Source organism: Microcaecilia unicolor, chromosome 5 (assembly GCF_901765095.1).
Source record: "Microcaecilia unicolor chromosome 5, aMicUni1.1, whole genome shotgun sequence".
Lineage (NCBI taxonomy): Eukaryota > Metazoa > Chordata > Amphibia > Gymnophiona > Siphonopidae > Microcaecilia > Microcaecilia unicolor.
In genome coordinates this window covers 104,822,432-105,110,789 of record NC_044035.1, presented here as the reverse complement: position 1 = coordinate 105,110,789, position 288,358 = coordinate 104,822,432, and the positions used below count along the sequence as shown (strand labels likewise).

The following is a 288,358-nucleotide window of genomic DNA, read 5'->3' as shown; positions in this document are numbered from 1 at the left end:
AGACACAGGTAAGAAGTGCTTCTCTCCCTCCGCTGGAGAGAGAAGGAGGATTGCACCAATAGCACCTTGCAAGGTACATCCCTAGGCTTGTGATAATGCAGCATTGTTATAGGAGGAGGGGTATGAAACAGGATGAGCACATCAGAACACTGGCCTCAGCAGTGTTGCCAGATCTGAAATACAAAATTGTTATATATAGTAGGAACCTTCTCCTGTTGTTCTAAAAACATATAGGTCGATATTCAGCAGTACGTACCTGGAAAAAGTGTGACTTAGTGGGTCCATAGCTGGGTTTTCTGTAGCATTATCAGGAAAATGCTACTGAAAATTCGGACAGATCGCCCAGGTAGTGCCTGGGCCAAGTTTCCAGTTACCCAGTTAGTGGCAATATTCAGACTTCTACTTAATCTACTAGTGCAATTGGTCTGCAGCTCATCTCACCTCTCTTATTCCCCCTTTTATCCTTCATGGTCACCATTCTTCAGGCAAGTGGCTTTTATCTATGTCCTTCTCCTCCACTACCAACTGCAGTCTGTGTTTCCACCTTGTTGTGCTGTACAGTGGGGGAAATAAGTATTTGATCCCTTGCTGATTTTGTAAGTTTGCCCACTGACAAAGACATGAGCAGCCCATAATTGAAGGGTAGGTTATTGGTAACAGTGAGAGATAGCACATCACAAATTAAATCCGGAAAATCACATTGTTGAAAGTATATGAATTTATTTGCATTCTGCAGAGGGAAATAAGTATTTGATCCCCCACCAACCAGTAAGAGATCTGGCCCCTACAGACCAGGTAGATGCTCCAAATCAACTCGTTACCTGCATGACAGACAGCTGTTGGCAATGGTCACCTGTATGAAAGACACCTGTCCACAGACTCAGTGAATCAGTCAGACTCTAACCTCTACAAAATGGCCAAGAGCAAGGAGCTGTCTAAGGATGTCAGGGACAAGATCATACACCTGCACAAGGCTGGAATGGGCTACAAAACCATCAGTAAGATGCTGGGCGAGAAGGAGACAACTGTTGGTGCCATAGTAAGAAAATGGAAGAAGTACAAAATGACTGTCAATCGACAAAGATCTGGGGCTCCACGCAAAATCTCACCTCGTGGGGTATCCTTGATCATGAGGAAGGTTAGAAATCAGCCTACAACTACAAGGGGGGAACTTGTCAATGATCTCAAGGCAGCTGGGACCACTGTCACCACGAAAACCATTGGTAACACATTACGACATAACGGATTGCAATCCTGCAGTGCCCGCAAGGTCCCCCTGCTCCGGAAGGCACATGTGACGGCCCGTCTGAAGTTTGCCAGTGAACACCTGGATGATGCCGAGAGTGATTGGGAGAAGGTGCTGTGGTCAGATGAGACAAAAATTGAGCTCTTTGGCATGAACTCAACTCGCCGTGTTTGGAGGAAGAGAAATGCTGCCTATGACCCAAAGAACACCGTCCCCACTGTCAAGCATGGAGGTGGAAATGTTATGTTTTGGGGGTGTTTCTCTGCTAAGGGCACAGGACTACTTCACCGCATCAATGGGAGAATGGATGGGGCCATGTACCGTACAATTCTGAGTGACAACCTCCTTCCCTCCGCCAGGGCCTTAAAAATGGGTCGTGGCTGGGTCTTCCAGCACGACAATGACCCAAAACATACAGCCAAGGCAACAAAGGAGTGGCTCAGGAAGAAGCACATTAGGGTCATGGAGTGGCCTAGCCAGTCACCAGACCTTAATCCCATTGAAAACTTATGGAGGGAGCTGAAGCTGCGAGTTGCCAAGCGACAGCCCAGAACTCTTAATGATTTAGAGATGATCTGCAAAGAGGAGTGGACCAAAATTCCTCCTGACATGTGTGCAAACCTCATCATCAACTACAGAAGACGTCTGACCGCTGTGCTTGCCAACAAGGGTTTTGCCACCAAGTATTAGGTCTTGTTTGCCAGAGGGATTAAATACTTATTTCCCTCTGCAGAATGCAAATAAATTCATATACTTTCCACAATGTGATTTTCCGGATTTAATTTGTGATGTGCTATCTCTCACTGTTACCAATAACCTACCCTTCAATTATGGGCTGCTCATGTCTTTGTCAGTGGGCAAACTTACAAAATCAGCAAGGGATCAAATACTTATTTCCCCCACTGTATGCCTGATGTAGCCTTCCTGACAGGGCCGTGCCAACGCGGTAAGCGAGGTAAGCGTGGCAGGGGGGCACCGTCCTCTGGGGGGCGCCCCGCCGCGCCATGCTTGCCTCGCCCTCCCGCTCCCATGTCCCAACTGCCCGCCCCCTTCTCCCCCCAACAAAATCTCTTTTAAATTTACCTCCATCCGGCTGGCAGGGCAGCGAACGGCACAGCATCAGTGAAGGAGGCGGCGCTCCCGACGTCTCTACTGGTCTTCCCTTCGCTCAATGTCCCGCCTTCTTCTGACGTCAAGGAAATGATGTCAGAAGAAGGCGGGACATTGAGCAAAGGGAAGACCAGTAGAGACGTCGGGAGCGCCGCCTCCTTCACTGATGCTGTGCCGTTCGCTGCCCTGCCAGCCGGATGGAGGTAAATTTAAAAGAGATTTTGTTGGGGGGAGAAGGGGGCGGGCAGTTGGGACATGGGAGCGGGAGGGCAGGGGAGCGAGGACAGTGATCATCTACACGGGGGGGGGGCGGCACCCGATCCCCTGCGGGGGGGGGCGGCACCTGATCCCTTGCAGGTGGGCACCACAGACCCTTGGCACGGCCCTGCTTCCTGAAGTAGTAGCATACACTCTCTAGCCATATTCAAGTCCCTCCTAAAAACATCTTTTTTGAGGTAGCATTTATTTATTAAACATTTTTCTATACTGCAATGTATAACAACCCAAATGCCAACAAATTTAAACATATATTAAAAAAAAAAATCAAATAGCACCCAAATATAATCAGCAGCAAGAACCTATCACATATTTTTAAACTTACTATGAAAGTTTCAAAGATTACAGCAAAACCAAAAGAGCCAAGAAAAACATTTGACACCAACAATCCAACCCCCTTCCCCATGCATCCTCATCCACAAGTCCCAGTGACCCAAAAATCCCATTCCAAATATTCTACCTCTCGCCTATGCACCCAGCCGCCCAAATTTGGACTCTCCCGGGTCATAGCTTGTTTATTTTAACAAGATTGCTATATAAATCCATGCCCTCAAGCTTCTTATTTGAGTTGTCTATCCAACTTATTTTCAAAAGAGATCCCCGACCATCTTCCGACACAAATCGGGAGATGGCCAGTGATCTCCTGAAACCGGCCAAATTGGTATAATCGAAAGCCAATTTTGGCTGGGTTCAACTGCTTTCCGTTGCGGAGCCGGCGAAACTTCAAGGGGGCATGTCAGTAGGGTAGTGAAGGCCCGATAATGGGAAAAAAAAGCCAGGCTTGACGAGCATTTCGCCGGCTTTACTTGGTCCCTTTTTTTCCACTACCAAACTGCAAAAAGGAGCCCTAACTGACCAGAGGACCACCGGAGGGAATCAGGGATGACCTCCCGTTACTCCCCCAGTGGTCACCAACCCCCTCCCACCAAAAAAAACTTTTTTGCCAGCCTCAAATGTCATACCCAGCTCCCTGACAGCAGTATGCAGGTCCCTGCAGCAGTTTTTAGTGGGTGCAGTGCACTTCAGGCAGGTGGACCCAGGCCCCCCCCCCCACACACACACCTGTTACACTTGTGGTGGTAAATGTGAACCCTCCAACCCCCCCCCCCCAAAACCCACTGTACCCACATGTAGGTGCCCCCCTTCATCCCTGAGGACTATGGTAGTGGTGTACAGTTGTGGGGAGTGGGTTTTGGGGGGGGGGTTGGGGGGGCTCAGTATACAAGGTATGAGAGCTATGCACCTGGGAGCTACGTATTTTTTTTATTTCTAGAAGTGCCCCTAGGGTGCCCGGTTGGTGTCCTGGCATGTGAGGGGGGGGCCAGTGCACTACAAATGCTGGCTCCTCCCATGACCAAATGCCTTGCATTTCACCGGGTTTGAGATGGCTGGGCCCGGTTTCCATTATGGCTGAAAAACGAAGCCAGCCATCTCCTCTACACCCGGCGATCGATTTAGCCAGCCCCAACCGTATTTCGAAAAAACAGTTGGCTCCCGAAAATGGCCGGCCATCTATTTGGCCGGCGCCATTCAATTATGCCCCTCCACGTGTCTTGACTAGTTTGTAAGCTTTGGGGAGCAGGGACAGTCTCTTTTGTATGTGATATGAGTACACTAAGGAAAGAGACTGATTGAATGAACCCCTGAAGCAGTGGCAGTATAGCCATGAAATGCTGGCCGACGTCAAGAGACTGGTTGGATGAACCCCTGAAACAGTGGCAACATAACCATGAAACACTGGCTGATGTCGGGAAAGACCGATTGATCTGGAAATATGCAATACAGCTAAGTTCCTGTTTCATGGTTATGCAAAGTTTCCTTGTGATTAATTTGAATATACTTCAAAAATAAAAGAGTAAAATAAGGGGAGTTTATGCCAATGATAGAAGATAGGGCACTGTTACACTGAAGGGCCTGACAATATTCTGAGGCTTTTTCCTCTTTTATTTATAAGAGGTTCCTGCACCATTAACGCTATTCATTGATCTGGAGAGTAATTGACATATTGTGAATTATCTCTATCATGCTGCATGCATCTAGTAGTAGTAGTAGTACAAGAGAAACATGAAAGAAATTAAAAAAAACAGAAGTCAAAAGAAATTCAGACACACAAATATTGCAGTACTGGCTATATTTTAATGGCATTTCAGTCATCACAGTATTTTTATTATTAAAATGAACAGCCCTATGTTACTTTGTACTTTTGTGCTGAAGAATTGCTGGAGTGTGTTCCTAGGAGCTGCTATAAGAAACCAGGGGCTTGATAACATGCAAGGGGCAGTTTGCAAATGGCCTTTTAGGACTGGGTAGTGAGCCCTTGTGCCACAACTGAGCACGGTGGATGAAGAGCAGTGCCGCACTCGGTCAGGCAGCCGGACAACCCCTAGCTTCACCTGGGAAGCGACCACCGTTCCCCAGGAGTTGAGCCCCCAGGTGCAGGTGGCCACCAGGACTTCGGGATCTGGACGGGGTTGTGACCTGACCTGGCTAGTGGTAAGAGCGGGCGTAACTTGGCGGGTAGGCAGGTACAGTCCAGAGATCAAGGCAGGCAGCACTACAGTGGGTAATCAGGTCTGGTCCAAAGGTCAAAGCAGGCAGCAAAACAGCGGGTAGTCAGGAACGGTCCAAAGGTCAAAGCATGTAAAGCAGACGAGTAGTAGTGAAGCACACAATACAACCACCAAACTTCTAACCAGATAGAAGCCGAAGCAAAGCTGGTGTCCCAGGCCAGCTCTTAAATAGGCCTCCAATCAGAGGATCCTGGTCTCAGCTGAGAAGCGAGAGATCTCATAGGGCATGCCCAAAAGACATTCAAGATGGCTGCCTCCTTGATGAGCTACCTAAGATGACTGCTCCTCAAATGATCCTTCCAAGATGGCTGCCCCTCAGATGATCTTCACAAAATGGTTGCTGTTCAGATGATCCTGCCAATGTGGCCGCTGCCAGAAGAACAAGGTAGGGATACAACATGGCCTTTGTAGTTGAAAGTCTGCAGGTCCTTTAACCACATGTACCTAAAGTTTTTCTTTGAAAATTTGCTGGTGTAAAAGACCAAAAACACCAATGTGCAAGCGGTCAAGAGGGAGTAGGGTAATGCATCTACTCATGAAAATCCTATGGGGTCAATTTTCAAAGCTCTTGCCCAGTTAAGGCACACTGGGGCTGGCCCAGGAGTATATATTCAACAGCACTTAGCTGGACAATGTCTGCTCTGACTGCCACAGCACGCTCTGGTTAGTGCCAGGATGGTCTTGGGGCTGAGTCAGGGCAGAGCTGTGAATTGTCTAGGCACCGCCAATATTTATTGCTGGTGCCTGGATAGCTAAAAATCACCATTTTTGAAGTATAAGTTCTACTGTTTGAGCCAACACCCGAATTGGGGGTTCCTCAGGAAGGTCTGAGCAACCGCAATGGGGCTCTGTTGGACCCCAGGGCCAAGAGACATGGCATGACGTTTGAACAGTCACTTATGTTTGAAGATAAGTGACAATTATATTTATGTTCATTGTTTTTGATTTTGAGTGGAGGATTACAGACTGAAAAGTTCTTTAGTTATTATAGAACTATTGGTTTATTGGAGTGATCACCTAGCCCTACTCTTGAGTTGAGTCACTATTGTATGATTTACTTTGGGCACGAATACATAGAAAACTCTGTGATGTTAACATAGGCATAGACACTAACAGAGGCTATGTAAAGATAAGCTCCAGCGGATATAGTGATGCCATTAGCATCAACCCCTGAAATTTGTGAGGCAGATTAAACTGAGAGGTTCCAGTATTTCATTGAGGCATAGCAATTTTTATTGCCCCATATTTTACATCAGAATAGGTTCTCCTCAAGTGTACTGCATTTTTGTAGTGGAAATCATAAGTATTGGATAGCTACCTGGACATGTTGGTCCACATGAAAAGCAGCCCTAAATATGCCTGGTTAGCTTTCAGATATGGCACTGAATATATTGGCCGTATCCAGCTAAGACCCAACCCTGAATAGTCTGATCTAAATTTAGCTAATGACAGCATTTAAAGAGAGGTTGACAGCTGTCAGATGAATGTTGCCCCTCATGCAGACATGTGAGTTTACTCTTCCAACCTAAGGACATTCCATTTTATAACCCATGGAGAAATACATGTGCTATGGAAGCCCACACATATTGTTAGCCAGGTAAAGGAGGACAACGTTTAGATAGGCCAATTTGCTCAAGTAAATGGCTTTGGAAATGCCACATCCTGGAAGGGGGTGTGGAATGCAGCACATTTTATTGCAGAACCATTGGCACTGAGCAATATTTCTCCAACCCTCAGACACACCCAGCCAGTCTGGGTTTCAGTATACCCACAATGAATATGCATACTAAATTTGTATGTGTTATCTCTCTTGTATACAAATCTATCTCATGCATATTCATGTGGTATCATGAAAACCCAACTTGCTGAGTTTGTCCCCAGGACTAGGTTGAGAACACCTAGCATAGAGGTTCTGATTGGTAAACTTGCCTTGGGTGACTAAATATCCAATTATAACACTAGTCAGTATATTACAAACATGTCTCCTCTGTATAAGAAAGATGTTGCATAGCTATTATCTGTTTTTATGGCATGCTTTTCAAATCTGTCCAGGCAACCCAAACAGCCAGTTGGGGTTTCACGATATTCATATCACAGCAAATATTTCATGAATTGGAAATCAATCAATGCAAATCTATCTCATGCATATTCATTGTGAGTATCACACAGAGCATATAACACTAATCCCCCCCAGTTTGAGTGAATAGGTAAATTAGGGTAAAGAAGATGTAAATGTCAATGATATCTTCTCTGTGCAGCTGATATGTTTTCCCTCACTGGAGATTGAGTTGTTCCTTGGATTTCTGTGGACCTTCGGCAAAGTCATCGTTGGGTGAGAAAGTTTGAGTTTGTCTTCTTCAGTTACATTAATGCAAGGACACCATTGAAAAGCTACTTTGAAGCCAGAACGAAACCTGAAAACAAGAACATAAGAATTATCTGGCAGGAGCACTCGCACCACAAGGGACCAGGTCAGTAAAATTATTTCTGTCTTCTGTCCATTCAATAACTCATGTGAAATGAGTTGGAAATTTCAGACCAATTTGCTGTGGATTGTTGTCTGCATTGCCAAAACCACTATCACAATGAGCGCTAAAAGAAACAGGCATCCTTGTTGGCAACTTCAGCAGAAAGTAGGGCCAGCCCAACCATTAGGCAGGACTAGGCAACCGCTTAGTGCAGCAGTTTCATGTCAGGAAGGGGAGGAGGGACGCCAAAGTTAAACAATAGGTCTCAATAACCACATAAACTTGACCAAACAACAGAAGATACTTCTGCCAGCATGGAGGGTAGGCAGTTTTCAAGCAGCCCACTGTCCCAGATTATTCTGGGAGGGATGGTGTTGGGGTGGTTATGTTTCGGCGCACAAGCGCCTGCTTCAGGGATCTAACATAGAATAATAATCAAATGTAAATTAAAAGTGCATATATAAATCACCATATAGTTATAAATTAGTACTTTAACATGAATAAAACATGAAAATAAAATATTCACATAAAATCATAAATACACATATATGTACAAAATTTAAATGTGTGGTAATATTTGAAAGATACGAAATAAACAGTATGTGTATTTCTGTATGTATTATAGTCTTTGCCCGAACCGGTTGTCATTCATGAGTATATATTAATGAAATGGCACCCCAAAATCACATAATCTTTGTATTAAAACGCTACAAACTGCTACCCTATATGCTCTTTAATACATACTCATATAGGAAAAAAGGGGGGAATGGGGGAAAAGGAAGGGGGGAAGGTGGGGAAGCGAGGGGTGGGACCAGCTTTCTGATGACAGTTGCATAATAATTAAGCCGTGCTTTTCAAATTGTTATTGTTAAATCTGCCAATACGCTCATAAACATTTGTCTATCATAAATGCCTTACTGGAAATTCTTACCAGAAATTCCTGTTCGTGACTTTCTTAGAGATGTATGTTTAGCCAAAAAAGCGGGATACAATGTCTGGCATAAAACAACAGGGTACATGGATGTCCAGTTATGAATAGTTCAAATATTTTGTTATACGTTTTGTCATTTTTTTTAACTGTTCATAACTGGACATCCATGTACCCTGTCATTTTTGTCAGACATTGTATCCCGCTGTTTATTTCGTATCTTTCAAATATTACCACACATTTAAATTTTTTACATATATGTGTATTTACGATTTTATGTGAATATTTTATTTTCATGTTTTATTCATGTTAAAGTACTAATTTATAACTATATGGTGATTTATATATGCACTTTTAATTTACATTTGATTATTATTTTATGTTTGACCCCTGAAGCAGGCGCTTGTGCGCCGAAACACGGCCCATGTCAGGTCATCACTCAATAAAGGAGGACATTGATTATCCCGGTCCTGGAAGCCCAGTTTTCCTTTTTTTGTTTCTGTATTATTTTGTATGTTGCTTGACCCTCTCTTTTGTGGTTGGGGTGGTTATGACAGAGGGGGTGGACAAGGGGCCTGAATATTAATTGGGGAGAGATACAAGGCTGGAGGTTTGCCTAGAGAACTTGATTTCCTAGTAGAAAAAGGCAATAAACACTATGATTTTGAAAACTGAACTAACTTCACAATCCTAAGTGAGATACCTCTAAAACAAGGGCAGTATGGGAGCCTTTATTTGCAGTAGTAAGAGCTATAACATTCTGTGCTTCCATCACCATGATTTTGACTTTCATGCAGCTGAGGTGTTTTGTAGTGGTGAGGAAAAATTCTCATTGTGGTACCTATAACTGTGCACCACAATTTGGGTGCCTACAAGCTGCGCACTGAAATTCTATAAAGGCATCAGGGCACCAACATTCCATTATAGAATATTAGCATAAATTAGCATCACCATGCCCATGGCAGGCATAAGTGGGCACGCCTAAACATGGCACTTAGCATGTAACTTGCAGTATTGCTACCTGACCTCTACTAGCTGACTTTCTGCCCACTTAAATCACACTCTGCAGGCTGATCACCAATATTCAGCAGCACATAACCAGGCAATGCCAATATCAGCACTAACCAGCCATTTTAAAGTGGTCAGGAGAGAGGTGTTCCAAAGGCAGAACCAGGGAGGAGCCAGAAACATAGGGGTGCCAAGAATATTCAGTGCCAGTGCCCACATAGCTAAGCAACCAAATAAGACCACATAAACGGCAATCCTAACTTTGGACACTTAGCTATGTGGGTGCTGGCACTGAATATCAACTGGCATCCTCATAGCTTCTGGGTAGCAGCCAAAGATGCGCTCCTGTTCCTCCTGCCCACCCTCAACTTAGTCTGAACCTCCCCCTCAATTTTGAGCCAAACCCCTCTCCCAATTCCCCCTTGCCAACATCAGTCTCCCTCCTGACCCTCCCCCCTGCTGACATTGGATCCCCTCCTCTGGAATCCACCCGCTTGTGGTCCCCCCTCCCCCAGAGCCTGCCTTATCATCCCTGGTGGTCCAGTGGAAAAGGCAAGGGAGGAGTGACCCCCACTCACTTCTGCCCCTAGTGGATCCATCTAGAAAATGGCTTTCCTGAGCTCTGGTAGTAGTCTTGCAGTACTACAGCTAGTGATTAGGCTTCCATAGATCTATCTGACCCCCGTGCCCCAACAGCTCTTGCACTGGCTCTCCCTCCATCCAACCTGACCCAATCATCCTCTCTCTCCCCAATATTAAAAAAAAACATTCCCAGATGTCTAGTGCACATCCCACACTTCCTCCCCCACCCAACCCTGACTGTAAATATATAAATTTACCCTGGTGTCTAGTGCACCCCCACCTCACCCCTGCTCTAACCCCAACTATTTTTTTAAAAAACCCTCTTTTCCTGGTATCTATTCCCCACCACCACCACCACTGGCCCCTTCCCCAGACCCTCTGAGGTTTACCTTAAAAGAGGCAGGAGCAATACCCACTCTTTCCTGTCTCCAGAACCACCATCTTGAAAAATGATGGCACTCAGCCCCACATGATGCATCCTGGGATCTACCAGGTGGGGTCAGTCTGCCGTATAAAGGAATTTTTGGTAGGGGGGAGAAAGGTTGAGTTGAGCCAGGGAGGAGGGAGATGGGGCTGATGCAAAACTGCTGGCAACATTTAAAAAAAAAGTCACCCTTCCTGTCAATACCTGAGCCAATTGCTTATTGCATACCAGCAGGATTTTCATTAATTGTGTAGTAAAACTGGCATGCTGAGATGGCTCTACCATGAGTCTTTTTGCATCGGCCCTTGTGTTACAGCATTTTAGAGGAGACTATGGGGCTTACTTTCGAAACATATGGACGTCTCAAAATGCCCAAATGGATGTCAATGTGCTTGAAACGTCCAAATCCAGATTTTGCAAAGGCAGAAAAGGAACATCCAACACTGCAGTACATCCAAACAGCAAGGGGGCATGTTCTGGGCATATTTTGGGTGGGACAAAGGAAGGTCTGAAATCTGGATATCCAACAGCTATTACAGAAGGGGAAGAAACGTCCTTGTCTATAAAGAAGACTAGCCTTATTCAAACCTATTTCAGGAACATCCAGGTTACTGAAAAGTGCTTCGATTCAGCAGCTGTCCACTGGAGGGACAAAGACATAACACCTCCTTAATCCTCCAGTGGTTACTGTCCCCTTCCCTCTCCTCTGAAAGTGAAACTGGAAGGTGATATCAGGTTCTATGACATGCTTCAGAAGTTCAGGTATTATGGGCATTCTTACGGGAGCAGGAAGCAGGTCTGCAGAGTAGCTTAGTGCAGGGGCGTATCTGCGTGGGGCCTCAGGGGCCTGGGCCCCCGCAGATTTCGCCCTGGACCCCCCTACCGCTGCCAACCCTCCCCCTCCGTTACTCGCCTACCTTCGCTGGCGGGGGACCCCAACCCCCGCCAGCCGAGGTCCGCGTCCTCCTGCCGCTGCCGGCTGCCTTTGGTCCTTTAATTCTTCCATTGAAGCTGGCGCCGACGAAAGTTTCTTTTGAGTCTGACGTCGCTGCACGTTGTACGTGCAGGACGTCAGACTCAGAAATTGTTTCTGAGTCTGACGTCCTGCACGTACAACGTGCAACGTGCAGCGACGTCAGATTCAAAAGAAACTTTTTCGTCGGCGCCAGCTTCAGTGAAAAAATGAAAGGACCAAAGGCAGCCGGCAGCGGCAGGAGGACGCGGACCTCGGCTGGCGGGGGTTGGGGTCCCCCGCCAGCGAAGGTAGGCGAGCAACGGAGGGGGAGGGTTAGCAATGGCAGCGGCTGGGGGGAGGGGGATTGGCAATGGCGGCGGGGGGGGGGGGCTATAATGTGCCCCCCCTCTCTGGCCCTGGCCCCCCCTACCGCCGCAGTTCAGATACGCCCCTGGCTTAGTGTAGTACAGTAGACTGTAAACCAAGAGACACAGGTTCAAATCTAATTTTAACTCCTTTTTTTTTTTTTTTAATGTGAGCCCTCCAGAAACACAAAATTACCTACTGCACCTAAATATATAAGACACCTGCAAGCTTGAAGGCTATTGAAGTGGTGTATATTCAGGCACAGTAAATTGTGAGCCCTCCAGGAATAATTTTATTCCTGGAAGGCTCACAATTCCAAAAAATGAGTTAAAGTGGTATTTGAACCTGGGTCTCTTGGTTTACAGCCAACTGCACTAACCAGTAGGCTGACCCTCTGCTCTGCATGGGCATCTGTGTGGCCATTTTCTACAAATGCTGCTATAAAGAAGTCCATGTCCCTTGTTTTCCCCCCATACAAAATTTTGACATTTCAGTTTGTAAAAGAAAGTTCATGATGGACGTTTCCAGCGCATGAACGTCTATCTCACATTTTTTCAAACAGGCTGTATCCTGTTTGAAAGTGCATGTGGGATGGTTGTCCATTTGGGATGTTCTGACTCGGTCGCCCCTCCAGGCTCTCATGCTGGACCATTGGCAGTGGACAAGGTGCTGTTTGAAAATGATTTTTTTTTTGGGGGGGGGGGGGCATAACGAGTAATGCAAAGCTTCTGTTAAATTGGAAGCCATGGGGCCTGTTTGGTGTGGAGTGGAGGAGTAGCCTAGCCTAGTGGTTAGTGCAGCAGACTTTGATCCTGGGGAACTGAGTTTGATTCCCGTTGTAGCTCCTTGTGACTCTGGGCAAGTCACTTAACCCTCTTTTGCCCCAGATAAACCATTTTGATTGTAGTTGCAAAAACCATAGAAAAGCAGTATATCACATCCCATTTCCCCTTCCCTGTTGCTTCCAAAGAAGAGTACATGAATGCCAGGTATTGGCATATGGCTGAGGCCAAGGGAGGGAGGGAAAACAGATGCCTCTGTTAAGGTGATGCTTGCAGACCACACTGCACAGCTAAGGGATAGTCTTGTAGGAAATTTCTCTCCAGCCCACACGTGTGCAAGGATTCCTGAGAGTGGTTCATGAATGCTATCTGGGATGGGACTATATAAATAATTAGGGGAACAGTTTTAAAATAAATAGAAATATAATTTTGCAATACGAAAGCCAAATAAAAGTGATAATTTAGAGGCAGAAACCAGGCATTGTGGGAAGCAGAGAAAAATTAAACAAATTACCATTTCAACCACTTCATATTATCTTTACTAATAGATGAGTTTCTGGAATCATTATTCCAAGTGCCTTGAATATTTCTCTTAAGACATGACCAAAAGGAGAGAAGTTCACACTTGCAGTAGTTTACTCATGCTTTCAAACTGGTGTGAAATTAATATTTTCAAATTTTTGTACTACTTAATGTACTGTTTATGCATTACAATACCAACATATCAGCATCAGATTGTTATTCAAAAACACATTACATTTGTTCATTTTTCTTCCATGGGCTACTTACGTATCATTGAGGCAACAGTAAATAATTGGATTAAACATTGCAGAGCTCATGGCAAGCAGAAAGATTGCAAGATACACTTGCTGGATATATTTTTGCTTATAAATGTCTTCTCTAAACTGTCCCAAGATGAAATACAGGTGGAAAGGTAACCAAGAGATGGCAAAGACTACCACAACCATGATCATCGTTTTCACAATCTGCAAAAGAAAAGAAAATGTATTTCCTAAATACAAAATAGGAAGGCAGAGCAAGACAGGAAGCTCCAGCTGTTCTGTCCAATTTTCTCCTTTTGTTGCAGTACTACAAACTTTATATGGATTCTTATTCACTTCTCATAGCTGCCTGTCTCTTTTTGCCTCCGGTACTCCCATTGGGAGACTCTTCCATATATCAGTGGCGTAGCCAAGGGTGGGCCCAGGCCCATCCAATAGCAGCACACGTATGATGTGGCTGGCAGGGATGCCCAAGTCCCACCAGCCAAGAACTCCCAACAACTGTCCCTCTTGCATACCTTGTAAATAGCAGATCTTCGCCTGCAGCGAGCAGCGACTGATGCATACTGTTCACACCAGCTCCACAGCCTTCCTTCTGGTGTATTCCCGCCTATGCAGAAACAGGAAGTTGCATCAGAGGGAAGCCTGTGGGGCCAACATGAGCAGTATGTATTAGTTGCTGCTTGCTGCCTGTGAAATTCTGTTATTTAAAAGGTATGCGGGGGAGGAGGATGTTTGAGAAACCATATGACATGCAGGCGAGAGGAGAGACCAAATCACTTGTGGGACAGGGCGGAGTTCTTTTCCCACCTATCTTGGGCCCACCCAGGCCCACCCAAAATTGGGTGTCTGGCTACGCCCCTGCCATATATCCTCCAGCCTGTCTATAAAGAAATATTTATTTATATTAGTCCTAGTCTATCTTCTATCAGCCTCAGTATGACATCTTGTTCTAGACTTTTCTTTCCATCGAAAATGCTTGCTTTATGTGCATTATTTATATCTTTGGGGCAGGGTCACTGAATCTTTTGTTTTTTTATTGGAAGAGCCAAACAAACCAATTTCTGGCCCCATCACAAAGCTCTATAGTTGCTGATCCTATGTTGGGCAAAATATTGATAAAACCAAGACCCCAGTGGCCCACCCCATTCTGCTACCTATGCCGAGGTACTTGAAGGTCTACGTCATTTGCCTTTTCTTCTGCTTCACCTCAGAAAGTACAGATTGCCTACAGTTGAGGACTTGCCTTTCTACAATGCAAAAGCAGTATTATTTTACATATACAGAGAGAAATCCATTTACACTTCTTAATCAGCATTTTAAAATACTACCAGATAGTAACCAACCTGGAAAACCATGATCTTGTTTTGGCCTGATATTCAAAGGACTTTTGCTTCTAACTGTGGGGGGTCTTTTACTAAAGATTACCTCAAGTTATCTTCAGCAGGGCCCAAAGGAATAAAATGAGACCTGCTGCAGAGAACTCGAGCTAACCTTTAGTAAAAGACCTTCTGTGAGAATTATGCTTATGTTGTCCTCTTTGAAAATTAACTAGGGTTGAGTGCCTAAATTTATACTCACAATTTCACTAACCAGTCAATATTCAGCCATCGCCTGATTGCAGCCAGCTAAAATAGACCTGGATATTCAATGCTGGGTCATGTCTGGGCACTGGCATTGATATCCGGGTCTGGGGTGGCACCTGGAAGAAATGTGAGTAATGCCAATATTCAGGGCCGCACCTGCATAGCTGACTGGGTCCAACTTGCCTGATATTCAGACCACTAACCAACTGCATTGTGGCTCTGCCCAAGTTCTACCCCTGGACCACCCCTAACTTAGGGGCACTCTTACTAAAGGGTTGGTGCACGGCAGGAGCCCAGAACCAGTTCCCACCCCAGTGCCCACCATTTCCGGCACTACAAAAATATTTTCTATTTTTTGTAGCACCTGTGCTGCCCGATTACCGCTGGGTTAGCACCGGAGCCCTTACTGCCACTTCAGTGGATGGCAGTAAGTGCTCCCCCCCCCCCCAAAAAAAATGGCCATGCGGTAAATGGTTAATTTCTTTAAAAAAAAAAAAAAAAGAGACAGCCTTTTACACACCTCAGTAAAAGGGGGCCTCAGTGTGTGACAAAAACGCACTCTGACGCTAGAGAAGGTCCCCTTTTACCTCAGCTTAGCAAAAGGACCCCTTAGCTAATTAGGGAATGGCCAGTTAGAGCAATTTTCAGCAGCACTACCTGGTTAAGTGCCACTGAATATCAGCCATGGGCCAGCTGTGAGATTTAACTGGGCAAGGGTCTCTCTTACCTGGTTAACCCTTTTAAATATCTACCCCTTAGAATGCTAAGGGGCCCTTTTACAAATCTGCAGTAAGCATTATGGGCATTTTTAGAGGAGCTTATTTTCAAAACATATGGACATCTCAAAATGCCCAAATGGATGTCAATGCGCTTGAAATGTCCAAATCCAGATTTTGCAAAGGCAGAAAAGGGATGTCCAACATTTCCTACAGCAAAAAATGGTGTACCATGGGGCGCACTAAAGCATCCCCCAGTAATTTTGCTATGTGCACCCGCTGCCCACATGCTAAAAAATAAAATTTATTTTTTGGCGCAGGGAGTGTGTCTGGAGACAAAGAATGGTTAGCACTAATTGGTTAGCACAGCTACATTAGCGCAGGTTTAGGGCATGGATCCCTACTGCCTACAAAATAGGAGGGTGTGTAGGGGCTCACGTGCTAATAGGAATATTAGTGAGTGGCTATTATTTTAAAAATCCAAAAATCAGCCATTTTACCCCATCGGTAAAAAATGGCCTTTGCACATGGAAGTGACCCACGAAAGGGCACACTAAGGCCAATTTTTACCACCATTTGGTAAAAAATCCCCTAAGTTTGGCTGAATATAGGGCATAATTTTAGGAGCCTAAATTTAAGAGAAAGAGATGCAGCATGGTAGGAGGAGAGATGGACACAGAGGAGATGCTGAATGGCAGGGAAATTGGAGACTGGATAGTAAAAATAAATGAAACATTTGTTCTGTTTGTCTTGTATAGATTTTAAGCTCTGTCAAGCAAGGACTGTCTCTTATGTGTTTGTGCACAGTGCTGTGTATGTCTAGTAGCACTACAGAAATGATAAGTAGTAGTAGTAGTAGTGGCAGTAGAAAAAGATCAGTGTCAGAGACGGATGTAGTGGAAGAAGTGAATAAGGCAGGAGGAGAAAGAAAAATAACAAAATGATCAGGAGACCTGGAAAGAGAGTTAAGAGAGCAGAAAGAAACAGTAACCAGACCTTATTGATTAGAAAAGTTGGCGGGGGGAGTTATCAACATGGGCTACCAATAAGACATATTATTTTTCCACAAGTTGTGCTAGTTTAGCTTAGGGTCTCATTGCATTAATTGGCTTGTTATTCAATTACATTTCACCTGCAAATCAGGAATGCGCCTTAATTTGCGAGCATAATATCTGGCAACCTTTACAGAATCAGGGTTATCCAAGCACTGGTCTGAATATCAGCCGACACCCAGATAACTAGCAGTGGTCACACATGATCCGGATATTCAATGCTGATACCCAGATTAGGCCGGGCATTGAATATCCGGATCTAATGGAGCCCGTGGCTGTCAGCGGCTTTAAAACTTCTGACTGCTGTGGGCTGAATATCAGGGGAGGGAGGAATTTGGATCACTCAGTTTATTTCTGAGCCTCCTATCTGGGACAATATAAAAGTCTTTGCACTGAGTGTGCCGTTTTCAGCGCATACCCCTGTTGGGTCATCCAATCAATGAAATTGTTCAGACGACATAAGCTTCATAGTACCTAGGATCCTGTAAACTTGCTGAATTCAAGATCATTCTTGTGTCCTTTCCTTCAGCAGGATCGCCATTAATTTCCTACTACTGAGCTTTGACTGGCTGTCCTGTGTTTTCCCGCCTTCTCTCTATTACCACTTTTGCTCCATGTATCCTCGCTAGCAAAGAAACCTAAGATTCCATGGTTAGATTTCAAGTCCTCATTCAGCTTTCGGTTGTCCTCACTAGCATCAAAGTTAAAATGAGCATCTCATGGCCTCTCACCTTTTTTTTTACTTTTATTTGATGGTGGTAGTTGCTTATGTTACTTTCCTCTCCAGGAACCCTGTTTCCCCACAGCGTGATTCCTATAATGGTGTACGTCACAAACATCAGCAACAGAGGCAACAAGTAAATCAGAACAATTACTGTGATGTGGTATCTGTAAGAGAAAAGCAACACATATATCACTGATATTCCAAGCATCTGTTTCCGATCAAGCCATCAACAATGACAACTAAAACTTCCAAGCACTGTGAAACTCAGCTACTGGCATGCCTTACACAGTCTTGTGATTTGCATATTACTACTACTACTACTACTATTTAGCATTTCTACAGCGCTACAAGGCATACGCAGTGCTGCACAAACATAGAAGAAAGACAGTCCCTGCTCAAAGAGCTTACAATCTAATAGACAAGAAATAATGTAAGCAAATCAAATCAATTAATGTGTACAGGAAGGAGGAGAGGAGGTTACAAGTGGTTATGAGTCAAAAGCAATGTTAAAGAGGTGGGCTTTCAGTCTAGATTTAAAGGTGGCCAAGGATGGGGCAAGACTTAGGGACTCAGGAAGTTTATTCCAGGCGTAGGGTGCAGCGAGACAGAAGGCGCGAAGTCTGGAGTTGGCAGTAGTGGAGAAGGGAACAGATAAGAAGGATTTATCCATGGAGCGGAGTGCACAGGAAGTGTATATTCCAGCAACCGTGGTCCGTATTTTATTTCTAAAGAATACTGGAGGAGACACTGCATCATCAGTGTTCAAAACACATAAAGAAGGGAAATGGTACACTGGCAAACAAAATTACTCAAAACATTAATGTTTGTGGAGAAAGGAGAGTATCAGAGTACTATCCAAATACACTTAGATCAATACTAGGTTATGGGGCCTCTTATGGGACATCCCATTCCAAGCCCTCCAATCTTAAGGTCTATATTCCTCAAACATTTACTCTCCCCCTCCACCAAAACATATGACTTGCAAAAAACGTATTTCATTAATTTATTAATATGATTGACTTCAAAAATTATCAAAAACTATATTCAAAACAGCATGTAAGCGATCAAAAATCACATAAAAGGCACTTAGCTCAAAATGTTCTTAAGCGGCCGCTGTCACACTGAGATCCCTTGGCGCCCACCAATATCATGATACCAGCATCAAAGCCATATTGGCATTTCAGCACTCTAAAGTGCCTGCTTCCACTGGTGCTTTAGCTCCACTCTACAAAAGATCGCCTGCACTCTATCATCTAAACAGTCAGCTAACTGACTCACACAAAAAGCTACGTATGTGAAGGGCAAATCTATAAACAATCACATTTATGCATGCATCATGAACAATTCCATATATGCATGTACAGGGGCAGCCCAACCATTAAGCCATCTGAGGTGGGGGCCTCAGGCAGCACTCTTTCAGGAATGGCATCTCCCCCTTCCTTCCTCTATCCCGTTCCCTGATTTTACCTTTTTTAAATGTCTTTTTAAAAGACAGCGGCAGCAGCGATTCCCATATGCTACCCTTACGCCAGCACCCGCCTCATCCCTTTACTGCAGCTGCCTCTCTGATGTAACTTCCTGGCTCCTCAGAGGCGGCTGCAGTAGAGAAGAGGCAAGTACCGGTGGCAGGGCAGCGTATGGGAATCGCTGCCACCGCTGGCTTTCAAAAAATGTAAAAAGGTGGAACAAGGTGAAGGAAGGAAGGAAGGAAGGAAGGAAGGGGGGAGATGCCAGAACTTGCCCCGGGGGGGGGGGGGGCGGCATCTCAGCCCTGCCTCAGGTGGCATCTTGCTTTGGGCCATCCTTGTGCATGTAGATTGCACATATATGTATAAATGCAATCTTCTGCCTAAGAGCTTTTCTGCAAATATGTGCTTAACTTATACAGCATATATTTGCAAGGGGGGCACACACAGGGGAGCGGCATGGGCGGGACACAAGTGGGGCTCTCACTTACACATGTAACTTACTGAATACTGTAAGTTACGGTAAATACTGCCACACTTAGGTGCTCACACTTACATCAGCTTTAAGGATGGCCTAAGTGTGGGCACCTAGATGTTAGGTGTGATGACAACAGGTTACGCTGGAGTTCTAGAATGGTATGTAGACACTTTATTACCATTATAGAATAGGTCCTACTGTGCAGCCTTGTGGTGCCTAAATGAAGGTGCTCAGTTAAGGAACTCCTCCTTAGTGATTTTTTTCTTCTTTTTTGTACGTTTTTAAACTGAGAAAAATCAGTCCATGTTAAAAACAGACAGTTCGCATAAGCGTGCATACAAGGTCACACATTTGGGGCTTGATTTATAACAGCATGCCTATGTGAGAAGTCTAAAGAGGTTCCTCTTGTAGAAGTTTTTTACAAAGCTAACATAGGTGCCTAGGTGCCTATGTCCTTTTATAGAATAGGCTCCCCCAGAACTAACCCTAATACCATACAAATGTCCCTTACCAAATTTACATCTGCTCCAAAACAGCTGGAAATTTGTGTGTGTATTCTAAGGGCTAGATTCTATATATCGCGCTTCAATTTCCACACAGAAATCAAAGCGTATTCTAAAAAGTATGCTTTAATTTAGGCATACATTATAGAATACAACAAATTGCTGCTCCGCGCAACTAAATTTAGTCACGATAAACTATGCAAACTAAAACCTGGTGTAAATCCCAATGTGTAAATCAGGCGCAGAGTGGGTGTGATCTGTAACAATGTGCATAGATTTTAGAGACACCTATTCCACTCCCATAACCACATCTATTTTTCAACTGTGACTTAGAATTTATGCACACCACGTTACAGACTATGCTTAGCGAGTTCTTCACATGAATCTTAATGCCAATTAGTGCTGATAATTGCTTGTTAACAACCAATTAACAGCACTGATCAGCTAGTTAACCAATTAAGTTACAGGCATTGTTATCGAATATGCCATATATAGAATCCCGGATTAAGCATGTATAGAAACAGGACCGCTAAGAAACTGGGCCGGGCCCGGGTCAAGGCCGCCCCTGGGGCCCCACCCCTGCCATCCTCGCCGCCCGGCCCCCAAGGTCGCCTTCGCCGCTCCCCCCTCCACCCCTCCAAGGTCGCCACCGCTCCCCCCCCCCAAGATCGCCGCAGCCACTGCTCCCCTTCACCCCCCCTGAGGTCACTGCTCCCCCTCCACCGCCCCGCGAGGTCGCCGCAGCTCCCCCCCTCCGTCCGCCACCAGGCCGGGCCCCCTGCATTGAAATCGCAGTCTCACCTCTGTGAAAGCAGCGCTGCAGGCAGCAGAACGCCTCCCTTCGGCCCTCCTTCCCTCCTTGTGTCCCGCCCTCGCAGAAGTTACATCTGATGAGGGCGGGACACAGGGAGTGAAGGAGGGTCAAAGGGAGGCGTTCTGCTGCCTGCAGCACTGCTTTCACGGAGGTGAGACTGCGATTTCAATGCAGGGGGCAGACGGTCGACGACGGAGGGTGGGTGGGACTGCGGCGCCGGGCCCCCATTGGAGGCCCAGGCCCGGGAACTTTGTCCCCCCTGCCCCCCCTCTCAGCTACTATGTATACAAATATTGTATAAAATATGTGCATGTGTCACCAGTCCTCCCTCTTATCCAGACTACACTCCCAGGAGTGCCTACTCACAGAGGACATTAAAGTAGATACACATGTTCCACCACATATATTTTTCATGCATATGCAGTCACAGTTTTAGAAAAGCCCTTTTTCATGTGTGGCTTTACACATGGAAATGCTTTAGAAAATTACCTCTTTATAGTAAGGTTTTGGAGGGTAATTTTAAAACAGATCACCTAGAGTCCCTTTTACTAAGCTGCGGCAAAAGGGGCCCTGTGCTAGCAGCGGTGGTAGTTTTTGACACGAGCCAGGGCCCCTTTTACCGTAGCAGGTAAAAAGGCCTATAAAAGTAATGGCCATGCAGTACATTCACACTTGCCATGCGACCATTTCAGGAGGAGCCCTTATAGCCACCCATTGAGATGACGGTAAGGGCTCCTGCGCTAAGCCGGCGGTAACTGGGCAGCGCAGGGCACTGCCTGATTACCACCGGGTAACCCCCTGTGGAAATATTTTTGAAATATTTCCACTACTGCCAGAAATGCGCGCGCTGGGGGTGGAACTACCGCCGGCCCCCCCATATTGGGCCGGCAGTAGTAAAGGGCCCCTTAGCTAGTAAGGGCAAGTAGGCGCCTATTTCAGGGCTGTTTTATAAAGACAGCATAGGTGTACATGTGTCTATAAAATAGCAGACATTGCAGTTAAAAAGTACCACCTACACGGGTAAAGTAGGTGTTTCCAAAAGTACACAAACCATTCTTGAAAGCTCTTTTGTGTTGTTGTTTTTTTTTTTTTTTTGCTGCTGCTGAAGTAGGTGTGTAACTTAGGATCGCCTTTTTGCTGTTCTAAGCTAACCAGGTAGCTGTCCAGGCACAGCTGTTGAATATCAGTGGTACCTGGGTAAATCCCAACTCCACCCTAACCCCACCACGAACCACTCTGGAAGTACCCGTAAAGTTCCCTGGCAGTCTGCCAGGATATTCAGTGCCTCTATTACTACTATTTAGCATTTCTATAGCGCTACAAGGCATACGCAGCGCTGCACAAACATAGAAGAAAGACAGTCCCTGCTCAAAGAGCTTACAATCTCTATCCAGATAATGTGCCACTGAATATTCAGGTTTCTCAAGAACAGTGGAAGTTATGTGCGTAGGAGCCACTTACAACCAGATAGCCTCCTTTGAATACTGTGTACCTCAATTAACCCTTTGCTGCATGCTTCTTTGTATAAGCTTTCATTAGAGCTCCGTAAAATAATTGCAATCTATAGAGCCCTTTTGCTAAGCTGTGCTAAAAGGTGGCCAGCACTATGATTAACACATGGGTTTCCCCGCACGCTGAGGCCACTTTTAGCGCAGCTGTAAAATGGGCTGTATTTCCATTTTTCCTATTAATGGCCACGTGCTAATTTCCCAATTAGCACTTGGCCATTAGCATGTGAGTCCTTATAGACACCTATTTAGTACTACTACTACTTTTCATTTCTATAGCGCTACAAGGCATACACAGTGCTGTACACCATATTTAGTAGGCAGAAAGGACTCACATGCTAACCATACACTAATTGGTTGGCGTGTGGCAGTGTAGCTGCACTAACCAGTTTGCACTGGGCACGCCTACTCTGCATTCCCAAACACGCCCCCACTGCTGGGGAAGCATGCACAGATGTCAGAACTATCACAGGATGCCTGAGTGCACCCCATAGTAGTGCATTTTGGCACACAGGATATGATAGCAATCATAATCCCATCTCTAATCCGGGTGTTAAACCAGTAAAATAGGGGGGAAATTACAATATTTTAGGGGTTTTATTAAAGACTTTTTCATTTTCTCCCAATATTATTTAGAATTCACGATCTACATTGGGATGTGAATCATATTTTGAAAAATCACGGATCACGAGGCCTCCCACTGTCATGCCCACTGTCTATAAGGAAGGCTCCAGTGTGTTAGAATTAAGGGATTGAGGTTGTCCAGTTTGAATGCACTTGGGTTACAAGAATCCAGAGGAATGGTACAGCATAGGGGGTGAAGTGCTTCTGTGTATGAAAGAAGAGCGGGACATGGGGGTGATTGTGTCTGATGACCTTAAGGTCTCCAAACAGGTAGAAAAAGCAACGGTCAAAGCTAGAAGGATGCTTGGGTGCAGAAGGAGAGGGATGACCAACAGGTAAAAAGAGGTGATAGTACACTTTTATAAGTCTCTGGTGAGGCCCCATTTAGAGTACTGTGTGCAATTCTGGAAACCGCACCTAAAAAAAATATATAAACAGGATGGAGTTGGTCCAGAGGTCGGCTACAAAATTGGTAACTGGTCTCTGTCAGAAAACATATAGGGATAGGCTTATGAACCTCAACATGTATAGATTTGGATGGGCTGGAGTGGAGCTTTTCAGGGGCTTTGACAACAACTTCCAAAATTTTAGAACAGTGGAGGTTGTGAAGACGAGAACTGTGTCAGAATTTAAGAAAGCATGGGACAGGCACTCGGGATCCATTAGGAAAGGAAGAGTTAGTGCTTACTGAGGATGGGCAGACTCGATGGGCCCATATCTGCCATCATATTTCTGCATTTCTATGTTTCTATTAAAAGTATGCCTAGTTTGCTTAGAGGCATAGAATTGGCACAGGGCAGTGCTGTAAGCACTATACTTGCTTTTGGTTCCAGTTTGAAAAGTCAACATATTCATTTTCCTCAACAAAATGGTGGCAGACACAGCATTTCAAGCTGAGGACATACTTACACTAGTTGATGTTTTGCTCCATTTTCTTCTGGCCAGTCAACCAGACAAATTTTCCTTCCCTTACCGTCTATGATATCAGCATAAAAGTATTGAGGGAAGGCAAGTCCAAATGCCACCAGCCATATAATGCCTATGATTATTTTGGTATTCACAGCAGAAAGCCTCAACTTGAAGGGGTGGATTATAGCCATGTACCTGTAGAAAAGACATGCAAAATGCCCTTCATTTTCATTCCATAGTTTCATAGTTAAGAAGGTTTGGGGAAGAGACCTCAGGGCTAATATATCTGATGATCTAAAGCAGGGGTTCTCAACCCCAGTCTTCAGGACACACCCAACCACTCACGTTTTCAGGATACCTGTAATGACTATCGCGTGAGATAGATGCGCAAACAATAGAAGCAATGCATGCAGATTTATTTCATGCATATTCATTGTGGTTTTTTTGAAACCCGGACTGGCTTGGTGTGTCCCAAGACCTGGGTTGAGAACACCTGCTCAGATATAAGCTGATTCTTAACGCTGTGCTTGCTAGCATTGTTGTGTTCTATTCCTGTGCTTCTGAGTCCTTTCTTGGAGGCATGCCTAGCCATTTGGGTTTTCAGGGTTACCACATCAAATATGCATGAGACAGATTTGCATGTACTGGAGATCCAGTGTATGCAAATGTGTCTCATGCATACTCATTGTAATAATCCTGAAAAATCTGACTGGTGAGGTGTGCCTCCAGCAGGGGGATTGAGAAGCACTGTTCCGTGGAACAATAATTAAGGACTGCCAACTGGCTCCAGGTTCACCCAATAGGGTTGTTCCGTTCCTGGGTTTAGTTCACTGCATGCTGGGACTTATATGCTTGCCTTTCTTATAGAATGCAACTGTGAAATCAGAATTACAAGTTCCTGCATGTAATAGGGCAACCCTGGGACTGGTTTAACTTGTTCTGGCAGAGCTGGAACCAGTTGACAACCCCAAAAGGAAAATATCGAAACCTATGTAGTAGACATCTGTGGTAGGAAATAATGACTGCTATTAAACACAGATGTAGTACAGCAAGTTAATCTAGTTATTTACAGTACAGCCAATGGGATATCAGTTAAACACTCGAGGCTTACCCAAACAAGCCAACGTACCATTCTTTTCCGAGGAAAGACAGAAATAGCTACAGAAAAACAAATGCAAGTACATTGTAGCAGACCTCTTAGAGACTAGTTCTTGGGTAGTGCAGATTCCAGGTTCTGAAGAAACACAAGTGCTTTATGTAGATGCTAACCCTTTGCAGATCCACAGTGCCAGACATAAAGAGAACACAACCCAGTCCAGGATAGAAATTCAGCCTCATTCCTGACAGGCACAAAACTCCAAATATGTCATAAGTGCCAAAATAAGGACCATGTTTACTAAAGCTTAACTTATACTAACTAATACAGGGGTAGGCAATTCCAGTCCTTAAGAGCCTCAAGCAGGTCAGGTTTTCAGGATATCCACAATGAATATGCATGAGATAGATTTGCATACCAATGAGACAGAGCATGCAACTTTATCTCATGCATATTCATTGTGGATAATGACATCCTGAAGACCTGACCTGAAAATCCCTGCATGCACTAATTGCCGTATGGTCCATAGTAATAAAATGGACTGTGCGGCACTTAGCACACACTAATGTTTATTATCACGTGCTAAACTTTAGTAAACATGGCCCTAGGTAATGAAAGGGGGTTAACTATGGGGCTCATTTTAAAAGAGGACATCCATCTTTCGACATAAATCGGAAGATGGATGTCCTTCTCCCAGGGACGTCCAAATCGGTATAATCAAAACCCGATTTAGGACGTCTCCAAATGCTCTCCATTGCAAGGACGGCCAAAGTTCAAGGGGGCATGTCGGAGGCATAGCGAAGGCGGGACTTGGGCATGCCCATAATAAAAAAAACCAAGGACGTCCCTGACGAACACTTGGACGTTTTCACCCAGACCTGTTTTTCTTATGACTAAGGCACAAAAAGGTGCCCGAAATGACCAGAAGATCACCGAAGAGAATTGGGGATGATCTCCCATTACTCCCACAGTGATCACTAACCTCCTCCCACCCTCAAAAAACATCTTTCAAAATATGTTGTGCCAGCCTCAGATGTCATACTCAGGTCCCTGACAGCGCATGCAGGCCCCTGGAGCAGTTTTAGTGGGTACTGCAGTGCACTTCAGACAGGCGGACCCAGGCCCATACCCCCCCCCCCCCACCTGTTACATTTGTGGAGGAAACAGTGAGCTCTCCAAAACCCACCATAAACCCACTGTACCCATATATAGGTGCCCCCTTCACCCGTAAGGGCTATGGTAGTGGTGTACAGTTGTGGGTTTTTGGGGGGCTCAGCACACAAGGTAAGGGAGCTGTGTTCCTGGGAGCAATTTATGAAGTCCACTGCAGATCCCCCTAGGGTGCCCGGTTGTTGTCCTGGCATGTCAGGGGACCAGTGCACTAGAAATGCTGGCTCCTCCCATGACCAAATGGCTTGCATTTGGCCATTTTTGACATGGACATCTTTGGTTTCGAAAATCGACGAAAGTCAGAAACGTCCATGTCTAGGGATTACCATATCTAGAGACATCCAAATTTAAGGATTTGGACGTCCCTGACAGTATTTTCAAAATGAAAGATGGACATCCATCTTGTTTCAAAAATATGGGTTTCCCCGCCCCTGGATTTTGCCATTTTGCAAGGACGTCCAAATCGCAACTTGGACGTCCCTTTCGAAAATGCCCCTCTATATCAGCTGTAATCTGGCCAGTTGGCAACCCTTAATTATTGTTCTGTTCTCCCTTCTCAACCCTCTGCAGGAAGCATACGTAGCCAGTCAGGTTTTCAGGATTATTACAGCGAATATGCATGAAACACATTTGCATACAATGGATCTCCAGTACATTCAAATCTGTCTCATACATATTTGTTGGGGTAATCTTGAAAATCTGAATGGCTAGGCGTACACAGTCATAGAATACAACAATGCTGGCAAGCATAACTTGTACCTGAGGAAGGTGCAGGAGGCGACGTCAGGAAAAGATAGCATAGCAATTATTGAAAATACAAGGTGAGTCTTAGTAAAAGCAGCACTTTCCACCTAAATCTAATACCATCTAGTTATAGAAATAATCTGCTATAACCTAAAGGTATTTACTTTCAATTCTTGAGGATCATAATCCAGTCTGGTTATTGGAATGATGCTTATCAGCCTTATTTCCATGCATCTGGTCTATGAATCACATTAATTTGCATATTTTGCTTACTATCAAAATCAGCCAGGTTGCAACCCCCAGAGGATTTTTGTGAATATTCCTGCCATAAGGGTGGCAACCAAAAAGTGGAAGAGAGTTCCAAGAAAGTGCCAGAAGTCCAATATCTTCAATAAAGTTTATAAAAGTTTATTCTCCACTAAAAGTCACGTACACGATTCAGATCCAACACGGCCCGTGTTTCGGCAGTTTGCCTTCCTCAGGGGTCACAACTTATACGTGTAGAATGATATGAAGATAAACCTCATCAGTAGTGAAAAAAGCAATGAAGGAATGAACCACAGTTGCATCCAAATTCTCTTCCACTTTTATTCCTGCCATAAGCAATGAATGCACTGTAAGGTGCTCAACTCACTCTAGTAAAGATTTATACAAAGCGGAGTGCAAAAATTATTTTATTCCTAATGACCTCTGTGGCGACTCATTTCACATAGGATCGCAGTCCTATAGCTTACCGACATCACGGATGGCGCTTACCAGTAAGGGACTCTGTGGTCTCTCTTTCCATGGTTTTCTTGAGACAATTTAAAGTTTGAAGATTGGTTTCTGTAAGGTACAGGACACAGAGAGCATATACATTCCTTTTTCTGCACATTTTCAGACTCCTGATGCAGGCTTTTCAGGCCGAAACATGATTTGTGTTGAGTCTAATGAATATGTAATAAAGGAATTGGTGGCACCTTTTGGTGTGAGACTTTTTGTTTGGTCACCTCCACTGTTTTGTTTGTTCTGTGCCAAGATTTGTCCACTTAGCTCCTGAAGCTACCAGATCAAGAGGCCCTTTTGTCAAACAGTGGTAAAATGTGGCCTTATCGTGTGCTTATGCGGGTCATTCCTGCACGCTAAGGTCATTTTTAGCACATGGGTAAAATGGTTGATTTTTCTATTTTTTTAAATTAATGGCCATGAGATAATTTTCCTATTATCGCATGGCCATTAGCGCACAAGTCCCTACTGCCACCTATTTTGTAGGTGGAAAGGGCTCATGTGCAAACCACTTATTGTACGGCAATTTAGTTGCTTGGACTGGTGCTCAGCATATACCACATGGAAGTTTAGGCTTATTCTATACAGAATGCCTAAATTAAGACGTACTTTATAGAATATGCTTAGATGAATTTCATTTTGGCGCTGATTTTTTAGGCATGATATATAAAATCTAGTTTATAACTCCTAATTATTGGTGCTTCTGACATGCATAAATGTTATAATGGTATTCCTAACATTCGCCTCAAGTTATAGAATGAGGGGCCCAGGGGTAAATCTTTTGGCAACTCTGCCTTATTCAAGGTACATAGCACTGTTTTCTAGCACTCTGATCACAAGTATTTAATGCTGTCTGGGACATTTTTGGACTGTGTTTAACTGTTCCGCTAAAGCAAAGCATTGTGTCAAAGTTGGACAATTGATCTTGGGCAGAACTATAAACCTATAAAAATATTAAACTGGAAAGACAAGTTCCCTCCAGGTTAAGTAAATGAAGACTAAATATGGCTAGGTAGAGATTCTAAGATCATTAGCTCACTGCTGTTTAACTCTGTAACCAAATTATTCCAAACAAAAGCCCGCAGGAATTACGGTACTGTTATTTTCCGTAGTCAAGGGTAGAAGATGAATGAGTTCTAACAAGTTCCTCCCTTATGAAGAAACAAATCTTTGACCTACAGCCAAGTAAAGTAAAAGTTGTCTCAAAAATATAGATAATGCTTCATGAGAACTATACATCACAGTGCAAGAGTTGTACTTTTTACCTACGGTTATGCACAATTTTCAAAAGTATGTTTGTAGCTTGCTTAGAAACTTGCCCTAAGTGAGAAATGAGCAATTCTATAAAACGTGCCTAAAGTTAGGCTCATAGGGCTACATTCTATATATGGCGTCAAAAAAAGCGTTATTCTATAAGCCGCATTTATTGACCCTCGCAACTGCTCCTCTAAGTTTTTTTTCACCATTCTTCTCATTTTATCATAGTCTCCTTTTTTAAAGTTAAACGCTATCGTATTTGATTTCCTATGTATACTTACTTCAAAGCTAATATCAAATCCAATCATATTATGATCACTGTTGTCAAGCGGCCCCAGCACCATTATGTCCCGTACCAGATCATGCGCTCCACTAAGGACTAGGTCTAGAATTTTTCCTTCTCTCGTCGGCTCCTGTACCAGCTGCTCCATAAAGCTGTCCTTGATTTCATCGAGGAATTTTACCTCCCTAGTGTGCCCCGATGTTACATTTACCGTGTCAATATCGGGGTAATTTAAATCACCCATTATTATTGTGTTGCCCAGTTTGTTTGCGTCCCTAATTTCCTTTAACATTTCTGCATCCGTCTGTTCATCCTGGCCAGACGGACAGTAGTACACTCCTATCACTATCATTTTCCCCTTTACACATGGAATTTCAATCCACAGTGATTCCAAGAAGTGTTTTGTTTCCTGCAGAATTTTCAATCTATTTGATTCAAGGCTCTCGTTAATATACAATGCTACCCCTCCACCAATTCAGTCCACCCTATCACTATGATATAATTTGTATCCCAGTATGACAGTGTCCCACTGGTTAGCCTCCTTCCACCAGGTCTCAGAGATGCCTATTATATCTAATTTTTCATTTAGTGCAATATATTCTAACTCTCCCATCTTATTTCTTAGGCTCCTGGCATTCGCATACAGACATTTCAAACTATGTTTGTTGTTCCTATTTACATCATGCTTAGTACTTGACAGTATTAATTTGCAATCTTTTGTCTGATTTTTATTTTTATTTAAGGACACCTGATGTACTACGGTCTCTTTTGCAACCTCACTATCAGGATACCCTATCTTCCCTGTTTTGGTGATATCTTTGAAAGATACCTTATCCCGAACCATGCGCTTTTGAGCGACTGTCGGCCTTCCCCCCCCCCCCCCCCCCCCCGGTTTCTATTTTAAAAGCTGCTCTATCTCCTTTTTAAATGCCGATGTCAGCAGTCTGGTCCCACCATGGTTAAGGTGGAGCCCATCCTTTCGGAATAGGCTCCCCCTTCCCCAGAATGTTGCCCAGTTCCTAACAAATCTAAAACCCTCCTCCCTGCATCATCATCTCACCCACGCATTGCTCAAATTCTCACCTACCAACCCATTCAATCACCAGCTCACTACCCGATAAGTCAACTCCATCTGCTGAATATTTCCCAGCCTAGCTCTCGCATGCTCAAAGAGCCTGACAAAATAGGATGCCCTCAGTTTCTTCCTAAACAGAATTACACTCTTCACTACTCTCAGTCACAGGTTTGCTCTGCCTAATATAAGGCATGTGAAGTAAATGGGTACCTTCAGACCTCAATGGCTGAGATGGTTTACACATTTTCAAGAAAATGGATACATTTTAACATCTTGAATTTTATTCTCCATGCACCTGGGCAGCAGATAACCATGGAGTAATATGATCAACATGAGACGCACCAGACTGTAGACAAGCAGGTAAGTTCTAAACAGTTTGCAAAGTCTTTAAAGAATCAGATGATATCCCTGAATATAAGGAATTATAGTAATTCAGCTGCAATAAGAGACAAGATTAAGACCTGCAGTACAATTCTGAACTCTTCATAAGCCAGCATTGGCTTGCACAGTCTGAAGAAGGTGGTTTGTCCCACCTTCTGTATGTGCAACCTCAAATTTTTTCTTGGTCTAGGGATTAGGCCAGTGGCCAGGATCCAGGCCTCTCAGGAGTTCCTTGCTCCCTTTAGAACTTGGCACGCATGGAGACAAAGGACAACTTTCTCTCCTAAACTCAGGTTCTTATATTTATTTATTTATTACATTTGTATCCCACATTTTCCCACCTATTTGCAGGCTCAATGTGGCTTACATAGTACCGTAAAGGTGTTTGCCAATTCCGGTATGAAGAAATACAGTAATGTTGTGGTAGAATAAGGTTCGTGTGTGCAGACACATTAGGGAATCGTAGAGAGGAAGAGAATCACAGAGAGGAAGAATTATTATATGTCCATTACGAGCTTTGGTTTCGTTGTGTTGCAGGGTACAGGCATTTAAGTTGGGTCGGTAGGGTATGCCTTTTTGAACAGGTTAGTTTTTAATGATTTCAGGAAGTTTAGGTGATCATAAGTTGTTTTCACGACTTTTGGTAATGCGTTCCATAATTGTTCCATATATCCTTCTATGACATCACCTAATCTCTTTCCATGGCCATTCCCGGTGGGGAAAACCATCTGCCAGGTCATTCCCACATTACTACATTACATATCTACATGAGAAAATGATGCCTGTGCAGTAGAGCTTATTCTACCAATTATTTAGGCAGTACTGATACAAAAACTTTATTTAAGCATTTAGTAACCTGGTTACATCAGCTCTGTTTCTGGGTGAGGCAGGAGAACAGCTGGCCAGCTAAAGCATGAAGCAACTGTAGAGCCTCCTTGACCATCAACCCCCTCCCTTCCCCCTTCTGGCTGAGACTGAAATGGTAAGTCAGCAGGTATGGAGGTACCAACAGATGTCACTACCTGCAGTTGATGGTGGGGAGCTGTTAAGGATAAGGGTAGTAGGAAGGTACAGAAAGGGAGGAGGAGATGGAGGAAACATCAGTACAGGAGTTTAAGGAGGCAGCCTAAAGGCCAACCCCAATGGTGAGAGACCTCCGAGGGTGTTAAAAGTGTAAAAAAATCTTTTTTTAATTAACTGTCACTCATCATATAGAAAGACTCTCAGTAGAATGTATTAACTCAGCCACAACTGTTCTTTTGAAATTGTTTCCTCATCCAATAGTGCTCAGCACATCTCTGCAACAGGAAATTCTATGTTTAGAGGAAGAGAAAATTGTAAACCTAGAGGAGTCCGTTGCAGAAGATTAAGGGGCTCATTTTCAAAATGAAAAAAAAAAAATCCAAAATATATCATAAGATGATAGATAACAACAAATTCAGTTTAACTGTATTACTGTCCTGCCCCCATGTTCAGTAGGCTCTTAAGTGGGGCCCCTCGCCCTCTACAGGGCCATATGCAAATTCCACATGGGTTCCTCCTGTAATGGGTGGGTTCCTCCTGTAATTGTTTCTGCTCTTCCTTGCCTGCAGTGCCTACACTATACCCCTGCCCTCTGGCCTGCTGAACACAGAGTAAACTCTAATCTCTGCTATAGCGAAGCACACTTGCAGGTTACTACCTGACTGGTTGTAATTGTGAGACCACAGACATGTGTATAACCGTTCCTTTCCCCTCCATGTATATATCTCCCATAGTTATATATAGTTTGTTTCCCTTCCCTCTCCTCCAATGTCGACCATTGCTTTAAATATGTAGATATAAAGCAGCTGTTTGCACATCTGCCAAAGCCCTCAGCCATGTTGGTTATGGGCAAGGAAGCATGCAGAATAGAGAGCAACATATGGTTTAGGCACTGCCAATGCATGGCTGCCTATGCATGGCTACCTATGCATTCTGCAAGTCAGGAGCTGGACTAGAGTGTCTCTTTGGGTGAGATCAGCAGCAGGCATGGCAGCCATTTCAGAGCAGCCCTCAGCAGCTGTACCCTCCAGCATAGCTGCTAGGGGGCATGGCCCTCTGGGGGTCCTCCCCCTCCTCAGTCTTCAGATGTTGCCAGGTTTGGGCCTGTTGTGGGGTGATTGGCACGGCCCAGGATCCATGACCACTTCCTTCAACACTCTCTCAGGAGCCTGGTTCTGGGTGGTCTGATCCTGGGCAGCCTGATCTTGGACAGGCATCTCCTGGGCAGGCAGGTCCAGGGCAGCTTGGTTGACAGCTGGAGACTGCCCTGTGAGTTTAAAAGGTTTGCAGTTGAGATCAACACATCCTACTTGGCTTGCATAGTAGAGCAGCTGGCTATCAGGAGGCAGGGACAGGGACAAGGGGCAGTAGTTACCCGGGGAACATATCTGAGGTGCGGCACAAACAAGATGACATAGCAGGGAACTCTAGAGGCAACGATATCAAAGCTGTTTGTCCCCTGAGAGGGTTGTCTGGCTATGGGCATGCAGGATGGGTCCTGGTCCTGCTGGAGGGCCCTGGGTGAGCATGCACTGGTTAGAAGGTTGTATGACACCGCACTGTTGCATAGATGGGACCATTGTTACCATTTTTGTCAGGAATGTGGGTATGTGTGCGTCCTCATGCCAATGTGTCCTACAGATGGCTGGGAGATGGCAGGGGACCCTGCCGGAGCCACCCTTCTGGCCACCTCTGCTAGGAACCCCAGGATAAAGATAGTTTTTAGATGTCAAGGTGAGAAAACTAGGTTTGGGGTGTCTATCTGTGGGGTACTCATGCTAGCTGGTTTAGGGCCCTCACTGATGGCTGTAGTTGCACATAGTCCCAGGACCCATGCTTATACTTTAGGGGTGCCCAATTGGAGGGGAAGTGTACACAGATATGAGTTTCCTTAAGGGGGGATTTGGGGTCCATTATACTGTGGAGATTTCTGGGACCCTCAGCTTGGGCCTTGAGGGATGTCTCACAGGGCAGCATACCAAACTATGGAGCTGACAATGGTATATCCAAGGAGTGTGAGTTAGGGGACATGATATCCATTTGGGGGGCAACTGATGCTGTGATGGCCATCTGTGGTCAGTGTACTGTCCTGCTTGAACACTCCTTTGTCAGATATGTGTTTGCTGTAGGGGTTAGAAGTTAGGGCTGTGTGCCCTGCATGCAGGGGATGTGGGTTTGATTCCCACTGTGGGTGTTTGGGGTTACTCTTTCATTTCCCTTGCCTAGCGGCTGCAATGTGCTAGGTAGGTGTGTGTGAAATGCTGGGCACTTTTATACTGGTCGCTGGAGGGTGCTGTCCAAAGGCCTTAGGCCTCCCCCTTCCTTTCCATGTCATCTCATATGTTGGGGTTGGCTGCAACACATTCTAGTAGATATGGGGCATAGGCGGTCGGTGGCCCAACTGTTTGGGGAGGCTAAAGGGGGCAGGGTTAGGGGTGGGGCCAGGGCTGGAGCTTAAATCCATAATTGTCTAACACACAGAAAAAAAAAAGTCACAATTAATACCTTTTATTAAATTTAGATATTAGATATGTATCATATGTCAAAGAATAAAGTGGTTGCTCAAAGCATATGCTAACCACAATCGCTCAACTGCAAAACACTATGCACAACTTTGAGCAAAAATACACTCAGAACCTTACTGTACCATAAATATTACACTGGGACTGGGCAGACCCTAATACACCATATACCACCCAAATGGACAACATCACAGTCAACAATATGAAACAAGGGATCATATCACAATTCTCATGTCATGTACAGCCACAAAACATCCTTTTAGGGTGGAAATTCACAATGAGCTCCTTTTATTAACAACCAGATAAAGATAACAGTTTTCAAATTTCAATTTTGGCACAGTATAAGTCATCACAAACAAAATATAGGAACCAAAAGCATTAGGGGCTTATATCCCATTTAGATATGTTTAAAGAAAAGAGATCTGCATGAAACAAAATATTTATTTTGTTATTTTGACTTGTCTTAAACCTCTCCTGAAATCCAACGTACGTGCGCTGCGTGCCAATTTCTGGGTCTGGGAAGGAAGTGGGAGGGAACATCTCACTCAGACACTCTTCTTAACCAGCCTTCCCTACTCAGTGAGGCCTCTCCCACGCGTTCCTGCCTATGCGGAACAGGAAGTGCATCATGACAGGACTGGGTCACGGGAGCGAGCGCTCGTAGGGAAGGCTGACTGGCTGCCTGAGGTGAAGAAAGAAGCACTGCATAGGCACAGCAGTGACAGCACACGATTCCAATTTCCAATCGACGTAAAGCTGGACCGGATGGTTTAAGATGGATCGGCACGGCGGTGTCCAGTGTGAAGCAGGGATGAGTCGAGTGTGAGTTTTCTGTGGTGGTCAGGCAGGTCAGGAGCTGCAGGTCCGCTGGACTGCGGCGCTGGGAAGAAAACAGGAGGGACGACGCGGAGCGCCGGTGTGAGAGCCCGAGCGGCGAGCCCCGGGCGGGCGTAACTGGGCTGACGGCGTGTCGGCGTCATGTCTTGGTTGGTCCGAAACAGCTGATGATACGATCCTGCGGCTGGGGAGGCTTAGCCTCCCCAAGCCTCTTATACCGGGCGCCTATGATATGAGGGTTGTAGGCACACTGTAATGAGGGTAGCTGTATACTCAGGCCTTGATCGGGGATAGGGGGATAGAGTTGTTATAGGGGTGCTGTGTCTGTGGTACTTAAGTCAGGTCCTGAGGTGCTCCCTCATGCGCCATATTAGGGCAGGGTCTTATCTGTGTTTGCACCTGTACTGGCACCAGAGTGTCTCAATGTCCCGGTGGAGCCCAAAGCATCTGCAAAACATAAGTTGGAGGAGAAAGGGTTCAGGTGATGGGCCTTCTTGGCGTCACATTTTGTTTACCACCTGTTGTGCAATGCTGCTCACATAGCCTATGATGACAGATGTCTATGGTGGTGGTGGGGGTATGCAGTACATAGCCAGATTGGGGGGGGGGGGCTGAAGGGATGGACATGCAGGACACAGGCACACATACTATGTGAGCTGAGGTGACCATGGGGACAGAGGATGACATGGTGGCCTTTCTGTGGAGCCTGTGCACTGTTGCTGGGAGGCAGGGATGGGCAGTGGGGTAAAGCAGGTGTTCCTTTGGGTGGCTCAATGTACTTTAGTGAGCTGCTGCCAAGGTTCCCATCAGTATGTAGGTGCAGAGCAGGATACAGGGGGGAGGGGTGCGGCTATATGCAGGCCTTCATTTTAGCATTGAATGCCATTGGATGTTCTGTACATTCTGATTTCTACAATGTTTTGTTATTCTTTCTTATTAAAAATTAATAACATGCATTGCATGTGACCCTGCCTATGTATAGTGCTTGCACGTGAGTGGTGCTGTGATCCTGGAGGCACTGTTTCACAGTCACCTTGCCAGGGTGCCTCTAATGGATCTCCATGCTCTCATGGGGACACTGAGGGGTGGGGGGGGGGGGCAGGTGGTGGTGGTGATTCAAAACTTTCAGGCACAGGAGGCCCAGGAGCTCTGTCTCTGGCACTCTGAAATTTGGCTCCCTATGCAGAGACATGACTGTGCACACTGAAGAATGTTCCTCCATGCATAGAGGTATATATGCATATTTTGCATGTGGAGGGAACATCCTGCTGTTGCTACGGACAGTTTTTCAATATGGGGACTGGTACCGGCATTACATGTTTTGCATAGTGTATTTCCTATTGGCGGGGACATTTATCTCAGAACATCTATGATAGCTGAAGTGTCCTCTTTCGAAACATTTTTTTTTCTGTATTTTCAAATATTAAAAAATGTTTAGTACTTTCTTCCATTATGGACTTGCATTTTTAGACATTTTCCAATAAACGCTTATTTTTCCATTTGAACATCATATTGAAAATGCCCTCCATCTGACCTACCTAGTCCATGCCATCTACTCTCCCTTTCACTCCCTTAGAGATCCTATGTATTGTCCCAATTTTTCTTGAATTCAGATACAGTTTTAGGAAGTTATTTTCCCCCCAGATTTCTATATTTTAAGAGTCAGTAACCCTGTCTATAACTTGCCCCAATAAACCTCTAAGGCATGAATTGATTTTTTTTCACACGTCACTAAAGAACCCTTAATTATTTATATAGGGTTTTTAGGCCATAATATGGAATCTAGATCACTGAAAAAAAAAGTTATATAACATTTTCCTAAACATTTACAGATTGTCCTTCTTTTCCAACATTAGACCTAAATTTGCTTCCTACTCATCTTCTGCACACTGTACAGTATTAAGATCTTGAGACCTGTGATTTTATTCTGATCTGTGCAGGTAATTGCAAATCCAAGGAGTTCAGCATATATTCTATCCCTCCAGCCAACAAGAAAAGAAACATTAGTTTCACCTCAGGACTTACCTGTCAGCAGCCACAGCAGTCATGGTATAAATGCTAACAAACATTGCAGTGACAGGGAAAAAGTTATGGAACCTGCAGAAGCCTTTGTCAAAATACCAGACATTATGGCTGGCGTAAATAAAGTTAAAAATTGTGTTGAAGATGGCCATGAATACATCAGAAAAGGCCAAATTGACAATAAAATAGTTGGTAACAGTTCTCATCCGTTTGTGTGCCAGGATAATCCAAATGACTGTGACATTACCAACAACAGACACAATAACGATGGAAGAATATATGATTGCCCACAGAGCTACTTGCCAGCCAGGCTGGGCAAATAAGTTTTCTGATGTCTCGTTATTGTCATCAACACCCAGAGATTCACCGTGTGATGCATTTATAGATTTTGAGAAGAAAAGAGTGCTCATGACTATGGCTTTCCACAATTCACTGAAGAATTCAAATCAAGATAAAGTGGTACATGAGATGATAAATTAGATAAGATCCTTAAAGTATGCATTCATGTTAATTACTCAGTAGATGTAGAAAGAAATCAATGCAGTTTAGTCAGGATATGGTTCCGTTTTCCAGAGACAGGCTACTGGCGGTACCTCATAAAAAAATCCTCGATGATCACCTTCTAAATGGATTCTATATCAGAGAAGAAGCAAAGCCAGTGGTCCACATCGTTGACGCTTCCTTCTTTAAAGTTCCATATCCATAGATGCAAATCTAAAGTTTCTTTTCTCAAAAATACTAATGTATTTTGTAAAAAGGATTCATCTAAAATGTTAATCTTGGCTGAAATAAATCCATAAGGTGAGCTGGGATTTTAATCACAGGAATTTAATACATGTGCTGCCCAAGTGAACACTAATCGCAACTAATTACACATTAGCAAGAAAATGTAGATGTGCCATTCAGATTGTCCTCCAGAGCTGGTGTCTTTTCAGTTCTTTCCTAGCAGTGGATTTAAGTCAGATTTTTTACAAGCTGGTATTTTTCTATGAAGACCTAAGGTGAAAGGAGGTGGAGACTAAGGAGAGACAGCCAAGAAAGAAACGTCATTAAATGAATTTTCGAAAAGGAAAGACTGCCTTTTATGTTATGTGATCTCTGGTAAAAATCTACAGACTCTCTTACAGATTTGTTGTACATTTTACAGGGAGGAGTTTGAGGACTTGTATATACGCAATATATGTGTGTGAGCCAAAGAGAGAGAGAGGGATGAAACAAAATAGAAAGTCTTGTCTTTGTTATTTTTCTTTTATACTCTGCAACCACAGCGGGGGTTTTTTTTTTTTTTTGAGAGACTGTTCCCAGAATCTGTCTATGTTTTAACAGCCACACCAGCCTGGTTTATTTTGAAGTTTTATATCAGCTGGTGACCCACTGCCCCTGACGCAGCCGTTTTTATACCCGCAAAACATGGCCATGTTGGGCATTTTATGTTGAATATCTGGGAACTTTTAATCTACTATTAAAGACATTATTTTTTTAACAAGGTCTGCCTCATCGTTTTATCTTCTCTACTCTGTAAATTTTTTCCTTTACCTCTTAGGCCACCATTCAACAAAGCTTTTTTTTCCATTGATAAAAAAAGGAAGAAATAGATTGATATATTACAGGTACAAACTGACATGACAACAGAATTTCTTGAAACTGAATCTGTTGTGAACAGGGCAAAAGAAACAAAGCAGATATACATAACATACATAGACAACTCAAGTTTGAAAAAGTGATAGCTGGAGATTGAGGGAGGAAGACCGCTCACACAAACACACCCACCCACCCACACTCATACCCATACCTGCCACCTTACACAAAAATAGCATTTTAGTTGGAAATACTAAACACAGACTATAAAGTAGAGAATGACACAGGGACAATGTTTGTTTCCATCCCTGAGGGCTCTGTTCCTATCCCCACCCCATGCCCATGGACTCTATCTCCGTCCCTGCCCTAGCCCCACAGGCCCTGTCTCCATCCCTGCCCTGACCTTCAGGCTCTATCATCATCTGCAAAAGCCTTAAACACTTATGATTTTATATTTAAATCTTTTTATTAAAGTACAAAATGAAATAATATTCGGTGCAACTGTTGTTTACAAATAAGAAACGGAAAACAATAATAACAGTGAGCAACTATAATAACCCCCAATGGTGTACCCCAGGTATCTCCCTCCCCCCCAACCGGTACGGTGTTGCCTTGGGTAGCCCCGTCCCCCTGACTGCTGTGGTATCGCTCTCCCTCCTTTTTTCACCCCCTCACCCACTGTAGGCCTTTAAACTTCCAGGCCTCTATCAGCAGCAGCGATGTAAGTGGCTGCCCTCAGACATCCCCGGAAGCCTTCTCTGTACAGTGTCCCGCTGATGTGATGCCAGACCAAAGGGGAAAGGGTGGTGGAGAGAGGAGGGAAAGCAATACCAGACCACAGGGAAAGGGAGGTGGAGAGAAGAGGGAGAGCGATGTGATGCCAGACCACAGGGGAAGGGGAAAGGGGGATGGAGAGAAGAGGGAGAGCAATGCAATGCCAGACCACAGGGGAAGGGGAAATGGAGCTAGAGAGAGGAAGGAAGAAAGATGCCAGGCCACAGGGGAAGAAGGAAAAGGGGTGGAGAGAGGAGGGAGAGCAATGCTGGACCAAATGGGAAGGAGGAAACAAGATCAAGGATGAAGAGTTAGGGAAGAGAGGAGGGCAGAAGCTGGACCCACTGGGATGCATGAGGGAGAGGAGACTGGGAAAAAGCTGATCTGGGGAGGGGGAGAACAAGATGTAGTACTACAGGGTGGGAGGAGAGAAGAGGGCGAGATGCTGGTCCTGGGGTGAGAGTACAGGAGAGAGGGAGAAAGAAGGGGCAGCAACGTGGGAACAGAGGTGGAAGGGATGAGGACACGGGACAGATGCTGAACATGGGGGAATAGGGACTAAGGAGAAAGCTAGACCGCTACAGATTCCTACAAACTACAGACTGGTCACTAGCAGAATATCTCACCATAGTTACACAGGCAGAAGACAGAGACCCTGACCAAATACAGAATAAGGGACCACACATTAGGAACAGAAATGTGCAGACAAAACCTGAACTGAAACTCTGAGAAACCAGACTCTGCATGTAACAAAATACCATGAAAAAGAAAAATAAATTAATTTCCTCTAGGACTGTGCAAAATGAGAAGACAGAAGAGATGCACATTCCCAAAGCTGACATATTATAGTCATTAAACTGAAAATGGGGGAGTAGCAATTTGTAGTATTGTTTTACACAGTTAAATGTTGTTTAACCAGAGAAAAGGTGTATTTGAAAATCTCCCTCTCCCTACAAATGCAAGTAAAAGTAATCCCTGTGCATACTTTGACATGCATTCTTTGCAACTGCTCCAAATTTTCAAACGGAAATTCTGTGCTGGTTTGGGGATCGGCGCACACTTCCCATGCACTAAAAGTAGAAAATATTTTCTAGCACTGGAGGAATGTTTGGGGGCAGAGAGTAGACATGGCCAGTGCTGATCAGTTAGTGTAGCTGCATCGCCGCGTGCTAACCGATTAATGCATGTTAGGACAGGAGCCCTTACTGCCTTGTAAATAGGTATCAGTAAGGGTTCATGCACTAATAGGAATTTTAGCACGTGGCAATTAAGGAAGTAAATTGAAAATGTGGCCATTATACAGCTGTTCTAAAGGTGGCCTCAGCACACAGGAAACCCACGTGCTAGTAATAGCGCAGGCACCTTTTGGCACAGCTTAGTACAATGGCCTCTTTAGGTGGCTGTGACCTCATGATTGCAGTCAAATAAAATTTTGTGACCCTCCCAGAGAAGCAGAACAATGTGGCACCTATAGATAGCCACCCTGTTAAAGACCTTTCTTTTTGCTTCAGTCTTTGATGACGCTTGCCCCACCTAATCTCCTGACCCCGCCCTTTTGAACCCATTTCCTTTTTTCCTCAGCAGTGGCTCTACTCTATCCCTTCTGTCTCTTTTGTCTGATCGTTCATACCCCTCCCACCATCTGCTTGCTAATTTTTATTTGTTGTAAACCGCTTAGCTGCCAGTACTGGCCCTATTTTGCAGTATATCAAGTTCTGGAAATAAATAAATATATCTAGGTCATGACCCCATTTGGGGTCCTGACCCCCAGTTTAGGAAGCTTTGCTCTAGATGGTAAGAGGAGAACAGGCTGCACCCTCTTCCTCTGCCATTGGGAAGAGTTGCACTTCAAGGTGTTTGTTTCCCTAAAACTTACTGAATACATTTATTCGTATACCATTATTGTCTTGACATGGTTCATATGGGGATTTTTGTTGGTTGGTTCATTATTTTTTGCTTTTTGCCAGAATTACAGCACACATATAAGAAAATGGGGGAAAGGTTGGCTTCTTTGACCCAGCTGTCTAAGCCCAACCAATTATGCAATTATATATATTTCAGTGAAAAATGTTTTCTTAAATGCCTTCCCAGGTTTCTCTCATCTCATCTGACTCAAATGCCTCCCCCTCCCCTGTTTCTGTAAACTCTCTGCTAAGATAGGTAAACAGATGTAGCAGGATGTGATCTCACTGAGGCTTACACATGAGCTGTAAGTGAATAATAAATATATTTCCTTAGTGCATGTACAAGTTTAAATAAATCAAGTCTAGTAAGATTAATTTTAGTTATTACAAACAATCCCCTAATGTAGTTATTTTTCAAGTATACTGGAAACAATTTCTTCTTTGAAACTTAGAAGAAATCCAAGACTAATGAGCCACTCACTGGTATTTACATATTAATACTGGGGCCCTTTTACTAAGCTGCAGTAGACATTAGCTGTTCAGGCCTCTAAGGCTTGTAGCTTCTAAGTCTTATATCTTGACATATAACCTCGGTACACCACTTCACACCTGAAGACTCAATCTCTCTGAAAGTTCTTTATTTGAATAACACAATGTTTACTCAGTCAACTGTAGATCAGAGGTTCTGCCCCAATGACAAAGAGTCTCCGTGGTACTGAGAACAACATTAGCTCAGAGCTGGTTGAATGGTGTACAATATCTTTTTCAGTAAGATATATTCAAGGTAAAAACTAAGTACTTTAACAGAGGGTAACGCAGGAAAGGGTTCTGTACTAACAAAATAGAGCCTACCTTATGACCAGTGTTGCCAGATGAAAAAAATTTGTCATGCCCAACACCAGGCCAAAACCGCACAAAGTAAATTTGCATGTGAATGACATAATTAATAAATATTAATGAGGCCATTTGCATACAAATGACGTCATTAAGCCCGTCTCCGTGGGGCTTCTACTGGCCGCAGCTGCGGGAAAACCAGCCAACCCGCGGCCAGCGGGCACGGGGAAAAAAAACGCGGTGGGCGAAAAAAAACACCAGCGGGGCTTAAAAAAGCCGCCCAAAATCCCGCAACCCGCATGCGGCGTGAAAAAGCCACAGCGGCTCGCGGAAAGGAGCCCAATTGGCCGAGAAACCCACAGCCCTGGCAACACTGCTTATGACTAGAGGCGAGGGAAACAAAAAAGGGCACACTCTGACCCAGTGAGCAGCGGGGAAACCCACCAATGGGAACAGAGCCTGCCAACTAGCAACAGCATAACCAATCATATAACAGTTCTATACAGACAAGCTAGTGAAGTCACATTGCCTGATAACTACACCCCCCACAATGCATCGCTCATATGGCTCTGCAGTGAGAATGACAGAAAAAGTGTCACACTCACCCCAGAGCCACATTACAATTAGGGAAAGGCTGTCAGAGGACAGAACATTAGCGTCCCTCAAGGTAAGTACACTCTAGTGCCTACCATGGCTTAGTAAAAGGACCCCTAAAAGCTTTTTGAGTCAATAAGTTAACATGAGTCTAAAACTATGCCTAACACTTACAAAGCAGATTCAGTCTGGGGTAGAAAGTTTAGTGATATCATGTATTGATGTCTGCAATGCGCTGTATTTGGATTTGTCAAAATCAAAGATACACTGCAGGCAGGGGCATAGCTACGTGGGTCCACGGGGGCATGGGCCCCCGTAGATTTGGTCCTGCCCCCCCCTCCCGCCACACACTACAACCCCCTGAGTCTCAGTGGGTCCTCACCAGTCCCACCTTGAAGGGCCCTGGTGGTGTAGTGGCCTCTGCGGGGGCAGGAAAGAACAACACTGTTTCCTGCCCACTGCTGCTATCCTACCTGGCACTGCAGTATTTTAAAAATGGCTGCCGAGGCTGTCAAGACCTGTGAGACTACTACAGGAAGTCTCGGCACCCATTTTGAAAACACAGTGGCACTGGGGAGAATAATGGTAGTGGGCAGGAAAGAGTGGGGTTCTTTCCTGCCCCCAAAGAAGCCACTAGACCACCAGGGCCCTTCAAAGTAGATCAGAAAGGGCCCACCAAGGCTCAGGGATTATAGTGTGCAGGAGGGGGCAGCAGCCAGGGGGCCCCAATGACCTTTACTGCCTAGTCTGCTGCTGGATAGAAGAGAGTACGGATCCCTGTGGGTCTCCATGTTGTATATTCCAAGGAGCAGAAATATTGTACAACTTGTTAAAAAACTCTTAAACCAATTAGTTACCTTCACCAAAACACCTTACTAAATGTGATAAGCCCTAATGCAGGCTTAGCTCACTGAAAAAGATATACCACAGGGCGCAGCAAATCTTCCTGTGGTAATCGCCCTGTTTGTGCGTGGTAATCATGCGTAAACTATTTTTAAAATATTTTTTGAGGGGGCGTCTCATTGGCAGGGAGTGGGGCTTAGAAGCAGTAACTAGCTAGTACATTCACATTACCGTGTGCTAACTGGTTAACTCAGGGTTAACATGGGAGCACCTAGTGACTTCTTGATAGGAGGTAGTAAGTGCTCCCACATTAATATTGTTGCAGGTCCCACACACTAACTGAAAAATGAGCGTGAGACCTGCAAAAATAGAAAAAGGCCCTATTTCACTGTTGCACTAAAATGGGTTTAGTGAGCAGGAAAAGTCCTGTGTTAGGACACTCTGGGCTAGATTCTAGATATAGCGCCTAAAAACAATCAGCGCCAAAAAAATACCCGCTTAAACTGTATTCTATAAGCTATGCCTAAGGTTTGGCAAGGTTTATAGAATAACCACTTAAATGGAGAGGTCACGTGTAAATGTAGGCATCACCATTTGCACCAACAAAAATATGGTGCAAATGCCCACACATAAATTTACGCACAGAACACCCATATTCTGTAATTATGCATGTAACAACACCACGCCCCCATTCCATCCTGAAAAACCTATGAGCCTCCCATTTCCATGCCCACTTTTTCAGACCGGGGTAAATTTTAGGCAGGGATCCCGTGCCTACCTTTACGTGTGTTAGTATCAATTAAATCTAATTAGTGTCAATAATTGCTTGTTAAAAAGCCAAGTATTGGCACTAATTGGCTCATAATTCTGTTAAATTGTGCGCGTAAATCAGGATCATGCCTAAAGTTAACGCGTGCAATTTTTGCAGACTTTTATAGACTTAAGAGGTGTAAGTCCATTTTTTTTACCTCAGCTTAGTAAAAGGGCTCTTAAGTTTGTACCTGAGGCAATGGAGGTTTTTGTGACTTGCTCAAGATCACAAGGAGCAGTAGCAGAATTTAAACCAAACTCCCTTGGTTGTCAGCCCAGTGCTTTAACCACTAAGCTGCTTATCTAGGCCACCAACAGGCTTGCTCTATTGCACAATAGTATGCTGGCACAAGCACATTTTTGTCAAAACAGAATCCATCAGGTTCCTGGCCGCTGTGTGCTTCCATTTATGCATTCCCAGTGTTTTCAGTCATGGCGTTATTATGAACGAGCTAACCCAATTGTGCTATGCAAAATTAAACAGAACCCAAGAATAGCAATAAAAACAAGTATAAAATATATCCTGCCACAGTGGTGGGAGCGGTGTTCTTTTAATCAGCCATTTCCTCCTGCTGTTAGTGTCGTCCGTTCTCTGAATATTGTGATTCTATCTTTTGCACTTGTGGTCCACAGTGCGCCATGAAGAAAATTTTCAGCCAAAAACATAGGTTGCCAGTCTGACTGGTTTTTCAATGGGGTGGGTGGCAACTAGCAGGACAGAAAACCAGCCAATGGAAGGGCCAGTTTTCTGCCGGCCACTGTTCACTCCAGATCTTTCTCTGCTCTCCTCACAGTCCAGCATCTCTTTCTCCTCTCTGCCACATCCCACCTCCTCTGATGCAACTTCCTGTTTCTATGTGGGCAGAACATGGCAGAGGGAAGGTCCCAGGACAACCTGTCTGAATGTCTGAAGCGCTGCCAGCAATAGAAGGAACGTTTGGAGAACCAGGGGGTGGGGATGGAGAGATAAAGAGACCAGATCACATGGAAAGACAGGGTAGGGGGAAGAGAGATGCTGGACCTAGGGGGAGATGGAGAGGGGTATAGATGCTGGACCCTGGAGAGATGAGGGAGGGAAGCAAGAGGGTAAATGCTGAACATGGGGGGAGGAAAGGGACACAGAAGGGGGAGAAGGATGGACATGGAGAGAGAAGAAATGTCAAATGGACAGGAGACTTGATATTAAAGTTAAGATAAGACAGAGGAAATTTGGGAATGAGAGGGGGACCTCAAAGCCTCTACCAGGCAGTGTCTTCTTCAACTTCAGGCAGGCAAAGAGCCCTCTCTGGCCAGGGGCCAAGGGTGATTACCCTGGTTTCACCCCCCCCCCCCCCCAAACTATCCCCGATATCTGCTGTCTTTATATTTTGCACAGTACAAGGGTAAATGCCTTCAGTTTAATTTCTGTCTGCAGATCTCTATTTCTAGTTTATGGTCACTTATTCTGTATTTGAAATCTTTGTTCTGTGTGTGTGTGATCAAAACCAGGTATTCTGTTAGCAGAGATTTTTTTTATGTAGGAATATGTTGCAATTTGACTTTTTCATATTTCCTGAGATGTTATTGATGTTCTAGGGTAATATTTAGGGCAATGCCTTTTCATAAACAGGGTTCTTGTTTTGGAAGTTAGTGCTGGCATGGTATATTTGCTCTAGTGATTTATATTTCTAGTTTATTACTTCACAATATGCCTGGTTCTGAGAGGGTTTTACTGAAATTATACTAGAATCAGGCGTTTCTTTGTGTGGTATGTTTTATGGTGAAATGTACTAGCTTTGCTCTGCACCCATTGCTGGAGGAGGGTGAAGAATTTGGCTTTAGTACTATATGGGGGAAACATATGTGTTTTGGGAAACTATGAGGCTCATTTTCAAAACACTTAAGATTTACAAAGTTCCTTGCAGGCTCATTTTCAAAGCACTTAGCCTCCCAAAGTTCCATAGAAACCTATGGAACTTAGCCTCCCAAAGTGCTTTGAAAATATGCCTCTATATAGTAACCTAAGTGATTTGAAAATACACTTCCATGCCTCACTGGGGGCTAAAGGGTGTAACCTCTTGTACTTCCTCCATCTCCCAGCCCTTAATGCAGCTTGTAGGCATTGAAGATTGCACAGCTGCCCTTGCTGCAATCATTTGTTGGGTGTGGGGGATCAGTGGAGCAGAGGTTACAGCATGGGTGGGGAAGGTGTGGGACACAGATGCAGTAGGCGGCAGAATGTTCTCTTTCAAACAGTTGGCAAAGTGTTAGTGATGGTAGATTCAAAGATGCTGGACACCTCAGCGCTGCTGAATATATGCAGAGCCAACGAGGTAGCATAAACACATTTGCAGGCAATGTCAGATGTCTGAAGGAGCAATTGGAAATTCATCCACATAGAAGAAAGTAAGTCAAAACTACTTGATACGGTCAGCCACAAGCCAAGCTGCCACTGACCACTGTGTAAGACATGAGGAAACAGAATCAGCACATATGAAAGGTATAATAAAATGCTGCAAAGGCACGTCCAGCATTTAGACTAAGGTATCACAAATGTGGAAGGCTCAATCACTGTGCAAAGCTAAGCATGGCCATCAAAATCTACCAATTCGTTTCAGCCTGAAAAGTGGAAGTCTGTTTTCTGGGTTCCCTAAGGAAAAGGAAAATAAAATTAACTCACAAACTCCAGATAAAAAGAGTCATATAATACACTAGATAATGCTACAAATCGACTCAACTGATCATGAATGAGTAACCCCTGGCATAAGCAGAAAACCTGAACAGGTCCATCACAAGGCCAGATGTGGATTAGAGTGCTCCTGCATTGGCTCCACCCAGCTGCTATTTCATTCGCCCAGCATGTGCCAGCTCTAATTGGCTACATGATTTTACCTCTCCTATAACTATTTTCCTGCTGGTGCAATGATCGCTGTGGACCTGTTCAAAAAGTGCTGCCTTGCCTGGTTCCTGCTCATTTGCCAACCTGGACCTACATCTGATTTATGTGCCCGTTCCTGTGTGAACTCCCGATTCACTATCTGGCTCCCCCTGGACTATTCCTCTGGTCACTGACCTCAGCCTGGACCTAACTACTCCAACTGATGGTATGCCTTCTGATTCATTGACAGCCCCCCAAGTGTCCATTGCCTGGAACATGAAAATAAGGATGTGCTTCATTTTTGGAGTAAAATGCGTCAAATGAGGGCATTTTCAGTTCATATGCCTCTAAACAAACCAAATGGCTGAGGAGCCAGTTTGAACCAAATCTTCATTTTATTCATTTTTGGCAGTCAGCCACAACCACGGGAAGAGAAGGCATAAGCGTGAGACAAATCACCAGCCGTGTTGAAGCATTTTGACAACTAGCAAATCAACTCTCAATCCTTCCATTCAAAAACACACTCCACACTCTGTAAAACAAATATACTCTATTCAAATAGGGGATCATCAGAATTTAGCCCTAAAGAAAAACAATTTGTTAATGCTGTAAAACTGCTCAATTCCTTCAGTCATCAGTCCCATGATTATACTGTTTAACTATGTTTTTAATTTTAAATGCAATTGAAATGTTCCACTTACAGACAAAATTTCACTTTTCAATACAATGAAATTCTTAAAGTACAGCCAATGAACTGTTCATAGAAATCTTTTTTTCCAGCTACATGGGCCTATTACAAAAATGTTATAAAAGGTGTTAAAGGCACAAATTGCGTCTGAGCCTAGGTGTGCCCAGCTGTCAAGTGGCATGAAATATCCCAAGAAGGAGCCCACTGATTGGTGAAAAGTACCTGGTAACAAAGGGGGGCAGGAGTGAGTTCCCATTGAATTCCCCAGTTGTTGGGAGCTTATGCATGGGAGCCTGAGGAGCATGAAAGTTGTGTGTAGTAGCAGCTTCCTTATTCAGAGCTTCAGAGGCTCCAAAATTGTTTGAGAGGCAGGAAAGGAGTAGAATGCAGCATCAGGGTGGGAGAGAAGATGATTGAAGGTATTGAATGGCAGTGATATGAATGACTGGTTGGTAAGCAAGTGTTTAAGAATACCGGCCAGTAGTGGTTTGATGATGGCAAGTAACCCTGCAAACTGCATTGATTTTGGCAGAGTGTATTATTTGTGTTGGGAACCTGGTGGCTTAATGTAAACTGCTGCTGAAATACAATACAATTTATACTTCTATCCCGCAAGGTCCCAAAAAGAGTTGTATGCGGTGTACAATCTAAAATATACTGGGCATCCGCAGGAAGCAATTACAAAATGACAGATTAAAAAAAAGTTGAGAAAACGCTGAGCAGTATATTTGTGTGAGTGAATGAATGCATGTCAGAGCTCTTGGTTTATGTAATGAATGTGTGCCAATTTTAAGGAAAAGTATTATTTGAGAATGTATTAAGAGTATGGAAAAGTTTGATGTGCAATGCTGCAAAAGTAAACCCTGCTTGAGGCAGGTAATGTTCTGGATGTGCAAGTGCATGAGCACAGTTGTGAGAAAGTGAGAACTGTGGAAAAAAAAACATGAGGCAATTGAACTTGGCTCTCAGAACGTATGGCTGTTAGAGAAGTAGTAGTTTGGTTTGTGAATGATTTAGGGTTAAAATTTGATCAATAGTTACTGGTTTCATCAGATTGGTGATTTTTGAAATGAGTTCAGATTGTAATGAAAATAAAATGTGTGAAAGTTATATTTTCTTCTGGGAAAGAAACATTTGACTGTGATAAAAATTGAAATAGATTAACCCCCTGCCACGATGGTGACTGTTTCCTTGTCTGTGCTCACCTCGCCCTCTGGTGGCCAGAACCGGTGGCTGCTATGGACTGTCACACGGTCCAGACTTCAGTCCACTCTGGTCTGGATCTTCCGGGCTGTCAGACTTTCTTCTCTTGTTTGTGCCTGAACAGCACCCGTAGCTGCCTTGTGATTCCTGCAGCTGAACTTCAGCAGCTGAGGGGCTTTATTAATCACCTGAAGACTTCTGTGTTTGCCTTTGCATCGTCTAAGGTCCCTGGTTTGTTGGAGCTTCGTTGCTCTTCTGCCTAGTCTGGTTTCTTGTCCGGTTCTAGTTAGTCTGTGTGCAGTTTAGCTTAGGTTTATTGCTTATTTCTTAGTCTTGTTTCTGGTTGGTATTCCTGGTCTAGTTTCTGTTTGTCTGTGTCCCTTGCTTAGTGGCTGCTCTGCAGCTTTCAGTCCTGACTCTTGTCTGTCAGTATTTGTACCTTGTTTCAGTGGCTGCTTGGCAGCTTTCAGGTCCTGTCCTTTAGCTTGTCCATTTCCTGCCTAGTGTAGTATTGTCTGTCTGTGAGTCCTAGCCCAGTTTCCTGCCTTTCTGCCCATGTATATTCCTTTCCCTTCTGACCCTCAGTCCCTGTTCAGCCTAGTTGGTATCCAGTTCCTGCCCTGTCCGGTAAGTCCTGCCGGCCGCCTGCACCCAGGGGCTCAACCCCTGGGGAAGGGTGGTCAAGTGCAGGTGAAGTCTAGCTGTTTCTGTCAGAGTTCTGCCTTATCTCTGGTGTGGGGTGGTTTTGCCTGCCACTGCTGCTCCTCGGCAGTGGTCCAAGGGCTCACGAACCTAGGTTCTGCCTTGAAAACCTGACACCCCCACCCCCATCCTTTTACAAAGCCGGTTCGGTAATGTTGACACAGCCCATTCAAAGTGAATGGGCTGTGTCGGCATTACCGAACAGCTTTGTAAAAGGGGAGGGGAGGGTTAATTTTGTTGTTCAGACAGTAAAGTGTTTAAAGCTTTCTTTGTTGATCATTGAAACTTAATAGTTTGGTTAAGTTCTGGAAATATTTGAAAGAACATTTCTGAAAGTATATTCTGAAGTATAAAGTGGATTCTATTACTTCTGTTACTTAGGAATAATTGGTTTCAGATTATCAAGAAACATATTGTACAGTTTGGTCATTATTCTAAGACTTCAGAAAGTCAATGTTTGTGTTGCAACGCTAATTTCAATCTCTGCAGTTACTTTCTAACTCTTAGAGGTCCTTTTACTAATGATTAATGGCCTTTGACTAGAAGACACAGTTTTTATAATACAAACATAGGGAGGATAGGCCTTTCCTCCTTTGATGTTTATTTTTGTTTAATTTTTTTAGATAGGATAATAGCTGGTATCCGGATCTTCAAAGAAACTGCTGGTTCCAGACAAGAAGCAGAACAGCATCACAGTAGTAACCAATGCTAGAAAACAGCACAGGTTTTTGTATGTATACATTTTATTTTGGGACTGAGAGTAAAAGAAACACAAAAGAGATACTCTAATCAAAATAATAATCTAGTTCAATACTTATCTGTGGTCCCAAGAATCCTGGTTAAATATAACCTGTGAAAAGACAACAAAGTTTTAGGAAAGAACTAATCCGACACAAATACATTAGCTGAAAAGTTTGGCAAAAGTGTCAATTTGAAATACTTATCTGATTCTGAGTTAGAAGTGTTCTTCAAATTGAAGCAGCAGTTATTTGTAATTTGAAACTAATTTGGCCTTAAGCTGGAAATATAATATATCTGGGATTTAAACACAAATACAAAAATACAGCTGTGTAAACCATATAAATTTGATTACACTTGAATGGTAATTTAACTTGGCTATTCGTTTCTAATTATAACCTTGTTCCATCCTATCTGTTGAAACATTCAATTCAGTTCAGATCAACTCTTATATACTGCTAATATCCCCTTTCCAGGGTTCAGTGCGATTTACATTCTAGGTGAGACAAAAGCAAACAGTGTTAGTGTGAGGTCTGAGAAAAATTAGAGATAATTAGATTAATGCACGAGACTAAAGCATAATTTTATAACAACTATTGTTAATTTAACATCTTAATTCAATTTCAAATATTGTTACATTACTATTGCAAATAAACAAATATTTACAATGTTAAATTTGTGACGGTGTGAGTTAAAGGGGGAAAACTTATAACATCTGACAGGTGACAATATTAATATCTGCTCTTAACTGTAATAAATTGTAATGTAATTGCATCACATCACCACTAGGGGGTGTTACATCTTAAAATTGAAATGGATTTTATTCTATTATTAAGACAGTAAAGTGTTTAAAGCTTTCATTATTAAGTTTGAGAAATATTTGATAGGAAACATTTCTGAGTGTATTCTGAAGTATAAAATGGATTCTGTGACTTCTGTTGCTAAAAAGAAGCATCAAATACTGTAGAATAAAATTTTCTTCAGTTGTGTAAAACTACTAATGGGTTTCATACTAATCAAGAAATACTGGAGTTAAACTGCAAATTTTAATCATCATTCTGACCTAGGGCTCCTCTTACAAAGCCACGCTAGCAATTCTGGCATGGCAAATGCGAAGAATCCCATAGGAACTGAACGGGCTGCCGCTCTAGAATTGCTAGCGTGGCTTGGTAAAAGGAGCCCTTAGACGTCAGAAAGTCAATGTTGTTTTTAAAAATCTGATGATCAGAAATTCTGAGTTGTAGTTATGATGTCACAGAAGTTACTTTCTTTCTATGAAGCTGATCTGAGGGGGTGCAGAGCCTTCCCTGGTTGATGGGGTCCAGAGCACTGACTAAAATCAAACACATATGAGAATAAAGATGGTTGTTTCCCCAGCACCCGAGTTCCTACTTCCCAGGAACCAGAGACTTAAGAAGCAGAAGCCTAAAATCCTGTTGAGGGTAGATCCTCACCAATCCAAATCAGCTTGGGAAAGGAGGAAAATGAAGCAATGGGTCAGTGGCATACCTATCTTGCTTGCCACCTGGGATGGAGCACCCCTCTCCTCCAAGCAAGGGGTTGTGCTGAGCACTCATGTAGCTATCAGCTCTATCCCCTGCCTCCTGCTCCCCTAACGTCAGCTTCCTGTTCTGGGAAAGGGGCTCCCTTTGCTGCCTTCACCTGGGGTGGACTGCCCTGCCCTTGGTACGTTAGAGCAATAGGTAAAGGAGGAATCTTAATGCTTTTCAGCCTTATATCTGCCAGAAGGAACTCTTCCTGTAAGTGTAAGTCTAGATTCATCTAGTATGGCTAAGGAAGAAGATGTACAATGCAAATACTGAGGGCTAGGAGAGCCTTGATCTGTTTGTGGGACGGGAACCAAACTAGTGTCCCAGGATTCAGGGAACCCACAGATCTGACAGGAGCGTTTCATAGATTCATAGGGATCTGAAGCTGCACAAATGTCCTTTGCCCACATTCCTGCCAGTGGAAAGTGGTGCTACAATTTTGCTATTTCAATCGTGAGGGAAAGGCAGGTCCCCTGAGAGTCCTGCAGAACCTGCCTGTCCCTCATGATTGAAAATGCAATATTGAAGCATCACCATCCCACTAGCAGGAAAGTGGACTGAGAATACTGACCTGAAAAGGTGAGATCCTGCCAAGAATCTCAGCTCAAGAGGAGCAACTGAACAAAAGGCTCCAGACTGGAGGAGCCTACAGGTAAAAGGAAAAGTTAGAAGACTCGGTGAACTGAAATCCCAGCCTCTTGAGACCCTCTTATTTTGACTTTCTTCATTTTTGTATTTCATGTATTGTCTGTGAAGTAACAGATCAATTGTTATTTTTTTAACACACAGTAAATTACATTTTTACCCTACCACTGGGATAATGGACAGCGAGGAGTCAATTGGAAGATACATCAGAGAAGAAGTCTTCATTACATGTAGAGCATTGAAAGCCCTCTCCCCTTCAGGACCCACAAAACTAAACATCTGCAGCCCTTAGAGCTGTGTCCAATCCCACCCTAAGGGACCGGCCACTGGAAATTGCACCTGAGCAGAACATGTAGTAACCTAAAGGGATTCTGAAGGACAGAGATCTTGAGCAGACCTGGTGCATCCACCCATCCCTAGGCCAATAGACCCACTGCACAAGTTATTGGATAATATATTTACAACTGAAGAAGCAATCTGAGAAAGAAATACAAACTAATAGCAAATAAAAAAACTAGGGAAATCATAAAGAGGCAGAAGGCATGTAGGTAGGTGTGGTGGGGTACGTTTGGGAGGAACAGAGGTTGTGGGCATCTATGGAGGGTACAGATGTAGTGTACAAAGTGGGAATATGTGTATGTGTTTGGGTAAGAGTGTGTACATATGAAGGGGGGCTCTGTGCTTGGGAATGTGACTGTTTGTGGATTAGTGTCAGTTTGTTTTGAGTATGCTGGGTGGGGAAGTGTGTGGGTCTTTTCTTTCATCTCAACTAAAACAGCGCTTGCTAAAGTCTCCAATGATCTGTTCCTGGCCAGATCCAAAGGTCTCTATTCTATCCTCATCCATCTCGATCTATCTGCTGCATTTGACACTTGATCACAGCCTACTCCTTGATACGCTGTCCTCACTTGGATTTCAGGGCTCTGTTCTTTCCCGGTTTTCTTCTTATCTCTCCCAGCGTACCTTTTGTGTATACTCTAGTGGATCCTCCTCTACTTCTATCCTACTCTCAGGTGGTGTACCTCAGGAATCTGTCCTGGGACCTCTTCTTTTCTCCATCTATACTTCTTCCCTTGGTACTCTGATCTCATCCCATGGTTTGCAGTATCATCTTTACGCTGGTGACTCCCAGATCTACCTTTCCACACCAGAAATCTCAGCCGAAATCCAGGCCAAAGTATCAGCCTGCCTGTCTAACATTGCTGCCTGGATGTCTCAGCGCCATCTGAAACTAAACTTGACCAAAACTGAGCTTCTTATCTTTCCCCCTACACCAACCTCTCCTCCTCCCCCATTCTCTATTTCAGTGGATAACACTCTCATCCTTCCTGTCTCATCAGCTCGTAACCTTGGGGTCATCTTCTACTCCTCCCTCTCCACTGCACATAATCAGCAGACTGCTAAAACCTGTCGTTTCTTTCTCTATAATATCACCAAAATTCGCTCTTTCCTTTCTGAGCACACTACCAGAACCCTCATCCACAATCTTATCACCTATCACTTAAACTACTGCAACTTGCTTCTCACAGGTCTCCCACTTAGCCATCTCTCCTCTTCAATCTGTTCAAAATTTTGCTGCACGACTAATATTCTGCCAGTGTCGTTATGCTCATATTAGCCCTCTCCTCAAGTCACTTCACTGACTTCCTATCCGTTTCCACATACAGTTCAAACTCCTCTTATTGACTGATAAGTGCATTCACTCTGCAGCTCCTCAGTACCTCCACTCTCATCTCTCCCTACATTCTTCCCCTGGAACTCCGTTCACTGGGTAAATCTCTCTTATCTGCACCCTTCTCCTCCATCACTAACTCCAGACTCCGTTCCTTTCATCTTGCTGCACCATATGCCTCGAATAGACTTCCTGAGCCGGTACGTCAAGCTCCATCTCTGGCCATCTTCAAATCTAAGCTAAAAGCCCACCTTTTTGATGCTGCTTTTAACTCCTAACCCTTATTCACTTGTTCAGAACCCTTATTTTAATCACCCTCACTGTAATCTTCCCGTATCTCTTGTTTGTCCTGTTTGTCTGTCCTAATTAGATTGTAAGCTCTGTCGCGCAGGGACTGTCTCTTCATGTTCAAGCGTACAGCGCTGCGTACGTCTAGTAGCGCTATAGAAATAAGCAGTAGTAGTCTTTTGGGGAGTGTGTGAATGTTGGACGTGTATACAGGTATGTAGAAGGTATATAGGTGGATGTGAAGATTTATAAGGTGTTGGGTGAAAGCGTGTAGGGGGTGTTTGTATGTTGGGAGTATGGAATATTGTGTATTGGAGGCATAGGTGGGGGAGTTATTGGGTAAGTATAAGCGTGGGTGGATGTGTCATGTTGGAGATGTATGGGATGGTGTATTGGGGGGGGGGGGGGGTAAGATGTAGGTGTAAGGGGAGAGTTTAGGAAGTGTGGAGAAGGTGGCTTGAAAAGCATCTTTTTGGATCATCTTTCACCAGCTGCCCACTCCCTTTGCAGGCAGTGGGCAGCTTTACACAAAGGTCCCTGATTTAGCGCAGGCCTGCACTACTGTCTACAATGCTGATAATGCCATGTTAGGTGGTTAATGCAGCTTAGTCAAAGAATCCCTTAACTAACAATTCACCAATACTACGATGCAGGCAGCAGTCCAGCAGCGAGATGGGGGACTATTCAGTCTTTTGCAGAGTATCACATGTTTGATTATCTCCCGGTTGGTCAGAGGTCATATGTGTTGACTGGGGCAAAGCTGACGGTCACTAACAGGCTCATTTTCAAAAGAGGACGCCCATCTTTCAACACAAATCGGAAGATGGGCATCCTTCTCCCAGGGTCTTCCAAATCGGTATAATCGAAAGCCGATTTTGGATGTCCTCAACTGCTTTCCGTCGCAGGGATGGCCAAAGTTCAAGGGGGCATATCGGAGGAGTAGTGAAGGCGGGACTTGGGCGTGCCTAACACATGGACATCCTCAACCCATAATGGAAAAAAAAGGGCGTCCCTGACGAGCACTTGGACAACTTTACCTGGTCCTGTTCTTCTTACGACCAAGGCACAAAAAGGTGCCCAAACTGACCAGATGACCACCGGAGAGAATCGGGGATGTCCTCCCCTTACTCCCCCAGTGGTCACTAACCCCCTCCCACCCTCAAAAAATATCTTTAAAAATATTTTTTGCCAGCCTCAGATGTCATACCCATGTCCGTGACAGCAGTATGCAGGTCCCTGGAGCAGTTTTAGTGGGTGCAGTGCACTTCAGGCAGGCAGACCCAGGCCCATCCCCCCCTACCTGTTACATTTGTGGAGGAAACATTGAGCCCTCCAAAACCCACCAGAAACCCACTGTACCACATCTAGGTGACCCCTTCACCCGTAAGGGCTATGGTAGTGGTGTACAGTTGTGGGGAGTGGGTTTTGGGAGGCTCAGCACACAAGGTAAGGGAGCTATGTACCTGGGAGCAATTTCTGAAGTCCACTGCAGTGCCCCCTAGGGTGCCCTGGCATGTCAGGGGGACCAGTGCACTACAAATGCTGGCTCCTCCCATGACCAAAGGGCTTGCATTTGGTCGTTTATGAGATGGGCGTCCTTGGTTTCCATTATTGCCAAAAATCAGAAATGACCAAGTCTAGGGACGACCATCTCTAAGAACAACCACAATTTCAAGATTTGGGTGTCACTGACCGTATTATCGAAAGAAAAGATGTCCATCTTTTTCGATAATACTGGTTTCCCCGCCCCTCCATCGGGACGTTTTGCGAGGACTTCCTCAATAAAACTTGGGCGTCCCTTTTGATTATGCCCCTCCACAGAGACCATGGTTCAGAGTAAGGTATAAAAAAAGGGAAGTTAGGGCATTCTGATAGAGAGGTTGCAACAACGGCAAAAGAAGTCAGGAGAGTAAAGGCTACAAATTATCCCTGTCAACTACTAGCAGCTTGTCAATACAAACAACAACAACAAAAACACTGACATGTCTGTATTCAAATGCTAAAAGCCTAAAAAAATAAGATGAAAGTTAGAAAGGGTTGGAGTATATAGCACTAAATGAAGAGATACATATAACAGGCATTTCAGAGACCTGGTGGAAGGAGAAAAACCAATGGGACATGATGCTATCAGGGCACAAATTATATCACAATGATAAGGTGGATCAAATTGGAGAGGGGATGGCACTATATGCAGTGGTGTGCTGGTAAATGTTTAACAGCAGGCTCTCTCCCCAGTCTCCTTGATGCTGTTGACTGATTTACAGAAGAACCACATTAGTGGCTTATTTCAATAATTAAGAGTAAAAATACACTCTATTGCTTTGTGGAGTTTTTATGCCCAATGATAGAATCTGAGCGCGTGTTACAGATAAAATCGTTTACTCGTAATCACGCTCAAAACCTCAGGCAGGCTGCCTACGGTTTCTGAGGTCTTTTCTCCACAGCATAATAGAAGCACCATTTTCTTCAAAATTGTTCACTAGAGTTTTGCATATCATAACCTGCATACTGCTGTCAGGAGCCGGGTATGACATTTGAAGCTGGCAAAAAAATATTTAAAAAGTTTTTTTTTTAGGGTGGGAGTTAGTGACCACTGGGGGAGTAAGGGGAGGTCATCCCCAATTCCCTCCGGTGGTCATCTGGTCAGTTCGGGCACCTTTTTGAGGCTTGGTCGTAAGAAAAAAATGGACCAAGTAAAGTCGCCCAAGTGCTCGTCAGGGACGCCCTTCTTTTTTCCATTATTGGTCGAGGACGCCCATGTGTTAGGCACACCCCAGTCCCACCTTTGCTGCGCTTCCAACACGCCCCCGTGAACTTTGGTTGTCCCTGCGACGGAAAGCAGTTGAGGACGCCCAAAATCGGCTTTTGATTATGCCGATTTGGGCGACCCTGGGAGAAGGACGCCCATCTCCCGAATTGTGTCGAAAGATGGGTGCCCTTCTCTTTCAAAAATAAGCCTGCAAGGGTGGTGCCTAATTATCCTTGCCCTGGCCCTGCCTACACCCTTGCAAGGACAAAGATATATGACTACATTGTGCCCACCATTGCATGCTTGCGGTATTTTCAAAAGAAAATGACACAAAGAATTTGCCTATTGAAAATCAGCTTGCACATCCCATGGGATACTAAGGATAGTGCATGCTCACTTGATTTAACACACTTTGGCCTACAGATTAAGGTGCATTAAGTCCATTAGGAAAGAAAAGGGGATGGAACTTGTTATACTGCCTTTCTGTGGTTACAATCAATGTGGTTTGCATATTATATACAGGTACTTATTTTGTACCTGGGGTAATGGAGGATTAAGTGACTTGCCCAGAAACCACCAGTTCATAAGGATCAAAGCCTGCTGCACTAACCACTAGGCCACTCCAATTAGTGTGGGTTAGAAAGCTCTAATGGGTATTAAAACAAATATGTAAAATAAGAACAAGAATAGTCATCCTGGTTCAGACCAATGATCTATTTAGCCCAGTATCCCATTTCCAAAACAGTGGCCAAGCTAGGTCACAAGTACCTGGCAGAAACCCAATTATTAGCAACATTTCATGCTATCAATCTATGGACTTTTCCTCCAGGAACTTGTCCAAACCTTTTTTAAATCCAGATACACTAACCGCTGTTACCACATCCTCCGGCAAAGAGTTCCAGAGCTTAACTATTCGTTGAGTGAAAATATATTTCCTCCTATTTGTTTTAAAAGTATTTCCGCATAACTTCCTTGAGCATCCCCTAGTCTTTGTACTTTTGGAACGAGTAAAAAAAAAAAAAAAAAAATCGATTTACTTCTACTTGTTCTACACCACTCAGGATTTTGTAAATCTCAATCATATTTCCCCCTCAGCCATCTCTTTTGCAAGCTAAAGAGCCCTAACCTCTTTAGCCTTTCCTCATATGAGAGAAGTTCCATCCCCTTTATCATTTTTGTTGCTCTTCTTTGAACCTTTTCTAATTCCAATATATCTTTTTTGAGATACGGCAACCAGAACTGAACGCAATACTCAAGGTGCAGTTGCACCATGGAGCAATACAGAGGCATTATAGTATTTTCGGTCTTATTCCCCATCCCTTTCTTAATAATTCCTAGCACCATTTGCTTCTTTGGCCACTGCCGCTGCACACTGAGCAGAAGATTTCAGGTTATCTACAATGACACCTAGATCTTTTTCTTGAGTGCTGACCCCCCAAGGTGGACCCTAGCATCATGTAACTATGATTCGGATTATTCTTTCCAATGTGCATCACCTTGAATTTGTCCACATTAAATTTCATTTGCCATTTGGTTGCCCAGTCTTCCAATTTCCTAAGGTCTTCCTGCAATATTTTATTAAAATTCTATTAACTTTGTATTTCAAATTACTATGTAAGCCGCATTGAGCCTGCATTGTGTGGGAAAGCGCGGGGTACAAATGTAATAATAATAATAATATTTCACAGTCCGCAGTGTTTTAACAATCTTGAATAAACAGAAAAACGCCTAAACTAACTGAAAATGTATGCCTAGTGTACATTCCTAGATGGAACTGCAGCTTCCACAGGAAGGTTGATTATTAGCCTTAATATGTATATTATCCATCTAGAATGGAGAAAGCTGTTTGACTGAGAATATGGAAGAACTACTTACATTCAAAGCTTCTGGTCACCCATGGTAGCTCAGGAGTAGATTCTGTGGCACATGGTAGAAGATTCTATTACATCATTTGCACAGCATACATAAGAAGGCCATTTTAACTGAAAATCACAATTTGAAAAATGTTGCTTCAAAATAAGATATTTCAAGATAGCCTGGTGGCAATGCTGTGCACTGCTGCATGAAAGAATCTGGGTTTCATTTCCAGCTCAGATCTTCAGCTCCTTGTATTGGCCAGGGCTGGAGATGAGGTGATAACTGCATTCACAGTCCCCTGTTGACAGAAGTCTGCCTTAGTGCAATGATGACAAATTCAGGCACATTTCAGAAAGTGCGTCTATCCCCAAAAATATACATGGAAGTGACCACATGTAGAATTTGACTATCACTTCAGAAAGGCATATCCCCACCCCCAGGACTACATGTGTAGGTGCCAGTAAGGCACATTTAGGTTAGGTAGTAGCTATGTGTGAGAGGAGAATCAATTTTACAAATTTAAATACGGGAAATATATATGGGGAAAGCACAGGATCTTGCACGTGTGTGTGCTACCACCTACACCTATACATGGCAGCATATACTCATGTAAAGCAGCTATCTCACGAACCCATACACGTAGCACCTAGATGACAAAGCTAACACCTCTCACGCTCCCCCTGGCATCAGCCTCCTCCCCCAATCAGAACCCCTCGCATCATCTTCTCACTCCCCATCTGATACCCTTCTTGAAACACAATTCCCCCCATTCCCTCTTTATGTGGTGAGAAGTGGTCCCCCTCTGCTCCAGTCCCATCTGGCCCGGGAGACATAAATTTCACCCATGACACCTAGTGGTAGTCTCTCAGTACTACTACTAGGAGTCAACTTTCCAAATAAAGAGAAAAAGTACTAGTTCATTATGAAACCTTTAGCATTGCTTTCCCCCTCCCCCAACTCTCCAATAACTTTTAGACCCCTGGTTCACCCTTACTCTCCTAAGATTTTGATAATTAAAGTCAATAATCATGATCACTTCAATATTCAATACAATCTATTCCAGACCAATCATGTAAAAAACGTATAGTTGGCCACCATAATTTTAAATATTAAACTTTGTTTCATGTGTGATTGTGAATATATATACAATCACACACGATCATAATGAAGTCAATTTCCTGTCTGCTAGTAAAAGTATGCCCCAATGGTTCTTTGAGTTTGTGAGGCTGCCAAGATTTCTTGTTTTCTTTAGACTGCAGCTGTTCTTTGCCACTTCCCAGAAGCAGCTACCATAGGAAACCAGCTCGCCTGCTTAATGGTTAAAGCGGCCCTGCTAAGGAGTGCTAAAGAAAATGGATTCAGAAAAACACTTCTACAGTATAATTCCATGCTGAAGAACACTTTCAGTCCATATCAGCTTTCAGTAATATAGATCAATGACTAATGAATGTGTTTCTCTGGTTGACTAAATCACACTCTAACTATGCTTCTCATACTCGTGCGGTGTGACTTAGTCGACCAGAGAAACACATTCATAGTCATTGATCTTTATTACTGAAAACTGATATGGACTGAAAGTAAAATATATTGCTCTTTTTACTGGTAAGGAATATTTTACTGTTGAACATAACAGCCAGAGCTGTCACCCAGGTTCAGGGGACTCCTAAACCCCGATTGTTTAAAGCTGGAAAAGTATGATGGAAACAGATCATACGCCTCTGAGTACCTGCTACTTGCAACCTATGGCCTTCCTCTGAGCACCCACTGGTCATGATGGGCTACTGGGCTAGATGGCCCCTATTAAACTTTGGGGTTGATATTCAAAGCAATTTAACTGGCCAGAAACTGCTCCTACAGCGCAGGGCTATCCACTGATGTTCAGTAGCACTTAACTGGTTAATGCTGCTGAACAGCATCCTATACTGCTAAAGTGAAAGCCAGCTATTCTGTGGGCAGTCTGTGGCTGGAGTCAGTTTTTAACTGCCTAGGTTAAGCGGCCAAATCAGACTAAAGTCAGTCCTATATAAAAGTCTGTTTACGCTTTCCAAAAATACTAGGACAAGGGGGCGTGTGATGAAGCTGCAGTGTGGTAAATTTAAAACGAATCGGAAAGAATTTTTCTTCACTCAACGCGTAGTTAAACTCTGGAATTCGCTGCCGGAAAAGGCGGTTAACTTAGCGGACTTTAAAAAAGGGTTGGACGGCTTCCTGGAGGAAAAAGCCATAGAATATTATTGAATGGACGAGGGAATACAGTATTTCTAGGATGCGCGGGACAAATTGCTTGTTCTTTTGGCCGCTGTCGGTGACAGGGTGCTGGGCTCGATGGACCCTTGGTCTGTCCCAGCATGGCGATGCTTATGTACTTTATGTGGTGTCACAGTTAAGTGCTGAATATTGTACTTAACTGCATAAGAGACAGTCATCCACATAAGCCCAGAGAGTCAATGCTGGTGCCCAGTGCCATTTCCTACCACTGAACATGCAGGAATAATGTCACCAGGTAAATACTGACCCCCTTTTTATTTTGTGTCCTAACAACACCAAATTCTCTGGGTATGTCAGGGGTGGGGCCATAGGCGTAGACTGGGGGGGGGGCAATGCCCCCCCAAACGACGCGAGGCGCCGCCGTGCCATTAGCTTAAAAAAAAAAAACACATGCAGGCACGCGCTCCTCTCCATCCGCTTGGCTTCCCTGCCCTCTCTATCTGCGTCCCGCCTTCCTCTGACGTCATTTCCTTTTGGGCGGGATGCAGACAGAGAGGGCAGGGAAGCCAAGCGGACGGAGAGGAGCGTGTCCGTCTACCGCTCTCTCTTCCTCCCTCCCTCCGGCGCAGGCAGCAGTCTTTTCCAGCGTTCCTGGCAGCGGTAGCGTTGTACACGCTGCCTTTGGCTCTGCCCCGAAGCCTTCTCTTCAAGTTCCTGTTCCCGAATAGGTGGGAACAGGAACTTGAAGAGAAGGCTTCCGGGGCAGACCGAAGGCAGCGTGTACATCGCTACCGCTGCCAGGAACGCTGAAAAAGCTGAAGACTGTTGCCTGCACTGGAGGGAGGGAGGGAGGAAGAGAGGGGGTAAACGGAGTCACCATCTTGGACCTCGGGGGGGGGGGAGCAGAGGGAAGATGGATGGGACTGGGAGGGGTGGGAAGCAGAGGGAAGGAGCAGGAGATGAATGGGACTGGGAGGGGTGGGAAGCAGAGGGAAGGAGCAGGAGATGAATGGGACTGGGAGGGGTGGGAAGCAGAGGGAAGGAGCAAGAGATGGATGGGACTGCGAGGGGTGGGGAGCAGAGGGATGGACCAGGAGATGGATGGGATTGGGAGAGGTCAGGCACAGCAGAGGGAAGGAGCAGAAGATGGATGGAACTGGGAGGGTTGGGGAGCAGAGGGAAGGAGCAAGAGATGGATGGGACTGGGAGGGTGGGGAGCAGAGGGAAGCCTACTGGAAAGAAGACACTGCATAAAACAGAAGACACTGGGATCAAAGCGAATAGAAAAACTAAATGATCAGACAACAAAGGTAAATAAAAGTATTTTATTCATAATTTATTAATTGAAATGTGTCAGCTTTTTGAAATGTGCATCTGTGATATTTTGCCTGTAAATTTCATTTCCTTCCTCCATATTAGCATATTCATTTGCATATGTATATATGCAAATGATATGCTAATATGCTCCGCCCATTCTTTGCCCCCCCCCCCCCCCCCCCAAATGAAACCGTCAAACTACGCCTATGGGTGGGGCAGACATAAGAATTATTACAAGGATGGAACCAGGGCTGCAGAGAGACACAGCTGGGCCTGGGGCAGGTCCGTCCATCCGCCCCGCCCCGCCTGAGTTTGACATATCCTTTTAAAACCCTGACTATTACACTTTCAGCTAAAAGTCATAACTCTTTGTAATCAATCCACAAGTGTGCAACTATTCTCCTCAGTACGAATATGAAAGATAAGTTAATGAAACTGTTCCCTGCTGTACAAATATTCTCAAGGCGCAATAATGATGTCACTAACCTCGGCACAGTGCAGCCAGGGAGCCGGTGTCAGGGGAAGGACTCTGCAAGCGGGCAGGGATCCCCTACTACGAAGAGGGGAAATGGAGCGGGCCAGTCCCGACTATAGGGCAGCTCCGATCTCCTAAAGAAGGAACTGAAGTCGTTTGCACGCTGCATCCCTATTCAGACAGGTCAGGAGGAGAAAAAGGATCGCCTTCGTAATAAGGGGTATCCACTGCCTGCAGGCGGGAGCGACGCACAGAGAGAAGGAGGAAGGATTAAACGAGCCATAAGAAGAAGAGGGACATTGGTTATATAGGCAAGAACAGGTGGCTGGAGAGAGATAACGCTGGGCCAGGCTTCGGAGCCACCGCCTCCTTTCATTTTTCCAGTGCAGGACTGACTGGGAAACCCCAGGTGTAGTAGTGGAAAGCAGGAAGTGCAGCCACATATATCAGTGATCAACACCGCCAAAATGTCTCCAGACAGTGAGCAAGTCCGATACTGCGCCCGGTTTTCATATTTATGCTTAAAGTTCACGCTAATTGCTTACTCCACTGTTTTCTGGGTGAGTACGAAACTGTGTTTTGACAGTCAGGGTGGGTGAACGTTTGGGGCTGTAGGAAGCGGTGCTTGAGAGGATCTTGTTTGCAAAATCGGTAATAAAAATGTTTTTTTATCAGATTAGAGCCAAAAATCTGCATTACATTTACTGTAAAATGGAATCCTATATTTCTTAGAGTTTATTAATCCAACAGATTTTTAATGGGGTGGTTTCTCCCATGAAACAGCCTACCTCTTACCATACTATTAAGTGATGATCCTAATTTATTTCTTATGGCAGGGAAAAACTTTGAGCTCCTCCCCTGCCCCTCCCCCCATTATCATTTCCTCTGATCTTCTCGTGTTGCTAGCCCAGGAATGTATCAAGTTAGTTAAACAAAAAGGTTTTAGTTTGATTTTGTTTCGTGACCTTTATGTCAGTAAATTGGAGTGGATTAGCACAACAAACACACTACTGGTACTTTCCCCGGCAGATGATGTTTCCATTTCTGAGTGTGTCCAAAATTTTAGCCTGAAGTTCTCCAAAATTTTAGCAGAGGCAAAAGTCCGCCCTTCTGCTAATTAAAGAAAGTCAAATGGTTTGCTACATTTTACTGGAACAGCATACAAGTTTTCTCACATACTCCTATTAAAGTAATAATACCAACAAAAACTTCAAAATAATCCAAGCAACAGTTTAAAATTAAATTCCTTGCCTTCTGAATAGAAGTTAATGAGGGATATTAGTGTTATCAAGGTTCTTAGATTGAGTTCTCAGGCGCACCCTTCACTATTGATTTAAATAAATTAGATGGAGGTAGACAGATCCTTATCAGGAACTGCATGAACAGACTGGGCCATGGGTAAATGAATATAGTTTACAACACAAAGGGTTATTCCTTAAGGAGAAGACTTAAGGTTTTTATGACATGGCTTGCTAACCGGCCCACTCCTTTTTTGAAATGAGTGAAAAGTGTTGAAACTTAAAGTATTAGGGAAAAGATGTTAAAATAGGAAGCAAGGAGGCAAAAACAGGTAAGTGATTTTCTGACAGGGCCAGGTGCTCTGTAGTGGGAGAAGTTTCAAGTTTGTGTCTATGGGGAAAGGACTTTTGTTCTCAGCTATTGAAATTCCCATGATCAGTGGCCCTAAAACACCATCAATACTTTAAAACAGTCCTAATCTAGAACTATCCTCCTTCTGTTTCATGGGCCATCAAAACTCTCAATACACATACTTGCACTATACAGTATCAGCATAAGTCCATTTATATGTCTTAAAATCCATTTTAAGTTCATAGATAGCTCACATTAAATCTTTCAGTAATACAAATTACTTTAAATCTTTCAGTATTACAAATTACTTATCTATATCCAATCTTCAAAATAATCAATTTCAACATGAATTCATGTTTAAAAAAGTATCTGTGTCCTGGAACTGTATTCTCTGTATCTGACAATCCAATCACACTGCTTTTGTCCTTAAAGGATCAGTGTCTAATACTGTGCCATGTAACATATTGGAGCCAATGAAAATCCTCCTTAAAGAAAATAATGTACCCTTGGATCCTTTCCCTTCTTCCTTTCTTTCTTCTTCCCACCTGTCCCTCGACCTTCAGGTATCAGCTATTATGAAAAGAATGTTCCTCTCCATGCGCTCACTAAAACGTATCAAGCAGTTCCTTCCATTTGACCTTTTCCAGACTCTACTCCACTCTCTAGTGTTGAGCCATTTTGACTCCTGCAATTGGATTTACACCGGATGTAAAGAACACACCCTTAAGAAACTCCAGGCGGCGCAAAACATGGCGGCGGGATTACTATTTGGTAAATCTAGGTTTGAAGCAGCAAAACCTCTAAGAGAGAAGCGCCACTGGCTCCCGATAAAAGAGAGTATCCAATTCAAAGTCTGTGCTCTCACCCACAAGATCGTTTACGGGGTTGCTCCAGTTTATACGTTCTGCCTGATTGATCTCCTTACAAGAAATTCCATAAAGCCATCTCACACTTATCTCAATCTCCACTATCCTAACTGCAGGAATCTAAGATACAAATTGCTCTTCGCCTCCTCTTTTTGCTTTGTGAGTCCTCGTTACTGGAATGCTCTACCATCATCGTTAAGAGAGACTACCGACCACGCTTTGTTTAAGAAATTCCTCAAGACATATCTCTGTGATAACTTACTCCGCAGTAACTTAACTTCCTGCCGTCCCTCGTTGTGTCCCCTGTTGTTCCCACCCCCATCCCCAAGTTGATCCTTATTCTCTGTCCCAACCTTGCACTAGTAAGATGTTATTTCTTTAAATATTGTTAGCCACATAGAGCCTGCTATGTTGGGAATATGTGGGATATAAATGTTCTCAATAAATGAATAAATATTCCGTACCTAGGTTTACTTCCATTTCTCTTACAGATTATTAATACTGGCCTCATTTCCAGCTCTTTCTCAGGTTTGCGGAAGCCTGCTTTCGTCAGACCTCTCCACTTGTCTCAACTGTGGACCCATATCTAATCTCACTTATGTATTCAAAATTCTTGAGAAACTGATAACTTTCCCAATTCATCAAGAAGTGTTTTGTCCTTCATCCACATCAATCTGGTTTTAGATCAGGGTATAGCACGGAGACCATCATCGCTTCATTATTAAGTGACCTTCATAGTTCCTTTGATTCTGGTGCTTACAGTATCCCTACATTTAGATGCTGCCTTCGATCTAGTGAATCATCATCATTTCTTAGATAGACTAGCCTCTGTAGACACAGTCAGCACAGTTCTACAGTGGTTTTTCTCATTTCTTAATGGCCGTTCGTTTCAGATTACCTTTCAGTCATCTTCTTCCGTTCACACCTTTATCTTGTGGTATCCCTCAGGGCTCTGACTTTGCTAGTTTTTAATGTCTGCCTTGCCCTCTGACAGCCATTATCTGGGATTGTGGGATGAGTTCACATTACAATGTATAGTATATTTTTTGTTATTCATGGAGGGCTCACTATACACTATATAAGGGGGTTATGGTGTGTGAAGTCCACTGCAGTGCTCCCTAGGGTGCTCCACTCCTCTGCTGGGATGTCTTTGTGGCTAGTCTACTAAGAATCCTTGCCCCCAGACATCCCAATGGCTTGTTTTTCCCTTGGACGGTTTTTTTTTTTTCAAAAACGAGACCAAAATATAGATGCACTAAGCACACAACGTCTAAACAGTGATTTTTGAAACAAAGATAGATGGTTTCTGGTTCGAAAATCACTATGTTTGCCATTTGATTTTTGGGCGTTTTTATCAAAACAGCCAAAATAGGACTTAGATGTCATAATGAAAATGCCCCTCCACATGTTTTTGCCTCCAAGGCAAGCTTCTTTTCAAAGAGTATTGTTTGCAATTCTGGTCGCTGTATCTTAAAAAAGATCAGCAGAATTAGAAAAGGTTCAAAGAAGGGGATGGAACTGCTCTGACATGAGGAAAGGCTGCAGTGTTTATGGGAAAAGAAGATTAAAAGACAATTGCATAACTGGGTGCATCCATTTAAATGCTTATTCTATAATTGCATCTAAGCCCCCCCCCCCCCCCCCCCGGATACCATTATAGAATAATAGCATAATACAGCATACGGCACACTTTACATTTACTTGCTTGCAGTTACACTAGCCATAGAGATGGCTTAACTGCAGTCACGTAAATGCAGCAGGGACATGCGTAACTTACAGTATTTTGTAAGTTATGCATATAAGTGTTAACTCTGCCCATTTTCCCACCCATGTGTATGCCCCTTGCATTTACGTGTTATGTCACTTATTCATGCCTTTATAAAATAGAACTTAAGCTCCCTGCTAGCATTTATATGTGTAAATGTACGCTTAACTGCCCTGTATTTTTATGCATTTATGGGGTGTGTATGTGTTGGTGCCCAGTTATAGAATTGCCCTTTTAGTACATAAACCCATTATATACAAGGATGCCCCCAAGCAGTAGTACCATGAAACTACCACTAGGGATCATGACGGCCATTTTGAACCTCGAGTCAAGGCTCAGGTGGGAGCATATAGACTGTTCCTGCCCAGGACCAAAGGACCCTTAGCTTTTGGGAGGGGGGGTTGGGGGTGAGGGGAAGGTCTGACTCTGGGAGAGAGGGATTTAGGCCTGGGTACAGAGTTTGGTGTTTTGGGGCAAGGTTTGAGCTGGGGGGAGGGATCAGATGTGAAGGGATTTCTCAGAAGGTGAGGGTTCTGATCAGCCAATGACCAAAGTCAAAGCGAAGGAGACAAAAAAGATGATGCCAAAGAAACTTCTACTGGACTAGTAGAAGTTTTATTTGGCATCATCTTTTTTATCTCCTTCACTGTGACTTTGCTCTTTGGGTTTTCAAGTGCGGAGGCTAGTTTTCTTCTGTGTTTGTCGCGAGGGTTCTGATCATGCAGGGGTCAGGTGGGGGATCGGATTTCAGGGGTAACGGATGTGGGGGGGCTGTCTTGGAGGGGTGGGAGTTCTGATTGGGGGAATGTCGGATCAGGTCTTGAATATTGGAGGGGGCACCACCACAACTTCCACTGACAGTAGCTGTACTACCGGACTACTAATAGCAATGAATGCACTTACCATCTCCTCTTGAGATAATGGTAAGGGCAGCCTCATCAGCAGTTTTGATAGCTTGTGCACAATAATGACCCATGCACCAGCTGTCACAGTAGGCCACTCCTCTGCTGTACCCCAGTCACTTGCACATGTAAATTGCTGTGTTTTCTCTGGGCAGGGTTTCAGTGTATATCTTTGCAAAATGCCTGCTCCTGCTATGTATTGGCAGATCCTTTTCTAAAATAGCACCAGAATTGTACGTACCTGATCCTGAATCTATGAATTCTGATTTCTACATTCAGCAGCTATACGTGGAAGTATTGGCACATACAAATGAGCCGTGAAATTTCAACTTCTGTGTGTAAGTACTGGCATCTTCCCATGGAAGCTATCTGTGCCATTAATTTGTTTTCAACATGTATATTTGTATAATGGCTGGTCCCGCTTCACATGATGGTAAATATATGCATACCCCTGTGGTATCTTAGAAAAGATTCTGCATCAGCAGATCCTTTTTCTAAAATACCTACAGAACAGAGCACATTCTGACCTGGCTGTCTCAGTTCTGATCTCTATGCTGTATATAAAATTGGTCTCTTTGTGACTGACTTTGCTCTTCTTGCAGTTGATAGGATCATTTATGCTTGCTGTCGGCATTTATGCGGAAGTTGAACGACAGAAATATAGGACCCTCCAAGATGCTTTCCTAGCCCCAGCAATTATTTTAATATTGTTGGGCATCGTAATGTTTGTTGTATCCTTTATTGGAGTGTTGGCTTCCCTCAGAGACAATTTAACACTTCTTAAAGTGGTAAGCATGTTTTGCTTTTATTTTTATATGAGGGCGATGGGGCAAGGATGCAACAGAATAAAGGCAAACTCGGATCATAACATTTCAGTTGGATCTAACTACAGCTACTACTGTTATTAATCATTTCTACAGCAGTAGACATACACAGCACATAAGCTGGAGGGGTGGCCTAATGGTTAGTGTAGCAGGCTTTGATTCTGGCAACCTGGGTTCAATTCCCACTGCAGCTCCTTGTGACCTTGGGCAAGTCACTTAACCCTCCATTGCCCCAGGTACAAAAACTTTGATTGTGAGCCCTCTAGGGACAAAGTACCTGCATATAATGTGTACAGCGCTGCATATGTCTAATAGTGCTATAAAATGATTAGTAGTAGTAGTAGTAGTAGTAGCGAGCAGGAAGGTTGTTCGTGAGTGATTACTTCTGGTTACTCATGCCTTGATATAGCACTTCTCTAGCGAAACTATGGCCAGAGTCGGCGCGCTGAACCAATGACTCGCACATTTCCCTGCACTCGCACTTGAAAGCTAAGTTTGGATTTGATTCTTTCATGTTTTATTTGGATCCCTCATATATTCTGTGGAGATAGCATTTATGTATATCAAAGGGTTTTTTTCCTATGACAAAAAATATACCCAACATTTACATACATAAAAACTCCACCCTTGTTATTAACCTATAACTATTGGGTTGGAGGTTGGGCTTGAATCAGAAGCTTTTTCCCTTACCCTTTCAAACAATATGAATGCACCTCACAGAGTTATAGTTGTTGCGTTCTTTTGAGAGTTTTCTTTTGCCATTTACCTTGCGAGTTATATTTATATGTTTGTCACTACCTGCCATTTCTACCTCTCATAATGACTGTGGCTCCTTGGACTGTGAAGCTGTAGCTCTGACTCTACTATGCTGGCCATGAAATGTTCCTGTTTTTCCCATACCACTGAAGTATTTGGAATCTGGGTTGCTGGATGAATTTTCATGGGAAATGTGATTTTCAGGTTCAGCTTAGTCGTCATTCTCTGGAATAACTTCTGGATCATCATCATTGGAATATCTTTGAAATGTTGCGCTATGATCCATTAAAAATCATCTTCAGACATACAGATCCACATCTGTGATTCTCTGGGCTGTAAAAAAACAAAACAAATATGTAGATAGATAATTCTTTTTAGATTATTTGAGAAGGGTTGCGTATATAAATAGCTGGTTTACAGTTTATAGGGGGTAAATTGCCCAATACTTCTAAGTAGCAATCTTAGAAAAGCCTCTACTTACATACAGTTTTCAAAGAAGTGTGTTCTGGGCATGGTTTGGATGGTCCTGAGTTGTATTTTAAATCTAGACAATGGCATTTCCACCTGCTCCAAAGCTCCTGTGTCAGCTTAATACTCTTTTGGACCTGGGGTTTGGAAAAGTGATGTGGGGTCAATTGTAGATGTGAGTTCCAAAATCTGTTAAATATGAAAAGCTGTTTTTATTTTCACTGAATGCCTTATAATGCAAATTTCACCCATCCTAAGGCTATCTATCAAGGCATTCTGTTTTCTGTTTTCAGTATGAGCTTATTTTTGAAACACATGTACTTAACTGCTTTGGAACTCACCCCTTCAAGCACTTACATAAGAATAGCCATACTGGGTCAGACCAATGGTCCATCTAGCTCAGTATCCTATTTCCAACAGTGGCCAATCCAGCTCACAAGTACCTGGCAGAAACCAAAATAGTAGCAACATTCCATGGTACCAATCCCAGGGCAAGTAGTGGCTTCCCCATGTCTATCTCAATAGCAGAAAATGGACTTTTCCTCCAGGAACTTGTCCAACCCTTTTTTAAACCCAGATACTCTAACTGTTGTTACTAGATCTTCCAGTAGAGTTCAAGAGCTTAACTATTCGTTGAGTGAACAAATATTTCCTCCTATTTGTTTTATACATTCAAAACACCTGAGTGATAGCACTCTTTTGTTGAACGTGTTCCTTTGTAAAATGGCTGTCTTATTTCTGAGGGTAGAAGTGATATAGAGGGCTCAACTGAAATTAATAGGTGAATAGAGGCAGAAAAACAAGGTTTTGGTATCTACCAAAAAGCAATTTGCTTCCAAGTGCAACGTAACAGAATTGAAATTATAGTGAAGTTTGAATACATCCTAACCCTTAAGTCACCCACAGAAGCAGAAATCTTCTAGGAGTACTGGATGTTATGTAACTTAACCCATTGTGGGAAAACCCATTCAGGTGAGGTTACCGCTAGACTCTCTATATTTGGAACAGCCAATTTTTCAAATGTGAAGGTCAAACCTTTTTGTAGTAGTTAGAAGAAACTTGGCACCAAAGAGCCAATTATAAATACTTAGACAACCATTTAGATGTCAGTATTGTATGGATGTCCAAATCCCAATTTTATAAAGCCAGGATATGGCTGTCTAAAACTGCAGTATGTCAATATGGCAAGGGGGCATGGTATGAACATGTTTTGGGTGGGAGTAGGGAGGGGGAGGGGCCTAAAGATGGACATTCAACTCCAATTGCAGAAGGGAAAGGGAGGTCCATGCCCAAAAAGATGGACATCCATATTTAAACCTGGTACTTGGCACATCCAGGTTACAGAAAGGTGTTTCAATTGAGCAGTTCTCCACTGGAGGGAGTAACGGAAGTCACAATAGGTATTATCTGTGTCCCTGGAGGGCTCACAATTTAAAAAAGAAATGAAATGTACAAGAGCTACAGTGGTTCTGTTTCTGAGCTGGTTGCCCTAACTATTAGACTTTTCTTCCACGTGGATGTCTGTGTGGCCATTTTATAATATGATGATTCAAATAGGCATAAAATCAGTTTACAACATATCAAAATACTCCCTATTAAAACACTCTTTATAGAAATGGACCATAGAAGGTGAGTTCAGGAACACTTCTTTAACTGAACAATTACCAAACTCCTCATAGGTCCATTAATGGGGCAATAGCACCTTAACTTTGTAGCGCTACTGTCCAAAAATACATTTACACATATTTAAATACTGGCAAAGCATTTATCTCAAAAATCTGTTTGAAAAGAGTTGCCTCCAGGTAACCTCCCAGGTGATTTGTTCAGTCAAAGAAGAGTGTTCCTGAACTCACCTTCTGACAGTCCATTTATATAAAGAGTGTTTTAATAGGGAGTATTTTGATATGTTGTGAATTCATTTTATAACGTGGACATTCCTGTTCTGACACACAGTCGTCTATGTTCCTCGCTTAGTTTGGACATTTCATTTTATAAAAAGGGTGTTCATGCTGGACGTAGCCAGCACTCAAGACAACCATTTCTCATGTATTTTAGGCTGTTTGTCAGCAGATCCTGTTCTAAAACACATGAGAAATGGACATCTGTATCTGATGCAGAAACTTGGATGTCCATATTCTGAGCTGGTTGTCTTCTCTAAAATTCTGCTCCATAAGTATCTAATTATTTAACAAGAGTCATCATTGGAAGCCATTCATTTAAAATAATGATCTTCATTACTACAGTTAAAATAGAGTTTTGCAATAGTTAAGTACCTTGATTTTTAGAAGCATAATTCATGTGATTAATTACCCTTACAAGTAAGTGGGAAACGGACCTTGATTACTACATTATAAGTGACATGCTTTGGTTTAATCACACTTTTTGCTCATGTTTTTTCAGTTTATGTACACGCTTGGCATTTGTCTCATACTTGAATTAACAGGTGGAATTTTGGCCTTGGTCTTCAGACATCAGGTAAGGAAACCATTTCATATGTTTTGTGTTCATTTAGGTGTGCAGTAGGTGCAAACCCTTACTGTAATTTAGTAAGCTGCTTTCCAGAATCAAGTATCGTCTAATGATATAAATTTAAATAATCAAAGGGAACTTTAGACCCAGAGCAACCTTGGCTATATGAAGTATCATTGGATCCCTGTAAATAGTGCAACCCAAGTAGCTCGTTAGTGACTTAAAATGAAACTTTATAAAATAAAGTGTTCAGATCCCTTAAAAAAATCTCAAAAAGCCTGTGCACAACTTTTTTTTTATCTAGTGTACAAACTGAAATGTCTAAAATATCAAGCAAAATGTCCAGATCGCAAAAATATCCAATCTGTGAAGCCCTTTGCAGTCTCCTTAAGCTTATACCTTATCAAATCCTGGCATTCTGTCATAAAATTAACCATCCAGCGTATAAACTGAAAAAACGGCAAATGACTTATGCACTTCACGAGCCTGTTCTCAGTCCCTCTTGATGCCAGTATTCTCTGATGAACGCTCTTGCCCGCTGATGTTCATACGGGACTGATATGATTGTAAGGTCACTGTGTCTGTGGTACCTCGTGCTTCTCAATTTTACTTGGCACTGGGTTTTGTTAAAATTGTCAGGAGCCAGCGCGTCAAAAGTCATAAAAATTCAAAGGCTGGCTAATGGCGTCAGCATTTTTGTGTGTTAACTAAAAGAAGCTGTGGTGCTTGTTTGTTCTCAGCTAGAATCATGTTATAGTAAATAATGGCTGAAAAAGTCCAATACAGGCCATCCAATCTACCCAGTAGCAATTTCTCTTACTTTGGGTATTGTAGATGTGCATAGAAAGTACCAAACCCTCCTTTCCACAGATTCCCTCACCCAGTCGTTTATCCAAGTTTCACTGAATGCAAATGTAGGGGTCCTTTTACAAAAGCTCGCTGAAAAATGGCTTGCGGTAGTGTAGGCGCGGGTTTTGGGTGTGTGCTGATCCATGTTTTAGCGCGCCTGTAAAAAAAAGACCTTTTTTTTTTGCCGAAAATGGACGTGCGGCAAAATCAAAATTGCTGTGTGACCATTTTGGGTCTGAGACCTTACCGCCAGCCATTGACCTAATGGTAAAGAATCTGGGCGGTAATGACCTACATGCATCAAATGCCACTTGGCGCGCGTAATATTTTTCAGACGTGCGTAGCAGACATGCGCCAAAATTGAAATTACCACAAGGGCCAAGTGTTAACCGGATGGTAACTCCAATTTGGCGTGCGATTGGCGCGCATAGGCGCCTAGGTGACTTAGTAAAAGGGCCCCTTAATGTGGCAAACAGTCCAAATCCTATATAATAATTCTCACCACCAACGTTCTAATGTGGGACTGCCTGTGTCCGTGGCTCCTGGAGTTGCTGAGCTAGGCTCCGTAGCCAGGATGACATCACTTTTCCCCTACTCCTCCCCCTGCCTGGGAATCAGCTGTCTGCGCCGCTCCTTGCAACTTCGACACCACAGAACCCCCCCCCCCCTCCGGTGCATCAAACCCCCTCGCCACCCGCAGATGCCAGTAGTAACGCTGTCCGGCCATTGGTGCTTCTCCTGTTGAGCAGCAGCGGCCGCTACAAAAAGAAAAGAATCGATAAATGTTTTTAAACCTAGCCCAAATCATTCACAAAATGCCCGAGTCTTAAAACGCAGTCTCTGCAGCCGCTCCTCCTGTCGCCTCCACGTCACTGCCCCTGGAGTAAGACCCCGGAGGAGCGCAGTGATGTGGCAGGCGAGAGGAGGAGCAGCTGCAGAGACTGCGTTTTAAGACTCGGGCATTTGCGAATGATTTGGGCTGGGTTTAAAAACATTTATTGCTTCTTTCCTTTTTGTAGTGGCCGCTGCGGCTCAACAGGAGAAGCAGCAGCGGCCGGACAGCGTTACCACTGGCAGCTGCGGGTGGCAAGGGGGTTTGATGGGGAGGGGAGGGTCACTGGACATGGGTAGCTGCAGAGGGGCAGGGGGAGAGGAGGGTCGCTGGACATGGATGGCTGGAGGCAGGGGAGAGGGAGGTGGGGAGGGGGTCCTGAGACTAGAGAGGTGGGGGTGGGGGCTGGTGGGGGTGGGGGTGGGGGCTCACACTCACTCACTGTCTCTCACATACACTCTCTCTGACACACTCCCTGTCTGTCACACTCTATCTCTCTGTCTCTCACACAAACACACACACACACACACACGCTGTCTCTGTCTCTGTCTCTCATTCTCTCTATGACACACACACTCTCTCTCTCAAACATACACACTCCAAGGAAAACCTTGCTAGCGCCCGTTTCATTGTGTCAGAAACAGGCCTTTTTTTACTAGTTTTCTATAAATTTGCCTCAATTTTGGAGCAACTTACTGTGAAAGAATGAGAGTAGTTATATTTGTCTGCCTGTTTAATCCTTAGCTTTTCTGCAGAGGGTTGTGTTCAATTGGGATATGTTGTTTTAAAGTGACTTGAAAGCATCAGTGATATTTAACATAGTAACAAATCATGGCCCTGTTTACTAAGGTGTGTCAGTGTTTTTAGTGCATTCTAAAAAGTAGATCACACCAACTGTGTAGACACCCATAGGCCATCTACACAGTTAGTATGCGCTAAAAATGCTAACGCGCCTATAACGTGTCTTAGGAAACAGGGCCCCATATTTGTGTTCACCATTTAAAAGAATGTTTGCATTAAGCCATTTTCATGCATGCAGCTAGGAAAATTTGCCCATGGATTGCAAAAAGATATGTGCATTCCCCAAATTCTATATATGGCGCCTTAAGTTGTGCGCATTAATTGGCCGTACAACTAAATTGCATGCACAACTTAACTGATTAACTTAATTGTGGCACTAATTGGCTTTAATTAAAATTTACATGCACAACTTTCTAGGTGTATTCTATAACGTGGTGCACATAAATTCTAATGCACGCAGTTGAAAAGGGGATGTGGCCATGGGCGTGAAATGGGCGGATTGTGAGTGTTTCAAAAAACTATGCACACTATACCCGATGTGTGCCTAACTTAGGCACAGATATTTAGGCCTGGTTGAAGTGGGTGTGCCTAAATTTGTTGTAAGAACGGTGTGAGCATAGTCTATAAACTACGCCTAACTGCATGGTTTTACTTCGCCAATTTTTAAGGTGCCATATACAGAATTTCCCCCATTGTAAATAACACGTGCTAAAATGAAATGAACAAAACAAACAAAACTGTATAGATGGGATAATAAACCTATACAAACATAAAAAAGAGAGTCCTTATACCAAACTGCGGTAAAAGGTGACCTCAGTGTGCCCTTGCGCAGGTCTTTCCTATGCACTGAGGCCATTTTCTCTATTAATGGCCACACACTAATTTTCCCATTTAGTGTGTGGCCATTAGCACGTGAGTCCTTAACGGTACCTATTTTGGTGGCAGTAATGGCCTACACAGACCACCTGCAAACCAGTTCGTGCGCAACAATGTAGCTGTGCTAACCAATTAGTTCAGAACATGCCCACTCTCTGCCCCCAGCACCAAAAAATAACAAGTATATTTTAGCATGTGGGTAGTGCGTGCAGATGGCAAAATTACCGCGAAATTACCGTGGGATGCCTCAGCATGCCCTGTGGTATGCCATTTTAAGCTGCAGTATACAGACATTAGTGCTTACCACAGGTTAGTAAAAGGACCCCAGAATGAAATGACATAACATGAAACAAATTATCTTTCACAGACACCTCTAGCATTTAGAGCCCATTACAGTGTTCACGAATAGTTGTATCAGCCATGAGTACTGACTGCAGAAATTTTGAGTGGAAAACAACAACTCATTGCCAGCTCTTGTTTCCATTCTGAATCCACTGTAGTATTTTCTTATTCTTATACTTCTTAACTACTGCCTTTCTTCTAAATTTATGCAAGAGTGGTTTTTGTGTGCTTTTTTTTTTAATTATTAAACTTATTATCCATACATAGGTCCCTTTTACTAAGCTTCACTAAGAGTGGCCAGTGCTTTTTGCAGCACATGGGTTTCTCTTACGCTGTAGCCACTTTTTTCACAGTGGTAAAATGGCCACATTTGTATATCTTTTTTCCCTGTAATGTCCACCCACTAATTTCCCAATCAGCACATGGCCTTTACCACAGGAGCCCGTACTGCTATCTATTACTAGGCCAGTGTTTCCGAAACCTGGTCCTGGAGGCACCCCAGCCAGTCAGGTTGTCAGGATGGAGATTTGCAGGCAGTGCTGGCAGTGCATGCAAATCTCTCTCATGAATATTCATTGTGGTTTATCTTGAAAACCTGACTGGCTGGGGTGCCTCCAGGACCAGGTTTGGAAACCGCTGTACTAGGCGATAAGAGCTCCCATGCTAATCCCACACTAATAGGGCAGCACGCTGCAATGTACCCGCACTACACAGTTAGCACAGGTCATGTCTACTGTCCGGCCTTAGACACACCTCATGCGCCAAAAAAATAAAAACTACTTTTTAACGTGGAATTAGCATGCGCCGATTGGCACACTACCACAAGATGCCTCAGCGTGTCCCACAGCAGTGCTTTTTGGCTAACAGTAGGTATGCATTAGTGCCTACCATGGCTTAGTAAAAGGGAACCACAGACTCGTGTTATAACAACGCTACACAATGGAGGGCAAAACATGAGTATCCTAATTTTTTTGAATGTTGATTTCTTTTTAGACTGTTGACTTTTTTAATAGTAATATTCGGAAGGGAATTGAAAATTACTACGACGATTTGGATTTCAAGAACATCATGGATTTTGTTCAAAAGCAGGTTTGTTTGTTTTTTTCCTTTAGAGTATGTTGTATCTATATAATTTTCAGTAAACTGTTTTCATTTGCTTATTATTATTTTTATCTTCTGTAGTTGCAACAATAGTCCTGCCTGGAAGCCAGGGTTCTTCTACTGGCATTTCTGGCAATGGTGGAGATTACTAAGGAGGGACAACATAGGGTTTTATTTTTATTTTCATTTTGATACACAGTTGCTTATAGTATAGAGGTTTGGGGAAATGCTTAGCATAAAAAGAAATTCAATGTCCTCCCCTCTGGCATTAGCTTTATAATTGTAGAGAGAAGCATGCAACTCCTGCAGGGATTATTTTTCCTTCTAGTTACAGAGGCACAAGGAATATTGATATATATTTTAATGTGAAGTGTCATCTTCTTTTGTTTGCTATGGACATAATATTGTAGCTGGTAATTTGTTTTCTAATAGAGTGCATAGCCAGAAAAGGCACATAGGAGCTTATGTTGTACCTTTTTTATAAAGGCAACTTTGAAAATTGCCTCCTCCAAATCTCTTGCACAACGTTGCACATGCCCTGAGATAAGTGTAAGTTTGTGCATGTATGTGCCAGTAAGAATTAGCACATATGTGTGTATTTTACAAAATTCATGGATAAGTGCCCCTCCAACCCCACTTTGCTCATTCTCTACCCTCAGAAATATCTACATAATATATCACATAAAAGTAGATGCTATGTATGCATGCATATCCCCGGGTAATTTTTTTTTTTTTTTAACATTTTAAATCTTTTTTTAATAAGTAAAAGAAAACGGTATGCCAAACATCAAAATACCAAACAATGTAATAAAAACAATTCTGATTTAACTACAGACATTATTTGCAGCAGCTCCCAACCCTCAGATATCCCTTCCCCCTACCCTCAAAGCCCCACAAACACCAGATTACAACAAAGATAGAGGTCACCTATATAGATCCTTTTTGATGACCTCTACCAAGAAAACAACATTATGCGCCCCCCTCCCCACTACAGCATTGCATGTCCGACACACCAAGAGTAACTTTCATATATTCAACAAGGCAATTCAAGGGCCTCCTGCACAGGATACCAAGTCTGCTCAAAAGTCCTCCAAATTTTTGGAGAGCCCCACCTAGCATCCAATCTCTCCAGTTTCAATAAATAATACAGTTCATTCCTCCATTTAGTCAGTGTTGGCGAATGTGATTCCCTCCATTTTCCCAAGATACATTTCTGAGACAAAACAAAAGCCTTATTCAGTAGATTAATCTCTCTCCTCAGTCCCAAGGAGATGAAATTAGAAAAGAGCTGTGTATCTGCTCGCAATGGTAACGTTTATGCAGAACAGTTGCAAGTAGGCCAGTATATTCTTCCAGAATATTTGTATACCATCAAAGGACCAAAACACTTGGGTTTACATAGCTGGAGTAAGTGATATTGAAGACATTCAGCTGTAGCTGAAATGCCCATCCTGGCGCCATCTACATCCTCGATGAAAACTTGTATTGCTGCTCCTGTATTGGAACCTATCTCACAAGCACTTTAATGTGTTTCATGAGGAGACGGAGGCAAGTACCAGTCACTTGTTCATGGGACCGAAGTTCCGCATTCCAAGCAGCAGCTAAGACATCGTAATCCCACGGCACCTGAAAAACACCAAGACTCTGTTAGTAAACAGAAAGGCTGGCTTTAGTCTGACGAGACAGAATAGAGGTTTCAGTTAAGTCAGCCATGTCCTCCACCAAAGCTGAGCAGTCCAGTTCCATCAATATAACGCTTTACTTGGCAATAAGCTTACCAGTCTCGTTTTTTAACCAATCCAGCTGTCTCCAATTCAGCAAATGGTTTCACAGTACTGTCCCCAGGTAATTTTTAAAGTAACTACTTGAACACATAAAACACTATTCTACACGCTTAAGTCACTTATAAAATTACCATGTTGTGTCCCCAGCGGGTCAAGTGGCAGGGCATTAACCCTCTATACTGTCCAATAAAAAAGATATTATAAGATTTATTTTGTTTTGCTTTATTTCTATTTATTACCAGTATATTTTTCACTCTCGGTCAAAAAAAAACAGAAGGAACTGATCTCTGCTCATAACTCTGCCTTTACATTTGATCATAGCCTAAATGAAGCCAAGGAGTGATCTAAGTAAAATGAAGTTACTCACCAGTAGCAGCTCTTCTCCAAGGATAGCAGAATGAATATTCTCACTGATTGGTGGCATCAAACAATGGAATTCAGCATGGAAAATGCTCCCCAGTGTCTATTCTAGAAGTCTTTGAAAGCAGATCACCTCCCTCCCTGGTGGCATTGAGTAGGAGCTCTTGGCTGTTTTGAGAGCGGATTTGACCTCCATGGAATGGTGAGGAAGCTAGAACTTTTCAAATCATGGTGTGTTCTGTACTCTATACATAGTCAACCTTCTTATTAATCTAAATGTATAGAGAGAGGGAGTCTCCCACTGCTACATCTGTACGTGCTTAAAGTTTGTGTTCACAGGAACCATCACAGCCTCCATGGAGGAGGAGGATAATCAGACTAAAGGATGTCTAACATCTCGACCTGGGCTCATCCTCCGTTTCTAAATCAAATGAGATGGACTTAGCCATCGTCTGTACAAAGTCAAAAAAGGAGAGTTCTTCTAGAGGCAGTTTTCTCCTTTTATGTGGAAGGGGAGGGATTTGAAGGAAAACAAGCGATCCCTCTTCCAAGAAGACCTTTAGTGCCTCCTCAGATACCCTGGAGCAGTCAGAATCAGACTCATAATCCCTGAAGATGTCAAGAGTCTCTGCTTGCCTTGAATGACTGACACCATAGTGAGGCCTGGGATGGGTGAGGTACTGGGAATTTCTGGTGCCCTGAGGATGCTTCCCCCTCTCCCTAAGGGACTGTAGATCGACACCAGTTTGGTGCATGCTGGATCCAGTGCCTGCGTTGAGGCCTCCATGTAAATGTGCTACCCACAAGCAGTGCATGGGCCTCAAAAATAGGCTGGATTTCTTGAGATGCTGGCACCAATGCTTTCGATGCAGTAGCTTCTTACTGGGCCAATAGATGCTCCATCTGCTCCTGAAGCATGGACCTGAGCCACTTTTTGATGGCTGCCAACAGTGAAGGCTGGAGGTCAGCCAGATTGGCCACTTCCTTCAAAGCTATCTGAGGAGTGTCAGTAACCTGATCTTGGCTTGATGGAGGCTGTTGCAACTTGTCCAATTGCCGGGAGGGTGAATGGCCATCACATGAGGGACACTTTGAGGGCATCAGCAATCATGATGCCTTGGTGCTCTTGATGCTGTGCTTCAAGGGGGATTGATGCTCAACACATGGCATCTCAATCCCTTGGCATCGATGAGGACAATGATGAATCCTTCCTCGCCCTCAGGAGAGGATCGGACGATGCTCGATTGTGATGGCCCTCTCAATGTCAATGCGTCCCCAGCGTCCAATACAGCTCCCAGAGCCATAGAGACCAATGCCTCTGATGCTGAATTTAATGGACTAGACTTCTCAGTGCCAAAATTTCATTTGCATTGCTTCTCTGAACCCTTGATACCTCTCTTTGACATCTATGAACAGAGTTGGCAAGAAAAGGGATCATGATCAGGCCCCAGGCACTGCAGGCACCACTTGTGAGTGTCTGTGAGGGACATGGTCCTGCTGCACCTAGAGCAGCTTTAAAACCACATGTTTTTCTGGAACATGTCAGGAAAAATAGCTGAAGCAAAACCAAACAGCTCAATGAAAAATGGTGAGAAATGTCCCTGACTGGGTGCCCAAGATCTAAGGATGCCTAATGGAGCATGGATAATAAAACTTAAGTGCTGAAAAACCTGGTTTGCAGGTTAAGAGGGGAAGTACAGGACAAATGCCCCGCTTAAGCAACTTACAGAATAAAAAGAAACAGAAAATAAACACCTCAAACCGCAATTGAAAGTATTAGATGCAAACTGTGTGGCACAATGGAGAGAACACGTTCTCACTGCTATACAGAAAACAGAAGTAGGTGGGATGGTGCGCTCATGCACAATGAGCCACTTCCAAAGGCTTCTAGAATAGATGTTGGGGAGCAGACTCAGGAAAAATGTCAGGAAGTATTTTTTCATGGAGAGGGTGGTGGATACTTGGAATACCCTCCCACAAGAGGTGGTGCAGATGAAAACGATAACGGAATTCAAAAATGCATGGGATAAACATGAAGGAAGCCTGTTCAGAAGGAATGGATCCACGGAAGCTTAGCGGACACTGGGTGGCAACAGCAGTAATTGGGAAGCAAAGCTAGTGCTGGGCAGACTTCTACAGTCTGTGCCCTGAAAATGGCAAAGATAAATAAAGGTCAGGTATACATATAAAGTAGCACATACAATGAGTTTATCTTGTTGGGCAGACTGAATGGACTGTACAGGTCTTTATCTGCCATCATCTACTATGTTACTATGATATTTCAAATAGGAGATGATTTCTCCTTTAAGGACTGCTTTTCCAGTTTCTCAGAAAAGTCCCGATGTGTCTCATTATTGAGGCAAGCTAAGATATTTAATGTTTTGAGTTGGGGTGGGGGGCAGGCTGCAGAGAGGACATTGTGCCCATCTATTTTGCCTGTAGGCCCATCCAAAATTTGAGGTCACTCACTCATACACACTCACTCAGGTGCAGTCTTCTGTCTCCCCCTCCTCTTTCCATCTCTCCTCCCATTTTCTGTCCTCCCAGGTCCCAATACATTTCCTGATGCTTCTCTGCTCTGGAGGGGAGAGGCAGTGGCGTAGCTACAGGTGGGCCTTGGTGGGCCGGGGCCCACCCACTTAGGTCTTAGGCCCACCCAACAGTAGCACACTTTTAGTGGTAGCTGGAGGGATCCCAAGCTCAGCCAGCTGAAGTCTTGCCCCTGATGGTAATGAAAATGCTACTCTCCATGATACCGGCACCTGCGTATGTTCAGTTTTCAGTGCATGCCTGCTGTAGACTGTCAAGGTGGAAAGAAGCGTTTTCCCACCAGCTGAGATATTTTTTGGGTGGTGGTTGGTGGGGGGGGAGGGGGGGGGAGAACAATTGGTGCCCACCCAGTTCTTCTTTAGGCCCACCCAAAATCTGATGTCTGGCTATGCCCCTGGGGAGAGGGCAGGAGATTACTGATGCTTCTTTGCTCTGGAAGGGAGAGGGCAGGAGATGACTGATGCTGTCCCCTTTTACTATTCTTCTGCAGGAGGACTGTTGGTAGGTGCTGCAATTTATCATCTTGGCACTCCTTCTCTGGTTCAGCTGATGGGCATGTTTCCTACAAACTAGCAAAGTCACACAGCTGCTTCTTCTTGGCAGGGCTGTCCTTGGTGACTCAGTTCTTCAGTTGCTTTTTTAAATGGGAGTGTTCTATGTAGTTCTGGGACTACAGTTTCCTGTTAATGCGTATGTTCCCGTGCTGCTGTGCTCTGTTGCTTCCTGTTGGTAATAGTCATTGTGAATATTCTCAACAGTTTAGATCTTCCTTTCAGCTGTGGTGGGAGAATTTGCTGGCTCCCACAGGCAATGAAAATCAAAGCATATTTTTCAATCCCTGCATGTAAGAGATGGAAACACCAGTGTAGATGACAGTCAGACCAAATCAATTTAGTGAGAAGTTCAAATCAGTGTCAAATTGGAACAGGCTGCAAGTTGTAAGGGATAAATCTGAGCTATTTGCGGTTCAACCAATCTTGGTATAGCCGACCCCTTTCTAGAGCAGTGTTTTTCAACCAGTGTGCCGTGGCACATTGGTCGCCACAGCTGATCCCCAGGTGTGCCGTGGGAGTTGGGCCAGCTTAATTTGTGCCAGAATTAAGTAAGTTTTCTTGTCTCTAGTGGTCGGTGGCAGAGAGCAATGATTCATACAGCCTGCTCACACCAAAACTGGAGCCTTTTATCTGACGCTTCCTGCCTATGTGGAAGCAGGAAGTTACCTCAGAGAGAAGGCTCCAACATTGGTGTGAGCAGGCTGTATGAATTGCTGCTCCCTGCCACAGACCACTAGAGAAAAAAACTTTTAAAAGGTACATGGGGGGGGGGGGGGGTCAAGAGAGATGAGGGAAGACACCTGATTGATGGTTGGAGAAGGGGACAGGAGGGAGATATGCTGGACAATTTTGGTGGGAGTGAGAGAAAAGAAGGTAAATGCTGTACTTTTTTTTTTTTTGGGGGGGGGGGGGGGGGGGTAGGGTAAGGTAAAATGCTGGACTCTTTGTGAGGAGGTGTACCTTGACAATTTTAGTGCCATATAGGTGTGCTGGGAGGTGAGAGGTTGAAAATCTCTGTTTTAGAGGGTGACAGTAGCCCCAGAGTACTACGTAAAAGTTCTCTGGCACTTTAAATCAGTGAAGAAAACACAGCAAAATCACCAGCGCATACAATATAAAAGTTCCTAGTAGATAAAGGGGAGGCAAAAACCTAAAGTGAATAAAAATACAGAACTCTCACAAAAGCACGTGGACACTAAGCTTATTTTAAAAGCAGTACTCATGTTTTAGACATTCATAAACTGGCACTTAGATGTCCATATTGTATGAACATCCAAATCATGATTTTAGAAAGCCAAGGGGGGGGGGGTCACGTGATGCTCTGTGGCTGAGCGGACACCAGGGCACTTTATGATGTCAAACTCTATAAGTATCGCTTACATCAGTGGGGTAACAAGACAGGCAAGCTGCTACCTTCCTTGGTAAGGCAAAGAGCTGCAAAAAATTATATTAGTAGGATAAGGGATGTAAAGGAGGTCTTGCATATGGGGATAGATGCTATCAAGCAAGAATTTGTTCACTTTTACTCCGCTTTATAAAACGGGTTTGTTCTCTGCGGATAGCTGTGCACATTGTTTTGCTAAATTGAACCTTCCCTCCTTGACAGCAGAGTAGCTGGCGTGTCTCAACACACCACTGCAGGGGAAGGAAGTGCAGCGGATCAGCAAGCAGCTGAAGCTGGCTAAGGCACCAGGTCCGGACGGTCTAGGCACAGAGTTTTACAAGATACTACGGGACCAAATAGTCCCGTCGTTTGTCTCTGTGTGACGATTTACGGGACTCGCAAGTTATGGGGCCCTCGCTGAATCACGTTTACATTACGGTCCTCCCCAAACCAGGTAAAGACATGGAGCTGGTGGGCTCCTACCAGCCAATTTCTCTCTTGAATCAAGATGTAAAGATTATGACAGCAGTGCTGGCAGCTAGACTGAGTGTGCTGGTTCTCCATCTTGTCCACCGTGATCAGGTAGGTTTTGTACCGGGGCGGTTCGCCTCAGCTAATATCCTGAAGGTGAGCCGTATCCTGCTCGAAGGGAAGCCGGCAGGTGGGGGATAAGATCTTGGCCAGCCTAGATGCGGAGAAGGCCTTCGACAAAGTAGTGTGGAATTATTTGTTTTGAGTGCTGCAGCGCTTTGGTATTGAGGGGAAGTTCCTAGATTGGATCAGGGTGCTCTATAGCAACCCCATGGCCCAGATTATCATTAATGACTCTTTAACAGAAGTGCTCCCTTTTGGGGGGGAGGCACTAGGCAGGGGTGTCCCCTGTCCCCTCTTTTATTCATTCTCACCTTGGAACCTTTGGCAGCTAGAATACAGCAAGATCCGATCCTGAAGGGAATCTCTGCCGGGGGTAGGAAGTACCGTATAAACTTATTTGTGGATGACATGTTGTTATTGCTTGATAATGCATCTTCAAACATACCTTTGGTGATGAATATTATTCGGGACTTTGGTGCTTTCTCAGGACTTTGTATAAACTTCAGGAAGTCAGAGGCCTTGCCCATAAGCAATCCTTGTGACAGCACTTCGATACCCAACTTTCCTCTGACTTGGGCTAGGACTGGTGTCAAATACCTGGGGGTGTACCTTAGCACGGATCAAGCATGGGTTTATAGGAAAAATGTTTTGGATAGACTAGGGGAGGTGAAGCGGCTCTGCCATCATTGGAAAGAGCTTCCAATCAATTTTATGGGGAGAATCACGCCAGTGAAGTTGGTACTACTTCCAAAGTTATTGTACTCTTTGCAGATGATCCCTCTCTGGGTGTATAGGCAGGAGGACAATCTGTTTCGCAGTATAATCAGTTCTTTTTATTTGGCATGCTAAACATCCTAGCATCTCCTTTGCTAAATTAACGTTAGACAGGGGGCGGGGGGGGGGGGGGACTCTGTTTACCTGATCTGCGGGCCTGCAATGTCTTTGTGCTCCTGCAATGGATCCACGAGGCACATTTGGGGGCCAGTTTCTTTTCCCCTGCTGATTTTTGGGCAAGTTGGTGCATGCCCTATGATCCTTTTGTCGTATTAGAATCCAATCATATTCGAAGGTTGGGGGAGCTGTGGGGGAACCCTTTGTTCGTGCTGAGGCATGCTTGGAGGTGGTAGAGAGAGAATGGTGGTGTGCTCAGAGGGTTGGGACCCTTTTTAACTTTGACGAGCAATAATGATTTCCCAGCTGGCATGGAGGCATCAGTGTTCAGACAGTGGGGGGGAGGGGGGGAGCGGGTGTAGGTATCTGGGACATTTCAGATAGCTGGGAGGCGAGAGCTTCCCTTCATTCGAGCAAGTCATGTGTGCATGGAACATTCCCAATTCACAAGTTTTTGCATTCCTTCAGGCAAGAGACTGTATCCTTGTCGCTGAATTCCTCCAAAGAGGGCAAGTGGCCTTTACGCAATTGGACTCTCTATTCTTACAGATTCCCCCTGGTTTAAATAAACTGTCACAATGGTACCAGCTGATTCGAGCCACCAAGAAATCTCCATATTTGGCGCAGTTAGCTGAGGCTTGGAGCAAGGGCACAACAGATCTTGTATCACTCTGTGACGCCTAACACGGCATTACAGGACATTCAATTCCGCAGAGTACATATCACTAAACAAAAAGGGAGAGCCATGGGGTTGTGGGCAGATGATACTTGCGTTAAATGTCAGGCACATGTAGGCACTTTCCTACATTCTTTCATGGAATGCCACACTTTGTTACCACTCTGGTCGGGTGCTTTGAGGACCATTGAGAACACCTTGCACTGTTCATTCGAGTGATCATATTCGGCAGTGCTGTTGGGCAGTGCAGCTTCACTTCGAGAGCAGGGGCTAGGAGAGGCACAATGCAAGTTCATTCTGGTAGCCACCATGCTTGTCAAAAAGTGCATTTTGCAGACCTGGGTGGATAGCACACCTCCATCAATATCTGCTTGGTATGGCCTTATGAGAGAAATGGCTAGCTGGTTACTCACCTCCCTTAGGTTCTCTACCTCACTGGGGCAACGTCAGTACCGAGACTTGTGGAGCAGAGTCTCTACCGTACTTATGCCACAGCACCAGACTAAAGATGCTGTTCCTTAATAGTTTTTCCAGATAGCTGGTGGAAGTCAAGGGGGGAGTGTTCTGTGATCTTGGTAGATGCTCAATGGCAGGGGTTACCTCTTAAAGTTGTTGTAGATGGACAGTGGGGGGGAAGGGTAGGAGAGGGAAGGGGTTGTCTCCATTAAAAACTGAGTCAGGAGAGAATTTGTCCTATTCGTATAGTGTATTGTATACATAGGCTAGGCACATAGGCATAGACTGGGGGGGGCGAGGGGGGGCAATGCCCCCCCAAACGACGATGAGGCGCCGCCGCGCCATTAGTTAAAAAAAAAACAAAAAACACATGCACGCACGCGCTCCTCTCCATCCGCTTGGCTTCCCTGCTCTCTCTGTCTGCGTCCCACCTTCCTCTGACGTCAGAGGAAGGCGGGACGCAGACAGAGAGGGCAGGGAAGCCAAGCGGAGTAACGGATGGAGAGGAGCGTGTCCGTCTACCCCTCCCACTTCCTCCCTCCCTCCCTCCGCCGCAGGCAGCAGTCTTTTCCAGCGTTCCTGGCAGCGGTAGCGATGTACACGCTGCCTTTGGCTCTGCCCCGAAGCCTTCTCTTCAAGTTCCTGTTCCCGCATAGGTGGGAACAGGAACTTGAAGAGAAGGCTTCCGGGGCAGACCGAAGGCAGCGTGTACATCGCTACCGCTGCCAGGAACGCTGAAAAAGCTGAAGACTGTTGCCTGCACCGGAGGGAGGGAGGGAGGAAGAGAGGGGGTAAACGGAGTCACCATCTTGGACCTCGCGGGGGGGGGGGAGCAGAGGGAAGATGGATGGGACTGGGAGGGGTGGGGAGCAGAGGGAAGGAGCAAGAGATGGATGGGACTGGGAGGGGTGGGAAGCAGAGGGAAGGAGCAGGAGATGGATGGGACTGGGAGGGGTGGGAAGCAGAGGGAAGGAGCAGGAGATGAATGGGACTGGGAGGGGTGGGAAGCAGAGGGAAGGAGCAGGAGATGGATGGGACTGGGTGGGGTGGGAAGCAGAGGGAAGGAGCAAGAGATGGATGGGACTGCGAGGGGTGGGGAGCAGAGGGAAGGAGCAACAGATGGATGGGACTGGGAGGGGTGGGGAGCAGAAGGAAGGAGCAAGAGATGGATGGGACTGGGTGGGGTGGGAAGCAGAGGGAAGGAGCAAGAGATGGATGGGACTGCGAGGGGTGGGGAGCAGAAGGAAGGAGCAAGAGATGGATGGGACTGCGAGGGGTGGGGAGCAGAGGGAAGGAGCAAGAGATGGATGGGACTGCGAGGGGTGGGGAGCAGAGGGAAGGAGCAAGAGATGGATGGGACTGGGAGGGGTGGGAAGCAGAGGGAAGGAGCAGGAGATGGAGGGGTGGGAAGCAGAGGGAAGGAGCAGGAGATGGATGGGACTGGGTGGGGTGGGAAGCAGAGGGAAGGAGCAAGAGATGGATGGGACTGCGAGGGGTGGGGAGCAGAGGGAAGGAGCAAGAGATGGATGGGACTGCGAGGGGTGGGGAGCAGAGGGAAGGAGCAAGAGATGGATGGGACTGCGAGGGGTGGGGAGCAGAAGGAAAGAACAAGAGATGGATGGGACTGCGAGGGGTGGGGAGCAGAGGGAAGGAGCAAGAGATGGATGGGACTGCGAGGGGTGGGGAGCAGAGGAAAGGAGCAAGAGATGGATGGGACTGCGAGGAGTGGGGAGCAGAGGGAAGCCTACTGGAAAGAAGACACTGAATAAAACAGAAGACACTGGGACCAAAGCGAATAGAAAAACTAAATGATCAGACAACAAAGGTAGATAAAAGTATTTTATTCATAATTTATTAATTGAAATGTCAGCTTTTTGAAATGTGCATCTGTGATATTTTGCCTGTAAATTCAATTCCTTCATCCACATTAGCATATTCATTTGCATATGTATATATGCAAATGATATGCTAATATGCTCCACCCATTCTTTGCCCCCCCCCCCCAAATGAAACAGTCAAACTACGCCTATGGCTAGGCAGATATTTGATAGCGGCATTCTTCTGCAACGCCTGTGTTGTAATACTTTGAAATACTCATTGTGTACGTCAGTGTTTTTGCTTCTGACTTAATAAAGATATTTAAAAAAAGAAAACCAGGATAGGAATGTCTAAAACTAAAGAAAGTGTTTCTGGCAAAGTGGTGTGGTCTGGGGTGTTCTAGGTGGGACATGGATGGTCTACAATTATGGATGTTCATTTCCTATTGCAGAAGGGGAAAGAATATCCGTGTCTATAAAGGTTGACATCAGGAGTTATTCCTGCTACCTGGAACGTCCAGGGGACCCATAGTGAACTGTTTGTACTTATTCTGTGTTCATTACAAAATATAACACAGAATAAGTGCAAAGGAGAGCGTTGCACAGAGACATAAATCTAACCCATTCCTGCCTGTACTTGCTAAGATCCATTCCATCCTCACAATCAATCTCCTCCATCCCCACCTATACCTGCAGGAGTCAACACTATTATTTTCTTGCTCACAGCCGCCTGTTTCCTCCCAACCCCAGCAGCCTCCTGTGGGATTTTGGATGGTACTCATCAATGAATGAGTGTTCCAAGCCTCATTCCAACTGTCTCTCTCCATACACTGCAAGTTTCATTCTGATGCTCCAGTTGCCTCTCTCAGTGCATACCATGTGTCTAGATTGACTGTGGGTCCATATGGAAGGTAAAATTAGTCCTTACCTGATCATTTTCTTTCTATTAGTCCCAACAGGTCAATCCAGAGGCCCGCCCTTTGTTCTGGGTTGAGTGTTTTCTTCTAGTTACTTCAGTTTCATCAGATTCTTTCATTTGATTTGGGCTACAACCAACCAAAAAATAAAAACAACAAAAAAAACCAAGCAGGAAATCTTCTGTTACCCTCCCACAGGAGCAGTTGAGGAGCCTACATGAGCTTTATGCATGCAGGAGAGGACTTACTGTTTGAATTCCTCATCCTTCTTCCATTGCTTTGGCCAATGCTGAGGTTAAGGTGGCTGCACATGACCACATATAGTAAACCTCTGAAGTTCTCTCTATCTCCACCTGCTGGTAAAGGGACATAACCCACAAGTCTCTGGATTGATCAGTTGGGACTAATGGAAATAAAATTATTAGGTAAGGACTAATTTTACCTTGTAGTTGTAACTTTAATAAGTATAATGTTTTTCTTGTTTCAGTAAACGTATGGGGCTAGATTCTATATATGGTGCTTAAAAAAATTGGCACAAAAAAAATAACACTAAGCATTATTCTGTAAACCATTCTTAAAGTTGTGTGATTTATAGAAAGCACTTATGCCAGGAATCGCGCCTAACTTTAGTTGTGGCCATTTGCACCAACTGAAATATGGAAGAAATCCTTGTGCCTAAATTAGGAGCATATCTCCCTTATTCTATAACTACATGCGTAAATTCTAGGAATGCCTTCAATCTGCCCATGACCCTCCCATTTCTGTGCACCTTTTTCGGACTCGCGTGCAAAATGTAGGTGTGGATCCAGCACCTAAATTTATATCTTAACTGCTAATTAAATCCAATTAGTGCTAATTGCTTATTAGGATGCAAATTAGTGCCAATTGGCTCATTCAGTTAAGTTGAGTGAGTAAGTTGGGCGCACTCACAAATTTGCATGTGCAACTCGAAGCACCATATATAGAATCCAGCAGATAATTATGAACTACAAATTAGATGTAATCCCAGTCAGGGACAAAAGAAAACAATGCCCATCCTGATCCTCTATTTAACCTATTAGTGCCCCCACTTCCCATTCCCTTTGAATTTGCTGCCTTCTATATGCTATAACTGTACTGATTAAGGCCCTAACATCAGTGGTATGGATGTACTGAGCTTCCAGGAAGGCATTGGGATAACTTATATGAAGTGACCATAGTTAAAACACAAACATCAGTGAGCATGGGGAAAACAATGTTTTGGACAATGGCTTCACTAGTTTGGAAGTTGTGCGGATTATTAGGAAACTTAATGAAAACAAAAAAAAACACCTGGAAAAGGAACAAGATCTAAAATTGCCTACCAGTGGAAATGGTGAAGGTTATGTCATATCCCCTACCTCAACCCAAGCGGCGTCCTCGGGCTGCGCAGGGTCCCGTCGACACACACACTTTACTGGCACAGCCCTGAGCCATGTGTGTGTAGTTCTTCTCTGGCTGTAGGCTCCTTGATTGCTTTGCTTCCACACACCTGTCTCTGCTCTCTCTCTGCCTGGCTTCCCTTGCTTCTCTCCTATTGGTCTTCCGGTTCCTCCTTCCCCTGCTCTGGCTGTGCTCCTTTTCCCTGCTGGTCCCTGCTGATGTCAGACGTCAGCACTTTATCAGCTGAGCTCTTCCTGGACTCTATGCTTCGGCTTCTACTATGGTAGGTGTTACTTGCTCAGTAGTTTGCTTCTTCTCTACTTTGTCCCTCGTTGCTGACTTTACCTGTGCTTGGATTACTCTCTTGCCTGCTGCCTGCCTACTGACTTTGCCTATACCTGGATTACTCTCTTGACCTGTTGCCTGCCTACTGACTTTGCCTGTACCTGGATTACTCTCTTGACCTGCTGCCTGCCTACTGACTTTGCCTGTACCTGGATTACTCCCCTGCCTGCTGCCTGCCTGGCCGATACATTCACCATCCTGTTTCCAGCTCTGTCCCGTAAGTCCTGCAGGCCGCCCACACCTAGGGGCTCAACCTCTGGGGAATGGTGGTCAGCGCAGCTGAAACCCGGGGTTGTACGGCCGCCAAGCAGAACCTGGTCCGAGTACCGGACTCAGCAGTGCTCTACTTGGTACAAGAACTCACAAGTCTTGACAGGTTAGTACTGTAACAGGTTCTGGGCATGTTTGGGATTGGTGGAGGTCAGTGATAGGAAAGTTCAGATAAAAGATATCAAGGGTGGGGAGCTGATGCTACATTCAGTAGGAGAACAGATGCTCATGTATCCAGGGTAGAAGAACTATAACTGGGCAGACTGGATGCACCAATTTAATCTTTTTCTGCCGCAGTTCGTTATCTTCTTACCCGTTCACACTTCTAGTCCAAATCATTTTAAATTTGGTTTTGATGACTCAAAACAAGAAATGGTTGGTAATGGTACACCATTTCTTGGGTTGATAAAATGGTATTTGTATACTTGAGTAATTTTTAGCAAATCTTTTTGTTAAGATACAGTATGTTCAATACCTTATTTCTTTGTTTCAGTTCAAGTGTTGTGGTGGTGAAGATTTTAAAGACTGGGACAAAAATGCATATCATAAATGTTTTGGCCCAGGGCCATTAGCATGTGGCGTGCCTTACACTTGTTGTATAAGCAATAAGGTATGTATGATTAATCTACAGTAATAAATTCTCCTTGTTTCTAAGCAAACTTAAGGAAAACTGAGGAATAGAAGAAACTTAATATTGTCACTTTCATAATGTCTAAAGATTTATGTTTGGTGGGGAAGAGAACTTTTGTGTGCACACTCCAGAAGTGAAGATGGTGAACAAATTTTCTCCACTGTTCTTGGCAGTATTATCCTATATAATAAAACGCACCTTCAACATTCTGAAGCTGACTGCATGGCTGAGGCATTCCTGCTCTCTGTATCCATCTCCTGAATTGACATCACGTACTTCCGGGTTCGTCACAAGCAGAAGTGACCAACCACACGAGGTTTCTCGGCTTCAGAATGTTGGAGGTGCATTCTATTAAATAGGATTGGTCAGTTCCTTGAAGCACAACCAGAGCTCAGCGTCCTGCACAATAACGCTCAGACACCAGAGAGAGAGGGGGGGAGCCTGACACCAGAGAGGGGGGAGAGGTATCTCTGTCACACACACACACTCTCTCACACACTCACTCTCTCTCACAGTCAGTCTTTCTCTCTCTCACTCTCACACACTGAGGCATATTTTCAAAGCACTTTGGGAGGCTAAGTTCCATAGGTTTCTATGGAACTTTGGGAGGCTAAGTGCTTTGAAAATGAGCATAACTGTCTCTCACACACTCTCTTGGTCTCATACACTCAGCCTCACAGAGAGTCTGTGTCTCACACACACTCTCTTTCTCGCACACACTGTATCTATGTGAAACACACTCTCTCTCTCTCACACTGTGTCTCATATACACACTTGCACACACTCTCATTCTCACACACACACTCTCTCTCTCACAGACACACTCGCACCCAGACTCACTCTCTCTCTCTCTCACACACACACACTCGCACATTCACTCTTTCTCAAACATACACACTCCTGCTAGCGCCCGTTTCATTTGTGTCAGAAACGGGCCCTTTTTACTAGTTATTATTAATAATTGATAAACTTATAGCCGACAATTCTAATATGCAAAGCGAGTTACAACATAACATACATAATACAGTAGTTTCCAACAGCAGATTCTCAGGTGCAGCTGCCAAGAGTGAGCAAATCCCAGGTTCTTGAGTGATCTACAAATAACAATGTCCACTACAGTACTAGGGTCAACTGCTCTGCCTTAAGTGTGCCCCAAGGCTGGGAAAAAGCAGCACAGAAATGGATTTGATAGGACTATTGAGCTTGTAGATAAGAGTGCCAGTCCCTTGGTTTTCCCTCCTTTCCTTTTAGTAAGGGTTGGCCAACTTGGAGATAGTTACTTAGCACAACTAGATGGCCTCTTTTTGACTAAGATCCAGGGCTTTTTTTGAAGGGGTACTTGGGGGTACTGAGTACCGGCACCTTTGCCATTGTCTGCTAAAATTGACCCATGGTCTCCAAGTTTTAATGAAAGAGTTCAGGCTCTACTCAACAATTCTACCTTGTCATAGATTCTGTGACTGGTTGCAGGGGTGGGGCCTGGCTATTGTGGGGTGGGTCTCTCAGTGATTATCCCACCCCTGAAGGGTGGCCTGGCATTTGAGTACCAGCACCTTTTTCGCTAGAAAAAATGCACTGCTAAGATCAAAGGTAAAAGTCTCATAATGAGCTGAGGATGGTCCTTCTTTACCTTTTGGCTGAGAATGTGAACCTGTACAAGAGGGGGGGAGGAGGTGGGGTGAATATTCTGCCACCCAGCTCCAGTGGGAAGACCAAACTGCTTGTACTGTGGCCAAACCAAGTGGATTAAACTTTTTTTACAATAAAAAAGCATGTCTGTTTTAAATTGACAAAGTTGTTACACTATTGTGTATTCTGTGACTTAGGGGATCTTTTATTAAAGTATGCTAAGCAGTTATCGTATAGGTATGGTAACCATTACTGCACTAGTTCATGCACTAACTGCACAACCTGTTATTGGCTGCAGAATGGGGCACAGTAATGCACAGTACTTTCCTGCACATTGTCACACTTGCAGTTGGCACATACCTGCTTATTGCAGGAGTTAGGTAACCACAGTCCTCCAGGGCCACAACCCAGTCAGGTTTTCAAGATTTCCACAATGAATATGCATGAGATTGATTTGCATGCACTGCTTCCATTGTATGCAAATAGATCTCATGCATATTCATTGTGGCAATTTGAAAACCCGACAGGAGGCGGTAGTAAATGTATCCATGCTGTGAATACACACAAACAAGGAAAATCTATAAATGGCCCGCAAACTTACATTGCTGTTCTGAAATGCGCATGCAGCTAAGCCAATTAGCGCTAATAATTGGATGCTAGCAAACAATTATTGGTGTTAATTGGCAACAATTTGGATTCGTGCTCGCATCTTGCTAAGCTAATCTATAAAGATCCACATGCAAATCTTGTAAAGCGTAACTGAAAAGGGGGCATGTCCAAGGGAGGGGCATGGGCGGGTCAGGGGCATTCACTATAGATGCGTAGTGTTAACAGAATTCGGGGGATCCGTGCCTAATTTACACAGAAGGGTTTACACTAGGTATCAGTGTAAATCCTCGTGCCAAAAAGATGGGCACTGATCCCAGCACTACGCGCTATTCTGTAAGTGGTGCCCATTTTGGAGCACTGTTTATAGAATAGTGCTTGGCGCACGTTTTGTCCGGCAGAACCTAGTCCAATGGTTCCAAAATCTGGTCCTTATATGGAAATAATGCACACTATATCCCAAATTCTGTAAAAATTGTACACGCATATTAGGGCATGTGCTGAATTTGCACAGGTAATTTAATTCCATAAAGAACCAATTAGTGCCAATAATTGTCTTAACACAATTATTACACTAATTAGATTTAATTAGAAATTACGCAAATCAATTTAGGCACGGGATCCACACTTAAATTTTACACGCAGGCCAAAAAAAGGGCCACGTAAATGGGAGGGCCCAGGGCATGGTTTAAAGTTACACGCATAATTATAGAATATGGAGGCTCTGTGCGTAAATTTAGGCATGGGCATTTGCACCCCGTTTTCTTTGGTGCAAATGGTGATGCCTACCTTTACGCATGACCCCTAGGGTAAGCGCTATTCTATAAACCGCACCTAACTTTAAGTGCGGTTTCTAGAATAGCGCTTTTTTCGGTGCCGATTTTTTGGCACCATATATAGAATGTAACCCTTTGTGGAAAGAGGGCATAATATTTCAGAAAAAGTGCCCACTTCTTCCTGATAGTAGAACCATCGTGCATTCCCTATCAGGGAAAAGACTGCGCCCTCTTTCCACATAATGCACACTGTTTCTAAAGAGTGAGCACTATTATCAGAAACTGAAAAAACGAGAAAATGGGAAGAAAAGCCTGAATAAAACAAAAATTCTCAAAAACACAGATGTTATGTTACCCTTCATCAGCTCGCTGAAATCCTTGAATGATACAGCACACATGATGCCACACTTTTAATAAAATAAGCAGATGTCAAGTAGATGACACACAAATATGAGAAATGTTTTTGTTTTCAATTTTTTTAGACTACCGTCATGAACACTTTATGTGGCTATAAAACTCTCGACCAAGAGGTAATTATTTCAAATCTTTATACTAATTGTAAAATGTTTATATTGTAGAATACTTCTAAAGGTAAGTGAATTAATCAGTTATAACTATGTAGCCAAGGATACCAAAAGTTAACCTGTTTTTTTTTTGGGTAGAGAAGGAAAGGTTTAAGACTGTTAGGGTCCTTTGTACTCTGCATTTATCTATTGGCCTTCAAGACCTTTAGGAGGGATTCTGCTTTTCGGGAAACATCAGTAATTTCAATCATGTAGCAAGACACACCAAGGCATGTTTTTAGAAGACAATTAGAACTGTATAAAAATCAAGCCAAAAGGAATACAGGTTTTACTTTCTGTCAGGCAAACTGGACATATATATGGGACCACTGATCTCAATGACAGCCAATTACTAAGAATGTTTCTTTGTTAACAAAGAACTTACACCTAAACAATTTAAGACAGGCCTGAAAACTTTCTTTTTGAGGCAGCATTTGATGGAGTAGTGATAGTAGTTTGCTGGTTGTTCTTTATTGTCTGACTCGTATATTATATTGTAATTTATTTGATTATATTTTATCGTATTATACATCTTTATTAATTGATTGTGTTGTAAATCTCTTAGGGGTCCTGTTACTAAGCTGCGGTAAGCACGAACGTGTGCTTACTGCAGGTTAAAAAGCACTACCGCGAGGCATTCTCAGGCGTCCCGCAGTAGTTTTGGACTCGGCGCATGCTACCCATGTGCTAAAAAATAGAATTTATTTTTTTTAGCGCTGGGGGCGAAGAATAGGTGTGTTCTGTTCTAATCCGTTAGCATAGCTACATCGCTGCGTGCTAACTAAAACTTGGTTAGCGCATGAGCCCTTATTACCTACAAAATTGGTGGTGGTAAGGGTTCACACGCTAATAGCCATGCGCTAATGGGGAAATTAGCATGTGGCAATTAATAGTTAAAATGGAAAATGGGGCCATTTTATCACCATGCTAAAAGGGGCCTCAATGCACAGAAAGACCCATGCTGGGGATAGCGCTGACCACTTTGTAGCACTGCTTAGTAAAAGGGCTCCTTTGCTGTGATCTGTCGAAAGGTGACCATGCAAATTTTGAAATAAACTAAATTAAACACACCTTCTGTAGTTTAATAAATAAGCCCCATAATTTATTCAATGATTCAGCCTGTCCAGAGAAATGTAAGCAGGCAAAAGCAGAATTAGTTATGTAATTTTCCAATATATGAAGATCACAAGCATTATAGAGGTTATTGTAAACTGTTGAATCATTTTGTATGCAATGTTGATGTAATGTACTCAAACCAATAGAAAACAGGGACAGTCAAGACCAAGTCCAAAATAAACAGGACTACTAGTTGCAGAATATGGCAAATATTATATTGCATACAATTAATACTACTACTAACACTGAATATTACAAGATGCACAAAATCCAAGTTATTAGGCTTGCTCCTCATTTTTGAGGGGTAGTTGCTCAGACCAAAACTATTCTTTGAAAATCAAAAGACCAGCAGTGAAAACTCCACTTTTACGAGCCTAGAAATAAGAAATTGTTCAAACTACTCAAACAATAAAAGGACTATGGGAATAAGATTATTTTCATTTCATTCAAGAGCTTTAAAGGTGTAAGTAATTTGCACGGCAGTTTGACATTGTTCCATATAAGAGCTTTGTTCAGAACTGTCAGGACTGGGTTGCAGAACCAGAACCCTGCCCCTCCCCAAACAGATACCCTCAGCTGCACTTTCTTGGGACACCAGCCTGGCCAATCACAAAAAATGAAAAAAAAAAACCCCAACCCAAAAGAACCTTATCACATTAGTAACGTTTATTCTTACCAAGATTATGAACCATAAGAAATGTATTAGCAGCAGAATAAAAGCAGGGTAATTTGGAGACATATGTAAAAGGTGTTGGACACCTATCTCACAATCAGTGGAGACTGACTGAGAGAGGCTTTCGGTGCTCAAGTTCTTTTTCCTGACAGGAGTCCAAAAAAAGCTGGCTCTGTTAAGTCATTGTCTTTTTATTACATGATTGAGAAGGCACATAAAAGATGCATTTCCTGAGTCCTCATTGGACACATTCTTTGTTAGAAGCTTCTTATTACAATTATACAAAGTATGGGTCATAGTCCTAAGGAAAGTTACATTCTCATGAACCAGTTTGTTTTCCTGTTCCATCTTTTCTCCCTTACCTGTCCCTAAATTCCTTCTTCCCACACACTTCCAGCCATAAATATGGTGCTTATGGAACACTGGCCCTTATCTCCAGCTGGCTCCCTCTTTGATGTACACATAGTTGTGGATGTAATTATACAGTAGCAGAGTTCCTCTCCCCAGGGAAAAGGGTGGTGTTTTCTGAGGTAATTGTTTAATTGCTTTGACCGTAGCAGTGCAGGGAAATGATTGTTTTTGATCCACAGTAAGAAAAATGTATTTAATATATCACCACCTGTAGATCTGTACTGTGCCTTCATATTTACTAGGCCATATTCTCAACAGTTTCATGGAGAAGTGGCCTAGTGGTTAGGGTGGTGGACTTTGGTCCTGGGGAACTGAGGAACTGAGTTCGATTCCCACTTCAGGCACAGGCAGCTCCTTGTGACTCTGGGCAAGTCACTTAACCCTCCATTGCCCCAGGTACAAATAAGTACCTGTATACAATATGTAAGCCGCATTGAGCCTGCCATGAGTGGGAAAGCGCGGGGTACAAATGTAACAAAATAAATAAAATATACTGAACAACCTAGGGGTGTGGGCTTCAAGGTTAGAAATTGATTGATTGCGCAACAGGGTCACTCCTTGAAGGGAAGGTTTATCAGTGAGATCAGTGGTTCTGTTTACTGTCTTTGTGAGTGATATTGTAGATGGATTAATAGGAATCGTTTGTTCTTTTGCAGATGTTAGGGAGATCTGCAACACAGTGATGCTCCTAACGGAGTAACAAAATAGAAACAGAAAATAACAGCAGAAAAAGGCCATATGGCCTAACCAGTCTGCTCATCCATATCATCCACTAAATCTTCCTCCCCCTAAGTGATCCTACATGCCTGTCCCATGCTTTCTTGAATTCAGATACAGTCCTCGTCTCCATCACCTCCACCAGGAGGTTGTTCCACACATCTGTAAAAAAGTATTTCCTTAGATTACTTTATTTTTGTTTTTTCATATAAACAACCAAGCATATGCCATCTTGTAAAGAAAAGTAACATATGCCTTAAAAAAAAGAAAGTAGATACTTTATAATAGAAAAATATAGGTCATATTAACAACTCAAGGCCACAATAATGAAGATCCAAGATTTAAAAATAGGAGGATATTAAACCAGTTCACTTAATATAATGAGGAAAAGAGACCTGACTAATCAAAGACTTATTTTAATTATGCTAGAAAAATAGATAACAAAATACATCCCTACATAATAGATAGGAAGGCACCGTAATCCATTTAGAGGGAGATTTTATATATATGGTGCCTAAAAAATCGGCACGGAAATCAATGCCGACTAAGCGTATTGTAGAAGCTGCATCTAGATTTAAGCGTGGTATATAGAATACGCTTTGGTGATATGTCGGCTCCTAAAACTACGCGCTTCTGTTTACACCAACAAAATCATGGTATAAATCCTGGCATGTAGATCTAGGCACACTGGACCATATTCTATAGCTAGGCATGTACATTTCAGAACGCCCATAACCACACCCTTTTTGCCTACGTGCATTAAAAGTTAGGTACACTGCATTACAGAATGCGCTTAGCGAGTTATGCACGTAAATTCTAATTATTGTCAATTAGCTATCATTATTGCTTGTTAAGAGCTGTTATCAATGCTGATTAGCTTATGTGCGTTGTTATAGAACGTGCTTGGATTTCAGTGCGGATCTCTAGTCTCGCTATATAGAATCCGGGGGTTAATGGCCAAGATGGTAGTGAGCTGAGCAGGTACAAAAAACACATACTTACAAGTCTGAAAATGGACTAAACACTTAAGAAAGTAGCTCTTAATTTTATTATACCTGGCTTTAACATAAGAAACTGCTTTCTGCATCTCTTGAGTGTCCTGAGATACATCTGGAACTATTCTAACTTTCATAACATGAAAAAGTTCCTCCCTATGGGGTCCTTTTGCAAAGGCGCACGTTTTGGGTGCAGGCCGATCCATTTTTTAGCGAGCCTGTGAAAAAGGCCTTTTTTTTTGCCAAAAATGGACTTGCAGTAAAATTGCCGCGCATCCATTTTGGGTCTGAAACCTTACTGCTAGCGGTAAAGAATCTGGACAATAATGACCTACGCATGTCAAATGCCATTTGGCGCACGTCCGTTATGCGCCAGAAAATAAAAAATATTTTTTCAGACGTGTGTAGTGAACGTGCACCAAAATTGAAATTACTGCAAGGGCCACGCGGTAACCAGGCAGTAACTCCAATTTGGCACACATCTTAGTAAAAGGGCCCCTATGTCTGAAAAATAAATTCAATAACCATTGCTTATCCAGAGGTAAAGCCACAGTTGCAATGAGGGTGGAACTAATCAAAGTTTTACTATTTGACATATCCAAAATAGCTGAGACATCCAGAGGAGCTTCCATAGCATGTGGACCTTCTGATTTCTTCTCAGAAGTTTTAGACAAAAGCAAATAGTAAACTCGAGTAAAAGGTGGTATCTTATCCTCTGAAACTTGCAGGTGGAGTAGCCTAGTGGTTAGTGCAGCGGACTCTGATCCTGAGGAGCTGGGTTCGATTCCCACTGCAGCTCCTTGTGACTCTGGGCAAGTCACTTAACCCTCCATTGCAAATGCATGGCCCTGCATTTTTTAGCATTAAATCTTATTTGGCAGTTTCTGGACCATTCTTCTAGCTTAGCTAGATCCCTCCTCATGCTATCCACATCATCATGTGTGTCTATCCTATTGCAAAGTTTTGTATCATCTGCAGAGGCAAATCATACGTGACAGCCCTTCTATAATATCACTCACAAAGATGTTAAAAAGAGCCAGGCCAAAGACCTGCAGTATGCCACTGGTAACATCCTTATCCTGCAGTATGCCACTGGTAACATCCTTATTCTCTGAGTGAACTCTTTTACCACCATCCTTGGTCTTTTAATGAGGAGCGAAAGCCAGAGGGGTGGTGAATTGAGTGTCAGCCTGAATGCATACAACTAATATGTATTTGGGGGCTGATACTAAAGTATTTATATGGTCGTCATTAGATTCTTGAGCATCAGTTGCTTTCTTAAGTTTCAGGCACTTATACAGATTAATTTTATTTATATGAGCTGCTCTAGGGTCAAAATCTATCCAAAATGGGACGGGATTTGGGATGTACTGGACATAGGACCAAAAGTTATAAGGATAGTTGCAATATACGTAGGCGCCGACTCCGTGGGTGCTGTGGGTGCTCGAGCACCCCCAATATTTCACCCACCAGAAGTTACCTTCGCCAGCCCAGAATTTTAAAAGTTTCTCCGAGTTCCAGGGTCCCTCCCTCAGAGTTCCAGGCCCCCTCCCTCTGAACTTTAAAAGTCATCTTACCTCGTCGGGGTTACGGCGGCAGCAGCAGCAGTGAAAAGCGTGCAGGCTCGGCACTTCAGCCTTCCCTTCTCTCAGCTCTGGTCCCGCCCTTGCGGAAACAGGAAATGAGGGCGGGACCAGAGCTGAGAGAAGGGAAGGCTGAAGCACCGAGCCTGCACGCTTTTCACTGCTGCTGCCGCCGTAACCCAGACGAGGTAAGATGACTTTTAAAATTCGGAGGGAGGGGGCCTGGAACTCGAAGGGAGGAGGGGGGGGCCCTGGAACTTGGAAGAACCCTGGAACTCGGAGGGAGGGAGGGAGGGAAAGGAGTGAGAGAGGGGAGGGAGGGGGGGCCTGGAATTGGGAGGAACTGGAATAGGGAGGGAGGAGGGACTGGAACTGGGTGGGTGGGAGGGAGGGAGGGAGGGGGGGGCCTGGAACTGGTAGGGAGGGTCTGGAACTCGAAGGGAGGGAGGGAGGGACTGGAACTCGGGGGGGAGGGGACGAGGGAGGAATGCACCACCTGTTAACAAAAAAAATTTCAGCACCCACCCCCCCAAATCATTTTGAAAAGTTGGCTCCTATGCACTCAATCATACAATGAAAACTTTCTTATAGACATACAAACAGAAAACAAGTTGAATGGCCTAATTTTTCCTTACAAATTTGAATACACACAGGTTGCTTGAAGAAAGTTAATGGGGTTGGAGGAGGCACATAGCTGAAGGTTCTCTTAGGGCATCATATACCTTTGTGCTGGCCCTGATGTGCACCAAACAAGAAAACAAACTTTAAAACATCAGCTGTGATCACCTGAAGGCTAACAATCAGTGCAACATAGCTGTGGCTAAAGCCAGAGGAAGAGTTGGATGCATAAGGAGAGATATTCCAGTAGAAAAAAAAGGAATACATAATTCCATTGTAACAGTCATTGATGAGACTCATGTGGATTATTGGGTCGAGTTCTGAAGGTTAGGGCAATTCTATAAGGCATTTTGGTAGAATGCTTGAGCTTCCCATTTAGTTAATGCAGAGGAAATATCCAGTTAGCTACACCTGTTCAGGTGCCACTATCTGCTGTGTTAAGAGTTAACGTGTAGTAACTACCTCCATATTAACTTTAAGGTGCAGTCTCCACCCATTCTGTGCTCATTCTATGCCCCCTTCTTCTGTGTTAATGATTGACCTTAGGAAATTGGGAGACTGTGCATCCAAAAGGCAGATGAAACTTAATGTGGACAAATGCAAGCTGATGCACATTGGAAAGAATAATCCAAATCGTAGTTACCTGATGTTAGGGTCCACCTTGGAGGTCAGCAACCAAGAAAAAGATCTAGGTTTCATTGTAGATAATATGCTGAAATCTTCTGCTCAATGTGTGGCAGCAGCCAAAAAAGCAAACAGGATGCTGAGAATTATTAGGAAAGGGATGGTGAATAAGACCAAAAATACTATAATACCTCTGTATTGCTCCATGGTGTGACCTCACCTTGAGTACTGCGTTCAGTTCTGGTTGCCATATCTCAAAAAAGATATAGTGGAATTAGAAAAGGTTCAAAGAAGAGCAACCAAAATGATAAAGGGGATGGAACTTCTCTGATGTGAGGAAAGGCTAAACAGGTTAGGGCTCTTCAGATTAGAAAAGAGATGGATGAGGGGGGATGTGATTGAGGTCTGCAAAATCCTGAATGGTGTAGAATGAGCGGAAGTAAATTGATTTTTTTACTCATTCTAAAAGTACAAAGACTAGGGAACACTCAAGGAAGTTACTTGAAAACAGTTTTAAAACAAAGACGAGGAAATATTTTTTTTCACTCAACTAATAGTTAATAACATCCTCCGGCAAAGAGTTCCAGAGCTTAACAGCAGTTAGTGTATCTGTGTTTAAAAAAGAGACAAGTTCCTGGAGGAAAAGTCCATTGTCTTCTATTGGCTTGGCCAGTGTTTGAAACAGGATACTGGGCTAGATGGACCATTGACCTGACCCAGTATGGCTACTCTTATGTTTTTAATGGTAATTAGCAAGTGTTAATAGTTAAAGCGCCATGTTTAACTTAACATGGCAGCCATGTTAATTACCACATTAACAGCTAAGGCATCTCAGTAAATAGGACCCTTAGAGATCTAAGGCCCCAAAGCTCAGAAGCAACTACAGGCGCTAGAGTCCATTAGCACCGGACGAGCACCCGCATTTGCTACTGCAGAATGCACAAACAACTAGAGCGAGGAACAACAAGCTCGCCGAAGGATACTGCAAATAGCATGCAAATACCATTTAAATTAGGCGATTTGGTATTGCTTCTGATGCTCAATGAAAAGTGCCTTGAACAAGGGTGCCTTAAGACCGGGAACCTAACGCCAGCTCTGAGCTGGCGTTGGGTGTCTGAAGAGGCCATGTCTCTAAAAAGACAGCTCCAGCATACTGCATAATAGAAAGCCTTCTTAATACCCAGGTTTATGGAGCTTGTCCTTGCTAATGGTCAGGTAGAGGGGGCAGGGGGTTAGCATCCTTCAGAGGAAATATTACAAGGACTGCCCCATGCATCAAAAGCTGTGTTCATAAAACATGCCAGTGCGATCTACATTGCAAATAAATGCACTTCTGGTTATAAATACTGGAACAAAGCAAATAATTTTGATAGGTACCAACCCTGACTCAAGGTGTTGTGGTACTCTTGAGACAACTTTTGCATAGTTGTGATCTTACAGGAAAGCACTGTCTACTTTAAGAAATGGAGAAGCCAGCTAACTTTTTTTAAGAGATGGATTTATTCCCCTTCAGCTACTGGTGCCTCTTCCTCCTCCTTCCCGTCTTCTCTCTGGCATTCTGGGCATGCGCTGAAAAGCTGTGTTTGATGCACAGCTCCTGAGGGCATGCACCAGGCACCATCCTCCCCTTCATTTATTTTTTTATTTATTACATTTGTATCCCACATTTTCCCACCTATTTGCAGGCTCAATGTGGCTTACATAGTACCGGAGAGGCGTTCGCTGACTCCGGTATGAACAAATACAAAGTGATGTTGTTTTAAAATAAGGAGTAAGAGCACCAAAAAAGTTTAATAGGACCCTACACGGTCCGTGTTTCGGCCAACAGGCCTTCCTGAGGGGTCCTGAATCTGACGTTTACAGGTGCACCTCCGAAATACTCATGAAACAAAAAGCAAAATGTTCAATAATGAGGCCGTCACAAAAATGCTAGGGCTCAAAATGATCGGCATCCACCCGCTAATACTTCTTTAATAGCGGACAAAAGCACGTTTTCTCTAGCATACGCACTTTTGTCCGCTATTAGACAGTATTAGCGGGTGGATGCCGATCATTTTGACCCCTGAGGAAGGCCTGTTGGCCGAAACACGGACCATGTAGGGTCCTATTAAACTTTTTTGGTGCTCTTACTCCCTATGGTTTTTTCTGGTCTGTTTTGGTTTATCTTCCGCCTTGGTTGTGGTTTGTGTCTTACTTTACGGGAGATTTGGAACAGACACATGAGGGAATCGTAGAGCGGAAGAGCATTTACTTCCTAATGCTTGAAGCTAGTAACGTGAATATCATTTGCATACTTTTAGTGTCGAGCATTATGAAAGAAATTCCTTGACACTGTTTTGGTGGTATTTTCCGGCACTGTTTTGTATAGGGCTGGAGTTTGAGCATCTGGGCCTAAATGCAGTATGCACAACCTAGAGAAGAGAAAGAGGGAGTAAATGAAAGAAACATTCATGTACAGTGATACTTCATTACATGGATTACAGCAGAATTTTGTTAAAATAAAATTTCTGTTTTCATCTCTGACTTTAATGCACAGAATGCAGAGACTCACTACAATGGAAATTTGACTTCCAGTGACTGCTTTCTTGCCCCACAGCCATGTGAATGACTTTCTGTTTATGTGTGGGCCCAAAGTCTGTTGTGAGACCTTTTAGGAATGTGAAGAATCTGCTACAGTTCAGTCATTGCAGAGAAATAAACAACATAGTAGGCTGCTATAGGGGGCTGTGTAAGGAAGAGATAAAGAACTCAAAATAGCTGAGCTTGGATGTATTTTGGCACAACAGAAGCAAGCAGCAAATACGTCTCCTGTTACAGAAGAAGAGACAGATGATCAACAGGGTGAGGCAGATGACCAGGTGAGGCAGATGACCGAGAGGATGATGACTAGGATCAAGAAGGAGAATTATCAGATCCAGATCCATCAGAAGAGGGAGATGATTCGAAGAATAAGGCAAAAGTAGGCAGGGGATCCACAGGATGAGAACTGACTTTGTTTCAGAAGATATCCATTTTTGGTAATTTCTCATGTCCTCTTTTTGAGCAGAGGAATATTTCTCTACATGTTTTTAATGGGATTCAATGGGAAAATAGTTGTAGATATACAGAATTTCAATATTTGGAGATAAATTTTGAGCCTAGCTATACCCATATAAATATGTATCAAACAAAACTCCTTCAGTTCAATATAAAAACACCTTCACAGACATCAGCTCTGAAAAGGAAGAGGAAAAGACCACAGTGATTAAATACTTCAACCACACTTAAGACAGATTATTTTATTTACATCAATGGTCATTAAAAACTCTGTCCTTGAAAATCTACAAAACTTGAAGTATTTACATTTTTTTATCCAACTTTTGATCTATATACAAAAATATTTTACCTAACTTATAACACATCTGGGTCATTCTCGGTTTGATCAGACCTTTGTTATCAACTGTTGTGAAAACGTTCACAGTTATCTGCTATAACCATGCCAAACATTGCCGCTATTTCACCAGACAGGCTGCATCAGTACTTCATTCAAGGGTCCTTTTATGAAGCTGCGGTAAAAAGGGCCCTGCAGTAGCGTCAGAGGCCATTTTTGCCACACACCAGGGCCCTTTTTACTGCAGCGGGTAAAAAGCCCCTAAAGAATACATGGCCATGTGGGAGGAATCACTTACCACCATCCAGAGGTGGCAGTAAGGGCTCCCGCAGTAACCCTGTGGCAACCGGGCAGCGCCAATTACCACCAGGTTAGCGCCGCACTAGAACTACAGAATTATTTTCCATAGCACCAGAAATGGTGCGCGCTTGAGGCAGAACTATCGCCGGTAGCCACATTAGGCCAGCGGTATTTCCAGGTGGCCATGTGGCAAACCCAGAGGCATAGCTAGGTGGGTCGCCAGGGGTGTGGCTGCTCCGCCAAATGGATATCCGACTGTGACGGCTCCTATTTTTGATGCGATCTGTTACATTTTAAATTAAATGCTGTCCGCACCCCCTGTGTCCTCAACCTGGCTACGCTTCTGGGCAAACCTGTTTCCATGTAGCAACCCTTTAGTAAAACAGCACCTCAATTTACCCTTTGTTCAAGATGTAACACTGTATATAAACAAAGAATGGCTTTAGAATATAAAATATAGACTTAACACTCAGTAGTGATAATTCCAAAGAGTAATACTTACCGGCCTCTTTGACAGCATCAGATGTTATAGTCAGGTCTATTAGAGAAGCATGCAGGTCCCTGGATTAGTCTAGTGGTCGGTGCGGTGCACTGTAGACAGGTAGACCCAGGCCCATACCTCCCACTACCTGTTACACTTGTAGTGGAAAGTGTGAACCCTCCAAAACTCACCAGAAACCCACTGTACCCACATATAGTTGCCCCCTTCACCCATAAGGGCTATCGTAGTGGTGTACAGTTGGAGGTAGTAAGTTTTGGAGGGCTCAGCAGACAAGATAAAGGAGCAACGGTGAGATGTGTACCTGGGAACATTTATATGAAGTCCACAGCGGTGCCCCCTAGGGTGTCCCATTGCTCTCCAGGGATGTCTGGGGGGCCAGTCTACTAAAAATGTTGGCCCCTCCTACATCCCAGTGGCTTGATTTTCTACATTTTTCACTTACACATTTCTTTTTTCAAAAATGGCTTCAAAAGATAAATGCACAGAGCACAAAAACTTGTTACAAATGGTATTTTTGAACCAGAAATATAGATGTATTGTGGTTTGTAAAATTGTCATGTTTTTCCATTTGGATTTGGGATGTTTAGCACAAATTATCCAATGTCCAACTTGGGCGTCATATTGAAAATGCTCCTCCACATATTTATGTAGGTCTGTGCTTTAAAAATGAGCACCTTAATTTATTTATTTATTTATTTATTTATTGCACTTGTATCCCACATTTTCCCACCTATTTGCAGGCTCAATGTGGCTTACAAAGACCTGTTATGGCATTGCCATACCAGGGTAAAGAATACAATTGGTGTTACAAAGAAATCACGTAAAACAAGTGGATCTGGTCAAGCAGTTATAGAACGAGACATTCTGAATAAAGGTGGGTGGGTGTTGTGTTATAGTTAGTTATGGATTATCGTGGTAGGCCTTGGAAGTTTTGAGAGATTTGCGGAAGTTAGTTCGTTGATCGTTTTCAAGTGTGTTGGTAGTGCATTCCACAGCTGTGTGCTCATGTAGGAAAAGCTGGTCGCATGTGTTAGTCTGTATTTTAATCCTTTACAGTTGGGGAAGTGTAGGTTGAGAAAGGTGCGAGAAGATCTTTTAGCATTTCTGGGTGGTAGATCCACGAGGTCTAGCATGCAAGTCGGGGCATCTCCGTAAATGATTTTGTGAACAATCATGCATATCTTGAACGCGATACGTTCTTTGAGTGGGAGCCAGTGTAATTTCTTTCTTAAGGGTTTTGCGCTTTCAAATTTTGTTTTTTCCAAATATGAGTCTGGCTGCGGTATTCTGGACTGTTTGAAGTTTTTTGATGATATGTTCTTTACAGCCAGCGTAGAGTGCATTGCAGTAGTCCAGGTGACTTAATACCATTGACTGCACCAGGTTCCGAAAAATGGCACTTGGGAAGAAGGGTTTTACTCTTTTGAGTTTGCACATGGAGTGGAACATTTTCTTAGTTGTATTCTTCGCGTGATTTTCAAGTGTGAGATTTCGATCCATGGTAACTCCCAGAATTTTCAGATTGTTTGAGACGGGGAGGGAGAAGTTTGGGGTGGTTATAGTGGTGAATTTATTTGTGTTGTGTTGTGAGGTGAGTATAAGACATTGTGTTTTTTCCTGCATTGAGTTTTAGCTGAAATGCATCCGCCCAGGAGTGCATGATTTGGAAGCTTTGGTTGATTTCGTTGGTGATTTCCTTTAGGTCATGTTTGAATGGGATGTAAATCATGACATCAACTGCATATATGTATGAGTTGAAATTTTGATTGGCTAGTAGCTTGGCTAGGGGTATCATCATTAGGTTGGTGAGAGGGGGGGGGATCCTTGGGGAACTTCGCATTCAGGTTTCCGTGGGGCTGATATCGCTGCGTTAGTTGTTACTTGGTATGATCTTGTTGTCAGGAATCCTCTAAACCATTTAAGAACGTTACCTCCAACTCCAAAGTATTCCAGGATGTGTAGTAATATTCCATGGTTGACCATGTCGAAGGCACTGGACATGTCAAATTGTAGGAGAAGTATGTTATTGCCCGTTGCAATTGTTTGTTTAAATTTGTTCATTAAAGTTACTAGTACTGTTTCTGTGCTGTAGTTCGATCGAAATCCTGATTGAGGTTTGTGCAGAATTGAGTATTTATTTAGGTAGTTAGTGAGCTGTTTAGTCACTACGCCTTCCATAAATTTGGTTATCAATGGGATAGATGCTACTGGGCGATAGTTAAGTCATTTGAACTTTTCTTTGTGTCTTTAGGTAGAGGAGTGAGTAGAATATTTCCTTTATCCTTTGGGAAGAGACCCTTTTGTAGCATGTAGTTCAGGTTTCTCGTGAGGTCTGTTAAGTATTGTTGGGGGGCAGATCTTATAAGATTACTAGGACAGATGTCTAATTTGCTTATTATTTTATAATAGATTTGGTGCACAAATTATGCTGAGGCCTGTTATTTCACCTGTTCAGTAAATTAGAAATTATCTTTATAGAGGGGCAGCAAAACAGCATATCAGTGATGCAAAAAGGTCCAACTTTATTCACCACATAAAAGCATAAATACATAAATAATTAAAAGCTCCACACGGCAGTGTTTTGCCATTTCCAAGGGCTGCATTGGGGTATAAAAACTATTTATAAATATATTCTATTTATTTAGATTTTGCTCACACCTTTTTCAGTAGTAGCTCAAGGTGAGTTACATTCAGGTACTCTGGATATTTCTCTGTCCCAGGAGAGCTCACAATCTGGGTTTGTAGGTGAGGCAATGGAGGGTTAAGTGACTTGCCCAAGATCATAAGGAGCAGCAGCAGGATTTGAACCAGGCCACTCCTCCATATGTTAGTATAAAAGACTCAGAACACAAATAAAATGTCTGTTTCTTATCATCTGTATAAAGGCCTGTTGCTGACAGGCCACAAAGTCATTGTGTGCACAGCCTAACTGCAGTGTTACTCAGAATCAGGATTCTCACAAGATTCCAAGATAAAGCTTTGCCTGACTTAGCCAGGTTTCTGATAGCTTACATATATGTAGGGAAGGCATAGGCAGTAGGGCTGCTTCTCTTTTCCCTGGGCCTCTCTGGTTTGACTGTACGGAGAAGTTTTATCTGGCTAGCAGAACCACACCTTCTCTGCTCTGACCTGACCTGACTTGAGTCACACTCTCCCTGCTCTGTACGGTAGGACCTGGCTTCTTAATGTGACTCTGTGAGGGAGTGTTGTTAGGGAGAATTGGTAACTTCTTATACAATCCCTCGTGCTAAAATGTGAAATAGTGCATTCTGTTGTAAATAACGTACACTATTTGCCACTTGGAGCACAATTCTATAAAGGGAGCTAAAACATAGGTGCCAAAAATCTGAGCACTAAGCTAGTATTCCATATTGGCAAATTTGTGCACCAAATCTATTATAAAATAAGCATAAGTCAGCAGTTACATACCAGTACTTAGGCGCACCTACTTCCACCTTGTCAGTAGCAGGCTTAAGTGAACACTCCTAATTGTGGCATCCTGTATGCACAACTGACAGTATTCTATAAATTGCTTGGTGACATACCCATGGCCCATCCATGCCACTCCCATTTGAAAGCCATCTTGAAGTTATGTACTAGAACACTTAACCCTTTTACAAAGCGGTGGTAGGGCTACTGCCACTTTGTCAGGTGCCAGTCTGCCACTATCGCTGGCCTGACACAGGACCCAGCAGTAGTGCTGCCCCTAACACGCCATTTCCGTTGCACTCCACGGTTACTGCGTGGGAGCCCTTATCACCTAAATAGTTGGCTGTAAGGGCTCCCCCTGGAAACAGCTGCATGGAAAATGTTTGCTTACCGCACAGCCATTTCCTTTTTTTTTTTTTTTTGGCTTTTTACCCACAGCAGTAAAAGGGGCCTCAGTGTGTGGCAAATCCGCGTGCTGACACTACCTCAGGATAAAAGGAGCCCTTAGGCACCAAGTTACCAAATAGCGCTTAAGTGCACTTACACACATACTACTGTTTCACCCCAATTTTGGTGCATATCTGCTGTTGTAGCATGGACGTTATGTTCTGAATTGGAGTTTAACTTTTGGCGTACTGTATAGAATGAGAGGGTTAGCATGCAAAGTACCATTTGCAAATTTTCGCACTTGTTAGTACAATGCCCTCATTGTCCTGTTTCATTGCTTCACAGCGCCTAAATGTCCAACATATCATCTATACACGAGGATGCACAGATGCAGTAATCCTTTGGTTTTTAGACAACTACAGCATAATGGCTGTTGTCTTGCTTGGTGTGTTGGTACCACAGGTAAGGACTGAGTCTCATCTATTTAAAAAAAAAAATGACAATTTTTGGATCTTTTTTCTTAAAGTTATGGAATGCAAATATGCATTAACACTAGTAAATATTAGGAGGTCAGTGAAATGGAAGAAAAAAATTATCATTAACACAGCGCATCTGCAGAGCCCACTCATAGGCAACTCTGTTTATCCAATTCGTAGACCACCTTTCTCAATCAAGGATGCAAGGCAGTTTACAATATAAATTAAAGATATCCAACATAATGCAATAAAACAGCACAAAAGATTTTATGAAAACATGTCATCTAAAACAGCATCACTTCATTCCAGTGTAACTTGATTTAAATAGCCAGGATTTACATCTCTTCCGGAGAGTAATGATTCAGACAATTTAAATTTAAATGGTAAAGAGTTCCAGGATGTAGTATTAACTACTGCCCCACTGTATTTTAATTTGCTGAAGTCTCTGTATTTGATATTAAGGGAGACCTGAGTTTAAGGCATTACAGTAGTCCAGAGGCAATAAAATCAGTACCTGGACTATCATTGCCAACTCAATCACCCAAACAGGAGCAGAGATAACATGCATTCCAAAGAGAAAAGAAACAGGCCTTTACTACTGAGCTAATTGTTCTCCATGGTCAAGAATGAGTCCAGCTAAACTCCCAGGATCTTATATTCTGGCCCAGGGTTAATATACAACCTCCTGCCCTCACCTAACACAAAGCATGATGGGGGGGGGGGGAGAATGGGAGATGCCAGACTTGCTGGGGGGTGGGGTGGAGGGATACATGCCAAACCCATGGTAGGGGGCAGAAAAGGAGAAAAGGGAGGGAGAGGGAAAGATGCCAGATCCTTGGTGGGGGAAAGAGAACCAGACCTTCGGTGGGGTGGGAGGGAGAGATGCCAAACCTGAGAGGGGAGAGAGATGTTAGACTGCAGAGGGGAATAGATGCAAACCCGATGGTAGGGGGCAGGGGAGAGAGAGGGAGAGGTGTTGGCCTGGGTTGGATGAGGCAGGAGGAAGCGAAAAGAGAAGGTAGAAGCTGGATGTGGACAGGGACACAGAGAAGAGATACTGAACATGGAGGAAGCAATAGGGACAGGGACACAGAGGGGAGATGCTGAATATGGGGGGAGGTTAGGGACACTGAGAGAGCAGATGCTGAGCATGGGGGGAAGATAAGGACAGAGGCACAGAGGGAAGATGCTGGACAGGATGGATAGGACCTCAGAGGGAAAATGAATGATGGACATGGTGAGAGAAGAAATGTCAAATAGACACGAGACTCTGGAAAGAGTGTTAGGGAAAAATAGAAAAAAGCAGAAAAGAGATTAATGGGATAAAAGCAAATGGAAAAATAAAATACTCAGACAATAAAGATTCTAAAAAGTATTTTAGTCTGAATTTATTAATTTAAATATGTCAGCTTTGGGTAATGTACATCTCTGATGTTTTGCCTTTCAGTTTCTATTTCTATAGTTTGCTGTATAGGCAGAATCTGACTTTTGTTAGGTTTCCAGCTCAATTTTGCCTTCATATTTCTATTACTGATCTGTGGTTCCCCACCACCACCACCACACACACTCCCACTACCCATCCCTACTCGGGAGAGATTATGTTATAGAACCCATCTTAAATTTTCTACCTGAGTCCCATTCAACCCTAGCTATGCTACTGGATGGAAATATATATATATATATATAGTCTTTAAAATAATTTTTCTTAAGGATGTGCACCAGTATAAAGCAGCAAGAAAAAAAAGTGTTATACACCTAATGGGAGCATAACACTGTAGAGACGGCTCTACTAGTCTTGTTTTTACCTGCTGATTCACATAAGTTCACAGAGTATCATCATGGTGGTTTAATTTGCTAAAATTACAACTGGCTGACTGAGTGTAATATAACAAAAGAGTTAGTTTTAACAGCTTCTTTTGCAGGCCAGTCAGGGAAATGATGATAATTATGAAATTCATTGGAATTTTAGGGGTAATTTTATAAACAATTTCAGCATGTAGAACAGTGTTTTATGCACTTAGAGTTCCTTTTACTAAGCTGCGGTTAAAAGGGCCCTGCGCTAGTGGCGGTGGCCATTTTTGCCATGCGCCAGGGCCACGTTTATCGCAGCGGGTGAAAATAGCCATTTCGGGGGCGAGCACTTACCGCCACCCATTGAGGTGGTGGTAAGGACTCCCACACTAGCCCGGCGGTAACCAGTCAGCGAGCTACACTGCCCAATTACTTCCATGTAACCCCCTGTGGAAATATTTTTTCAATATTTCTGCTAGCGCCGGAAATGACGTGTGCTGGGGTGGATCTACCACTGGCACCCACGTTGGGCCAGCGGTAGTTCCGGGTTACCATGCGGCAACCCTTTAATAAAAGGGCCCTTTAAGTAGGTGTTCATAAAATTGCCTGAGGATATACACTCATGAAAGCAGATACATGGAACAGAGTGCCATATAGTTGTACTGCGAATGGCGGTTTTATCAAATACTAAGTAGAGAGGTGTGGTAGCCGTGTTAGTCCACTCTTAAGGTTATCAATAGAAATCAAACAAAATAAAACATGGAAAAGAAAATAAGATGATACATTTTTTATTGGACATAACTTAATACATTTCTTGATTAGCTTTCGAAGGTTGCCCTTCTTCGTCAGATCGGAAATAAGCAAATGTGATAGCAGATAGTATATATAAGTGAAACATCCAAGCATTACTTTGACAGTCTGACAGGGTGGGAGGGTGGGGGTGGTTAGGAGGTATGCATGGGGACATCAAAGCATTTCATTGATATTCTAACAGGATGGGTGTGGATAGGTGAGAGGAGGGTGATAAACAGAGAAATACAATTTTATGGTTTATAATGGGCTAGAAAACCCAGATCCTTGTTAAGTCCTGTCTGTTGGGTGTCAAAATATTCAATCATTCTGACTTCAAAGGTCTTATGTTCCTGTATTGTTTTAAAGTTACCTTTCAGGATTCTTACTATGAAATCACTGGTGCAGTGTCCTGGTCTTGTAAAATGCTGGCCCACCGGGGTGGGAATCTGACTAGCACCAGCTATCTTCATGTGATGTCTGTGCAGATTAAATCTTGTCTTAAGCATCTGGCCTGTTTCTCCAATATTTTATTTATTTATTTATTTATTGCATTTGTACCCCACATTATCCCACCTTTTTGCAGGCTCAATGTGGCTTACAGAGTTAGGTTATGATAAAGTCAGTACATAATTTAGATACAGTTGATCATAAGCTGAGGTAAAAGAGGATTTAGATGGGCGGATGTTGGGTAGGTTGTGTGAGAAGTGTTTTAGGTGTGCTTGGGTGGTTTGGGGGATGATTTGTATCATTGAGGGTGACTTTTGTAAGCTTTGTTAAAGAGGTGTGTTTTCAGAGCTTTGCGGAAGCTGGTTAGATTGTTCATGGTTTTCAGGGCCTTGGGTAACGCATTCCAAAACTGTGTGCTTTTGTATGCAAAGGTCGTAGCATAAGCCTGTTTGTATTTCACTCCTTTGCAGCTGGGGAAATTCAGATTGAGGAATTTGCGGGCCGATCTTTTGGCGTTTCTGGGCGGTAGGTCCACTAGGTTTAGCATATAGAGTGTATATAGCATCCTTCGTTACATTTTTTACACTGAATGATATATACCACATTGGAAGATGAGCATGTGAAAGATTCCTTTATGTTGAATATTTTTCCTTTGTGAATGACTGTGGGGTCCTGTGAAATGTTTTGGCATAGCTTGCAGCTGGATATATTACAGGGAAATGTGCCCTTCTTTTCCTTTTCAGTCTATGTTGGGAGTTTACTTCTGATTAGCTTATGTTTTAAGTTAGGTGGCTGTCGGAAGGCCAGCACTGGTGGGGATGGGAATATCTCTTTCAGTAATTCATCTTCCTGGAGTAGAGGTTGTAGGTCTCTTATGATTTTCCTCAGTTTCTCCAGCTCTGGGTTGTATGTCACAACAAGGGGGATTCTGTCTGTGGCTTTTTTTTCTTTGTACTGTAGCAGATTTTCCCTGGGTGTTTTGAGGGAGGAAGCAATATTCTTGGAGATTATTTGGGGGTTGTAGCCTTTCTGTTTGAAGGATGCAGTCACCCAGGGGATAGAGACAGACATCTTGAAACCCTGACTGTAAGACCTTTGAAGTCAGAATGATTGAATATTTTGACACCCAACAGACAGGACTTAACAAGGATCTGGGTTTTCTAGCCCATTATAAACCATAAAATTGTATTTCTCTGTTTATCACCCTCCTCTCACCTATCCACACCCATCCTGTTAGAATATCAATGAAATGCTTTGATGTCCCCATGCATACCTCCTAACCACCCCCACCCTCCCACCCTGTCAGACTGTCAACGTAATGCTTGGATGTTTCACTTATATATACTATCTGCTACCACATTTGCTTATTTCCGATCTGAAGAAGAAGGGCAACTTTCGAAAGCTAATCAAGAAATGTATTAAGTTATGTCCAATAAAAAAGGTATCATCTTATTTTCTTTTCCATGTTTTATTTTGTTTGATTTCTATTGATAATCAAATACTAATAAATACAAATACAAAATAGAGGGTAATTTTGTAGAGGCATTTTTGAGTGTATATATATCGGTATATACATGTAAAATGTTTCTCGGTGAATTACCCTATGTGTAGGAGAACACTTGAACTTGTACACGACTTTAGTGAAGGCATGTTCTTGAGCAAAGCACAGGCAAGATTGAGATGTGCAAGCGTATTTTATACTCCATGCACATTCGCATGTATTTTACGCACAATCATTTACACCTCCTTTTGAGCAGGTGTAAATATCTGGACCTCACTTTAAGCACAATTTGTACAGGATTCATGCCACTATTTTATACGGACACATACAGGCTTATTTTCGAAAGAGAAGGACGCCCATCTTTCGACACAAATAGCAAGATGGGCGTACTTCTCACAGGGTCGCCCAAATCGGCATAATCGAAAGCCGATTTTGGGCGTCCTCAACTGCTTTCCGTCACAGGGATGACCAAAGTTCACGGGGGGTGTCGGAGGCGTAGCGAAGGCGGGACTGGGGCATGCCTAACACATGGGCGTCCTCGACTGATAATGGAAAAAAGAAGGGCGTCCCTGACGAACACTTGGACGACTTTACCTGGTCCTTTTTTTTTCTTACAACCAAGCTAGAAAACTGTGCCCTAAATGACCAGATGACCTCCCCTTACTCCCCCAGTGGTTGCTAACCCCCTCCCACCCTCAACAATTTAAAAAAAAAAATATTTTTCCAGCCTCTATGCCAGCCTCAAATATCATACCCAGCTCCATGACAGCAGTATGCAGGTCCCTGGAGCAGTTTTATTGGGTGCAGAGCACTTCAGGCAGGCAGACCCAGGCCCATCCCCCCCCCCAACCTGTTTCATTTGTGGTGGTAAATGTAAGCCCTTCAAAACCCACCAGAAACCCACTGTACCCACATGTAGGTGCCCCCCTTCACCCCTTAGGGCTATGGTAGTGGTGTACAGTTGTGGGGAGTGAGTTTTGGGGGAGGGTTTGGGGGCTCAGCACACAAGGTAAGGGAGCTATGGACCTGGGAGCAATTTCTGAAGTCCACTGCAGTGCCCCCTAGGGTGCCCGGTTGGTGTTTTGGCATGTCAGGGGGACCAGTGCAGTACGAATGCTGGCTCCTCTGATGACCAAATGGCTTGGATTTGGTTGTTTCTGAGATGGGCATCCTTGGTTTCCATTATCACCAAAAATCGGGGATGACCATCTCTAAGGTCGACCTAAATTTCGCAATTTGGGCGTCCCCGACCATATTATTGAAACGAAAGATGGATACCCATCTTATTTCGATAATACGGGTTTCCCCGCCCCTTCACTGGGACATCCTGTGAGGATGTCCTCTGGAAAACTTGGGCGCCCCTTTCGATTATGCTCCTCATAGGCACCTAATGGAAGATTTTGAGTGAGACATATAATGGGGTGGATGGGACTTTTTGGAAGCCAGGAACAGTGGTGCAAGTAATGGCTGAAAAAAAGCCCTGAGTGCAACATATGTGTCTGTACGCCCTGACAACTTATTGACCCTGTTATAAAATTACCCTCCCATATAAATTAGTGCTGTTTAGTTTAGGCAGGGCAATGGAAAACAAACTTAGAGGCTTATGAATTGTTCCTTTTTTATGAAGACACTGTCTTGCTTTAGCAGGTTTACAAAGTGTGAAAGATCCTTTCCTTGGACTTTTTATCCAGAAAGACCCTGATTCAGGACCAGCTCTTATTGGTGCTTGGAAGTCCAGCTTTCCCTCCATAGCAACAGCTTGATGTATTTTTGTAAAATACATTTATCTTCTTAAAATGACATACATAAATGAAGGCTGTCTTTCTTCAGCTGTAAAACAAAAGAAACCCTGGATTGAGGAAGCAGACAAACTCTCTAACTTCCGGTGGTGGGTGCCTACAGGGGGAGGCAAGGAGGGGTAATTTGCACAACCTTCCCCCTCCCCTTAGAATTTAATGACTATTGTTTTGTAACTAGGTCTATGTTTTTGTTTTTGCACATTCCTATTTCAGTATGCTGTGCCACCTGTACCCTGAAGAATTTTCTGCAGGCACTCATGCTTCCTGTCTGTTCTTTCCTCACTAGTCTGTCCTTGTGGGGGGGGAAAAAAAGTCCTCTACTTCTCTAGCTGTGTACACTTAAGATGGACACCCTGCCTTTTCCTCCCTAATCAGCTAGGACAGCTGGATCCTTCCAGCAAACCCAAAACTCTCCTGATATAAAGACAATAGATACAAATGTTTTTATCCATGATTACCCTTGTATTTGACCTTTCAGGGTATCCTGACTTAAGTGTATATTATCTTCCTTATAAAATATCAATTCCCATGTGAGTTGTCATTCCCAGTGTCTCAGCCCAGTGCATGTTCAGACCCCCACTTCCTGTCAGAAGATCAGATAACTCCAATGAAATCACCACAGACCACCTTAAAAGAGAACTAAAGATATTAAAATAAATATACAACATCTTGCTAGAGGTTCAATGAACAACTGACTTATCATTTCTAGCTTCTGCTCAGCAGAGCTGCCAGTGATGTCATCATATGACAAAGAATTTGTCAGATCAGATTCAATAGCAAGCACAACCAGTGTCTTCTGACATTCATGAGCTTACGTACTCTTTCTGCTTTTAAGTGCTGAGAAGAGCTCTCTGCCAGTTCATAGCTGGTGTCCTGAATAATGTTCTAATGGCAATTTCCATGTTTGGGTATATGCAGTGATAGTTGTTCATAGGTAGCTTGCTGTGTATATAGCTGCAATTAGTTCCATTCATCACCTGTTCTCTTCATGTGACCTCACAATTTCATGTCACTCCTTGTAAAAAAAACAACTCCTCTATAATATATACACAAGTGTGATGTTATTAAAAAATAAATAAAAGGTACAGGGCCAGGCACAGCCATGCAATGATTTTCATGGCACCAGGTTTCCAGGAAACATATGGGATGTCAAAGGGTGGAGTGGGAATAATTTTTTAGAGTGTACGCTTAACCTTCCCTATGGCAACAGCACTGCCAAGTATTATCTCTAACCCTTAGCCTATTCCCCACCCTATCTTTCTCTCATTAGACTGGCAGGAGGGAGGGCTGACTAAAGTGAATCTGCCAGCTCCAGGGAAGGGATAGGAAATTCCTAATCTCCCAGCCCAGCCCCACAACCTTCTGCTTTTATTAACCAGGCTTACAGGGACACCTGCTCTTGTACCAGTCTGTTTCATGCACTATTTCTCGCCCTGCATCAATGACTCACCATTAAGTTTGCTACTGCAGATAGATGATATCCTGCCATAAAAGTTTCAGGTTGGTACCCCAGCCTGACCCATCACAAGTCACAATTGCCTTTATATTGTTACAGCATTTGTGCAATTTTTTTAGTCTTCTTTTTCTTTCTTACTATTGGATTTTGTAACTTTTTAGGTCGCTTTCTATTTTTATTGTAAATTACTCATTTATGTGATGGGTGGTATATCAATGTTTTAAGAAACTGTAATATCCTTGAGGAACATGAATATCCTATAGGCTTCATATGCAATCCTTCTCCTTTCTCAGATCTTAGGGTGTCAAGTATCATCAGGAAATGTTTACTTTAAAGCTATCTCATCCAGTAAGTCCTTGTTCTCATCCTCAGGATACTTTCTCACATTGAAGTTTGCATGTTCACCTATATATTGCTAGATAACGGGTCCCCAACAATTGGTCTAATGACAGTTCATCTAATGGCAATTGGTCTAAAATACACAACAGCTAATGGGTCAGTTGATCTAAAAGACAATTGGTCTAATGGTGCAATTGGTCTAAACAAAAAGAAGATACTGATGTAAAATTCAGTGTAATTGTGTCAGAAAAAAATCACAGCAAGATGCAGAAATTAAAGATTAGCATTCAAACTGTATGAAAGAAGTTAATTCTATAAACTTATATATGAGTGAAGGAAGTTAATATGAGAAATATTGTTAATGTTGTTCTAAAAGTGCAGATTGTGGGCAATGCCACATAGAAAATCCAAGTATTGTAGGAGGCTAACTGTGCAAAAATGGACATAAAATGATCTTCATGGCTTCTTTCATCATTTTTCTGTTTCTTTCATTGCTTACCTCTTATTATGCATTCCATCTGGCTTTCAACATCTTTCTGCAATTCAGCGATTAATATATATATATAAACTCCAACATGTTCTCTTCCAACCAACACTTCTAGTCTTCTATGCCATGATTCCAGTATTTTCTGTGTTCTTGGTATACCCAGGTCAACACGAGCATTGACTGACCACACAGATGGTGAAAATGGAGGCAATCTGATTTGCAGGTCTCAGAGTCCTGCAAACCTGTCCACTAACATAATTTTCATCAAACCACAGGGCGAGGTCAGCTGCTTCATCAGGAAGGGCTTCCATCAATTCAAGCCATGCCAGTTGAATTTCATTAGGAGGAAGAAATTCTAGTGCTGCGATTTGGCAAACCTTTATGCTCAAGTCCTCATCTGTTGCTTATTGATTTTTGAGAGTCCTAGGCCCTGTATCTTCTTATATATATTTTGCCCAAAATGGAAAAAGCAAGCATTATGAATGGAGTTGGGGAAATTCTTCTGCAGAGGCTCGTACGGCTGCCTGTTTGAAGTTAGAAATAACAATGGAAGGTTTTAGGGAGATAGTTTTATCAACTGCAAAGTCTACTAAGTACTAAAATAATGTGTTGTAGCATCTGAGAGACTTACATGACATGAGGCCATAAGCCAGTGGTAGGATTCAACCTCTGTCATCAGGACCAACAGGAGCATGTTTGAAGACAGTTGAGTGAATATAATGGAATGGTTTGAATGTCCCATCTATGATCTAGTATGACTCTCGCTGAGCTTGTGAACATTGCCGACAGGTTGTGAATAGCAGGACTTTCTCTGAGGCCAGTGTCTGAGTTCTTAAAAAGGAAAGTCTCCCTGCTGAGAGTCCTCATATTCTGGGGGAATAACCAAATCAGTCAAGGTCTACGGTTCTGGATGAACTTCTTTTCAGACTCGTTCGATGGTTTGCTTCAAAGACACTGTATTTGGCAGGTATGGTCGTGCAGCAGAGTCCATCATTGCAAATGTGGATTGAATGATTTGAGCAGGCTTGTCATTACAGTGTGCTGCAACTTGTTTCATGGCGGCCTTCACATGAGCGACATCAGTTTAGTGTTCAGCAACAGCTTGCATCAGATGTTCTCCAAACTTTTGTAGTTGATGCTGTTAATAATTATTGTTACTGCTGACCCATTACAGTCTCTATCTTCACATCTCCAGTAGTAAGCAGTTTCTCCCGTCATCTTTCTGACATGCTTACATCACAGGCACAGAAGATAACCTTAAGCAACTAACTTCTCTTTCCCTTTTCTGTATCTACCAAGTCACAAAACTCCATTCCTTAATATATCCACTGTAACAGTTGCGAGTTTAACTGAAATATTTTACCTCAAACACCACTTTTTGCAGTAACTGAATATCAACTACAGCTCTGGATTTTATACTTGAAGCATAAACTTTTATAACAGTTTCTACCTTTTATAGAATTGTAACATACAATTTCAGTTCACAGCTTTTGTTTCCATCTCATTCACACACAGGCCTACTGTAAAGCCACAGTCATATTTATTAATTGGCTTTCTAAACAAATTTTTTAGTAACTTAACACATTCATTCATTACTGAAGTCTTTACTCTTCCATATCAAACACTTGTGACTTTGCACCTCTATCACACATTCAGTTAAATTTTTAGATATCGTATTGCAATACCAAGTGACTTCTAGGATCAATGCCATGAGTAGATTAAAGCTTTATTGGCTTCACATGACAAATGTATGACTTCACATCTTTATCTTGATTATTTAATTTTTAGACCAGCTTTCTATTAGACAAATTAACTTTTAGACATATTGAGGGGCATAATCGAATGCGAACGCCCATCTCCATGGATAACTATCTCCGAGAACGGGTTCGCAAAGGGGCGGGACAGACCGTATTTTCGAAAAAGATGGGCGTCCATCTTTTGTTTCGATAATATGGTTGGTGCCGGGCAAATGCATCGGATTTGGGCAGATTTGAGCTGGGCAGTATCGGTTTTCAGCGATAATGGAAACCGAAGGCGCCCAGCTCAAAAACGAACACATGCAAGGCATTTGGTCGTGGGAGGGGCCAGAATTCGTAGTGCACTGGTCCCCCTCACATGCCAGGACACCAACTGGGCACCCTAGGGGCACTTGTAAAAAGTAAAAAAAAAATTAAAATACCTCCCAAGTCCATAGCTCCCTTACCTTGGGTGCTGAGCCCCCCCAAATCCCCCCCCGAACCCACTCCCCACAACTCTACACCATTACCATAGCACTTATGGGTGAAGGGGGGCACTTAGATATGGGTACAGTGGGTTTTGGGGGGGTTTGGAGGGCTCCCATTTACCAGCACAAGTGTAACAGGTAGGAGGGATGGGCCTGGGTCCACCTGCCTGAAGTCCACTGCACCCACTAACAACTGCTCCAGGACCTGCATATTGCTGTGATGGAGCTGGGTATGACATTTGAGGCTGGCATACAGGCTGGAAAATAAAAGGTTTTAAAGTTTTGGGGGGTTTTTTGTTGGGAGGGGGTTAGTGACCACTGGGGAAGTCAGGGGAGGTCCTGATTCCCTCCGGTGGTCATCTGGGCAGTTGGGGCACTTTTTGTGGACTTGTTCGTGAAAAAAAAAGGTAAAAAAAAAAGCGGCCCAAATTCTCGCTTCTGCTGCCCTTCTTTTTTCCATTATCAGCCGAGCGCGCCCATCTCTCCTCAGCCGATAAACACACCCCAGTCCCGCCTTCACCATGCCTCCGACAAGCCCCCGTCAACTTTGTTCATTCCTGCGACAGACTGCAGTTGGAGGCCCCCAAAATCGGCTTTTGATTATACCGATTTGGGTGCCCACGGGAGAAAGGCGCCCATCTCCCGATTTGAGTCGAAATGTGGGCGTCTTTCTCTTTCAAAAATAAGCCTGATTGTCTCTTTGGACGAATTGGGCTTTAGACAAATTGTATCCTTAGATCAACTGTCATTAGACCAATTTGTCCATTAGACAAACTGTTATTAGACCAATTGTACCAAACTCCCAGATAACCTATCAGACAGTATTTACTTATGGCAATTGACTCATAATTCTTCTTTGACACTCAGCCAGTAACTTATACAATTCTGCTTCTACTTTATAGTTTTTGCCAATTGCCTTGAACCTTTGCATAAGGGTAAACCATATCATCACCTTCATTGACATCTTTAATCTTTAAATTTGGTGTAGTGGACCTGCTGCTTCTCTGTGTGCTGGTTCTTTCTATGTAATACCCATTTCAATGTCATTATTTATCTCAGACTATGGCAGACTTCTGCATGGGCTGAACAAGAAGCTCTGGAAAATTTCTCAATTGCTAATGTCTTCTTCAATAGAGAATAATGAGATTGCAAAGTTTCCTAATAATGGGTGGATGCTGAAAAAGCACAAATACAGATGATGGAGCAAATCAAAGAAAGAAGCTTTTTGTGCAGGACTACAGCACTTGTCCCCACCAAACTCGGGGAAAATGCAGAGCTTGACATATGTCATTTAGATTTACATTTTTGATTCCTGCTTATAGATCACTCTGTGCACCAGACATGTTGCTGGCATTATTGTAACTCAGTCCTTGGCAATTATCCATGTCCATTTCATATGTTGTGATGGTGTTAAGTATAGCTTCAGCCAGCCATTCTGATTTATGACTAAGATTTGGAATGGAGCCCAGAAAGCACTCAACAGGCAAGCTGTCCTCTTTAACCTATCCGGGTACAGAATGTAATGTGTTGAATCACAATACATACAGAAGTACTTTGCAGTCTTTCCATCTGAAAATCTCACCTTCAGCTTGTCTGCCAGCCATCACCGGAATAACCTAACTTTAGTTCCAAACAGTTTATTATTTGAGAAATCAGCATTCTGTTTCGTACAATTCCATGTACAGTAGTATGGTCTCTCATGGCATCATTAGTCTATTCAGTAGGACCATTGCAAGCAACAGGTCACCAGCATTATTCAACAAATACTACAAACCACATGACCTTTGAGCAATGCAGTCATAACTGTTATGTTCTGAAATGTCACATGTAGGTTCTGCATTGATATTAGCAGCAATGGAACTATGAGCATCTTTTCAGTGGAAATGGTTTATGCCTCTTTGTTTTTGTCAATGCCGAGCATTGTCACTTATAGGGGAGGGGAGGGAATCCAATTTAACAATCTTCTAAATGATCTGATTTGTTCTTTACAGTTTGTTAAAACTTTATATACCTCCTGACATCCAGTGATCACAGCAGTTTACAATATGACTAAAAAAAGCATGTTCATAAGTATAGAATTGAAGGGAACTCCATTTTAAATAGAAAAGATGTAAGTGAAGTCAAACATACAACAATACAAAAAAAAAAAAACACATGGCAGACAATCAGGCTCATTTTCAAGGGAGATAGATGTCCAAAAAGTGACATGTCAGCATTTGGACGTTTATCGGACAGAAACGTCCAAATCAATATTATCAAAACCTCTTTTTGGACGTCTTTCTCTGAAGTCCGTCAGAGGATGTCCAAATCTCAAGGGTGTGTGCCAGGGGTGTGTTCAAGGCGTGCCAGGGGTGTGTTCAAGGCGGGACTTGGGCGTTCCTAAGACATGGATGTCATTTGGCAATAATGGAACAAAACAAAGACAACGTTTTGAGCTAGACCTGTTTTTATAATGAATAGCAGCAGTGGGAATTGAACCCACTTCCCCAGGATCAAAATCTGCTGCACTAACCACTAGGCTACTCTACTCCACACAAGAGGTGCCCCAAATGACCAGATGACCACTGGAGGGACTCGGGGATCACATCCCCTTACTCCCCCAAATCACAAACCATTTTTCTAAATAGCACTTTCAAAAGGAAAAGATAGACTTTTTTTTGTAGAAAATGACCTTTCCTGTTTTGATTTTGGACTTTTTACAAAAAAACATCCAAATTCAGACTTAGATGTCATATCCAAAAATGCCCCTTGTGCATTTGACTTGCCCAAAGTCACAAGGAGCAGCAGTGGGAATTGAACCCATGTTGCCAGGATCAAAGCCCACTGCACTATCCATTAATCCACTTCTCCTCTGTTTTGGATGTCTTACATTTGGATGTCTTTTGTTTGAAAATGGACCAAAACAAAGGACGTCCATAGTATTTTCGAACATAAAAGATAGATGTCCATCTTTTTCGAAATTTGGGCATCTTTGTAAAACATCCAAATTCTGATTTAGTTGTTTGTTTTGAAAATGCCCCTCAATATGGCTCAATTACCTAAACTCCTAGAACATTGATTGCTTGAGGAAAAAAGTATGCCTTTAATCTTTACACTTTCATCCCTTATACATTATCTATATCAAGCTCTATGCAATCTCTATCTTCCATTACTGACTTCCCAACTAATAGTCAGAGTGGACTGACGGAGAAATGGGAGCAGTGTAGTTGGCAATATATCTTCGGCCCTGTGAGGTTAATTGCCAAAATAAACCTATGGTAAAGGCAAAACCTCTTCATTAACTGTTGGGCATGTCTGAAATAGTTTCCCTTTTAATTAACACAGCAAAAAATGGCTACCATATATTATTTGCATTCCTGATATCACAGTTCAGTTAGCTGCATCTCTTCAATGACATTAGCTGTGCCACCTTATCTATTGCATTAATGGTTAATGTGTAGCTACCTCTGTACGGCGTAGTCCTCACCCATTATAAGTCTAATTCCACATTAAGTCTTAACATGAGCAATTAGGGCCAGATTCGGTAAATGATGCTCAAAATTAGGTGTGAGGAAAATTCATGCCAAGTGCTGGATTGTAAAGGGTGCTCAGGGCTGATCACCATTTATAGAATAGCGCTTAGCGTGGATTCCCTCACCCAACTTTGGGCGCAAGGACTTATGCCTGCTGAAACCTGGTATAAATCCAGGTGTGCAAGTTGGGCATGCAAACCCAACACTCTTAACTCTGCGCCTAAAGTTTGGAACACCCCTGACTCGTGCCCCTCCCATGGCCTTGCCCCCTTTTGGGTTACGCATGAGGCACTTTGGGCATGAATCATTATAGAATAGCACATAGGTAGATGTGCAAGTAAGTCCAGATTACTGCCAATTAACGTCAATAATTGTTGATGGCTCGGTAACTAATTTGCATGCATATTTGCCCTGTACACTCCAATTTGATTGGCCAATATAGAATTTGGGGGTTAATGCATATTGACAGTTAATTGCACTAACTGCTGTGATACCAGCTAATGCAGCTTTGTAAATAGTCCCAATAGTCTGTACACCCTCCCAAGATCCTCTCACTCCTCTCCTCAGATTTAGCTCCCTTTGGATTGGTTCTAGGTTACTGACTACAAGGTTCTTCTGTTCTGGTTTTTTTTTTTCTTCAAATCCCTGAGTCTTTGTTCCTTTCTTCCTTCTACAATAATTTGTTTCAGTAAACTCCAATAAAGTAGTTCTTTTCTCCCCCCTTTCAATATAGTTTGGCACCAGAATATCAGCTGGTTTCACTCTCTCCTTCAGCTCCAATATACAGCACTTCTCACTACTCCAAAAACTCAAACCAGGGTTTTTATTTCCAATGAAAACAGAGCCATAGTGAAAGGATTACTCTCTCAAAATGGGAATGGAAACCTCAGGAGCAGCTATTTCAGTGCAGTACCAAAAGAACCACCACAGGGACTGACTATGTGGCCCTCTGCACCCACTCAGAAATAGATAAAGACCTTACGGCTTTTCTAGTCTGCCTACCAACTGTTATACTCTACAATCCTTTCCTCTTCCTCTGAGATCTTCTGTGCTTATCCAGTTCCTCTTATACAGGCCTCATCTCCACCATTTCTACTGGAAGGCTATTCCTCTGTGCTTTATGATCTGAATAGGCAGAAGAGGAGGAATGTGATAGAGACATTTAAATACTTCCATGCTATAAATGCACAGAGGTATTTTAATGGAAAGGAAGCTGAATGAGGCTCCTAGGATGAAGGTGAAAGGGGACGACTGGCATAATCTAAGGAAATATTTCTTTATAGAAGGGATGCCGGATGCTGGGAACAGACTCTCACCAGAGGTGTAGAGATAGTAACTATCCAGCTCATTTTCAAAAGAGATCCCCGGCCATCTTCCAACACAAATCGGGAGATGGCCGGCGATCTCCTGAAACCAACTGCTTTCCGTCGTGGAGCCGGCGAAACTTAAAGGGGGCGTGTCAGTAGGGTAGTGAAGGCAGGATGGGGGCATGCTCATGAGATGGCTGGCTTCGCCCGATAATGGAAAAAAAAAGCCAGGCTTGATGAGCATTTCGCCGACTTTACTTGGTCCCTTTTTTTTCACGACCAAACTGCAAAAAGGAGCCCCAACTGACCAAATGACCACCGGAGGGAATCGGGGATCACCTCCCCTTACTCCCCCAGTGGTCACCAACCCCCTCCCACACAAAAAAACTTTTTTGCCAGCCTGAAATGTCATACCCAGCTCCCTGACAGCAGTATGCAGTTCCCTGGAGCAGTTTTTAGTGGGTGCAGTGCACCTCAGTCAGGTGTACCCAGCCCCCCCCTACCTGTTACACTTGTGGTGGTAAATGGGAGCCCTCCAACCCCCCCCCCCCCCCAAAAAAAAACCCACTGTACCCACATGTAGGTGCCCCCTTCATCCCTAAGGGCTATGGTAGTGGTGTACTGTTGTGGGCAGTGGGTTTTGGGGGGGGGGGGTTTGGGGGGCTCAGTACCCAAGGTAAGGGAGCTATGCACTTGGGAGCTACTTTTGTTTTTTTTTTATTTCTAGAAGTGCCCCCTAGGGTGCCCGTTTGGTGTCCTGGCATGTGAGGGGGGCCAGTGCACTACAAATTCTGGCTCCTCCCATGACCAAATGCCTTGCATTTCGCCAGGTTTGAGATGGCCGGGCCCGGTTTCCATTATGGCTAAAAAACAAAGTCAGCCATCCTCTACACCCAGCGATCGATTTAGCCGGCCCCAACCGTATTTCGAAAATAGGGTTGTGGAACCGGCCCCGAAGATGGCTGGCGCCATTCGATTATGCCCCTCCACATCTAAATTCTAGAATGCATAGCACAAGCACAGAGAATCTCAGAGACAAGGGGAAGACTTCCTCCCACTCCAAACACCCTCCTACAGCTTCTAGGCTGAATTTTCTCTCTGGTCTATACATAGTTTTCTAGATTACACCAAGGTAGCTATTGCTGTGAGGAAGACCATAGAAAATTGATCAATTCACTCACTCCTTTTGCCATCCCCAATATGCCCTCCCTTGGAAAGAGGGATAATCCTTAGCTCCTTTAAACATATGGTGCAGTTAATTTAAAAGTCAGAGCACAGTATAATCCATCATGGGAGGATATACAAAGGATGTTTAAATCTGGAAATACTTGATACTACCTTTTTCAAGGCATTGGACCCAATTTGCTGAGGCTTTTTTCTTGTTCTTTATGAGGATAAAAATGTACCGGTTGATACTCATCCCATGGAAGTCAGCATTTTTTAAATGCTCACTGCTGCTGGATATTTAGTGCCGGGCCATGTCTGGCCACCAGCACTGAATATCCAGGGCTAATTATTTCTATGGAAGCTGCCGGAGCTTATATAGGTCCTTGCTGATACCCAAGTACCATTAGGCTGCCGTATAGAGGTTGCAGCAGCCATTTTGAAGGGCAGCTGCACCAGGCAGGAGCAGGTGGGCATAGATAATGCCCACATGTTTGGCTAGACCACCAGAGACTATCAAGATAAGCTCGGGGGGGGGGGGCTACTGGGATGGGAGGGGTGGAGGGGGGCTTGAGCCTCCCTTGACTTTCTTCAGAAGAGTGGGAGGGGGATCAGAATGGGGGAAGGGTTTCTGTAGTTTCGAAGGATTGGAAGGGGGCAGCTGGAACTCTTCTGCCACTACCTGAGGTTAACTGGGCACCAGCCAATATTCAGACTGGTGCCGTTACCTTTGTGTTTTTGCTGCCCTAATTTTATTCGCTTGCTTAACTGGTTAAAGGTATGAATATGGCCACTAACCGGTTAAGTCCCAGCTCCTCCCATAGAGCTCCCTGGCACTAACCGGATAGTGCAGGGTGATCTGCAGTGATATTCAGCAGCACTCTGTGGTTAAATGCTGCTGAATATCAGCACTTAGGTGGATATAGGCAATTTAATTGGGCAGGAACCTCCCCTACCCAGTTAAATCGCTTTGAATGTCAGATGGGTAATGCATTGAGCACATTAAAGGCAATTCTATAACATGGTGCCTAAAGATATGTGCCAATAATGCACACATTAGAATACAAGCACTTGGGCACATCATTGGTTCTTCTAATTGCCATTTATGTGTGTAAGTGCTGGGTGCTATTTTTATAGCAGATGCACCTAAATCTCTTCACACATAACTGCAGAAGGTCTTGCTTTAGTGTGGTATCTCCTACACTATGGAATGCCCTTCCCCTATATCTATGTCTTGAGCAATCCTTACACAGCTTTAAGTCCCATTTAAAGGCCTGTTAATTCTCCTTGGCTTTTCCTGATGTCTGACCCTGGGATTTTTCTCCTGTGATTTTGATCTTGCAATGTACCTGTGACGGTTCCAAGCCTCCTATTGTCCTTTTCCTTATTGTTAGCTATGTAGTCTCTCCACTCATTATCCTCTTGTGTTCTATCTTGTGACATGTGATGCTGTGTGGCTCCCTTTTCTCCCTGAATTAGTTTATATATTGCAGTGGCGTAGCCAGACCTGAATCTTTGGGTGGGCCCAGAGCTTACATGGGTGGGCACCAGCACCATGCACATAGGCACGAGCAGTGCCTCTCGGGACACCACAAAACAATGCCCCAGAATGCATCCGATGATGGACCGCCCGCCTAGCAACCGCTCCGCACCAACACAAACCACACACACACACACACACACACACCCAAAAGGGAAAAATGACAAACATAGCTACACCAACCCACATCCCAAACCCGAGCCGATGCAAGTCCACTCCAATGGCAAACATCCCAACACATGTGACAGGATCCCACAGCACAACCACAGCAATGGCTCCACAGCAAATGCAAATGACTGACCAAGCAAAACAGGCAAACACCCTACATCCCTCAAAAATATCAATCCCTGTCTGCTCTTCAACACGTCAAATACCGCACGAAGCACAACTGCAGAACTCCCACCGATGAAATAAGACTTTCCACCAATTAAACAAGAAAAATCCCACTGTCATCATCAAGACACCCCTCCACCCGCTGTGGAATCTGTAGAACATAGAACACAACCAGAACATTTCCTCCCACAGCCCCCCACAGGAAAAATGCACTCAAATTCCGGCAGCACCCCAACAACACAAAATCCCTTCACCGCCAGGCACCCCGCGAAGCAACACCAAATCCCGCAAAGAATTCCCTCAGAGCCTGCATCACAAACCCCAGCACCAACTCTGAACATGAACACCAACAACAGCACCTCCAAAACTGCACCAGTGAATATACACAACAGCAACGCACATCCCATTGGAAAAGCCAAACAAGCCCTCCACCCCTGCAGCCCTCCCCTCCCCACCATCCACCCCGCAGCTAGGCATCAGCCCCATCCCACTCTGCACCCATATCCCCCCACAGTCCCGGCACCTCCTCTGCCCCTCCCAGCACCCCCTCACCCACCCACCCACCCTGAAGCACACCAACATCCCACCTACATCAAACATCCTTGAAAAACCATCTTAACCCGAGCATTGCAGAGACCATCCCCACCCGAAAACCCACCAACATGAACAAACACACAACCTCCTTCTTCCTCAATTTCAAACTGGGGACTCAGCCCACCCCCATCCAGAAACCCAACACCAAAATCCATTGTCAGTGGGTTTCTGGGTGAGAGTGGGCTCTTCACTGCCTAGGGGGAAAAAAGGCACATGTAATGATTAAATATACCCTTTTCCCCTAGGCAGTGAAGAACCCACCCCCACACAGAAGCCCAGCACCAGCATCACACTGCAGGTAGATACAAAAATTCTCCCTTTCCGTTGCTGTTTTACCTGGGCAGGCGCAGACCCAAAGAGCAGTGCAAGTGTGCTCCCCACGCCGCCTCCGGGACCGCAGTGGAGTGCACCGCCTGCAGAGGACTGAAGGACTCAACCAAAGGCAGACTGAGCAAGGGGAAAGATGATGAAGCAAGGCCCTAACAGCCCCTCCAGCAGCCCGCAGCACAGTGAGGGACCCGCCCAGCCGAGCCGCAGCACCGGCGGCAGACCCTTCCGTGTGGCGCTGGCATTTGTGAACCACGGCAGACCCCTCTGTGCGGTGGCAACATCCGCGCACACCACAACCCGTGGGCGGGGGCCCTGGGGGGGGTAAGGCAAAGCACGCAGGCGCCACGACCGTCGGAGAACGGAGACCAGAGCAGCAGAGCACAGCACTGAGCACGCCAACAGCAGTGCTGCAGCGCGACGCCAGAGCGCCCGCTCTCAACCCGGACATGCACTTCCAAAACATGAGGCAGAAATCTAGGCAGGCCACTGCACTGAGGTAGTCAGCCCGCTGTAAAGCTATCTTTGCTGCCGGCTGCTCAAACACTCCCGACTGAACCGCGGCAGGAATAAAAGGTTGTGCAGTGCACTCACAGTGCACCGACCGGAGGAGGACAACGCAAATGGGGTGGGCCCGAGCCGAGAGGCCCACCCGTAGCTACGCCCCTGATATATTGTAAACCGCTTAGATTTCTTTCTGAAAGGTTGTGGTATATGAAATAAATTGAACTTGTAAGTGCAAGAAGGGTGTACCCATGAGCGGAGCATGGGCCTGGCCATGGGTGTAACACCAAGCAATAAGCACAACTTACAGAGTACTGTGTGTGTTGCATGGCACATTTAGGCATACCAACCTACACCAACCGTAGACCTGTCATAAGTGGGCATGCCTAATTTTTGGTGCACCAATGCACCTTTAGTATTCTATAAATGGTTTAGGTGTGTACAGAATTACGGTTCAATGTGCGCCATTATGGCACCTGAAGAGGTAGTTTATAATGCCACTCTGTTGCGATAGCATAGTCTGAATACTAGCCTTGACTATGGGTGAGGTTGGCAACCAGGTCCATTTGGGCCATGAGTCCTCTGAGGTGAAGTGCTGCATTTCACCTCTGATGACCCTGCTGCTCCTGTGTAGGACTTTCACTTCATCGTTAAGCTGAAGTAAAGATCTTGTGATAAAAGGAAAGTTAAAAAAAAAAAAACCACCAGATTTTAGCCTGACTTTTTTTATACTTTGAAAGCAATTCCTAATTCAGTGGATTTACATGTGATTTGCATACTGACTGCACTACCCTTTAGTTTAATGGTTTATTGCAGATTATTCCACATTAAAGCACATTAGGGAGCAATTCTATAGCAGGGCTCCTTGGTAATGCAGGGTGAAAGCTTGGATGCTCAATATTAGTGTACATTTAGGTTCCCCCATTTACACCTGCCATAGACCTGGCGTAAATGGTTGTACAGTATTCTATAAGATGTCTACCTTGCATGTGACCTGCAAACACCCCCTTATAAATACATGCTATGCCATAGAATACCATTAAGGTGTCCAAATGACATGTTCTCAGGTAAGTGTACACTTGGGTGCCTAAATGTCAGTATTCATACATTTAGGCACACAGCCAGCATATAAATGTAAGGAACTTGCTATAGAATTGCTCTTCACCTGCATTAGGAGTAAAGGGTAGTGTGGGAAAATCAAATATAAACTGCCATACTAAAGACTAGTACAGCTTGTTCCATCGGGGCCTATGTATCATTGTAAAATACTAGGGGCAAAATGATCAAAATTGAACCTAGAATGAAGCTATGGAAATTGATGTCTGTTGAGAGCATGTGTAAATATTTGCATATAAAGTGCATGTGCATTTTATAAACACATGTAAACACATGTGATAACACCCTCATCCTCCCCATCCCATCTGCCCGCAACCTCGGAGTCATCTTCGACTCCTCCCTCTCCTTCTCTGCGCATATCCAACAGACTGCCAAGACCTGTCGCTTCTTCCTCTTCAACATCAGCAAAATTCGCCCTTTCCTCTCTGAGCATACCACCAGAACTCTCGTCCACGCTCTCATTACCTCTCACCTTGATTACTGCAACTTACTCCTCACCGGCCTCCCACTCGGCCATCTATCCCCCCTTCAATCCGTTCAGAACGCTGCTGCACGTCTTATATTCCGCCAAAACCGATTTACTCATATCACCCCTCTCCTCAAATCACTTCATTGGCTTCCGATCAGATATCGCATACAATTCAAGCTCCTCCTCCTCACCTACAAATGCACTCAGTCTGCGGCTCCTCACTACCTCTCCACCCTCATCTCCCCCTATGTTCCCGCCCGCAACCTCCGCTCACAGGACAAAGCCCTTCTCTCAGTACCCTTCTCCACCACTGCCAACTCCAGGCTCCGCTCATTCTGCCTTGCCTCACCCTATGCCTGGAACAATCTTCCTTTACCCATACGCCATGCCCCCTCCCTACCCATCTTCAAATCTCTGCTTAAAACTCACCTCTTCAATGCTGCCTTCGGCGCCTAACCGCTCGAGAAATATAAAATGCCCCAATCTATCCACCCTATCAGATTAACTGTTCACTCGTCCTCTAGATTGTTCACTTGTCTTTAGATTGTTCTCTTGTCTTTTAGATTGTAAGCTCTTTGAGCAGGGACTGTCCTTCTATGTTTAAATTGTACAGCGCTGCGTAACCCTAGTAGCGCTTTAGAAATGTTAGTTAGTAGTAGTAGTAACTGAACTGCTGCTTGTGCACTGCCCAAACTCTGCCCAAGACATGTGGGTTATATAAAAATACATGCCTTACTGCATCGTGCATACTTTTGCATGCATAAGCCCTAGGGTAATTTTATAAAAGCCCTTTTATGTGCATAAAAAGACCTTTACACGTTAAAAAAAAACTTTATAAAATTACCCACATAAGACCAAAAACAAAAACCCAAAGAAGCAGATAGATTGACCACTGAGAGAATTTTTTGCTTTATCTTTTCCCAAAATTAAGGAGTACTTTTACCAAGTTGTGTCAAAAGGACCCCAGCGGTGGCTTCGATGCGTGGGGTTTGCTGCACACTGAGGCTTCCTTTTACTGCAGCGGGTAAAAGGATTATTTTTTTTTAACAGAAATGGAGTGCGGTTAGTTAAGCACTTGGCAGTTTCCTGGGGGCCCTTACTGCCTCTTATTTAAGAGGCAGTAAGGGCTCCCGTGCTAACCCGACAGTAACCGGGCAGCACAGCGCTGTCCAATTACCGCTGGGTAAACCACCAGCATTAAAGAAATAAAATTATTTTTGAGTGTCAGAAATGGTGTGCGGCACACACCAGCGCTACCACAGGGCTCCTTCGTTAGTCCAGTGGTAGGGCCGATTTGCCACATGCCATTGCCACAGTAACACTACTATGGCTTAGTAAAAGGGCCCCAAGATGTGAAACTAATATATGAAATCTACAAGATACTTTAGGATAGAATCCTGTATTGTATCATTTTTCAAGTGACTGACAGATATTTGCATTTCAACACTTCCCTACAGAGTTTTATTGCTTAATTATATGATGTTTATATACATCTTGTTACATATCTTAATTACATCTTGTTTATATGAGCTGTTCTGTTCTCCAGTTCCTTGGCGTGCTGTTATCTCTTCTTTATATAAGTCGTGTGGAAGACATCATTACGGAGTGGAGCAGCACAAATGATGCTCTTCTTGAAGGATCTACGCCGAAACAAGAAATTGAGTTCACGTCAGTCGGCTGCTGTAGATGTTACCCTGGCAATGAAGTTAGCTGAAAAGCATTTGATACAATAAAGCATCATTGAGCTATCAGTGGCATTCTTCATTACCTATATCTGCAGAGAGTATAAATATCTTTAAACTATGTTTTTGCCATTTTACTTAATTGTTTTATAGAATGCTTAATAAAAAATATTCCCAAAGCTACTCTGATTTGTTCTATTTTTTGTTATTTCATCTGACCACAGTGGTTTTCCATGCTATTTTAAAATAGCTGTCCAACAAAGCCAACCAAACAGTAGCAAAGCTAAATTCCATAGCTGCAGGCGATATGTGATATTGAATTAAAGGTACTAAAAATCTAGGTCCATGCAGCTCAGGAGAAAGTAATTTCTTTGGTTGAAATCAAAAGTTACCCAAACAGGAGGGACCTTTTTTTAAAGATTCCCTTGTAAATGATTAATCTCCTGGCAAGGGAAACTATATATCTTTTTTGAACATCTCCAACTGGAGAATTTTTTGAGTGATAAAAGTTTCCTTATACTTCCACATGTATGTCTGTTAAATGAATTGGCGTCGTCTATGTTAGATTTGAAGATAAGTCAACATTTCCTTTTTATTATATTTTTATAATGTTTTTTCAGGTTTTTCATTGTTTACCAAATGTAAACATTTTTCTTCGCATTAGTCAATTTCCTCTTATGGTGCAATTTTTCTTTTTGTATACTGGATGTAACGCAGTTACAATTTTTAAAAAGGTATAAAAAATGTTAGCAATTTCATTAAGTGTTCCTTGGTCTTTGTACTTTTTGAATGAGTGAAAAATCTATTTACCTCCACCTGCTCCACACCAGTCAGGATTTTGTAGACCTTGTCATCTCTCCCCTCGGCTGTCTCTTTTCCAAGCTGAAGAGCCCTAACCTCTTTAGCCTTTCCTCATATGGGAGCAGTTCCACCCCCTCTATCATTTTGGTTGCTCATCGTTGAACCTTTTCTAATTCCCCTTTCCCCCCACTCCACCAGGACAAGCATTTCTCCTTCCCTTCTCCCCACCAGGTCTTTCAAGTTCCTTCTCCTCCTCCCCCCACCCCTTTCAGGTGCAACATCTCTCTCCTCAGCTCTCCCCTGGGTTACCCCCCTGACCCAGACTAACCTCTAAAGGCAGGAACGATGTCCAATTACTCCTGCCTTTGGCATCACCATCTTTCAAATTGGCAGTGCTTGATTCTTAGCCATGCATTCTGATGTACCACTAGGGATCATGTGCCACCATTTTGAAAGATGATGGTACCAAAAGCAGAGCATTTGGGCATTGATCCTGCCTTTAAAATTAAGTGGGAAAGGTTTGGGGAGTGGCTGGGGGTATATTGAGGGGATGTCCTTGGCAGCCAGAGCAGTGTCCAGGGAGGAAGTCAGGGGCAGCCGTAGAGGTCCGTGGGAGCCCCCAATTCATTGTTTCTATATCATAAATTTTATAAACGTATGTAAACCACTTAGTTGACCCCAATGTGTGGTATAACAAATAATAAAGAAACTTGAAACCGAAACTTGAATGTAATAATGTGGAGTCATGCATTTGGGGATTGAGAAATTCAAGGGAGCAGTAAACAGTATGAAGTAAGACACTGATTTGCACCAAACCAGAGAGAAATTGAGGGGCAAAATATTCCATGAACAAAATGGCAAGGCAGAGAAATGTTAGGTTGTATAGGAAGTGAATGAACCAACTGACAAAAAAAGGTGATAATCTCAGTGTTACTTGTCTCTATATAAATCAAATTCTGGAGTATATCCCCTCAAAAAGATATAGTCAAAGTAGATGCTGTCTAAAAAAAAGGGCTACCAAAATGATTTAATTTATTTCAATCCTTGATATACCACCATTCAGCCCTGGACAACGGTACAACAAAGTGCTTCATAGAAGTAGGGAAAAAAGAAAGGACAAAAATACAGTCCAGCCAATATTCAGCCCGTGGGAGACAGGCCAGCTAAGTGCTGTGATCGGTGCTGAGCCTGGATATTCAATGCTGGTGACCGGCATTTAATATCCGGGGTTTTTTTTGGCTGGCTTAAACTTAACTGGCCAATTTAATATTGAGCACTGACCAGTTAAGTTTATAGTGGCCAAAGGTAGGACTGCTATTTAGGCGGTCCAATTTGACTGCTAAACTAGCTGGTAAAGCCCTGAATATTCATAGCTAGTGATATAGCTAGGGTTACCATATGTCCGGATTTACCCGGACATGTCCTCTTTTTGAGGGCATGTCCAGGCAACCGGATGGGTTTTGCCAATCTGCCCATTTGTCCGGATTTCTGGACAAATGGGCAGGCCCGCCAACCTGCCCGATTGTCCAGAACTCCGGACAAATGGGCAGATTGCCCTGCCCCCACCACACCACCTGCCCCCTTTCACACCCACCCCGCCCCCTTTCACACCCTCACTCCGCCCCCTGTCACATACCCCGTCGCCCCCCCTCCCTGTCACCCCCCTCCCCTTACCTTACTAGTGCCCTGGTGGTCTAGTGACCTCTTCCGCCTTCGGGACAGGAAAGAGCCCCCTCTTTCCTGCCCGGAATGCTGCCCTGCATGCATCCTTCCTGTTGCTGATCCTCGGAGCCAATTCAAAATGGCCACCAAGAGTTGAAGTGATCTCGTGAGACTTCAACTCTCGGCAGCCATTTTGACTCGGCGCCGAGGATCAGCAACAAGAAGGATGCATGCAGGGCAGGAAAGAGGGGGCTCTTTCCTGCCCTGAAGAGGTCACTAGACCACCAGGGCAGTAGTAAGGTAAGGGGAGGGGGGTGACAGGGAGGGGGGGCGACGGGGTATGTGACAGGGGGCGGAGTGAGGGTGTGAAAGGGGGCGGGGTGGGTGTGAAAGGGGGCAGGTGGTGTGGTGGGGGCAGGGCATGTGTCCTCCTTTTCGGGGGACAAAATATGGTAACCCTAGATATAGCCAGTTAGCCACTATGCACTAAGTATAATAGTCAGTGGAGATAACTGGTTATCCTGTGCTGATTATTAATGCTTAGCCGGCTAAGTGCTATTTAACCAGTCAAGAGCCGTTCCTGGCCAGTTAAATAGCGCTGAATATCGTGTAGCGTATCTTTACAGAAGCAGAAGGGGGAAGAGGAATTCGTTTTCCCTATGCTTCTCCAAAAGCAAGGGTGAACAGATATGTTTTTATAGCAGCTTTAAAGCAAGCCCGGTTAGGTTCCCCTCTTAAAAGTTGTGGGAGTGAGTTTCACTCCAATAGACCATAAAAAGAGAATGCCATATGTCGTCTTGTGTCCAGATGATGACTATTAGGAAGTAGAGGTGTCAACTCAGTGGCGGCCCTACCGTTAGGCCAACTAAGGTGGGGGCCTCAGGCAGCTCTCTTCACAGAGTGGCATTTCTCTCCTTTCTAACCCCCACACTGACCATGGTCTGGCATCTCTCCTGCCCTTCTTCAATCCCCTTCCCCAAATCTAATTTATTTTCTTGTTTTCCAAAAGAAGGTGGCAGCAGTAATTCCCATAGACTTCCCTGCCATCAACACCAGCCGCTTCTGTCTTCTGCGGCTTCCTGTTTCCTTTGAGGCGGGCTGCAGTAGAGCGAAGAGACCGGTGCTGGCGGCAGGGCAGTCCATGGGAATCGCTCCTGCCTTTTGGAAAACAAGAAAAGAAGGTAGAAGGAAGGTAGTAATGAAACACCATTTTGAAAGTCTATTGGAGTATTTGCTAAGATTGTGATGCTGGAGCTCTCCTGAATATCTGGGGGCAATTAGGAGGGCTGTTTTTTGAAAGATCTGCACAGTAAGCACTGACTTTGGTGAATGATTTAGACTCCAAATAAGTATATGTTGTTACTTTTATAAAAGTGGAAGGTAAAATTATGTATCATACCTGAGAAGTTTCTTTCCATTAATCATAGCTGATCAATCCATAGACTGGAGGGTTGTGTCCATCTACCAGCAGGTGGAGATAGAGAGCAATCCTTTTGCCTCCCTATATGTGGTCATGTGCTGCAGGAAACTCCTCAGTATGTCGATATCAAAGCTCCATCCGCAGGACTCAGCACTTAGAGAATTACACCCACAAAGGGACACTCTGCCCAGCTCACCATCACCGAAACGGGGGAGGGGAATTAACCCAGCTCATCCCCACACAAGTGGGGGAGGGGAATCCGTCCAGCTCATCCGTCCAGCGGAGCGGGGGAGGGACACCACACCCGCCGATGCGGGGGGATCTGGCTTATCCTGCAACCGCAACCATGGGAGGAGCTGACTGACCCTAACACCGCCGAAGCGGGAGGGGTACAAAGCTGCCCTACAGCCGCACAAAGCGGGAGGGAGCGCCTGCAGAATTTAGGTCTCAATCCAGCCCCGTAAAACGGAGGGGAGAGGAATGCAGCAGCTCACTGTAACACAAAATCGTCTCAACTCCTGAAGAATCCAATTGAAAAAACCTTAACACGAAGTCCTCCTGAACAGGAACTGAAGACTAAACTTGAACCTGAAATGCAACCAGAATATAAACAGTACAGATATCTGGGAGGGGCTATGGATTGATCAGCTATGATTAATGGAAAGAAAATTATCAGGTATGATACATAATTTTACCTTCCATATCATCATGCTGATCAATCCATAGACTGGTGGTATGTACCGAAGCAGTACTCACCCAGGGCGGGACATAGAAATCCCTGACCGCAACACTGAAGCTCCAAACCGGGCCTCCGCCCGAGCAGCCACAGTCAAGCGGTAATGCCTGGAGAAGGTATGAGCCGATGCCCAAGTTGCCGCCTTGCAAATTTCTTCCAAGGAGACGGACCCGGCCTCTGCCATCGAGGCCGCCTGCGCTCTAGTGGAGTGAGCCTTCAGCTGGATAGGCAGCATCTTCCCCGCGGCCACATAAGCTGCTGCAATGGTTTCCTTGACCCATCGTGCTACTGTAGGCTTGGCAGCCTGCAGACCCTTACGAGGACCTGCGAACAGCACAAACAGATGATCCGACTTCCGGAAATCATTGGTTACTACCAAGTACCTGATGATGACTCGTCTCACATCTAGATATTTGAGAGCAGAGTACTCCTCTGGGTAGTCCTCCCTACGAAAGGAGGGTAGGCAGAGCTGCTGATTCACATGGAAGTGAGAAACAATCTTGGGCAGGAAGGAAGGCACCGTGCGAATAGACACTCCTGCCTCAGTGAACTGCAGGAAGGGTTCCCGACATGATAGCGCCTGGAGCTCGGAAACTCGTCTGGCTGAAGAGATAGCCACCAAAAAGACTGCTTTCAACGTCAGGTCTTTCAGAGATGCCCTCGACAAGGGTTCAAAAGGCGGCTTCTGCAAGGCTCTTAGCACCAAATTGAGATTCCACGCAGGCACCACAGAGCACAGAGGAGGGCGTAGGTGATTAACTCCCTTGAGAAAGCGCACCACATCTGGCTGCGAGGCCAGGGAAGCACCCTTCAGGCGACCCCTGAAGCAAGCCAGAGCCGCTACCTGGACTTTAAGGGAACTGAGCGACAGGCCTTTCTCCAGACCTTCTTGCAGAAACGCCAGCACTGAAGAAATTGGAGCAGTGAAGGGAGAAAGTGAGCCTGCCTCACACCACGATGCAAAGGTACGCCGAACCCTGGCATAAGCAGTAGAAGTAGAGCACTTCCTCGCTCTCAGCATAGTGGCGATGACCTTGTCTGAGAAGCCCTTCTTCCTCAGACACTGCCGCTCAATAGCCAGGCCATAAGACCAAAGGGGGAGGGATCCTCCATCACCACGGGACCCTGATGCAACAGGCCCGGCCCCGCTGGCAGCCGCAGAGGGCCGTCCACTGAGAGCCTGATCAAGTCCGCATACCAGGGACGTCTGGGCTAGGCTGGACCCACCAGGATTATCCGGCCCGGATGCTTTGACACCCGGTCTAGCACCCTGCCCAACATGGGCCAGGGCGGGAACACATAGAGAAGCTCCTGTGTCAGCCACTGTTGGAGAAGAGCACCTACTCCCAGAGATCGAAGGTCCCGTCCTCTGCTGAAAAAGCGCGGCACTTGGCAATTGGCCGATGACGCCATCAGATCTAGGCTCGGCTGGCCCCAGCGCTTCGTGATGTCCAAGAACGCCTGAGCCGATAGCTGCCACTCTCCGGGATCTAAGGGTATGGCAACTGAGAAAGTCCGCCTTGACATTCATGACTCCGGCAATGTGGGCCGCCGACAGCTGTTCCAGGTTCGCTTCCGCCCACTGGCATAGCTTCATGGCCTCCTTGGCTAGAGGGGCGCTCTTGGTACCTCCCTGGCGATTGACATAGGCCACAGCCGTGGCATTGTCCGACAGGACCCGTACTGGCTTCAACGCCAGTACCGGGAGAAACTCCAAAAGCGCCAACCGAATGGCTCTGAGTTCCAGGAGGTTGATAGACCACTTTGCCTCTGCAGGAGACCAAAGCCCCTGCGTTGTCCTTCCCAAGCAGTGGGCTCCCCAGCCCGTCAAAGAGGCGTCCGTCGTGACGACAACCCACTCTGGGGTCAAAAGAGGCATCCCTGCGGACAACTTGTCTGTCCTCAGCCACCAGCTCAGCGCCTTGCGCACCGCTGGGTCCAAGGGAAGGCGCACAGCGTAATCCTCCGACACTGGAGTCCAGCGCTGCAGCAGAGAGAGTTGTAGTGGTCTCATATGAGCCCTGGCCCAGGGCACTACTTCCATCGTGGCCGTCATAGAGCCCAACAGCTGCACATAGTCCCAAGCCCAAAGAGGAGAGGCTACTAGGAACTGGTCCACCTGAGCCTGAAGCTTGACAACCCGATTGTCCGGCAGGAACACTCTGCCCACTTGGGTGTCGAAACGAACTCCCAGATACTCCAGGGACTGAGTCGGGCGCAGCTGGCTTTTCTCCCAGTTGATGATCCACCCCAGGGAGCTCAAAAGAGCAATCACCCGGTCTACAGCTCTGCCGCACTCTGCATAAGAGGGGGCTCGGATCAACCAGTCATCCAGATAAGAATGGACTTGTACTCCTTCCTTTCGTAGGAAGGCCGCAATGACCACCATTACTTTGGAGAAGGTCCGCGGAGCAGTAGCCAACCCGAACGGGAGGGCTCTGAACTGGAAGTGTCGGCCCAGGACTGCAAAACGCAGAAAGCGTTGATGAGGAGGCCAGATGGGAATATGCAAGTAAGCTTCCTTGATGTCCAAGGATGCCAGGAACTCCCCTGCCTTCACTGCCGCTATAACAGAGCGGAGAGTCTCCATTCGGAAGTGCCGAACTTTCAAGGCCCGATTGACCCCTTTGAGGTCGAGGATAGGCCGTACAGAACCTCCTTTCTTTGGTACCACAAAGTAAATGGAGTAACGTCCCTTGCCAAGCTGATCTTCTGGCACCGGAACGACCGCACCCAGGTGGATCAGATTGTCCAAAGTCTGCTGCACTGCCACAGCTTTGACCGGAGACTTGCAGGGAGAGTGCACAAACCCGTCTCTTAAGGGTCGGCAGAACTCTAGCTTGTAGCCGTCTCTGATGACTTCCAGCATCCAAGCATCTGAAGTTACCCTGGTCCACTCGCCCAGAAACGAGGACAGGCGTCCTCCAATCCGCACTGTGCCATGGACCAGGGCCCCGTCATTGGGTACGAGACCCTGGGGGAGGACCGGAGGACGCACCTCCGGGACGGCGGTCTCTGCGAAAGGAATGCTGCTTGGGGGAGAAGTTCCTCTTGAAGGAAGAGGGGGCAGAGAAGCCCGACTTGCCCCGGCAATACCGACGGGCTTCCTGAAACCGTCCTTTGGAGGAACCGGGGCGAGCACCACTGGCCCGAGCCCTGACCTCTGGTAACCTCTTGCCCTTAGACGTGCCGAGATCGGTCACAATTTTGTCCAGCTCGACCCCAAAGAGCAGCTTGCCTTTAAAAGGCAACTTAGCCAGGTGAGACTTAGAGGCGTGGTCAGCAGACCAATGCTTCAGCCAAAGCCAACGCCGTGGAGAGATTGTCTGAGCCATACCTTTAGCCGAGGCCCTCAAGACATCATACAGCAAGTCTGCCAAATAAGCCAAGCCCGATTCCAGGGCCGGCCAATCAGCCCTCAAGGAAGGATCCGAGGGGGAAGCCCGCTGCACAATCGTCAGGCACGCCCTGGCCACATAGGAGCCGCAAACTGAGGCCTGCAAACTTAAAGCAGCCGCCTCGAAGGACGACCTTAAGGCCGCCTCCGATCTTCTGTCTTGGGCGTCCTTTAGGGCCGTGCCACCTTCCACCGGCAACGCTGTTTTCTTAGTCACCACAGTGATTAAAGAATCCACGGTAGGCCAAAGAAAGGCCTCCCGTTCACCTTCAGGCAGAGGATAGAGGCGGGACATAGCCCTAGCCACTTTGAGGCTCGCTTCTGGGACATCCCATTGAGCCGAAATCAAGGTGCGCATGGCCTCATGTTCGTGGAAGGTTCTAGGCGGGCGCTTCGTCCCCAGCATAATGGCGGAGCCAACAGAGGCTGAGGGAGAGATGTCCTCCGGAGAGGAAATCTTCAAAATGCTCATGGCCTGCACTAACAGGTTGGGCAAATCCTCTGAGCGAAAGATCCGCGCTGCAGAGGGGTCATCCGCTCCATCCGAGCGGGAATCCGTCTCCTCCAAGGAATCCCCAAAGGACCGTTGGGAGAACTCAGATACGCTGCCCTCATCTACATCAGAGGAGACAGAGTCCTCTAGGGCCTGGAAATCCACCCAAGGGCGTTTGCTTCCGGAGGCCTCTACCCCTTTATCGGACAAGAGAGCAGGGGCAGCGTTTTGCATAAGGAAAGCCTGATGCAGCAGCAAAATGAACTCAGGGGAGAAACTCCCCAGACTGTGCACTTCTGCAGCCTGGGCCACGGCCCTAGACGCACCCTCAACCGGCGCTCGCGAGAGCGGGGGAGAAACATGCTGCGCATCCAAAATGGCGTCCGGCGCGAAACTTCGAGGAGCCGCGCGGGAAGAACGGCACTTAACTTTGGCCGCTTTTTTGCTGTCACCCGAATCAAGGGCGACCATAGCATTAACGTCTCCCACCTCAAGGGCGGCCCAAGAAAAAGCTGTCCGAGAAGAGTGGCTGGCCAAAATGGGGGGAGGGGGGGCGAGCAGCGGGGGATGGGCGTTTATGGCGGGAAAAACCGCCGCACCGGAGGAAGAACCAGGACACTGACCGGCCTCCCAACTGACACCCAAAAAAGGCGATTCAGGTTTTGAAACCCCCGCATCCCCGCTAGATGCGCACACGTGGTCCGGGCAGCGATTCTTCGCGCCCTCACCCTCCGACGCCATAGGCCACGTGGAGACCGATCGGGGAACCCCCTGCCCGCTACAAAAGGTAAAAATTACCTGCTTCTCGCTCCGAGCTGTAACGAACTGGTGTCCCAGTGAGCAGCTGCAATAAACGCTGATATAAACGTTGAAATAAACGCCCTTAAAGGATGTCAAAAAATTTTTTTTTTAAACGGAGCCAGCGGGAGGGGGGAGAAAAGGAGGGACCTGGCATCACCAGGTTTGCACTTGCTCAAGAAGAGCCCTCAACCCCAGGTACTCAACAAAACCTAAAAATTAGGCTTGGAGACCTAGCCAGAGCTGCTGCTGTGTGTGACCACCACCTGCTGAGATAGAGAACATACTGAGGAGTTTCCAGCAGCACATGACCACATATAGGGAGGCAAAAGGATTGTTCTCTATCTCCACCTGCTGGTAGATGGACACAACCCACCAGTCTATGGATTGATCAGCATGATGATATGGAATTGCTGCATTAAGGGGTCCTTTTACTAAGCTGCTTGAAAAAGGGCCCTGCAGTAGCAGCAGGGGTCATTTTTCCCATAAGCTGGGGTCATTTTTCCCATAAGCTAGGGCCATTTTTACCACAGCAGGTAAAAAGCCCCCCCCCCCCCAAAAAAAAAGCCATGCAGTACAATAACCCTGTGTGACCATGCGGCGGGGAGCACTTACCACCACCCACTGAGGTGGTGGTAAGGGCTCCTGTGGTAACCGAGCAGCACACGCCGATGCCTAATTACCTCTGGGTTAGCACCAGAAATGGTGCATGCTCCAGCCGGAACTAGTGCTGGGCCAACGGTAGTTCTGATTTAGCATGCACTAAGCCTGTGTTGGACACTTTTTCACTGATTTCAACATTACTGCACTTGTTTAGTTGGTGCACGTCTTTTTGGAGTAAGCCCGATGAAAGAGAACTATGGTTCTTACCTATATTTTGGCAGCTTACACATAAGAGCTGCATAGTGGGTGATAATACATTCTGAGGGCTCTCGTCATTAACAAAAAGCAGCTCATTGAATGTTAACAGCGGTTGCAGATATATACCGTCTGTAAGTTTTTGAGTTATTAAGGCAGAATTTTCCCATTTATTTGCATATGTGCTGTTATTCTAATCATCTACACATTTTTTTACTTATTTGGATTTTGCTCACACATTTTTAAGTAGTAGCTCAAGGTGAGTTGTATTCAAGTATACTGGGTACTTCTGTGTCCCTGGAGGGCTCATAATCTAATTTTGTACATGAGGCAACAGAGGGTTAAATGACTTGCCTAGGATCACAAGGAGCAGCAGTGGGATTTGAGCTGACCGCCTCTGGATGTCAAGACCGGTGCTCTAACCACTAGGTCTCTCCTCCACTTGAAAGTTAGCACCCACTTTATAGAATTATCCCCTATGAGGGCAATTCTATAAAGAGGCATCTATAGGGTGCCTATTCTATAAAGAAAAGTAGGCACCTACTTTCCTTTATAGTGTACTAGCATAACTGGGTATATGTGTATGTTAGGCATGAGAAGCATGATCTTCCTGTGAAGGTTTTACCAAAAATAGAAATGAGATAAGGGTTTTTTATGCCGATGAAGAAAGTGTGACCCATGCTATTTCCTCTGTACCCTACAAAAAGTATAGATTGGGTGGAGGCTGGGGTACAGTAGCTTTTTCCCTTTCTCAGGAATATATTCTTTTGCATTTCACAGGAATATAGTGTATTAAGTAAACTTGCAGTTCATATGAGTTATTTTTATTTTTTTGATTTTGTGTTCTCATAACTAGATACTCGTATCCTCTTTTTGAATTAATTGATGTCATCTTTTAATTACATTGTATGGGAAGAACTATGTTAAAGATTCCAGACATTATCTATCTCTTCAATTTGTTTCACTTAAGGGTGTTATTTTTAAATCAGAATTTCCATTCTGTTTGCTTAAGCAGCCATACAGCGGAACATGTTACTACCACATTATTGAATGTTTTTATTATATATCTATTATGTAATTTGTTTTATATATTTTAAAATTATATGTTTACACTTGTGTTTTTCTACATCTATGATTTGTTTACATCTGTGTAGACTCCTGAAGCAGGCATGTGTGTGCCAAAACATGGTACCGTGTCAAGTCATTATCTAAAAACATTTTTTTTACTATATATTAAGAGTTCTTGGGCTGTTTTGAAGAGCCAGATTCTGTTCCCACTTCCCATCTGATTGTGATTCTTACATGGGACTTTGGTGTTCTTTCCACTGCTGTGGTTCTCTTGCATGTCATGAAACCAATGATTTGATTTTTTTCAGAAACTTTTTAAAACTTGGCTATATCAGAAATTAGTATCAATGAAATATTTGTAACTTTCTTGTTGACTTATGGTTGTCTCTTAGGATCTAGGGTTTGCTCTACTCATGATTATTATTATTTATTGCATTTGTACCCCACATTATCCCACCTTTTTGCTGGCTCAATGTGGCTTACAGGATGTTAATATGATATAGTCATTACATAGTCGATAATATGCTGAAGGTAGATGAGAGTTTAGATGGAAAGGTATTAGGTAAGGTCATGTGAGAGATGGAGTGGTATTAGGTAAGGTCGTTTGAGAGGTGTTTTAAAGCACTTGGGTGGTAAAAGGAGTGATTTGTTTAATTAAGGATGTCTTTTGTAAGCCTTGTTGAAGAGATGTGTCTTCAAAGATTTGCGAAAGCTGGTTAAGTTGTCCGTGGTTTTCAAGGCCATGGGTAGTGTGTTCCATATCTGTGTGCTTTTGTACGCAAAGGTGGTAGCGTATGTCTGTTTGTATAATATAAACTGCGCTGATTTGAATTTTTCAGTAAGCACAGCCTAGAACCCTACCGACCCAACTGTGTCTGAATCCTGCAACACAACGTAACCAAAGCTCTTATTGAATACTATATAACTCTTCTTCTCTGTGATTCCCAATGTGATTGTAACATTTGAACCTTATCTGACTATAACATCACTTTGTATTTGTTCTCTACAGGAGTTGGCGATCACCTTCACAGTACCATGTAAGCCACATTGAGCCTGCAAATAGGTGGGAAAATGTGGGGTACAAATGTAATAAATAAATAAACAAACTGTAATGTAAAGTGAAGATACTTACCTTTAGCAGGTATTTTTATGGTATATTTTCCGTCTAGGGATTTGTAACAGTCCAACTTGTTCTGTTTTCCTAGTAAGAGGTGCATTGATGTTCTAGGGAAGTGTGAGAGGAAGGGGAGAGTGATAGTATGCACTGCCCTTGATAATTCATGGAGATGTGAGTGGGGGCACCATGAGACAGACTTCCCTTGGTGCTAGCTCATTTCAATGAAAAAAAATCTTCACTGTCCAATAAACTAAGTTCCTATCCGGTCTATTTTTTTAAGATAAGCATAATGAATATGTATGAGCTGTATATATACAAATAAATATGATGTGTCACAGCCCACATTCCCCCCCCCCCCCCCCCAAATGAAACCGTCAAACTGGGCCTATGCACAGTATATATAAATAGTTTAAAAACCTTAAATATAAATGATGTAAACACTTAAAATGACCATTCTATCTCACGCATACTAGAACCCCCAGCTTCATCCCTAGCAGCAGTATTGATTTAAGCAGTCGCAGCTTAAAAAGACAGAATAAATGACGGTATTGATGGACAGTAAGGAGGAGTCAAAAATAATGACGCACACGGCATCAGCAAGAAGGGACCGCTAGGAGGCAGCAGCGGTAGTAGAAGTTGCTGTGTGGTTCGTTCGGCCTGTCACGACTCACGAGTGAGATTCACGACTGGCTCAACCTGTTCAGGACACCAACCCTGGCTTCAATCTTGGTGATACATAGAAATCAAGATTAGTAAATAATACAATCAACCAAAAATATGGCGATATCGTATTAGACTGACAACCAGCTAGCATAGAAAGTTCGTACAACACCAATAAAGTGTCATGTGACTCTCAATCACATCCCCCCCCCCCTCTCTCTCTCTGTCTCTCCACCCACGCTCAGCAGCAATGCCCTTCCTTCCTCTTTTCCTTCCCGTTTTATGCGATGTGCTGTGGCGCCAGACCAGTCCTCCCACCACAGGATGGGGCTGTGAGGATTAGAGAGGGGGAAACATTGGGGAGGGGAGGAGAAAGAGGCGGGACTCGCCGATGCAGCGTTATGGAAGCTGGACGCCCGCTTGTCATGGGTAGGAAGCCTGGGGCAGGCGCATGTTTTTAATGGGCGCGAGGGCAGTAGCTGGGGCTCATCCTCTTCCCTTGTTGACTTGACAGCTCGCGCTCGATGGGTGTGGGGGCGGGATGTATTCCGTAGATGCTGATGACGCTGTACTTGTACAAGTTCTGGCCTGCATTAGAGTGACCTACTAATTGGGACTTGGGGTAAAAAAAAAAAAATGTACTAACGGTTGGGGGTGGGGGAGTTATCTGGTGCCTTTCTAGATTTCCTGCTGCTCACATGAATTTTTGTTGCTGATAGGGCTGGTTCCTGACTTGTGTGAGTAGACTAGAACCCGAGAGCGCCAAAAACAAGGCGGGTGAAATCTTTCTTTTAACAAAACCTACATTACCATTTTTATAGGGGGGGGGGGGGGGGGGGGGCTAATGGAGAGGCTGCTGCGACCAGGAGATTTGCCGTTCTCTTCCCGAGGTGCAACCTTCGAATCTGTCATTTCCCGGAAGAGCGGGACTGAGTAGAGGCAGCTGCTGCAACCTGAGGATCTGTCAGCCTCTTCCTAATAGGGACAGATGCAACTTCAGGATCTACCCTTTTCTGTTTCATTAATTTAGAATGGGACTGAAGAGAAGATGCAACCTGGAGAGATCCTGTCACTCACTTACTAAAGAGCTGGTCTAGGCTGAATCTGGTGCAGCCTTCTTGCCTGAGAAGTTGTGCAATCAAGAATTTTAGTAACACAGTGTAGCAGTTAAAATATTAAGGACCCTGTTTACTAAGGCGCGTTAGCTTTTTTCATGCGCCTACAATTAGCATGTCGCGGTAATTGTGTAGGTGCCTATAGGGATATGGTAGGCGCATATACGGTTAACATGTACATAGTTAACGCTCATTAAAGACGCTAATATGCCTATAATGCTGCTTAGTAAACAGGGCCCTAAGCCTGTGCTTCACATTTTTATGCAACCCATGCTTCTTTGAATTAGCTAAAATGTTTGTATTCAGTCAAACTACTTGGCTTTAACAAAGAAAGCAAATGCGCCACATATGACCATTCAGGTCATGTTTTTACAGTATCATACTGTGGTGTATATTTTTAATGATTTAACACCAAGCAGCAGACAAAATAAGATATTGGTTTAGTGCAATGGTTCTCAAACCTGGCTTGAGGGAACCCCCATCCTCTCAGGTTTTTAGGATATTCACAATGGCCCTCCTGATCAAAAGCCCCGCACTGTTCCAAACAGCGCTCTAAAAATAGCACTGGAACAGCGCAGGGCTTTTCTGCATCGATGATCAGAGATAATGTATGCAAATTTAAGCAGCGCTATTATCTCTGATCAAGGGGTAGAAGTGCGGGAGAATTGTACCTGAGCATGCGCTCAGCACAATTCTCCCGCGCTTGTTTGACAGGTCTGGGCTGTCAAAAGCCCAAACCTGTCAAACACAGGGGCTGGAGGTCCATGGGACCAAGCCCTGACTACCCCTGCCCCGAGCAAGGCAAAAAGGGGGCTGGAGGTCCGGCGGATCTCCGGTCCCCCTGACGATCTCACCCCCCCCCCCCCCCAAGTTCAGGGAGGGCTGGAGATCCGGTGGGTCTCCAGCCCCCTGAACCCCCAGAAAATATGAAGTGGCCACCGCCGCGGGCCAAACCCTTTCCCCCCCCCCCACCCAGCGAGCAACGGGGGGGGGGGGGGGCTGGAGGTCCACCCCAACTCCCCGCCCCGCGTTGTACCAATCCCTGGTGGTCCAGTAGGAGTAGTGACAACCCCCCTCCCAGCCCCCCTACCCTCTCCCACCCAGTGAGCGAAGCCACCCCAACTCCCCCCCCCCCCCCCCAGCGTATACCAATCCCTGGTGGTCTAGCGTGAGTAGAAGTAAGTAGTGACAACCCCCCTCCCGCCCCCCCCTACCTTTAGTTGGAGGAGGGACGCAGCCTGCCTCCCTCCTCTTCCAGTGGACGACATCGCAAAATGGCGGCGCCCAGCCCTGCCCATTGCATCCTGGGATGCACGGGGCGGGGCTACAAACCATGTAAGGGAATCTCCCTTACATGGTCTGTAGCCCCGCCCCGTGCATCCCAGGATGCAATGGGCGGGGCTGGGTGCCGCCATTTTGCGATGTCCACTGGAAGAGGCGGGAGGCAGGCTGCGTCCCTCCTCCAACTAAAGGTGGGGGGGGGCAGGGAGGGGGGTTGTCACTACTTCTACTCATGCTAGACCACCAGGGATTGGTATACCCTGGGGGGAGGGAGTTGGGGTGGCTTTGCTCGCTGGGTGGGAGAGGGTAGTGGGGCCGGGAGGGGGGTTGTCACTACTACTGGACCACCAGGAATTGGTACAACAACGCGGGGGGGGGGGAGTTGGGGTGGACCTCCAGCCCCCCCCCCCCCCCGTCGCTCGCTGGGTGGGAGGGTGGGAGAGGGTTTGGCCGGCGGCGGCCACTTGATATTTTCTGAGGGTTCAGGGGGCTGGAGACCCACTGGATCTCCGGCCGTCCCTGAACTTGGGGGGGGGGGGGTGAGATCGTCGGGGGGACCGGAAGTCCACCGGACCTCCAGCCTCCTGTTCGCCTTTGCTTTGTGGGGGAACGGGGGCCTGCCAGTATGCAACTGCATGCTGGACAGGGCTCACCATTCCTCTCCAATGATCAGCGCAAACCCTAACGCCAGCTCGGAGCTGGCGTAGATTTTGCCGCAACCAGCGACCCAATCTTTGGCGCGCTGGCCGCTGATAATTGGGGATGAATGCGTTAAGCGCTGATTAGCATGCATTTGCAAGCTACTTGCGCTGAGAGCCCTGTTTAGCATGTATTTGCATGCTACTTGCACTAAGAGCCCTCGAGTGCGTTGTTTCAGGCGCTCGAGGGCTCTGATCATGGGTCGGCAGCAAACTCCGGCGCTAGTATGGCGTTAACAGCCTCTAGCGCCGGAGTTTGCTTTTGATCATGAGGGCCAATGAATACGCTTGAGTTAGATTTGCATGCAATGGAAGCAGTGCATGCAAATCTAACTCATGAATATTCATTGTGGATATCCTGAAAACCTGACTGGGATTCTTCAGGATAGGTTTGGGAATGGACTGAGTAAAAACTGGATTCCGTGGTTTAAAATTGTGGGTGGATCCAGAATATCTGTCTTTTAAAATATAAAGGATCACGTTTTTACTTATTTACTTCTCTGGGACGCAGCTGAGCCAGCCAGGGTGACACACCTCTCTGTTTTGGGCTGTTTGTGGCACTTGCCCTTAAAAGCTAAAAATGGATCTGGATGAAATCTGTGGATCTGACTTTCATCATGACACTGATGTAAAGGGAACTCTGGTTTTCCCCTGATGCAGCAAGCAGTGATTTGTGAAACAGGGAACCCCTGTCGGGATTTCTACTTGTGAATTTTGAACAGCTTTTTCTTCAATTGCTTCAGATAAGTTATATTTAAAAGTCATATTTATAAAGCTGACTGTATTAAAATAACTGAATATGCTCCATAACTTTATTGATTGTGTGCAGTTTGAACTTTTTGACATACATTTTTAAAATATTTTTTAAGATTAATGTGGATGGAGGTTTTTTTGTTTGTTTTTTTAACCAATGATAGACAGACACTGGCAACTGTGTGTATATATAAAATGCCAAGCTTTTTTCACTGAGGTCTTTTTATCTCCGTCATTTTTTTTCTAGTATCTTTATGATCAGGTGTCCTCCTGCTCCACATATTCAATTGATGGAATTTGTAATTTTGATATATGATGGATTGTACTCACCTGTCTCTAATTTGTGATTGATTTCAATTACCCCAATATTGACTGGATGAATGTTATCAGAAAACGCTAGGGAGGTAAAATTCCTAGACGGAATAAATGACTGCTTCTTGGAGCAATTGGTCCAGGAACCAACAAGAGGGGAAATATTTTAGATTTAGTCCTTAGTGGAACGCGGGGCATAATACAAGAACTAATAGTATTGGGTCTGCTGGAAAACAGTGATCATAGCATGATCAAATTTGAACTATCTGGCGTAAAGTCACAAAGGAATTATTAGGAAAGGGATGGAAAATAAGACCAAGAATACTGCAATGTAATGTGTTGCTCCATGGTGTGACCTCACCTTGAGAATTGTGTTCAGTTCTGGTCGCTGTATCTTATAAAAGATATGGTTAAATTAGAAAAGATTCAAGGAAGAGCAACCAAGTTGATAAAGGGGATGGAACTCCTCTCATGAGGAAAGGCTAAAGAGGTTAGGGCTCTTCAGCTTGGAAAAGAGACGGCCGAGGGGAGATATGACTGAGGTCGACAAAATTCTGAGTGGTGTAGAAGGGTAAAAATGAATCTTTTTTTTTTTTTAATTCTTTCAAAAAGTATAAAGACTAGGGGACACTCAAGGAAGTTACATGGAACTACTTTTAAAACAAATATGTGGAAATATTTTTTCACTCAAAAGAGTAGTTAAGCACTGGAACTCATTGCCAGGGCGTGGTAACAGCGGTTAATGTATCTGGGTTTTAAATGTTTGGACAAGTTCCTGAAGGAAAAGTCCATAGTCTGCTATTGCCTAGACATGGGGAAGCCATTGCTTTCCCTGGGATTGCTAGCATGGAATTTTGTTACAATTTGGGTTTCTGCTAGGTACTTGTAACCTGGATTAGCCACTGTTGGAAACAGGATACTGGGGTAGATGGACCATTAGTCTGACCCAGTATGGCTATTCTTTTACCTCCTAAAGAGAGTTAGAAGAACCCTATGGTTCTGTGGAACCCAATTTGAAAATCACTAGGCTAGGGAGCTGGATTGCCTGTTTGAGTGATCCACCTCCTTCTGGAAAGGCAGATCTGGAAGATCTAGAAAATGCAATAGAGCAAATTTGCAATCTAAAGAGTAACCAGTCACCAGGACTACCGTAGATAGAATTCACCCCAGACTTCTGGAAGAACTCAAATATAAAGTGGGTAACCTGTTCCTTGTAATCTGAAACCTGTCATTTAAAATCAGCCATATTACATGAGGACTGTAGGGTGGCCTGTTTAATGCCAGTTTTTGAAAAGAACTCTGTGGTTATCTGGGGAGCTATAGTCGAATGAGCTTGATGTGATTTCACTCAAAAGGAAAGAATCTATTCTTAAAAACAAAGTTGCTGACCATATAGACACAGATAAACGGAAATGAGTCAGCATGGTTTTTAGAAAAGGGAAGTTTTGCTTTTCAAATGTATTAGATTTTATTGAAGGTTTAAACAAACGTGGATAAAAGTGAGCCAGTTAATATGGTATGTTTGGATTTTCAGAAGGTATGTAGCAAAGTCCCCTGTGAGAGACTCCTCAGTAGAGTTACCATACATTCTTTTTTAAGAGGACATGTCTTCCTTTTGGTCTTCTTCAGATATACTCCAGGCTTTTTAATTTTTAGGAAATGTCCTCTTTTTATTTTATGTGCCTATGACCAACCCATCTACCCACATAAGGAGAGAAACCATCTCTGGCCTATTAGTCAGTCTGGACACATGGGAGTTCTAAAGGGCGAGAAAGGCATTGCTGATCTCTTTGTTTCCCTGCTGGTTGAATCTGTCAAAGGAATTTTGTTTGTGCTGCACAATTTTAAGCATATGTCATACAAAGACTTTCACATGTATCTCGAAGCCAGCCAAAGTTGTTGAGGGATATCCTCTCATCTGATAAATATGCTTGGGCTCAGACTTGGTCAAACTGAAGTTTTTGAAAAGTTGGTTATTGTCTACTTTGGTACTGTATAGAGGCTCATTTTTGAAAGAGAAAAATGTTTTAAAAAAGTGTCATAAAGCAGCATTTGGACGAAAATGTTCTCAAAATGTCCAATTGGTATTTTTGAAACCAGTTTTGCAAACATCTATCTATGCATTTCACCTGCAGTACATTCAGATCACAAGGGGGTGTGTCAAAGGCATTTTGAAAGCCTAACATTTGGGCGTTTTACAGCCATAGTGGAACAAAACAAAAAACAAATCTAAACGCTTTGGTCTAGACCTGTTTTTAGAACGAATAAGGCACTGACCCCCTCCATCCCCCCCCCCCCCCCCCCCAATGTGAATAAAAATAGTACTTACCAGCCTGTATGACATCCTTATATGTTACAGCTAGGTCTATTAGAGCAGCATGTCCGTCGCTGTTTAATGTGTGTTCATTAACTAAAAGCCATCTACACATTTGCAGCAATTAAATATTTGTTTAGCAAAAGTAGCAACCACTTTTATTTTTTGTGTCCTTTTTTTGTCGTTGTATTATATTTCTCATGCAATGCCAGATATCTTCTGCTAGGATTTATAACTTACCCCTTCCCAGCCCTGCCCCTAGGAACGCCTCTGCACAGTCTGTGCAAACTTGTGTGCAAAATGTACTAGCATATAAGGAGATCAGTTTTACAAAAGATTATACAATACTGTTTTACCCATGGAAATGCCTTTTAAAATTGCCTTCATATTTATATAAAGCAATTTACACTGCCTGGGCCTTTGAGGGTTGACAGCATATAAATACAACGGGATTTGGCTTTGAACTTCTGAAGCTTATTGACACAGATGGTGGCATGAAAAGAGGGTCAAATACTCATTGTTTTATTTACTGAAGTTATGTGGTGGCCGTTGATCCTCTTAGATTTGTAGAAATAAAGGATAACAAATAGGCTGTAGGACAGGCAATACTTTTTTTTTTTACTGGAGTAGCTTAACATTCATGACTCATCCATGTATGTGAAAAGTTTGTAAATAGAATGTTGGATCTGATGCATGAAGCTCTTCTTCAAAGACTGTCACACAGATCACTCTTTGGGAAGTCTTGTCATCATTTGGATAATGGTGAATGGGAAACTAAAGTACAACTTTCTTGTATTCCAGAGTTGGCATAAATAAATTTCCACTTATTGTTTGGGTGGTAGAAAGCTTCCATTGTACTTAATTTCTATAAAAGCATTTGAAGAGCTGGCCTTTTCTGAACAAATATACAGTGTTTTAATGGCTTTCCACGAGCAATGGATCCTTTGTGTTCTGTAAAGATGAAAATTGTCGTAAACTGATTTTCACTGTAATTTCAGAAACCAAGCTGCATGCTTTCTTGCTTCTCCTCCCCCAGAAGACTGACAATGGAGCGTGCATAGCTACTGAGCCTGGACAACATACAGCAAATATGTACACATGCCTGCTTCACAGGAGGAAGAAATCAAAAGTCACTAGCTGAGGAGGGTAGCAAATGCAGCCACAGTCACTACTAATGAAAGAGGCCAGGGTCATTGCTTGAGCTACCTTAGCAATGTCCAGAGTTGCCATTGACAGTGAAGGCAATAGAAAAACACCGGGAACTGTGTCTTGCTGGGAGAAAGTGAGAAGAGGGCATTGGAGGAGGAAAGAAAAAAGGGGGTATGTTGGTGAAAGAAGGAAGGAAAAAAATTAGACACCAGCTGAGGGGGAAGAGGAGAGAGAGAAATACTAGGAAGATGGGAGCTGCTGAAGGAAAGGGAAATGGGACTTGATATACCACCTTTCTGAGGTTTTTTTGCAACTACATTCAAAGTGGTTTACATATATTCAGGTACTTACTTTGTACCAGGGGCAATGGAGGGTTAAGTGACTTGCCCAGAGTCACAAGGAGCTGCAGTGGGAATCGAACTCAGTTCCCCAGGATCAAAGTCCACTGCACTAACCACTAGGCTACTCCTGGGGAAAGAAGAGTAGAGAATGGGCAGAATAGGGAAGGGGGAAAGTGGAAGTAAGGGAGATGTTGGAAGAAGGAAAGGATTGAGAGGGGTACATAAAAAGGAACAAAGTAATTAAAACTTTTTACCTGGCCATGATTTTGAAACTTGTATGACCTTTTTAATAAAAAGATTGGGGATTCCTGCCTTAGGGATCCTAATATGCTTCATGTTGTCAATATATATGTATATTAGTAGTGTGGTTGGATCCTGCCAGCTTTCTCTAGCCACAGGACAATGTGCATTTGCGCACACCTTCTTGAGTAATGGCTTTGGAGGTATTTGGCCTGAGTGAGGAGCATGCTTGGCTGAGCTGGAGCAACTGTAGAGAAAGGAGGCCCTCGGAGGGCTTTGGGAAGTCTTTGGTGCACCAGCTTTATTCGAAGCATGACTGCTGGGTCTAGGGAGGAAGAAGGGTGGTGGAAAGAGTGGCTGCTGAGGCTTGGAGTAACTACGGGGACTGGGGTGATAGAGATTGCTATGTCTGAGAATGCGCAAGGTAGGGAAAATAGGCATGACTGCTGGGGAGGTGTATGTATTACTATATTTTCATGTGCTGGGTATTCTGATGTTTACCTGTAAAAATACCATTTTTTTCAATGATTTTCTTCAATTGTTATTCTTATTTGAAAAAAAACCCCCGATAAATTCCTGGGCAAAATAAAGCAAAACTGAAAATGAAGGTCCCTATGTAAAAGTATTATCATCCACTTTTTTAAAATAAGAGGATTAAGAAGAATGTAAGTACGAGGTGCCCCTTACAATGAGAGGAGCTCAGTGGTGGCAATGAATCAGGAGTGGGCATGCTCTGTTTTCTTCCCTACCTCCTGTATTTATTGCTCCTCTGATCAAAATAGAAGATAAATGATATCAGTTATTGGGATGAAATCTATAGTAAAGATCAGCTCTCATAAAGAAAAGGAACCATGTGTTTGGTTCAGTGTGGTTTAATTGCCTCTACCAAAAGCATTAGAAGTGCTACTGTTACTAAAAATAATTTTTAAACTCACTGTTTTAGATACTGTATAGGATTATATTATAACCAGAGGTCCTCTTGGTTTGCTATGGAACATTTTTTAAGAATTTGGGGCAATTAATGTGGCATGTTTGCATAAATTAGAAAGGATTTGAAATATTGGTGCTTATTTTAGAAGCACTGTTTGGGTTTTAGATGTTCATAAACAGGCCAGATAGACATCCGTATTCCATGGATATCTAAATCTTGATTTTACAAAGTTAGAATATGGATACCTAAAACTGGAGAATATCCATATTGCAAGGGGGCATGGTCTGGGCCTGTTTATTCCTCATTTTGGAAGGGAATGAACGTCTGTGTCCAAAAAGATGGACTTTGGCAGTTAGATCTGCTACCTGGGATGTCTAGGTGTCAAAAAAGGGCCAATTCTTAGAACACCGGTGCTAGAGGCGAATAGCGCCAGCATTAGGGTGTGCAGAATGTTCAGAGGGCACCAATGCTGGGGACAACATGCTCACCAAGATGGCCGCATGTAGCATTAAAATGTAGTCAGTCCTGGGGCAAATGAGGTCCTTAGCTTCTTGTAATGGTTCATAAGGGATGTCTCCCCCATGGTTCCAGACTACATTGACAACTTATTGGTCCCATGTAACCCTGTGTGTACTTTTGCATTCATCATAGTCTGCCCTGCTATGCCTCTCTCCAACCTCCTGTTTACAACTAGACGTTACGCAAGAAACAGTCCTAAACTCTGGAACACCTTGCCATTTGAACTTAGATTAGAATCCACATATCATGCATTAAAAAAAAACAAGTGACAACCTGCCTATTTTGACAGACTTTCCCCACCCACACTGTTGATAGCTCCACCTTTTCCCACCCCTTCCCTTCATACCACCTCTCTCCTGCACTCTGGCACACATCGTCTCAAGTAGATGGGCCTTTGGGCGCTCATATTTTGTGAACTGTTATTGATACAGTATTTTGTAAACCTCCTTACTGCACCCTTGAGTGTGACTGGTGGTATATCAAGCTACTGTAAATAGTAAAAATGTTTTCCCAACATTCACACTTACAGTAATCCAAGCTCCCTAACACTGAGTCTGGAGATTGATTTAGTACTGGCCGCTTCTGAGCCACAGTTCCCCTAATCCTATAATCTTGCATGCCTAATTCTACCCTTAGCATTCAGAATTGAACGTGCAGGTTATAGAATATCTATTTATTTATTTGTTGCCTTTATAGCCTACATTTTCCCACCTTTTTGCAGGCTCAATGTGGCTTACATATTACCGTTAACGGTCTTAGCCGATTCCGGTCTGAACAAATACATGGTTTGGATTAATTCAAAGCGATATTGTGGTAGAATGAAGTACATGTATAGTAGGTACAGTTGGGGGGAACTTAGATAGGGAGAGGGGAGGAAGAGTCATAACTTAGTTGACAAGTTAGCCGCTAATTGGCAGTATCAACCAGTTATTGGTGATTGGAGTTAATTGGCACTAATTTGCAGTTACATCCATAACTGCACTTAGTCTGGATTCTATAAACCTTAGCATGCAAATTCTGTAGTGCATAACTGCAAGAGGGTGTGGACATGGAAGGGGGTGTCAGGGCATGCCCTGCACATATGCGCTAAGGTTATAGAATACTAACAGTTACATGCATGCATTTGCACCAGCCTTTGGCATGATATAAGTGGTTGTGCCTAAAGACGAGAATGGTATGGGATTTGCGTTCTAAGACATATGACCAAAGACTTGCTGACCTGAACATGTATACCCTGGAGGAAAGGAGGAACAGGGGTGATATGATACAGACGTTCAAATACTTGAAAGGTATTAATCCGCAAAAAAATCTTTTCCGGAGATGGGAAGGCGGTAGAACGAGAGGACATGAAATGAGATTGAAGGGGGGCAGACAAAAAAGATGTCAGGAAGTATTTTTTCATGGAGAGGGTGGTGGATGCTTGGAATGCCCTCCCGCGGGAGGTGGTGGAGATGAAAACGGTAACGGAATTCAAACATGCGTGGGATATGCATAAAGGAATCCTGTGCAGCAGGAATGGATCCTCAGAAGCTTAGCTGAAATTGGGTGGCAGAGCAGGTGGGGGGAAGAGGGGTTGGTGATTGGGAGGCTAGGATAGGGGAGGGCAGACTTATACGGTCTGTACCAGAGCCGGTGATGGGAGACGGGACTGGTGGTTGGGAGGCGGGAAATACTGCTGGGCAGACTTATACGGTCTGTGCCCTGAAAAAGACAGGTACAAATTCAAGATATGAGTTTATCTTGGGCAGACTAGATGGACCATGCAGGTCTTTTTCTGCCGTCATCTACTATGTTACTATGTAAGACAGGTGCATAAATGCAAATTTACCCTAGTATACTGTAATGGCAATTAGGGGGCATAATTGCCAATATAGAATTCACACTTAGCTCACAACATCCCAATGCCTAACTTTAGGAGACCTATAAAGAATTACCTCATTGTGCCTTGGAAAGTTTCAGTCCACATATCCCTCTTATTTTCTAAAGTTTCACAGAATCGGAATCCATGGTGAGCTGGTTGTGGGTCAGATGGTGATCAGTCTGACTCTCATGAGATAGAGGCCATTTGGTCTTGGTGATCAAAGAGCTTGCACCAACTGACCATTTCACATCAATAATCTACACTAGCCTGTGTTTTTTCCTGCAATAGACTGAAGTGTATTTTTTGCTCCTGTCCTTGACCTATGAGGTGCTCTCACTCATGTAAGAAGCATTACACAGTTTGAATTGGAATCATTTGATTGGATTTCTCTGTCTGGATTGTTGACATACCAAGATTCAGGTCAAGCTTTTTTTTTTTCCAAATTAAATTTTTTATTGGTAGTAAAAAAAGGAAGGACACAGAACAACCACAAACATCCATAAGAACAAAGTAGCAAATAGAAGATCATCAAAGGTCTGTCAGTTCCTCTCAAAAGAAGAAAAGGGAAAAAAAAGAAAATACTTTTCTAGTTAAATTGCTGGAAGGGTTGGTTTAGATGGGTGGGACAAGGGAACTCATTTGTTTTTATTATTAGGGCTGTTCATTGCTAAAAGATGTATTCTGCAGCAGTGGATTGAAATTACACCACCGGACATTGGCCAATGGACCAACTGCACAGTGAGTGTGTTACCCATGTTCAAGAAGGTACCCTTTTTCTCTGAGAGTTCAATCTGTCGTAGAAGTGCACCATAGTTCTCTGGAGCCTCCTGCCAGACACAGTGCATGTCCAAGCCTTCAAGGTGTAACACGCTCACCGTGCAGTTGGTCCATTGGCCAGTGTCCGGTGGTGTAGTTTCAATCCACTGCTGCAGAATACATCTTTTAGCAACGAACAGCCCTAATAATAAAAACAAATGAGTTCCCTTGCCCCACCCATCTAAACCAACCCTTCCAGCAATTTAACTTCCCCATAATGTGTGCCCTGAATCCCGCTACAGCCCTCCAACTCTTGACAGACCTGATCCCAAAAGTGTCTAATCCATGGGCAATGTAGAAAGCTGAATGAACGTGCCATCCGTTATACTGCACTTGGGGCGATTCAGGTCAAGCTTGAATGGTAACCTGTTTGTGTGCATAGGCCTTGCTTTACTGGAAGACATGTCTAAGTTTTCCCACTCTTGTTACAGCTGTAAAGGATCCCACTGTTGTTGAGCGGACAAATTTACTGAACATGGCTAAACTGAGCATCAAAGGGTTGATTGAATCGGCTTTAAGCTTTGGCCGCACACTGGATTCAGACTATCCTCCTTTGCAGCAGTTCTTTGTTGTTATGGAGCATTGCCTTAAACATGGATTGAAAGGTAATAATTTTTACCAGTAGTTGTACTTATTTAGTCATTTTCGTATTTCTGTTGTAGAACCTGCTCACTGGAATAGATGATGGATTGTGGATTGGCACAGGCTTCCAAAGCCTGCCACCTCCGGATCACAACCCAAATTTTTGCTTCTGAGATCAGTTTGTGAATTGAGCTGTTCTTAGTCTAGTTCCCAGTGGGACAGCCTGACATCCAAATCATTAAACCCATGGTCATAGTTTGGTATGCATCTTGTCTTGGTAATATCAGAAGAGAAAGCAAAAATTTCACAGTCACAGGTACTAAATTACCTGGTCACCCTTATAGCCAGTCCCTCCAGAGGCATATTGGCAGTGGGACCTATTTCATCACTGATGTTCATGCTATGGCTGTTTTGGATTTCCAATTCTATTAATGTGGCCTCTTCTTCAAGCATAAAAATAAATCACTAAAAAAAATTATACAAGTGGTAAAGCATGTGGGCCATGGTTCATGGAATTCTTTTCAACCTCTCTGCATATTTTGTGTTGTCTCTGTGTGTGGCTGTGGCCTGGAAGGGAGTGGAGCAAGGTGGTTTCATTAAAGTGGGGTTCCCAAATATTCTATTGTTGGAAAGAATAATAAAATGAACTATTAGATGTCAGTTCCAATAGATTAATTTGACAGAGCTGGTACCTTCATAAGCCTAATGTTTAAAAATTGCAAACTGTGGGGACTTCTAAGAGCTTTACACGTAAACCTGCATTAGCCGTGTGAAGGGTTTATCATCTTTTTTTCCAAACTGCTGCAATGGCTCTCTTTTGTCTGCATTTATGGTTTTAGAAAGTTATAAATCATTTGGAGATGGTGTGAAACTCTTCCCATGTTTTTTTCAACTATATGATGGTTACATATGTGTATGTATATGATTTTTATGAATAAGTACATAAGTACTGCCATACTGGGACAGACTGAAGGTCCATCAAGCCCAGCATCCTGTTTCTAACAGTGGCCAATCCAGGTCACAAGTACCTGGCAAGATCCCAAAAAATTACAATACATTTTATGCTGCTTATCCTAGAAATAGCAAAACGTACAAACAAATATGAATGCAGTTCTTTTGTGAAGTGAAGTGGAGTCTCGTATGTTTGACACGAAAAAAGTTTTTTTCACTCAATACGTGAATGTCTAATTCGTGTATATGATTTAATCATTGACTCAGCCTCCACCAACCTTTACTAATCACTAATTTGTAACTTTTGTCAGTCCAACTCTTACAATCCGATCATAATCAACAAAAGCTTTAGCAGGTTGGTGCACTCTCAAACCCCGACAGGTCCCCGTTTCGTGTTAACTTTATCAAGGGGGAGCCACCAATTCTGTTGTACAAAGGAGAGAAAAAAGGACTGTAAATTTCTTTTTAAAAACACATTGTATAATGCATTCATTCTAAATCGCTGATGGCTCAAGTGCGTGTGTTCCATTGCTTTATTAAACTAAAGATGGTGACGGCGTCTTTTTATTACTGACAAACCGCGCCAGCTGATTAAATAACGTCATGAGTGAGCAAATCAACTTCAAAATTAAAGTCCTCACTATCCTATGGCTCAGAAAGGATAAGAGTACCCTTATATCGAAGTGCCCTGTTATAGATATGGTCATATCAGACCCACAGAAAAATTCCAAAAATGGATTTCAACTAACAGGTCAACAGAAACTCTAAAGAAAATGTTGGAACGTTTTTAAAGCATTGTGAACAAACCTTTTTTTATATATGATTAATGAATTTATTAGAAGAAATGAATTTATTAGAAAAAATGAATTTGTTAGAAAAAACAGCTCCATTGGATATATGTATTTAAACCTTTAGGCTCTATCGTATCCAATGTGAAAATCCAAAATGTTTCACGCTGTAAAATCTTTCTGTTTAGGTCACCACCTCTCTTGGACTGGATTACTTGTTCAATTGCCATACACTTCAAGTCTTCTCTGGTGTGTTTTTTGGACAACCAATGCTGAACAATAGGTGCCCCAAGATTATGAGCCATTATCCGCGAACGGTGCTCAATTAGTCTCTCATGTAAAGACCTGATTGATTTTCCAATATAGTATTTCTCACAGGGGCATTTAATATAATAAATGATGCCAACAGATCGGCATGTGGTTCTGCCCTTTAATGTGTATGTTTTACCATTGCAGGAAAAGTCTAAACCCTCAATAGTAGTGGGGCATGTTTTACAACAAGGTTTCATACACTTAAAATGCCCTGGACTAGCAATATTATTAGCTGAGGTGGCCGGCAAAACAGCAGGACTTAAAATTTCTTTAAGATTTTTAGAACGTGAAAACGCAGTTCTGATGTTGAAATCTGAAAACACAGGATGTGATTTAATAATGTCCCAGTGTCGTCTGACGTTAGCTGCTGTAGCCTCCCCTCCTGGTGTGTACCTTGTAACAAAAGTCATGATCTGCTCATCCTGTTGTGTACGTTGTGGAGATTGAAGCAACCAGTCCCTGTTGGTATGTTTGGCCCTGGTGTATGCACGTTTGATTATTTTGCGCGGATAGTTTCTCTGCAGTAATTTAGCACCAAAGGTCTCTGAATGTGCTTTGTAATCTGCATCTGTAGTACAAATACGTTTGAATCGGAGGAATTGCGAAAAGGGAAGACTCTGCCTTAATGCCTTGGGATGGCAGCTGCCATACTCCAGGAAGGTGTTTCGATCAGTACTCTTGATAAACACATTCGTGATGAATTGTTTATCAAATAAATGAATCTCCACATCTAAAAAATGGATCTTTGTTTCTGACCAAGTTAGAATAAATTGAATCCTGGAATGGCATTGATTCAACCATCGATGGAATGCCTGTAATTCTTCCACACTGCCATACCAGACTATGAAGATATCGTCGATGTAACGTCTCCAGGTACCCAACAGGTCTTTAAAAGGAGATCCTGTCAGCCATCTCTCTTCAAACCGTGCCATGTATAAGTTGGCTAAAGTTGGAGCGAATGTCGCTCCCATGGCCACTCCGGATTTTTGCATATACAGGTCGTCTTGAAAGCAAAAGAAATTATTGCATAATGCTATTTCTGCCAATTTGCACAAAACATCAGTAGGAACATGATGTGGACTGGTGCGATCCTTCAAAGTTTCTTCAATAACTCTCAACAACTCATCTTGAGGGATCATGGTATATAAAAATTTTATATCGAGGGTAGCCATTACAATGGAAGAATCCGGTAACTGTATGTTTTTCAAAATATTGAGAAAGTGTGTAGTGTCTTTGATGTACGTGGGAGTAGTTTTCACAAAATCTTGTAGAAACGTGTCAACATATTCTGATAATGGTTCAAGAAGGGAACCACGAGAGGACATAATCGGTCTCCCAGGAGGATTATGTAGGTCTTTGTGGACTTTCAGTAATATGTATAGAACTGGAATGGTCGGAAATTTCCTATTCAAATACTGGAACTCTTTTTTCGTGAGGAAACCTGCATCCTCTGCCCTTATGGTAATCTCCATTATACTTTCTTGTAGATATTTCGTAGGGTCATGATCTAGTCTGGCATAAGATGTGATATCTGCCAATTGTGAATAAATCTCTGTTGTGTATTTGGACCTGTCCAAGATTACAGTGGCACTGCCTTTGTCTGCACGTTTCAATACTATATCTGTGTTCTTCCTCAGCGATTGTAAAGCTTTATGTTCATCGTAAGTCAAATTATCATGGAAATGGCGTGACCCTTTGTTATGTAACTGGCTTACATCTCTTAAAACTAGCTGTTAGTTGAAATCAATTTTTGTAATTTTTCTGTGGGTCTGATATTACCATATCTATAACAGGGCACTTCGATATAAGGGTACTCTTATCCTTTCTGAGCCATATGATAGTGAGGACTTTAATTTTGAAGTTGATTTGCTCACTCATGACGTTATTTAATCAGCTGGCACAGTTTGTCATTAATAAAAGATGCCGTTGCCATCTTTAGTTTAATAAAGCAATGGAACACACGCACTTGAGACAGTTATCGGGTAAGCCATCAGCGATTTAGAATGAATGCATTATACAATGTGTTTTTTAAAAGAAATTTACAGTCCTTTTTTTCTCTCCTTTGTACAACAGAATTGGTGGCTCCCCCTTGATAAAGTTAACACGAAACGGGGACCTGTCGGGGTTTGAGAGTGCACCAACCTGCTAAAGCTAAGTGCTATGCACATTTTGTTGATTATGATCGGATTGTGAGAGTTGGACTGACAAAAGTTACAAATTAGTGATTAGTAAAGGATGGTGGAGGCTGAGTCAATGATTAAATCATATACACGAATTAGACATTCACGTATTGAGTGAAAAAAACTTTTTTCGTGTCAAACATATGAGACTCCACTTCACTTCACAAAAGAACTGCATTCATATTTGTTTGTACGTTTTGCGATTTTTTTTACACTCGACAGAGTGCTGGCCCAGTTTTTGTTTTGACAGTATCCTAGAAATAAGCAGTGAATTTTCCACAAGTCCATTTTAGTAATGTTCTATGGACTTTTCCTTTAGGAAGTCATCCAAACCTTTTTTAAACCCTGCTAAGCTAACTTCTTTTACTACATTCTGTGGCAACGAATTCCAGAGTTTAATTGCACGTTGAGTGAAGAAACTTTTTCTCCGATTCGTTTTAAATTTACTACTTTGTAGCTTCATCACGTGCCCCCTAGTCCTAGTATTTCTAGAAAGAGTAAACAAGCGATTCACGTCTACCCATTCCACTCCACTCATCATTTTATAGACCTCTTTCACATCTCCTCTCAGCCACCTTGTAACTCGCTTAGTTAATAGGCGGGCTATAAATGTTTAAATAAATAAATAAATAAATTGTACTGTATTGTAATTAAATAATTTCAGAAAATAGTCTGGAATCTCTTGTTGGGGGGGGGGGGGGGGGGTCTTTTACTAAGCCGCAGTAGCGTTTTTAGCTCACAGTAGAAATCAGCTGACAGCGCCGAGACACCCATTATATTCCTATGGGCGTCTTAGCATTTACCACCAGCTGATTTCTACCGGAAGCTAAAAATGCTACCTCGGCTTAATATAAGACCCCCTTTCTATCTAATACAGGGATTCTCAACCCAGTCCTTGGGACACACCCAGCCAGTCAGGTTTTCAGGATACCCACAATGAATATGCATGAGATAAATTGGCTTGCACTAGCGCCATTGTATTCAAATCTATCTTATGCATGTTCATTGTGGGTATCCTGAAAACCTGATTGGCTAGGTGTGTTCTGAGAACCCCTGATCTGACAATACCCAGACAAGAGACAGGGTGTATGATTGTGTTTGAAACCATACCTTCAGCTCACCTCGACCTTTAAACAGAGTAGTAACCTTAGGTTGTTTTTGCCTTTTGACAACATGGTGGCTGTTCTTATCTCTTAGGGCAGCTGCTTTTGTGGTAAGAGGTCAGGGCTGAGTAGGGATAATGGATTAATTTTATAATGTATAAATGTGGCTCATTTAGTCTGTCTGTCTTTTCTCTCAGTGAGCATTTTACATGTGCTGCTCCCTTTCTCCTTTAAGCTCAAATAGATACATTCCTCTCAATGTTCCTGCCAAGGTAAGTTGCAGTTAGAATCCACCCTTCTCTCTCAATTCACTCACATTCAGAATAAATCCCTGGTCATGGGACAGGCTTTTTCATGCTTGCCAACCCTGGGTCGTTCTGCAGGGGGTTTCCTAGGGGCCCCAGTGGTATTTTGGCTCCTTAACCCAGATGATTAAGCAGGCCGTGCACAGGTCCCCTCATGAGACCTAATCCTAGCCCTAACCCTCATCCTTTTGGTAGGGTGCCTTAAGTGGATTGATGGGGGCCCGTTTTGGAGACTAAACACCATAGAATGGATCTGGTCATTCTGGAGGGTCCGAGTTCTTTGGAGGGCGTGGAGAAGGACCCAGAGGTCCTCTCAAGCTCCCAGTCTCCTACGGACTCCCTGTTGGGAGCCTGTAGAAGAGCAGACCCATGGGTCCTAGCTGTTTTGTTGTGAGGAACTGTCTTGTCTTTTAGACAAGATTGTGGGCTATGTTTACGCCTACCACAGTGGGCCCCCCATTGGCCTCAAAGCATTTTTCACTCCATAAGGCCTTCATCCGCATGATGATGGTATAGTGGGAGTCCTCAGATGGTCCCCTTGGGGTGGTTGGGGCTCTTGATTGTTTCTGTGTCTTCGCTGAGGAGGTCACGAAGGCAACCGCTGTACCTCTCCAAGGGGACTTGGCTCTTAAGGAGCACCATGAAAAGAATGTGGAGCAGCAGCTCTGCCTGGCTTATGAGTGCCGCTGTCCGGACAAAGACCGGAAGTGATTTTAAGGTATGGTGGGGTGGGGGGGAGGAGGGAGAGAATTACCAAATATTTATGGGGCCAAGTCAAAAAGAGAAGGGAGGGTTGTGGTGGGAAGGAGAAGGGAGAGAAATGTAAACACACCCCCTGCCAAAAATTCCTGGCTATGCTACTGGTGCCTATACACTACCCACAAAGCCTTCCGCACAACCCAAAGCCTAGTTTTCTATGGAACACTTTCATGGAGTTAAGAGGTGGGCACAGCAGGGCAGGCTTACCTCTGTGAGAGAAGAACCCTAATCTACTACATGTATATAATAACACTGAACAGCCCTTACTGTTTCTGACTTTAATTAAATGACCTGTTTCAAGATGCTGAACCAAGCACTCTTAACATGCAGAGAAGTTAAATATAATCTGTCTTCTGTTTTTGTTTTAGTAAAAAAATCATTTTTGGGCTTCAATAAGACCATCTGGGGCCCACTGGAGATCGTGGAGAAGTTGTGCCCAGAAGCAGAAGAGATAGCAGCCAGTGTCCGTGATTTGCCTGGTCTCAAGTAGGCACAGTACCTCTGAGGATGGTATATCTGAAACAGGACGAGGGGTGGGCAGGGGGGCAAGATTCCCCAGGCCCAGTGCTAAAATTGAGGCCCCCTGCATACCTTTTAAAAACAGTACTTCTTTGCCAGCAGCAAGCATGAGCAGCCAGCAACTGATATATACTGTTCGTGCCAGCCGAACAGCTTTCCCTGTAACGCAACTTCCTGTTTCTGCATAGGCAGGAACACACCAGAGGGAAGGTTGTGGGGCCAGCGGGAGCAGTGTGTATCAGTCGCTGCCAGTGAAGAACTGTTGGTTTAAAAGGTAATTATTTCAGAAGCCACATTATTAAACCGCCCCAGCCAGCCAATGCGGGGCGCGGGCACAGCTTTGTTTCTTGGTAGCCCTGATCAGAGAATATCAATGTATGGAGAAGAAAAAGGCAGAAAGCTGAGATTGTTTTCACAAGTTTTCTTTTGCTACAATTTCACCTGCTGAAATTAATTGTAACATGGGCTTTTGTAGGGGTAATATGTGAAGCTGTAGGTTCCTCAAATAGTTCTATAAAACATTTTTTATTTAAATTGTTGCATTTTAAGAATACTTCCACTCACGCTCCCAATCCACAGTTCCTCTTAAAAGATTGTAAAGTCAAGAGGATGGCTGGAATACCTTGTTATGATTTTCTCATAGTTCTTCATTGTCTTCATTTGGGCACTTTCTAAAGAACTAAAATAACTGTATCCAGTATGTTTTAGGGTAGAGAAGAATGAAGTGAAAGTATCTTAAGGAGGCAAAGTCCTTAAAGGCCCATTACCTTTCATTCACAGCAAAATTTACACATTCCAGGTCACAAATACCTGCAAGATCCCAAAAAAGTGCAAAACATTTTATACTGCTTATCCCAGAAATAGTGGATTTTCCCCAAGTCCATTTAATAATGGTCTATGGACTTTTCCTTTAGGAGGCCGTCCAAACCTTTTTTAAACTCCACTAAGCCCACAGGTACTAAATTACCTGGTCACCTTTATAGCCAGTCCCTCCAGAGGTATATTGGCAGTGGGACCTATTTCATCACTGCTGTTCATGCTATGCCTGTTTTGGATTTCCAATTCTATTAGTGTGGCCTCTTCTACAAGCATAAAAATAAATCACTAAAAAAAATTATACAAGTGGTAAAGCATGTGGGCCATGGTTCATGGAATTCTTTTCAACCTCTCTGCATATTTTGTGTTGTCTCTGTGTTTGGCTGTGGCCTGGAAGAGAGTGGGGCAAGGTGGTTTCATTAAAGTGGGGTTCCCAAATATTCTATTGTTGGAAAGAATAATAAAATGAACTATTAGATGTCAGTTCCAATAGATTAATTTGACAGAGCTGGTACCTTCATAAGCCTAATGTTTAAAAATTGCAAACTGGGGGGACTTCTAAGAGCCTTACACGTAAACCTGCATTAGCCGTGTGACGGGTTTATCATCTTTTCCAAACTGCTGTGATGGCTCTCTTTTGTCTGCATTTAAGGTTTTAGAAAGTTATAAATCATTTGGAGATGGTGTGAAACTCTTCCCATGTTTTTTTGAACTATATGATGGTTACATATGTGTATGTATATGATTTTTATGAATAAGTACATAAATACTGCCATACTGGGACAGACCGAAGGTCCTTCAAGCCCAGCATCCTTTTTCTAACAGTGGCCAATTGTTAAATAATTTGCGTGTTCCCACCAATTATCTCAACCTCATATTCCCCCAGACTGCTCCTACACAGTCCAGGAATTAGCAAGCTCCATAATCAGAAGGACTCACTGGGATATAAGAAGATAGTTTATTACAATCTTACCAAAGGCAGTACAAGCAAATCAGGCATTCACATAGTGGAACAGCAGTTCATGACGCTTCCCTCTGAAGTTTTCCTTCTTTTTTGATACCCTTTAGACTGCCCTTTTTATACCATTCTGACCCTATTCATCCCAATGGACCCTAACTTTCTCACCAGAGCTCTTTGGCCCTTATCAGTTGATAAGAATGACTTCACATGTTCCCAAGCTCTATGTATAAACAAAATATGTTCAGGACAACATCTGTGAAGAAATGACTTCACAGGTCATTTTGCCCTCTTCAGCTCCCCCCCTCCCCTCTACTTGCACCTGACCCACTACTATCTTTCATTAGCCAAAACATCTTCGCTGATGACGTCTTGTAGGTGCCAGTCTTGCTTATTTGTTTACAGAGTAGATTCCCCCACCTCTGCTCTCAATTACCTCATTTCAGCACTTGCCACAGAGAAATGTAACTTCCTCAGCAACCCTCCAGACCGGTCAAGACGCTTGGGTTATGCATGCCTACCAGCAGAGGGAGACTGAGAACACTAACTTCAAACTGAGTACATATAACCTGTGCTAGCCCTCTATCTCCAGTATTTTCTCAGTCTCAGCAGAGGGTAGACATGCAGCCTGTGCAGCTTGTCCGGTCTGGTAGGATTTAGGTTCCGTTTTGTGAGACTAGTTAATTTTCAGTTATTTTCTGGGGATAAGTTGGTGAAAGAACAGTTAATCCCTGTGCCTGGAACTCTGTGGTGTGCAAGGGGTTGGTAGGTCCGGTGGGGCCTGCCATTGTCCCCTCTGGGGTGTCACACCCGGGTGGCCGGGTCCCTCCCCCCGACTGGCTCTCCCGTTTTGGGCAGCATTGTGCCTCGGCTGCAGTGTTAATCCTGCAGCCTTGAGTGCCTTTCAGATTATAGCAGCAGGGCTCAAATAAAGTTTAAAAAAAAAAAAAAAAGAGCACACCTCGTGTGGAGAGCTGCAGGAGCTGCACTCCGGTGTTTCCGGAGTTGTTCAGCCGGGCTGGGAGAGCTGTGCCAGTAATTAAGCGCCGGTGAGTGTTGTTTCTTTCTTTTATTTTCGCCGGTTGTAATCAGCTGTTTCTGAGGCGCGAGTATGTCGGGGAAGTTGCTTCGTTGCCGGCTGTGCGCGCGTCGGGGTGTTGACGCGGCTGGCGGTCCCTGCCGGTTTTGTGGAGAGCCCAAGGCCCTATCCCTCGCGCCACCGGTGTTAGCAGCCGAGGTTCCTTCTGCGGGATCGCAGGAGGTTTGTGCGGCTCAGTTTGGCGCTTCAGCGGCGGTCCCGATTTTGGCGGGAACCGCCGCCATCTTGGATTCGGGGCTTTTGGGCGCTGAGACAGTCGTGGGGCCGCAGTCTCTCCCGATTTCGAGTCCCGCTGGGGGGGAGGCCTCGGGCAGCATGGGGTTCCCTCCAGAGTTTGTTTGGAGTTTGTTTCAGGCTTGGAAGGCAGGCCCATCGGGTGCGGAGTCCCTTAGTCCAAGGTTGGGGGGGGCTACCGCTAAAAGACCACGAGTGGAGTGCTCTGAAGATGTAGAGGTATTTTCTCCTCCGGATTCTGAGGGCGATTTTAGCCCCCTGGAAGAGGAGGAGGGGTCGGTTGCAGGGCAGGATGGGGACCTGTCTTTGCCTGGGGAAGACCCCTCGGTGGTTAGGATTTTTCACAGGGATGAATTATCTGAACTCATTGAGCAGGTGTCTGCCACTTTAAGGTTTGATCCTGCGGCAGCTCCCATTGGGGATGGGAAGCAGGTGGATCCTTTGGTTAAGGGGATCAGGCGGGTCTCTCGCTCTTTCCCTATGAATGCGGACTTGAGAGATATGATCACGCAGGAGTGGCATTCGCCGGAGGCTCAGTGTAAGGTGGCTCGGGCTATGACCAAGCTCTATCCTCTTCCTCAGGAGAACAGAGAGTCTCTCAGGCCCCCGACGGTGGATGCCGTGGTTACGGCAGTGACTAAGGCTACTGCTATTCCAGTGGATGGGGGGGCCGCGTTGCGGGACCCTCAGGATAGGAAATTGGAGACCTTCCTAAAGCGGAGTTTTGATCTGTCTGCCTTGGCGCTGCAGGCGTCTGTTTGTGGAGGTCTGGTGGCTCGGGCTTGTTTTCGCTGGGCTGAGAGGCTCCTGGATAGCCCACAGGCTGATAGGGCTTCTCTTGTTCAAGATCTGGCCAAGTTGGAGATGGGGTCGTCGTTCTTGGCGGATGCACTGTACGATTTGTTGAGGGCCTCTGCCAAGAACATGACCTTTGCGGTGGCGGCTCGGCGGGCCCTGTGGTTGCGGGGCTGGGTGGCCGATGCCGCCTCCAAGACTAAACTTTGTTCCCTTCCTTTTAGAGGCTCTTTGCTTTTCGGGGAGGAATTGGATAAGTTGGTGAAGGGTCTTGGTGATGCTAAGGCCCCTCGGCTTCCTGAGCTTCGTCCCAAGGTGTCTAAGGGGGCAGCAGGGCGGGGGTGTTTTCAGGAGGCTCGGCGGTATTGGCCCGGTAGGTCTTCTGGGGGGACTAGGGGTCGGTTTTTCCAGAGAACCCAGTCCTTTCGAGGTGGCCGTCGCGGGGGGCGAGGCTCCTCTTCGGGAGCGTCCGGTACGTCCCGTGTGTCTCAATGATGGTTTGGGGACCCAGCCTCTGGTTCGCGTGGGGGCTCGCTTACGCTTGTTTTACCAGAGGTGGGTCCAGATCATGTCAGACCAGTGGGTACTGCAGATAGTGCGAGACGGGTACGCCCTAGAATTCGACAGTCCCCTCTCCGATTTCTTTCTCGTGTCTCCCTGTCATTCAAGATGCAAGGCAAGAGCAGTACGGGCCACTCTGTCGCGTCTAATCGGTTTAGGGGCGGTGGTACCTGTTCCCATGTTAGAAAGAGGTACGGGCTGTTACTCCATTTACTTCGTGGTGCCCAAGAAGGAAGAGGGTGCCTTCTGGCCCATTTTAGACCTCAAGAAGGTCAATGCGGCTCTAAAGGTTCCCTCCTTTCGGATGGAGACATTACGCTCAGTTATTGTAGCGGTGCAAGAAGGAGAGTTTCTGACGTCTCTAGACCTGACAGAGGCTTACTTACACATTCCCATTCTAGAGGCGCACCAGCGTTTTCTTCGCTTTGTGGTCTTAGGGAGACATTTTCAGTTTTGTGCGCTTCCATTCGGCCTGGCGACTGAGCCTCGCACCTTCTCCAAGGTGATGGTGGTGGTGGCGGCGGCGCTACGCTTGCAGGGCATTTTGGTTCATCCGTATCTGGACGACTGGTTGATTCGGGCCAAATCAAGGTCAGAGAGCGAGGAGGCCACCGGCCGTGTGGTGACCTTCTTGCAGTCGCTCGGTTGGGTGGTCAATCTGGCAAAGTGTCACCTGGTGCCTTCCCAGTCCCTGGAGTATCTGGGAGTTCGCTTCGACACGAAGAAGGGCCGGGTGTTTTTGACAGCGCCTCGCATCTCCAAGCTGCAGGGGCAGATCCGTCGGCTCCGAGCGCAGAGAGCGCCTTCGGCTCGGGCGTATCTTCAGGTGTTGGGTCTGATGGCAGCAACAATAGAGGTGGTTCCTTGGGCCAGGGCCCATATGAGAGAATTACAGAGAGCTTTGTTGTCTCGTTGGTCCCCTCAGTCTCAGGACCTGGAGGAGAGTTTCCCTCTGCCGGGGGTGGCCCTTCGCAGCCTTCGCTGGTGGCTCCACTCTCCGAATCTAGCGAAGGGCATGCCGCTGGACACTCCCAATTGGACGGTGCTGACCACGGATGTGAGTCTCTCGGGCTGGGGAGCGCATTGCCTGGGTCAGGTAGCCCAAGGACGTTGGACGTCGGAGGAAGCATCTTGGTCCATCAATCGCCTGGAGACTCGAGCAATTCGGTTGGCTCTTCGGTCCTTTCTCAGCCTGTTAGAAGGCAAGGCAGTCAGGGTTCTTTCCGACAATGCCACGGCCGTCGCATATGTAAATCGGCAGGGGGGAACGAAGAGCCAAGCATTAGCTGTGGAGGCGACGGAGTTAATGTTGTGGGCAGAAGCTCATCTTCAGGGTCTCTCGGCAGGCCACGTGGCAGGGGTGGACAACGTGAGCGCGGATTTTCTAAGCAGGCACACGTTAGACCCCGGGGAGTGGTCCCTCCATCCCTCGGTGTTCAATCAACTGGTGTTGGAATGGGGTCGGCCGGTGCTGGATCTCATGGCATCGGCCGACAACGCTCAGGTCTCTCGCTTCTTCAGTCGTTGAAGAGATCCTCGGGCCGAGGGCATCGACGCGTTAGTGCTCCTGTGGCCGATTCAACAGTTGCTCTATGTATTTCCGCCGTGGCCTCTGGTGGGCCGCGTGGTGCAGCGGATCGGGCGCCATGCAGGGCTAGTGGTTCTGATTGCGCCCAATTGGCCTCGACGTCCGTGGTACAGAGACCTGGTTCGGTTATTAGTGCAGGCTCCGATTCCGTTGGGGCCCAGGGTGAGATTGGTTCAGGGGCCGATCGAGATGGCCGACCCTGCTCCATTCTCGCTTACGGCCTGGCTCTTGAGAGGCTCAGATTAAGGAAGAAAGGTTTTTCAGCCAGGGTAATTGATACCATGTTGCGTTCTCGTAAGAGGTCTACTTCTTTGGCTTATGTGCGGGTGTGGCGCATTTTTGAGAACTGGTGTCAAGAGCGGGATTATGTTCCGCTACGTGTTTCGATCGCAGAAGTTTTGGAGTTCCTGCAGGACGGTCTTGACAGGGGGCTCTCGCTCTCTTCCCTGAAAGTGCAGGTTTCAGCGTTGTCTTGTTTCCGTGGAAAGATTCAGGGGATTTCCTTGGCGGCTTCGCCGGACGTGGGGCGGTTCTTGAAAGCTGTCAAGTTGCTTCGTCCGCCTCGTCGGCCGACGGTTCCGCCCTGGGATTTGAATTTGGTCTTGGAGGCTCTGGTAGGCCCTCCGTTTGAACCGTTGGCTTCCATCTCGTGTAAAGATCTTACTTTAAAGACAGTGTTTCTGGTGGCCATTACTTCGGCGCGTAGAATTTCGGAGCTACAGGCTTTGTCTTGTAGAGAGCCTTTTCTCTCCTTGGCTAAGGAGAAAGTGACTTTGCGGACAGTTCCTTCGTTTGTTCCTAAGGTGGTATCCTCCTTTCATGTAAATCAGATGATTTCGTTACCAGTGTTGGGGGATAGGTCTGGTGATCTCTCTCAACGGCGTTTGGCTAAGTTGGATGTTCGACGCATTTTGCGGTCGTATTTGAGCAGAACGCAGGACTTCCGAGCGTCCAATCGTTTGTTCATTTTATTTGGAGGTCCCAGAAAGGGGGAAGTGGCTTCCAAGGCTACGCTGGCTAGATGGTTGAAGGAGACTATTGCCTCGGCGTATTTGTTGAAGCGTCGGGCAGTTCCCTCGGTACTAAAGGCACACTCTACTCGGGGGGTAACCGCCTCTTGGGCGGAAAGTAGTTTTATTCCTCCGCAGGACATTTGTAAGGCGGCGGCGTGGTCGTCCATTCATTCTTTTGTAAAGCATTATAGAATTGATGTGCAGGCAAAAGAGGATGCTCGGTTTGGAGCGGCTGTGTTGTCTTCTGCTTTTCGTGGGTCCCACCCTTAATGTGTCTACTGCTTTGGTACTTCCCAAGCGTCTTGACCGGTCTGGAGGGTTGCTGAGGAAGGTGAAATTAGGCCTTACCTGCTAATTTTCTTTCCTCTAGACCCTCCAGACCGGTCAAGAGCCCGCCCTGTCTCTTAGCAGAAGTATTTTTCAGCCGTGTCAATTATCAGAAGTATTTTGAGCCGTGTTCTGCTATGTCTGTTCATTTTATATTCAGTATGGTCGGAGAACTTTCTTTGACTCTAATATTCTGCAGAGTGGGACGCCTGGGCGTTTCATCTGTTTAAGCACACTGTTGGTGTTTACCTATTAGTTTTCCAGGTACAGGGGTTCTATTAGTTTCAGAGTTACTGTTCCAGGGATTTGTTTCTCTGCTTTGCTAAGTGTATACTGGAGATAGAGGGCTAGCACAGGTTATATGTACTCAGTTTGAAGTTAGTGTTCTCAGTCTCCCTCTGCTGGTAGGCATGCATAACCCAAGCGTCTTGACCGGTCTGGAGGGTCTAGAGGAAAGAAAATTAGCAGGTAAGGCCTAATTTCACCTTGTGTCAGAAGTGATCTTTAATTTTTACAGGCCTAGCTTTTAGCCTGAGCCATTGACCTGTATTTCAAGCAGGTGACAGCATATTTCTACACAATCCAGGTCACAAGTACCTGGCAAGATCCCAAAAAAGTACAATACATTTTATGCTGCTTATCCTAGAAATAAGCAGTGGATTTTCCCCAAGTCCATTTAATAATGGTCCATGGACTGTTCCTTTAGGAAGCCATCCAAACCTTTTTTAAACTCCGCTAAGCTAACTGCCTTTACCACATTCTCTGGCAATGAATTCCAGAGTTTAATTACACGTTGAGTGAAAAAAAGTTTCTCCGATACGTTTTAAATTTACTACATTGTAGCTTCATCGCGTGCCCCCTAGTCCTAGTATTTTTGGAAAGCATAAACAGATGCTTCACATCTACCCGTTCAACTCCACTCATTATTTTATAGAATTCTATCATATCTCCCCTCAGCCGCCTTTTCTCCAAGCTGAAGAGCCCTAGCCACTTTAGCCTTTCCTTTGAATAACTTTATGTCATCAGCAAATTTAATTACCTCACTAGTTACTCCCATCTCTAGACTATTTATAAATATGTTAAAAAGCAGCAGTCCCAGCACAGACCCCTGGGGAGCCTCACTAACTACCCTTCTCCATTGAGAATACTGACCATTTAACCCTACTCTCTGTTTTCTTTTAACCAGTTTTTAATCCACAATAGAACACTACCTCTTATCCCATGACTCTCCAGTTTCCTCTGGAGTCTTTCATGAGGTACTTTGTCAAACGCCTTCTGAAAATCCAGGTACACAGTCAGGCTTATTTTCAAAAGAGAAGGGCGCCCATCTTTCGACACAAATCGGGAGATGGACGTCCTTCTCTCAGGGTCGCCCAAATCGGCATAATCGAAAGCCGATTTTGGGTGTCTCCAACAGCTTCCTGTCGCGGGGACGACCAAAGTTCCCGGGGGCGTGTCGGAGGCGTAGCGAAGGCGAGCCTGGGGCGTGCCAAACAGATGTGCGTCCTCGAGCAATAATGGAAAAAAGAAGGGCATCCCTGACAAGCACTTAGGCGACTTTACTTGGTCCATTTTTTCTTACGACCAAGCCTCAAATAGGTGCGTGAACTGACCAGATGACCACCGGAGGGAATCGGGGATGACCTCCCCTGACTCCCCTAGTGGTGACTAGCCCCCTCTCACTCTGAAAAAAACAACTTTAAAAACTATTTTTGCCAGCCTGAAATGTTATACTCGGGTCCATCGCAGCAGTATGCAGGTCCCTGGGAGGGGAAGTATGTGTGTGTCAGCGGAGGCATAGCGAAAGCGTGGACGTCCTTCTTTCAAACATTTTGAACGTCCTGAACTGCCCCCCCCCCCAACACACACACACACACACACACAGGGACACCAAATTTCAAGGGAGTGGAGTGGAGGAGTAGCCTAGTGGTTAAAGCACTGGTCTTGCAATCCAGAGGTGGCTAGTTCAAATCCTACTGCTGCTACTTGTGATCCAAAATCCAAATAATTAAAGGGGGTGTTGGATACATAGCAGCAGGCATGGACGTCCTTCTCACAGAAACATCCACATTTTGGACGTCCTCCAACTGCCATTGCAGGGACGAAGGCATAGCAAAGGACGTCCTTCACCCATACTCTTAAAAAAAAAAAAAAGACGTCCCTGACGAGCACTTGGATGTTTTCACCTGGACTTGTATTTTTTTAAGGTTGTAGACAGCTATTATACACGCAGCTTGTCTGCATGTATGAAGCCATCTTTGGCATTCGCAGAGCATCCACGCATAATGCTTGGCTGCTCTGCACTGGCTTCCCCTCCTTAGCAAGGAAATCGTGGGCAAATGAGCTAACAGTGAGCAGCTCATTTGCATTAGATTTCCTTCATGCATGCCCGTTCCTTTCCAAATCGCTACGGGATCGGTAAGGGAAGGGCTTTTTCCATTCAGTTAGTGCATCAGTTCACCGCAGTGCCCTCTAGGGTGCCCGGTTGGTGTCCTGGCATGTGAGGGGGACCAGTGCACTACGAATGCTGGCTCCTCCCACAACCAAATGAGTTGGATTTAGTCGTTTTTGAGATGGGCGTCCTCGGTTTCCATTATGACTGAAAACCGGGGACGACCATCTCTAAGGTCGACCATCTCAACATTTAGGTCGACCATCTCTAAGGTCGAACTAAATGTTGAGATTTGGACGTCTCCAACCGTATTATCGAAACGAAAGATGGACACCCATCTTGTTTCGATAATACGGGTTTCCCCGCCCCTTCGCGGGGACGTCCTGCGAGGACGCCCTCAGGAAAACTTGGGCGCCCTGTTCGATTATGCCCCTCAATGTCAACCGGCTCACCTTTATCCACATGTTTGTTCACCCCTTCAAAGAAATGTAGTAGATTGGTGAGGCAAGATTTCCCTTCACTAAATCCATGTTGACTTTGTCTCATTAATCCATGCTTTTGAATATGCTCTGTAATTTTGTTCTTAATAATAGTCTACCATTTTGCCCGGCACCAATATCAGATTCACCGGTCTATAATTTCCCGGATCTCCTCTGGAACCTTTTTTAAAAATCGGTGTTACATTGGCCACCCTCCAATCTTCCAGTACCACGCTCGATTTTAAGGATAAATAACATATTACTAACAATAGCGCCACAAGCTCATTTTTCAGTTCTATCAGTACTCTGGGACAAATACCATCCGGTTCAGGAGATTTGCTACTCTTCAGTTTGTAGAACTGCCCCATTACATCCTCCAGGTTTATAGAGAGTTCATTAAGTTTCTCCAACTCGTCAGCTTCGAATACCATTTCCGGCACCAGTATCCCACCCAAATCTTCCTCGGTGAAGACTGAAGCAAAGAATTCATTTAATCTCTCCGCTACAGCTTTGTCTTCCCCGATCGCCCCTTTTACTCCTCAGTCATCTAGCGGTCCAACCGATTCTTTTGCCGGCTTCCTGCTTTTAACATACCTAAAATAATTTTTACTATGTGTTTTTGCCTCCAATGCAGTCTTTTTTCGAAGTCCCTCATAGCCTTCCTTATCAGCGCTTTGCATTTAACTTGACATTCCTTATGCTGTTTCTTATTATTTTCAGTCGGTTCCTTGTTCCATTTTCTGAAGGATTTTCTTCTCTAATAGCTTCCTTCACCTCACTTTTTAACCACGCCGTCTGTCGTTTGGTCTTCGATCCTCCTTTTTTAATTCGCGGAATATATTTGGCCTGGGCTTCCAGGATGGTGTTTTTGAACAGCATCCACGCCCGATGTAAATTTTTGACCCTAGTGGTTAGTGCAGTGGACTTTGATCCTGGGGAACTGAGTTCAATTCCCACTGCAGCTCCTTGTGACTCTGGGCAAGTCACTTAACCCTCCATTGCCCCTGGTACAAAATAAGTATCTGAATATATGTAAACTGCTTTGAATGTAATTGCAAAAACCTCAGAAAGGCGATATATCAAGTCCCATTTCCCTTTCCCTCTAAGTTTTTTTTTTCACCATTCTTCTCATTTTATCATAGTCTCCTTTTTTAAAGTTAAACACCAATGTATTTGATTTCCTATGTGTACTTACTTCAAAGCTAATATCAAATCCGATCCATATTATGATCACTGTTATCAAGCGGCCCCTGCACTATTACCTCCCGCACCAGATCATGTGCTCTACTAAGGACTAGGTCTAGAATTTTTCCTTCTCTCGGCTCCTGTACCAGCTGCTCCATAAAGCTGTCCTTGATTTCATGAAGGAATTTTACCTCCCTAGCATGCCCCGATGTTACATTTACCCGGTCAATATCAGGGTAATTGAAATCACCCATTATTGTGTTGCCCAGTTTGTTTGCGTCTCTAATTTCCTTTAACATTTCTGCATCTGTCTGTTCATCCTGGCCAAGCAGACGGTAGTACACTCCTGTCATTATCCTTTTCCCCTTTATACATGGAATTTCAATCCACAATGATTCCAAGAAGTGTTTTGTTTCCTTCAGAATTTTCAATCTATTTGATTCAAGGCCCTCGTTAATGTACAATGCTACCCCTCCACCCCCCCTCACTGTCAGATTCCTCTGTTAATATCTCGAGATACTCCTGGCCAGTATAAGTTCTGTGTCTATCTAGTGTGTGTGTGTGTCACCTCCTGATGTTCTGCTAGTGGAATATCATGTGCAATCTGTAGGAGCTGTTCTCTGTATGCCCTGGGCATTATAAGCTGCTTGCCTGCTGTCCAGGGTCTATTGGGATCAACAGGATCAGTCTCTCTATATAACAAGTCCCCTTTTCCATAGGATACGATCTTTACAAGTCTCACTGATTGGTTGACCAGCCCTCTCTGCCTCAGGGCTTCCAGGTCAGGGTCAGAGCGCTGTGCTTCCTGAAAAGCACGTCTCTGTCTTTTATCAGTATCCATATCTGGAAGGGTCTCTGCTGGTGACTCTGACAAATCAGGGTCAACAGTCTGACCAATAGGTGTGACAGTTAAGTCAGGCTGTTCCATACTCACGGTCCCAGTAACCTCTGGAACTGGTGCTGCTGGAAGCACTGGAGCGCCTCCTCCTGTCGCTTGGTCAGCTGGTTCCACCTGGTCTGGCTCAGAATCTGGAACTGGAGAGGTGATCTCTGCTGCTTCTGCTTGTTGGGCCACCTGGGCCTGATTACGGGTCACCATAGTGGAAATGCTGACTCCACTATCAAGGTTAATGTTCATTGGACCCATGTCAGTCCCACATAGCATTGGTACTGGAATGTTTTTCATTATGCCTACTTCTCTGTGTCCAGGCTTCATACCCCAATCCAGGAATACTCAAACGATGGGTACAGTCTCTCTGGATCCATTGGCTAACATTACCTCTGAAGTGCGCCCTGGAATAATTGCATCTTCCAGCAATAGCTCTGGTCATAATAAAGTCATGCTAGAGTCAGTGTCCGCAAGCCCAGGCACCTGGGTCTGATTCACAGCTACTGGGGTACTGTAGGTCTAGCTGCTGTCGCTCTTCCCATTCCTTACGCCACAGCTGATCTAGCCGCTGTTGGTCTATCATATAGATCTGCCAGATTTCAGCTGGTGTGGCACCCGTCCCTGCCAACGCACAGGCCGTTGCCCACAAGAAGTCTGGTCTCCCCTCAGGAGAACTCTGCATTTCTGGTCCTACATCTCCTCTTCGCTGAGGCCATCTGGTTGCTCTTGTGTTAGGTTAGACATCTCCAGTGTCTGCTGGCTGCTGCCAGTCACCATCAGCACTTTGCTAATCTGCTAACACTACCAAAAAAAAAGGTGAACAGGAAAGGGACCCTGTTATTGCAGCATTTGTTCACTGTGCTCTGTGTCTGGAGGTTACAGATAAAAAAGACTCTGAATCACTCAGTGGATGGTGACCCTCACTCCACACATGGAGTCTGACAACCCCACCATGCTGCCATCAAAAAAGAAGGACAAAAGGTCTGTGATGAAATGCCTAGCCCCCCGCCTGGGGCTACCCCGCGGCTATTTAGAGGGTCTATCCCCAGCACAGCTCAGGTCTGCCTGCACATGCTGCTTGTGCTCTACACTAGTACCCTCCTCCCACTGACTAAGTGACAACCGCCTCTGGACAAGTCTCCCGCTCTCAAGTTATCCCCAGTGATTTCTAGGTTACTGGAGGTCACACTCCCAGTTATCCCACAGTTCCAAGAAAGCACTCAAAGACACAAAACACAAACCACCAGGATTCTTTATCAGTCCAGACAAGCAGAGTCAACAAATTATTGTCACAGAACTTGGAACAGTGAAACAGAAAAAGTGCAATCAGCAGAACAATGACAGGTAACTGAAATATGTATCAATTATAACACTAACTAAACATTTGTATATTATCTAAGTAGTACCTGGGAAGATCAGGACATATAACTGTTCGCAGAACTTCAGCAAAGAGATCCTACTCTCTTTTCTTCCTGGTTAAGATTGAAGACAAAACCAGTAACTTCTGGGTAGCTTCAAACTCCAGGCCAATCAGAGCCCAGAACAACAACTTTAAAAAAACTGGCCAAACTAGAGAGATACACTTCAAGAATTAAGCCAGTTTTAGAGTCTTAGAAAAACCCACTGTTCTGTCACACCCACTCTCACAAATAATACAGCATTTACCTTCTCTTTCCCCCACCCCACTTTCACAAATAATCCAGCATTTACCTTCTCTTCTCCCCACCATCACAAATAATCCAGCATCTCTCCCTCCTGTTCCCTCTCCAGCCGGTGGCCAGGCGTCTCCCCTTGCCTCTCTTGACCCCCCACCCCCCTTTCGGGGTACCTTTTAAAAAGTTTTCTTTTGTCTAGCAGTTGGTGGTAACTAGCAACAATTCATACAGCCTGCTCACACCAATCCTGGAACCTTTTCTCTGATGCTTCCCGCCTATGCGGAAGCAGGAAGTTACATCAGATAGAACCCTCCAGGGTTGGCATGAGCAGGCTATATGAATCAATGCTCATTGATTGCTGCCAACAACCACTAGAGCCAAGAAAACTTTGACCCTCAGCTCCTGTGGCACAACGGTTAAAAAACACTGCACTAGTTACTCTCAAGATGAACAAAACCCAAAGTTCTCAAATATGCTGAGTGGTCTAGGAAGGAGAGCAAACTGTTGTCATTAGCAGTATCTGAGGAGCCCATACAAAGTAAAAGAAAGATAGGAAGCTTAGATGTCAGAGGGGTCTTTGACAGACAAAAGCTTGGGAAACACTGCACTAGGACTTCACAAATCATGATCAGAGGAGCTCTGGAAAATTACTGGGGAACTAGCTCATCCAGGAGCCTAGAATACAATATCTTGTAATTATCACTGACCTAGCTCAGGAAGAGGTGCAATCATTGCCACAGAATCTGGCCCAGACCAAGGTATATCTCCCAACCGCAAAGGAGAGGCAGGAGAAAATCTATAGGGAAAAAAGGGAATGATGAGTGGAGGGGAGGGGGCAAAGAATAAAAAAAGAAAAGGGGAACAAGACTGGAAGAGATGGAAAGCAAATAAAATATGAAATCTTGCCTTGACGCCTAGAAATTGTGTCTTGTGCTCTAATTTTTTAAAGCATTTTTTCATCCTATGCTGGAGTATGAGCTCTTTTATGTCTGTTGGAATTGCTCTCTTGGGGATCCTCTGATGTAGCAGGCAGATGTTTCACAGAGGAGGGAGCAGTGTCAGTACAGTTTTTTCACTGATTCAATCTGTTTCTCTCAGTACCATTGACCAATTTGTCTTTTCCAACCCATCATTCCCTTTTGTGTGGGATATGTACTGGGTTCAGATGTCTGAACTGGGGCTTTCGTATTTAGAAGATAGTGGTCTATTATAGTGACTATGCTTTATTTCCTAATTTTTATATTTCTTTAATTCTTAACTTTGTTATAGAACTCCATTAGGCCGTGCCCGTGCATGGCTAAGATTGGCACTGATGCAGAAAAAGATGGCCGACTACTTGCGCTGCTTGATTATTCATAGAGATCTTCTCAGGTTTGTGTCAGTTGCATCATTGTTTCGTCTGACTATGTTCTCATATACCTCAGTCCAACACCGCAGAGAGTTTTGTCCTCTCTGGCTATGAATACGAGGAAAGAGCATCCCTCAGAGTCAGTGTCTCATAAGAGTTATAAAGGCCTTCCAGGGTGAGGTCTGAGCATGAAAGCAGCAGTGTTCTCTGTTCAAGGTAATTAGATTCATGATCTCCAGGCATCTATGTGTTTGGTTTTCTTTTTTTAAACTTACATTTTATTCAGATTTTCCAAGCGCAGGTACATCCTCTGATAGCATCCTTTGTATCATTACATAAAACTCTGAGGCTTGTTTACTAAGCTGCGGTAAACACTAATGTGTGCTTACCATAGGTTAAAAACCATTACTGCAAGACGCGGTCACGCATCCCATAGTGGTTTCGGGAACAGCACACACTTCCCATGCGCTAAAATATACATTTCATTTTTTAGCACTTGGGTCGTGTCTGGGGGCAGAGAGTAGGCGTATATTGCGCTAATCAGTTAGTGCAGCTACACTGCTGCTTGCTAACCTATTAGTGCATGAGCCCTTACCACCTAGAGAATAAGTGTCGGTAAATGCTCACACGCTAATGGGGAAATTAGCTCGTGGCCATTAATAGGGAAAATGGGGCCATTTTACCACCATGCTAAAAGTGTCCTCATTGCGCAGTAAAGCCCTTCGCTGGGGATAGTGCTAGCCACTTTTTAGCGCGGCTTGGTGAAAGCTTCCCTTTGATTGATTATACTTGTCTGAAAGCAAATTTTACATTCTCTGTAGTCAGCATGTTATATGCTACTAAGGATTGTTGAAACTAGCTCAGATCATTCTGAGTGGCATCAGCTGCTGGCTGCTTAACTCTATATGTTTACTCTCCAGCTGGCCAGTGGCCACTTTGTTTGCTGAAGAATTAGTTGCTTTGAGTTCTGAGCATGACGTGCCCTTTAAAGCCTATAGGTTTTATCTGTCAAGCAAGCCACTAGACAAGCTCAATGTTATCAGTATGCAGTTGCACTTTTTTTTCTGTGTGCTGAGCAGTTTCTGCCAGCTTCTTTTGGATCTCCACCTCAATTATAACCAGCCTCTATTGGATTATGATGTCAAGAACTTTCATTTGCAGCTACCAGGGGCTTTATCTCCCTTTTTTGTGTCCCCATCATAAATCTACCTAGTCAGCTCAGCAACAGTCTTTGACCAGGGGCTGTGAACCTCAATGCTCTGGAGAACCCGGCTAACATAGGGGTCTTTTACAAAATCACGCTAGTGACACTCGTAGGGATATATGGGTGTTTCTAATGTTTAGCACATGCTTATTTTTAGCACTCGCTAAAAATGCTAGCGTGCCTTTGTAAAAGACCCCATAGTCCACAAGTCTGACTGCTAGTTGGTGCTATTGAGTGATGGCTGTCCTGCATCTCTCTTTGACTGCTTGATGGTCATCAAGCTAATAATAAATTTGAAACAAATACATAAATAAATCCTCATTCTTGGCTGATCCAGGTAGTAGAATCCGGGATTAGGAATTGAATCCATGTCATCTGCATGACAACGTCTAGCATTACTGCTGAGCCACCAGCCATGCTAGCGTGGCACATTTTTCTTAATGTATATTTACTTTAAAATAATTAACAGTCCCTGTAAATGAAGTGAATATGCTTTGGAGACAGTGTTGTCCTGAAGAACTTCAATATTGTTTTGGAGGGATTTTTTTTTTAAATAAAAGGAGATGGTGAAAGTCCCAGGATCTCATTTTTGCTGCTTAATTAAAAACCAAAGCCTGTTGATTTGGCAGCCCCAGGTCAATGTGGGCAGCAGTCTTTGGAAGTGTTTCTTGTATCATATGTAAATGCCATGAAGGAAAGTAGGAGAATGGACATAGTTCTAGTTACTATCTTTCAGCATCATTATCCTGAAGCTCTTTGACTCCCAAAGACTTGCTGCCTTCTTATGTCCTTGCTAAGCAACACATTGACCCACTTGATTTCAGACAGTGTGTCTTCAGTTCTTGTATTGGAGTTTGCTGAAGGTGTAGATTCAGGGTATGCATATGATACTTATATACTTTTAGATCCAGAGCTCTTTCCAGAGGTCCAGCAGTTTAATGCACTTCCCTGTCTCTCCACAGTGAATTTTATGAGTATCACGCACTGATGATGGAAGAGGAAGGTGCGGTAATAGTTGGACTGCTGGTTGGACTGAATGTCATTGATGCTAACCTATGTGTAAAAGGGGAAGACCTGGATTCATTAGTAAGTTTTTCCTTCTCCCCCTCCCCATCTCTGAATGTACTGTAAGAAGAATCTCCATCCCACACCTCAAAAATTACAAAAATCGTTTCCTCCGCCGTAGTAGCTTGGTTTTTAAATTTTCAGTGAATTACAGATTGCTTTTGAAGAAAACAGGTACACAACCACGTCAGTTTCCTTTGCCATTCCATTGCCTTATTTTGTATTGGAATCTAATCCTCAGCAAAGAGCTAGTGTTTGTGTGGAGGGAAGACAGACAGAAGGGAAATTGAAGAGTTTCAGCTTATTGACTAGTTATCTACTGCAGAGGGCTTTAAACTAGGGTCATCAGCAATAGGTGAACAAAGGTAAGTAAAAGCCCTAAGGTATGTAAAACATTATAGAAATAGGGGGGGGGGGGGGAAATAGCAACATCTGGAAACTGTGTATACTAATGCCCATAGTATGAGAAGTAAGGTTCTGGATCTAGAGGCTGTTATGAAAGAGGATAACTTGGATTTAGTGGTGGTCACACAAAACTATGACTAGGATATAATTATACCAGGCTATAATCTATTCAAGGAGGGCAGGGTAGGAAGAAAGGGATGAGTAGTGACCCTGTATGTTAAAAATAATATTAAAGCAACAACATTTCAGGACTTACAAGGTAAAGGGGAGGCACTCTGGGTTAATCTGGAAAGAGGGAATGCAACATCTATTTGCGCTGGTGTGATATGCAGACCTCATTCTCAGGCAGATAATAATGGATAGAGATTAAGTTGAAGACATACACAATATTGGTATGAAAGGGGAAGCTCTATTCGTGGATGATTTCAGTATGCTGGATGTTGATTGGAACATCTCTGCTGCAGTGTTGTCTAGAAGTAGGGGGATGTTGAAATCTTTATAGGGGCAACTGTACTGGCAGCTGGTAATGGAACCCACATTAGAGGTAGCCATACCAGACCTGGTGCTTACAAATGGGGAGAGTATTTCTGATGTTACAGTGGGTGATCTTTTGGCATCCAGTGATCACCAGATGGTGTGGCTCAGAATTGGACAAATATGGAGAATTCATTCAAAATTGGGGGTCCTAGACTTCAAGAAGTATGAAGGAATATCGGAAAGAGTACATAAGTACATTAAGTATTGCCATACTGGGACAGACCGAAGGTCCATCAAGCTCAGCATCCTGTTTCCAACAGTGGCCAATCCAGGTCACAAATACTTGGCAAGATACCAAAACAGTACAATACATTTTACTCTGCTTATGATAGAAATAAGCAGTGGATTTTCTCCAAATCATTTTAATAATGGCTTATGGACTTTTCTTTTAGGAAGATAGCCAAACCTTTTTTAAACCCCACTAAGCTAACTGCTTTTACTACATTCTCTGGCAATGAATTCCAGAGTTTAATTTTACGTTGAGTGAAGAAATATTTTCTCCAGTTCATTTTAAATTTACTATTTTGTAGCTTTATTGCGTGCCCCCTAGTTCTAGTATTTTTGGAAAGAGTAAACAAGCAATTTACTTCTACCCGTTCCATTCTACTAATTATTTTATAGACCTTTATCATATCTCTCCTCAGCTGTCTGTTCTCCAAGCTGAAGGGCCCTAGCTGCTTTAGCCTTTCCTCATAGGGAAGTTGTCCCATCCCCTTTATCATTTTCGTCACCCTTCTCTGTACCTTTTCTGATTCCACTATATCTTTTTTGAGATGTGGTGACCAGAATTGCACACAATATTCAAGGTGCAGTCGCACCAATTGACTGATAAGGCATTATAATGTCCTCATTTTTGTTTTCCATTCCTTTCCTAATAATGCTTAACATTCTATTTGCTTTCTTAGCCGCCGCCGCTGCACACTGACAAAGGGTTTCAACGTATCATCAACGATGACATCTAGATCTCTTTCCTGGTTGGTGAATCCTAATGTAGAACCTTGCTTTATGTAGCTATAGTTCAGATTCCTCTTTCCCACATGCATCACTTTGCACTTTCTCACGTTAAACGTCATCTGTCATTTGGATGCCCAGTCTCCCAGTCTCGTAAGATCCTCTTGTAATTTTTCACAATCCTCTTGCGATTTAACAACTTTGAATAACTTTGTATCATCAGCAAATTTAATTACCTCACTACTTACTTCCATCTCTAGATCATTTATAAATATGTTAAAAAGCAATAGTCCCAGCGCAGACCCCAGCAAAAAGGAAATGCCAGGTGCAGCTGCTCCTCTTCTTCCCTAGAGGTGGTGATACCAAACAACTCACTCTTGTCCATATTGATTTTCAGCCCTGCTACTTTTTCAACTCACTAAAGACTTCTAAAATATTAGTCAGTGTCAGTCCCGGATCCCTAATAAATAATAAAACATCATCTGCAAAGAGGGCCACATGATGTTCCACCTTCCCTACCACCACTCCCTGAATATCCAGGTACTCACAAATACGAATAGCCAGTGACTCTATATAGGGCGCAAAGAGAGAGGCGATAGGGGGCATCCCTGCCAGGTCCCCCTGCCAATAGAAAAAAAGGGGGTTTAAGAACAATTAAGATGGAGACATGCCCTGGGATCCACATAAAACGCCGCTATCCATACACAAAAATTTGCCCCCAACCCTATGCTCACCATTTCTTCCTGTAAGAAGGACCAACTAACCCTATTGAATGCCTTCTCGGCATCCATTGCCAAGAAGGATAGTCATGATAGGGACTGCTGAGCCGCCCAAAGCAAATGAAGAATTCTGCGAATGTTATCCCTAACTTGTCTCCACGGTCTCAATCCAGATTGATCAACATGAACAAGATGTGGTAAAACCCTGCCCAACCTGTTAGCCAAAACCTTAGCCAACATTTTTTTTGCATCACCATTAAGAAGGGAGATAGGTCTATTAGCCCCACAAGTAGATAAATCTTTGCCAGATTTTGGCAATACTGTGATACCAGCCTCAGCCATAGATGACGGCAGAGAGTTCCCTTCCAATACTACATTTCTCACTCTGACGAGAAGGTCTCCCACCTCCCCCACAAAAAGTTTATAAACCTCCCTTTGTACCCATCTAATCCAGGAGTTTTGCCATTCTGTAAATGCCAAATAACTCCCTCCACCTCTCGCAACCGATTAGGTTCTCCAAGCTGTTTACTCTCCAGATCTGTTAACTGTGGGATAGGGACAGCATCTAGGAATTGCTTTATAGTCTCTGAGGATACTGTCTCATCTGCCTGGTAAAGCTTGCGATAGTATTGGAGGAAGCAAGAAAGTATGTTAGAATCCGTATAATACCAATCTCCTCCTTTACCCTGGATCTTCTGAATATTCGAATGAGGGCTCTTAGCCTGAAGGTAGCGTGCTAACCACTCCCCAGATTTATTGGCAAATTTAAAAAGCCCCTGGTGGAGTTTAGTATGGTAAAAATCCACCTCTGCCATCTGTAATTGAGAAAGCTTGCTCCGCACCTCACAAAGATCTCTTGTGTTGACATTCCAGGTCAATGAGATGACTCCACAATCGCAATGTATGTTCTCCCTTCTCCCTCTTCCTGCGAGTCCCTCATTGTATAAACACCCCTCTGACCACAGCCTTCAGTGCATCCCAGAGAGCTCCCTCCCCAACCTCTCCAGTATCATTATTCTATCTAAAATCTTGAATAGCACACTGGAGGAGTGGCCTAGTGGTTAGGGTGGTGGACTTTGGTCCTGGGGAACTGAGTTCGATTCCCACTTCAGGCACAGGCAGCTCCTTGTGATTCTGGGCAAGTCACTTAACCCTCTATTGCCCCATGTAAGCCGCATTGAGCCTGCCATGAGTGGGAAAGCGCGGGGTACAAATGTAACAAAAAAAAAAAACACACCAGTTTGTCTCCTAACAAACATTCATTGAGTCTCCAAAAGTCTCTTCTCCCTTGGTGTCCCAAGCTGGAGCATGATCCGAAGTCTGAATATTCCCAATTTCTGCCTCCCCTAGGAAGCCCCACAGATTTCGATGAGCCCAAAAGCCATCAGTTTGAGTATATGTACAACTAGTATGCAAATTAAATGTATAATTATGCTGTACCCCATGTAGTAAAGGCAACAGTCCACTACCTCTAATCCCCTAAAGAATTCCTTCAGCGCTCTCCAATATGTTTTACTGTAGGGTCCCCCTCCCCACCCCAGAGGAATGGTCCAAGCAACGATTAGCTCTTTGAATGTTGAAGTTTAATGGCTTGCCTACTACCGCTGGATTCAACAAATAATTACAAAAGTCAGTGACCACAGAATGACAATCTTTAAACGCTTCTAACTCAGGAATATCCTTAAATCTTAGGTTATACCTTCGGGATCTGTTCTCTAGCTGATCTCTCAAATTTTGAATTGCTACATTGTTCTTGGAGAGAGATCTTTTAAGGGTAATTACAGCCTCCTGTACAGTATCTACCGATCCTTCCACTGAGGAAACTCAAGCGCTCAGATCCCCTATCTCCACTTTAATGTCTTTTGGTGTTTCCTGGACATCACGATGAACTCCAGCATTGTCTGCTCTCAATTCCTGAAACCAGCCCACCATGTCTGTTTTAGTGACCTCGGCTTGCTCCGCAAGGTTCAGCGCGTGTTCTTCCTCCTCCTCCTCCGAATCAGACTGTATAGACACCATTTTTTTTGTTTCCTCCATATTACCCACATTCTCCAATCGCAGTTTATCACCCTAGCTTCTGAGACCATCCATCTGTCATGATACCTTTTTAAAATGGTGATTTACAGCTCATTTTGGAAGTAGAACTGGGAAGTATCCAGCTGCATAATAACTTCTGGAAAAACATAGTGCTAAACTGATGAAATAGTGTATACTCGAGTATAGTGTTCTCATTTAGAGAATTAGGACATACCTATGTTTTTGGGTTCATATTATTCAAATATCTCTTCTGTTTAGTTTAAATGTCCAAGACACCAAGTTCCCCCCACTTATCCATTCTCTAGTGCTCAGCTGCTCACAACAAGTTTTCAATAATCAGGTTAATTAAAGGTGGTGATTTTGATTTCCTTTTCACAGATCTGTGAATAAATGAACTCTTTTCTTTTTCTGTCAGGTTGGGGTGATTGATTTCTCCATGTATCTAAAAAATGAGGATGAGGATCTTGCAAGTGAGGAAAGGTACATTGTCTCCAGCTGCCTCCCAGTGTCTGAGCCTATCAACTTTTTATGAAGTGTAAGCCTTGGAATAGGGCAAGATGTTTGCAGTGCATGGGTTCTACTGTAAAGGCTACCAGGGGTGCTGATTACCCTCTATTGCGTTTCTGCATATAACACAGCACAGACTCATGCCGAACTCAGCTGTAATTTGTATTTATTATTTAAAAAATTTATATATTGCCTATAATCTAGGTGGTTTACAGAAATACTGAAGTGACAGTCACTGTACTAACTGTATATTTAATTTCTATAACTGGACATCTCTCTACAAACACTGCAGGGTTGGTGCAAGGAACTTTGCCATCCTAGGTGGCTTCAAATTATGGTTCCCTTACATCTCCAATGTCACTGGTGCTTCCTCCTCCCCCTGCATTATACTAAATGCCTCTTCTCCCCCTTCCCCACCTGCTTTCCGCCAAAGCAGTATGTGAGCTTAGCACAGACCACCAGTCCTTCTAGTGATCCCACTTCCTTCCATCTGACTTCCTGTTTGAAATGAAAACTCATTTAGGAGCAGGAGCTGATGGAGCTGACGCATGGACCATGAACATATACTGGCTCATGATCCCTGGCACCTCTATATACTTATTACTGTAGGGCCCAAGTCTACCCACTGCTTTGGAGGAGAGGAAAAGTGAGTAGAAACCACAGAGGAAGTTGGATAGAGAATGAGATTTTAATGGGATTTTAGGAGGAGTAGGTTGAGACTGCAGATGGACAGTAGCAGCTTACAGAAAGAGGAAGGAGGGAGGCAGGATGGGCAGCAGTGATGCAGGCCTGTTGAAACATTTTTGGCTGCTCCCTGAAGTTTATCACCATAAATTGCCTCCTGTACTGCCTGCTTTGTCACACCATCCTTGAAATATTATGTTTGAGGCTGCTCGCATGCTTATTACCTGCTGGCTGAGTGTTACTGTTAACCTACAGTCACTGCACATAGACCTGTGGTAAGCAGCAGATGTGCAGCTGGACGTCTCTGCTGGACTCTTGGATAGTGCAGGCAGCTGCGTTCTTTTCTGTTTGTTGTGATCTTTTTTTTGTCTTTAAGACATTTATGTCATGGTGTAACCTATTAGGTTATCTACTAGTGCTTCTAGTGGCTTTTATGATTGGAACAATTTTATCCTCCCTTAGGAACGGACAGATTGCTGCTATCTTGGACCAGAAGAATTATATAGAGGAACTGAACAGGCAGCTGAAGTGAGTACCAAACTGTCTGAAATGTAAAGTCTCTTATTTCGCAACACATGTACCTTGATGTGTCTGCCAATAGGGCATCCAGGAATTTGAGTCCATTGTTATTCCCACTGGGGTGATGCAGAAAGCTAGCAGAGATAGAAGCATATGGTTAGTGTAACATCTGCGCTCAACTTTCTTAGTGCCCGATAGAGAAAAGGGTTTTGCACAGATGATACAGGGAAGGTTTTGGTCTCTATGAAAAAATGAGCAGGGACAAGTCATTGGAGTGAAAGTATATGCAGAGATTTCATTTTCAAATCATTGCACATACTTTCCAGCATTTTGTGCACTTGCCACTTTTTCAAAGGGGAACTGTTTAAAAATCATCATACTTGCCCTCTCTATATTTTTCCCCTCATAAAAAGACACTTAGTTAAGGCATAGTTATTTGGACAGTGAATTAAGTAGGTTATGAGAGTAGATTGTATGGTTGATTGTTAGGGGTACGGGTGAGGGTGAAATTTATTTTTATTGTAATTTGCCTTGAGCTATTTTAGTGAGGAGGTTTATCAAATATTGGAAATAAATAAAACTATTGCAGAGCATCGAACACAAGGACTGTAGTGTTAACATCCACAGCAATATAAAGAGAAAAGGGATGTCATTTTTCCTCCAACAGTGAGCCAGTCCACTACCACAGAGGTTGCCTGTATTTGTGTTCAGGTGAGCTGCAAGCTCTCATGCTGTTAGGAGTCTTTTGAATGACTGCTGCTTCTTCCTATACAGTGGTACCATCAGCAACCTGCATGCAAGAGTTGATTCGTTGGAAAAGTCTAACACTAAACTGGTTGAAGAGGTACCTGTTTTTGTTTGCTTCTAAATTCTGTATAAAGATAATTTTTTCTGCCTGCTAATGAGATTTCTCAGAGTTTCACCAGAATGTGGTTGCCCTCCCTTCTGTTAGGTGAAGACAGGGCAAAACTCAGCCAGAAGCCTCCTTTATGTATTAAGGGCTTGTTGATTTCCTCTGTCTTTGTTGCAATACATTTCTAAGTTGAGAAACATAACTACATGTTTGTGTGCTACACAAGAAGTTAAACACATTGAAAGCACACAGTGTACAATAACAGAAAAGCAAAAAAAAAAAACCACCCCAAAACCAAACTATGCTATACTATAATATTTCCTTCACATCCTATCAGACCAGTCCAGAACAAGTGGCTTATGTTCGTCAACCAGTGAATGGAGATGGAGAAAAAAAAATGTAGCTCCAGGAGATATGCCCTTAAAGAGTATCGTGCAGCCATAAAATGCTCAGTATTTTTCTCTGTCTCTAAATGGGTGGTAGATGGACCATGCAGGTCTACTTTGATGCTTATCATCCAGCTCCTAACCCAGTAGTTTCTGGATGTTGGTTGAGCAAGGGCGTTTCCTAAGGGTCAATGTTAGCTCCTTTTTTTTTTCACTTACTCTGAAGATTTGGCAGGAGCTGAAATGGCACTCCATAGTTCTGAATCCCTCACCTCCCCCCTTCACTATGCTGATATGCAGCTGTTATTCAGCAGTTTGGACAACGCTAAAGCCTAAAAGAGTTCCTTGTTGGTTTTTATTTTATGTTTTATTTTTTATGTCAGATTGTGATATTTATATTATTATTTTTGTTATTTTTTACCAAAATTATGTATATAAATTTGTAATCCACTTTGAATTTCTGAGATAACACAGAATATAAGACTTGTTCAATAAACAATAATAATAAATAATTGTCGTTAAGACAGACTACTTTTGCCATAATCATTTTTACACAAACCTTTGGTGCTAAGTAATGCTGCAGTCTCCATCTAGTTATCTCTTTATGCCGGTGCCCGGTGCCTAGACAATTCCAACAGTCATCAAGAGGGCGGGAAATCTCCTGCTTCTCAAGTCCCGACTGACTTTTCAAATCTTTTCTTGGAGGACTTGGTTTGCTGCCGAAAGGCCTTTAATGGTAGAATTTACCTTTTTGGGTATTATTTCTACTGGGGATTTTTGAACTTTACCTCAGCTTCAGACTCGGCTTTCTCATGCGCTGAATCTTTTCTTCAGGGCTTCTTTAAGAGTGTTCCTTCTGCTCTGCCTTGTATTTTTTTTCTTTTAAGAGTAATCTCTTTAGCTAGCAACTGCTGCTTTTCTCTTTTGGTGGCAACTTCTCTTCAGCTCTGGTTAATCTATAGAGCCCTCTTTTAGGAGCAGTGCGTTTCTGCATTATTTTCTTATTGCTGTAGAGATCAGCTTTGCCTGCTTTTACCTCACAGCATTCATTTCTGTTACTGGCTGTAATAGTTGGTTTAGCCTGCAAAGCACTTTAGCTTGTTAGAGTTTTGCTAATTAGCTTTAAAAAAAAAAGCACCAAAAACTAATTTGGAGCAGAGTCCTAATTGCTTTTATTTCTTTGGGGCAAACGGTTGCATTTGCATCGAGGGCTGGTATTGAAGTTTCCAGCTGTTTATTTCTGTTGGAAAGGTCAGCCCTGTATTTTCCTGGTACATGTTGGTTGCTGTTTGGACCGGACCCTTACAGCTAATGTAGTTGAACATTTTATGAGTAATTTCAACTAAATAATCAGTTCTCTTTTACTCATCAATGGTTGATTAAATCTTCTGAGGAGCTCATCTGTATTTTCTCCCTCTACAATCTGCTAAGCACTACATAAGTAGTGCTCTTCTTAATTTCTAGTTTCAGGCATTAAAAGCCTTGCCATTAAAAGAAACAAGGAGAATTACTGGACTGCATTTCAAACATGCTAATGACAACTGCTCTCCTTAGCAAATGAGCTCTACTTCAGTGTTTTCTGTCCTGTGCTTTTACATGAGCTGTTGGGTTATATACCCATAGCATCCAGCTATAGGGCAATATATGGCAAGCTACACATTTGTCTGGTGTTACACTTCTGTGGCACAACAGTCAGCTGTGGTTGCTTTGGCTGGAGGGGTGTTGTACAGTAGTGCTATAGCAGTATCTGGCTGTAGGACATTACTGATACAACAGCCAGTTCTTGGACACTACTGCTGTACAGGTTGGCCATCTGTACTATGGCAGCTACAGTTGTTACCTCTGTGCAGTGTTTGTAGCAGTATTTGACTGGATGACATGGCTCCAGCATTAGCAACCACCGCTTTCATCATCTGCTACAAGTGGGCACCTCATTCACTCAGCTACACTAGGTTATTTTTCCAAGGTCCTGGTAGTAGTGGCAGCCTTCCTGTGCAAGGATGGGATTTGGGTTCATCCATATCTCGGCCATTAGCTGATTTGGGTCTCTTTCTAGCAAGAGAGTCTGCAAGATTCATCCAAGGTAGCTGGTCTTCTTCAAACCTTATAATAGGTAATCAATTTCACTAAGAGTCGTCTCCAGCACAAATCTTGGCATATTTGGGAGTGATATTCAACACAGGCTTAGGGAAGACATTCCTTCCTGTTGCTTATCAGCAAAAGAGCCACACCCAAGTTGGATCTACTTTCCCTTCCATGTCTGAGAGTCTGGGACTATGTCTAGGTTCTGAGCAAAATGGCCTCTACCTTGGGTGTTCTTCTGTCGGCCAGATTTCACATCAGACCACTTCAGCGATCCCTTCTCAGCTGTTGGTCTCCATCTCTCTTGGACCCTGTGAGCCAAAATCAGCCTCAAATGGTGGATTCATCCTTCACATTTTCAGTACAGCATTCCTTTGACAATTCAGAATTGATTTGTAGCGCAATAAATGCCAGCTTATTGGGCTGCGGAGCTCTTTTTCTGCTTCAGCCCAAGACCAATTGTGTTCAATTGAAGCCTTTTGGCACATCAGTCTTCTAGAGCTCAGAGCCATTCAAAAAGCCTTGCTTTCCTTTGCTCATCATCTTTGAGGGAAGCCAGTGAGGATTCTGTCAGACAACACGATAGCGGTTTCTCATGTCATGAGGCTGTGGGGAACCAAGAGTATTCATCTAGCCAGAGAAGCGGACATTCTTTTCTGCTGGGCCAAGGTCCACATTCCTCTAATTTCAGCATCTCATATTGTAGGAGCTCTGACTATTCATGTGGATTTTCTCAGCAAACTTCCCTTAATCTGGGGGAGTGGCAGTTTTTGACAAAAGTATTCCATCTGATCAAGTCATATTGGGGAGTTCCAGATATAGATCTAATGGCATCCGGGAGGAATACTCAAGTCCACAGATTCTCCAGCCATTGGAAAGACCCCAATGCAGAGGGCCTGGATGCTTTTCTACAAAAGTCACAAACAGCAAACCACCTATATATGCTTTTACCTCCGTGGTCAATGTTAAGGAGAATTCTTCTTTGCATTGCTCGTCATCCAGGGACAATTATCCCTGTAGCTTTGGATTGGCCAGGATGTCCTTGGATATGCAGATCTGATGTGGTTAAAGATTGCTCCTCCACTGTATCTATCAGTTACACAGGTCTTCTGATTCAGGGTCCAATTCCAATGGATGAAAGGTCATGCCTGAAGAAGAAAGGTTACTTGGAAAAAGTCATTGCTATTCTTTTGCAAGCCTGAAAAAGCTAAAGATGCTCGGGTATGGAGAATCTTTGAATCTTGGTGTTCAGAAGGAAACCTTACCACATCTAAAGCGTCACTGCCACAAATTCTTAAAGAAGGGCATAAGAAAGGTCTTTCCCTCAATTCCCTCAAAGTTCAGATAGCGTCTCTGACTTGTTTATGTGGTCATATCCAATAGTGTTCTTTGGCAGACATCCAGATGTTGTGCGTTAAAGTTTGGGGAGTGTCAATCAGTTTAGGCCTCCGTATAGACAGGTCCGTCCTGAATGGAACCTTCATCTTGTTCTTAAGGCCCTTCAAAAAGCCACTTTTTGTGAAACTGTACGCAAAACTACTCTTAAGGATCTTACTTTGAAAACAGCTTTCTTAGTAGTTATGTCTTCAGCCAGAAGGATCTCAGAGCTTCAAGCCTTATCTTGTAGAGACCCCTTTCTGCATTTTACTGAAGCTGGGATGTTTATCCGTATGGTCCCTGCATTTTTACCTAAGGTGGTTTCTGCTTTTCATGTTAATCAAACTCTGTATTTACCATCCTTTTCTGTAGAGGATTGTAGATCAGAATTTTCCTCCTTGCTGTTAAGAGTTCTTTTGTGCTTGTAGAGGTCACTAACGATTTTAGGCACTCAGATCATCTTTCCATTCTTCTCTTGGGACTGAAAAAGGGTTTGTGTGCTTCTAAAGCAACTACACTTCATTGGTTAAATGGCACTATCTCTTCAGCCTATTTGTTAACAGGGAAAAGAACTCCCTTGCATCTTAAAGCTCATTCTACAAGGACACTGTCTACTTCCTTTGTGGAAACCCATTCTGTTTCTGTAGATGAAATTATCATCTAGATGTGGCTTCTAGGGCAGAGGCTTCTTTTGGAGCATCTGTTCTTGCAAAAGGGTTATCGCGTTCCCTCCCAACTCAAGGATTGCTTTTATACATCCCATATGTATGGACAATCCTTTGGGGACACTAAGGAAGGATAAATTAGTTCTTACCTGATAATTTACTTTCCTTTAGTCCCAAAGGATTAGTCCAGATCCCACCCTTCTCTTCTGCTTCTGCTCTGTTGGTTTTTTTGTTGATTTTCTTGTTTCTTAGGCACAAGGTTAGAGTTGTTGTTTGTTCTTCAAAGTTTATAAAAATGTATTAAAGAGGTAGAAGTTATACTTCTTTCCATTAACTTCTTACTGTTTGGCTATCCAAATACTGAATGGAACCTAGTGCATAGCAGCCTTATATGGCAAAGTTCTAATTTACTCTGTATTTCCACCTGCTGATAAATGGGCAAAGCCCACAAGTATGGACTAATCCTTTGGGACTAAAGGAAAGAAAATTATCAGGTAAGAACTAATTTTTCCATCCAGAAACCCTCCCTGTTGGCTTTGTTTGCGCTAGGCGGGTTATTGTTCCACTTCCTTTTCATTTGCTGGTGTTATTGCTTCTCCTTTCAACTATTTCTGATATACTTCATTGTTTGCATCTTCCAACTCAGTCGTGTCACTGCACATGAGTAAAGTATATGCCTCTTTTGTTATATGTGGCATTGGCTGAGTATGGTGTTTTTTGCTTCCAGAAATATTTGTCTAACCGACACTGTGCATTTAAGCACCATTGCTTGGTTATTCAAAATACTGAGTATTCTATGACTGCACAATACCCTTTAAGAGGGAATCTCTTGGAACTACTTTTTTTCCCTCTGTCTCCATCCGCTGATCCTTTTGTTCTGGACTGGTCTGATGGGAAAAGAAAGTTATCAGGTAAGACACAACTTTTCTATCCTGTAAACCTGGACTCATTTTGTGATCTTGTCAACAGAGTTTTGTTATCATTCTGCTAGACCAGTCCAGATGTATGGGTTTATGCCATGCTGCCAGCAGATGGAAACAGAGAACACAACTTTTCCAGTGACATTATCACTGTTTTAAGGAGTAACTCTGGCACTTGCCAGTATTCTATGTATTTGTATTTATTAACATGTATAATCCCCCCTTATCCAAGGCAGAGTACAATAAAACATGCACAATTAAACATATAAGCACTACATCAACAAAAACACTACAAAAGGCAGAATCAAGCAAAGCAGTCCAACTGAGACAAAATATGAACAAAGGCATGTTTAATGCTGTGGGTGTAAAATAGGCTAAGCATAAAAGGTGTTCTTTGAGCTACCACTTAAATGACGGATATTATGTCTGATTTTTTACTCAAAGGGGCAATTTGTTCCACTCAGTGGGTCCAGTCATTGAAAATACTCCCTTTGACGTCAGTCCCAGGTGCAGGCAGTGCAAGGATGGAACAGCAAGATCACCTCTAACTGCTGGCGTCAAAGGTCGTGCTGGCACATACCAGTGTACATGTCTCCAGCAGATGGTGACATAATCTGGACTGTTGCAGTAGGAGTTTTCTGGGCTCCCAGGACCAGTCTCTGGACTTTGCTCTATCTGGTTAAGCCAGAGAATCTTTTCTTCCATGACAGCACTCCTTAAGCTGCTTCTCCTTGATAGAGCTGAGTAACTGGTTAATCTTCCAGGGCAGCACTCTTTGGTTTGGTTTCTCTGGGTTGCTCCCAGGATCTTTTGATGGCCTGGAGTTGTGGCTAGGAGCAGTCTGACCTCTCAGATCATCCGTGACCTAGTGCCCCCCCTTCCCCTCTACTTCTATTTAGATAGGGAGATTTGAAGCATAAAGTTGTTAAAAAAAAGAGGAAGGAAATAGAGCTCAAAGGTAGAGAATTTTCCTTGTCAACCAATACCTCAGGTAGTGGCAGTGCATGCTGAGGGGGAGAGTCTCATGTTTGTGGGTTGGAAGCAGAACGGCTGCAGATCATATTCCACATCAGGGCCAGCACCTCAGCCTGACTCCTTCTGCCCAGTCTGTGATTGAAGTAGAAGTACCAGGGAATGCAGTCAAGGAAGTGATGCCTGCTTCTCCTGGATGCAAGAAGATTGGCTCATGGTCATGTCAGACATGAGCCTGACACATTGGAGGGCTCACTGTTTGGACCAGGTGGCAGCAGAGCTTTATGGTCCATAACACACTAGAGCAGCGCTTATCAAATTTTCCGTGACTGTGGCCCCATTATTGCTTCTACAGAAAGCATGTGATCCCCCAGAGACTTCGGTCAATGTCATTTCAATGTATAGCCTACTCAAGGTTGCAAACCGAGATACGAGTTTTGTGACCCCATTTGGGTTACGATCCACAGTTTGGGAAGCCTTGGACTAGATACTAGGGACATATTATTGGCTGTGCTGCATTCCCTGCCGCTCATTAAAGGTTTGCCAGTATGAATTCTCTCAAACAATGCCTGGCAGTCATTTCTGTGAACAAGCAGGGAGGCACCAGGAGTCCAGTGGCTCCAGAAACATGGCTGTTGTCATATTGGGCGGAACAAAACTTTCAAATGATTTCAGCTGTTCTCAGAGTCCAGAGTTCAGGTTGTTGTGCTGTACTCTATGCCTTTTTTTCAGCAAATAGAGCTACTCAACCAACCAATTCATTCTTTCTTGTCATTTCAAAGGCCATCCCAAGCAATCTGGTGAACTCTGACACTCAGAGGTATAGTATACCCTCCTTAAAGCCATGCTTAGGGGAGAGAAATGAATCAGGGTGACCTGAGACCCTACACTTTGTCCTGTTCCACAGTGGTAGGCCTGCCACTTGGCACTATAATTTTATGCCAGAGTACAGCTGAGCCCACACAAGTCAGCATTCTAGGGTCCCATTGCAGTTGATTCATCTGGGGTTCTGCAGCCCACTCCCAGGGCCAGCCCTTACTCTCTTAGTGCCTGAAATCCGATCTCCATAAACCATGAGAGACAGGACTGAAGAGAAAGAACGTAAACCTACTATTGTAACAGGTTTCCAGCCTGTTTTTTTCTGTTTGGAAACTTATTTATTTATTTATTTATTTATTTGTTTATTTAGCCAATTTCCAAGACCACCTGACTGAAGACAGAGCAGACCAAGACAGAGGAAATATATGTACCCTGTTTGTACAGCTTTGTTCTGTCTCTATTCCATTCCAGTTATTGTTTTTGTACTGCTCTGTTAGTATCAAATCAAATGGATGACAGCCTTTGAGGCATATTTTCAAAGCACTTTGGGAGGCTAAGTTCCATAGGTTTCTATGGAACTTTGGGAGGCTAAGTGCTTTGAAAATGAGCCCATTTGTGGTCTAAGTGATTGTCAGTGGAATGCACAAGGATTTGTTTTTCCTTTGTTTCTTGTTATTCTAAAATATTCATCTGGAACTCCTCTGTACTGAATCAGGGGATTCCAGAGGAACACACATTATAGCATAGTAAATGACCGTAAATGAAGAGCAGTTGACCTATTCCATTCGCCCAGAGGTTTGATTGACAACTTGTATGTCTTTGGACTGACTGTGACTAGAAGAGGCAGCAAAAGAGAGCATCATCTTTAGCAACAGCTGGGTGTTAGCTAAAAAGTGTCATAGCATCTGTATCTCCCAGTCATAAACCTGTAACTGACAGGGGGAATTGGAAGAAAGATGGAAGAATACATCAGACATTGCATGTAAGTTTTCCCTTGAAAGCTGAATTAAAAGGAATATGGTGAGAGGCCTTTGCTTAGTTTTGTTTTTTGGGGTTTATTGTTCAAAATAACAATAGGGAAAAATATCAGTCTTACAGAAAAAGAAATCAAAATAGACTACAAAAAGAACAATTCCAATACTTGACAATCCACATCTCGGAGGCCAATTAAGAATAATTATAGTAGAACAATTAAAAAAAATTAAGGCTTGATATTCATCCCATAGCAGTAAGTAGCTTGTAAGCCGCTCACAGCCATGGGATGACTTAACCCTGGATATTCAATGCCAAGGCTTCCAGCATTAAATACCTGGGTTAGTATAGCAGTTAACCAGGCACCAGATGATATTGAGACTGGTTCCCAGTTAACTCTGGATAAAGTTAGGACAGCCTTTTTGCTGGCCTAACTTTATGCACTTACTTATATGGTTAGTAGACTGAATATCACTGCTAACTGGTTAACTAGCAGCTCCGCCCAAACTCTGGTTAGGGAATGGTCAGTTAGAGCCAATATTCAACACTACCCAATTAAGAACTGGCTGATTATTGGCGGTTGGCCAGCTCAGTGGGGCTTAACTGGGAAGGAGCCTCTTTTGCCTGGTTAAACAGCTTTGAATATTGACCTATAAGAGAAAATAAACATTTCTCCTATCCCTAATGGTTTATCATACTGAGTTCCATTCCCTTCCTCAAACAGAAAATACACTCAGTCAAGAACTAGAAGAGGAAATCTCACTATATTGAAGAAATGTTTCCAGCCACACAAGATTATAAAAAAAGAGATAAAGCATTTGTAAGGGAAAAGCAAAATGTATTACCCCCCAGTACGAGAAATCAACGGACCTTAGTACTATGTGGGACATCTGGAAATATTTGAAGCATCTGTCTGCAAAATAAAGAATCTTTCTTAATTCGCAATTGGACTACTGCAATTCTATTTATAGTAGTTGCTCTAAGATGCTAAAGTTCAAATTGCAATGGGTACAAATTGCTGCAGTGTGAGTTATGTTTGTTGTTGATAGGTACGAACATATTATTCCTGTCACGATTGCATTGGTTGCCTTTAGAAGCAAGGTTTCAATTTAAGATAGCTGTTCTAGCTTTTAAGGCATTGCATGGAGAACTTCCAGCTTATTTGATGGTTTGTTTTTCTTTTTTAAATCAAAACATTTTAAGGCCTACTAGAAATCAGTATTTGTTAAGCTTTCCCCTCAGTTGAAGGAGTAAATATAAGAGAATATTACAAGCTTCTTTTGTGTATCAGGTGGCATCATGTTGGAACTGTCTCCCCCTTTTTATTAGAAGGACAGAGAGCTATCAACAATTTAGGAAATTGCTCAAGACATTTCTATTTAAGAAATATTTTTAGGGTTTGGAGTTATGATTAACTTGTTTAATTGATGTGTTTTTGATACAGTAATTTCCTGAAGAATGCTTCAGTTTTTAGTTAATGTTACCGCATTGAACTTTACTACATTTGCAGTTTATAAGACCCTAGTGTAATTAATGTAGTGTAATTAGTACATAAGTACATAAGTAGTGCCATACTGGGAAAGACCAAAGGTCCATCTAGCCCAGCATCCTGTCACCGACAGTGGCCAATCCAGGTCAAGGGCACCTGGCACGCTCCCCAAACGTAAAACATTCCAGACAAGTTATACCTAAAAATGCGGAATTTTTCCAAGTCCATTTAATAGCGGTCTATGGACTTGTCCTTTAGGAATCTATCTAACCCCTTTTTAAACTCCGTCAAGCTAACCGCCCGTACCACGTTCTCCGGCAACGAATTCCAGAGTCTAATTACACGTTGGGTGAAGAAAAATTTTCTCCGATTCGTTTTAAATTACCACACTGTAGCTTCAACTCATGCCCTCTAGTCCTAGTATTTTTGGATAGCGTGAACAGTCGCTTCACATCCACCCGATCCATTCCACTCATTATTTTATACACTTCTATCATATCTCCCCTCAGCCGTCTCTTCTCCAAGCTGAAAAGCCCTAGCCTTCTCAGCCTCTCTTCATAGGAAAGTCGTCCCATCCCCACTATCATTTTCGTCGCCCTTCGCTGTACCTTTTCCAATTCTACTATATCTTTTTTGAGATACGGAGACCAGTACTGAACACAATACTCCAGGTGCGGTCGCACCATGGTGCGATACAACGGCATTATAACATCCGCACACCTGGACTCCATACCCTTCCTAATAACACCCAACATTCTATTCGCTTTCCTAGCCGCAGCAGCACACTGAGCAGAAGGTTTCAGCATATCATCGACGACGACACCCAGATCCCTTTCTTGATCCGTAACTCCTAACGCGGAACCTTGCAAGACGTAGCTATAATTCGGGTTCCTCTTACCCACATGCATCACTTTGCACTTGTCAACATTGAACTTCATCTGCCACTTGCACGCCCATTCTCCCAGTCTCGCAAGGTCCTCCTGTAATCGTTCACATTCCTCCTGCGACTTGACGACCCTGAATAATTTTGTGTCATCGGCGAATTTAATTACCTCACTAGTTATTCCCATCTCTAGGTCATTTATAAATACATTAAAAAGCAACGGACCCAGCACAGACCCCTGCGGGACCCCACTAACTACCCTCTTCCACTGAGAATACTGGCCACGCAATCCTACTCTCTGCTTCCTATCTTTCAACCAGTTCTTAATCCATAATAATACCCTACCTCCGATTCCATGGCTCTGCAATTTCTTCAGGAGTCTTTCGTGCGGCACTTTGTCAAACGCCTTCTGAAAATCCAGATATACATATCAACCGGCTCCCCATTGTCCACATGTTTGCTTACCCCCTCAAAAAAATGCATTAGATTGGTGAGGCAAGACTTCCCTTCACTAAATCCGTGCTGACTTTGTCTCATCAGTCCATGTTTTTGTATATGCTCTGCAATTTTATTCTTAATAATAGCCTCCACCATCTGCCCGGCACCGACGTCAGACTCACCAGTCTATAATTTCCCGGATCTCCTCTGGAACCCTTCTTAAAAATCGGAGTAACATTGGCTACCCTCCAGTCTTCCGGTACTACACTCGATTTTAGGGACAGATTGCATATTTCTAACAGTAGCTCCGCAAGTTCATTTTTTAGTTCTATTAATACTCTGGGATGAATACCATCAGGTCCCGGTGATTTACTACTCTTCAGCTTGCTGAACTGACCCATTACATCCTCCAAGGTTACAGAGAATTTGTTTAGTTTCTCCGACTCCCCCGCTTCAAATATTCTTTCCGGCACCGGTGTCCCCCCCAAATCCTCCTCGGTGAAGACCGCTACTCAGTGGTGAAAGCAACAAGAGTGGCTTGAATTGTAATAATATCTAAGGACCCCTCCAAAAAAAAACCAGTTAGATTCTCATCTCCTAGGAATACCAAAACATTACGTCCACCTTCATCCTTAACCTCCAATCAAGTCTGATTTGAAACATAATACAACTGAAATATAACCACTTGATCTGACTGAGGAATTCACAAAAAATTTCTGATGAAAGTAAAAGGGTACATGGGAAATTTAATCAGCATAATTATTTTTTTGTTTATTGAATTTTCTAAGGCTGCAATCTTATGCCAACATTAAGGCTGTCCTTGATAGCCAGTGTACTCATGGATTGAAGAGAGGATGTTTGTGCTTCCAATACAGAGAAGCATTTATCTAATGAAGTAACTACATTGTCTAGTTTTACAATGTTTAGAACTGTCAGTAATAAAGGAATACAATTGATTCCATATCATCATGCTGATCAATCCATAGACTGGTGGGTTGTGTCCATCTACCAGCAGGTGGAGATAGAGAGCAAACTTTTGCCTCCCTATATGTGGTCATGTGCTGCCGGAAACTCATCAGTATGTTCTCTATCTCAGCAGGTGGTGGTCACACACAGCAGCAGCTCTGGCTAGGCCTCCAAGCCTAATTTTTAGGTTTTGTTGAGTGCCTGGGGTTGAGGGCTCTTCTTGAGCAAGTGCAAACCTGGTGGTGCCAGGTCCCTCCTTTTCTCCCCCCTCCCGCTGGCTCCGTTTAAAAAAAAAAAAAAAATTTTTGAACGTCCTTAAAGGCGTTTATTTCGACGTTTATTTAAACGTTTATTGCAGCTACTCACTGGGACACCAGGTCGTTACAGCTCGGAGCGGACAGCAGGTAATTTTTACCTTTTATAGCGGGCAGGGGGTTCCCCGATTGGTCTCCACGTGGCCTATGGCGTCGGAGGGCGAGGGCGCAAAGAGTCGCTCCCCGGATCGCGTGTGCGCTTCTAGAGGGGATGCGGGGGTCTTAAAGTCTGATTCGCCCTTGTTGGGTGACAGTTTCATGACCGATGAGTGTCCCGGTCCTTCCTCCGGTGTGGCGGTTTTTCCCGCCATAAACGCCCATCCCCCGCGGCTCGCCTCCGCCATATTGGCCGGCCACGCGGCTCGGACGGCTTCTTCTTGGGCCGCCCTTGAGGTGGGAGACATTGATGCCATGAACGCCCTTAATTTGGGCGACGGCACAAGCGGCTAAACTTAAGCGCCGTTCTTCCCGCGCGGCTCCTTCGCGGAGTGTCGCGCCGGACGCCATCTTGGATGCGCAGCATGTCTCTCCCCCGGTCTTGCGAGCGCCGGTTGAGGGTGCGTCTAGGGCTGTAGCCCAGGCTGCGGAAGTGCACAGTATGCGGGGTTTCTCCCCCGAGTTTGTTTTGCTGCTGCATCAGGCCTTCCTTATGCAAAACGCTGCCCCTGCTCCCTCATCTGGTAAAGAGGTTGAGGCCCCCGGAGGTAAACGCCCTCGGGTTGATTCCCAGGCCTTGGAGGACTTTGTCTCCTCCGATGTAGATGAGGGCAGCGTATCTGAGTTCTCCCAACGGTCCTTTGCGGATTCCTTGGAGGAGACGGATCCCCGCTCGGATGGAGCGGATGACCCCTCTGCAGCGCGGCTCTTTAGCTCAGAGGATTTGCCCAACCTGTTAATGCAGGCCATGGGCATTTTGAAGATTTCCTCTCCGGAGGACGTCTCTCCCTCAGCCCCTGTTGGCTCTGCCATTATGCTGGGGACGAAGCGCCCGCATAGAACCTTCCACGTGCATGATGCCATGCACACCTTAATTTCGGCTCAGTGGGATGTCCCGGAAGCGAGCCTTAAAGTGGTTAGGGCTATGTCCCGCCTCTATCCTTTGCCTGAAAGTGAACGTGAGGCCTATCTGTGGCCTACCGTGGTTTCTTTAATCACTGCGGTGACTAAGAAAACGGCATTGCCGGTGGAAGGTGGCACGGCCTTATAGGACGCCCAAGACAGAAGATTGGAGGCGGCCTTAAGGTCGTCCTTTGAGGCGGCTGCTTTAAGTTTGCAGGCCTCAGTTTGCGGTTCCTATGTGGCCAGGGCGTACCTGACTATGGTGCAGCGGGCTTCCCCCTCGGATCATTCCTTGAGGGCTGATTGGCCGGCCCTGGAATCGGGCTTAGCCTATTTGGCAGACTTGCTGTATGATGTCTTGAGGGCCTCAGCTAAAGGCATGGCCCAGACAATCTCTGCGCGGCGGTGGCTTTGGCTGAAGCATAGGTCTGCGGACCACGCCTCTAAATCCCGCCTGGCTAGATTGCCTTTTAAAGGCAAGCTGCTCTTTGGGGTCGAGCTGGACAAAATCGTGACCGATCTCGGCACGTCTAAGGGCAAGAGGTTACCAGAGGTCAGGGCTCGGGCTAGTGCTCGCCCCGGTACCTCCAGAGGACGGTTTCAGGAAGCCCGTCGGTACCGCCCGGGCAGGTCGGGCTCCTCTGCCCCCTCTTCCTGCAAGAGGAACTTCTCCCCCAAGCAGCATTCCTTTCGCAGAGACCGCCGTCCCGGAGGTGCTCCCTCCGGTCCTCCCCTAGGGTCTCGTACCCAATGACGGGGCCTTGGTCCACGCCCCAGTGCAGATTGGAGGACGGCTGTCCTCGTTTCTGGGCGAGTGGATCACAATAACTTCAGACGCTTGAGTGCGGGAAGTCAACAGAGACGGCTACAAGCTAGAGTTCTGCCGACCCTTAAGAGACGGGTTTGTACTCTCTCCCTGCAAGTCTCCGGTCAAGCTGTGGCAGTGCAGCAGACCTTGGACAATCTGATCCGCCTGGGTGCGGTCGTTCCGGTGCCAGAAAATCAGCTTGGCAAGGGACGTTACTCCATTTACTTTGTGGTACCAAAGAAAGGAGGTTCTGTACGGCCTATCCTCGACCTCAAGGGGTCAATCAGGCACTTTCGCATGGAGACCCTCCGCTCTGTTATAGCGGCAGTGAAGGCAGGAGAGTTCCTGGCATCCTTGGACATCAAGGAAGCGTACTTGCATATTCCCATCTGGCCTCCTCATCAACGCTTTCTGCGTTTTGCAGTACTGGGCCGACACTTCCAGTTCAGAGCCCTCCCGTTCGGGTTGGCTACTGCTCCGCGGACCTTCTCCAAAGTAATGGTGGTCATCGCGGCCTTCCTGAGGAAGGAAGGAGTACAAGTCCATCCTTATCTGGACGACTGCTTGATCCGAGCCCCCTCTGATCCAGAGTGCGGCAAAGCTGTGAACCGGGTGGTTGCTCTTTTGAGCTCCCTGGGGTGGATCATCAACTGGGAGGAAAGCCAGCTGCGCCCAACTCAGTCCCTGGAGTATCTGGGAGTTCGATTCGACACCCAAGTGGGCAGAGTGTTCCTGCCAGACAATCGGATTGTCAAGCTTCAGGCTCAGATGGACCAGTTCCTAGTAGCCTCTCCTCTTCGGGCTTGGGACTATGTGCAGCTGTTGGGCTCTATGACGGCCACGATGGAAGTAGTGCCCTGGGCCAGGGCTCATATGAGACCACTACAGCTATCTCTGCTGCTGCGCTGGACTCCGATGTCGGAGGATTATGCTGTGCGCCTTCCCTTGGACCCAGCAGTGCGCAAGGCGCTGAGCTGGTGGATGCAGACAGGCAAGTTGTCTGCGGGAATGCCTCTGGTGACCCAGAGTGGATTGTCGTCACGACGGACGCCTCTTTGTCGGGCTGGGGAGCCCACTGCTTGGGAAGGACAGCGCAGGGGCTCTGGTCTCCTGCAGAGGCAAAGTGGTCTATCAACCTCCTGGAACTCAGAGCCATTCGGTTGGCGCTTTTGGAGTTCATCCCGGTACTGGTGTTGAAGCCTGTACGGGTCCTGTCAGACAATGCCATGGCTGTGGCCTATGTCAACCGCCAGGGAGATACCAAGAGCGCCCCTCTAGCCAAGGAGGCTATGAATCTTTGCCAGTGGGCGGAAGCGAACCTGGAGCAGCTTTCAGCGGCCCACATTGCCGGAGTCATGAATGTCAAGGCGGTCTTTCTCAGTCGCCATACATTGGAGCCCGGAGAGTGGCAACTATCTGCTCAGGCGTTCTTGGACATCACGAAGCGCTGGGGCCAGCCGAGCCTAGATCTGATGGCGTCATCGGCCAATTGCCAAGTGCCGCGCTTTTTCAGCAGAGGACGGGACCCTCGATCCCTGGGAGTAGATGCTCTTCTCCAACAGTGGCCGACACAAGAGCTTCTCTATGTGTTCCCGCCCTGGCCCATGTTGGGCAGGGTGCTAGACTGGGTGGCAAAGCATCCGGGCCGGATAATCCTGGTGGGTCCGGATTGGCCCAGACGTCCCTGGTATGTGGACTTGATCAGGCTCTCAGTGGACGAACCTCTGCGACTGCCAGTGGAGCAGGGCCTGTTACATCAGGGTCCCGTGGTGATGGAGGATCTCTCCCCCTTTGGTCTTACGGCCTGGCTATTGAGCGGCAGAGTCTGAGGAAGAAGGGCTTCTCAGACAAGGTCATCGCCACTCTGCTGAGAGCGAGGAAGCGCTCTACTTCTACTGCTTACGCCAGGGTTTGGCGTACCTTTGCAGCGTGGTGTGAAGCAGGTTCACTTTCTCCATTTACTGCTCCAGTTTCTTCAGTGCTGGCGTTCCTGCAAGAAGGTCTGGAGAAAGGCCTGTCGCTCAGTTCCCTGAAAGTCCAGGTAGCGGCCCTGGCTTGCTTCAGGGGCCACCTGAAGGGTGCTTCCCTGGCTTTGCAGCCAGATGTGGTGCGTTTCCTCAAGGGAGTTAATCACCTGCGCCCTCCTCTGCACTCAGTGGTGCCTGCGTGGAATCTCAACCTGGTGCTAAGAGCCCTACAAAGCCGCCTTTTGAACCCTTGTCGAGGGCATCTCTGAAAGACCTGACATTGAAAGCAGTCTGTTTGGTGGCTATCACTTCAACCAGAAGAGTTTCCGAGCTCCAGGCACTCTCTTGTCGAGAGCTTTTTCTGCAGTTCACTGAGGCAGGAGTGACTATTCGCACAGTGTCTTCCTTCCTACCCAGGATTGTTTCTCGCTTCCATGTGAGTCAGCAGCTCTGTCTCCCTTCCCTTCGTAGGGAGCACTACCCAGAAGAGTATTCTGCTCTCAAATATCTGGATGTGAGACGGGTCATCATCAGATACTTGGAAGTGACCAATGATTTCCGGAAGTCGGATTATCTGTTTGTCCTGTTTGCAGGTCCTCGTAAGGGTCTGCAGGCTGCTAAGCCTACAGGGGCAAGATGGGTCAAGGAAGCCATTGCAGCGGCTTATGTGGCCGCGGGGAAGGTGCCGCCTATTCAGTTGAAGGCCCACTCCACTAGAGCTCAGGCGGCCTCGATGGCAGAGGCCGGGTCCGTCTCCTTGGAAGAGATTTGCAAGGCGGCAACTTGGGCGTCGGCCCATACCTTCTCCAGACATTACCACTTGACTGTGGCTGCTCGGGCGGAGGCCCGGTTTGGAGCTTCAGTGTTGAGTTCAGGGATTTCAATGTCCCGCCCTGGGTGAGTACTGCTTCGGTACATCCCACCAGTCTATGGATTGATCAGCATGATGATATGGAAGGTAAAATTATGTATCATACCTGATAATTTTCTTTCCATTAATCATAGCTGATCAATCCATAGCCCCTCCCAGATATCTGTACTGTTTATATTCTGGTTGAATTTTAGGTTCAAGTTTAGTCTTCAGTTACTTCAGGAGGACTTCGTGTTCAAGTTTTTTCACTTGGATTCTTCAAGAGTTGAGACGAGTTTGTGTTACAGTGAGCTGCTGCATTCCTCTCCCGTCCGTTTTACGGGGCTGGATTGAGACTTAAATTCTGCCGGCACTCCCTCCCGCAGCTTTGTACCCCTCCCGCTTCGGCGGTGTTAGGGTCAGTCAGCTCCTCCCGCGGTTGCGGTTGCAGGATAAGCCAGATCCCCCCGCATCGGCGGGTGTGGTGTCCCTCCCCCGCTCCGCGGGGATGAGCTGGACGGATTCCCCTCCCCCACTTGTGTGGGGATGAGCTGGGTTAATTCCCCTCCCCCGTTTCGGCGGTGGTGAGCTGGGCAGAGTGTCCCTTTGTGGGTGTAATTCTCTAAGTGCTGAGTCCTGCGGATGGAGCTTTGATATCGACATACTGAGGAGTTTCCAGCAGCACATGACCACATATAGGGAGGCAAAAGTTTGCTCTCTATCTCCACCTGCTGGTAGATGGACACAACCCACCAGTCTATGGATTGATCAGCTATGATTAATGGAAAGAAAATTATCAGGTATGATACATAATTTTACCTTCGCTTTCCTGTGAAACAGTCTGTCCATCCTACTCACTACTTTCCACATGTCCAACAACAAAACAACCTGGGGGAAAGATTTTATTAAAGGGAACAAAGAGTCAGTTGGAAAAACCATTGCTTTTGACATAGCCACCCCTCTAAAATTAGAGTTAATAAAGGAAGGGCCAGCATTAAGATGAAGTCAGTGAAAAGTGCTTCCTTGCCGAAATGGTCCAGGATCTGGGTCTGGGTTCTCCTCTTCCACCAGTGAACCGCTATAACTTCTCCGTGCCACAAAGTATCCATGCAACGGAAATTTGCTTTTAAGAATTCACTTGTGCTAGTGATGTCATCAAAAAGTGCCTCTTTGCCCACAAAATCGAAGTTCCAGGTTCTACACCAGTGAGCCACTGAAACTCTTCCATGCCCCCAGTGTTCTTTTTTCTATGTAATGCGGGAAGAAAGGAGGTCTTGTGAGAGAGGGGGGGAGAAGCCTGGGGAAGGGTTTAAGTAATCATTTTTTTCTGTTTAAACTCTTTTCATTTTTTGCTTCTTTAAAGCTGGCAATAGCAAAGAACAATATAATCAAATTTCAGGAAGAAAATCATCAACTGAGAAATGAGAACACACTCATTTTAAGGAAAACCCAGCATCATTTAGAGGTAGGTAAATCCAGTGCAAGCAGATAGTATTGCAGTTTAATTTGAGAAATGCATAAAATTAAAATTGATGACAGATAAATATGCCCATATTTTGTTAACTGCTGCATTATCACAGACTACATTTGATCTATGGCTTTACCTTTGTTTTCCTGTCACTAAGGTTGTATGTGCTTGTGCTGCCAACTCCATGGGCAGGCTCTTCTCTTTCTCCGAGGACAAGCAGGCTGCTTATTCTCACATGTGGGTCAACGTCCAAGTCAGCCCGGGAACCGGCATTTTGCCATAGCAAAAACTAAAAAGTTTGCTAGATGCGCCGACTGACTTCCCACCCACCGCGCACGAGCGCGTACCTCAATTTTTTTTTCCGCGTCGAGGTGTGGCAAGTTCCTCCTGTGCTTCTCATTTTTGGCCCGGAAAAGAGTTCTTCTCTGCAAATTTTTGCATGTTTTTTGTTTATTTTCTTTATTCTTTAAAAAAAAAAAAAGATTATCCCTTTTTTTTTTTCTAAATTCTTAGTGTTTTTTTTTTCCTTTCTTTTTCGACATGGCTGGATTTCTCCTTATTTTTGGGCCCCTTTTTATTGGCACAATCGAGTCTTTTGATTTTGCCGAAGCTGTTTTTCCTTCCATGTCATCGAGGACACCCAGCGGCTTCAAACGTTGTACTCGGTACAACTGGACAGTCTCGTGTACCGATACCCATTCCTGGTGTATCCCATGCCTTGGGCCCGACCACAGCCCAGCTGCTTGTGCTCTGTGTCTTCGTATGAAGAAACGGACCCAAGTAGCTCGAGAAGCCCAACGCGAGACGAGCGCATCCGGGTCCTGCTTCCAAAACTTCTAGAAGGACTGCTGCACCAGTCTGCTTCAGTGTCTGGGGTGCTTGCGCCTTCCATGCCGTCTGCTGCAGTGCCATCTGGCCCTTCACCTGTAACATTTTGTAACGTCTGAAAGATGATATTGAGGCAGTCCAACTAAAACAGCATTTGCATAATCCAATTGTGACATAAACAATGCATAAAACAAACATAGAAAGGCCTTCTCATACACATATCCTCATATTGTGCATAGTTTACATAATGTCATAAAACCCCGGCTTTCTAGCTTATCTATCTGCCCCAAGAAGTCCAACCAGATCCCTAGGTACTTAAATTCATCAACTACCGGTAAGGTTTCCCCACCCAGCTGTACTGGAGTACCCGATCTCTCACACACCCACCCCGTAACCCACTGTTGTCTTCACATTCAGAACCATCCTATTACTCTCTAACCAATGACAACTATCTTACTAACAACCTTGAACAGGGGCCAGATCAACAGTTTCATGTGAAACCTGCACCACCACCAAGATATCGTCGGCATACACATATGGACTGATTCCATAACAATCAATCAGATACCAGTGGTTGTACAAAAATATTGAAAAGGATCGGAGATAAAGACAACCCCTATGGTACTCCACAGGTAAAAGCACGAAGGAAAAAATTATCTGAGTCCTGTATCACTGAAAAAGAATGATCATGCAAAAAAACTCTGAAACCAGGCCAAAACTACACCATCTAGCCCAACAGTCCTTAGCAGAGCCAACAAGGAATGAAAGCTGATGCTAAATCCAGCGATAGTACCAAAACTATATCTCCTGCATCCAAAATACACCTCAATTCACGCAACAAAGTATTAATATTCTGCTTCTAGGAGGTCACAATGAATTTTGCCTTTGTTTTGCTAGGAATCATTGAAGTACTAGCTCAGTGACAGGTTTTGATATTTTTGTGGTTCCTCTGTAGGCAACTAAAGTGGACATTGATGCTGAACTCCAGACATATAAGCACTCAAGACAGGGACTGGATGAAATGTACAACGAGGCTCGCAGACAGCTCCGAGAAGAAACCCAGTTACGGCAAGTGAGTAGTATGCACAGATCAGACCTTGACTGTGTCTACATGTCCCTTGCAGCTGCCTCTCTATAGCGAGAACAAGAATAAGCTGTCAAGGTTTGACAAAGCCAAACAATGATAAAAGGAGACTATGTTTTATCTGGTTTTCTTTTCTATTTAGTCAGAATATTAGAGAGGCCATGTAGGTAACCTCTCCAGATTTTGTTTGAAAGCAAATCAGATGTCTCCCATGTTCCCTGCTTTTTGCAACCCTTCACTTTTAGGCATTATGGGTCTTATTCTATAAAAGTTATGCTCCTAAATTTGTGTTCCTAAATTTATGAGCATAATTTATGCTTCTAAATTTATGAGCATAGTTATGCTCATAAATTTATTCTCCTAAATTAGAAGCATAATCTATGCTCCAAAATAGATTAAGCTTGTAATTTAGGAACAAATTTTAGGAGTGTAAATTTAGGAGCATGACCTTTATAGAATAAGGCCCTATAGCTCTGAAATCATTGGCCCAGCAGTTTTAACACTAGGTGGAGAATAAAACGCCAAATGTTTCTGCGAAGGGCTGCTTCTCTTCCACACAATACTGTTCTCTCTCTCTCTGTGTCACTTTCCCTCCAGCTGCTCTCTTCTCCCCCACTAGATGGTCTTTGCAACCATCTCTGTGACCTTTTTCTCTTGACATCTGCCCCTCTTTTTCTCACTCTGGGTGGCACACAGACTCATGCCAGCCCAAAGACTGGAGGGATATCTCCTCAGAGAGATGTGTCTGCTCCTTGTTGACTGTTAAGATCAGTCTCTGAAGCAGGACTCATCTTTCTCCTCCCACTTTTCTCAGTCCCCAAGATTCTGTTGTTCTGCCAGTCCTCATCAGCCCTGACAGACAGGAAATCCAAACCCTGATCTCCAGCACTGCAGCACTATGACCTGAGCCACAAGTTGCCCCACCTCCTTTTGGTTCTTTGTCCTATTTTTCTGGGGAAAAAAAAAAAAGAAGCCAGCTCATCTGATATAAGCTGAATGTTATATAGTTCTTGCTTAGAGAAAGCTGACAGCGATGGGAAAGGCACTCTAGAGTTTCATTTCCTTGGATCAGGTCCAGTGCCACCTGGTGATGCACCTTAAAAAGCCACATGCAATTCTGGACAGCATGCTCATGAGTCAGAGAATTTGCTGCTTGTGCTCAGCATAGCCATTTATTTATTTGCATTTAACTTACACCTTTTCATTAGTAGCTCCAGGTGAGTTATACTTAGGTACACCTAGGTATTCCCTGTCCTTGAAAGGCTCACAATCTAATTTTATACCTGAGGCAGTGGAGGGTTAAGTGACTTGCCCAAGATCACAGGGAGTAGCAACAGTATTTGAACCCTGGCTTCCTTGTTGTCAGTCTGGTTCTCTAACCACTCTGCTGTATGTCTGCAACTTTTTAGGATGTGGAGAACGAGTTAATGGTCCAAGTTAGTATGAAGCAAGAGATTGAACTCGCAATGAAGTTGCTGGAGAAAGATATCCATGAAAAGCAGGACACCTTGATAGGACTTCGTGAGCAACTGGAGGATGTCAAAGCCATTAATATTGAGATGTACCAAAAGCTGCAGGTAAAGTCATGTATGGAAAACTGTTTAAGCAGCAAACTAGTTTATAGTTAGTCTGTCAGAAATATCCCGAGCTAACGCATATTTCTACAATACAGGTTGTCTGTAAACTACATTCACTGTTTTATTGTAGCAGACACCCATTATTTCTCATGCACCATTATTCCCAAACTATCTGACTTGAACCTTGTATTTATTGCCTTGCAAAGTGCAGTTTACAACTCAAGCCTGTGCTAAGTGTAGTCCACAACTCATGCCAGCAGAAGCAACGGAGACGGCAATGCAGCTGGCAGAGAGCCTAGTTCCCACCTTCTGAAGGTTATGCAGTGGTAGTATAGTTGCACGGCCAGTCATAAGTACATAAGTATTGCCATACTGAGACAGACCAAAGGTCCATCAAGCCTAGCATCCTGTTTCCAACAGTGGTCAATCCAGGTCACAAATACCTGGCAAGATCCCAAAAACGTACAAAACATTTTATGCTGCTTATCCCAGAAATATTGGATTTTCCCGAAGTCCAATTTAATAATGGTCTATGGACTTTTCGTTTAGGAAGCCATCCGAGCCTTTTTTAAACTCTGCTAAGCTAACCGCCTTTACCACATTCTCTGGCAACAAATTCCAGAGTTTAATTACACATTGAGTGAAGAAAATGTTTCTCTGATTCATTTTAAATTTACTGCTTTGTAGCTTCATCGCATGCCCCCTAGTCCTAGAATTTTTGGAAAGCGTAAACAGACGCTTCACTTCTACCCGTTCCACTCCACTCATTATTTTATAGACCTCTATCGTATCTCCCCTCAGCTGTCTTTTCTCCAGCTGAAGAGCCCTAGCCGCTTTAGCCTTTCCTCATAGGGAAGTCGTCCCATAGTAACATAGTAGATGACGGCATAAAAAGACCTGCATGATCCATCCAGTCTGCCCAACAAGATAAACTCATATGTGCTACTTTCTGTGTATACCCATCCCCTTTATCATTTTCGTCACCCTTCTCTGCACCTTTTCTAATTCCACTATATCTTTTTTGAGATGCGGCGAGCAGAATTGAACATAATATTTGAGGTGCAGTCGCACCATGGAGTGATACAAAGGCATTAAATGTCCTCATTTTTGTTTTCCATTCTTTTCCTAATAATATCTAACATTCTATTTGCTTTCTTAGCCACAGCAGCACACTGAGCAGAAGGTTTCAACGTATCATCGACGATGACGCCTAGATCCTTTTCTTGGTCGAAGACTCCTAATGTGGAACCTTGCATGACGTAGCTATAATTCAGGTTCCTCTTTCCCGCATGCATCACTTTGCACTTGCTCACGTTAAACATCATCTGCCATGTAGACGCCCAGTCTCGTAAGGTCCTCTTGCAATTTTTCACAATCCTCCAGCGGTTTAACAACTTTGAATAACTGTGTGTTGTCAGCAAATTTAATTACCTTACTAGTTAATCCCATCTCTAAGTCATTTATAAATATGTTAAAAATCAGCGGTCCCAGCACAGACCCCTGGGGAACCCCAAACTACCCTTCTCCATTGAGAATACTGACCATTTAACCCTACTCTCAATTTTCTCTCTGGCTGAAAAACCCCTTATTACATTTATTGTTTAAATTTTCAATACTTCAAAAAATGTATTGTTTGTTATAACATTATCTTAATAAATTTTATATAAGTACATAAGTATTGCCATACTGGGACAGACCGAAGGTCCATCAAGCCCAGCATCCTGTTTCCAGCAATGGCCAATCCAGGTCACAAGTACCTGACAAGATCCTAAAAAAGTACAATACATTTTATGCTGCTTATTGTAGAAATAAGCAGTGGATTTTCCCCAAGTCCATTTTAATAATGGTCTATGGACTTTTCCCTTAAGAAGCCATCCAAACCTTTTTTAAACCCCGCTAAGCTAACTGCTCTTACTACATTCTCTGGCAACAAATTCCAGAGCTTAATTACACATTGAGTGATTAAACATTTTCTCTGATTCATTTTAAAATTACTACTTTGTAGCTTCATTGCGTGCCCCCCTAGTCCTAGTATTTTTGGAAAGAGTAATCGAGCAATTCACATCTACCCATTCCAATCTACTCATTATTTTATAGACCTCTATCATATCTCCCCTCAGCCATCTTTTCTCCAAGCTGAAGAGCCCTAGCCACTTTAACCTTTCCTCATAGGGAAATCATCCTATCCCCTCTATCATTTTCAGTGCCTTTCTTAGCATATCTTTTTTGAGATGCAGTGACCAGAATTGAACACAGTATTCGAGGCGCTGTCTCACCATGGAGTGATACAAGGCGTTATAGCGTCCTCATTTTTGTTTTCTATCCCTTTCCCAATAATACCTAACATTCTATTTGCTTTCTTAGCTGCCGCCGCCCACTGAGCAGAGGGTTTCAAAGTATCATCAATGATGACTCCTAGATCCCTTTCCTGGTCGGTGACTCCTAATGTGGACTCTTGCATTACGTAGCTATAATTTGGGTTCCTCTTTCCCACACGCATCACTTTGCAGTTGCTCACATTAAACATCATCTGCCATCAACTGGCTCACCTTTATCCACTTGTTTGTTCACACCTTCAATGAAATGTAATAGATTGGTGTGGCACGATTTCCCTTTACTAAATCCATGTTGGCTTTGTCTCATTAATCTGTGCTTTTGAATATGCTCTATAATTTTGTTCTTTATAATAGTCTCTACCATTTTGCCCGGCACCGACATGAGGCTCACCGGTCTATAATTTACCGGATCTAATCTGGAACATTTTTTTTTTAAATCGGCGTTACATTGGCCACCCTCCAATTTTCCGGTACCACGCTCGATTTTAAAAATAAATTACATATTACTAACAATAGTTCCACAAGTTCATTTTTCAATTCTATCAGTACTCTGGGATGAATACCTTCTGGTCCAGGAGTTTTGCTACTCTTCAGTTTGTCAAATTGCGCCATTACATCCTCTAAGTTTATAGAGAATTCATTCAGTCTTTCTGACTTGTCAGCTTTGAATACCATTTCTGGCACAGGCATCTCTCCCAAATCTTTCTCGGTGAAGACTGAAGCAAATAATTCATTTAATCTCTCTGCTATTGCTTTGTCTTCCCTGATTGCCTCTTTTACCCCTTGGTCTTCTAGCGGTTCAACTGATTCTTTTGCTGGCTTCTTGCTTTTAATATACCTAAAAAAATTTTTACTATGTGTTTTTGTCTCCAACACAATCTTTTTTTTTTTCAAAGTCCCTCTTTGCCTTCCTTATCAGCGCTTTGCATTTGACTTGATATTTCTTATGCTGTGTCTTATTATTTTCAGTCAGTTCTTTCTTCCATTTTCTAAAGGATTTTCTTTTAGCTCTAATAGCTTCCTTCACTTCACTTTTTAACCATGCTGGCTGTCGTTTGGTCTTCCTTCCTCCTTTTTTAATACACTGAATATATTTAGCCTGGGCTTCCAGGATGGTATTTTTGAACAGCACAGTGAAAGTCTGCCGAAGCAGAGGAACACTGAAATCCCACAAGGACAGACAGGCAAAGAAAGATAGTGGGAAGTAGACCAGGCTGCCCAGGAACAATGCGGAGACTTCTAATGTTGATAAAACATTTATTTTGGAGACTCGACACAGACCTGTGTTTCAGTGGTAAGCCTGCTTCAGGAGTCTAAATTAAAAACAATGAAATAATTTAAAAAATGTACATTATAAAATTATATATACATACAACAATCAAAAAGTAAATAATAAATAACAAAGAATATCATCACATAAATTTAATATGACTGTAAAAATATTAAAATTTTTGTAATATGCATGAATAGAATAAAAACAAAAAAAAAATAAAAAACTGACCTTCATATAATATGTGTAAACACAAATGGGTGAATGGTGGTTGATAACAGTGGATGAAAAAAATGGTCTGTAAAAAGATATATAAATACAGAAACATATGTATAAAAACATTTATAAAACAATAATATAAATATACAATATAAGTAAGGTGCTCAATTGAATAATTAGAACAAATGTATCATCAGGAAGATTTAATGATCAAATTGGGTATATTATTGTCAATGTGTGACCGGAAAGTCACTGAGTGAGAAGAACGTTCAATAACCGTAACCACAACACATTACCACTCGACCTCCATTTTGATTGATTTCTTTCTATGCCTGTATGCTTAATTTTATCATGTCAACCCATTCTCTATGTAACACCAATTATAACTTCTACTCTGGAATGGCGAATGCCATAACGGAGCATTGTAAGCCACATTGAACCTGCAAATAGGTGGGAAAATGTGGGATACAAATGCAACAAATAAATAAATAAAATGTGTTATCTGTGGTCTTAAAAAGGCGTGAAACATCAGAGTAAACCAGTATAAAGAGAGGTGTATACAGAATGGAAGTGAGACTACCTGAATCGCACTGAGACAGATACGGAGAAGTAGAAAGTTGTCTGTAAAAGTCCAGCATCTATGCCTGATGTAAATTTTTGACCTTCACAGCTGCTGCTCCTCTCAGGTTTTTTTTTCACCGTTCTTCTCATGTTATCATAGTCTCCTTTTTGAAAGTTAAATGCTAACATATTGGATTTTCTATGTGTACTTACTCCAAAGCCGATATCAAATCTGATCATATTATGATCACTGTTATCAAGCAGCCCCAGCACCATTACCTCCTGCACCAGATCATGCACTCTACTAAGGACTAGGTCTAGAATTTTTCTTTCTCTTGTTGGCTCCTGTACCAACTCCTCCATAAAGCAGTCCTTGATTTCGTCAAGGAATTTTAGGGGTCCTTTTACTAAAGTGGGCTGAAAAATGACTTGCGGTAGTGTAGGTGCAGGTTTTGGGCACGCGCCGATCCATTTTTCAGCGCACCAGTAAAAAAAGGCCCTTTTTTATTTTTGATGAAAATGGACATGCGGCAAAATCATACAATGAGTTTTCTAAGAAAAATACAGATGAAAACAATCGGGTCGATATTCAAAGCAAACTAACTGGCCAGAAATGGCTCCTGGCTGGTTAAATGTCCTGTTCAGGGCTAACCGGTCATTTTGAACTGCACTTAACTGGTTAGTGCAACTGAAAATATATGGTTAGCACCTGTGTCAAAACTGGCTATTTTGAGAGCATTCCAGGGGCAGAATCAGCACTTATCTGGCCAAGGTCACTTCATAAATAGGACAACATAAAAGTCTGTCCTGTCTTTTTGTAGTACCCCATAGCTGGTTAAGTACCGAATATCGCACTTAAGTGTCTCCACAAACCAGAAATTCAGGTCTGAAGCTCAAACATGGCTTTGGCATTCAGTTTCCGGGTATAATGCCGGTGGTTGTCAGCAAAATGTTGAATGCTGCCAGCTGAATATCGGGCCAATAAACATAAGAATATAAGAACATAAGAGTAGCCATATTGTGTCAGACCAATGGTCCATCTAGCCCAGTATCCTGTTTTCCAAACAGTAGCCAAGCCAGGTCACAAATACCTGCAGAAACCTAAATCATGGCAACACTCCATACTACAAATCCCAGGGCAAGCAGTTGCTTCCCATGTCTGCCTCAATAGCAGACTATGGACTTTTCCTCCAGGAATTTGTTCAAACCTTTTTTAAACCCAGATATGCTAACCGCTGTTACCACATCCTCCGGCAAAGAGTTCCAGAGCTTAAATATTCGTTGAGTGAAAAAAATATTTCCTCCTATTTGTTGTAAAAGTATTTCCATATAACTTCCTCAAGTGTCCCGTAGTCTTTGTACTTTTGGAATGAGTAAAAAATTGATTTACTTCTATTTGTTCTACACCACTCAGGATTTTGTAGACCTCAGACGTATCTCTCCTCATCCGTCTCTTTTCCAAGCTGAAGAGCTGTAACCAAAATCAAACAGTCTCTTTTGATTTTATCCTTAACTTGTTTAAGTATTCTGTTGAAAACCAGAAATTTTTCTAGTGCTCTTAGCCTCATGAGAATCATTCATTACATTTGTCAACCAAAATTCCTTTGGTTTGAAGAGGACAAGGAATTTTTTGTTTGCATATGGGCAGTATCAGCAGTAGCAGTTTATAACGACAGATGTCATCTTTAACCTGTCGATGTAACATCTGTCATAAATTGAAGAATATTTTTACAAAATATGAACATTTTAATTGTATCTTCTGAAGAGGTAGACAGAATTTGGGCTTCTTTTCAAATTTAGCTTTTTCTCAATGTCATTTGACTTGCAGTTTTGTTGTTGTTTTGTTTTGCTTTTTAAATAGGTCTCAGAAGACAGCATGAAGCAAAAAAATGTGATAATTGATCGGCTGGAAGAAAAGACCAATCAAATTACTGCAACTATGAAGCAGCTAGAAGAAAGGTACAGAGCTGTTCTTCTCTTAAATCCATTGTATTCTCCTTATCATAAGGTATATTCTCCCATTTATATTTCCACAATACTGACAAAGTATGCAGCAGACTTAGACACAAGAAAGGAGTAATACAATTCATAGCTGTAGCAATAGGTTTCATAGACTTAAAAGAGGCTTACACAAACAAGAGAAGGATGGAGGCTATGAGTAACTAATGCTGTTTCTCAAAGCCACCACTGGCATCCAGCTTCCAGCAAGAAGTCTGAAGGTATGGCAGTGTTCAGAGAAATTGCAGCTTGGTTCTAGATTTTCAACAGTGTGTATGCTGCGTAAAAGAAATACCAGCAGCAGGAGGATATAAGGGGAATGATGTAAGGGAGAAAATGCAAGGATGTAAAGTGTTGTTTAAGTTGGATTGATGGAATAGAATTGGAGTCTGTGGACTCAAAATGTTGCTATTTTGACTGTTTAATAAAAATTAAAAATTGAAAAAAAAGAAATACCAGCAGCATTCTGTCTCCAAACATGTGGCCCATATCACCCCAGCTTTCCTTCAGCAAGCATTAGCCCATGAGCGCATTACAGCCATCTCCTCTATTTCCAGTTGCTATGCTATCTCCAGCACTGGCTAGTGACCTTTGTAGAGTTCATTTTAGTACGGTCACCACCACCTCCCACTGAGAGCAGAAGAGCTGACCCAGCTCTCTACTGTGCAGTTTGAGCTTGCAGAGATCCTGACATTAAATAGGTGTTTCTTCTTGCTAAGAGATCATTGCTGGGCTTATTTCTGGTTATCAGCTCAATCAGCCTTTAAATCTGGTATGTACTTATAGGATAAGAAAGGTAGTTGTATGAAGAATGAAACACTGGTGATTTATTCAGAGCAGACTTTCCATGCTCCTGTACTGCAGTGAGAGAGGTTCATTGAATATTGAAAACCCTTCTGGCATCCTATTAGCATCTTTTGAAGAGGGGACAGCAGTCATGGTTTTGCTGTTTTCAGTGATGATTATTCTTGGGCAACTGTTACTTGAAAAAAAGAAGAAAAAAAAACAACTCGCCCTCCTGATGATTCTGTTTGCCATGTTGCTGCAGATAGTCATCTGCTCTGTAGACACGTAAGAACCCGTTTTCAAAGATCTGTTGCCCTGATTAATTTTAGTTGGTTATCTTTAAGAGACTTTTCAGCCAAACCCTAACAAACTAGATTTTTGTCTAAAAATTAAGTTAAAATTTGAACATTTAAGCCAGCTTGTGCAGCTAGAGTTGCCTGCATCAGGGTAGCCAATTAGGATTCAAATTCTGTGCTGTTGACTGTTATAAGCCTGTCTATGAAAGCATGCTCTCTTTGCCTGTCTAAATTTTCCCACCTTGTGAACTTAGGTGGCTGAATTCAGTAGGGTAGTAGAGGAAAATTATTTTCAAAAGCAGGGGCTACTACGCCTAAAGTCAGCCCCTTAGCTTAACTTAAATAGGGCACAGTGACAAACTGAGTCACCTTTGTAAGATGTAAGAAAATGTTTCTCTTGCACTGTTATATTTGAATTGGCATGAACTTTCTCAGAACAGAAGGAAAAAAAAAACAGAACAACTAGAGAAAGCTTGAGTGACATGAAAAATCTTTTATTGACATCCTTTTTCCTCTTCTTCCTTTCTGTCCTTTGTTGTTTTTCATTTTTGTTCCTTTTTATCCCAATTTACGTTTTGCCTATTTATTACATTTTATCATTCCTTGCTGCTGTTGTTGTTGTTATTATTTTTGTCCACTTACATAATCAAAGTGACAAAGATCTGTTAAACCAAACAAGGACTATTGCAATGTCATTTGTGAAATGTGCCAGTTCTGATTCTCCACATCAGTACAAGCTTGTCAAAGATATATCTTTCTGACCACAACTTCCCTTCCAGCATTTAAAACCAGGGACAGTAGTGTGTGTTCAATGTGGTAACACAGACCAGAAAAAGTTTGGATAAATTTGGGTGAAATAAACAAAATGGCTGTCATTCGTGAACTTTGTTCTGTTGTTAACATCTGCACCACATATTGTAAAAAGCACATATTGTAAAAAGATAGACCATTGAAGTACTCAAACTTGCATTCATGAGAAAATGAATTTGACACCTATTGTTCTCGTCTGTCAGTCATGAACAGAAAAATAAAAGCTAGTTTAAAACCATCTCCTGGAGTATCATCTGATATTAGGGAAAACACAGCATTTTTTTTTTTTTTCAAATTATGTGTGGCTCTCTTCTGTTTGTAGACTACTTTCCCCAAGCTTTGTTTTCTTTTGTTTTGTTCTTTTGTGGGTTTTTGTTTGTTTGTTTTTATTTTTTTAAGAATTGCTCTGTTCTCTCCCCCCTTCTTTTTTTTTTCTTTGATTTGTCTCCTTCATCCTGCAACCCCTAGTTCTAGCCTCAGTTTTACCCAAAGTTGATTTGAATTACACCAGATTGCAGAAATCGGAGAAGGCCCACCAAGCAGCGCTCAAAGAAGAAAAGAAATTTAAGCAGGAGTCTTTGAGTAAGTCTGAGAGCCTGCAGAAAAAAATTTCCCAAAAGGAGAAGCAACTGTGAGTACACCACTGCTATTTGTCTGTTTTGCAGACTACATTGGATCAGTTTTATCCAGGTGTTTATACCATTATGAGGATAATTTTCAGCATCCCAGGGTACAAGCTAATTTTTAAAAGTAAACACCCTGTAGAGTTTCACTTCAAAAATCCACTGGCTAGCTGGCTAACCTCTGATTTGCAGTTATATGAGGGATAAATAATGTGCCAAGATTTCAAAGAAAAATACTAATAGGTATCTCAGCCAGCCGGCCCTGGCTTTGCCCGTTTTCCATACAGAGGCAGGAAGGCAGTTTTCAAAGCAGGTTTTGCACACTGAAATCCCTTTTGAGAATTGCCCCCTGAATATCGAACTAACAGTGTTGGTGCTTCTTTTTCCAGTCTGTACATGGGCTTTGAGCAGTATAGGGGTAATTCATTAAAGAAATGCCTAGTTTTAGGCAATAGTAACACACTTTTTTATGCAAGTAAGATGTCCATTATAGAATACTGATTAGTGCAAAAGTACACACTAATGTCTTGATGGCATGAACTTTGCTAGTGGGTTGTGCATGGGTGGAGCATAGATGGAGCACATAGGAATGTGCATAAGTTATAGAATGCTATAATTTCTCTACAGACAAGCAGGGCTTGAATTCAGATTCTGGTTCTGTCTCTACCACTTCCACTGGGAGGCCGTCCCACGAATTCCACCCTTTCCATGGAAAAGTATTTTGTCAGGTTACTTCTAAGTCTATCCCCTTTTATCTTCATTCTATGCCTTCTCATTCCAGAGCTTCCTTTCAGTTGAAAGAGACTTTCCTCTAATGCATTTGTGCCGCATAGGTATTTAAATGTCTCTATCATATCTCATCTCTCCCGCCTTTCTTCCAGAGTATACATATTGAGAACTTTAAGTGTGTCCCCCTACACTTTATGATGAAGACCACTGACCATTTTAGAGCCGTCCTCTGGACCAACTCCATCCCCTTCATATCTTTTTGAAGGTACAGTCCAGAGTCTTACACAGGGGCATCATCACCTCCATTTTCCTACTGGCTATTCGTTTCCCTATGCACTCAGGCATCCTTCTAACTTTCGCTGTGTTTGACCACTTTAAGATCATCACTAGGGCTTTTGCACTGATACGGCGTACCGGCACCTTTTTTTTTCCTTGCTGTTCATCCAGTCTCCTTCAGCTGCCGCTGCTGCTTCTCTCAACGTACAGCAGCGTAAGCCAAAGCAAGCATGGCGAGTTCTGCATCTGGCCCACTCCCTTCCTCTTGCTTCCCTCTTCTCCATGACCCTCCTTACTTTTCTTTAACGACTCGGCAGTGCAGTACAGCAATTAACAGAGGCTGCTGGCATCAGGGCCTTCCCTCTGTGAGTCCTGTCTATGCGGAAACAGGCAGTTGAAACAAAGTAGGCTGGAATCGCAGAGGGAAGCCCCAATGCTGGCAGCCTCTCTTAATCACTGCACTGCGCTGCCGAGTCGCTAAAGAAAAGTAAGGAGGGTTGCGGGGAAGAGGGGAGCAAGAGGAAGGGAGCAGGCCAGCTGCAGGACTCGCTGGGAAGTGGAGGAAGAAAGGTAAGGAGTGACGGACCAGAGTAGAGGTGTAGATGCCATAAAGGGGGGAGGGGCACAGAGGAGGGAAAGATCATTGATTCCATACTTGGAGGAGGGCACAGAGGAGGGAAGATGCCATACCAGGAGGGGGACACAGCACAGAGGAGGGAAAGATTCCATATGAAGGGGGGGGAGTGGAAAGTTGATGGCTACAGGGTCGGGAACAAGGAAAGAGAAGGGATAAGCTGAACATGGGGATAAATAGTGACACAGAAGAGAAGGGGCAGGCAGGAACTATAAGGATAGGGATGCAGAGGGGCAATGTTGAAAGGGGGGGGAGAGGGACATAGAGGGGGCAATGCAGAAAGGGGGTAGATAGGGACACAGAGGGCAGTGTTGAAAGGGGGTAGATAGGGGCACAGAGGAGCATGCTGAATGGGGGTAGGTAGGCATACAGAAGGGGGCAATGCTGAAAGGGATAGATAGGGATACGGGGTATGCTGAAGGGGGTAGAGAGGCGCACATAAGGGGTTGAAAAGGGGAGGGGAGGAGACAGAGACACAGAGGGGTCATTGCTGAAAGAGAGGTAGATTGGCACACAGAGGGAAATGCTGAAAAAGGAAGGGGTGATAGGGACATGGGGCAATAGTGAAAGGGGGTAGCTAGGCATACAGAGGAGGGCAATGCTGAAAAAGGAGAGGTGAGATAGAGATGCAGAGGAGCAATCCTGAAAAAGGGGGGGGGGGGGTAGAGATAGGGAATCCAAAATGGAATGCAAATGTTGCACCAGGTGAAGACCATAGAACTCTGGACACAATTGAGAAGAAAGTATATCAAAGTGCCATGGTAAGTTTGAAGATTTTGGACTATCAACTGCAAGTTATACATTACCATCACACATTGCTTCAACAACTAGTTTGAATGCCTTTCACGCTGATGTGCAAGAATCAACCTATTATCTTGCACAATCTGCCTACAATGCATATGACATGGCAGCTGAAGCTGAAGTTACTACTATTGTCACACATCATATAGTTTAGCTCAAAGCCCCAGGTCTAATAGAGGACCTTAATGATCACCTAGCAGACAACCCTTGTTTAGGTGACAGTCTGTTTGAAGACAAGATTTTTTTTAAAAGCTATATTCCAGATTAAGAATTACTGTTGTACAATGAAAGAGCTTTCCTCACCAAACCAATAAGAGTCTCAATACCACCTGAGAAATCAACAACCTTCTTATAAAAGAAAAACAACCCTATAATAATCAGTTCATTCAACAGTCTACCTAAGAAGAAGATATCAGCCTTATCAAAGACTTCCAACTTAGCAACAAGCTATCCAAAGCTACCCTCAATAACAACATCCAAGGGAATGTAAACAGCAAGTAACAACAGCAGCATCTGCTTCAAAGTTCACAATTTCCCTTTGACTATTTAACTATAGAAAGCATATTTCCATATTTCTTCAAGGCATAGCAAGGAATCATGTCAGATTAGTGGGTTATCAACATAATACAGCATGGTACAGAATAAACTTCTCCCAACTTATTCACCCAACTCGTGTCCTCAATTTTTTCAGCAATATCAAGCCATCTTGGCAGAAGAGAATGTAACACTCTTCCACAAACAGAGCAATCGAGGAGATTCTGTTGCCTCATCAAGGTCAAGATTTATACTCCAAATTTTTACTCATTCCAAAGAAATCTGAGGGTCTGAGGTCTCTCAGACTTGTGCAATCTTAGTGTATTGGAGAAATTCAAAATGAGTTCATTAGCAACCATTCTTCCTCTTCTAGACAAGAACGATTGGCTTGCCTCACTAGATCTCGAAGAACACTTACATCCCTATCTACTGGCTATGTCTTAATTTCATTTTTTTTAATCATAATTTCTAGTACAGCATTCTACCTTTGGTCTCTCAGCAGCACCAAGAGTCTTTACAGAGTGTCTGGCTGTTGTCACCACACATCTTCATAAGAGCAGAGTCTGTTTTTCCATGCCTGGATGACTGGCTTCCAGTCACGTAGATGTGTGAGTTCACCAATCTCTTCAATAGACTATTCTTCTGCTTCAAATACTGGGGTTTCTAATCAGTGTGCAGAAATCCAATCTCACAATTGAATAATTAGAACAAATGTATTATCATTAAGATTTAATGATCAAATTGGGTATATTATTGTCAATGTGTGACTGGAAAGTCACTGAGTGAGAAGAATGTTCAGTAACCGTAACCACAACACATTACCACTCGACCTCCATTTTGATTGATTTCTTTCTATGCCTGTATGCTTAATTTTATCATGTCAACCCATTCTCTATGTAACACCAATTATAACTTCTACTCTGGAATGGCGAATGCCATAACGGAGCATTGTAAGCCACATTGAACCTGCAAATAGGTGGGAAAATGTGGGATACAAATGCAACAAATAAATAAATACCAATATAATCCCTGCTTGTCAGAGGAGCACGGATAGACACAAGAATTGCAAAAGCATTCTTGCCAAGAAACAGGGTACTCTCCATTATACATCTTAGCATGTCTCTGAATCGCACATATGCTGCTACTGCCCACAAAGTATTCATACTATTAAGTCACTTGTCAGCCACAGTGCATGTCCTGCCATTATCCAGGCTAAATATGAAACAACTTCAGTGGCATCTCAAGAGGAATTGGAACTAACATCTTAAGTCACTCAATAAGAGAATTCCCAAAACTCTTTCCAATCTGCTATCACTAAAGTGGATCAACCCAAGAAGCCTCGCCAAAGGTTGCTCATTTCAACCCATGCATTCCACCATAACTCATACTACAGATGCATTTACACACAGTTGGGGAGCCCACATACTATATTTGACCATAGACTGAATGAAAGCATACACCGCACATCAATATTCTAGAGTTCAGAGCAATTTTTAGCACCTTAAGAGTTTTCAAACTTTGCTTCAAGGGACAAGAATTTTGAATCAGAACCAAAAGCCAGGTGGTGATGTTTTTTTTATGTAAACAAACAAGGCAGATCGGGTTCTGCAACTCTGCTGAGAAGCCATAAGGAGTTGGCACCTTGCATACTCCCTCCAGTCCACTGTACAGGTCAAGAGAATCTAATAGCATATTCCCTGAGTGAGCAGCTCAACTCTCACAAGTGGTATCTCAGTCTGTTTTGTTCAGTATGTCTTCCAGTAGTGAGGAAATCCAACCTTAGAACTCTTTCTGCAGAAAACACAAAATGATCTTTTTTTTTTGTTCCATTTATCTGAGCCCATGAAGGTTACTGTATGAAACATTCACAGTTCTGTTGAACAGAGGACTGCTGTATGCTTTTCTACCATTTCCCTTAATCCTGAGAGTATGCACAGACAGGACTCATGTAATTCTCATTGCTCTACATTAGCCAGGCAGATATAATTCCCCGGCTCCTTGGCCTCTCAGTAACATAGTAGATGACGGCAGAAAAAGGCCTGCAGTGCTCCAATTGATATCCTTTGGACAACATTCAAGATTTTGACTAATAGTTAGACAGTTTTGTTTAGTTAGATTAATGATTTTAAATTGTTGTGTAACATTTTGCTAATGTTAATTTTTGCTTTGTAAACCATTTCAAGCCATTGGTTGATATAGAGGCATATTTTCAAAGCACTTAGACTTACAAAGTTACAAAGTTACAAAAGAAACGTCTAAATCAGAATTTAGACGTTTTACAAAGACATCCAAATTCCGAACAGGAAAGAAGGTCATTTTCGAAAAAGATGGACATCTATCTTTTATATTCGAAAATACTATGGACGTCCTGTGATTTGGACGTTTTTTGATTCGGATGTCTTTGTTTTTTGTCATTTTTAGTAGACTGGTCCCCCTGACATTCCAGGACAGCAATAGGGCACCCTAGGGGGCACTGCAGTGGACTTCATAAAATGCTCCCAGGTACACATCTGACCATTGCTCCCTTACCTTGTGTGCTGAGCCCCCCAAATCCACTACCCCCAACTGTACACCACTACCATAGCCCTTATGGATGAAGGGGGCACCTATATGTGGGTACAGTGGGCTTCTGGTGAGTTTTGGAGGGCTCACAGTTTCCTCCACAAGTGAACAGGTAGTGGGGGTATGGGCCTGGGTCCACATGTCTGAAGTGCACTGCACCTACTACTAAACTACTCCAGGGACCTGCATGCTGCTGTAATGGACCTGAGTATGACATCTGAGGCTGGCATACAGGCTGGCAAGTAATGTTCTTCAGCACACTTTTTGGGGGTGGGAGGGGGTTAGTGACCACTGGGGGAGTAAGGGGAGATCATCCCTGATTCCCTCCAGTGGTCATTTGGGGCACCTTTTTGTGCCTTATTCGTAATAAAAACAGGTCTAGCTCAAAACGTCTAAGTTTTAATGCTGGACGTTTTTGCTTTGTTCCATTATGGCTGAAAGACGTCCAAGTCTTAGGAACGCCCAAGTCCCGCCTTGAACATGCCCCTGATCGCCCCCTTGAAATTTGGATGTCCTTCTGACGGACTTCGGAGAAAGACATCCAAAATGGGCAGCAGTGACCATCAAACAGTTTGATTTGATATGACAGCTGAAGTGGAGGGCGGCCACTCAAAACTCAAAGTCCTGGATTTCAAGCATGCTGACTTTAGTAAAATGGGGGAATACCTGAGGAAGGAGCTGATGGGCTGGGAGGATGAACAATAAGTGGAAGGACAGTGGTCCAGGCTGAAAGAACCTATAAATATGGCCACAAACCTTTATGTAAGGAGAGTAAAAGCAAGAGAAAAAGGAAACCGATGTGGTTCTCCAAGCAAGTGGCCGAGAAAATAAAGGCTAAAGAGTTGGCGTTCCTGAAATACAGAAAAACTCAAGAAGAGGAACACGGAGAGGAATACCGGATGAAACTGAAAGAAGCCAAGAGAGAGAGACGTCTGGCGAAAGCGGAAGAACAAATGGCTAGAAATGTAAGGAGGGGTGACAAAAATTTCTTTAGGTATATTAGTGAAAGGAGGAAGACTAAAAAGGGAATTGTGAGACTGAAAGATGCTGTGAACCACAATGTAGACAATGATGAAGAAAAAGAAATTTGCTAAGTAGATACTTTTTTTCTGTTTTCACAGAAGAAAATCCTGGAGAAGGATCATGATTGACTGGCAAAAGTACATATGAGAATGGAGTGAATATAGCACTGTTCACAGAAGAGAGTGTGTATGAACAACTTGAAAATCTAAAGGTGGACAAAGCCGTGGGACCAGACGGGATCCACCCCAGGATATTGAGGGAGCTCAGAGAGGTTCTGGCAAGTCCTCTTAAAGATTTGTTTAATAAATCCTTGAAGATGAGAGAGGTTCCGTGGGATTGGAGATGGCGGATGTGGTCCCTCTTCACAAAAGTGGTGATAGGGAAGAAGCTGGAAACTACAGGCCAGTAAGCCTCACTTCGGTTATTGGAAAAGTAATGGAAGCGATGCTGAAGGAAAGGATAGTGAATTTCCTGGAAGCCAAAAAGTTGCAAGATCTGAGACAACATGGTTTTACCAAAGGTAAATCGTGCCAAACGAATCTCATTGAATTCTTTGACTGGGTGACCGGAGAATTGAATCATGAACGTGATATAGACGTAATCTACTTAGATTTCAGCAAAGCTTTTGACACGGTTCCCCACAGGAGGCTCTTGAATAAACTTGACAGGCTGAAGATAGGACCCAACGTGGTGAACTGGATTAGGAACTGGTTGACGGACAGATGCCAGAGGGTGGTGGTTAATGGAATTTGCTCGGATGAGGGAAAGGTGAGTAGTGGAGTGCCTCAGGGATCGGTGCTGGGGCCGATTCTGTTCAATATATTTGTGAGTGACATTGCAGAAGGGTTAGAAAGTAAAGTTTGCCTTTTTGCGGATGATACTAAGATTTGTAGCAGAGGGAACATGAAAACGGATCTGCGGAAGCTAGAAGAATGGTCTAAGGTTTGGCAATTAAAATTCAATGTGAAGAAATGCAAAGCGATGCACTTAGGGAGTAGAAATCCACGGGAAACGTATGTGTTAGGCGGTGAGAGTCTGATATGTACAGACAGGGAGAGGGATCTTGGGGTGATAGTATCTGAGGATCTGGAGGTGACAAAACATGTGACAAGGCGGTGGCCGTAGCTAGAAGGTTGCTAGGCTGTATAAAGAGAGGTGTGACCAGCAGAAGAAAGGAGGTTTTAATGCCCCTATATAAGTCGTTGGTGAGGCCCCACCTGGAGTATTGTGTTCAGTTTTGGAGGTTGTATCTTGCTAAGGATGTAAAAAGAATTGAAGCGGTGCAAAGAAAAGCTACAAAAATGGTATGGAATTTGCGTTACAAGACATATGAGGAGAGACTTGCTGACCTGAACATTGTAAAGTGGATCCCCCTTTTCTCAGCGTTTGCAGCTCTCCACAACCTGAAGAACACCCTCCGGTACTGCTCCTTTTTTCCTCAAAACAATGAAGCTTTTTTATTGCATAGGAGGGGCTTCCCTCCTTCCCTCAGTTGTGGCATCAAAACACAAAACAAAGCACAGTTATCGTTCACCTTTCTCAAGCCGGTTAGTTTCCCAGTCCAGGCTTCCACAGCTGCTTCCTCTCCCTCCCTCCTGGGGGAGAGTAGCAGCAAATAAAAAAAAAAAGAAAAATACCCTGTTCAGTGTAGCGGAGTTTCCCAAAACACAGTTCACTTTTAGCCAAGCTTTACCCCACTGCTCAGTTTAGCCAGGCTTTCAAAAAAACACAGTTCAGTTCTAGCCAAGCTTTCAAAAAACACAGCTCAGTTTAGCCAGGCTTTCCAAAACACAGTTCAGTTCTAGCCAAGCTTTCACAACACAGCGGCTCTGCGCGGGCTCAAAGCCTAGGGTCCCACCCTCTTGGTCAGTCATACTCCTACCTGACCTCCTCCCGCTTGACCCGGCTTGGCCCCGCTACTTCTCTGGCCTTCGCTGTGCCAGAGCTGAAAAGTCCATCGGCTCTTCCAGGGTGTTCTCCGGTTCAGTCAACTCCATAGGGCAAGGCTCACTCTCTGCCTCCCTCTCCTCAGGAGCCCAATCCATATTCTCTTCACCCCGCCCTTCTCCCAGCTGCTCACCCTTTCTTTCATTAAAGCTCTTTGGTGTCTCTTCTTTCTCCACCCACCTGTTCCACCACCTCTTCCACCAGGTTGGAGAATCAGCCTTACTCCTTCCCCTGCGGCCCCCCCTCTGGAGACTCCTGGGAATGCACATAGTTTCTCTTATCCTCAGGTTCCCTTGGGGCATGTTGGGAGTTGTAGTTCCTTATTTCTAGTTCTTTCTTGGGGAATGCCTGCCTATAACGGGGGTATTCTTGCTTAGACCAGGGTTCCCCTGAGGCATGCGGGGAGTTGTAGTTTCTTGCTCTCCTATTTTCTTTCTGTTCCCCAGAGCTGCCTACATACTCTTTACATACCCCCCCCCCCCCCCCCCTTAAACTTCTATCCCCCCATTCTTTCTCATTCTCCTCCTCTACCCGGGACAGGGCATCAACATTTCCTAAACATCGCCCGGGGCGATGCTCCACGGAATATTGGAAAGGCTGTAACGCTAAATACCAGCGCATTAGTCTCCCATTATTATTCTTCATCATATTCAGCCATTTCAAGGGAGCATGGTCCGTTACCAGTTTAAATTTTCTCCCTTCTAAATAGACACTACACTCCTGCACTGCCCACCGTATGGCTAAACACTCCTTTTCTATGGTGGAGTAATGCTCCTCATGAGGCAGGAGCTTCCGGCTTAAATAAAGCACCGGGTGTTCCTCCCCTTCATGCTTCTGGGACAGCACTGCGCCTAACCCCCTCCCCGAAGCATCTGTTTGAAGGACAAAGGGTTTTTCAAAATCAACTGCCTTCAGCACAGGTTCCTGGCACAGGGCCCTCTGCATCTGTTCAAATGCCCTCAACTCCTCCGCTCCCCACCTCAAGTGGTCCGGATTCTTCCCTCTCAGCATGTCAGTTAAGGGCGTGGCCATTGCGGAAAAATGAGGGATGAACCTGCGGTAATACCCTACCATCCCCAGGAATCTACGCAATTGTTTCTTGGTGTTTGGTCTGGGAAACTCTTGGATGCTTTTAACCTTATTCAATAAGGGCCGGACCTCTCCCCTTCCCACATTATACCCTAAATACTTCACCCGGTACTGCGCAAAATGACATTTTTTTGGGTTCAGGGTGAGACCTGCATCCCTAAAAGCCTGCAGCACTGCCTCTACCTGGTTTAAATGGGTGTTCCAGTCTCCACTATGTATTACCACATCATCCATATATGCGGCGGCATATGCCTGATGTGGTCGGAGAACCCTGTCCAGCAACCTCTGGCAGCTTGCAGCCGCTGAATTAAGGCCAAAGGGCAATCTTTTGAACTTGTACAGGCCTATGGGCGTACTAAAGGCGGTCTTAGCTTGTGCCCCTGACGTAAGGGGAATCTGCCAGTACCCTTTTGTCAAGTCCAGGGTGGTGAGATATTGTGCAGATCCTAGCCTGTCCACCAGCTCCTCAATATAGGGCATAGGATATGCATCTGCTTGAGAGATATTATTAAGCTGGCGGAAATCTATGCAGAATCTCCACTCCCCTTCGGGTTTTGGTACTAACACCACTGGACTTGACCAGGGGCTATCTGACTCTTCGATCACCCCGAAGTCTAACATTTCCTGGACCTGTTTTATCACCTCCCTCCTTTCCATGGGGGACAGCCTATATGGCTTTTGCCGAACTACTTTACCCCTTTCCGTTATGATGTCATGCTCCACTAGGTGAGTATTTCCAGGGCAGGCCGTCAACACATCATCAAACCCTTTCAGGAGCCTTCCTATCTCTTTCTTTTGTACTTGTGTCAACTGGGGATTAACCCCTGGTTCACCGGGCTTGAAAATATCTCTTATTTGCGGTCCCAACTCCTCTCCCTCCTTTTCCTCCCCCCGGGTCTGAAAGCCTACCCTTGCTACCCAGGGTTTCATCAGGTTAACATGGAAGGTTTGGACCCGCCCCTTTTCGTTCGCCACCTCATATGTAAGAGGCCCAAGTCTCCTCCTCACCACCCAGGGACCCTTCCACCTAGAGGCAAACTTATGAGGATCCTCCGAAATTAGGATAAGGACCCTATCTCCTACTACAAACTCCCTTTCCCGAGTACCTTTATCATAATATTCCTTTTGTTGATTTTGGCTCTGTTCTAGCCTATCCTGGGAATATTCTTGTAACTTATCCAATCTGGCCCTCAGATCCTGTAAATATTCGACCACTGACTGATCGGGTGTTTCCGGGGGTACCCAGTGCTCCTGCAATATATCTAAAATTCCCCTGGGCCTCCGGCCAAACATTAGTTCATAAGGCGCAACACCTAAGGAGTCTTGCACCTTCTCCCTGTAGGCATATAGCACGAAGGGCAATAGTTGGTCCCAACCTGTCCTATCCTCGCCTAACGCTTTCTTTAACATACCCTTTAAAGTTCTATTAAAACGTTCCACCATCCCATTTGTTTGCGGATGGTAGGCCGCTGTACGGATATGCTGGATCCCAAAAGCCTCCCACACTTGCCTCAAGGTACTTGACATAAAGTTGGACCCCCTGTCAGTCAAAACTTCTTGGGGGAATCCCACCTCACAAAAGATTTTTATTAGTTCCCTGGCAATGCCCTTCGCTGATATGCTTCTCAAGGGTATGGCCCAGGGGTACCTAGTGGCCATATCCATAACCACTAAAACATAGAGGAAGCCTCTTTGAGATTTTGTTACCGGGCCAATAATATCCATTGCGATTCTCCTCCCCGGTTGTTCCACTCTAGGAAGGGGTTTTAAAGGTGCCTTAGGCGGTAGCCGGTCTGCCACCTTCTGACAGTTGGGGCAGGACTTGCAATACCTCTCCACCTCCCCATAAACTCCTGGCCAATAAAACCGGCCCAATATCTGAGTCAGGGTAGCTTGGGAGCCCTTATGCCCCCCCAAAGGGTGATCATGCGCGAGCCTTACTACTAGGGGACGGAAAGCTTGGGGTACTACTAGCTGTCTCCCCGGTTCAGAGTTCTCCCAATTGGGTACCCTGCGATATAGAATGTCCCCCTCTATCATGAACCCCGGGCTTTCCCGGCCCTCCCCCTGTCGGGCCCGTTCCCAGGCATATTCTAAAGTAGGGTCCGTGGCCTGCTCCCTATGAAACTGGGGAAACTGCTCGCTCAATTCTTTCGGGGCTACTGGCAGATAACTTTCTTTTCTTGCCTGCTCCAAGGCCTCCCGTCTGCCCCTCTGCTCCTTTTTTTTCAAAGCTTTCCCCTTTCTCTCTTTTCCCGGCTCCCCTAAGACCTCCCCTTGAAAAGGAAAAATACCTCCTATTCCCTCAGCCTCAGGGTCTCGCCGAGCCTGAGAGCGGGTAGTGACCCACACTCTTTTTTCACTAATACACTCGGAAAAGGGGGGCCAGTCCCTCCCCAAAATCATTTCCTGTGGCAGTCTGGGCAGAACGGCAATGGCTATCTCTATCTCCCCTGTGGGCCCCTTCACGAGAACCCTATGGAGGGTATAACGAGTACTGGCCCCATGTATACATTGAATAGCCACTGCTCCCTCATAGGTATCCTTACCTCCTGTCCTCCTCTTTCTTATTTGTTCCCATAACCTCCTAGAGATCATGGACTGGTCTGCCCCGGAGTCTAACATGGCTACAATCGGTAAACCCTCAACCTCTACCTTAGCAGTATACCGAGGCCTAAACCCTTGGGCAACCTGTGAGGTCCATCCCTCTCGACCTGGGCAATCCCTCCTGAAGTGCCCAGTCTTCCCACACTTATAACAGATTTTTCCTTCATACGAGGGGGCCTTTTTTTCAGGGCCAGAGGGCACTACGGGCTTTTTACCACCCCAGCCGTAATTGGGTTTCCCCCCCTGGGGATCTGTCTTAAAGAAGGAACTTTTGGAACCCCAGCCTCCCCCAGGTCGGGGTTTCCCACCCTCCAGGTCGGGTCCTCCCCAATGTTGGGCTTCCAAATAACACTCCAACCCGGCTGTCACGGCCTCCACCGTCTTACAGCCCCTTTGGACCAATCCTGCCCTAATCTCCCTGGGAAGGCCCTGCAGGAATTGCTCCACTACCAATTCTTGAAGAATCTCTCCCGGGGTGTGGCGATCAGGTTCCAACCATTTTTTTACCAAGTCCATCAGTTTAGTGGCCACCGATTTAGGGGTTTCCCCCTTCTCCCATTTAGTGGACCGAAACTTACGCCTATAAGCCTGGGTACTCAGTCCATACCGGTCTTTAATGGCCTCTCTCAACCTCCCATAGTTGGCAGCATCCCCAGGAGCCAAGTCTCTAAAGGCTCCTAGAGCCTCCCCAGATAATGAAGGCACTAACCGCATGGCCCACTGCTCTTGTGGCCATCCTGCGGCCACTGCCACCCTCTCGAAGGCGGTCAGGAAATCATCTACATTATCCTGCTCAGACAACTTTCCCCAAGTAAGTGAGTTCAGGGATAAAGGTCCTACCGCACCGCTTCCTCCTGGCCCCTGTCCAGTTGCTCCGGCTCCACCGCCCCTGGGAGCCTCGATCCCTCGCTGAAAAAAGTCCTGGAGCATATTCAGCACCGGTTGTTGCTGCTCTCGTGCCGCCGTCAAGGAGTCTTCCACCATCTTCCCCGTCAGTTCTTGCTGTTTCTGGAACTGCATCGTCATCCAAGCGAAGATCTCCTTGGGGTCCATCCTTGCTCCGGAACAGCGACTCCTGGTGGGGAAAAAAACAGAGGACACCTCCAAGTGCGGTTTCACTACTTATGTTTCCCCTTTTACTAGGATCCCTTTATTTCCCCCCAATCTAGGCCCCGCTTACCGGAACCCCAGACGGGTCTGCGCCTTTCTCAGCGTTGGCCCCTCCATCGGGCTTTTCTGTCCTGCTGGTCTTGGCCTCCTCGAGCGACAGGTCCGCGAAGCGATCCATCCCACTTCTGACACCAATTGTAAAGTGGATCCCCCTTTTCTCAGCGTTTGCAGCTCTCCACAACCTGAAGAACACCCTCCGGTACTGCTCCTTTTTTCCTCAAAACAATGAAGCTTTTTTATTGCATAGGAGGGGCTTCCCTCCTTCCCTCAGTTGTGGCATCAAAACACAAAACAAAGCACAGTTATCGTTCACCTTTCTCAAGCCGGTTAGTTTCCCAGTCCAGGCTTCCACAGCTGCTTCCTCTCCCTCCCTCCTGGGGGAGAGTAGCAGCAAATAAAAAAAAAAAGAAAAATACCCTATTCAGTGTAGCGGGGTTTCCCAAAACACAGTTCACTTTTAGCCAAGCTTTACCCCACTGCTCAGTTTAGCCAGGCTTTCAAAAAAACACAGTTCAGTTCTAGCCAAGCTTTCAAAAAACACAGCTCAGTTTAGCCAGGCTTTCCAAAACACAGTTCAGTTCTAGCCAAGCTTTCACAACACAGCGGCTCTGCGCGGGCTCAAAGCCTAGGGTCCCACCCTCTTGGTCAGTCATACTCCTACCTGACCTCCTCCCGCTTGACCCGGCTTGGCCCCGCTACTTCTCTGGCCTTCGCTGTGCCAGAGCTGAAAAGTCCATCGGCTCTTCCAGGGTGTTCTCCGGTTCAGTCAACTCCATAGGGCAAGGCTCACTCTCTGCCTCCCTCTCCTCAGGAGCCCAATCCATATTCTCTTCACCCCGCCCTTCTCCCAGCTGCTCACCCTTTCTTTCATTAAAGCTCTTTGGTGTCTCTTCTTTCTCCACCCACCTGTTCCACCACCTCTTCCACCAGGTTGGAGAATCAGCCTTACTCCTTCCCCTGCGGCCCCCCTCTGGAGAATCCTGGGAATGCACATAGTTTCTCTTATCCTCAGGTTCCCTTGGGGCATGTTGGGAGTTGTAGTTCCTTATTTCTAGTTCTTTCTTGGGGAATGCCTGCCTATAACGGGGGTATTCTTGCTTAGACCAGGGTTCCCCTGAGGCATGCGGGGAGTTGTAGTTTCTTGCTCTCCTCTTTTCTTTCTGTTTCCCAGAGCTGCCTACATACTCTTTACAACATGTATACCCTGGAGGAAAGGAGAAACAGGGGTGATATGATACAGACGTTCAAATATTTGAAAGATATTAATCCGCAAACGAACCTTTTCTGTAGATGGGAAGGCGGTAGAACTAGAGGACATGAAATGAGATTGAACGGGGACAGACTCAAGAAAAATGTCAGGAAGTATTTTTTCACAGAGAGAGTGGTGGATACTTGGAATGCCCTCCCGCGGGAGGTGGTGGAAATGAAAACGGTAACGGAATTCAAAAATGCGTGGGATAAACATAAAGGAAACCTGTTCATAAGGAATGGATCCTCAGAAGCTTAGCGGAGATTGGGTGGTGGGAGGCGGGGCTAGTGGTTGGGAGGCGGGGCTAGTGCTGGGCAGACTTCTACAGTCTGTGCCCTGAAAATGGCAGATACAAATCAAGGTCAGGTATACACAAAAAGTAGCACATATGAGTTTATCTTGTTGGGCAGACTGGATGGACCGTGCAGGTCTTTCTGTGTCGTCATCTACTATGTTACTATGATTATACCGATTTGGACGTTTCTGTGAGATGGTCATCCAAATGCTGACTTGTGTCACTTTTTGGACGTCTGTCTCTTTCGAAAATGAGCCTGATAGTAACCTATGGAACTTTGTAAGTCTAAGTGCTTTGAAAATGAGCCCCATTGTATGTGAAAACTTTTATGTTATGTTATGTTATGTTATCCAACACTTTTGACACAAGGGGACCACATCCATTCCAACCTGAAAAGTCCATTTCTAATGTCATGGAATTTGAATGGCTGATGATTGACCAGTTATCTTTTCATGAGAAAGTGAAGGAAATTATTTTAGTGTCCAGAAGGTCATCCATAAGGAAATTTGTATCAACTCAAGTGGAATCAGATGTGCAACGGGCTAAGACTCGCAGTTTAGTTCCAACTATACGCTGAGTACTACAGATACTTTCCTTTCTCCATTGTTAGAATCAGGTTTGAAGACATCTTCTGTCTGCTTTCATTTATCAACCATATATTATGAACCCATCGATGGCAAATTCCTTTCTGTTCATCCCATCATTTTCAGTTTTATGAGAAGCATCATAAACACATGTCCTAATGTAAAACCACCCTTTCCAGTTTGGGACATCAGTATCATCTTTGCTAGGTTTATGGACAATCCTTTTGAGCCTCTGTGCCTTACTTCACTAAAACACTTTACATGGGAAACCATCTTCCTAATCACTATAACCATAACCAGGAGAATCAGTGAACTTCAGGCATTGGCATGTTATCCCCAATATACTCAGTTTCATTATGATAGAATCATTCTTCAAACTCATTCTAAGTTTCACCCAAAGGTCATTTCTGATTTTCATCTAAATCAGTCCATAGTCCTACGTACATTTTTTCCAGGCTTCATTCTAGTCAAGCTAATCAAACACTCCATACTCTGGACTGCAGACAAGCACTGTTGTACTATTTACAAGCCACCAAGAATTTAAAGACAGCATCTCAACCATTAGTAACCTATAATCTCAGGTAACAGGCCTCTAGATTAATTCTTTTCACATGGGTGTTGGACTGCAGTTCCTTTTGCTACGTACAGTCAGAGTTACAACTTCCAGGATGCATAGGTGCTCATCAACTCGGGGCCAAAGCAATGTTCATCATTTACTCTAGAGCAGCCTCCAACCAAAACATTTACAAAACAGCAGTGTTATTCAACGTACTTAAGCAAAAGTAAAAATAAATGTATTTTTTAATACTTAAGTAAATGTACAGTGAAGAACTCATTAAAAAAATACTTAATTGAAAGTAATAAAGTTATTCCCTAATATAATAGTTTTTGAGTAAAAAGTAAAAGTCCTTTAACTATAATTTATTTTATTTATGATTTGCTCACACCTTTTTCAGTAGTAGCTCAAGGTGAGTTACATTCAGGTACACCAGGTACTTCTCTGTCCCTGGAGGACTCACAATCTAATTTTGTATCTGAGGCAATGGAGGGTTAAGTGACTTGCCCAAGATCACAAGGAGCAGCAGTGGGATTTGAATCGGCCACTTCTGGATACCGGTGCTCTAACCATTAGACCACTCCTCCACTCTTTCTGCCTACCTGAATGAATGCAACTATTATTAAAGTTTTTATCCCAACAACTTTATTGCTCTACAATTCAATCCACTTTGCTTTTAGTAAAACTAAATTTTGAAAATGACTGTCACTCGTGCGAGTGTGCTTGCGAGTCACTAATCCAGCATATCTAAAATGGTGTTAAGCAACTGCATGGACAGGACGTGGATTGCCCAGTCTGATAAAAAGTTCCTACAAATCAGGCTAGGCTGCAGTATTACTGAGATCTTTTGTCTGGAAAACTTGACTTCTGTGTAGCAAAGAATACTTCATCATTGTCATCATATACATTAGAAGTAGTGCAGTCTAATTCATCACTTGCATCTTCATCTTCATTATCATCATCATGCTGTCAAATTACAGAGAAGGCTTTCATAAGCATCAGTAAAAGTAGTAAAACTTGGTGAATTTATTACTTTTGTAAAAGTACAAGTAATAAATGTTTCCTGTACTTCTTTTCAAGTGACAAAACTTGTACTTAAGTACGGTAACTATTTACATTTACTTAGTTACTATACAACACTGCAAAGCAGCCACTTGGGAGAGGCTATAAGAGTACAGGCCTCCGTCACAATGGTTCTTTGCATCTGTTGCATGGCTCTAGCGAGGGGGGAGGTTTCATTGTTAAGATGGGGGAAGGAGTGTAAAGTTAATTGGATATTATCTGTTTTGTTGACTATTGGATTAATATTGCATCCTTCTTTGTACATCCCTTGTTTCTATTATGCATAGTTGTGCTATGATGCATAATCTTCAGTAAAGAGATTTACACATAAAGCAGCCACATGGGCTTTTTCACACACATTTTAAAGCACTACTGCCTGGATCACTTGACAGCCCAGGATATAGCCTTTGGTGTAGCAGTCTTACGCAGTCGTTGTGCACAGTAAATGATAAGTACCACCATCTCTGACAGCCTGTGAGCCACCAATGATCACAACCACAGCAGTGACTTTTAGCTATAGTCTTTTCATCAAGTATGTCTGCATCATCCCGCTTATCTGCAGAGAAACCGATGTTGTGTACCTGTAACAGGAGTACTTTGTAGACAGCAGGGAAATGCAGCCATACTTTTCCCTACTGCCATTCCCCCAAAAATGTTCAGAACCAATCAAACTCAAACCCAAAAGTTTTTGAAAAGTAGATTATTGTCTACTGCTGTACTGCAGGTCAGTCACGTTTGATATATGTTCATTAACTAAAAGCCATTTATACATTTGCTATGATTAAATATTTCTTCAGCAAAGGTAGCAACCATTTTTATTTTTTGTGTCTTCCTTTTTTTTCTCCGTAAATATGGTAACCATTGCTAGGATTAATATCAGAAAGTTATAGTGCCCCAGAAACCAATCAGGTCAGTACCTGCAGGTTGGTAATGGGTGAGTACTGTCTTGGGGGGGGGGGGGGGGTGGAGGAATTTTATAAAGTATTTTTTATGCATAAAGATGCTTCTTACGCACACAAAAGGCTTTTATAAAATTATCTGAGTGATTACACTTTTCAAAGTATGCACAATGCTAAGAAGACATGTACTTTTACATTTGCAAAGTACAGAAGAGTGGAAGAAAACCAAGTCCAAAAGACCAGTACTGAAACCACAGTGGTAAGAGCACCAAAAGTGCAGTTTATTTAGACCCTACACAGTCCGTGTTTCAGCTGCAAAGCCTTCCTCAGGGGGTCAACAAATTGACGTGTTTAGATTGAGCATCTGAGCCTCTCAAAAAAGAGGTGCAATGAGCTACGCGGTGCAGTTCACAATCCACAAGGAGAGTGTACTTCGCTTCTTTTGGCTTATTTGTGGAAGATTTGGACCCCCCCTTTTCTTTGTGTCCTTTTACATTTGCCACATGGAGGCTTGTTTAGATGCAGAGTATGTGTAGAATCACAATTTGTGCATGTTGTTTATGACAAATATGCAAACATTCATGCCTGCTCTGAAGCATGCATAAATGTCTGTGGCTTCAGTCTAGGCACAATTTCTTCCACTTTGCCCCAAATATTTTATAAAAACACATAGGTGGCTGTTTCTTTCTCCGAGGACAAGCAGGCTGCTTGTCCTCATATGTGGGTCGACGTCCGCGTCGGCCCAGGAATTGGCATTTTACAAGCTAAATATAAAAAAAAGTTTTGCCAGAGTCTTCTGGTGCGCGTGCAGCGCGCACCCCACATGCATGGACTGATTTCCCGCCCGTCGCGTGAACACGTTCCCTCAGTTTTCTTTTTTCCGCATTGAGGCATGGTAGGTTTTTATCTCCGTTCCTCTCAGGCCTAGGAAAAGAGTCTTCGCTATTTGTTCTTTATTTTGTTCTTTATTTTACTTTTTGTGCAGTTTTAAAAAAAAAAATCTGTAGTGTCTTTTAGATTATTCAGTTTTTAAAGTTTCCTTTGTTTTTCGACGCAGCCAGCTTGGGCCGCGCGGTCGGGTTATTCCCTTATTTTTTGTGCCCTTTTTTCTTTTAAAAGGCACAATCGCATCTTTTGATTTTGCCGAAGCCATTTTTCCTTCCATGTCATCGAAGACACTCAGCGGCTTCAAACGTACTCAGTGCAACTGGACCATCTCAGGTACCGATACCCACGCCTGGTGTATCCAGTGCCTTGGGCCCGACCATAGCCCAGCCGCTTGTAGTCTGTGTCCTCGTATGAAGAAATGGACCCAAGTGTCTCGAGAAGCCCAACGAGAAAAGCTTTTTGGGGCTCGGTCCGGTCCATCGACATCGGTACCGAGGGCGTCGGTGTTGACATCGAGGGAAGCATCGACATCTGGAGCGGAGGTAATGGCTGCTGAAAGACAATTCGCGCTGGGAGCAGTGAGGCATCGAGTGGGTCTCCACCTGCCTCGAGGCCTCCTGTTATGCAGGCCCCCCCCGGGACCAACCGTCGGACCCGACACCGAGGAAGCGTGAGGATTCCACGTCCTCCTCATCAGTACTGAGGAGTCTCGCCGGGCGTCGAGTGAAAGTGAAGACGCACCGTCATTGTTCTCCTTCGACACACAGTGCCGGGAGCTCCGGAGCGTCGGCACCAAGAGGATCGCTCCCCCTCTATTCAGGAGGTGCCGATGCGTTGGTCTTCTGGCAGCCCGGTATCTGCTCCTGAGCCTCGACAGATTCTGCCACCTTCTCCTCCGACCCCGCAGCCTTGTCTGACGGCAGCTCTCGACAAGCGCATCAGGGCCCTGCTTCCAGAGCTTCTGGAAGGATTGCTGCACCAGTCTGCTTCGGTGTCGGGGGTGCTTGCGCCTTCCGTACCATCTGCTGCAGCGGCATCTGGCCCTTCGCCTGTGGTGAGGTCCCCAACATCGGTGCCACCTGCTGCATCGGTGTCGGCTGCCACCCAGGTCGACTCCCCTTTGACGTCGGTGGAGGAAGCTTCACTGGAGTCCAGGCATCCAGGTTGACTTCTTGGCACCGCCATCTAGGACGTCGTTCCTCGGCGTCAAGGCAGGCTCAGTTTCGGACTGCTCTGAGGGATGTCTTGTCCGATACTGAAAATGAGCATTCGTGGGAGGAAGAGGAAGATCCCAGGTACTTTTCTTCTGACGAGTCCTATGGGATTCCCTCTGAACCTTCCTGTCCACCAGAAAGGAGACTTTCTCCTCCGGAGAGTCTATCCTTTACCTCCTTTGTCCGGAAAATGGCTGCGGCTATTCCCTTCCCTGTGGAGGTTGAGGATGAGCCCAGGGCTGAGATGCTCGAGGTCCTGGATTATTCTTCTCTGCCTAGAGAGGCTGCAACAGCTCCTTTGCATAATGTACTGAAGGAAGTCCTTATGCGAAACTGGTTGTTCCCTCTGTCTAATCCCGTGATCCTGAAAAAAACGAATCCCAATATCGGATCCACGGTGAGCCTGGCTTGATGAGGTCTCAGCTACCTCACAATTCCATGGTGGTGGACTCCGCCCTCAAAAGAGCCAAGAGCACTAGGGACTATGCCTCGGCGCCCCCAGGCAGAGAATCTAGAATCTTGGACTCTTTTGGGAGGAAGACGTATCAGGCCGCTATGCTCGCTGCCAAGATCCAGAGATACCAGTTCTTCATGAGCATCCACTTGCGGAACTCAGTGAGGCAACTGTCCAGCTTGGTTGATGCACTCCCTCCGGAGCAGGCCAAGCCTTTTCGCCAGGTGTTCAGGCAGCAGAAGGCGTGTCGAAAATTCCTGGCCAGGGGTACGTTCAACACTTTTGATGTAGCATCCAGAATTGCTGCCCAAGGTATAGTGATGCGCAGACTCTCATGGCTGCGTGTCTCTGACCTGGATCATTCGGTCCAGCAGCGGATGGTGGATGTTCCTTGCCGTGGGGAATAACCTTTTTGGTGAGAAAGTAGAGGATCTAGTTGACCAGATCAAGAAGCACAATGATGCTATGGATTCTCTCTCCCGCTGGGCGTCTTCTGCTACTACCTCCTCATCTAGGAGGTTTTTTGGAGGGAAGAGGAGTGTTCCCTATTCCTAAGCTAGGTGTAGGTACACTCCTGCTTCTCGGCAGCCTGCCCAGGCTCAGTCCCAGCACGCTTGTTCTCGTCAACAGCGTGTGCCTAAGGCCACTGCGGCTCCCCAGCAAAAGCAAGGGACGGGCTTTTGACTGGCTCCAGTTCAGCATAGCCTCAGTAAATGTGTCCGTACCAGACGACTTGCCAGTTGGGGGGAGGTTAATGTTTTTTTCACCAAAGGTGGCCTCTTATAACCTCCGACAAGTGGGTTCTTCAAATTGTCCGGTTCGGATACACCCTCAATCTGGAATCCTAGCCTCCAAGTTGCCCACCGGGAGCTCAGTTCTACAGCTCCCAGCACAAACAGGTACGTGCAGAGGAACTCTCCGCTCTTCCACAGCCCAAGCGGTCGAACCCGTTCCACTAGGGGAAGAAGGGCTGGGATTCTATTCCAGGTACTTCCTTGTGCAAAAAAAACAGGAGGGATGCATCCCATCCTAGACCTAAGGACCCTGAACAAATTTCTTATCCGAGAAAAGTTCAGGATGGTGTTCCTCGGCACCCTTCTTCCCATGATTCAGGAAAACAATTGGCTATGCTCTCTGGACTTAAAGGATGCTTACACACACATCTCGATACTTCCAGCTCACAGGAAGCATCTTCGATTTCAGCTGGGAACACAGCACTTTCATTACCGTGTACTGCCTTTTGGCCTGGCATCTTCGCCCAGAATGTTTACAAAATGCCTAGCTGGAGTCCATGCGAATGACTGTTCAGGTGCTTGAGCTACTGTTTATAGAGATAACCCTTCGGGGGACCTAAGAGGTCAAATGTTTAGGTAATAGCCTCTATTTTTGATAACTTGTCTAGATTATGACAAAGATTGGTCATAAAGGAGGTAATTTTATGAGGGAATGTGAATTTTAAGCAGTAAAGTAAGGACCCATTTTGCGGAATTTTAGTCATTAACATATTTATGTGACCCCCATACATGCATTAATGGCCTCTTATAAAATAACAGTATAAATGTATGCAGGTCAACATGATGGCACATACTTTGATGGTCAGCATTCATATAGACAGAGTGTGGGCAGAGCATACAAGTACACGTATAGATCATAACATACTAAATTTACATGCGAACTTGCAAAATATAGACACAGCTCTACGGCTGGTGTATATGTCCGCACATGCCATGTAGGTACACATTAAGCATTTTACACTAGGCACTTTTCTTTATAATATAGCACCTACCCATGGTACCCCATTACAAAATTACCCTCAAAATTGGGGAAGGAGGGGTTGGGTATTTGACTGGATGTGGGATCCTTTATGGATCATTTAACAAGGAGGGCATGGAACCAAGGTGAAAGAAAACAAAACCTGACTGATATCCTACAAGCAGTCAAACTTTTATTTTATTTATTTATTTATTTATTTATTTATTGCATTTGTATCCCACATTATCCCACCTCTTTGCAGGCTCAATGTGGCTTACAATTCTTCATGGATGATGGAGGTAGAAGAGAACAAACAATTGGTTTTACAGAGGGTTTTGGGTTACATGGTGGTGAAATACATGGTGATTTTAAAGCAAAAGACATTAAAGAACATTTCTGGGTATATTAGAGATACGTGAAATACATGATAGTTTTAAAGCAAAAGACATTAAAGAGCATTTCTGGATATATTAGAGATAGTGCAGTTATACGTGTTGATCCTTATGATATATTTTGTCAAAGAGATAAGTTTTCAGTAGTTTGCGGAAGTTGGTCAATTCATAGACCGTTTTCAGGTTGCGTGGCAGCGCGTTCCAGAGCTGTGTGCTTGTATACGAAAAGGTTGATGCATGCATTGATTTGTATTTCAAGCCTTTGCACTTGGGAGGATGAAGGTTAAGGAATGTGCGAGAAGATTTTTTTGCGTTTCTGGGTGTTAGTTCTATTAGGTCTGACATATATGCTGGGGCGTCACCATGGATGATTTTATGGACTAGAGTACAAAGTTTGAATGTGATGCGTTCTTTGAGTGGGAGCGACTGGAAACTAAAATATTTCCTTGCAGTGTGGGCAGGAATAACTGGGAGGATGGGATGAACCCACTAGTCTGTGCTATCATCTACTACAGCTTAATTGATATTCCAAGTTTTGTTTCCAAATGTGTCAAAATGGCACGGCCCTTGCAAGAAACAGTAAGAAAATTCTTTGGTAAAACAGAAAGCGTGTCGAAGGCAGTAGATTTACTGCAGATGGTTGCTGTAATTTTAATTCTTACTGTCTTTACTGCAAAATCATCTTATAGTACCTTAACTCTACCAGAGGCTTCATGCAGCTCTAAGATGTGAGTAGCCAGTCAGAAATGGATTATGTAGATAATAACACAACCTTTATACTCGCTTAAGAATATGGCTGGCTTGCTGGCTCAGTGACACTACCATTCACTGCTGTACAGAAGATCTAGATTTGATTCTAAGGTCAGTCTTCTGGTCCTCAAACTGGTTTTTTTCCTGTGTCATTGCACTACTATCCAACTTTCAAAGGATTCCTACCTTAGAAAATGCTAGGACTTATATATAACATTTTGTAATTTGTAAATGATCTACACTAAAGCAAGGTTTGTTTTCAGGAGCATTATGGAGCACAATAGCACACATGATTATTTAATCAAATGCAGCGATTTCTAAAAATTAGCAAATCAAACAACAGTCTCCCAAGGCTCAGGGCTGTGTTTCATTTGCAATTGCAGAGCAGAGCTGGAGACGGATTTGAAGATTGAGAAGGAGTGGAGACAGGCTGTGCAGGATGATTTGCAGAAGGAGAGAGAGACTGTGACTCAGCTTAGGACAGAAACCCAACAGATCAATGGCCTCAAAAATGTAAATATTGAAATAACATGAACGTTCTTCAGTGGTTGAAATACCCTTTTTCTTTATTATCCATAAATGTTGAAGTGCAATTAAAATCTCATATGAAGAGCATTATTTATCTAAAATGTAGTTTCAATTTAGTATATCTTAGTGGAGCCAATAGACCATTGCTAAGAGCACACACTATGGGACCCAAAGACTTTGGGCTGTATTCTGCAAACTTTATGCAAAAAACTATTCAGAGGAGTAAATCTCCAATGAAAAGAAACATCCTCGAAGCTTTCCAGAATATCTTTTAGGCAGCATGAGTAAACATACCATATGGCCATTCATGCAGCTCAGGTACTTTGCAAAATGGAGGTCTTAGGGGCCTAAGCAGTAAAACACATGCAAAACATTTTTGAGGTCCTGTCCACTAAAACACAATCATCTATGCTAAATTACCTTGGGTTGTTTTAATTTTTACACAGGTTAACATGCATTATTATATATAAAGTTAGATTCTATATATGATGCTGAAAAAAGTGCTATTCTATATGCTGCACTTAAAGTTAGGTTTGGTTTGGTTTATAGAGTAGCACTTACGCCCCGGAATTGCGCTTAACTTTAGGCACAGCCATCTGCACCAACTGAAGCACGGCGCAAATGTATGCACCTAAATTAGGCACAACGAGCATTAATTATAGGAATACCCCCGTTACATCCATGACCCATTTCTGTGCCCCCATTTTTCAAATCGCACATAAATGCCAATTAAATCTAATTATTGCCAGTAATTTTTTGTTAAAAAGCCAATTATTGCTGCTAATTAGCTCATTATTCAATTAAATTGAGCGCATGCCCAAATTTGCATGCACAATTTTTGGCAACTTTTATAGAATTAGGGAGATAAAGGGCTGATGGAGATTAATGTACATGTTATCTCTGGTTAATTTCGTGCAGGTTACCACATTTTAGTTAATAGGTCTGTTATGAATTTGCATTAAAAAAATGTAAAAATGAGTAATACATATAAATGCTATTAGTAGTAGTAGTAATACATAAAGAATTGGCATGAGCATGATAAAAATGTTCCCAGTATTGGCTATATGGTATGGACATATTACTTACTGAATGGCAGCTAAACTAAACATGTTTGGTTCCTTTTTCTTTTGACCCTTTCTGCTTGCCTTCAAAGAGAACAAAATAAAGCTTGGCACTTAGGTTACTTCGTAGTGCACAAGGAAGAAGTAGAGAGCTAGTACACTCCAAGTGAGGAGGTCAAAAGAACAGAATGCAGAAATGTTCACATGTTTACAACTATCTGTCTTATGAGTCAGTAATGATCTTCAGAGAGCAATGTGAGAGGATGTGCTTGAGGACAGAAGGGAACATGCAAAGGGGAGACCCACAGAATAAGTTGGCTTCTCTTATTCAGAAAAGTACTAGCATCTGACCATTCCCCTTTTTACAACTTCCAGGTATTGCAGACGCTGCATAATCTGCTACTGCATCAAAGCTCAAAGAATTGAGCTTTGCGCTCAGACCAAAATAAAATCAGCTCCAAAAAGCTTAGAGGCACAACTACAATCAGTCTCAAGTCTCTGAATGCCTAGAGTTGTTTTTAGCCTCAATAACAGTATTAATTTTTTTTTTTTTTTTGGTACATTTGTACCCCGCGCTTTCCCACTCATGGCAGGCTCAATGCGGCTTACATGGGGCAATGGAGGGTTAAGTGACTTGCCCAGAGTCACAAGGAGCTGCCTGTGCCTGAAGTGGAAATCGAACTCAGTTTCTCAGGACCAAAGTCCACCACCCTAACCACTTGGCCACTCCTCTGCAAAGACTATTGTCCACTGGTAACCTACTGCTTAGAAATACATTACCTTGTGCAAGGAAAAGTGGATTTAATTTTAAAGTACTCAAGCCTCTCTCCTCCGTATCTTCCTGGTCTTGCCTATACCCTGTGAAAACATTTTTCACATTGGATAGGGCTTAGAAAAAAGTCGTGGGGGGGGGGGCACACATGAGGTAATCACTTGCCCTTGATTGGAGCCTCTCCTGGTAGAATACCTCCTAATTTTGTGATTAGTCAAGGGTGGAGTTGAACACCACTCAAATACTGCAGTTCAGGAAGAAGTCTCTTAATACCTGGTCTGACTAATCATAGCACTTCTAGCAAGGATCCTGAGAGTACTGCCAGTTCATTGGATCCTGTTTGTTTTCACAATTAAATGAAACCTGTGTGCCTTATGTAATGTGAAGTGTGGAACAATATTGAAGAGTTCATCTACAGGGTCACTGTTTTTTTTTTGTTTGTTTGTTTTTTAGAAGTCATATTTATGGTTTCCTTCTTGTCCTTCAGACTGTTCCAGAACTTGTGAGAGTGTTATGTCCCTCAACAAACAGATAGAGATAAAGAGTACAGAATTGTGCTGTTCTCTTTAAATCCTGTGTGCAGCTCCTACAAATCACTATTTTTACTTTACTTTACCTTGGATTTATATTCCACTCACACCCAAAAAGGTTTGGAGCAGATTACAGTAAGAAAAACCAGAAACAATAGCTGGCACAAAGGACAATGTTCAATTAAACTAACAAAAATATCCTAATATAGCAATATATGATTTTCAGGTAGTCAAATTTTCATACCTAGAGCAGTACATGATTCTTAGATGGTCAAGTTTACATAGCTATACAGGACAGAGCAAGAGTAATAAATATTACAACTTAATGTGACAGTATATATTTCTTAAATAAAATAGTTTGTATAGCTTTACGAAATGAAGCATAACAAGAAATGCAGATCACAGAGATTGACAGAATATTCTAGACCTTGGCTGCTTGGTAAGAGAATAAGCTGGAAAAAATTGTCTTTGAACGAAGTTCCTTGTAAGATGCAAAAGATAACTTAAGAGAAGTTCTAGTACCATGGCCTGAAAGTAAAGTCAAAATCAGAGGAAACGTATGCTGGAGCAAATCCTTGAATAATTATAAAAATAAAATAATACATGCTTCTTGCCTCTATAGGCAACCAATGAAATTGGACATACAAATGAGACACCCTATCAAACTTTTTCAAACCACAGATAAGCCTTATAGCTGTATTTTGTATTGTGTGGAATTTTCTTAATAAATTCTTAGGGCAGTCCAGATAGATTATATTACTATAGTCCAATTTGGTTAAAATCAAAGCAGGTAGATACAGATGTGCTCTGCAGCTCCTGGTTTAGGTTCTGCTCATTAGCTCTTGGTTCAATTAGTCAGCTAGCTCAGTTGAGCATGGGGGTATTCTACTTTACTTGGCATCATATCTAGAGGTCTCTTGGTCACAGTCTTTCCTTCCCCCCCCCCCCCCCCCCCACTCATCATCCAGCTCAGCTGTCATCCTTAGAAAAACAAGCAGCAAAGAAGAGATACAGATACTCCAAAATAAAAAAAAACAAGAGTGCAACTACTGCCTTTGTCTGTCAGAGGGTCTTGTGCCTAGCAGTGCCTCTATGAATGGGCTCAGCTGTGGAGGACGGGGTAAAGTCATCAGTGGTAAGTTTGACATCTTTTGAGTTCTTTGCTATTCACTGAGGTGGTGAAGTGGTGTTCCCACTGCAGGGCCTGCTGCTCTTTGTTGGGTAAGCACAGTGCATGTAGGCCCTCTCAAGGACACTTGGAGTCATTAGTTAGTCCTGGGGAGAGTACTTCAGGAGCTTTTATTCAGCCCCCAGTGGCGCTCCTAGAACAAGTTCCCCTGCTCTTTCTACCCATGGCTCTCCTCCAAATGGAATATTCACTATAGGTCTATAGCTACTAGGTTCTGCCATGTTTAAATTAGCTACTTTAGGAATTGGGGTTAGAATTATTTCACACCTTGAAGGAGGAAAATATCAAGCTGATAACACACAATTCAAGAGTTTAGTAATCCAAGTAACAGTATAATATGGAGGGTTTCTCAAATATATAACCAGACAAGGATTCAGAGGACATGTTGATTTTGAACATTTTTGAAGTAGAAGTCTGATCTCATCTTCAGAGATGATATTAAAGGTAGACCAGTTTCTATCTATTGGTAATACTACTTCAGAACTCGAGTGAGAAATTAAATTAAGTAATTGTTGGGATTCATAAGAAAAAGATTAACGAGGTAATTTTCTTTTTGATGTAAGCAGCATATTTGGTAGAATCAGGCTGTTCAGTTGGTAGAGGTGGTTCCCTAGAGAATGTAAGATTTCTTAAATTATTAAACAGCTGTCGATCCAGGGATTCTTTGCCAATCCGTTCTTAATAGTATGATTTTCCAGTGGTGGCTTTGTTCGGCAACTCATCTCAAGGGAGTTCCCTTCCCAGTCATGAATAGGTGGCCACCACAGATCTCAGTTTGTCAGGATGGGAAGCACACTATCAGTCTCGTTTGGCTCAAAGAAGACAGAAATGGGCTGGTCCATCAATCTGAAATTGTGGGCAATTCAGAAAGCCTTGCTAGCCTTTGCTCCTCATCTGATGGGTGTTCTCCAACAATGTCGTGGCAGTTGCCTATGTCAACAAACAGGAAAAGACTTGAAGTCTACAACTTGCCATGGAGTCTCACATGCTGCTGTTCCACTGAGCAGAGAGTCATCTGATCAGTCTTTCAGTGGCCCATATTGTTGGAATGCTAACCCACAGATTCTGTTTGTGACTTATGTTGCATGCACAAATCCGGTTGTATTCTCGATTTGCACCTGCAACTTAATTAGCTAACAAGCCAATCAGCACTGATAATTGCCAATTAACAAGCAATTATTGACACTAATTGGTGTTAGAATGTATGTGGACAACTGTCTAAGCATATTCTATAAAGAAATGCGCATAAATTCTAAGGCACATAGCTGAAAAGGGGGCGTGACCATGGGCGGGTCACGGACATTTCTAAAAACTGTGTGTGGTGTTATAGAATACACCCGGTCAGCATCTAATTTAGGCATTGGCATTTACACCAAGTTTTATTTAGCATAACTGCCCGCGATTAAATTTAGTCACACGGACTGGCACTAGGTGTATTCTATAAACTGTGCCTAAATTTAGGCATACTTCTTTTCCATGCCAATTTTTTAGGCGTGATATATAGAATCTAGCCCTAAATGTGCAGATGAGTTTCCTCAGCAGGCAGGCAAACACTGAATCTGGTAGTATGGGAGTTGTCCGGCATGGTATTCTGGCTCATTTATTTATTTATTTATTTGTTTGTTTGTTTGTTTGTTTGTTTGTGACATTTATATCCCACATTATCCCAAACAGGTTTGAGTTCAATGTGGCTTACAATAAACAGTATAGGATACATAACAAAGAATAATGCATAAGAAAGTAATTTGTAAACTCTTGTTGCCCTCCACTCATGGATTTGATGGCCACCGGGATCAGCGGTCAAAGAGTAAGGGGCTTGAAAGGTTGAAAGGTCTCAATGCTCTATTTCGGAGCTGGCCTCACATCGGACATCGTTATGTCTTCTCTCTGTGGCCCATAGTGAGTCACATTCTCAACAGAATAGCTCTGCATCTGGGGTCTGGTGATCCTTGTCACTCCAGGTTGGCTGAGGAGACCATTGGTATGCAGATCTGAGTCACTTCCAGGCTTCCACAAAAGCAGGACTTGTTGTATCAGGGTCAAATTTTAATGGAGGATCTTCCCCCTTTGGTCTTATGGCTTGGTCCTTGAAAGATCAAAGCTAAGGCGAAAGGGTTATTCAGGATCAGTAGTTATTTATTTATTTATTTATTTATTTAAACATTTGTAGACCACCTAAAACTAGGTGGTTTTCAAGAATACATTCACAATCCAATACAAATCTTAGCATAAAGACAGTAATTATCTAAATACACTGTAACAAATTCTTCAGAACATCAACAAGGTGTTCAGAAAAATGCAGCCACAAACATCCTAATCTTCAATAACTTTTTAAACTGCACCGGACATTCACAAAGACAAAGCTGACTTCAGGCAAGAAAGCATTCTACCTCCACAGCATACTCTGAGGATTGGAGGACAATTGAGGGCTACTGCTCTGAAAAAGCGATCTCTCCATTCTCGTCGGTCTCCCTGTTTTTGGCTTTTCTGGAGGCTGTTCTTCAGAAGGGACTGACTTTAAAAACTCCAGGAAGTAAAACAGTTTAAGCAAGAATTGAAGACTTGTCTCTTTAAACAAGCATATGGGGTATCAGAAGATTAGAACTGAGTTGAAAGAAATAATGTTATTTGAGTAATTAGAATGAGGCCTGAAAAGAAATTGTTTAAAAATTTTATGTTTAAATTTGTTTGAAATTTTATGCTTGTATTTATGTATGTAGGCTTTGTTAACCGCTGAGAACTCTTGGACTGTGCAGTGTGGACATGTTTAAATAAATAAAGGTGCAGGTCACAGTCTTGGCATGCTTCAGGAGCCACTTGTGAAACTCATCTGTAACAGCTCATTCAGATGTAGTCTGCTTCTTGATAGGAGTTATTCATGTTTGGCCTCTCATTCATCAGGTGTGTCCAGAATGGAGTCTTAATTTGTTCCTTAGGGCTCTTCAAAAAGCCCTGTTCTAGCCAATTTGGAAATCTACGTTGAAAGATCTTACTTTGAAGATTGTATTTCTGGTTGCTGTTGGTGAATATTTGAGATTCAAGCTCTCCCTTGTCAGGACCCCTTCCTCTGCTTTATGGAGGCCAGTGTTTTCTGTGCACCATGCCTCTGTTGTTTTGGCCTTTCATGTTAACCAGTTGGTGGAGCCTCCATATTTTTCACAAAGAGGACTGTGGGGATCAGTATTCCTCCTTACATCTGTTGGATTTTAAAAGTAATGTTTAGGTACTTGGAAGTGACCGAGTTTCAGAGGTCCTATAGAATGTTTACTTTTTTTGATAAGTGGAAGATGGGGCAAGTGGCTTCTAAGTTGACGATCACTTGCTGGTTACCTTCTGGCTGGTAGAAAGCCACCCTCGGTGTTGCGAGCTCACTCTATGAGGAGATTGGCTACTTTGTAGACTGAGATCAGTTTTGTGTTGCTGGCCAGTATCTGCAAGACGGTGACTTAGTCGTCTCTGCGTACTTTGTTCTTTTTGCACATGTTGTAGAAAGATGCAAGTTGTTACGCTGTCTGGCTTTGTTCTTTCCACTGCTTGGGTATCTGAATTGTAGAAGCTGCACACAGGACTTAGGGAGCACAGTACAATTCTGTATTCCCTATCTCCACCTGCTGGTCAAGGGACATAACATTCATACAAGTTCTGGAATAATCTGAAGGACTAAAGGAAAGAAAATTATCAGGTAAGTCTTAATTTCTTCATGAATATGAGAATGTGTATAAGAATTTGGCAGCAGTAGAGCAGCCTAATGGTTAGAACAGTGGGCTGGAAACCAGAAGGCCAAGGTTCAAATCCCATGGCAACTCCTTGTGACCTCAGGAAAGTCACTTAACTCTATGCAATCTCAATATAGCTGCCAGGACCTCATGTGGCAGTCTCACAAGGCTACCACAGGAGGTCATAGCAGCCATTTTGAGATTGGAACTGGCATGCAATCGCCAGTTGCTCCTGCTTATGCCCATTCCAATCTCAAAATGGCTGCCAGGACTTCCCTTGGAAGTCAGGGCAGCCATTTTGACTGAGCAGTAACACTGGGCAGGAACAAATTGAGTTTGTTCATGCCTCCGAAGAGGCCACTGGACCATCAGGGCTTCATAAGGTAGCCCAGAGAAGACCTATGGGTGGTCAGGCAGCCCGGGAGGGCCGGGTCTCTGCCGGTGGGGAAGGAGTAGGTATGGCTGCAGTGGTGGCCTGAAGGGACCCATCTTCTGGGGGGGCGGGTGCGCATCTTCTGCCAGGGGGGGCAGGTGGGTGGGCACAACGGTTTTGGTTTTGGCTTCTTCAGTTCCGAAACTGAGCAGCAATTTTTGGCTGCAGATTTGGTTTCCGTCAAAACCAAAGCCAACGGTTTTGGTCAGCTTCTAGTCACTTTTACTTTGACTCAAGGCCACATCTGGATCTGTGTAAGAATTTGTCAAGGCCACATCTGGAACTGTATAAGAATTTGTCAAATAAAGCTAAATGTGATCAAATTGTTTATCCCCAGTGGTCTTTTGGCACTGTTCTACAGTGTCAGCCTCTGTGCATGGCTTTTGTTTTCAGGTTCTCTATTTCCAGTTAGCTGGGCACTCAAGTAGTATGCATGTTAGAAAATTGATGCCAGTCCCAGACAGATACTAAATACTGTTCAGTAAGCAAGCACTTGATAAATAATATGATGGGTATGCATTCTACATTTTTTTAACTAAGCACTTGCTAAACCCTTTTTGTTGAGGACACAGATAAATTTTAGCATGCTTACACCAACCTGTTTAAATGTATCTTCCTCTCATCTTTCTCAAGCCATCAAACAAATATTTAAAATAAGTTCTATTAACAGAATTTCTTTAAAAACCTTAAAACCTATACTTTGTATTTTTTAGGAATTTCTTAAAGTACAGGATGAAAACAAGCAAATGAGAACGATCTGTCATGAACAAGAGCAAGCTCTCCAGGACCTTGCTAATAAACTAAGCGAGTGAGTCAGTGTTCTATCCTGGGCTTTCTAAGGGCATGCCAAATAACTTTGTAAACCTAGGAGAGCAATTTTCCAAAGTAATTTACCTGGGCCAGTTGTTTGTCTGAAAAATGCCCACCCTTTCTGCTAGTAAAAGATTGTGTGTGAATCAACAGTGGAAACAGTAGATAGGCTTGAAAGTAGGGTTAGGTCAGAGGAGACATTTAGACTGTAGTTCCGTAAGTTACTATCCTACTTATTTTCAAAGGAGAAGGGCGCCCATCTTCCGACACAAATCGGGAGATGGGCATCCTTCTAAGGTCGCCCAAATTGACATAATCGAAAGCCGATTTGGGGCATCCTCAACTGCTTTCCATCGCGGGGACGACCAAAGTTCAAGGGGGCGTGTCGGCAGTGTACTGAAGGCGGGACGGGGGTGTGGTTTACAGATGGGCATCTTCGGCCGATAATGGAAAAAAGAAGGGCGTCCCTCACGAGCATTTGGCCGACTTTACTTGGTCCATTTTTTTTCACAACCAAGCATCAAAAAGGTGCCAGAACTGATCAGATGACCACCGGAGGGAATCGGGGATGACCTCCCCTGACTTCCCCAGTGGTCACTAACCACCTCACACCCTGAAAAAAACAACTTCAAAAACTTTTGTCTTTTTTTTTTTTTTAGAGTATGTCCTTCGCTATGCCTCCGTCCCTGCGACGACAGTTGAGGATGTCCAAAATGTGGATGTTTCTGTGAGAAGGATATCCATGCCTTCCTCTTTATTTATTTGGATTTTGGATCGCAAGTAGCAGCAGTGGGATTTGAACTGGCCACCTCTGGATTGCAAGACCAGTGCTTTAACCACTAGGCGACTCCTCCACTCCATTCCATTCCCTTGAAATTTGGCCATCCCTGTTGGGGGGGGGGCAGTATGCAGGTCCCTGGGGGGAGGAGGTATGTGTGTGTCAGTGGAGGCATAACGAAGGCATGGATGTCCTTCTTTCAAACATTTTGGACGTCCTCAACTGCCCCCCCCCCCCCCCACAGGGATGGCCAAATTTCAAGGGAGTGGAGTAGAGTGGCCTAGTGGTTAGAGCACTGGTCCTGCAATCCAGAGGTTGCTAGTTCAAATCCCACTGCTGCTATTTGTGATCCAAAATACAAATAAATAAAGAGGGTGTTGGGCTCATAGCAAAGGCATGGGCATCCTTCTCACAGAAACATCCACATTTTGGACCTTGTCAAAGGGAAGGAACTGCCGTCGATTCCCCTCCTTAGGAAGGAAATCATGTGCAAATGAGCTAACAGCAAGCAGCTCATTTGCATGCAATTTCCTTCATGCATGCCCGTTCCTTTCCGGATCGGTAAGGGAAGGGCTTTTTCCATTCAGTTAGTGGGACCAGTGCACTACAAATGCTGGCTCCTCCCACAACCAAATGGCTTGGATTTGGTCATTTCTGAGATGGGCATCCTCGCTTTCCATTATCGCCGAAAAACAGGGACGACCATCTCTAAGGTCGACCTAAATTTCATGATTTGGGTAACACTGGTCCCCGACCGTATTATCAAAATGAAAGATGGACGTCCATCTTGTTTCGATAATATGGGTTGCCCCACCCCTTTATGGGGCAGTCCTTAGAGATGGGCACCCCCGTTCAATTATCCCCCTCTATGTAACTTTGTAAGTCTAAGTGCTTTGAAAATATGCCTCATAGTGTTCGCTTTTTTCTAACCTATGTGTGTTATTTTGAAGGAAAAAGGAGGGGCACGTCTTTTTTCAAAGTCAGTTTTTAATTGAAAAGTATGTGCATACTTTCCCTTTGAGATCTTGTGCATAGGTAAAAGTTTCAAAGGACTTTACAGTTATGTGAGCTGCGAGCTATTGTGGAAAATTGTGCATCCCCTCCCCGAGTACGTTGCCAGGAGAGAACTGTGGCAAGACTACCATGTTCTATAACAGTGCACCTATATTTAGATGCCTAAAGGGTGCTAATGTGGCATTAATTCTGTAAAGCAAAGTAGGAGCCTAATTTCTTCATGTAGTACTAGCATAACAGTTAAAATGTGCACCTATAGTTTGTGTGAATACTTACGCCAGCCAAAGAGTATGACTATGATGAAGGATTCTGCTAGTGTTACCTGTACACTAGAGTTTATATAACTGAATCTGTAGAGTTTATAATGAGGTTCAGTCCCAGTAAAAGCACCAGATTTCACTCCCAAATGAGGGTAAATAAAAACATTTATGGGGCAATTCTACAACTGAGAGCCCCCAAGGATGCACAGGGTGAGCCTATTGTATAACAGCATCTGAACACCCAGATTCTGTTAGAGAATACTATTGTAACCTAATATTTATGCACCCGCAGTTACACCAGCATAAACTGTGGCCGTGTAAGTGCAGCAAGGATGTGTGTAAGTTATGCACCCCATTGTTGAATAGCACTTAGGTGTCCCTCTGGCACTTTTGCAAGTATTTGTGCACTTACGCATGGAAACTCTGGTATTCTATAAATTTACATGCACAAGGGGCAAATAAATGCAGGTGCCCTTTTAAAGGACTGTTCTATAAAGAGCCTCTTACATTTAGGTACCTAGAGGACACCTAATTGAAGCCTGTTCTATAAAGGGAAAGGGAAATGGGACTTGATATACCACCTTTCTGAGATTTTTGCAACTACATTCAAAGCAGTTTACGTATATTCAGGTACTTATTTTCTGAGATTTTTGCAACTACATTCAAAGCAGTTTACGTATATTCAGGTACTTATTTTCTGAGGTTTTTACAACTACATTCAAAGCAGTTTACATTTATTCAGGTACTTATTTTGTACCAGGGGCAATGGAGGGTTAAGTGACTTGCCCAGAGTCACAAGGAGCTGCAGTGGGAATTGAACCCAGTTCCCCAGGATCAGAGTCCGCTGCACTAACCACTAGGCTACTCCTTCACGCAGTAAAGGAAGTCAGGCAATGTCAAGTACAATGTCTTCCTTCTAATTGGCTAGAGACAAGGCTGGTTTTAGAATTCTGGGGCCCAGGGCAGAAATTGAGGAGGGGACCTCTGATCCCCTCTCCTCCCTATTCTCTCCCCCCCCCCCCCCCCCCCCCCCCCCGATCTTCCCACCTGCCATTACTACCATACATAAAGCAACTTTAAATGACTTCTTCACACTCACCAAATACCAGAACAAGGGATCAAAAATAGAAATTGAACTGGGAACCCCAAGAAATTAAACTCAGTAAATACTAAACACTGGCAAAATAAAAACAGACATGCACTTATTTTTGTACTGAACACACTGGGGTCCCGGTTCCCCCCAACATTAGCCTCCTTCCTTGCTGTGGCTGGTGGAGATCCTGAAACCCTGCCAACTGAAGACCACCTCCTCTGATCTGACAGCCAGAAATTGGCAAGCTCTTCAGCTAGCGGCAGTGCCCCTGAGCTGCCACCAGCTGTAGAGGTTGGAGAGTTCTGACCACCAGACTGGAGGGAGAGGTCTTCAGCTGGTGGGACTTGGGAATCCCCACCAACTTAGGTATTTATATTTTTCATTTGGGCTAGGGGTATGGGGCAGGGTGGGGAGAAAATCTGGTGCCCACCCACTTTAGGCTTAGAGCCACTTCCCCCTCTCTCCCCCTTCCCTCCATCAGCTGTCTGGCTAAGCCACTGAACACAGTACAAAGATTTGTGATGCACATATCCCAAAGCTAACACATTCCAGTTAATAAATTCAAAATAAAACACATTTTTCTACTTTTATTGTCTGGACATTTTATTTTTCTATCATGTTGGTACCATTTTGTCTCTTCTGCTTTCCTGTGTCTTCTGATAATTCCCTTTCCAGTGGTTGCTGTCCATTTGTTTTTTCTCCTTTTTCCTGTCTTGTTTTATTCCCTCACTACACCTGTCTCTGATATACTGATCTTTCCTTTTTAGCTCTTCCCTCTCTTTTTTTCTTTCTCTGCCTCTTGGTCCACTCAAATTTCCCCCTCTTTCTCACCTTTCTCCTCCTTTTTACTTTTTAGCTATCTACCAACTTTCTATCTCCCTTTCTCATGCTCTAGCTCTCCCGTTTTCCGTCTCACTCCTTCCCCAGCCTCCTATTCCCTTCTATCTTTCATGTATTCCTTATTACCACATTACTACCTCTGTACTCACTATCCTCCTCATTACCACATTTCTATCTCCGTTCGTACTATCTTCCCTTCATTCACCTCCTTGCCTCCCCAATGGCCTCACCCACATGATTCCACAATTTCCAGTATATCCTCTCCCTCCATCGGAGCTGCCAAGGTGGCCAGCCTCCCGAGTGGGAGATTTAGGGCCTGCCCATAGCTCTACCCAGAACTGCCCACAGCTCTGCCACGGCACAGCCTCCCTTTCCAGCAACAGCAGGAGACACCTTGTAAAACATCATTTCTTGCTTCGAGACCAGCAGCAGCAGGAGATGATATTTAATGAAGACATTTCCTGCTGTCCCTGGAAACAGAGCTGTTCAGTGGGAGATCCCAGCTCCCCGGCGGAAGTGCAGGAAATGACTCGCAAAAGGCAGGTCTGTTCCATTCTTGTAGCCCAGCTTCTCCTCTCGCTCTCCTTCTCCCTCTCCCTCGCATGGTCTGACATCTTCCTTTCCTTTTTCCTCCACCATCTTCCTGTCCCATCTCTCTTCACTCCTGTCCCTCCCCCCACAATCCATCATCTCACCTCCTCTCTCTCCTCCACCTTATGGTCCAATATTGCTCCCACTCTCTTTCCTGCTGTTCTTCCCTTCTCTCACCCCATGATCCAATATCTATCCCTCCCTCCTGGCTGCCCCCAGGTCCAAGATTTCTCCTTCTCTCCCTCCCTCTCATCCTCTGGTCCAACATCTGTCTTTCATCCAGCATCTTCCCCTCTCCCAGGCCTGCCTACCTCCCTCCCCTAGGTCCAACATCTCTGCCATTCTCTTCCCTCCCTCTATCCTATTGTCCACAATCTCTCTCTTTCCCTCCCCCCTTCTCTGTTTCTGGACTCATCATTTACTTTTCTAGTCCTCTCCCCCCACCTTCTCTCTGGCATTTCCCCCTCTCTCATCCCTCCCCACGCCCATCCCTGGGCTTACTTACAACATCTCCAAGGGGCCCTGTGGTTTGGGCATCTCTACACCTTCTCCCCACCACGGTCCATCTCTCACCCTTCCCCTCACCTTCCCGGTCTTCTTTAAAAAATCATTTTCTCTTCTTAGAGGGGCCATGGCGCAGCAGCCATTCTCACAAGGAAGTTGTGGCAGAGCAGCAGAGGAAAAGCTTTGGGGCAGCCGCAGGCAACTTATCAGAATGGCTGGTGCGCCAGGGCCCCTCTGAGAAGAGAAAATGATTTTTATAGAAGACCAGGAAAGAGAGGGGAAGGGAGGAGGAGACCAGTGGTGAGGAGAAGGGTAAAAAAGATGCCCAGACCGCAGGGCCCCCTGGAGCTGCCCTTTTTGCCCCCCCCCTCCCCCCAACATTAGCCCTTGCTGAAGAACTTATAAATCAAAGATCAGCCTTGAGGTGGGTGGGAGATGGTGTGAGAGGGAGGAAATTAAATACTAAACAGAGGCTTCCCTCAACTAGTATCTGTGCTCTAAAATAATGTTATGCCAAGCTCTAAAATGCAACCTAAAATAATAAACTAGACTCTAAACCACTATTTATATGAAACCCTAAGAGAGACTTAAAAGGCTACACTATTGTCTAAACTGAGTTTGCTAAATAAGTAGAGTAATTTAACAAAAAAAGACAATGAATTACCCAGTGGCGTAGCCAGACTGCCAATTTTGGATGGGCCTGAACCCAAAGTGGGTGGGCACAAAATTTTCTCTCTGCCCCCCTCCCCCAGCAAAATTTAGTCACGCTAATCAGATGCATTTGTCACACAGGGTAAAGTGCTGCTTTTCAGTGCATCAGATTTCAGAAAATTTATTTAATAGCCTAACACCCTTTTCAGTGAGCTTTCAGAGGCCAAAACCTCCTGCCTCAGGTCAGTATAATGCTGTTACGGTATCCTCGCCTGACCTAAGGAAGGAAGTATTGGTCTCTGAAACTTCATTAACACAGGTACCATATTACTTTATCCTAAATTAAAAATAAAATTATTTTCTTTACCTTTCTTGTATGGCCATTTACTTTTTCTCATTGTGTCGCTCCCAGTCTCTAGATTCTGCTTTCCTTCGTATTCGTTTAACTCTTCTGCCAGGTTTTCCTGGCCATTTGTCATTTTTCTCTCCTTTTTCTTTGCTTTCTTCAATATTTTTCTGCCTCTCTCTCTCTCTGTCCTGATTTAATTCATTCTTACTATCCATTCTTTAATTTCCTTCATCTACTTATGGCTTTTCATCTTTTTCTCACCCTTGTTCTCCCCATGCCCCTTCCTCTTATTCTCCAGTCTTTCACTACTCCCCTTTTCCATCCAGCAGCTCTCCTCTTTCTCTCCCCATCCTTCCAGTAGTCTCCCCTCTTTCTTTCTGCATCCTTCAGTCCAGTGTCACCTCTTTCTCCCTACCCTTCCAACAAGCGTCTTCCCTCTTTCTCTCCCCATCCTTCCTTCCATCCATCTACCCTCTCTCCTGATCCTTCCATCTAATGTCTCTCTCTTCCTCTTTCTAACCAGTGTCTCTGTATCTCTGTACCCTTTTCTGTTCAGTGTCCCTTCTCTCTCCACATCCTTCCAGTCTCTCCCCTTTCTCTCTGCATCCTTTCATCCATCTCCCCTCTTTCTCTCCCCATCCTTCCATCCAGAGTCTCTCTCCCCATCCATCCGTTTTCCCTCTTTCTCTCCCCATCCTTCCATCTGTTTTCCCTCTTTCTTTGCCATCCTTCCATCTGTTTTCCCTCTTTTCTCCCCATCCTTCCATGTTTCCCTCTTTCTCCCCATCCTTCCATGTTTTCCCTCATTCTCTGCCATCCTTCCATCTGTTTTCCCTCTTTTCTCCCCATCCTTCCATCTGTTTTCCCTCTTTCTCCCCAATCCTTCCATGTTTTCCCTCTTTCTCCCCATCCTTCCATGTTTTCCCTCATTCTCTGCCATCCTTCCATCTGTTTTCCCTCTTTTCTCCCCATCCTTCCATGTTTTCCCTCTTTCTCCCCATCCTTCCATGTTTTCCCTCATTCTCTGCCATCCTTCCATGTTTTCCCTCATTCTCTGCCATCCTTCCATCTGTTTTCCCTTTCTCTGCCATCCTTCCATCTGTTTTCCCTCTTTTCTCCCCATCCTTCCATCTGTTTTCCCTCTTTCTCCCCATCCTTCCATGTTTTCCCTCTTTTCTCTTTTCCTCGAGGCCTGCCCTGCATGCCAGTGCCAGCCCCAGCTCCCATTGCAGGCCACTGCTGCTTTTCCTGTTGAGCAGCAGGGCCGGTGCTACAAAAAGAAGAAGCGCTAACGCTAAGGACAAAAAATGTTTTAAAAAAAAAGCGCGGCACCGGCAGGCACTGTCTAGGCAGCCTTGAGGCATTGGCTGCTGGCTCGCAGGCTCCTCCCGTCCCTTACGTTACTGCCCCTGCCAGCAGCCAATGCCTCAAGGCTGCCTAGACAGTGCCTGCCGGTGCCGCGCTTTTTTTTTTTTAAACATTTTTTGTCCTTAGCGTTAGCGCTTCTTCTTTTTGTAGCACCGGCCCTGCTGCTCAACAAGAAAAGCAGCAGTGGCCGGCAATGGGAGCTGGGGCTGGCACTGGGCGGGCCTGGGCTACGCCCCTGGAATTACCTATACAGCCCCAAGTTTACCTTTTCCCAAGGTTGAATGCAATTTCCGGAAGGTAAGATACACCAGTGAAGTTTTCCTCCCTTCAGCAGGTCCTCTCTCAGCACCTCTTTAGCTTCACATCAGTCTCCTCAAGCTCTGCGAAATCTGTAATGCTCTAAAGGCTTTCAGAGATCGTCTGTCAGTCCAAATTGTTCTAATTCAGATAGACAATGAGGTTGCCATGTGTTACGTCAACAAGCAGAGGGGATGGAATCCTAACCCTCATGTCAGAAGGAAGTCGGGATGTGGCAGTGAGCCACCAGCCATGGCATGGTACTCCAAGCCAGATACCTGGTGGGGAAAGACAACAGTCAGGCAGACAGCCTGAGCAGGGTGATGCAGCTGCATGAGTGGTCTCTAAGTATGGGCATTGCCCAAGATCTTCCGACAGTGGGGCACCCCCTTGGTAGATCTTTTTGCCACTCATCTCAATAACAAGGTCCTGCAGTACTGCTGCAGACTCAGATCACATGGCAAGCTAGCATCAGATGCATTCCTCCTCAGTTGGGGAAAAGGTCTTCTGTATGCTTATCCTCCAATCCCTGTAATAGGGGAAAACTGCTGAAACTCAAGCAGGACCAGAGAACCATGATTCTCATGGTGCCTTACTGGCTGAGGCAAATTTGGTTCCCTCTTCTTCTGGAGTTGTCCTCCGAAGAACCATGAAGATTGGACTGTTTTCCAACTCTCACCACTCAGAACAAGGGGTCTCTTCTGCATCCCAACCTCCAATCCCTGGCCCACATGACTTGGATGCTGAGAGTGTAGAATTTGTATTCCTTCAACTGCCTGAGGATGTTTCCAGAATCCTGCTGGCTTCCAGGAAAGATTCCACCAAGAGGTGCTATACTTTTAAGTGAAAGAAATTTGCCATCTACTGTGAAAGTAGGGCCCTAAATCCTCTCCCTTGTTTTCCACAAAAAGTACTTGAGTACCTTCTATACCTCACTGAGTCTGGTTTGAAAACCAACTTTATAAGGGTTCACCTTAGTGCAATTAGTGCTTACCATCACTGTGTAGAAGATATGCCCATCTCTGTACAGCCTCTAGTTATTCGCTTCATGAGAGGTTTGCTGGTGACAAAGCCCCTCGTCAAACCTCCAACTGTGGCATGGGACCTCAACGTCGTCCTCACCCAGCTGATGAAAGCTCCTTTTGAGCCACTTGATTCCTGTCATTTGAAGTACCTGACCTGGAAGATCTTAATTTTTGGTGCGGTCACTTCAGCTCGCAGGCACTAGTAGCTGATCACCTTACACAAAGTTTTACCATAACAGAGTAGTTCTCCGCACGCATCCTAAGTGCCTTCCTAAGTTGGTGTCGGAGTTCCATCTTAATCAGTCAGTCGTCCTGCCAGCATTTTTCCCCAAACTTCATGCCCATCCTGGTGAAAGTTCACTACACACCTTGGACTACAAGCAAGCCTTAGCCTTCTATCTGGAGTAGATTAAAGCCCATAAACAGTCCACCCAGCTTTTTGTTTCATTTGACCCAAGCAGGATGGGGTAAACATACCTCCCTGATACTCAAAACTATTTAACTGGCCAGGAACATCTCCTGGCCGGTTAAATAGAGTTTAAGTGCCTAACCACAGATATTCAGCAAGAGATAACTGGTTATCTCCCGCTTAATATCCCGGTTAGCCAGTTAGGCTTGGATATTCAGCACCTAATCAGCTATGTTGAGCAGTCAAAATAAGCTGCTTAATTAACAGGTCTATCTTTGACTGCTGAAAAGGTAACCAGTTAGCGCTGAATATCAGCATAGTTGGTTAACTTTTTAGCAGCCAAAATAAACCCAGATATGCAACATTGGTTGTCAAATATGGCCGGCATTGAATATCTGGATTTAATGCCAGCGGCAGACAGCAAATGCCTGCCGCCGGCTGAATATCAGACCCAGTTTATCCAGTTGGCTAGCAGAGTGCATCTTGTTCACTTATACCCAGACTGGGCTGGCTTTGGAGGCTCATATCAGAACTCACAATGTTAGAGCCATGCTGTCAGTAGCTCACTTGAGGTCAGCTTCCATTGAAAAGATGCTCAGAACTGCAACTTGGTCTTCAGTCTACACATTCATATCTCATTATTGCTTTGAGCAGAATAGCCAGCACAACAGTCAATTTGGTCAGACAGTTCTGCAGAATTTGTTTGGAGTATAGCATCCAACTTCACTCTCCTAGGCCCATTCTTTTCTGTTCACCTTCACAACAGAGCTATTTATTTATTAGATTTATTAGAATTGTTGGTTCTGGTTGGTCTTGCCATTGCAAGTCCCTATTGACTGTTGTTTCTTGTTTTCGGTGGGCCTGGTAGCTAGGGATTCCCACATGTGAGTATACTATGTTCTGCTTGTCCTCATAGAAAGTGAAGTTACCTGTAGCAGATGTTCTCCAAGGACAGCAGCACAAGCATTCTCACATACCCTTCCACCTCCCTAGGAATTGCACTATTTATGCTTTTTTTTCCAGCTGCGGGTCCCATGTGACTTGGGCAGGTGGGAAGGCATGCGCAATGGGGGCCTTCCAAAGGCTTCTAGAAGTTACAGAATGCAGGACTCTGTCGGTGACATCACTCACATTTAAAATTATTTGTCCTGCTGTCCTTGGAGAACACCTGCTACAGGTGAGTAACCTAGCTGTGTTTGTGTATGGTGGAGGGATATATACATCAGCCCACAAGCCGCACCTGTCGTACTGGCCCTCCCTTCCAACAACAGGACCCTTTCTATCCACTCTGTCCATTCCTTCCTTCACTCCAATCCATTTTACCCTCTTCCCCTACCTTTTGAATCTAAAAAGTCAACAGTCACATAATGGACCATTCAAAAAATCACAGTCCCTGTAACCCACTCCTGGCTAAGTAAGCCAAGCCAACAGGTATCAGTTTTTTCACAAGCCCTCACAAACATGTGGAAGGTAATTTTATAACAGTGCACCTGTTTATAGATGCCTGATTGGCACATATTCTATAAAGGAAGGTAGACATCTACTTTCCTTTATAGAAGATTTGTATAACCAGCTATATATATGTGTATGTGCGCTTAAGCACAAGCACTTAACATTAGCTATAGTGCTGGTGTAAATGCTTGTGCCTAATTTTGGAAGGGGTGTGTGTGTAACAGAATTCTGTAAATTATGCATGTAAATGTGTGCCCCATCTGTGCCCCACCCAGACTTCACTTATGTATATGCCTGGCCAACAGCTACACGCTATCAAGATGTCCATGTAGTTACAGAATACTGCTTAGGTGGAATATTGGCATTTACATTTGTATATGTTAGTATTCTAAACACCTACTTTATAGAATTGCCCATATAAGAGGCAATTCAACTGGGCGCATCCATTTAGGCTCTCCAAGACCAAATGGTGGGAGCCTGTTCTATAATGGAACCAAGATGCCTAGGTCTGTTATAGAATACTAGCAAACATGGTATTGATTATGTTTTTGGATTGAATTGCTGTTTTATACATACCCTCCCTTATGTTTCTCTGTAAGTTATGAGTCTGATTTTCTGTAACTTATGAGGCTGATAGCATTTTGAGGTAGCAAATAGGTAGAGAGGTATGGTAGCCGTGTTAGTCCACTCTTAAGGTTATCAATAGAAATCAAACAAAATAAAACATGGAAAAGAAAATAAGATGATACCTTTTTTATTGGACATAACTTAATATATTTCTTGATTAGCTTTCGAAGGTTGCCCTTCTTCGTCAGATCGGAAATAAGCAAATGTGGTAGCAGATAGTATATATAAGTGAAACATCCAAGCATTACTTTGACAGTCTGACAGGGTGGGGTGGGGGTGGGTAGGAGGTATGCATGGGGACATCAAAGCATTTCATTGATATTCTAACAGGATGGGTGTAGGTAGGTGGGAGGATGGTGATAAACAGAGAAATACAATTTTATGGTTTATAATGGGCTAGAAAACCCAGATCTTTGTTAAGTCCTGTCTGTTGGGTGTCAAAATATTCAATCATTCTGACTTCAAAGGTCTTACGTTCCTGTATTTTTTCCTGTATTTTAGTAAATGAAATGATGGCAGATAAAGACCTGAACGGTCCATCTAGTCTGCCAAACAAGATAAACTCATCTTGTTATGTTTTTATGTAGTTTTATTGATAATGTAAACCACTTTGATATGTTCACTGAAGAGCAGTATAACAAATGTTTTTAATTAATTAAATAAATAAATAGGTGCCCTCACTATAGAGCTGGCATAAGCACACATTCCTAAATGTAATATTCTGAAAGTTGTGCATGTAAGAGGTGGACCGCCTTTCTTCCATTCATGCTCCACTCCTGTGTACATCCCCCTTGCACTTATGCAATATGCACAAAATAGTGCTTAGGCAGCATGCTAACATACAAGCACATATATACTAGTTTCTAAACATTTATGCACATAATGTACATGTAAATGTGAGCAACTAGTTTGTTGAATTGCCCTTATAATTGTGTTATGCCTTAATAATAAGGTGTTCTCTGTAGGTCGTGATATAATTATATGACTCCAAGTTGTATTTTCCAAGCACTTAGACTTACAAAGTTCCAGTAGTAACCTATGGAACTTTGTAAGTCTAGCTTTGAAAATGAGCCCCTCCATCACCTAAATATAACATCATAGTTGTTGTATTTACATCAACCACACAAAAGAAGAGGTTTTAAAGTATGTGTTTCTAACTATGTTCAACTCGTACATACCCAACAAGAAACCAGAATTTTCTTTCCAAATTTCAGTGTTGGTTTACAAATCTAAAATATCTCAACAGTTACAATTTTCTAACATTGGTGGCCTGACTCATCAAGTTCATTTCTCATAGACACAAAATGGAGACTGGGAGAAAAGCCCCAGATTCCTCGTTTTTTTGTTTTGTTTTTCAACATGGTAGTTCCTCCTCACTCCTTTTTCTTCCAGCTTTTTCAAAACTAATACTCTGTTTATGGTATCACAAACTTCAGAACTACCTGGGTATTCCCCCTCCCCCCTCCCATTTTAATAGAGGCTCCCACTATTTATAGTGTGGTCATTGGTGCAACAGTCCTGAGGCCAGGAGCCATACATCAGGACACCTTTCAGAACCCTGTATCATATGTTCTAAAGCTAGTCACCAGGTTTTGTCATTGTTCAGGAACATGAAATCCTGTCTTCTCATGGGCTATGAACACTCCCTCCCCATCCCCAGCTGATCAGGGATGTGGAAGACCTGATACAGGAATCAAACTCGGGTCCCTTTCTGTGGCAGTGTATAGTACTAGTATTGAGTCAGAAAATCAGCTAAATTCTTCATATCAGTTGCCATCTAAATAATGTGTATCTTGTCTCTATTCATTGCCTGTTTAGATCAAAGCTTAAAATAGAAGATATAAAGGAAGCAAACAAGGCATTACAGGTTAGTATTTTAAATGTACGTAATTTTTAATGTAGCTATGTATATTTTGTCTTATTAATTTGAATTTGATTTTTTCTTTTATTCTTACATCATTTTGGAAAGGCGAGTGAGAAATACACTCAAATAAATGTAAAGAAATAAGTTACAAGATGTTGAAATAATGACATTTCTTGTCTCACCAGGGACAGGTTTGGCTGCAAGACAAGGAAGCGTCACACTGCAAGCTGTGTGAGAAGGAGTTCTCTCTCTCCCGGAGGAAGGTGAGTGAGGTGTATTCTCTCTGAGCAGCATGGAACAAAAATGTTAAGGCACAGGAATGTTTCCTTTTCAGATTGCTAGACTGAGATTGCATTTGCTTCAACCTTAGTTTTAAAGGATAATTTATGCTGCAGAAGTAAAGGTGGAATTTCAAATACGTTAAAATAGAATTAATTTTTGTGCCTGTTTGAAGTACAGTTGCAAAGATTTGTGCAGGATGTAAGGGGAAAAGGAAATGGATTTTGGATTTAGTTCACACTTTTTTAGTTGTAGCTAAAGGCAGTTTATATTGAGGTACAGTAGGTATTTTCCTGTCCCTGGAGGGCTTACAATCAAAGGTTGTACCTGAGGCAATGAGGGGTTAAGTGACTTGCCAAAAATCACAGGGATCAGCAGTGGGATATGAACTGGACTTCCCTGGGTCTCAGCCCACTGCTGTAACCATTAGGCTACTCAGTTGTGTTTGGTAGGCAGGTTTCTCTCATTTTGGATTTTTTTCACCATTTTTATATGTACTACTAGCCTGAAGGCAAGGCTGCCACAACTTTCATTGTTGGTCTCGTCCTGTCAAAGTCTACACGTCTAATCAGCCTGCATAATTTAAGCCAAAACAGCCTTCCTGTGTATTGATTTCTGCCAGCCTCATATGGGATTCAAAATCAGATCTTCTACACAGTGTACATCTCTTCCCCTAGTTGTTTGAAAAAACTATAATGCTTTCAAAAGAAAGGCAATGGTGAAATTAGGTCTTAATTAGGGTTGCACATTTATCATGTTAATAACACAAATAATGCATTCAAATTTTAATGCAATTAATAGCTGTATCTCTTCCCCACTCCCCAACGATCCATCATGGCCCGTCCCACCCACCAGCATCATCCTGTATTACCCCATCTTTCTCTCTTTCCTCCCCAGCCCTCTTTGTTTACTTATATGGTTGCCAGGCTGCTGTGCACAGCGACGACAGCAGCAACTAACTGAAGGCAGGCAGACATGAGGATATTGTCCTGCCGGTCCCAGAAATCACACAAGGCCTGTCTTCATTTAGTTAGTTTGCTGCTGTCACCACCAGGCAGAGTGGACAAAGCAGCAGCTCAGTGACCATGTGTGTAAACAAAGAGGAGTGGGGAGGAAAGAGAGACAAATGGGGCAATACAGGATGGTGGTGATGGGTAGGGGGCAGAAATGGGGCTATGCAGGTTGGGTGGGTGCAGGGGGGAGATAGGGCAATGGTGGTAGTTGGGAGAGGGAGAGAGATGGGGCCACAGTGGATGGTTGGGGTGCAGGGGAGAGACAGGGCCATGCTAGATGATAGTGGTGGGGAGAGATGGGACAGTGCTGGATGGTGGTGGTGATGAGAGAAGGGGAGATGGGGCAATGCTGGATTGAGGGAAGAGAGTGAGAGAGAGACAAAGAGGTGGGGTGATATAGGATGATGGTGGTGTGTAGGAGGAGATATAGGGCAATACTGGATGGTAGTGAGAGAGAGAAAGAGACAGAGGAATGATGCTGGATGGTAAGGAGGAAGAGAGAGATGAGTCAGTGCTGCTTGATGGAGAGAAGGCAGCAATACTGGATGGTAAGGGAAAAGAGAAAGGGGTGATACTGCATGGTGGGGAAAGAGAGAGACAAACGGACAATGCTGTATTGGGGAAGAGAGAGAAAGGAAAGGTCCTTAGTGGCTGGGGTGGGGGAGAGGGTAGGTAGGGAGAGAGAGAGAGGAGATGCTGCATTGCAGAGCAAACAGCAGGGGGGTCAAGGGACAATCTTGCCTAGTTCCCCTGAAAAGTTCAAATAGCTCCGATTAACACCCATTCACCTTCACACAGGCCAATGGATGAGTAAAGATTAACAGGATCCAGCCTCAAAACCAGGGCCCCAATCCCAACCGGGCCAACACTTGGAACAGAAAAGACCAGGACACCCAGTCAAAAGCCTTCTCTGTGTCCACCGAAAGCAAACACAAGGCCTGGTGAATGCGCCTTGCCCTGTCCATAATATTCAAAACCTGCCAAATATTGTCTCCTGTTTGCCGACTGGACAAAACCCAATTTGTCCAAATGCACCAATAAGGGTCCATAAGCCAGTCCACCAAGACCCGTGTAAAAATCTTGGTATACTCTACTAAAAGGGAGATGGTTCAATAGGAGCTACAACTCGTCAGGTCCTTCCCCTTCTTATAAGTGTCACCCCTACCAAACGCATAATGTATGGTTACTCCATCCCATCCCCCTATGAGTTAAACAAGCTCAGTAATGGGCGTACAAGAAGTGTTGAAACCACTTGTAAAAAGATACTGAGAAACCATCTAAGCCAGGATGTTTTCCAGGCTTCATAGACCGGAGCGCGTTCTTGACCCTCCTCTGTAGTAATGGGGCGATCCAAACGGTCAGCCTCATGCCAAGTTACCCTGCCCAATGATATGCCTACCAGATATCGTCGATATCCCTCTCATTTGCCTCTGCTTCCAGGGTGTACATGTTTGGAAAAAAATCAGCGAAAGCAGCTCAAATTTTTATTTATCTTTTATTTATTTGTTACATTTGTATCCCACATTTTCCCACCTATTTGCAGGCTCAGTGTGGCTTACATCGTACCGTACAGGTGATCGCCAATATCGATATGAACAAATACAGAGTGATGTTGTAGTAGAGTACAGTTCATGTGTTACAGACACGTTAGGGAATCGTAAGGGGGAAGAGTTAAGTTATGTCCAGTACGAGCTTTGGTTTCGTTGTGTTGCAGGGTTAAGGCATTTAAGTTGGATCGTTAGGGTATGCCTTTTTGAACAGGTAAGTTTTTAGTAATTTCCGGTATTTTAGGTGGTTGTTTGTTGTTTTCACGGTGCTTGATAATGCGTTCCATAGTTGTGTGCTTATATAGGAAATGCTGGATGAATAGGTTGATTTGTATTTGAGTCCTTTGCAGCTTGGGTGGTGGAGAGGTGGGGCAGGTATCCAGTTTACAGTGAGTCTTGGAGAACCTGTTAGTCACTTGATTGACTGTTTCAGTGGTGAGGAGAGCGAATCTTGTCCAGAATCTGTCCGCTGGGGATTCATCTGGGTTTGAGTCCATACATTCAATTAAATTTTCGATGTAGGTGATGTTCTGAGGTAGTGTGTGCTCCCTTACGCGGGGGCAGTCCACTTTTATTGTTACCCTTGTACTTGTTATTGCTGTACTGTATGCCTGCCCGGTCACATTGTGTGTGTTCCTGCCTTTCAGTTTTCAATAAAGACTTTAAAAAAAAACTTACTCATGATTAAAGAATTTAATCACATTGCAGCATCTCCTGTCTCCTCAATTTTTGAATGAGCACTAAATTTAACTGCTAGCCCTTTTTTTCTGCTCTCTTCCTCTCCCGACCCCTGTCCTCAGCATGATCCAGCATCTTTCCCTCCAACCAGGATTCAACCTGCTCACAGATGGGGGGTGGGGGGGAGGGGGGTTGAGTGCCTGCTGTCTGAGGGATGTCACTCCATGTTTCTTTGTTTCCTTGTTTCTGCAATGAATGTGGTTTAGGGTGTGCTGGATCTCTCCGGGAGTGGAATGGGAGAGAGGTCCGTATGTCAGCCTACCTTAAAAATGGTCTTCTATTAGTCCCCAGCAGCAGCAGTGGTGCACATATGCTGCCTGCAGTCTGCTCCAAAGCTTTCCCTCTGGCTCTTTCTGCCTTCTCTGATATCACTTCCTATTTTTGCATGGGTAGGGTGGGTCAGAGGGAAAGCTTCAGACCTGGCTTCAAGGACCAACAGAAGACCACCTTGAAGAAAGACTAGGGAGGGGAGAAGGGAATTGAGAGTGGGTAGAAGCTGAACCCTGTGAGCTGCAGGCCTGCAAGCAGAACTGGAGGGGTCACCAGTGGAAGCTACTGCCAAAGCAGTAAACTCCAACAGCCACAAAAAGAACTTTGTGTTGCTCACCACCAAGTTTGTGTTGCTACTCATGAGGGTAGAGGGGAGAAAGGAGCTGAACAATAGAAAGGAGGAAGAGATAATGAACCTGGAGGAAGAGGGAAGGAAGAGAAAGGGAGATACATTGGATCTTGGGGGTGGGAGGGAGGGAGATTATCAGTTCTTTAGGGAAGGGGGATGGGGTTTGATATACTGCCTTTCTACGGTTACAATCAAAGTGGTTTACATATTATATACAGGTACTTATTTTGAATCTGGAGCAATGGAGATTTAAGTGATTTGCCCAGAGTCACAAGGAGCTGCAGAGGGAAATAAATAATAGATAAATTAGTAACTAAACAAACTTTAATTGCACAATCAAAATATTTTAATTGTGCAATTAAATTTTAATCAAAATGCGGCCCTGGTATTTATGCCTCCTCTGCAGCCTGCCACTACTGGTTGTGCATTTATGACACAGCAATTTTAGAAGGAAATGCATACATGCAAAACCCATCACTTTTATATGTATTCCAACTAAATCTAGTTATGTGGCAGGTTGTAAAATTAATACTTTTTGGTGCCTTATTTTGCAGACTTATGTACAGCATAGCAACAATAGCCTTATTTGACATAATCCATGTACAGAAATATGCATATTCTAATGCCTTTCTATTATTGCTGTTCTCAATAAAAAGATTTGAACTAAAAAAAGGTATTCCAATAGACAGGATTTACATAAAATATTTAGTAGGGTGGCATAACTGACTGCTTTTATTATACTTTTTTATTTCTAACTTTTTAGCATCATTGTCGAAACTGTGGCGAAATTTTCTGCAATTCCTGCTCAGATAATGAACTGCCTCTGCCTTCCTCCCCGAAGCCTGTCCGAGTCTGTGATACGTGCCATGCGTTACTGCTACAGCGATGTTCCTCTCACTTGGCATAGGATTCTTAACTACAATTCTTTTTCTCATTGCTTTTACATGGGGAGCAGTCTGCTAACAAGCTGCTCGAACTCTTGGGAGATCTAGATAAAGAACTGAACTATTAATAATGGATCATGTTAATGCACCCTACCCAAAAAACAGAACATAAAAATGTTGATTTGTTTTTTCAGTATTATGCAGTAAAGTAGCCATCTTCTTCTTTCCTCATACAAGGTTTTGAAATCTAAGTTCTAAACATGGTGCATTTTTAAGTTAAAGAGGTGCTGTCTCTTGCTGTTATAGTCACTCTGCTGGTTAGGTGTGTAAACTAGTTCTGTGTAGATGGAGCACATTGGAAAACCAAAAACCATAGCAGGTATTTTCAAGTATTGCACATCTAAACAAAAAAGTAAAACATGTTTGTCAAAAGAGGGGAGGGGCAATAATTGTACTCCTTACCTAACTTGCACTCATCTATGTATACAAATGGAAACTCCCTTGTACAGTTTCCAGAAAGTACATGAAAAGATTTGAGAACAAAATCCCCATAGCTGCTTTTCTGTGCCTGGCCCAATTCTGTCTTCAGGGCCACTCATTTTTGTGCGGCTAAAAGCGTGCATTCTGTCACTCAGCACACATACTTTGCTTGCATTCAAAGGGAGCAATTTTCAAATTCTGTTTTCATGCATAAAAATATTTACCTGTATAAAAATATTTGATTATTGCCCCAAAATGAATAATAAAATAAATCCTGGGGAAAATTTGAATTACGTGGAGGGGCATTTCTAAATGGGGACGCCCATCTCCAAGGGCGTCCCCACAAAGGGGCAGGACATCCCGTATTATCGAAACAAGATGGGCGTCCATCTTTCGTTTCGATAATACGGTTGGGGACGCCCAAATCTCAGCATTTAGGTCGACCTACATGTTGAGATGGACGACCTCGGTTTTTGCCAATAATGGAAAACGAGGACGCCCATCTCAAAAACGACCAAATGCAAGCCTTTTGGTTGTGGGAGGAGCCAGCATTCATAGTGCACTGGTCCCCCTGACATGCCAGGACACCAACCGGGCACCCTAGGGGGCACTGCAGTGGACTTCACAAACTGCTTCCAGGTGCATAGCTCCCTTACCTTCGCTACTGAGCCCCCCAAACCCCACTCCCCACAGCTGTACACCACTACCATAGCCCTAAGGAGTGAAGGGGGGGGGGGCACCTACATGTGGGTAGAGTGGATTTTGAAGGGCTCGCATTTACCACCACAAGTGTAACAGGTAGGGGGGGATGGGCCTGGGTCCGCCTGCCTGAAGTGCACTGCAGTACCCACTAAAAACTGCTCCAGGGACCTACATAGTGCTGTAATGGAGCTGGGTATGACATTTGAGGCTGGCAAAAAAATGTTTTTTAATTTTTTTTGGGTGGGAGGGGGTTGGTGACCACTGGGGGAGTAAGGGGAGGTCATCCCTGATTCCCTTTGGTGGCCTTCTGGTCAGTTCGGGCACCTTTTCTAGGCTTGATCATGAACAAAAAGGGACCAAATAAAGTCAGCCAAATGCTCGTCAGGGCCGCCCTTCTTTTTTCCATTATCGGCCAAGGATGCCCATCTCTTAACCACGCCCCCGACCCGCCTTCGGTACACTGCCAGCTCGCCCCGATGAACTTTGGTCATCCCCGCGACAGAAAGCAGTTGAGGACGCCCAAAATCGGCTTTCGATTATGCAGATTTGGGCGACCCTGAGAGAAGGATGTCTATCTCCCAATTTGTGTCAGAAGATGGGCATCCTTCTCTTTCGACTATGCTGCTGATAGTTGCTTAGGATGAACCCAGTTAAGAGCCATCACATCCAAACTTCCTCTTTTCTGCTGGTCTCGGAACAAAAGGAGGAAAGCTATGCTTGAAAATTGGTATTTTTAAATTGATATTGCCTCCTTCTTGGTCAAAGTTTTGAATGAGAAATAAATTGAACTGCTAGCCCTTTTTTTGCATCTGTTTCTTAAACTTTTGTGTACTTTTAAGATAAATTTTTATAGATTAAGTATAAATAGTACGCCATTGTACATCTTAAAATGTTTCTAGTCTCTGATTTGCATCAAATTCCAACTGAGTAGGAGAGGACAAAAACAAAAATAAAGCTGTGTGGCGCAAGAAAATAGGAACCTTCTAAAAATGAAGAATGGGAAATCATTATTTAGAGGAAGACAATACAAAACATACTTCTAGGGGATGAGTAAGGACATTTTAATAACTTTTTGAGATATGTCTTTGAGAGACACTGCTGCATTTTAATTAATTGGAAGGACTTCTCACTCTGTGCCTGCTGGAAAATTGTTTTAGTGAATAAGGCCCAATGTGTTTGAGAAGCTATTGTCCTGTAATTTTATAATGGCATCAGCTAAACTCTTATAATACTCTTCCTACATTTTCTTGTTTTGCTTTATTTTCTACCATGTAAGATGCTTTCTTTTACAATGTAAGCTGCACTGAGCCTGCTGTATGTGGGAAAGCGCGGGGTACAAATGTAATAAATAAATAAACAAATAAACCACAGTTGTCCAGCTGAAAGTCATTCATGCAAAAAACTTTGCTTCCCATTTTGGGCTTGTGTTCCCATGTCTACTTGAATCTAAGAAAGCTGCATGTTGATTAAAATTATGCACTTAGAACGTAACAAAGATGTTGTCAATCTCTGCAAGACTTTAACAGACAAGTAAGGATGTGGTGGGAAATTTTATTTATTTATGAAAAATTTTATATACCACTTATCCAACCAAACCTTCTCAGCAAGTTACAACACATTTATAATCATACACAGAACACTGAAAAGACATTGCAAACTATTTACACAGTATCATGCCCTCCAGCCTCCTCATAAGACCCTCATACTTTTATTTTTTTTATTGTATTTTATCAGATTCAGATATTGAACCTCACCCTTCATCTCATAAATAAGTGCCAAATGCCTCTGTAAAGAACACTGTCTAAGTTTTCCAGAACAGCAGGTGATCCGCATCACTCATTTCCAGTGACATGTCCCACAGTCATAGACAGGTAAAGAAAATACTCTAGAATATGCCACAGCCTGATTTATTATCTTTAGCTAGATCTAACAGATTGAGTCTTATAGCATAAAGATCTGAAGACAGACTGATCCTGAATTATGAATTGCATAATGCACTAGACAAAGCCCTTTAAACTTAATTCTAAACTGCACTGGCAACCAATGCAAACTGTGCAGTAATGTGTTCAGAGTGATTTCATTCTGTAAGAAAATGGTCAGGCATATTTTGAACCAACTGGAACAGTCAGATAGATTAGCAGGAAGATCTTTCTCCGAGGACAAGCAGGCTGCTTGTTCTCACTGATGGGTGACGTCCACGGCAGCCCCTCCAATCGGAACACTTTTCTAGCCAAAGTCCTTTGCTAGTCCTCGCGCGCCGATGCGCACCGCGCATGCGTGGCCGTCTTCCCGCCCGAACCGGCTCGTGTTCGTCAGTCTTCTTTTGTCCGCGCTCGGTATGGTCGTGTTACGCCGTTCGCGCCCCTTAAGTCGACCTCACGCGTCTTTTTGGCTTTTTCGCTAGAAAAAAAAAAAAAGGGAAAAGGATTTCGGAAGAAGGCCTTTTCGGTCTTTTTCCCCTTCCGGTATTTCCAGTTTTTGCCCCGTTAAGTTTCTTTTCGTTTTTGGGGTAGGCCCTTTTGAGGCCTCGGGTCGAATTTTTTTCTTCCCCTCTTTTTTGGTGCCTTACCGCAATTACGAGTTTTGATTTCGCCGGCGTGATTTTTCAGCCCATGTCATCGAAGTCTCCCAGCGGCTTCAAGAAGTGCACCCAGTGCGCCCGGGTAATCTCGCTCACTGACAGGCACGCGTCGTGTCTTCAGTGTCTGGGGGCTGGGCACCGCCCGCAGGCCTGTAGTCTTTGCGCCCTTTTACAGAAAAGGACTCAGGTAGCGAGATTGGCCCAGTGGAACGTTTTGTTCTCGGGCTCTTCGTCGGCATCGGCACCGGGAGTATCTAGTGCATCGACGAAGGCAGCGTCAAGACCTCCGTCCTCGGCCGCGACTGCATCGAGTGCATCGAGGCATCGACCCTCTGCATCGGGGCCGAGACATCGGAAGGCTGCATCGGCGTCGGTGGTACCGGGACCTCCACTTCTGCTGATGTCGTCGGACGGTGGTGCTTCGACGGGAGTGCAGGTGAGGGCTGTCCATTCCCCTGCTGGTGGCGGTGAGCCTTCGGGTGGGTCTCCCCCTACCCTGAGGGCTCCTGCGGTACAGCCCCCCCCCCCCCCCCCGAGACCGACCTTCTTCGGCCTCGGCCCCGAGGAAGCGACGGCTGGATTCTACGTCCTCCTCGTCGGTGCCGGGAAGCTCCGGTGACATGCTTCGTTTGAAAAAGTCAAAGAAGCATCGACACCGGTCTCCTTCCCGTGTCGGTACCGAGAGCTCTGGGTCGCCGAGGGAGTCGGCACCCAGTAGGCATCAGCACCGAGAGGACCGCTCACCCTCTGTTCAGGAGGTGTCGATGCGCTCCACTTTGGACAGCCCGGAACAGCCTCCACGCCCGGAACAGACTCTGACATCGACACCTGCATCGGCTTCCATGTCTTTCTCTACAGCCGCTCTGCACGAGAGTCTCCGGGCCGTTCTCCCAGAGATCCTGGGAGAGCTGTTGCGCCCTTCCCCTCCGGTACCGGGGGTGCTTGCGCCGCCGGTACCGTCGAGTGAGGCGCCGGCTGGCCCTTGCCCGGGGTGAGGTCTCCGACATCGGTGCCGCTTGCGGTACCGACTGCGGTCGCCTCCCAGGAAGGCTCCCCGTAGGCGGAGGGAGCTTCGCCGGTGCGGGCGAGGGAGTCTACCTCTCGACGCCCACACCGTGGACGTGGTTCCACGGAGTCGAGCCAGGAACGGCTTCAGACACAGGTCCGTGAACTTGGGTCTGATACCGATGGTGAGGCCTCGTGGGAGGAGGAGGAGGACATCAGATATTTCTCTGACGAGGAGTCTGATGGCCTTCCTTCGGATCCCACTCCCTCCCCTGAAAGGCAGCTTTCTCCTCCCGAGAGCCTGTCTTTTGCGGCCTTTGTCCGGGAGATGTCTACGGCCATCCCCTTCCCGGTGGTTGTGGAGGACGAGCCCAGGGCTGAAATGTTTGAGCTCCTGGACTATCCTTCTCCACCTAAGGAAGCGTCCACAGTACCCATACATCATGTCCTAAAAAAGACGTTGCTGGCGAACTGGACCAAGCCATTAAGTAATCCCCACATTCCCAAGAAGATCGAGTCCCAGTACCGGATCCATGGGGACCCAGAGCTGATGCGCAGTCAGTTGCCTCACGACTCTGGAGTTGTGGATTTGGCCCTAAAGAAGGCTAAGAGTTCTAGGGAGCATGCTTCGGCGCCCCCGGGCAAGGACTCTAGAACCTTAGACTCCTTTGGGAGGAAGGCCTACCATTCTTCTATGCTCGTGGCCAAAATCCAGTCTTACCAGCTCTACACAAGCATACACATGCGGAACAATGTGCGGCAGTTGGCGGGCTTGGTGGACAAGCTCCCCCCTGAGCAAGCCAAGCCATTTCAGGAGGTGGTCAGGCAGCTGAAGGCGTGCAGAAAATTCCTGGCCAGAGGGGTGTATGACACCTTTGATGTTGCGTCCAGGGCCGCTGCTCAAGGTGTGGTGATGCGCAGACTCTCATGGCTGCGTGCCTCCGACCTGGAGAATAGGATCCAGCAGCGGATTGCGGACTCGCCTTGCCATGTGGATAACATTTTTGGAGAGAAAGTCGAACAGGTGGTAGAGCAGCTCCACCAGTGGGATACCGCTTTCGACAAGTTCTCCCGCCGGCAGCCTTCAGCTTCTACCTCTACAGGTAGACGATTTTTTGGGGGAAGGAAGACTGTTCCCTGCTCTTCTGGTAAGCGTAGGTACAATCCTCCTTCTCGACAGCCTGCGGCCCAGGCTAAGCCCCAGCGCGCTCGCTCTCGTCAGCAGCGTGCGCCTCAGCAAGGCCCCTCGGCTCCCCAGCAAAAGCAAGGGACGGGCTTTTGACTGGCTCCAGCAGAGCATAGCCGACATCCAAGTGTCAGTGCCGGGCGACCTGCCGGTCGGAGGGAGGTTGAAAGCTTTTCACCAAAGGTGGCCTCTCATAACCTCCGATCAGTGGGTTCTCCAAATAGTCCGGCAAGGATACACCCTCAATTTGGCCTCAACACCTCCAAATTGTCCACCGGGAGCTCAGTCTTAAAGCTTCCAACACAAGCAGGTACTTGCAGAGGAACTCTCCGCCCTTCTCAGCGCCAATGCGGTCGAGCCCGTGCCATCCAGGCAGGAAGGGCTGGGATTCTATTCCAGGTACTTCCTTGTGGAAAAGAAAACGGGGGATGCGTCCCATCCTAGACCTAAGGGCCCTGAACAAATATCTAGTCAAAGAAAAGTTCAGGATGCTTTCCCTGGGCACCCTTCTTCCCATGATTCAGGAAAACGATTGGCTATGCTCTCTGGACTTGAAGGACGCCTACACTCACATCCCGATACTGCCAGCTCACAGACAGTATCTGCGATTTCAGCTGGGCACACGTCACTTCCAGTACTGTGTGCTACCCTTTGGGCTCGCCTCTGCGCTCAGAGTGTTCATGAAGTGCTTGGCTGTAGTAGCAGCGGCACTTCGCAGGCTGGGGGTACATGTGTTCCCATATCTCGACGATTGGCTGGTGAAGAACACGTCCGAGGCAGGAGCTCTACAGTCCATGCAGATGACTATTCGCCTCCTGGAGCTACTGGGGTTTGTGATAAATTATCCAAAGTCCCACCTTCTCCCAGTGCAGAAACTCGAATTCATAGGAGCTCTGCTGGATTCTCGGACGGCTCGTGCCTATCTCCCAGAGGCGAGAGCCAACAACTTGTTGTCCCTCGTCTCGCGGGTGCGAGCGTCCCAGCAGGTCACAGCTCGGCAGATGTTGAGATTGCTGGGCCACATGGCCTCCACAGTTCATGTGACTCCCATGGCTCGCCTTCACATGAGATCTGCTCAATGGACCCTAGCTTCCCAGTGGTTTCAGGCTGCTGGGGATCTAGAAGACGTGATCCACCTGTCCACGAGTTTTCTCAAATCCCTGTATTGGTGGACGATTTGGTCCAATTTGACTCTGGGATGTCCTTTCCAAATTCCTCAGCCACAAAAAGTGCTGACTACGGATGCGTCTCTCCTGGGGTGGGGAGCTCATGTCGATGGGCTTCACACCCAAGGAAGCTGGTCCCTCCAGGAACGCGATCTGCAGATCAATCTCCTGGAGTTACGAGCGGTCTGGAACGCTCTGAAGGCTTTCAGAGATCGGCTGTCCCACCAAATTATCCAAATTCAGACAGACAACCAGGTTGCCATGTATTACATCAACAAGCAGGGGGGCACCGGATCTCACCCCCTGTGTCAGGAGGCCGTCAGCATGTGGCTCTGGGCTTGCCGTCACGGCATGGTGCTCCAAGCCACATATCTGGCAGGCGTAAACAACGGTCTGGCCAACAGGTTGAGCAGGATTATGCAACCTCACGAGTGGTCGCTCAATCCCCGTGTAGTGCGACAGATCTTCCAGGTGTGGGGCACCCCCTTGGTAGATCTCTTCGCATCTCGAGCCAACTACAAAGTCCCTCAGTTCTGTTCCAGGCTTCAGGCCCACGGCAGACTGGCATCGGATGCCTTCCTCCTGGACTGGGGGGAGGGTCTGCTGTATGCTTATCCCCCCATACCTCTGGTGGGGAAGACTTTGTTGAAACTCAAGCAAGACCGAGGCACCATGATTCTGATTGCTCCTTTTTGGCCACGTCAGATCTGGTTCCCTCTTCTTCTGGATTTGTCCTCCGAAGAACCGTGGAGATTGGAATGTTTTCCGACCCTCATCACACAGGACGAAGGGGCGCTTCTGCATCCCAACCTCCAGTCTCTGGCTCTCACGGCCTGGATGTTGAGAGCGTAGACTTTGCCTCTTTGGGTCTGTCGGAGGGTGTCTCCTGTGTCTTGCTTGCTTCCAGGAAAGATTCCACTAAGAGGAGTTACTTCTTTCTATGGAGGAGGTTTGCCGTCTGGTGTGACAGCAAGGCCCTAGATCCTCGCTCTTGTCCTACACAGACCCTGCTTGAATACCTTCTGCACTTGTCTGAGTCTGGTCTCAAGACCAACTCTGTAAGAGTTCACCTTAGTGCAATCAGTGCATACCATTACCGTGTGGAAGGTAAGCCGATCTCAGGACAGCCTTTAGTTGTTCGCTTCATGAGAGGTTTGCTTTTGTCAAAGCCCCCTGTCAAGCCTCCTACAGTGTCATGGGATCTCAATGTCGTTCTCACCCAGCTGATGAAACCTCCTTTTGAGCCACTGAACTCCTGCCATCTGAAGTACTTGACCTGGAAGGTCATTTTCTTGGTGGCAGTTACTTCAGCTCGTAGAGTCAGTGAGCTTCAGGCCCTGGTAGCCCAGGCCCTTTACACCAAATTTCATCATAACAGAGTAGTCCTCCGCACTCAACCTAAGTTCTTGCTAAAGGTTGTGTCGGAGTTCCATCTGAACCAGTCAATTGTCTTGCCAACATTCTTTCCCCGTCCTCATTCCTGCCCTGCTGAACGTCAGCTGCACACATTGGACTGCAAGAGAGCATTGGCCTTCTACCTGGAGCGGACACAGCCCAACAGACAGTCCGCCCAATTGTTTGTTTCTTTTGATCCCAACAGGAGGGGAGTGGCTGTAGCAGTGGTGTGTTGGAGCAGGCTCTCACAGGCTCTCGAGAGCCGTTTGTTAAGTTTTTAAGAATTTTGGGAGCCGGTTCTCCATGGCTACTTTAACAAATGGATCCCAAAATGTGGGCTTGGGCTCCTCCTGAATTCTCTTTTACTTTGCTGGTGAGAGAGAGCCCCCTGTTAACAATTTACCAGCACACCCCTGGGCTGTAGGGAAACGCACCATATCCAATTGGCTAGCAGATTGCATTTCCTTCACTTACGCCCAGGCTGGGCTGGCTCTTGAGGATCATGTCACGGCTCATAATGTTAGAGCCATGGCAGCGTCGGTAGCCCACTTGAAGTCAGCCACTATTGAAGAGATTTGCAAAGCTGCGACGTGGTCATCTGTCCACACATTCACATCTCATTACTGCCTGCAGCAGGATACCCGACGCGACAGTCGGTTCGGGCAGTCAGTGCTTCAGAATCTGTTCGGGGTTTAGAATCCAACTCCACCCCCCTAGGCCCATGTTTATTCTGTTCCAGGCTGCACTCTCAGTTAGTTGGATAGATTGTTAGGTCAATCTCAGTTATGTCCTCGCCGTTGCGAGGCCCAATTGACCATGGTTGTTGTTTTGAGTGAACCTGGGGGCTAGGGATACCCCATCAGTGAGAACAAGCAGCCTGCTTGTCCTCGGAGAAAGCGAATGCTACATACCTGTAGAAGGTATTCTCCGAGGACAGCAGGCTGATTGTTCTCACAAACCCGCCCACCTCCCCTTTGGAGTTGTGTCTTCCCTTGCCTTTGTTTTGCTACATATGGGACTGACGAACACGAGCCGGTTCGGGCGGGAAGACGGCCGCGCATGCGCGGTGCACATCGGCGCGCGAGGACTAGCAAAGGACTTTGCTAGAAAAGTGTTCCGATTGGAGGGGCTGCCGTGGACGTCACCCATCAGTGAGAACAATCAGCCTGCTGTCCTCGGAGAATACCTTCTACAGGTATGTAGCATTCGCTTTAAACAAACTGTAGCAGAGGTCTAAACCCATAAGTTACATAGCCAGCACAACTGACTACAGGTTTGACCCGGAAGACTAATGCTTCAGCTAGCACAAAATTTGAAACAAGTAGGGAAAACATGCAGAGCATTGCTCATGCAATTCTTTCTAACACATCTGCATTTAAATGCATGTGTGTGAGGAAGGGAGGGGCAGAACATATTCTTGTGTGACTATGCATTTATATTTGTGTGTTGTGTTGGTATGTATGTATGTGTGTTTGTGCTGTGTGTCTGTGAATAGGAGAGGGGACACAGTTTGAAAGATGCTGGGAAGATAGTACAGAGGTTTGGATATAAATGTTGGTTTTGGTTCTTTGGCTATCTCATTGGCATCTGACATCATGAACTGTATGATCTTCATTCAACAGTTTGCAGAGATTTCTGGGGGGTGCAGCGCTAGCCAGGTTTCAATGTTTTATTACAGGACCAGGTTTTAAGGTGAAATGTGACGGTCATATGTTTTGATAGTTTCCAATTACATTAGGGTTTCCACAAGGATCCAGACTTTCTTCATTATTATATGTGAATGTTCAGTTGATTATTCCAGTTTTAGATGACTCTGAGAAAACATCTGCTTACTTGTATGGCTAGTGTTAACTACCTGGCTTAGACACATCATTTGGCTTTAAATCGATCCAAGGTTTTGGTGGTATTCCATATAATCTTGACATGGATTAAGTCAACTGCTAGCACAGGGTTTGAGCATTGTTGAGTAATTCTCATGGATGACAATTTAAGTACTACTCTGACTAGAGTATCGGACAGTATTCAGAGGATTGAGGATTGCAGTAGAATCCATAGTTTTAAACTCAACAAAGAAAAGACGAAAGTACTTTGGTTGAGTCATTCTGAAAAGTCTGTTCCAGGAAAAACTTTCATTACCAGATGGATCATTTCTTAAGGTGGATCGTGTATCAAAAGTTCTGGGGCTTCTTTTGGACACAACATTATCACTTGAACTGCAGGATAATCACATTGTTAGTATCATCTTTTTAAAGTTACGTCAACTTTGTAGAATTCATTCTTATTCAATGAAGAACATTTTCTGTATTGGTCCAGGCATTTGTTTGTCCTCAAAATCATTATTGGGTTTCTTTATATGTATAAGGTGATATCACTGGCTCATACATATCAAACAAAGAGATAGATAGATAGATATAATCTTGACATGGATTAAGTCAACTTTGATATGTATCAGCCAGAATGCTATCGCTATACATATATATATAAAGAAACCTGATAATTGATTTTGAGTTTCATTGTTGAGAGTTTCTTGCTCCTGTGATCATCATTTGCTTTGTCCCACCTGTTAAACTTTGTTTGAAGCTTCGGTTACTTCAAAATACTGAAGCCAAACTAAGTCTTCATTTGAAAGTATTTGATAGAGCAACCCCTGCTTTGATTCATCTTCATTGGTTACCTTTACAATAACAAGTCAGTTTTAAGTTAGCATGTATACGAGATTACTTAATTGGTTTATTTTCATTTCCTAACAAACTGAGATCATCTAGAGCTGAAGGTTTAATTTACTTTCCCTCAATGTTAAGAGTATGTTATAAGAAGGAGATTGAGAATTCTGTTTATTACCAGCCTGTGCAAGTTACCAAGAGAACTGAAATGTTAAAAATCATATTATTCATTTAAGAAAAATCTTAAAACCTACTTGTTCAAGAAATATTTGTTATAATTCTGTCTTCTGCTTCTAGTACTGTTATATTTATCAGGTTATAATCCTCTTTGAACCTTCTGGGAAGTTAACAGACTATAACTGCTACATTAAATTACTAAATGAGAAGACTGGGAGCAGTTTTAGGACAGTACCTTGTTGCAAATTATTGCCACATTAAAATTGCAGCAGTAATCTGTAGCTCATTGCTAAATGTCATTTATCATGTCGGTGCCTGAGCAGTGATTGGCTCAGTCACTGACAGGAAGGGTGACATTTAATTAAAAAGAAAAAAACTGCCAGCATCTCAACCCAGCTTTTTGATTGGTCACAAGTATCTGGCAAAAACCCAATTAGTTAGAAACATTCCATGCTACCAATCCCGGAGCAAGCAGTGGCTTCCCCCATGTCCATCTCAGATAAAAGACATATGGACTTTCCCTCCAGGAGCTTGTCCAAACCTTTTTTAAACCCAGATACGCTAACTACTGTTACACATCCTCCGCAAGAAATTCCATAACTTCTATTCTTTGAGTGAAAAAAATATGTTTTTGTTCTCTGTAGGTTCAGTGGCATCCTTTACTATGCAGAGATGCTTTGCACGCTCGGTCTGATACAAATATCTTTCAAAATCAAATTCATCCTCAGTTGCTGTTAAGGAGATACTGCCCCAGTGTATGGCTTGATCAACTGCCACTTTTCCAGCACATCTCTTCAAAATGGAAACAACTTTAGGTGTTCTGGCAGGTGATAACTACATTCCTCGCCTTTGTCAGTCAGAGCAGCAGCATGTCTTTCCTTGCAGACTGTTTTCATATTGCCAGTTGTAGAGTGTGCACAACACAGCATTGTTTTGAAGTTTTCTGGTCCTTTGCCTGGTTGAAGTATTGGACATTAGTTCCTTGCTTTTGCTGTATCTCTCTCACAGCTTTGAATACTTCTGGAAGAAGGCACTATAAATATTGAAAACTTTTATAGAGCGTTTTCAATCGCTGCCTGAATGTGCGCTGATCTTGGCATCACAACATCTGGGTCCTGTGTCATACCCTGTTACAAAATATTTTCCATCTTGAGTTATAGTGAAAAACTCAACTACAGCTGACTTCATGAGAAGCGTCTTGACATTATGAATTTATATTTTTAAAAATTGTCAAACAAAATCCAAATACTCTTTCTGTTCATTACAGCTAAAGAAACTAATGACTGGACTGAGATAGGTGATGGTCTTAAATACCAGCCATCAATCAAGAGTGTGTCACATTGGGTTGGTGAATTCCTATTAATGGTCCTGGAAAAGTGAATTGATATTAGGCCTTTAACAGGACAAAAAAATATGTAAGTATAAAATGATAAGTTAAACCGTATGTTATAAATGCTGTTAAGTTTTTACTTTGAAGATGGAGTCGGAGTGGTACATTTTTACCAACACCACACAAAATCGTCCACAGCTCTGCTAAAAACTCCAAGCAGGAAGAGGAAAAAGAAAAGTTATAAATCCAATGACCCAATAAAACCTAACCTCAAAGGACTGCACAGGCTTACCACATCTACCATATGCTGGAGACTGAGAACCACTGGCTCTCCAAGGACTGCACAGCACAGCCACAGGTGATCCTAGAAGTCGGCGGTTCCCAGTCCCCATAACCCATCTGTGACTGGAGGGATGGAAGTAACTTTCGATCCAGGGCAAAGATATGTATATAAACGTATAAAATAAATTTACCATACATTATAATGCTTTATTTTGATCCTAGAGTCGTAATCGGTACATTTTTACCAACTCCAACTCCACCCAAAAATTGTTTCCGACTCTAGCACAACACCCCTGCTACTTTGAATATATGTTGCATAAGCTAACCTGCACCCAACCCATTCCTACATTGTACACCTACATACACCCCGTGGTGAACTCACACTGCTACACAGTTTTCTGCATTGGCCCCTCATCATGAAACCTTGGAATTTCCCAGACATCAAACAAAATTGTTTGCCATGACCTTCGCTTGAAATGACTTGACCAAGGCAAACAAGTGAAGGTGCAGCAGGCAAGGATATTCATGAGATGTTTTCAACCAATTCTCAATTTCATCGTCTTTACTCCTTGGAGGAGTGCAGGGCATAGTACGAGAGGTAACAGTGTTGGATCGGTTGGGAAACATTGATCATAACATGCTCAAGTTTGAGCTACTATCTGGAATTAAGCCACAAAGGAAATCTACCATAGCAGCATTTAATTTTCAAAACAGCGACTATGAGAAAATGAGAAAAATGGTTAAAAGGAAGCTAAAAGGATCAGCTACAAAGGTTAGGACATTAAATCAAGTATGGACATTGTTAAAATCACCATCTTGGAAGCCCATGTATTCCATGTATTTACTAAGGTGGAAAGAAGAGAAAATGATAGCCAGCATGTTAAAAGCTGAAGTGATAGATGCAGTTAGAGCTGAAAGAATGTTCTTCAAATAATGGAAAAAGGACTCAAATGAATAAAATAAGAAGCAATATAAGCACTGGCAAGTTAGATGCAAAAGAAAGCTAAAAGAGAATAAAAAGAGAAACTTGCCACAGAGGCAAAAACTCACAGTAACAACTTTTTCAGGCACATCAGAAGCAGAAAGCCTAGGAGGGAATCCATGGGACCATTAGATTATGAAGGCGCAAATGGGGCACTCAGAGAGGACAAGGCCATAGCGGAGAAGCTGAATGAATTCTTTGCTTTGGTCTTTACAGAAAGTGTAAGAGAGCTACCTGTACCAAAAATGATTTTCAAGGGTGATGATGTGGAGGAACTGAAAGAAATCTTGGTGAACCTGGAACATTTACTGAGCCAAATTGACAAATCACCTGGACTGGATTTATTTATTTATTTAAAGCATTTATATCCCACATTTTCCCACTGGTTGTAGGCTCAATGTGGCTTACAAAAGCATATCAGGACTACAGTACTAATAGTAAATTTAAACAGTACAAACAGTAAATTAAAGATTGGCATTATATTAAACAACAGAATAGTAAAGAAAATAGGTTTAAGTGTCACTGGATTATTTGAAACCAAAGAAATTGATCAGATTAAGTTGCATCTGGAGAGTAGACTTTTTTGAATAGGATGGACTTTAATAATTTTCTAAACTTTAGATAGTTCTGGGTTGATTTAACTAATTTGGG

The 288,358-nt window shown here is 44.2% G+C and overlaps 3 protein-coding genes across 6 annotated transcripts; 2 read left to right on the top strand and 1 right to left on the bottom strand.

The window, feature by feature from the left end:
* Nucleotides 1-7,192: 7,192 nt before the first annotated feature.
* TACR2 (tachykinin receptor 2) lies at nt 7,193-37,462 on the bottom strand. Its single transcript, XM_030204850.1, has 5 exons — nt 37,056-37,462; nt 23,878-24,072; nt 17,583-17,739; nt 13,505-13,701; nt 7,193-7,616 (listed from the first exon to the last, which is right to left on the bottom strand). Exons 1-5 carry the CDS (start codon nt 37,460-37,462, stop codon nt 7,415-7,417), a joined length of 1,158 nt encoding a protein of 385 aa, XP_030060710.1. The 3' UTR covers nt 7,193-7,414.
* A 25,817-nt stretch (nt 37,463-63,279) lies between these two features.
* TSPAN15 (tetraspanin 15) lies at nt 63,280-135,121 on the top strand. Its single transcript, XM_030203148.1, has 8 exons — nt 63,280-63,898; nt 69,064-69,249; nt 72,910-72,984; nt 77,672-77,767; nt 92,272-92,388; nt 95,903-95,950; nt 111,054-111,170; nt 134,433-135,121. The coding sequence occupies exons 1-8, from the start codon at nt 63,806-63,808 to the stop codon at nt 134,598-134,600; spliced, it is 900 nt and encodes a 299-aa protein (XP_030059008.1). The 5' UTR covers nt 63,280-63,805; the 3' UTR covers nt 134,601-135,121.
* A 12,820-nt stretch (nt 135,122-147,941) lies between these two features.
* On the top strand, nt 147,942-274,568 carry RUFY2 (RUN and FYVE domain containing 2). Of its 4 annotated transcripts, none has more exons than XM_030203144.1 (18): nt 147,942-148,007; nt 160,340-160,513; nt 167,257-167,374; nt 182,668-182,769; nt 184,913-185,036; nt 190,080-190,144; nt 191,318-191,383; nt 192,149-192,218; nt 210,558-210,659; nt 212,446-212,562; nt 213,984-214,151; nt 220,399-220,496; nt 222,939-223,058; nt 246,901-247,030; nt 255,460-255,554; nt 268,633-268,681; nt 268,864-268,941; nt 273,638-274,568. In XM_030203144.1, the coding sequence occupies exons 1-18, from the start codon at nt 147,980-147,982 to the stop codon at nt 273,779-273,781; spliced, it is 1,848 nt and encodes a 615-aa protein (XP_030059004.1). In that variant the 5' UTR covers nt 147,942-147,979; the 3' UTR covers nt 273,782-274,568. The 4 variants fall into 4 exon arrangements, with proteins under 4 accessions (XP_030059004.1, XP_030059006.1, XP_030059007.1 ...); XM_030203145.1 differs by lacking the exon at nt 147,942-148,007 and adding an exon at nt 158,031-158,065; XM_030203146.1 differs by lacking the exon at nt 222,939-223,058.
* Nucleotides 274,569-288,358: the final 13,790 nt, after the last annotated feature.

What these genes read in the sequence shown, in the direction of transcription:
- TACR2 (XM_030204850.1), bottom strand. Translation starts at nt 37,462, where the DNA reads ATGAGCACTCTTTTCTTCTCAAAATCTATAAATGCATCACACGGTGAA. An exon ending in ACTGCTGTGGCTGCTGACAG is followed by an intron (nt 24,073 to 37,055) that starts GTAAGTCCTGAG and finishes TCTTTTCTACAG; the next exon opens with GTACATGGCTATAATCCACC. An exon ending in AAATAAAAGTAAAAAAAAAG is followed by an intron (nt 13,702 to 17,582) that starts GTGAGAGGCCAT and finishes TTTCTTTTGCAG; the next exon opens with ATTGTGAAAACGATGATCAT.
- TSPAN15 (XM_030203148.1), top strand. Translation starts at nt 63,806, where the DNA reads ATGTCTCCAGACAGTGAGCAAGTCCGATACTGCGCCCGGTTTTCATAT. An exon ending in ATTTAACACTTCTTAAAGTG is followed by an intron (nt 69,250 to 72,909) that starts GTAAGCATGTTT and finishes ATGTTTTTTCAG; the next exon opens with TTTATGTACACGCTTGGCAT. An exon ending in CCTTGGTCTTCAGACATCAG is followed by an intron (nt 72,985 to 77,671) that starts GTAAGGAAACCA and finishes ATTTCTTTTTAG; the next exon opens with ACTGTTGACTTTTTTAATAG.
- RUFY2 (XM_030203144.1), top strand. Translation starts at nt 147,980, where the DNA reads ATGGAAGCTGGACGCCCGCTTGTCATGG. An exon ending in ATTCATAGAGATCTTCTCAG is followed by an intron (nt 182,770 to 184,912) that starts GTTTGTGTCAGT and finishes GTCTCTCCACAG; the next exon opens with TGAATTTTATGAGTATCACG. An exon ending in AGATGTACCAAAAGCTGCAG is followed by an intron (nt 214,152 to 220,398) that starts GTAAAGTCATGT and finishes CTTTTTAAATAG; the next exon opens with GTCTCAGAAGACAGCATGAA.